At 46.4% G+C, this 233,606-nt stretch overlaps 6 protein-coding genes across 14 annotated transcripts; 3 read left to right on the top strand and 3 right to left on the bottom strand.

The window, feature by feature from the left end:
- The first annotated feature begins 1,657 nt into the window (after positions 1–1,657).
- Positions 1,658–28,273, top strand: DNAI7 (dynein axonemal intermediate chain 7). 5 transcript variants are annotated; one of them, XM_028746693.2, is made up of 16 exons: positions 1,658–1,729; positions 2,218–2,319; positions 4,969–5,053; positions 5,295–5,386; positions 7,334–7,435; positions 8,021–8,158; positions 8,577–8,723; positions 10,051–10,154; positions 10,996–11,269; positions 12,998–13,109; positions 16,617–16,780; positions 18,533–18,683; positions 21,004–21,218; positions 23,145–23,315; positions 25,395–25,508; positions 27,504–28,272. In XM_028746693.2, the coding sequence occupies exons 3-16, from the start codon at positions 5,008–5,010 to the stop codon at positions 27,777–27,779; spliced, it is 2,106 nt and encodes a 701-aa protein (XP_028602526.2). In that variant the 5' UTR covers positions 1,658–1,729; positions 2,218–2,319; positions 4,969–5,007; the 3' UTR covers positions 27,780–28,272. The 5 variants fall into 5 exon arrangements, with proteins under 5 accessions (XP_028602526.2, XP_028602525.2, XP_077791443.1 ...); XM_077935317.1 differs by lacking the exon at positions 2,218–2,319 and adding an exon at positions 2,413–2,430 and having other exon boundaries at positions 1,674–1,729; positions 8,021–8,149; positions 27,504–28,273; XM_028746694.2 differs by lacking the exon at positions 2,218–2,319 and adding an exon at positions 2,413–2,430 and having other exon boundaries at positions 1,674–1,729; positions 10,996–11,185.
- IRAG2 (inositol 1,4,5-triphosphate receptor associated 2) lies at positions 27,789–88,363 on the bottom strand. Its single transcript, XM_077935608.1, has 36 exons — positions 87,805–88,363; positions 86,073–86,183; positions 84,701–84,881; positions 81,481–81,582; positions 80,025–80,183; positions 78,837–78,954; positions 77,873–77,923; positions 77,688–77,765; positions 72,655–72,711; positions 68,215–68,274; positions 68,038–68,102; positions 67,833–67,935; positions 66,033–66,146; positions 65,095–65,187; positions 61,870–62,033; positions 59,819–59,933; positions 57,387–57,549; positions 55,844–55,905; positions 54,903–54,974; positions 53,064–53,169; positions 51,294–51,435; positions 50,031–50,109; positions 48,131–48,168; positions 47,983–48,047; positions 45,655–45,838; positions 45,108–45,233; positions 43,801–43,828; positions 42,699–42,839; positions 42,168–42,299; positions 39,758–39,905; positions 38,890–38,927; positions 35,366–35,434; positions 35,213–35,274; positions 32,424–32,525; positions 30,208–30,309; positions 27,789–28,534 (listed from the first exon to the last, which is right to left on the bottom strand). Exons 1-36 carry the CDS (start codon positions 88,361–88,363, stop codon positions 28,291–28,293), a joined length of 4,233 nt encoding a protein of 1,410 aa, XP_077791734.1. The 3' UTR covers positions 27,789–28,290.
- A 7,341-nt stretch (positions 88,364–95,704) lies between these two features.
- Positions 95,705–107,263, top strand: SPX (spexin hormone). 2 transcript variants are annotated; one of them, XM_028746674.2, is made up of 6 exons: positions 95,705–96,177; positions 99,968–100,048; positions 101,314–101,371; positions 104,379–104,441; positions 104,568–104,654; positions 105,740–107,263. In XM_028746674.2, the coding sequence occupies exons 1-6, from the start codon at positions 96,172–96,174 to the stop codon at positions 105,796–105,798; spliced, it is 354 nt and encodes a 117-aa protein (XP_028602507.1). In that variant the 5' UTR covers positions 95,705–96,171; the 3' UTR covers positions 105,799–107,263. The 2 variants fall into 2 exon arrangements, with proteins under 2 accessions (XP_028602507.1, XP_028602506.1); XM_028746673.2 differs by having other exon boundaries at positions 95,706–96,177; positions 105,737–107,263.
- Positions 107,264–109,076: 1,813 nt separating this feature from the next.
- GYS2 (glycogen synthase 2) lies at positions 109,077–174,024 on the bottom strand. Of its 2 annotated transcripts, XM_077935315.1 has the most exons (16): positions 173,463–174,022; positions 150,517–150,698; positions 148,118–148,309; positions 147,022–147,207; positions 133,296–133,440; positions 130,625–130,742; positions 125,994–126,114; positions 125,093–125,199; positions 120,750–120,809; positions 120,387–120,465; positions 119,534–119,647; positions 117,790–117,916; positions 116,875–116,970; positions 115,525–115,688; positions 113,954–114,034; positions 109,077–112,148 (listed from the first exon to the last, which is right to left on the bottom strand). In XM_077935315.1, exons 1-16 carry the CDS (start codon positions 173,581–173,583, stop codon positions 111,927–111,929), a joined length of 2,115 nt encoding a protein of 704 aa, XP_077791441.1. In that variant the 5' UTR covers positions 173,584–174,022; the 3' UTR covers positions 109,077–111,926. The 2 variants fall into 2 exon arrangements, with proteins under 2 accessions (XP_077791441.1, XP_077791442.1); XM_077935316.1 differs by lacking the exon at positions 113,954–114,034 and having other exon boundaries at positions 173,463–174,024.
- Positions 174,025–181,899: 7,875 nt separating this feature from the next.
- Positions 181,900–186,007, top strand: LOC144329014 (uncharacterized). Its single transcript, XM_077935314.1, has 3 exons — positions 181,900–182,054; positions 183,409–183,529; positions 185,556–186,007. The coding sequence occupies exons 2-3, from the start codon at positions 183,418–183,420 to the stop codon at positions 185,897–185,899; spliced, it is 456 nt and encodes a 151-aa protein (XP_077791440.1). The 5' UTR covers positions 181,900–182,054; positions 183,409–183,417; the 3' UTR covers positions 185,900–186,007.
- Positions 186,008–189,241: 3,234 nt separating this feature from the next.
- LDHB (lactate dehydrogenase B) lies at positions 189,242–208,877 on the bottom strand. Of its 3 annotated transcripts, none has more exons than XM_028746249.2 (9): positions 208,736–208,873; positions 202,548–202,628; positions 198,398–198,529; positions 197,490–197,607; positions 195,443–195,616; positions 194,329–194,502; positions 191,935–192,052; positions 190,812–190,935; positions 189,242–189,638 (listed from the first exon to the last, which is right to left on the bottom strand). In XM_028746249.2, exons 3-9 carry the CDS (start codon positions 198,521–198,523, stop codon positions 189,471–189,473), a joined length of 1,002 nt encoding a protein of 333 aa, XP_028602082.1. In that variant the 5' UTR covers positions 198,524–198,529; positions 202,548–202,628; positions 208,736–208,873; the 3' UTR covers positions 189,242–189,470. The 3 variants fall into 3 exon arrangements, with proteins under 3 accessions (XP_028602082.1, XP_077791439.1, XP_028602081.1); XM_077935313.1 differs by having other exon boundaries at positions 202,548–202,625; XM_028746248.2 differs by lacking the exon at positions 202,548–202,628 and having other exon boundaries at positions 208,736–208,877.
- Positions 208,878–233,606: the final 24,729 nt, after the last annotated feature.

The following is a 233,606-nucleotide window of genomic DNA, read 5'->3' as shown; positions in this document are numbered from 1 at the left end:
CAACCATTCGCCTCATATGTAGGGGGGAAAAGTCCTACCAATTTACAAAGATTTTAAAAATATAAAATAGAATAATAGAATTATTGGGAGGGACCTCCAGGGGCCATCTAGTCCAACCCTCGCCAACATGGGAACCCAGTCAGATAAGTGGAGTACAAATAATAATAATAATGGCTGTTCTTGGTGGCACCAGCCGGACCCCACTGGGAACAGCTTGCCATATTCACCTTACTCTTAGCCTAACCTATTTTACATGCAGTAGCACCTTAAAGACCAACTAAGTTAGTTCTTGGTATGAGCTTTCGTGTGCATGCACACTTCTTCAGATATCTGAAGGTATCTGAAGAAGTGTGCATGCACACGAAAGCTCATACCAAGAACTAACTTAGTTGGTCTTTAAGGTGCTACTGGGAGGAATTTCTTTTGTTTTGACTATGGCAGACCAACACGGCTACCTATCTGTAACTGGAACTATTTTACATGGTTGTTATGAGAATAAAAGGGCCTTGGTCCAGTATACCTGAAGGAGCATCTCCACCCCCATCGTTCTGTCCGGACACTGAGATCCAGCGCCGAGGGTCTTCTGGCGGTTCCCTCCCTGAGAGAAGTGAGGTTACAAGGAACCAGGCAGAGGGCCTTCTTGGTAGTGGCACCCTCCCAGTGGAACGCCCTCCCACCAGATGTCAAAGGGAACAACAACTACCAGACGTTTAGAAGACATCTGAAGGCAGCCCTGTTTAGGGAAGCTTTTAATGTTCAATAGATTATTGTATTTTAATATTCTGTTGGAAGCCGCCCAGAGTGGCTGGGGAAACCCAGCCAGATGGGCGGAGTATAAATAATAAATTATTATTACTATATTATACTAAAATGGGTTGGAGAAGTATGCTCACCTCCTTGAGCTCCTTGGAGGAAAGCTGGGCTAAAACTGCAATAATTAAATATATCTATGGGGTTTTCTTTTTTTTAAAAAAAGCCTTGCAGACAGCATCTACTCAGCCTTCTGGACGGTTTGTGGCAGAGTGGCTCCACACAGTGCAGAAGTAAGCCCCGCTCCCTTCAGTGGGACTTACTTCCCAATATGCACGCTTTGGGTGCTGCTGAACTATTGCAACGGTGCTGAGTTCTGATCTTCTGCATTGTGTCTTTATTGACAGGAAAGAGTTAGTAAAGGCTTCAAAAATAACCCTGAAATCTGAACTGTAGACAAAAGGGCTTTTGCTGCTTAGACTCAGAGCAAGCGACTTAAATAATAGTGATTAGGGAGAAAAGTTAAAAAGGTAGAGTGAGAGTCACACTTCCGGATTCCATTTGGAGCCCCCCTTGCGGGGCAAGCAGAAAACCATGGCACTTGGAGGAATCCCAGATCTTTTTAGACCAGTGGTTCTCAACCTGTGGGTCTCCAGATGTTGTTGGACTACAACTCCCATCATCCCTGAGCTCTGGCCTTGCTAGCTGTGGGTGATGGGAGTTGTAGTCCAACCATTCTATGGTATTTATGAGGGTTTCTTTATGCATGTACCTCACTTTCGAACCGGAGGTATGTAACAGTTTTGCGCCTTAGCCCCTTGGGAGAATTTCCTCCCTGGAGAGATTCCAATAGGCTGCAAGCGGAGGGCGGAGCCAAGGGCTCGTGGGCGGGGGCTCGTTGCCTTGGAAACAGAGGGGCGGGGCTGTAAACAACTTTCCAGCCGCCCGGTCTGGGCGAGCAGAAGGAGGAGGCGAGATGGTGAGAGGGGGAAGGGGGGCAGAGGCAGCCCCGTTGGTTTGCAAGGACCCATTTCCACCCCGCTTGCACCCACATCAAAATGGGGGGGGAGGAGTGGGTTGTGTCATTAGCATAAATCTGCATACCCAAATTAGGTGCGAGTCAAATAAATATGTGGAAACCTTAGTGCAATTTCCATCTCCTCCTCATCTGCCCTTTGCAAAATGCTTTAAAGAATCCTTTGACAATTGGCTTCATTATGTTTTATTTTATGAAAATTAAAAATGCATGAAAATTAAAAATCAAAATTTATTTTACGCATGCTTTAAATTCTTCAGAAACATCAAAAATATAATTCGTTTAAACCTGGGGCGTGCTGCCCCCCACCCCTACTCCTGCTGCTACCGCCAGGATTGTGAAAATCTGGACACAAAAGTTGTTGAGCTTTTTGAGCCATTTTTAAGGAAATTCGCCTTCCGACTTGGGTTGGCAAATGTCCATTTCCCCAGACGTTTCAGCGGTTTCCAACCAGACGCTGTTTCCAGCAGCCAAATCCCAGCTACGTCCAGGATATTCCAGACGTAGGGCAACCCTAGCTGCTGCCCCCCGTGGTATATACGTATATATATTTCCAGTTTTGACTGTTTGTTTATGATACCTGCTTTCTTCTGACTTTCTCTCTTCTTTTGCCTTGCAACATTTAGGGTCCAAAAAAGAAAAAGGTAGGTAGGTTGCTAGTTAGGTAGGTAGTCCAGTAGATCAGCTGCGTATTGTTGCCACAACTGCATATAGTTACAACAGCCCAAATGCCAAGTATTGATATTGCATGCTTAATATTATTTCAAGTTTGTATCCTGCTTTTCTGCGAGAAATTATATTAAACACTGCTTGTATGGTCACTTGGCAGAATCAATAATATATATATTGTTAGTGAATAATATATTTCAGTTCAAGAACTGTTTGGTTAAAGGTTGTGGTTATTATTTATAAGGTGGCAATTATTTATATCAGCTTTTCCCAAGCTGGTGCCCTCCAAATGTTGTTGAACTACAATTCCCATCATGCCTGAAGATTGGCCGCTCTGGCTGGGGCTGATGGGAATTAGAGTCCAAAACATCTGGAAGGCATCAGGTTGAGGGAGGCTGGCTTTACATGATAGTTGGCCATGCTGGCTGGGACTTATGGGATGTTCTCCCTCCCTTGGTTACAATTAGCATTTTTTTTAAAAAAGGTTCATTGCCAACTACCTTACCTGGTCACCCTGTCCCTAAATACTTGGCCTAGAATCACAGAAGCACAGACTTGTACAGTTGGATGGGACCACAAGGGTCATCTTGTCCAAACCCCTGCACTCTTTTGCCCAATGTGGGGCTCAGACCCATAACCCTGAGATTAAGAGTCTCATGCTCTACTGACTGAGCTATAGCTCCCAGTGCAATGTTAGGTTTCTGTTATGCCATTGTGCAGTTCTTGGAGTCGCAAGACTCTGTTGACATTCCAGACTGTTGGAAGTCTCACGGGAGACGGATGTTGATGTTACTGGTTTCCTGTTTCTTTGTTCCTTTCGTTTTCTGTCTCTCACAGAGAGCAGGCGCATATTCTTTCTGTCAGCATATTTAGAAATAAATGTAGCAATGTAGCACATATTTCTGTCTCTTCTGCTGCTGTCTGGGTACTCTGCGGAATGGGGAGCATGCCTGAAGCCTCATGCAAAGGCTTAGGTCATTAATCACCATCGGAGGAGATTCCGAAGATATGGCCGTAGGAATAGCCATTTCAGCTCGGTCGTACGGAGGCTCCGACATGCAATATAGTCTTTGCTTTTCATCCAAACTGCTAATGTTAGGTCCTTCATCCAAGCCACCTGCTGCTCCTAGCTAGGAGAGATATGCAGAAGCTCTGGGTCTTAGACAATCCACATTGTTTCACTGGAATTCATCCTGTCATTCTATATCTATATCTATATCTATATCTATATCTATATCTATATCTATATCTATATCTATATCTATATCTATATCTATATCTATATCTGTCTATATGTGTCAACTGGTATGCTCATAATGGAGATTGTTCTGCTTCCAGTCTTCCTCCTCCTGCACTGCTGTGAGCTAAGCCCTGGTTTGGCTTCACTCCTCCAGACAAACCTGTAAACCATGGGTAGCCAAACCTGTAAACCATGGGTAGGCAAACCTGTAAACCATGGGTAGGTAAACTAAGGACCGGGGGCCGGATCCGGCCCAATTGCCTTCTAAATCCGGCCTGTGGACAGTCCAGGAATCAGCGTGTTTTTACATGAGTAGAATGTGTCCTTTCATTTAAAATGCATCTCTGGGTTATTTATGGGGCCTGCCTGGTGTTTTTACATGAGTAGAATGTGTGCTTTTATTTAAAATGCATCTCTGGGTTATTTGTGGGGCATAGGAATTCATTCATTTCCTCCCCAAAAATATAGTCCGACCCCCCACAAGGTCTGAGGGACAGTGGACTGGCCCCCTGCTGAAAAATTTTGCTGACCCCTGCTGTAAACCAAAGAACAAACCTTGGTTAAAGCTCATGGCTTGTCTGGAATGCGACAAACCACAAGCCTTGGTTTGGATGGTATACAAAGGCAAACCGTAGCTTCCTAAACAGCAGAACAGCAGCACTAGGAACTAGAGCAGCAGCAAAGCAGCAGTTTTCTCCCTTTCTCCGCAGCCTTGTTTGTCCGCACTAAAGCCTTATTTTGGCTCTGTGCCACATACAAACCAACTCTGTATCTAGAGATGTGTGTTTCAGTAATGGACAGGGAAAACCACTGCCTCCTTTTCCTTCTAAATTCCTCCTGTTTTGTTCAGTGAAGCTTGCTAAATGGATGGTTTTCAAACAGTGCTCCTGGTAACCGTAGAAGTACCTTTCAAGTTAAATTGTTAGGCAAAACTGTTTGCAATATTGCAATATAGATAAACTGTGTTCCACAAATAAATATCCTTACCCCACATTGGGACTAAAGTAGTTGAGCCCCAATTGTGCTACTGACACACTCTCTCTGTCTGTCTCTCTCTCTGTCCTTTCCCCCCCTAAAAATGTTTAGGGGTGCTCTCCTTTTGACTCAAGAAAATCACCATTTTATAGTTCAAATCGGGGAAAATAAATACAGTAAATGGACAAAAGTACAAAGATTCACAAAATGTTTAGGGTTTGCGTCTCCCTGCATTCCCCTCAGAAAAAAAGCACTGAGAAATAGTAATATATGGTTCCTCCCCTTTTTTAAAATTCAGTCTGCTGGTGGTAAAAAGAAGCTTAGCAAAGCTGAGAAGATGAGACTGCTGAGAGAAGAGGAGGAAAGAAGACTTCTGGAGGAAGGTAGGTAGGGCGTATTTCGCACCATGTTCCCTTGTAAAATTGGTGGAGTAAGAAGGCAGGAAGCTCCATTATCCTTCTGTTTCTGGATATTTGGCTTCCATGACTTTCTCATCCTATAGCCGGTGCCTCATCCTAAGTGTTCATGTTCTGACACAGTCGGTGTGTGCAACAGTTTGCTCCCATTATTAAACTCCTTTCCGTCTCACTGTTGACAATCTCTGTTTCCCCCCCTTTTTTCCAGAGCAGGCCCGAGTACGTGCCGAGCTAGAGGAAGCTGCGCGACTCGAAAAGGAAAGGATTGAACGAGAGAAGACGGAACGACTGGAGGCCAAGGTTAGTGCACACGCAGAGGAAGTTAGACATCGCCTTCGGTTGAGTCTGACCATTCGTCCATCTGTTGTCTACACTGTCTGGTGGTGACAACGGAGGGACATTCCTAGCTCTGCCTGAGATATTGAACCTTGGATATTGTTCGTGAGAGACTGGTGAGCTGCAGCTTTCCCCAGGCTTTGCTTCCGAGTGGCTGTGGTCGGTACCAGGATAACAGGATGATGGTTTTCATGGGATGCGAATAAGGCTGCACAAGTATCAGGCTCGCAGACTCCCCCTCTCCTGTTGTGTGGCTCTAAGGAGTAGGTACATGTCATGGTGCTGTCAGGCAAAGAATGTCCAGAGGAAGGAATTAACTCTTCATTGTCCTGAACACCCTTCAGAAACTGGGTTTTGCCCCTCAAGCCCTTCTAAGTCTGGGGTTGGGCCAGGCAAAATCTACGGTCAGGCAAAGGATCACAGACACCGAGAGACAACAGGGCTGCTCAAGGTGCCCCGACTATAAAATTGGAGAAATCAAGAGATATATAGCCGCACTGGCAGCATATCTCTTCTTTCTCGTCTCCAAAAATGCAAGAAGGGCTTTTATACTCGTCAGAAGCTCGGCTCTGCCCTCGCCAGTCCTGGAACGAGCCTTTTAAAAAGTCCCATATGCTCAGAGACTTTGCGCCTGTTCATTGGGGGATATAGGAAGCCCAGAGCACTTATTCTTTAGATATGCCTTTTATGAAGAGGTGCGTAGTGAGACCATTGATCCCCTGCTGGTGAGGTTTGCTGACCTCCCGGAAAAGCAAAAATTCGACCTTTTCTTGTTAGCAAAGATCATAAGACGACACGGATGGTCGCCAGATTCTGTGTACAGATCTGTAGGCACAGACCATCCCCCGACTCAATCTAGTTTGTCAAGAAAATCCCCAAACGCGGTTCCATGGGTGACTCTGGGTCATCTTTCTGCGGTAGCTTATCTTAAAGTTTTAAGTGTCTATACACTTATCGCATTTATAAATTTTAAATGGTTGTACATTGCTTTAAATGTTTGTTTTCCTTCTGGATTGTACCCCCAAGTGTGTTTTATAAGCTGGTCTCCAACCGTAATAAATTATCTATCATCTATCTATCTATCTATCTATCTAACTAACTAACTCTTCATTGCCAGAAGTACAAGTTAGGAACAGTCATGTCCATCCGTCCTATGTCTCTCAGCTACTCCTACACTGCCCCCAATGAGGCAGGTGTGGCAATAGAGGGACCCCACCCCAGACCTTGGCTTATGTATCTTCGCCACCAGAGCTGCGCACAAGCAGGTGAAGACTATGCCTGCGTGTAACCTCCCTCTGCTCCTCCCTCTTCAGCCCTCTCCTGGTCCTGGGAGACAGCGGAGCATCAGCAGGAAATGTGGAAGCGCTTGACTCCACACCAGCCTGACTTCTCTCTCCCTCCTCCTGCACCTGTTCCTCATTCTCCAATCCTGAAGTTTCTCCTGCCTCTGGCTCTCATCTCCCGGCTGTTGCAGGCTCTCCCAGTTTACGGATCCTTCCTTCCAAGTCCGTCTCCAACCTCCCTTTCTCTTGGTGATCAGTACCTCACCTCCAACCAGTCCCTGGCAATACATTTCCAATGACAGCTTTAGAACAGCTCTGCATCAAACCAGGGATTGCCAACCTTTCCGGACCTGGGACCACATTTGCAAACTGGAGAAGCTGTCATGGGCAACCAAGCACATAAAGCAGCCGAGCACTTGTTTCAGGCCTAATGTAATGGGTTGAGGGAGCACTGCAGGCACCGCCAAGGCCAAGAGCCAGGAGTGATGGGAGTTGTAGTCCAGCAACAGTCACAGGACCATCCGTTCCCCATCATTGAGGCTATGGATTGCTGAATAAATAGCTCTTCAGACAGGTGCTCCTTATCATGCAGGTCAAAATAAGACCAACCTGGTTATGTTCCATGCAGGATCAAGAACGCAGAGGGATTGAACTTTCCGAAATTCATGTTCTGGAGGAAAACTTTCTGACCGCGGCCCAGTGGAAGTCGAAATACAGAGCTCTCGCTCAGGTAGACGTGGGTCTCTCATCACACAGTGTTAATAGCCATAGAATACTTCAGCTCTGGTTTCCTTAAGGGAAAAAAATGGAATCAAAAGCGAAATTTTAAATGCTGGAGATGTCATGCAGCCTCCTGTTAAAAATATAAGTTTATAACAGCAGTGGAAATGGGCAGTCACCTCAAATCTGGGACACCATAAAGCATAAAACACGTTTATCCAGTTGCCTTGATAACTCCCTGTTATGTACTGAGACTAGGATCCAGAATGCAGCAGTCTGATTGGTCCTAGAACAATAGGATCCAGAATGCAGCAGTCTGATTGGTCCCCAGCAGCCACCCAATCCAAGTCCAGGTGGAAGTGAATCCACAACCTGATTGGCCTAGGAGAATCCTGGAATTAGCCAATCACGTGGGGCCCATTGTGTAAATAATGTATATAAAACAGACATTCTGGGGGAGCTTCCATTTCTCCTCACCACTATGAGCTGATTAAAGAGCATGAAATCCACCCTTGACTCCGAGTATATTTCACTCCCTATTAATTGATTTCTTCTTTACGCCACAGTGAGTATTTTGTGTCTTATTTCCTCCTAGTGGAACCACTACACAGGCTGCGATGGGAGCCCAGACCCAACCATCCCCCAGGATATCAATACTTTCATGAGCTTGTGGAAAGAAGACCCAAATAATGACATCCAGCTTGTTATTGCAAAGGGAAACCAGGTGCTGGAAGTAAGTCTCTGTCATTTGGGAGAAAAGGCTTCTGAATAACACCTTAAGAAGTTCCTCCTGGATCAGGCCCACAGCCCATCTAGTCCAGCACCCTGTTCTCACAGTGGCTGAACAGTTGCCTGTGGGAAACCAGCAAGCAGGATTCGAACACAAGAGTGTCCTCCTATCCCCTGTGCTTTCTAGCAGCTGGCATTCAGAAGAATTGCTGCAATAAATGAATGTGTAAGACGCTCACAACACTGTGTTTTTATTGCTCCTTGCCAAATCTACAGGAGAGCAAAACCACCCCCTCTCCTTCTCCCTTGATCTCTAGCATGCAGATTATTATTATTATTATTATTATTATTATTATTATTATTATTATTATTATTATTAATATTTATTATCAACTAACGGAGAAAGTTTAAATGTCTCCTAGCTAATCGAGAAATTAGAATTTTTCATCATGGACACTCCTTTCCACGAGCTCTCTGCGAAGCATATCGCGCAGTACACGGAAACCATCCAGCAACTGCAGTCTCTCCTTCACGACAAATACAACGCAGCCACAGAACAAATGCTGAGGGTAAACAGATGCTGGCATTATTTCAGATCCTTGAGGTTGCCTGTTGCTTCTTACCACCGGTGGGAGAGCCGGGGGGTTGTGAATGCAGCGGCGCTGTGGTCTAAGCCTCTAAGCCTCTTGGGCTTGCCGATCGGAAGGATGGCGGTCCAAATCCCTGCGACGGGGTAAGCTCCCGTTGCTCTGCCCCAGCTCCTGCCAACCTAGCAGTTCGAAAGCACGCCAGTGCAAGTAGATAAATAGGTACCATTGCGGTGGGAAGGTAAATGCGTTTCCGTGTGCTCTGGCTTCTGTCACGGTGTTCTGTTGCGCCAGAAGCGGTTTAGTCCTGCCGGCCACATGACCCAGAAAGCTGTCTGTGGGCAAACACCGACTCCCTCGGCCTGAAAGTGATATGAGCGCCGCAACCCCATAGTCGCCTTTGACTGGACTTAACCGTCCAGGGGTCCTTTACCTTTTACCTTTTAGGAGGCCAGATTGCCTCCACCGGTGCATTTGCACTGTGTAGACCTCCCTGCCACCTCCCTGCTCCTAGGAAGCTGCAAGTTTTCACTTCCTGGGAGGTCAGGTAAGCTGCCTCCAGCCCACCTTCCGCTAGAGCAGCCTTTCTCAACTTGTGGGTCCCCAGATGTTGTTGAACTACAACTCCCATCACCCTAGCTAGCAAGGCCAGAGCTCAGGGATGATGGGAGTTGTAGTCCAATAACATTTGGGGACCCACAGGTTGAGAACTGAAGTGCTAGAGTCTTGAGGGCTGATGCACACATTATGGTTTGTTTGGTTTGAATCGGACCTAAAATGTAATGTGTGTATGGGCACAAGGGTTTAGAAACCTGTATTATCATATGGGCAATACACATCGTAGACCGGATTAGCTGCAGCTACTTGCCAGTTATACCTTGGTTTGCAAACTTGGTTTTGCTCCACCTAATGTGTTGAAAGTACCCCAAAGTAATTGGTGTTAGCACATAGAATCATAGAACTGTAGAGTTTCTGCAATGCAGGAATTGTGCGCCTACAGCCGTTCCTGGGAGGGCTCGAACCACGGACTTTCTGGCTAACAGCCTGACGCACTGACTCATTGCACCACAATGATAGGAAGAAAAATGGGTGGCATCATTTGCAAGGGTCCTGAGAATATGTCAGTTAGAATTCTGGGAGAGTTTATGGCTTTTCTTCCTGTAAGATTGCACTGAGGTATTTTCACTCCTGATTCTCTTTCCGTGAAGGCAACTCCCATTGGTCATTCCAATGCTCTCAAGAAGGGTCTGTGTGCATCACTGATTTGTACGGCAAGCCTCAATTCTCTCCGTTTCAATGTTCCGTGCAGGAAGCCAGCAGCTATGCAGAATCCGAAAGCGGGAACATGGAGGTTGTCATTAAGGAGCAGAATGTTACACTGTGCATTTGGGCAAATCTCAAGAAAGTTCCAAAGTAAGCGTTTGAAGAGGAGAGGGGGCTTGTTGAAGAGCTTTTCTTTTCTCCTGGGAGCCATGATAACACAGTCTGGTCCCATGTCCTGGTCAGGTAACATTTGACATATTGATCAAGTGGAGTCGCTAGATGATGGTTACCTAGGAATTAGCACCAACCTCTTTCGTTAAGGCCAGATGCTCTCTGTTTCAAGCATCTTGAAATCCTGACAAAACAGAAGTACTGTTTTTAGGAGACAGGGGGAAGGCGGGTGTGGGGGATTCCCTGGTCCTGAATGGGGTAACTGTGCCCCTGAAGGACCAGGTGCACAGCCTGGGAATCATTTTGGACTCACAGCTGTCCATGGAGGCGCAGGTTAACTCTGTGTCCAGGGCAGCTGTCTACCAGCTCCACCTGGTACGCAGGCTGAGACCCTACCTGCCCGCGGACTCTCTCGCCAGAGTGGTGCATTCTTTAGTTATCTCCTGCTTGGACTACTGCAACGCGCTCTACGTGGGGCTACCTTTGAAGGTGACTCGGAAACTGCAATTAATTCAGAATGTGGCAGCTAGACTGGTGACTGAGAGTGGCCACTGAGACCACATGACACCATTTTGAAAGACCTACATTAGCTCCCAGTACGTTTCCGAGCAGAATTCAGAGTGTTGGTGCTGACAGTTAAAGCCCTTAATGGCCTTGGCCCAGTATCCTTGAAGGAGCGTCTCCACCCCCATTGTTCAGCCCGGACACTGAGGTCCAGCGCAAGATTTACAAAATAGATGGGGGAAAGATATTGAGATGGGTCAGAGTTTGTAAGAGCGTTCTTGTGGTGCATAATTGTGTCTGCATTCTTTGCAACCAGGTTCCGCAGCCAGATCTTTTACGACGACCAGAGGGAGCCATGGAACGGGTTTGAGCTCCCGAAGGCGCTGGCCATTTGCGATGTGGCGGTGCGCATCTTGCACACCCATTACGACCATTTGTCCCCTTTCCGGACTTTCCCTAGCGAGCCCCCAAAGCTGGAGATGCCACCGATCAAAACGGTGAAATCCGTGAGTAGCGTGGTCAAGAAAGGGAAAAAGGGCCGTAAGCTTGTAGGAGAAGTTAGTCAGGACAGCAAGACAGAACACCTAAAGGTAAGGGTTGGCTGAGGGGGAAGAGGGCATCATAGTGTAGTAGACTGATAAGGGGTAGATTGATAAGAGACAAGAGTTACAAAGCAAATTGCCTCTGTAGTAGGAATGTACGGTTGTTTCCATCGTGGCATTTCACTCACACAGCAGGGACTTCCCCTTATTCTCCGCTTCTGTGGACCCCAAAAATCTATCCCTGAAGTTTCCCCAAGCCTCTGTGGCAGATTTTACCTCAAGGTTCGCCTCTCTCCATATGAACCTACCCGAACTCCGAGATCATCTTCTGAGGCCCTCGTTTGTGTGCCTCCTCCATGAGGGTGGCAACATGAGAACAGGGCCTTTTCTGCAGTGGCTCCCCATTTGTGGGAAGCTCTCCCCAGGAAGGTTGACCTGGTGCCTTCATTATATATTTTTAGGCACCAGGTGAAAACATTCCTCTTCAACCAGGCTTTGGGCTGATTGACCTCCAATGCCCAATTAAATGTGTTGTAGAAGGGGGGATTATTGGTTTGTTTCTGTTCCTATTTTTGTTATGTTCTTTGCAATTTAATACTGTAGTTTTATGTTGTGAACCTCCTAGAGCTCCTGCAGGCCAATCAGGTTGCTGATTCACTTCCACCTGGAGCTGGATTGGGTGGCTCCTGCGGACCAATCAAACTGCTGCATTCTGGATCCTATTGTTCTAGGATTCAGCTCAGTACATAACAATTTTGCTATGGCTAATAGCCATGGATAGACCTGTCCTATGTGAATTAGCCTTGCCCCCCACTTTTAAAGCCATTTAAGCTAACAGTTATCATCACGTCTTCGCCGCATCATGTCTTCGGTTTTGCATTGCGTAAAGAAATCCTTTATTTTGTATGCCCTGAACTTCCTGCCATTAAATTTCATTGGATAACCCTGCATGGTAATATTACGCAGTGGAGTAGGTACTGGCACTGTGAGATTCTGGCCCCCTCCCCCCCCCACTTTTGGGGATGTGTAATAAAGGGGGAACATTTTGCCAACTGGTTTCCACAGTTCTCCAAGAGATATTCTGTACCCTTAGATCTTCTGTTGTGTTTACTAAACTATGTAAAAGAGCACGCAAGACTAAACCAACGAGATCAGGCTCTATATTTCATGAGTCTAGATGGAATACCTGGCTTATGCCAAGGTGTGTGTGTGAAAGAGAGAAATCGGATGAATAAATTTGATATAATGAGGAAGTTAAATATTGCTAAACTAGAGGCTCTCCTTGAGAGAGGTTTAGCAGATGTATTTGTGAGTGGAACCTGGTATCTTGCATCAACGGAGAGTTGGGAATTTCAGGGCAGGGAACTGATCATGTGCATCTACGTGGACATGAAATTAAGGTATTCAAGGAAAATTCAAAAGCTTTAAACAAAATAAGAAAACGTCAGATACCAGTTGAAGTACCTGCAGCCTTTTAGTTTCATTGACATCTATCTACAATATTTATTTATTTTTGCTCTGTAATGGTAAAATGGTTTATTTTTTATATAAAAGATTAAAAAAATAGTTCTTTAAATATGGACGTTCTTAATATTTTGGACATGTAAATTGTGTACTGATAATCTGCACTAGTAAAGTTTACTTGAAAACGACTGCAGAGATGAAGTCAAGACCCTAGCCCTCATTGTGCCCTGAGAAGTTTCCCATCCACAATTTCCCTAACAAAGGATATAGCAGGCCAGCATCTGCAGCAAGGTGTTTGTTTATTGTTTTCAGAGTGCCTTGCATAATTCCTCCATCTCGGAAACGAAAAGCACCAGCGAAGAGGAGGGGAGTGCGAACAAAGTTTTTGACAAGAGCTCCAGCATCTTGAAATCTGTTTCCAGAGGTACTCAGTCAAGCTTTCTGTGTGCTGACTGTTGACTAATGGTGTCGGTTTAAAGCAGAGATGAGGATGTAGTCAAGGAATCATAAAACTATAGAATTGGAGGGTCATCTAGTCCAACCCCCTGCGATGCACGAATCTTTTGCCCCATCCATGTTGGGCTCAAACCCATGACCCTGAGATTAAAAGTCTCATGCTCTACCAGCTGAGCTGTCCCAGGACTGGCCCATGTGTTGCTGGACTCCAGTTCCCCATCGTCCCTGGCATCAATTATACTTTGACCCCAGGAGATGGTGTCCCTGTGGAACACCCCCCCCTTCACACGTCAAGGGGATAAAGAACTACACAACTTTTAGAAGTCATCTAAAGGCAACCGTGTATCAGGAAGTTTTTAATGCTTGATGTTTTACTATGTTTGTATACAGTGGTGCCTCGCAAGACGAACGCCTCGCAAAACGAAAAACTCGCAAGACGAAAGAGTTTTCCGTTTTTGAGTCGTTCCGCAAGACGAATTTCCCTATGGGCTTGCTTCGCAAGAAGCAAGCCCATAGGGAAATCTCCAGGGACCTCTTTTAAATGCTGGTGGTGGGGAGCAAAGCCTTTCGCCCCCCTCTGGCCTTCAGAAGAGGTCCAGGAAGGCCGGCGGGGGCCGAAAGGCTTTGCTCCCCACCGCCAGCATTTTAAAAGCGGTCCAGGATAGCAGGGAATTGCGCTGCGCTTTCCCGCTATCCCGGACCGCTTTTAAAATGCTGGCCGTCGGGAGCAAAGACTTTCGCCCACCGCCGGCCTTCAGAAGAGGTCCTGGACCTCTTCTGAAGGCCGGCGGGGGGCAAAAGTCTTTGCTCCCCCCCGCCTGCCTTCCCAGGACAGCGGAGACTTCTCCGCTGTCCCGGGGCGATCTTAAAATGCTGGCGGTCGGCAGCAAAGCCCTCCTGTCCCCGGAGCTTGCGGGGCGGGAGGTGGGGAGAAGGGCTTTTCTTCCCACTGCCAGCCTTCAGAACAGCCTTCTGAAGGCTGGCGGTGGGAAGAAAAGCCCTTGTCCCCCCCCCCCCCCAGCCTTCAGAAGAGGTCGGGGGACAGACTGTCCCCGGACCTGGTCTGAAGGCGGTTTCCATAGGAACGCATTGATTGATTTTCAATGCATTCCTATGGGAAACCGTGCTTCGCAAGACGAAAAACTCGCAAGAAGAAAAAACTTGCGGAACGAATTAATTTCGTCTTGCAAGGCACCACTGTATATGCTGCAAGCTGCCCAAAGTGGCTGGGGAAACCCTACCAGATGGATGGGGCATAAATAATAATACAGTGGTACCTCGGGTTACAGACACTTCAGGTTACAGATGCTTCAGGTTACAGGCTCCGCTAACCCAGAAATAGTACCTCGGGTTAAGAACTTTGCTTCAGGATGAGAACAGAAATCGCGAGGTGGTGGGGCTTCAGGTAAGAATGGACCTCCAGAACGAATTAAGTTCTTAACCTGAGGTACCACTGTAATTAATAACAATGTTTGCCTTTTTAACTCAGTCATTGCAGCTGATAATTTCTGATACAATCGTACCTCGGTTCTCAAACGATCGAAAACTGGAGGTGAGTGTTCCGGTTTTCAAACGTCCTTTTGGAAGCCGAACGTCCGAAGGAGCTTCCATAGCTTCTGATTGGCTGCTGGAGCTTCCAGCAGCCAATCAGAAGCCACGCTTTGGAAGTCGAACGGACTTCCATTCGACTTCCGAGTTATGACTGTATCTGGAATATATTTACTGATACTTTGCAGTCAATGTTTTTGTCAATGTATCGTGCCAAACATGGCCAGTGTTTGTTCTCCGCTCTGTGATTTCTGCATTGCAGGGGGTTTGACTCAATGACCCTTCTGATTCTACACTTCTAGGATTCTATTTGTATATAAAGCCCGAATCAACTTGGGAGCCAAACAGAGCAGCTTTTCCAGGGCTGCCCTCCCCAACAATAACCTCAAAATAGTGCACAGTTGGAGGTTGGCTGTTTTGAAGTGGGAACAATGAACAATAGCTGGCCAATTTCAATTAGAACCACAGCATAGGTGGATGTGTGGGTTGGGGGCATATGCAGAGTGCCCATTCAACACACCAAACCAGGGGTCAGCAAACTTTTCCAGCAGGGGGCCGGTCCCCTGTCCCTCAGACCTTGTGGGGGGCCAGACTATATTTTGCTCCACAAATAATAATAATAATAATAATAATAATAATAATAATAATAATAATTTATTATTTATACCCCGCCCATCTGGCTGAGTTTCCCCAGCCACTCTGGGCGGCTCTCAATCAAGTGTTAAAAACAGTACAGCGTTACATATTAAAAACTTCCATGAACAGGGCTGCCTTAAGATGTCTTCTGAATGTCAGGTAATTATTTATCTCTTTGACATCTGATGGGAGGGCATTCCACAGGGCGGGCGCCACTACCGAGAAGGCCCTCTGTCTGGTTCCCCGTAGCCTCACTTCTGGCAATGAGGGAACCGCCAGAAGGCCCTCGGCGCTGGATCTCAGTGTCCGGGCTGAATGATGGGGGTGGAGACGCTCCTTCAGGTATACAGGACCGAGGCCATTTAGGGCTTTAAAGGTCAGCACCAACACTTTGAATCGTGCTCGGAAACGTACTGGGAGCCAATGCAGATCTCTCAGAACCGGTGTTATGTGGTCCTGGCGGCCACTCCCAGTCACCAGTCTAGCTGCCTCATTCTGGATTAATTGCAGTTTCCGGGTCACCTTCAAAGGAGCCCCATGTTGAGCGCATTGCAGTAGTCCAAGCGTGAGATAACTAGAGCATGCACCACTCTGGCGAGACAGTTCGCGGGCAGGTAGGGTCTTAGCCTGCGTACCAGGTGGAGCTGGTAGACAGCTGCCCTGGACATAGAGTTAACCTGCGCCTCCATGGACAGCTGTGAGTCCAAAATGACTCCCAGGCTGCGCACCTGGTCCTTCAGGGGCACAGTTACCCCATTCAAGACCAGGGAATCCCCCACACCAACCCGCTCCCTGTCCCCCAAAAACAGTACAAATAACCCAGAGATGCATTTTAAATAAAAGCACACATTCTATTCATGTAAAAACATCAGGCAGGCCCCATAAATAACTCAGAGATGCATTTTAAATAAACGGACACATTCTACTCATGTAAAAGCACGCTGATTCCCAGACCAGATTTAGAAGGCGATTGGGCCAGATGCGGCCCCTGGGCCTTAGTTTGCCTACCTATGCCCCAGACAGTTTGAGTAAGGTCAATAATAAAAGGTCTTTCCATTAACACATCCTCCCTGTAGCTATCCAACACAGATTATAGCCAAAGGCTAACTTGCCACAAATAGAAGGGTATTTACAGTGTACTTTATTTTGTGCTGTCTCACTCCCACAAGTTTGCTGACTCACGCTTGACCAGCTGCAGGGGCAAACACACCCAAATCAACCCTTTCGTGCCCTTTTTCTCTGCATGCATAAACTTGCGTACACTAACAGTGGGTGGGGTTTTCCTCCCCAGTTCACATCTCATCCCTGCGGATCATCGGCATCAGCGAATCCGAACCTTTGGAAGAGCACGTCGTGGATTTGAACCAGTTCATGCCGGTGGGCGGCGTTTACCATTTCGATGCTCTGAAGCTCCCGCCTCAAGCCAAGCTCGTCAAAGGCTGGACCATGGTGGAAGTGAGTTTCATCTTAAGAGGAAATGAGTAGAATTGTGCTTTGCTTGCAAAAAGAGCCCTTCTTAGTTGGATACTGGGTTGTTGGGGGTGGAAGGCAAGGGAGAAGATCCATGAAGACTTGGTAAAGGTAAGGTCCATTAGGTCCAGTTGTGGCCTACTCTGGGGTTGCGGTGCTCATCTCGTTTTACTGGCCAAGGGAGCCGGCGTTCAGCTTCCGGGTCATGTGGCCAGCATGACTAAGCCGCTTCTGGCGAATCAGAGCAGCACACGGAAACACCGTTCACCTTCCCACCAGAGTGGTACCTATTTATCTACTTGCACTTTGACGTGCTTTCGAACTGCTAGGTTGGCAGGAGCAGGGACCGAGCAACGGGAGCTCACCCCGTCGCGGGGATTCAAACCGCTGACCCTCTGATTGGCAAGTCCTAGACTCTGTGGTTTAACCCATAGCGCCACCCGCATCCCTTCATGAGGGCTAGTAACTTCCAATGTTGCAAATGGATCAAACATTGCTCCGCAGGTCTCTAGACATCCTTTCCATGTTTTATTGGCACACTTGGATTCTGGAAAAAGGCATTTCCCCTTAATATTTCTCCTCAATCCTCTTCTCTGGCATCTGCCACGCTCCTGTTGCTGTTAGCCAGTACACTGTTCTCTGAGCAGCTAGCCAGGTGGGCTGGTAGAGGAATGAGTTCAAGGTACTGGTGTTCAAATTCCTAGACAGCTTGGGACCAGGATACCGAAAAGATGGTCTCCTGTGCTCTGCAGGAGAGGGAATCTTCCAGATGCTGCCTTATCAGAAGGTCTGTTGTGCCCAACGTAGGAACTTGGCCTTTAACTAGGTGGCCCCTTACCCTTTGAAACTCCCTCCTACTATGTACCAGACAGGCGCCATCTTTGCTGTTGTCATTTCAAGGCCTGTTGGGAAACCTTCCTTTTTGTTATGTACTGAGTTGAATAGGATCCAAAATGCAGCAGTCTGATTGGTCCTAGAACAATAGGATCCAGAATACTGCAGTCTGATTCGTCCACAGGAGCCACCCAATCCAGCTCCAGGTGGAAGTGAATCCACAACCTGATTGGCCTACAGGAGAATCCCGGAATTAGCCAATCACGTGGGGCCCATTGTGTAAATAATGTATATAAAGGAGACATTCTGGGGGAACTTCCATTCCTCCTCACCACTATGAGCTGAATAAAGAGCATGAAATCTACTCTCGACTCAGAGTTTATTTCACTTTTTAAGCAGCCTTTTAAGTGGAGATTTTAAAAATCTCATTTGGTATCTGTATTGGATTTGAAATTCATTGTTTTTAATGAGATTTTTCTTTTTAAAAACGTGTTTATATATGAAGGATTTGTTTATATATATTCCTTTTATTGTGGATTTCACAGTTCTGTTATCGTGAAGCGGCATCACGGGAAGCGATTCATAAATGAAATTTGGCAGAGGAGGGAGATTTGGGTTCTTCTCCAGCTTAAGTTTTGATCTGGAGGGGGAAAAATGTTTTGAGCTTTAGCCCCTCACATCTGAAATGAGCGGCTCAGGCTACTGAAATTTGTACTTCCAAGCCAAGAAATATATTTGGTTGCTTGGGAATGCGAATCAGAAGTGAGCCCGACTCGCTGGGTGAAATAGGTCCATTTTTCAGACCGCAGTGACATTTCACGCTGCAAAATCAAAGACAACTGTAGACAACTGAGTAATTCTTAACAAACATGACTGTTGCGTCTTTTCTGCTTTTTGCCAAAGGTGCTGGACACAGGCTTGGAGATCTATCCCTACGAGGCAACATGTGACGAAAACGAGGATCCTTCTTCCGTGACTGTTGGGCTCACAGTCCGACTGCTTGACAGCGTGATCTATTTCGAAGAACCTCTGATTGCAAGATGGGATGCCAAAGGTCTGATACGTCCATAAACGGCTGATGCAACCAGTTGCTCAATTCCAGCCTTTATCTACCTGGTGACGCCAATGGAGGGGTAGAGCGTTTGCAGGGGGAGAACTGGCGGATCGGGATTGCTTAACCCTTTCTCACCCCGTCAGTTCTCCTCTGCCACTCTTTCTCCATACAATTATTTTTCACCTCCAGCTGCCTTGCAGGTTACAAATAGGCCTCTGTGTGTGTGTGTGTAGAAATCAGTATGAGTTGCACACCTCCTCCAAGAAAAGGGTTAAGCACCTCCTGCCCACCTCCCCTCCAGACCTCCAAATGATGTCCAGAGGCATTTCCGGTAAAGTGAAGATGATAGACAGCTAAAACCTCTGTCTACACTTTGCAGTGCGTTTGAATGCTTTATTAAAAGGATAGAAACAATACAGTGGTACCTTGGGTTACAGACCCTTCAGGTTACAGATGCCACTAACCCAGAAATAGTACCTTGGGTTAAGAACTTTGCTTCAGGATGAGAACAGAAATCGTGCTGCGGCGGCAGCGGGAGGCCCCATTAGCTAAAGTACTGTCTCAGGTAAGAACAGTTTCAGGTTAAGAATGGACCTCCGGAACGAATCTAGTTCTTAACCCGAGGTACCACTGTATACTGTTTCAGAATGAGCAAACAACGGAGGGGGAAACAGCTTTGCATGTGCCACAGGCAGGCGTCAGACGTGCAACATCGGGGAACATTTGTTCTGAACATCTTGAGGGAAGGGAAGGATGGCAGAGAATGTGCTTTGCTAGTTTCTGTCCCGGGGGATCGCCAAGTAAAATGGGGGTGAGGAACAAATTCTGGCCAGTGAGCTGGATAGTGACCATACCACCCCCTGCAGGTCATTTTAAAGGTTGCCCACCCATCAGTTGCTGAGATTAGAACGATGTCAGATGACCCAGAGTAATGTTTTGCCTTCTGAATAATATCCTCTGCATCACCAGTTTGAATTCAGACCAGCAGTGCAAAGCTGTTATTGTAGCTTCCGGCCTTCCCGTAAGCGTTGATCCAAGCAGGGCTTGCTAATCAGCATTGACAGCAAGCCCCACTTGCAAAAGGAGCAATTGAGAATGCACAGTTCTTGGTCGATCCTTTGCAGCCATAACTCTATCTGCCCCACTCCTGCTGTCACATGTGGGGCAGATGGGCTGGGGAGTGGGGGATTGGCCTCGTGAGTCAAGCTGGGACCTGTGCCCGGTCCAGTTTTGTCTCCAGGTTGGCATTTGCCCACTGCTAAGCTGAAAGGACCTGGTTAATAATAATAATAATAATAATTTATTATTTATACCCTGCCCATCTGGCTGGGTTTCCCCAGCCACTCTGGGTGGCTTCCAACAGAGCACTCAAATACAGGTTTCAGGTGAGACCTCTCTGAGACCCCCGGAGAGCTGCTGCCGGTCTGAGCCGACATTACTGGGCTATATGAGTGAGACACCTGATGTGGTATCAGGCAGCTTTCTACATGCTCTCCGTGACTCCATGCCTTTTGGGGTATCATAATAATAATAATTTATTATTTGTACCCCACCCATCTGGCTGGGTTTCCCCAGCCACTCTGGGCGGCTTCCACAGAGACCAAAAATACACTAAAATGTCACACATTAAAAACTTCCCTGAACAGGGCTGCCTTAAGATGTCTTCTGAATGTCAGGTAGTTGTTTATCACTTTGACATCTGATGGGAGGGCGTTCCACAGGGCGGGGGCCACCACCGAGAAGGCCCTCTGCCTGGTTCCCTGTAGCTTTGCTTCTCGCAATGAGGGAACCGCCAGAAGGCCCTCGGTGCTGGACCTCAGCGTTCGGGCAGAATGATGGGGGTGGAGATGCTCCTTCAGATATACTGGACCGAGGCCGTTTAGGGCTTTAAAGGTCAGCACCAACACTTTGAATTGTGCTCAGAAATGTTGTTGTTGTTGTTTAGTCGTTTAGTCGTGTCCGACTCTTCGTGACCCCATGGACCAGAGCACGCCAGGCACTTCTGTCTTCCACTGCCTCCCGCAGTTTGGTCAAACTCATGCTGGTAGCTTCGAGAACACTGTCCAACCATCTTGTCCTCTGTCGTCCCCTCGGAAATGTACTGGGAGCCAATGTAGGTCTTTCAAGACCGGTGTTATGTGGTCTCGGCGGCCGCCCCCAGTCACCAGTCTAGCTGCCGCATTCTGGATTAGTTGTAGTTTCCGGGTCACCTTCAAAGGTAGCCCCACGTAGAGCGCATTGCAGTAGTCCAAGCGGGAGATAACTAGAGCATGCACCACGCTTCCTCAAACAAAACCCTCTTCCTTTGTTCCTTTGAAAGCGAAATATTGGAGAACGGATGACATAGGGGATGTGGTGTACAACATGCAAGAGAAAGAGATCGCTTTCAAAATGAACGGCTTCTTCACCGTAACACTGATGCAGGATGCTCACCTCAACATGCCCTACCAGTCGTGGGAACTGCGGCCCAATGGGACCGACGAAGCCTTCCTCACCATCCTCACCACCTTCGCTGAGGTTCAGATTCAAATCAAGGTACGCAGCTACATCCTGTAGCCCAATTCCGTCGGTATGTTAACTGGGAAGGAAGTCCTGCACAATGCAATGGGACTTAGGGCCGTAGAGGTTGCAGGATATTTCAGGGGTCTTTTTAAAAATAAAAACTTTACTTCTTTCTTCTTCTTTTTTAAGAAAAAGTATTCCTCTAGCCCTTTTACTTGTGGCCATACAAGGAAAAATAGGTGTAGGGACAATTCTACCCAACTTCTTACCCAGTACATTGAGTGGTTAATGTGCATAACAGCCGGCCATTGTGCACATTCACCAGGCCTCATGTAGAACGTGCCCATAATCTGTCCATTAGGTTGTGAACCGCCCTGAGATCTATGGATGAAGGGTGTCAAACAAATTTAATAAATGAATAAAATAAAATAAAGGGGGAATTGTGCACATTTCCCAGCCAATATGCACAATCTCCAATAGGTGTGTGATCAGGGGAGGGATTGCAAGAGTTTAGCTTCCCAGTGGCCTGTGCTTCCCTGGCAGATAGATGCCAACATGTATATCCTATCTGCCCTGCATACTGATTGGTAAAAGGTAAAGGGACCCCAACCATTAGGTCCAGTCGCAGACAAATCTGGGGCACGGAAATGCCATTTACCTTCCTGCCAGAGTGGTACCTATTTATCTACTTGCACTTTGACGTGCTTTCGAACTGCTAGGTTGGCAGGAGCAGGGACTGAGCAACGGGAGCTCACCCCGTCGTGGGGATTCAAACCGCCGACCTTCTGATCAGCAAGTCCTAGGCTCTGTGGTTTAACCCACAGTGCCACCTGCGTAGTGGTTCTTAAATTTATTATTTACATCTGCAATGTAAAGTTAGGTACAGGGTGGCCACCTGTATCTTTTTACGGTCAGGGGTCCTGAATTGGCTGGCAGTACATTTTTCAGCTGCTTTTGCCGCTGTGCCACAACAGAACTATTTTCTCCATTCGACTTTCTGTCGTGGGCTTGTTTGCATCCTTGCCCACATCAGAGACTCTGGGAGAGAAGGATGTGGCACACCGGCTCCTCTCTGAAAATAGCCAGGAATGTGGAATCTGTGGCTTTCAAGGTGTTGCCTGTCTGCAACTACCATCATCTGTGACCTGTGGCCTTGCTACGCTGGGGCTGATGGGAGTTGGAGTCTTAACAGCACTGGGCATGCTGCAGATTCGCCAGCTGGCAATGCGATATTCCCCTATACTCCAGAAGTAACCCTTCTCTGCGGTAAGGTGGAAAGTGCCCTTCCATCTTCTATTTGGGAGGGTAGAGGAAGAAGTATAGCATCTAGATCAAGGGAAGTAATAGTGCCACTGTATTCTGCTCTGGTCAGACCTCACCTGGAGCACTTGTGTCCAGTTCTGGGCACCACAGTTCAAGAAGGACACTGACAAACTGGAACGTGTCCAGAGGAGGGCAACCAAAATGGTCAAAGGCCTGGAAACGATGCCTTATGAGGAACGGCTAAGGGAGCTGGGCATGTTTAGCCTGGAGAAGAGGAGGTTAAGGGGTGATATGATAGCCATGTTCAAATATATAAAAGGATGTCATATAGAGGAGGGAGAAAGGTTGTTTTCTGCTGCTCCAGAGAAGCGGACACAGAGCAATGGATCCAAACTACAAGAAAGAAGATTCCACCTAAACATTAGGAAGAACTTCCTGACAGTAAGAGCTGTTCGACAGTGGAATTTGCTGCCAAGGAGTGTGGTGGAGTCTCCTTCTTTGGAGGTCTTTAAGCAGAGGCTTGACAACCATATGTCAGGAGTGCTCTGATGGTGTTTCCTGCTTGGCAGGGGGCTGGACTCGATGGCCCTTGTGGTCTCTTCCAACTCTATGATTCTAAGTGTGCATTGGCTGCCAGATGTTTACGGCATGATGGCAGCAAACTGATGATAACCCTTGCTTTGCTCCCGGAGGCAGCTCAATCAGTGTATGTTAGCTGGAATCACCACCATGGAAGACACCACTCTTCTTTCTGACCTGAGAGGGGTGTGGATGAGCCCCCTGGCTCTCACCATTGCTCTGAAGAGGGCTGGAATGAACATCTTCCCGGAGGAATACTCTCCTAAGTACGTCTCCATCAACAAAAAGGTAAGAGACCAGGGCTAAATGTCCATTCATATTTTACTTTGGGTTGCAATGCCTCATTTTTCAGAAGAGTCCAGGGCAGCATACAAAAAAAGCGTGAATGGAAACGAAAAGCTGAGCTGCCAAATAGATGATGAGGAAGGTCAAAACGAACCTTGAGTGGAGAAGGCACTTTAGCCTAAAGTATCGCTGTGGGTTAAACCACAGAGCCTAGGGCTTGCCGGTCAGAAGGTCGGCGGTTCAAATCCCCATGACGGGGTGAGCTCCCGTTGCTTGGTCCCTGCTCCTGCCAACCTAGCAGTTTGAAAGCACGTCAAGGTGCAAGTAGATAAATAGGTACCACTCTGGCGGGAAGGTAAACGGCATTTCCGTGCGCTGCTCCGGTTCACCAAAAGCGGCTTAGTCATGCTGGCCACATGACCCGGAAGCTGTACGCCGGCTCCCTTGGCTAATAAAGCAAGATGAGCATTGCAATCCCAGAGTCGGTCACGACTAGATCTAATGGTCAGGGGTCCCTTTACCTTTACCTTTTATCATTGGAAATTATGCAAACTCTCAACTACAGATGGAGAATTGCACCCATTCAGCATTCTTAAGCAATCTGAGCTGATTCGTGTTTAGAATGGATTTTGCAATGGATTTTATAAAGAATGAACCAAATGCATTTTGAAGGGTGTATTTTAGGATAAAATACATTGAGAAATGCGTGCATTGAAACCCCCCCCCCCCAATATTTAAATATATTCTGTGCTAGAATACAGAACTTGCCGTATTTTTCACTCTATAAGATGCACCAGACCATAAGACGTACCTAGTTTTTGGAGGAGGAAAACAAGAAAAAAAATATTCTGAATCCCAGAAGCCAGAACAGCAAGAGGGATCTCTGCGCATGAAAAGCAGCGATCCCTCTTGCTGTTCTGGCTTCTGGGATAGCTGCGCAGCCTGCATTCGCTCCATAAGACGCACACACATTTTCCCTTTTTAGGAGGGAAAAAGTGAGTTTTATAGAGCAAAAAATACGGTAGATATGAATTTCTGTAGCCCCACCAGCCTGAGCCAGCATGGCTCCATTATCCAAGGGTGGTGAGAATTGTTGCCCAGCCAAACCTGGAAGGCCAGAGCTTCCTGCAGCTCTGCCCCATCCTCCTTGCCTTTATATGTTTTTGGCATCTGTCTGTCTCGAGAGACAATGGAGCGTACCTCCATGGGAGAAGTCAAACTGAAGTGACCTCCCGGGGGTGCAAGGCTAGGCAGTGTATACGGAGGTCTTTGGGTGCCCAGATGAGAAGACCCCCATCTCAGCCTCACTGATGTGAAAAGCAGAGCAAGACATTTAGTAGCAGCCTGGCTGCAGGAATTGTTGGAAGCTGGTGTACAAGGTGCCCTCCAACTGTCTTAGGGACTCCACTCAGGATTTGTATAGGGTTTTCTCCCGAGCCTTTTCTTCTCCCAAAGATACCCCAAAAGGCAGTGGAGGTTTAGGGTCAGAGTTTTCCTTCTCCTAGATGGGCTCCATTCCCAGGTTGATGAGCCCCATCTGCCCTTGACTTCCTTCTACAGCGTGTACAGAAACCACCTTCTTGACCACTGGACCCACTATTGGTCCTGTCTGCTCAATCCGCCGGAGCCTGTCTTTGCATGTTATAATAATAATTTATTATTTATACCCCGCCCATCTGGCTGGGCTTCCCCAGCCGCTCTGGGGGGCTTCCAACAAAATATTAAAATACAGTAATGCATCAAACGTTAAAAGCTTCCCTAAACAGGGCTGCCTTCAGATGTCTTCTAAAAGTCTGGTAGTTGTTGCTCTCTTTGACATCTGATGGGAGGGCGTTCCACAGGGCGGGTGCCACCACCGAGAAGGCCCTCTGCCTGGTTCCCTGTTATAACAAGTAAACATAGAGTGGTGGTTTGTGTTTTCATGCCTCATGTTGAGAGCGATGGCCAACATTGATTTTATTGATCTCGGGGCATCGAGTTTAACAGAGCACAAGATCCCACCTTTCATTAAAGAGAGACAATGTCGAACGCTTTCAGGTGGAGAGGTGTTTCAGTCTTCTGTTTCTATCTTCTTGTTTTTAGACACTTTTAGCAGAAATCACCAGTTACCAGCAAATGGCACTCATCGCATCTTCCTTTGCCTTCAGCTGGAGCAAGTGGAACTTGCTGAGCGGAGAGGAAAATGTGGTCTTCAAGGTACGTATGGGCTGTGCTACTTTTGGTTTCGTTTTCAAGCTCCCTCCTTGCATTCTACAAACAGGAGCAGGTAGCTTTCATGTGCCTTGCCCTCATCTCCTGTGCAGGTAGGTAGCCATTGGTGGTCAGGGGCAAGGCAGGCAGGGAAGACCACCTGGTAGAGGCATTTTGCCCTCTCAGAATTTGGACATAGACACCCAGTGCTGATGCCAGTGTGCTATCATCGCTAACCCTGCATCAGGGATCAGAATGGTGCCTGGCTTCCCCTTTGCACTCTGGGAAACACAGGGTTAAGCAAACCAAACTTGGGTCTCCAGCTGCTTTTGGACTACAATTTCCATCATCCCTGACCACTGGTCTTGCTTGATAGGGATGATGGGAGTCCAAGAACAGCTGGAAACCCAAGTTTGGGAAACACTGGTTTAAACCATGGTTATATAGCATTACGTGAGGGATGTGGGTGGCGCTATGGTCTAAACCACAGAGCCTAGGGCTTGCCGATCAGAAGGTTGGCGGTTCGAATCCCCACGACAGGGTGAGCTCCCGTTGCTCGGTCCCTGCTCTTGCCCACCTAGCAGTTCGAAAGCACGTCAAAGTGCAAGTAGATAAATAGGTACCACTCTGGTGGGAAGGTAAACGGCGTTTCTGTAAGCTGCTCTGGTTCGCCAGAAGCGGCTTAGTCATGCTGGCCACTTGACTCGGAAGCTGTCTGCGGGCAAACGCCGGCTCCCTCGGCCTATAGAGCGAGATGAGCACGCAATCTCAGAGTCATCCGCGACTGGACCTAACGGTCAGGGGTACCTTTACTTTTATATAGCATTACATATCTGCATCAGTGCTGTAATTCACATTAATCAGGCGCTTTCGGGTTGGTTACAAGAGCAAACCTGGTTAGCACTAACGATGAAGATGCCAGGCTGTATACAATGCTTTGGGGGGAAATGATGGTTAAGGGGGTACATACAAGGAGGAAGCTTATCAGTCCATAGAAAGTGTTCGAAAGAGACATTTCAGGAAGCGGGGGGGGGGGGGGAGCAATTTGTACCAGTCCAGGTTCTGGACTGCAGCAATAGGGCAGGTGGGGGGTGGCGGTTTCTTAGCATAGCTTTCTGACAAGGAAGCCTACAGGAATGCCTAGAACAGGCATAGGCAAACTCGGCCCTCTAGATGTTTTGGGACTACAGTTCCCATCATCCCTGACCACTGGTCCTGTGAGCTAGGGATCATGGGAGTTGTAGTCCCAAAACATCCGGAGGGCTGAGTTTGCCTATGCCTGGCCTAGAATGTAGGGATTAGGGGATGGCAGTGCTGACACCTAGCAGAGAGTGTGAGTGTGCAAAGCTTGTTTCAGCCTTCAGCAACTGAAACCTGACTGCTACACACCACCAGCTCAAGGGCTATCCCCTCCAGATGACTGCAGTCCCCATCATCCCCAACCCTTGGCCATGCTGCTGGGGCCAATGGGAGCTGGAGTCCCACAGGTTAAAGATAAAGGGACCCCTGACCATTAGGTCCAGTCGTGACTGACTCTGGGGTTGCGGCGCTGATCTCGCTTTATTGGCCGAGGGAGCCGGCGTACAGCTTCCGGGTCATGTGGCCAGCATGACTAAGCTGCTTCTGGCGAAGCAGAGCAGCGCACGGAAACGCCGTTTATCTTCCCGCCGGAGTGGTACCTATTTATCTACTTGCACTTCATGCTTTCGAACTGCTAGGTTGGCAGGAGCAGGGACCGAGCAACGGGATCTCACCCTGTTGCTGGGATTCGAACCGCTGACCTTCTGATCGGCAAGTTCTAGGCTCTGTGGTTTAACCCACAGTGCCACCCGCGTCCTGTCCCACAGGTTAGCCCCTCTGAAAAAGGAAGATTTGGTGCCACCCTCCAGCCCCTCATTTTTCCAAACAAACAAACAAACAAACAAACAAACAAACAAACAGTACTACTTCCAAGCCCATCAGGTTATTGGCTGTAACAACTCCTGCCTGTCCTGTCGGTAGATCTGCGAACACCTTACAAAAGAGCCAGTATGGGATAAGGAATGGGCCCTCCTGATGTTCAACGGGCAGAGAGCTCAGAGGCTCCAGCTCACCGAGGAAAGTGACAACTTCTCAAAGAATATAGCAGAGGACACGGAATTCCACTCCACCCTTTACCACCTGATCAAGGACTTTGGCAGCGAAGAAGCAATGGAGAGAATTAGGCAGGCCCACCACCTATTCATTGACGTCGTGTACCAGCTGCTGCTTTCTACCAAGCTACTAACGTACTCTTGAGAAGCCACGCACCGCTTAAGAACTTTATTGAGTCGAAGACACTCCCGTCAATAAAATAAGAGCTTGACGTTTGCGATAGGTTCAACATTTCAGATGCATTTTTTCCTCCAGAAAAATAAATAAATACCTTACTTTGTAAGCTGTTTGTGGACAAACTATATTCACTCCCAAGTGTTTCCTAAAACATGTTTCCTAAGAGCTTGCAGCTTCGGTACAATTTGGGGGAGGGAGGGAAGAGGGACTTTTAAAAATTCAGAAGGTGCCAGAAAGCATCAAACTGTGTTTCGTTTTGAACTGAATTACCAGGAAATAACTTGCAAGGGCAGGGCCTCCAGAAACGTCGAAATGCTGTATCTGTAAGCTGCATGGGGACCTTGGATGATGTTGAAAGTTCAGAGAGCTTGAAGTATTATCTACCCCTTTGCACCTGCCCATTGAAAACCACATGGCAGGACGGCTCCCCATCTTTTGATGTCCAAAAGGTATCTCATCTTGCACTCCCACCAGTGAATTATACGGGAGGTGGAGCTTGGTGCTGGAGGCGAGTATATGGCCACAGCAGCTGCTGCACGGATGTCCAAGCATCTCCTGTCCCAACAGGGGCTCCTTCTGCTGGCTTCTGGAAGGAGAAGCCCAGGAGGAAGGTGGAAAGAACAGCAAGCAGCACCACTGCAAAGATGGAGACGAAGAGAGTCTTGCTGGTCCTGCAGATGGCAGTCTGGAGAGAGGAGGCCCAAGAGAACAACCTGCTATACCTGTAGGGAAGAAAAAGATGGTGGCTATTTGCAGACTAGTTGCACTGCAGAAGGCGTGCTGGGGAGACCACACATTACAAGGAACACAAAAGAACTGTAAGGTAAAAGGTGACCCCTGACCATTAGGTCCAGTCATGACCGACTCTGGGGTTGCGGCGCTTTATTGGCCAAGGGAGCTGGCATACAGCTTCCGGGTCATGTGGGCAGCATGACTAAGCCGCTTCTGGCGAACCAGAGCTGCGCACGGAAACACCGTTTACCTTCCCGCCGGAGTGGTACCTATTTATCTACTTGCACTTTGACGTGCTTTCGAACTACTAGGTGGGCAGGAGCAGGGACCGAGCAACGGGAGCTCACCCCGTCGCAGGGATTCGAACCACCGACCTTCTGATCGGCAAGTCCTAGGCTCTGTGGTTTAACCCACAGCGCCACCCGCATCCCTAAAATAACTGTAGCTAGGTTTTTATAAGGGACGCGGGTGGCGCTGTGGGTAAAACCTCAGCGCCTAGGACTTGCCGATCGCATGGTCGGCAGTTCGAATCCCCACGGCAGGGTGCGCTCCCGTCGTTCGTCCCAGCGCCTGCCAACCTAGCAGTTCGAAAGCACCCCCGGGTGCAAGTAGATAAATAGGGACCGCTTACCAGCGGGAAGGTAAACGGCGTTCCGTGTGCTGCGCTGGCTCGCCAGATGCAGCTTGTCACGCTGGCCACGTGACCCGGAAGTGTCTGCGGACAGCGCTGGCTCCCGGCCTCTAGAGTGAGATGAGCGCACAACCCTAGAGTCTGGCAAGACTGGCCCGTACGGGCAGGGGTACCTTTACCTTTACCTTTTTAGGTTTTTATAACAAAAACTCCTTTTACATTAGTTATAATATATCAATAAGCATGACCCACCCACCAACCCAACCACCAGGGAACAGAGAGAGCTAGGTGCTGCTCTTTATATACTATACCCAACAGCTTAATTAACACAACTTAACAGCGCCTGCTATACTGCTTCACAGCTGTAAAACTAGGTCACGTTATTTGCTCTGGCCCTTAAATACACATCTTATGGAACAATAATGAACCTTCAGATTTAAAGAGACCATTCAACAAAAGCATGTGGGGAGGAGACTTTTGGTGCTTTATGCTAGGACTCAATTGGCAACAGCATAGGCAATCGAGACTTGCAGCAACTTGTTGTGTCCCAGCACGTGCTAAAGTAAATCTGAAGATCTTCATTCGGTTCATGGAGAACCATGCGGCGAGGACCTGCTGAAACGTGCTCCAATTTCCCTTTTTGGAATTTTGGTTTTAGGATGGATCAGAAATGGGTTGGGCCACAAGGAGAACCAAAATGGGTAGGTAGGCAAGGAACAGGAGACAAAAGAAGAGGGGTGTGTGTGTGTGTGTGTGTGTCAGGATCTGTGTCTTAAAATTACAGCCCCACAATTTAACAACATAACGTTGTTAACCTCTCCAAGGATCTGTGTGGGCGATGGGATATCTCTTCCGTGTTGATGGACATCAGAAACAAACACTGGCCACACCATGTATATGTTCACCTTTAAATGTGAACTGAATTCCTCCCCCTCCCTGCTCACGAGCCGCCTTTATTTGCTGCCACCGACTCCGACTCAGTCGCTTGAAACCCCCCAAATGCCAAGCATGCCCTTTCCCTCTGCCACTTACAGTGAGTGCAGCCCCCATTTCGATGAGCTGCTTTCCTTTTCGCTCAGCTTCCAAGCTTTGCTTCCTCGCGTCTCTGGAGCCGGCGGTTCCAAGGGAGTGTTTCTGTAAGGGAGAATTTCATGTAAGGGTGCCGTCGGCTGGCGAGCTTATGCATTGCTTTGACAAAAGAATTAGGCCCTCAAATGCTCCTCCCCTTTTCATTGCAACTGTATGAGGGGGAACTATACGGCCCAGGACCCTCGTATCTACGGGACCGGCTCTCCTGGTATGTCCCACGGAGGACCTTACGGTCTTCAAACAAAAACACCTTGGAGGTCCCGGGCCACAGGGAGCTTAGGCTGGCCTCAACGAGAGCCAGGGCTTTTTCGGCTGTGGCTCCGATCTGGTGGAATGCTCTGTCACAAGAGACTAGGGCCCTGAGGGATTTGACATCTTTCCGCAGGGCCTGCAAGACAGAGCTGTTCCACCAGGCCTTTGGTCAGGGCGCAGCCTGACCCCTGTCTTTGGTCATTCTTCACAGAACTCTAGCCCAATGGTTGCCAGCAATTTGATTTGAACTGATTTTATAATGAATTGATTTTAGAATGCTGTATTATTTTACTGTAGTTAGCCGCTCTGAGCCCGGCTTCAGCTGGGGAGGGCGGTATATAAATATTATTATTATTATTATTATTATTATTATTATTATTATTATTATTATTATTTAACTTATGTGCTTCAGGTTGCTACACAAGACTCCCAGAGGGCATAAGAGGGATTTGCCAAATGCAAAGTTTCTAGACCTCTGCAACATTTCCTTCCCAATGCTTTTCCTCCAGAATATTATCATCCTTACAGCTTTAATCCATCTCCCCAGCCAAACTGGCCCCCAAGGCAGCTCACGATATTAAACACAACCCAGTTCAACATTCAGTTAAGCTTTAATTGAAATTGTACAGCCAACTACAAATACCAACAAGAGAAAACCTACAGCTTTGATATCATGGTCCGGATCAGGGGTCGCCACCTTGGTGACCACCAAATACTGTTGGACTAGAGTTCCCACTGTTTGTGACCATTGACTTAAGAGTTAAGAACCACTCCACTCAATAGGGTCAATTGCCGCATCCTGTTCTCACAGAGGCCTCTGGGAAGCCTGTAAGCAAGACTCAAGCCCAAGAGCATTTTCCAACTTCGGAATTGGAGCCCAAAGAGTACTATGTTGGCTACCCCTGGTCTAGACAGTATCCTAGACCACAAAAGCTTTGAATAATAATAAAAACAATAACTTTCATTATTTATACCCCGCCCATCTGGCTGGGTTTCCCCAGCCACTCTGGGCGGCTCCCAACAAAGGACTAAAAACAGAATAAAACTTCAAACATTAAAAACTTCAAACATTAAAAACTTGTTTTTTGTTTTAAAGTGAATATAAAGCAATGGACTAAAATATGCTGGCTTGGAAGGGAGCAAGATAAAAAAGGGGCCACTATAGAGAGGGACCTGGATCTCAGGTACTTGCAATCACCTTCTCTGGACATGTGTAACTTTTGGAAAGAGGTTTATGGGGAGATATTTCCATTGGATGTTCTCTTGATATAAGGAACTCGCAGAAACTTTAATCTCTCTCACACAAATGTGCTGTATAACTATAGCTTAAACCAAGGTTATCCAACTCTGAATGGACCAATCTGTCCATTTTCGTTTCTCTTTTTTAAGTTTCAGAACTCCACATCAGTTTGCAACAATTTTTTTCCAAAGTCCTCACGAAAACCCATCAGTGAATTTCTTCTAATAGACACAACTTTGCATTTAATTTCGCTTATTAGACGCTGCAAACCAATTCCCCCCCCTAACGCAGTGCGTTTTGTATGTTATCTTCACTAACATAGGCATTTCTACGCACGCTTTTCCCATATAGATTTTCGTGCCCGTTACACGGCCGGGAAACTGCACTGCACAATTTGGAGAAGTGCAAATTTCGAATTAGGCAGGTTTGCCTTTAAATGTGAACTGAATCAAATTTCTCCTCCCCTGGACCTAACAGTGACTTCCAGATGTTCTGGACTACAACTCCCAGATTCACAGGTGCTTTCCAGGTAGGGAGTTAGGAGGAAAACAATTTACCACCATTCATCAGAAAGCAATACCCTGGCAGGGGGGAGGGGGGCATATAAGGTGCAACTTTGACATTGTCTTCTGGGGCCAGACAATGTGCAAGAAGCATAGAGACTTACTTGGGCTCACTGTGCTCTTCCTGCGACTCAGCCCAGGAAGGTGAACTTACGTATCTCTGCAACAAAGGACGCTTCTCGCTTTGCTTTGTTCCCATTAAGCCCCTGTTGGAAGAAGAGATTGGACCTGCTTGCTTTGCTCTTGTAAAGCAGACACTGCCAGATTTACGCATAAGCTAAACAAGCTATAGGTTAGGGCCCCACTCTCTTGGGCCCCCCCAAAAAATTTAAAGGAAAAACAAACCTGGTTGTACATTTCAAAAATAGAAGATAAAACCCACATACAGCAACAGTGTTTTGTTTTGTGCTGGGTAGGCTCCTATGATGTAAGTCATGGGCCCCGCCTGCTAGCCTGCTCCCTAAAATATCACTGGTTTGCTCATTTCTATATACAGTGGTACCTTGGTTCTCAAACTTAATCCGTTCCAAAACCAAAGTGTTCCAAAACCAAGGCAGGCTTTCCCATAGAAAGCAATGCAAAATGGATTAATCCCGTTCCAGACTTTTAAAAACAACCCCGAAAACAGCAACTTAACATGAATTTTACTATCTAACAAGAACATTGATCCATAAAATGAAAGCAATAATCATATAAAAAAATCATTTTAAGTTAGAGCTTAATAATGATTTCACTATTACTATACCTCTTCTTTATTGTATTTCACTATTAATATACTTCTTAACTGTATTTCAAACAATTACTTTGATAAAATACATATTTTGTTATGTGCAAATAGATACCTACTAGGTCCATAAATGACCATATAGGATATATTCAACACAAAAAACGGGGGCAATTTGTTGTTGACAAAGGACAGCTGGACATAGAAAGGGCCCCATTGCCTTAAGTAGCTTAGGGCCTCATCAAACCTAAATCCGGCCCTGGGAGCAGATCATTGCCATATATGCAGAATACCTTCGGCAGCGGCAAAAGGAAGGTCCAGACACCTCCCCAATGCAGAACATTATGGATTTATCACACAAAAGCTAAACTATGTGTTGTGGGGCAGTTAGTCACAGGTAAGGTTGGGTAAAAGCCTCAGCGCCTAGGGCTTGCCGATCGAAAGGTCAGCAGTTCGAATCCCCGCGGCGGGGTGCGCTCCCGTTGCTCGGTCCCAGCGCCTGCCAACCTAGCAGTTCGAAAGCACCCCCAGGTGCAAGTAGATAAATAGGGACTGCTTACTGGCGGGAAGGTAAACGGCGTTTCCGTGTGCTGCGCTGGCTCGCCAGATGCAGCTTTGTCATGCTGGCCACGTGACCCGGAAGTGTCTCCGGACAGCGCTGGCCCCCGGCCTCTTAAGTGAGATGGGCGCATAACCCCAGAGTCTGTCAAGACTGGCCTGTACGGGCAGGGGTACCTTTACCTTTAAGGTTGGACAAATCAATCAAGCTTCTCTCTCTCTTCTCTCATCTTTCTGCAACAATTTGTGTGTTTTTTTATTTTAAAAAAAATCGACAAAAATTCACAGGCATTTTAGCATTATTTTCTCCTACAACATACAATTTTGTATCTGGCTTTGACTAATATGCACCAGCCATTCCCCCCCAACACAATGCATTTCGGTATGTTATTATTTTACAAATGTATAGGTTTGTACGCACATTTCCCTCAAACTGTTCTTCCAAAGAAGTTTGCCTGGCACCGTTATTATATATCTTTAGATGCCAGGCAAAAACATGCCCCTTTTTACCCAGGCCTATGACTATTAAATAATCTATGGCCTGCAAGAATGTAGCTATTATGATTATTTTATGATTAGGCTGTCTGTCAGTATACTTTTTACTATGCTTTTATCACTGGTGTTCCGTAATGTGCTTTTAATGCCGCACACTGCCCTGGGATCTTTTGATAAAGGGCGGTATGTAAATTGAACAAATAATGCTAAATAATAATAGTCGTTTTCTTAGCACAGAAGAGAGAGGAGCAAATTGTGCTTCTTCCTGACGTTCCAAATCATTGTATTCGAACCTGCTCAAAAAGTCAGTAAGAAGAAATCTTAATAGGTGGTATCCACGTTCAGATACATTTCACTAGGCTAGTGTCCCAGAAGCATGTTTCACAATATAGCTCCTGCCTGTACTGGGAACTGAAGTACTTTATTTTCTGGCGTATAAGACTACTTTTTAACCCAGGAAAATCTTCTCAGAAGTCGGGGGTCGTCTTATACGCCGGCTACAGCAGCAGCTCCTGCAGCAACTCCCCACCAAAGGACAAAATGACAGCAAATTAAATCAGAGGACACCAAGCTCTCTAAATGAAGCAGAAATATGCTTGAAAATTGGCCCCAGAAGGCCCCCCCCAGTCACCAGCAACAGAACGACCCTAACCGTTCCCGGTAAATTCCACGAGAGCGGCTCAACAAAAGCAGTAAAAAATCCCCCCAAAATGCTTCAGCAGGTCCGACAAAAGCAATAACCGAGCAAAGTTCAGCGACGTCCTAGCGATTGAGGAAGCGAGCCAAAGAGGAAGCCCTCTGGCTCGCTCCTCCATTTAAACGGACCCGGCCAGCCCCCCCCCCCCCCGGGGCCACTGGGAAGTGGAGCAGATTTCCGAGCCGGACTGGAGACTGGTTTTTAAATTTTTTATTTGGTGTGCATTGGAAGAGGGGTCGTCTTATACGACGTGTATATCCCAAATTCTGTATTTTAACTGGAAAAGTTGGGGGTCGTCATACACCCAGTCGTCTTATACGCCGGAAAATACGGTACTTGAATTCCGAACATTTTAAAGGTATTAGTGAACACACACAGTGCATATCCATCTCTTTCAACCTCACAAACTCCTTTCTTACCAACTAGGGCGCCTGTTGAATTTGTCACCTTTGTCATTTCCATCTGCTTCATTTAACTGGGCCTTTGGAGAAAAAAGGAGAGGAGAGTTCAGCATGTATTTATGCGATACATCAATGGCAATAAACTATCGGTACTGGAAAATGCCTACATACCAGCGGCAAAACAGCATTTCCAGTATTCCTAGGCAAGGTTGCAATGCTAACTCGGCGTAGGGATGAAGGCTACATAAAATAAGAGACACTGCTTGTTGGGTTATGCCTTCGAGAGCTTATAAGCCCTGTGGTTTTCTATGCAAAAGTAACTCTCACATGAACCAAGTACAACTTAGCAACATATAAGAATAGATGTCATTGTTATTATTCTTATTTCAAGATGTCCTTCTGCAACTCTTCAGCGGTGTAAGAGTGCCTGGTCTCACAAATCTGTACAAGTTAGTACAGACTGGTCCAATGCACGGACCTCCGAGTCCTTTTTGTGCAGCCCTTGGCAACATTTGACAGCCCCCCCCCCTCGCCACAGCCCTCCCACTGGCTTCCCAAAGCTGGTTAAGCAAGGTGCTGGGCTTTGGAAAGGAGGTAATTGACAGGGTCCTAGAGCAGGCATAGGCAAACTCAGCCATCCAAATGTTTTGGGACTACAACTCCCATGATCCCTAGCTAACAGGACCAGTGGTCAGGGATGGTGGGAATTGTAGTCCCAAAACATCCAGAGGGCTGAGTTTGCCTATGCTTGTCCTAGAGTAATCCCGCCTCCTTCCCCAAACCTAGGTTAATGCTTTCCAAGCTTCTTTCTCAAAGCCAAGCACCTCACTTAGATGGCTTTGGGAAGGTAGTGCAAGAGTTGCAGGGTGTGTGTGTGTGTGTCAAATTTTGGCCCTGCTCCCCCTTCTCCTTCCCTGCGCAATATGGCAGTGCGCGGCCCACAGCTTCCATGCCGAAGCATTATTGCAGCCCACTTGCTATGAAAAATTGGGGTGCCCTAAGTTAGTAGATGCTTTTAATCTTTTGTTGGAAGCTGCCCAGAGTGACTAGGGAGGCCAGATGGGCGGGGTATAAATAATAAATCGTTGTTGTTGTTGTTGTTATTATTATTACTAATACTATTACTTTTCATTGAGCAAATATCTCTCCGTGGAAGTCCGCTTGGGCCCCAAGCCGATATGGTGCTACAAGGAATGGATGATTCCACTGATGTTAGTTCTCATTTATTTATTTTTTCAAATCTTCAGTTCTCTTCACATTTTCCATGTCAGCTTGCAATTTTGTTTTGCAGCCTTTGCAAAAACCCACCAACCTTTTAGTGCACAATCCGCCCTCCTCATAGATTTTTCTCCGAAACATACACATTTTTGAGAGCAAGCGCTCCTAACAAAACACATTTTTTGTACGCGTGTGATTGGAGAACGGCATTGCGAAATTTGGAGGCGAGAGCGTGTCAAAGCACTGCTGCGTTTCAGTTCTCATATTTTTTCAGAAAAATGCAAATCGGGCATTTTCATGCAAACCAAACCGAGCGCCAGCCGCATCTGTAGATGCAAACCAAACCAAATTTCTTCCCTGTCCCTAGATGCTAATCGCATGTCAGCTCCCTTTTCTGAAATGAGTAGCGCTTGACCACAGACACATAATTTCACGTTCCCTAACTCTCCCCGACAGAAGCCATTGATGTGGGTTGGAGATAGGGACATTCAGAGTGCCATGGTGTTATGACACAGATAAAATATTACCAGGTTGCCTGTTGCAGCAGCACCAGATGCGCGGCTAATTGGGGCTTACCTTTGAGAGTGCAAGAAGAATAAAAACCAAGTGGCAAGGAGAAACAGGTCATGTGAACAAAACTTCAAAAGGAAGAGCATGGCTGTGCAAACTATTGCCAGTTGAAGAAGTGTCTCCTCCATCCAATTCCATTAAAAGGCTACTCAGCAAGGGCACCAAAATGTTGCCCGATTGTAAATTCCACTGCAATTGTCTTTTGGAATGCAGGGACTTCTTTGCTGTATTACATTTCAGGTCATTTAGAGGCATAAGCATACCATGAGAAAAGCCAAGTCTGAAATTCTGCAGTTCAGGCAGCCAACTGTTTTTTGAGATTTGTAATCGCAGGGATTTTCCAAGTTCCCAAAATTTCATTCAGAGTTTTTTTTTAAGGGCATCTTCCTCCTTGTGAGTTGCTTCAACTAGGGGATTGGATGGCAGAATATGGAGAAGCAGAACAGAGGGAAAGGCAAAGAACGAGCAAAGCGCAGCAGCAGGTCATGTTCAGAATCAGCTCCAATTTGAGCATTTATGTCTAATGTCCCTGCTAGGTTAACTTGAAAGTGTTAATATTAGTTTCTCATTTTCCCAGGCTAAGTTCAGTTCACACTGTTTTTGCAGACATTTGTGGAGTAAATAAATTTAAAAAATCATGTGAATATCCATGTGCATTTTCATGCCTGTCTCTAACACACCTCTTTTTATATCCAACTTTGTTTAACACATGCATTTTTGCAAGCAGTTTTCCCTTAACAGAAGGCTTTCTTTGTGCAATTCTCACTAATGTTACACATTCTGCTATCTGCACTCTTTGGTTGGAGAACGACACAAAATTTTGAAGGAGGAAGTGACTTTCGAAGGAGGAAGTGCAAATTTGGTGAGTCCGCATCAAAATGTGAGCCAGACAAATTTCTCCCTCACTCCCCCCCCCTTGAAAGTACTTAAAGGTACTCATTAAACTTTCAACACAGGATGCACCGCCAATAAACTTGAAAAACTGTATTTTCAGGGTTGCAGCCACTGTTTGCACAACTCTTGACTTCCACTTGAACCATCAGCACTAGAAAAACAAACTCCTATCAGTAACTTGCATTTAACTCCAGACCAGCATGTTGTATTCTTCTACAGAAGCTAATCTCATCAGAACCTATAGTCTACAGTTTGTTTCTGCAATGACTGATGCTGAACACATTCTACTCTGTATATATCACCTGGATCAGCTTCACATACAAACCAACTCCAATTATTTTGCTTCGGCCAGTGGTGGTAATGGAGCAAAGTTACCATGCAGAGTATTGATTCTCCCTCCCGCTTGAGGCGTAACCAGACATTGCCCACACTTTCAAAATATCACAGCCCTATGAGCTAGAACGTAACGTTTTCTTTATAAAAAGCAAAAACATACACAGATTGTCAAAATGCCAAATTCTGCAAAGGATGACAATTTGGTTGTTTGCGTCGAATAATTAAAAAAAGAAAGGAACCTAGTTCAAGAGACGTCACACACCCAAATTTGACTTCAGAGCCTTCTTTAAGGAAAACGTGTCAGGGTTTGTTTTTTTTAAAATCACATCATTGGAGATTATTGATTATTGAGTCCAAGATTACAGCAGGGCACAGCATAGGAAAGAGCAGGTTACAGTGGTACCTCGGGTTAAGTACTTAATTTGTTCCAGAAGTCTGTTCTTAACCTGAAACTGTTCTTAACTTGAAGCACCACTTTAGCTAATGGGGCCTCCCGCTGCCGCTGCGCCGCCAGAGCCCGATTTCTGTTCTTATCCTGAAGCAAAGTTCTTAACCTGAAGCACTATTTCTGGGTTAGCGGAGTGTGTAACCTGAAGGGTATGTAACCCGAGGTACCACTGTATCAGGGGCAAAGGGTGCAGAGAACTAGAAGCTTAGAACCGCAGCAACATTTGTACCTTTAAGGAACCAGAGAGCTTTTTAATCGAAGATTCATCTGCAACAGCAATAAGAGTAGGGGGAGAAAATAAATCTATAGCACAGCTAAAGGTCTGCAGGGCTATCAAGGGCTGCTAGCCATACTAACTATGCTCTGCATTCACATTTTGTTGGCCACTGTGAGAACAGGATGCTGGACTAGATGGGCCATTGACCTGACCTGGCAAGCTCTTATGGTCTTCTTAAGCCCACACACAGCAGAGAAGGAGAAGAAGAGTTTGGATTTGATATCCCGCTTTATCACTACCTGAAGGAGTCTCAAAGTGGCTCACAATCTCCTTTCCCTTCCTCCCCCACAACAAACACTCCATGAGGTGAGTGAGGTTGAGAGACTTCAGAGAAGTGTGACTAGCCCAAGATCACCCAGCAGCTGCATGTGGAGGAGCGGGGAAGCGAACCCGGTTCACCAGATTACGAGTCTACCGCTCTTAACCACTACACCACAAAGGCCAGGGGTGGTTGGTGCCCACTGCATCCAGTAGGCCAGAAGGCTGGCAGACTAACAGCAGGTGGTGCCAGAGCAAATGCCAGGCATGGCAATTGTGTCTCCGTCTTCCTCCCTGCTGAGTCCTACAAGGGACAACACTGAGATAGATGAGGAGGAAGCTGAAAGGCAGTGGACTGCTTGTCAGCAAGGAGACAGGCAGGCAGATTGAAGGTCCATTCATCCCAATGGGCCAGCTGCCACTAGCTCAGGCATGCATCCATGCCGCCCTCCCCAGTAAGAGGGTCCAAGACACTCAGCGTGCATAAGATGCAGTCTGGGAAGCAAGGGAGCAAATGGTGGCAGCTAATGCAAGGCCAAGTCAGGACCTCGCCCGCTGTTACCTCGGTCCCCGAGAGAGCCGAAGGACTTTTCGTTCTGGAGCAGCACCTGCTTCAGCTCCTCCAGCTCCACGTGCTCCCTGGCGTACGTACGCTTCAAGTTCTCCACGTGATGAATCATCACTTCTACAGCTTTACTGGCCCGGCTCTCCTGAGAAACAGAAAGTTAGGGGGGCACGCGGAGACCAGCCGGAGAATTTCCAGAGCAGTCCTTGCGTGCAAACGCAGAACGAGCCACTGAGGCCGATGGGAAGTAAACGCTGGACTATACAATCTGATCTGCACACAGTGGAAGGCAGTGATATGCTTCTATTAACTAAGAGAGTTGATTCTGCAGCCTAAGATACCATGGGGGGAGTCAAAACTAGTATCCTCCGTCTGTAGCGAAGATTTCTTAAAAAGAATATACTTGCAGATTAGAGCTTCTAGTTCAGCCTGCTTTCTGCTGTGCTAGCTTTCTACTTGAGCGGGGGGAGAGCAGGTGGGTGTGCTTTACATAGGCAAAGGTAAAGGGACCCCTGACCATTAGGTCCAGTCATGACCAACTCTGGGGTTGCGGCGCTCATCTCGCTTTATTGGCCAAGGGAGCCGGCGTACAGCTTCCGGGTAATGTGGCCAGCATGACTAAGCTGCTTCTGGCAAACCAGAGCAGTGCTCGGAAACACCATTTACCTTCCCGCCAGAGTGGTACCTATTTATCTACTTGCACTTTGACTGGCTTTCGAACTGCTAGGTTGGCAGGAGCAGGGACCGAGCAACAGGAGCTCACCCCATGGCGGGGATTCGAACCACCAACCTTCCGATCGACAAGTCCTAGGCTCTGTGGTTTAACCCACAGCGCCACCTGCGTCCCCGTGCTTTACATAGGAGAGTATTAAAAATGCAGGGAGATGTCGCCTATCAAGACTTCTCTGGACTGCTGTGATGCCAGCCAGGGTAGGTCACCGGAGACAAGCCCCGGGAGCCTGGAGAGCAGGCAGCCTCTCCCGAGGGGGCATGTTTTCCAACAATTCCCCCCTCCAACTGCAGTCTAGAGAGAGGTTCAGTCCATTCTCTTGCTTGATCCTGCTGCAACTGTAGACTAGGTTCAAACAGCTCTGTTCCAAGCTGCATTTGCACGGTGTTTTTCACATCAGAGGAGGTCTACACCCGAACGAAGCACACAATCTTTTTTACTTTCCCCTCCCCACACCAAGCACTCCTCTTCGTGAAGTTGTCATCTGCACAGGTGTGACACCTGTCTCTAAAGCAGACTCTCTTCTGAAGTGCAAAGCGAATGCAGCTTAACTTTCCTCGTCAGATTGAAGCTGGTTTGAGAAAAAATAAATGCATCCTAGCAGCAGTAGCATTTGTCAAGAAACCACAGGGTTGATATGGCTTGTGGCTAATATGTGAATGCTGCTTCAAAAATTAGCAGTGGGAGCTCGCTGGGTGCGGAGCATGCAGTAATGTAAACATAACCATATAGTAAACATGATCAGACGGACAATTCCTGAGCAATATTGGTTTTGCCTACGGGATGGGACTGAAGCCTCACTGGGCCAGAGTGGATGGGTGGGTGAGTGAGTGAGGGGTTAAGGGGAACCCCATGCACAAGCAGGAGTCCTTATGCTAGCTTCAGGTTAGTTTAATTTGGCCCTTAGTGACCCTGCAAGTGTCCCTATTTTTCAGGGACAGCCCTGGATTTACTGAAGCCGTCCCAGCTTCTGATTTGATTCCGGAATGTCCCGCTTTTCCAGAACCTATTTTTCTTGGGGTGGGGGGGAAGCACTGGCGACAGCAAATGAGTAAACCAAAAGAGGATGGGACCTTTGCTCTCTGCTCAAGTCCACACAAGTTGTATGAAGTAGCACAATGCAAAATAAATCTCCCAAGTCGAGGTTCTACTCCAAATCTGTTTGTGGATTTTACTTAGAAATCAGGCATTCAACAAAGCTGTTCAGGATCAATGCATAGCTTTTCCTTCCCATGAGAACCACAGCAGTCTTCCTGGCATGAGACCCTCTGCTGCGGTGCCCCTCAAGTTCCTCTCCTGCTTCCTTGCTCAAATGCCGCAACTCCAAAACTGATCTCCCAAATGGACCTTCCACTTCTTCTGTAACAACTGCCCTGCCCTGTCTAACCGTTCCTCCTCAGGTCTTCAAACGTCTGCAGATATAGCAAGATCACACCATCCACCCAATAAAGGAATGGCCCAATTTTAAGCTTGCACCTTCTAACAACAGGGTTTAGGGACCTGTGCCCCTCCCCAGACATTGCTGGACTCCAGGTCCCATCAGCCCCAGCTAGCTTGGCCAATGGGGAGGGATGACAGGAGTTGGGAGTCCAGCAATCTCCGGAGGGACCTAAGTTCCCCAACCCAGCTTTTAAAAGAAAGAGGCAACTTTTACATTTTCTGGAATGGACCACTTACTTGATGAATGGCCCCCAGCATTTCTGCCTTGCTGGCAAGCCTGGTGGCGTACTGGTTCAGCAGCTCCAAGCTCTTCTGAAGCTTTTTGACGATCTCCTGTGCCTGGTTATCTTCACTTAGAGAGGACAGAGACTGAACAGGAACCGTGTTCAAATGGAAAAAGAGGGCATGTAAACATTGCAGCCATTGTATAAATGAAGATTAAGCAGCAAGGTAGAATGGTCATAGCTCAGGGCATGCAGAAGGTCCCCGATTCAGGCAGGCTACTCACACACTTTTGCAAATGGCCTTGGAGCAGAGAAACAATGGAGGGAAGTGTGTTGGTGACCTCATAGGTACTAGCCAATCAGTACCTGTCACTGGTTTTTAAAGCTTGCTCTGGGAGGTGACAAAGCTGCATTATTGCACAAGGAGCAATGTGGACACTCTGAATTTACCCACCCCACTCTAAAAATGCTATGTCCATCCTCACCCTTTTAAAGCAAAGCCAAGGGAAACAATGAGCAACAGATGCACATAGCCCATCCTTACATCAAGTAGTTTCAAGGCGCTGGCAATCTCCTTCCTCAGGTTTCCCTCTGCTAAATCCCGGGACCTTTCTTCCAGCCTGACTCTCTTCTCCAAAGTGAAGAGGTCACATTTGAATCCCAGAGACAGCCGAAGAAATTCTCCCTGGCGAAGGGAAAAAAGGATACACACAACCCCATGCAGGCAATGACATAAATCAAGTTTCCTGGTCAAAAGGGATTGCCCATTAATAGCTACCAGCAAGGGGAAATGGAAAGCGTAATGCTGGTGGTCAACAAGAGAGATTCAAAGACTCTCTCAAGGCAAATCTAAAAAAATGTAGTATAAACACTGACAACTGGGAAATACTGCCCTGCGAGCGCTCCAGTTGGAGAACAGCCATTACCAAAGGTGACATGGCTTTTGAAGATGCTCCAACACAGGGCAAAATGGAGAAACATGCTAAGAGGAAGAAGGCATGCTTGGCAAACCCTCACCATGATCAACTCCTGCCCGGAAACCACTGTCCCCACTGTGAAAGGATGTGTGGATCCAGAATTGGCCTCCACAGTCACTTGTGGACTCATAGTTAAAACCGTGTTTATGGAAGACAATCTTAGTTGGCTACTAAGAAGAAAAAGAAGAAGAAGAAGAGGATCAGTCCTTGCAGATGGAAAGCAAGCAGATAACAGCTTCTCTTTAAAAAGAGGTGAAACTGACCAGTAATGAAGGATAAACCTAAAAGTAGAGGCGTGCTATTCACAAGATCTGTGTGGAATTGGAAGAGCCTATGCTGTGGACACACATTTTATGCCGACATTGAGATAATATAATAAACCAGCAACAAGAAGATCCAATGAACACAACATAGCAGGATGACAAAAACAATTCACTTGCAATTCTCAACAAATGCCAGATATCCAAACAGCTTTAAACCAGGGATGGAGAGGACTGGTGGCCCTCCTGATGTTGGATTGCAATTCCCAGCAGGACCAACCAGCAAGCGCAATGATTAAGGATGATGGGAACTGTAGTCCAAAATATATAGATTGCACCAGGTTAGGGGAGGCTGATTCTGGGCATGGGAGAGAAGGCAGAAGAACAGCAAACATTTTGAAAGGCTTACCTCCACTTCCTTCTCACTGGGAGACACACTGAAACCAGAAGAGACAAATGATTACACCACCAGACTATGTGGTTATAGGCAGTGCTATTTTTCTAGAATAAAAGGTGCAGGAACTCACCACAAATACCTCCCTCGTTCTCTTAAGAATGACAATGGCACCCAGCTGATAGGTGCCAGAGCTGAGTTCTGGCAAGTTCCCTGGTTATAGGAGAGGTGATAGGGTCTGAAGGAGTGCACTTTGAATATTTTTTCTCAGATCTGTTCAGGGAGGTGGGGAATCCTCCTCCAGTCCAGTGCTGCCCTCCCTGAACTCCTCAGAGATGGTGAAATCAGCTCTGAATAAGGTGCCCTTGGCACCAGAAACAAGAAGTGCTTCAATGAAACAGAGGAGTCTCCCCAAAAGCGCCAGTTTTGATGCCACTGATTTTGCCACCACTGGTAAATGGGGTTAGGACAGACAATCAGAACATTAAAATGAAATATAGTAGTAGTGGGATGCGGGTGGCGCTGTGGGTTAAACCACAGAGCCTAGGGCTTGCCGATCAGAAGGTCGGTGGTTCGAATCACCGCGATGGGGTGAGCTCCCATTGCTCGGTCCCTGCTCCTGCCAACGTAGCAGTTCGAAAGCACGTGCAAGTAGATAAATAGGTACCACTCTGGCGGGAAGGTAAACGATATTTTCGTGCACTGCTCTGGTTCACCAGAAGCGGCTTGGTCATGCTGGCCACGTGACCCGGAAGCTGTACGCTGGCTCCCTCAGCAAATAAAGCGAGATGAGCGCCACAACCCCAGAGTCAGCCACGACTGGACCTAATGGTCAGGGGTCCCTTTACCTTTACTATACTACTACTACTACTATTATTATTATTATTATTACTACTACTACTACTACTACTAATAATAATAATAATAATCTGCCCACCTGACTGCGTTGCCCCAGCCACTCTGGGTAACTCCCAACAAAATGTTAAAAACAATAAAACATCAAACATCACAAAACTTCCCTATACAGGGTTGCCTTCAGAGATCTTCTGAAAGTCAAATAGTTGCTTTTTCCCTTGACATCTGATGGGAGCCAGCTGGATCAGGCCCATGGCCCATTCAGTCCAGCATCCTGTTCTCACAGTGGCCAACCAGATGCCTTTGGGAAAACTGCACATGCTTGTTGACTGGAACTGCAAAGGCCTCCTGTGCTCCTTTACTACCCTTCACTAGCTAAGATTCTTGACAAAATAGAAGCTTGAGAAAGAAGATGACCATGTAGGGACCAAGGGGGTGGGATGATGTCCATAGGACCTGAAACTCACTTGTCATTCTGCCTGGTTTTACACACAGCAACACTAGCCAGGTCCTCAGATGAAGAAGGATGTCCTGCTGAATTGTGTGGATAGAAGAAATAATAATTAAAAACAAAAACGAAACATGCAATCAGAGCAAATCATCTCATTCAACAGGAAGCTCAAAGCAGGAGTGGGCGTTTATTGGTCAACTGGTATATTTTTCGTGTGGGACAACAGTGCTGCATAGATACCACCTTTGCACTGGCATGGGTCAAGATGAGTTCATCAAAATTTTACCTGAAGTGTAAAATGTAGCAAATCCTTTGTCTATGCACAAAGGGAAGCTTTGAGGGAAAGGTGGGCATGTACAGGTGTGAATGGGTGCATTTAAAGGCTCTTTAAGATGCTGAGTTTACTCTGCAAATTTGACTAGCGTCACAAAAACACAAATCATTTTAGGCTTAGGACAGCCTTGTATCCAAGTGTTGGCCTGGTAGCCACAGGAAAAGTGGAATGTCGTGCAGGCAAGTGAGCAGGCTGGTGGAGAAGGGCCCTGTCAATCTTCTATGCCTACCACAGAAACCAAGGGACTTGCTGGAGCAGAAGGGATGGAGTCCAATAATCCAAAGGTACCATACCAGTGCTCTTGGTGAAAGTCTCCCCGTTAGCTCCTTCCTTTGCAGCAGTTTCTTCACCTGGCAGCAAAGTAACTTCACAGACTGTCTCCTCTACGGCGTGCAGTAGTGTAGAGTCCAAGTCTACAATGGGTAGGGAGAATTGCAACGAAAAATAATGTCCAATATCTCACATCTCTCGGAATTCTAATGGTTTGCATCGGTTTCATAGCAGAGGAAAACACAAGTGGGATCATCATTAGAATGGTCCTGGTTGAGGGCAGGCCCCCAGCCCGGTTCCTCCTCCCACCCTGGCATGGGCGGAGTAACACTTTCATGCCAGGGTGGCATCACAATCACCCCAGACCTATTGGCCAATCATTTTTGAGCGGGGGGATTGTGAGGAGTTTAAAAGCAGCAGCGTGGCGTGGCTATGCACCCGCTTCACGCTGCCGAACACCTGCCCACCTGCTCTGTAATTTATGTGTTCTCTGGCCTTGCTTTGGACGTTGGTTGGTTGCCTGTCTTGGGAAAGGGACCAGGTAGGAATTTTCCCATTTGGCAAATTGGCATGGGCCACTTGGTTTTTGCCTACCTCTTAGCAATTGTCACAACTTTGTAAGGTTTGGCGGATGGGCATTGGCTCATTGGATTGTGGGGGAGGGGAGGTCAGCCATCGTCTGCCCCTCCATTGACCAAGCGTATTCCGTTAAAGGAAGCCAGGGCCTGGTTCCTGTCCGAAGTCCGCTTGAGGGGCTAGGGCCATGCTAGGACTCTGGGAACACCGAGGAAAGCTACAGGTGGGTTCCCCCAATTTGGCTGCCTCTTGGGGTGGTTTACCCTTATTGACTTCCTGCAAACCAGGCAGGAGTCCGGTATAGTCTATGCCAATGCCTAAGCCAATACCACTCATATTTCTGTAATTCAATAAAGTTGTGGCCTAAAATTTTGCCAATAACCTTAAACTAAATATTCTGTGTCCGTGTGAATTTATTTTAACAAGGAGCTGGTCTGGAGGCCTTCCTACGCAACCTGCTGTTAAAGTAAAGGTAAAGGGACCCCTGACCATTAGGTCCAGTCGTGACTGACTCTAAGGTTGCGGCGCTCATCTCGCTTTACTGGCCGAGGGAGCCGGTGTACAGCTTCCGGGTCATGTGGCCAGCATGACTAAGCCGCTTCTGGAGAACCAGAGCAGCGCACGGAAAACCATTTACCTTCCCGCCGGAGCGGTACCTATTTATCTACTTGCACTTTGACGTGCTTTTGAACTGCTAGGTTGGCAGGAGCAGGGACCGAGCAACGGGAGCTCACCCCGTCGTGGGGATTCGAACCGCCGACCTTCTGATCGGCAAGTCCTAGGCTCTGTGGTTTAACCCACAGCGCCACCTGGTTAAGGGGATGCAATTCTGGAGAATCATTTCCTTCTAGTTACGGTGTCCAGTCTGCATCTGGATGTGGTTCTCCAAGATGTCAGGCAAAGGTCATTTCCAGCCCTGCTACTCAGGACCTTACAAAAACTCCACACACCCAGGAATTTGTGCATGCAAGGCATGTGCCCTTGCCTCCAAGCTGTGGCGCAGCAGACCTCCTAACAGTGGTGCCGTTGGGCACAAGATTTCCAACTAAGACAGGCTGTCTGGATTTGCCCACAAATTAGAAAGCTTGAGAGGCTGCCAACTGAGCTCTCCAGGCTATAGATAAAGGACCCCCTGGATGGTTAAGTCCAGTCAAAGGCAACTTTGGGGTTGTGGCACTCATTTTGCTTTCAGGCCAAGGGAGCCGGCGTTTGTCCACAGGCAGCTTTCCAGGTCATGTGGCCAGCATGACTAAACTGCTACTGGTGCAATAGAACACCATGACGGAAGCCAGATCGCATGGAAATGCCGTTTACCTTCCCGCCACAGTGGTACCTATTTATCTACTCGCACTGGTGTGCTTTCGAACTGCTAGGTTGGCAGGAGCTAGGACAGAGCAACGGGAGCTCACTCCTTTGCAGGGATTCGAACCGCAGACCTTCCAATCGGCAAGCCCATGAGGCTCAGTGGTTTAGACCACAGCTGTAGGGACAGGGAGCCTGTGGTCTTTCAGAGGTTGTTGGACTTTTGACTCCCACCAGCTCCAGTCAACATAGCCAGGGATGTTGGGCACTGGAGCCCGGCAATGTTTGGGTGGGCCACAGGTTCCTCATCTCCTCCATAGTATTTCCTTCCTGGAAGATGTGAAAATCTCAACCACCCACAAAAGTAATTCATACATTTGGCAATAGCAAGATCCAGGTTGTTGCTTACCATGTGTTCCATTAGTGCATTCTGAAGTGGAGGAAGAAATCGCCTGGGGTGGACTTTGTTCGCTGCTAAAAGAACAAGGGCCCAATCTGAGTGCATGGTTCAACATCAGAATGGAAGTGGACTATGAAATGCATGCACACATTCTCACCTAGATGGGGCATCTGTCAATGGTCCAGCATCGCTCTCCTGGGATGGGTGGGGAGAGATAAAGAGATGAAAACTGTTAGGAGCTCATCCTACACTCAAGTAGGACTCTGGCAGAGACATATGCCTGACTGGCATGTTCTCTCCCTCCTGGTCTTTCGTTCAGGAGCTTCAAAAGCTTTCTTCTGCCCAAACATGACAGCGACTGATGCCAACAGACACTGGCACACTTAGGGATCCGCAGAGTTTGCGCAGCTTTTCGTGACAGACCTCAGCAACTCAGCATTTTGGCTAATCTACTTTATTTACATATAAACACACACGGAGCACTGCAACATGGCTCCCTCTCTCTCTAGCATTAGACAGCAAAGAGAAAAAACAAAGGACAATAGTTCCACTTCACGGAACGCAGTAACACAAATATCCTGTCTCCGTCAGTTCCCACTCTGTGGAGTCAAAACATACACCATCATGTGAAAGACAACAATCCCATGACTGCAATCATGGAGCAGGAATTCTAACAATATATTATATGTTTAGCATATATACTCAAAGCAGGAAGAGGACACTCCCCAGCCATTAACACCACGCTGCCTGGATCAAATCCCAGAAGCATTTCAAACAAGAAGTAAGGCTGGTTGAGTATTAGAGAGAGATGTCTAGCTGGATAAGCGTATGGACATGCAAATCTTTAACGATCTGGATTTGCATTCTCTTTGCTTTGGCGGAAAGCATGCTAGTTTGTTCCCAGCCACTGCAGCAGCAGCTGTTTCCTACAGCTGCAAGAAAAGGCTACAAAAATAAACCACAGACCTCTTCAGCTCACCATCCAGTTACCTCAAGTAACCATGAGAGTCCCAGGAAAGCCATTAAAGGCAACCAAACATGAAGACACTCAGCGTTTCCCTTCTAAACTTGACGGGTTGTGTTTGGCATTTAAAAAATCCAATCCCAGACCTTCACTATTTATTTGGGATGTGCTTATGGGCTCCTCCCCTTCGATATAGGGGGCAGTTCCCCCACTGGCCCCAGCTAGACTGAGTCGTAAATTCATACAAGGTTCAGGACCAAGAAAAATCAAGAGGCCACTTATTATTTCGTTTGATAGCATTTGTATAACTTTGGGCTCATCCAGACTCCCACTTGTTCCACTGTTTCCCTCAGGAAAACCCACTCTTTCTTCCCATTTATGTTTTAAGTTTCAACATTTTTAACACATGCAATCAAAAACCAATTTCGCCTTTTCTCTCATTTTTATCGTTTCCTATGCAGTTGTTTCTCCTCTCCTGCCGCACCTTACCTTCTATCTATTACTTCATAACCACAACATTATAATCTAATTACTTCTGCTGCTCATAGCTCAGATGTTGCTCATAGCCCTTCATCGGAGGATCACAGGTCCGGTTTGCAAGTTTAACCCCTGTGGAGCTACGATTCCTAGCACCCTGACCAAACTACCGATCCCAGGACTCTTTGGAGGGTGGATGCGCTTTAAATGCATTGTGCATACACAACCTTAAAGGGGTTAGGATTTTTAATCCTCACTCCTTTGAAAAAAGTACATTGCATTACGCTTAATGTGGATCTGGTATTTCCTTAGCTCATGCCCTGAATGAAAGTTAAGCACATCTTTCAACAGTGCATTGTCTTGCAGAACTGTTCCCAGAAGAACCAGGATACAGGTATTTCAGAGAGTTTAATACGAACCCACAAAGCTTCTCCACCATGGGGGGTGGGGTGGGGAGTAAACCTGGTGTGGAGCCATTCTGCCACAGCAGCACCCCAAGCTCTCTCCCCACATGACAAACTGTAGCCCCCACCCGCTGGGTTTAAACTATCCGGTTTTCTCCCAGATAAACTGTGCTGTCACTCAAAACTGATGGAAAACTTGATGGAAGACTAACCTTGGTAGAGTCTGCATCCATCCTTCTGGCTAAGGCAAGCTCTGCATCGGTCTGGTTACCAACAGACTGGGCATCGCACCTGACGGCAGAAAACTTCATTTGCATGAGGCAGCCAAAGCATTGCGCTTCACCGTCGTTAGCCCTCAAGCAAGCTGCACAGGGGATATTTTTATCTACAGCATTTACATAGGTGAACAGGCCCACTGGCTGTGGCGCAGAAAGAGTGTTGAGGAAGTGGCTGTAGGCCAGAGCGGAAAACAAGCCAGACTTAGGCAGACATCTACTTGTTCCGGGTGTCATAGCCAGTGGTATAGTTCAGGTAGAATCACAGAATTGTAGAGTTGGAAGGGACCACAAGGGTGATCTAGTCCAACCCCTGCAATGCAGGAATCTTTTGCCCAACGCTGGGCTCGAACCCACAACCCTGAGATTAAGAGTCAAATGCTCTACCAACTGAGCTCTCTCTGCAATTTAAGACTCTGGATTTAATGGCCTTAAGGGTCCCCCACCCCCACATGTTTATATGGCAATGTGAATAATTATTTCACTAGCTTACAAATGTGGTATGCCAACTCTCAGGGGTGGCTGGTGCCCATTGGGATTGGGGGGGAGGCAGGGATAATAACAACCGGATGGATCCAGAGCAAATGAGAGGTAGGTAAAGGTAAAGGGACCCCTGACCATTAGGTCCACTCGTGGCCGACTCTGGGGTTGCGGCGCTCATCTCGCTTTATTGGCTGAGGGAGCCGGCGTACAGCTTCCGGGTCATGTGGCCAGCATGACTAAGCCGCTTCTGGCAAACCAGAGCAGCGCATGGAAACGCCGTTTACCTTCCCCACTGGAGTGGTACCTATTTATCTACTTGCACTTTGAGGTGCTTTCGAACTGCTAGGTTGGCAGGACCAGTGAGAGGTAGGGTCAACTAAATCTAGGTTTGTCTCCATCCTTCTCCTCTTGCTGAGTTCTGCAACTGCAACACTGAGACGTAGGGAGGAGGAAGACGAGAGGCCATGCCAGTCCCTGGACTGGTCCCCCAAAAAGCGGGCAGGTTGGGACAGGCTGATGGCAGACTGAAGTTTTTGGACACCCCCCCCTCCAATGCCATCTCTGCTCATACTTGGTGAACCTTTGGGCTTCTCAAGCCTTGCCCTGGCCAATGGCAAGAGTGAGACATTGGAGGCACTTCCGTCCAAGATGGCAGCTTCATTCAGAGAAGAAGTGCCCATGGAGCCTATATTTTTAAAACTTGGCCACTGGTCTTACTTGTGCCCCTCCAGATTCACATCGAAGATGGAGCCATTTCTCAGATGTTTCTGTCCAGAAGTAGACAAGGTTCTCGTATTTTCAAAGGCCCTGGTCACAGAGCTCCTCTGGATCAGCTGGAGAGGGTCAAGGGCCAACGCATCTGTTAAAAGCATACATAGAACCATAAAAGGGCTTCGAGGTTGTATAATCCAATTTGTTGCTTCGTGCAGGAGACTTGCAGCAGCTTCTCTAACAAGATGACCATCCCAGCCTCTGATTGACAACCTCCACCAACGAAGAGCTCACCACCTCCTGAGTAGATTTAAAGGACATGGCTTTCCGCAAAGGAATCCTGGGAACTGTAGTGTATCCCTCCCCCCCACAGAGCTACGAATCATAGCACCCTTAACAACCTACAGTTTCTAAGGTTCCATGGGTGAGGCCATATGCGTCAACATGGGTGTCAATTGTGCCTGAAATGTATGGGGTGAGCCACAAGTCGTAACCTTGCTTTCCCAGAATCCCACAGAACAAGGCTAACTAACTGGCAATTTTCAGAGGCCTCTCAAAACATGTGGGGCTGAACTAGCTAGCTGGCCATGAGAATTTCACTGAAGGCTAGACTACATATTGGGGTGTGGGGATTTTCAGCCAGAAAACTGTGTGGGCCCCCAATCTGGACTGGATACACATTCCAAAACAGGGTCCTAAATGTACCCTATTTTCATCAATATAGGTCTGGGTGGTGCATGCTTTTGTTTCATTTTGTTTTGAAGGGGGAGTGGGACATGTTTATCCTAAAGCCACATCCGAGCTAAGGAGGAGGTGGGGTTGCGGGCTCACGCCCCTCCCCACGCTTGCGGGGGCTGGCTGCAGCCCCTGCGATACCAGGGAATCCTTGGACGCGTCATTCTTGGGCCAGCCAATCGGCTGGGCCAGGGGCATGGCCTCGCTGCATTTAGGTCTGGCACAGCTGAGGGTCTCCCTCTTTCCCATGCCGCAGCCAGCCAGGTTTTTTCCCTTTCCTCCCACCCATTAGGTTAGGCTTTCTGATGTTGCTATGGACTTCGGTTGGTCGCCGTCAAGGGGCCTGGTAGGAATTTTTCCATTTGGCAGATTGGCTCCAGCCACTTGGTTTTCGCCTACCTCGTAGCAAATCGTCACAACTCCTTGGTACTGGCGGTTAGGCATTGGTAGGGGTATTGTTCTATTGTTATACAGATGGGGGGGAAGGAAGCGCCATCACCTTCGCCCAATCATAAGGGTAGTCCGGTAAACGATTCCGGGCGGCGTGGCCTTGTTCTAAGCCTATGGAGGTGTGGGCCCACGGCACGCCCCCAAGCGGTAACTTCAGGGGGAGCTCCTAGTTGACGTGCCTCAGCAGGACTCCCCCTACTGGTGGTTAACCCTTACCGGTCTTCAAGCAAGCGGGCTGAAGCCGGTTAGTTGTTAGGGCCAATGCCTAAGTCAATACCGCTCAATTCCTGTAATCAATAAAGTTGTGGCCTAATTTGACCCATCAACTCGAATTCTTGTGTCTTGTGTCTTTATTTCTGAGGGAGGAGGTGGGAACTCGCCATGCAAAAAGTAGTTCAGTCCTCACTGCTGAGCGCAGTGCAACCAGTTTCCAGTCTTCCTTGTCACCTGAAAGGATGCTCTCAAAAGAAAGGACTTTAGGTGCTCATGGCTAAGAAAGGGCTTTAGGTTGTGTTTGGTATGAAAAGCCTGCACTATCCCCTCCTGAACTGCATCATTCAAAGAATAAAGGGGAGATATTTTCAATCTTACCTAGTAGTGAAGAATATTGCAAGCACCGGCGCCTTGAAGCGTGTGACCAGGACAAGTCAAACAGTAGATTCTCTTGGTACCCGAATCCTTTGTAGCAGCAGTTTTTCTAAGTGAAGAAGAAAAAGTTAAGGCATAAGCCTTCTTTCTCCCACTGCCCCGCCCCAAAACCCGGAACTTGCCACGCGATTAGCTGATGGAGCTTTTGTCAATAGAGAGCATTCTAGCACTTGGCACATGGGTTAGAAGGACAATTTTGTAGTCATCTCCACCCACCTTTTAAAAAACGGAGCATTAGCTCAAAGACATCCCCATTGTTATAGGAGGATAAGATAACTTTGCAGTTTCCTTCACGGGAACGGGGACGGTTTTGTTAAGGAAGCCCTAGAAATCTTGAAGCATTGAGTTCTAAGATTTTTGGCTCACCCACATTCATTATCCTCCATTCTTTCTAGGCTCAGGTTCACGTTTTTCCGATCTGTAGCCGAGCAGGTTTATTTATTTATTATTATTATTATTATTTGCTTTTTTGCCCTGCTGCTTCCCCCATGAAAGCCCACTCTCTAATGCAAGAAAACCCAAATTTCCATTTGTTCTGATTAGCATAAAAGAGCTGGTTTTCCTGGTGAAAGTGATAAGGCAAAAGGGGAAGAAGAAAAAAACACCACTCAGACACAGACCAGGAAAGTGTGGACCCAGAAAGAAGTGTGTGGGGAAAGGTATGTGTAAATGAGCCTTCAGTTTAGGTTGAGTTGTTGTTGTTAATTTATATACCACCCCTTCAGCTGTTGATCTTAGGACAGTTCATAACATAAATATACAACATAAAAAACCCACAAAATACATGATATGGATTAGAACAAACACAAACCAATACACCCCACAACACATTTCAAAAGGCACCAGATGTTAATTAGCCAAAGGCCTGGTTGAAGAGGAATGTTTTCGCCTGGCACCAAAAGGCGTATAAAGAAAGTGCCAGACCTCTCTGTTTTAAGAGCTCAGTTTAAAACTAGGGCACCAGTTTGGATCTTCTCAATGGGGAAAGGCATTTTGCAGAGTATATCACTACATTAAGTGCTGTATAGAACTTTATTCTAAATTCCTTTCCAGTTAATTGTGGGAAAAATAACTCACTAAAAGGCACCAGTGTGGAACTAGCCCTGGATTCACCAGGGCCACATTGTGCTGTTTAGATGGTGGTAACATTGCAATGTTTAGCAGGTGATATTGTGAGGTTTAGCAGCTGATAAGATTGCAGTGTTTAGCTGGTGAGTTATTGCGATGCTTATCTGGTGAGTTATCATGATGTTTAGCTGGTGTGTTATTGCGAAAACCAGGTATCGCTTTGATTCACGATACATTGCCAGCTCAACTATTATGAAACAATTATCACAATGCGAAACCGGTTTTGAACGATATACAGTGGTACCTCGGTTATCAAACATAATCTGTTCCGGAAGACCGTTCGACATCCGAAACATTCAACAACTGAGGCGCAAAGGGCAGTCGGGAAAGCCAATGGAAAAGAAAGAAAAACAGGCAACGGAAGCCGTTTGACTTCCGAGGCGCGTTCAAAAATGGAGGCAATTACTTTTGAGTTTTTGCCGTTCAGGTTCCAAAACGTTCGGCTTCTGAGATGCTCGAAAACTGAGGTACCACTGTATTGATATATCGCCCAGCTCATGTACCTAAACGTTCATGAATTGCATCATCTCTGCTGTGGGGTTTTCTAAGGGTGAAAAGTTGCACTTCAAATAAGAGGAAGCTACTTTTTCCTGTTCCACTTCTCGTACACCATGCACGCTCTCCGTTAAAGAGCCAGGAGCTGCCAGATCTTACCTTCTGCCCTGTTCTTATCTCTTCGTTTACATTTGGGCTGGACGAAGGACTCTCATCATCACAGGCACAGCTCTGTTTTCATTCAAAGAATTTTCAGCAGGGTGTTAGTATCCTGGGTCAAGTGATCCTGACATCACACGCGAGATCATTTTGGAGGTGTGGCTTATGTTCTATCCGACAATACACTACTAGAGGTGACATGTCAATGCTTGGAGCAAGAGAGGAAGGGGGAATACCAAATCCCACTGGGGAGCTGCACTAGCTCAATGGCAGAGAATCTGTTTTGTATGCAGAAGGTCCCAGGTTCAAATCCTGGCATCTCCAGGTAAGGCTGGAGGAGACTTCTGGGAAAGACTAGAGGGATAAACCATCCGATTAAGTGCAGGGCAACTTCCTACACTACAGCAAGCAAACAGAACGTCTTGGAAGGCAGCTTGCAGTGCAGAACACTGTAAAACTGGGATGGGTAAGTTAGCCAGCGAGGGATGCGGGTGGCGCTGTGGGTTAAACCACAGAGCCTAGGACTTGCTGATCAGAAGGTCAGTGGTTCGAATCCCCGCGACGGGGTGAGCTCCCGTTGCTCGGTCCCTGCTCCTGCCAACCTAGCAGTTCGAAAGCACGTCAAAGTGCAAGTAGATAAATAGGTACCACCCTGGCGGGAAGGTAAATGGCATTTCTGTGCGCTGCTCTGTTTTGCCAGAAGCGGCTTAGTCATGCTGGCCACATGACCCGGAAGCTGTATGCCAGCTCCCTCAGCCAATAAAGCGAGATGAGCGGTGCAACCCCAGAGTTGGCCATGACTGGACCTAATGGTCAAGGGTCCCTTTATCTTTACCTTTAAGGTAGCCAACAAACCCCAGATGTTGTCACAATTCTGCTTGGGTTCACTAATTTTGCAGTAATAATAATAATAATAATAATAATAATAATAATAATAATACCTGACAAAGAACTCCACACAACAGTCCTTCAAAATGCTTCTGCCTGAGCAAGTCAAGGGCAGCTAAGAAGCAAGACATTGTAAGGATTGATCAGAAGCTATCCAAATTGTACAAGAGTTTGTCTTCTTTAGCCAAAATAAAAGTAGTCCACCAATATGCGTACAAAAATGGTGGGATAACCAGCCACTTATAACCAACATTCTTAAGTCTAATTAATGCATGAAGGGGTTAATACCATAGAGTAAGCTGTGCTGTCAGGCTTAGTCATGTCACTTCCCTTACCTTGGGAGGAAATAGGTCAGGCATCCCCAACCTGCGGCCCTCCAGATATTTTGGCCTACAACTCCCATGATCCCTAGCAAACATGACCAGTGGTCAGGGATGATGGGAATTGTAGTCCAAAATATCTGGAGGGCTGAAGGTTGGGGATGCCTGAAATAGGTAATCAAGCCTATTGTTCCCTGTGCAGACTACCTTAGAAGCTCAGCATGTGAAGAGGTCTGAGCTGGTTGCTCCAGGCTTAGCTCTCACCAGTCAGTCTTGACTTCCTATACCAATAAACTAGGAACTTTGTAAGTAAGTTATGTTTTACTGCCTGTGCAACTTATCTGACTGATGTATGCAAAAGCATATGAATCTGACCTTTGAAGAGTTTGCAAGTAAACCAATTTTTAACTTACCAAACATGTAGTCTTTTCTTATGTTGTGGGGAGAGGGAAATTTTGGAATTCACTTGGAGAAACATATTTTAAAGGTCTAACAGTCTATATTTCCACACTTTACTTTGCTACATATTTTGTGACTTTAAATCTCTGCTGGGATTCTCTCATCAAAGAGTACTTGCCCCAAAGTTGGACCTTGGTATTCAGAAATTCATATACATATATAGCACCAACAATAACTGCAAGTCCTAAAGAAACTGTGGCAAAGCCACAACAGAACTGGGGACCACTTTCACGTAAAAACATAAGGACAGGCAAATGTTGATTTCTGAGCGAGATTCAGAATAGACACCAATGATATGCCTCTATTAACATTATTAATAGAGGAACTCTGCACCAAGTTCTCCTAGGAGGCAGGAGGAAAAGTTGTTTGAAGTACAAAAATACACTTGGACAGTATCTAAAGCGATAGATCAAAAAAACATTGCATCCTCCAAGCAGCAGCATTTGAGGCACAAATTCTCAGATGTGTTCCAGGTCACAGCTGGGTAAGGAGTGTCAGGTTGTTCGGCCTTGTTACTACATTGGGCTCCAATTGGATCCTTCAAATCGCTCCCAATGCATGGACACTGGATAATTTTTACCCATTAATAAGCACATCTCTTTGCACAAGTAGATGCTCTGAAATTTTGTACTGCTCCGAATTTTGCAATATGGTTCTCAGCTCAAAATGAAAAACAAAACACGAAAATTTGATGGTAAGATTGGGTATTTTAGGACGAAACCCAGAGTGAAGCAAACACTCCCATTTTCATTCAGGCCAAAGAACACATGCCAGCTGCCCTTAAGTCACGAAAAGAGTAACTTCAAGCGATACTTACTGCTCTGCTCTTTAGCTTTCAGTTCCAGCACCTGGCAAGTGCGTGTTAAGTTTATATTTACACTCCGGAGGTTTGTTTGCTCAGCGATGCTCTCTTCCAGCTCCCTTTGCAAAGACCTTGCTTCCAGCCTGGCAGCGTGAAGGTCATTCTCCTGATCCTTAGCCTGCGGGAGCAACAGCAAGTCAGCAAAGTTTCAAGATCCCTTCTAGACCGCTCAGCAGACCTCACACAAACAAAAGCCGAAATGCATCTGCTAACTCTCTCCGGAAGCAATGAACTCCTGATCTGCCTCTTCATATATATATAGTTTTAACACTCGCAGGTTCTGTTGGTTTTCTCTGAGCAGACGTATGTGTCAAGTCGCTTCTTTCCTGCGTAAGGCGCTTAAAAGCCACCAACCCTTCCTCTCAGCTTAGACTTCCTCTGCATTCAGAATTTTGCAAGTTCCAGCGAACGCACAGGTTCTGCTTTTGCCCAAACACACAGGATGCACTCTACAAGGGCTACCTTGCCAGCAACCGCAAAGGTCAGGCCCTCTAGCACTTCATAGATGAAGATAAAACCCTTGTTCTTATTCCGTCACCAAGAGACCTCTTCCCCAAAACTGCATGTTGAAGCGTTACCGTTATCGACAGATCAAAACAATCTCAGCAGCTGCATTCTGTGTGAAGCAGGGAAAAGAACACCAGGTTGTGTCCTACCCATGCTCTCCAAGTTCACATGTATGTGCACTGAAGTTGTGATGTGCGATGCATGGTGCTGACCTTTAAAACCCTAAACGGTCTCGGTCCTGTATACCTGAAGGAGCGTCTCTACCCCCATCGTTCAGCCCGGACGCTGAGATCCAGTGCCAAGGGCCTTTTGGTGGTTCCCTCATTGCGAGAAGTTACTGGGAAACAGATAGAGGGCCTTCTTGGTAGTGGCGCCCGCCCTGTGGAATGCCCTCCCATCAGATGTCAAGGAAATAAGCAGCTATCCTATTTTTAAAAGACATCTGAAGGCTGTTTGGGGAAGATTTTAATATTTAATGCTGTATTGTTTTTAAAGCTTGATTGGGAGCCGCCCAGAGTGGCTGGGGAAACTCAGCCAGATGGGCGGGGTATAAATAAATAAATAAATAATAAATAAATAAATAAATAAATATATTATTATTATTATTATTATTATTATTATTATTATTATTAACTCCCCCGCCTCACCCCGGGCCCAAACTTGGCAAGACGGTGGCGATCTTCAGTGGGATTCAGATTCATTGGAAAGACTGTAGTTCAGTGATAGGAAAACACCACCTTGCCTGTTCATACGTTCCTGTGATAGGAAGGTCAGGGAAGGTGCTCCCGACACCCAGCCCATGCAGGCGCTGAAGACGTGGGCTGTACATGGGTGTACGGAAATCCTTTACCTTCACCTTTTTAAACTCAGCACAAGGAGCAGAACTCTGGCTTCTGCTGCCTTTAAGAATAGGGCCATAGCTCAATTGTAGACCACCTGCTTTGCATGCGGAAGGTCCCAGGTCTATTCCTGGTAGGGATGGGGAATAAGACTCCTACCTGGAACCTCGCATAAGACCATGCCAGACAGTGGAGACAATAGTGAGCTAGATAGACCATTGGCCATTCCTATGCTCCCAGAGGCACTCAGGGGGCACTAGAGTCAGCTGCCTTTAAAGAAAAAGGAGAAGGAGGAAGTAGCTCTAGTCCCACCAACACCACAATAAGTACCTCAAAACAGGGGATGCTGAATCATTGCACACACATGCAAAGTAGGATATGGAAATCCAATTGCCACTCTGTAATAGTATTTGTCCGTATAGTAAAAGCTATGGTTTTCCCAGTAGTGATGTGTGGAAGTGAGAGCTGGATGATCAAGAAGGCTGATTGCCGAAGAATGGATGCTTTTGAATTATGGTGCTGGAGGAGACTCTTGAGAGTCCCATAGACTGCAAGAAGATCAAACCTCTCCATTCTGAAGGAAACCAGCCCTGAGTGCTCACTGGAAGGACAGATCCTGAAGCTGAGGCTCCAAGACTTTGGTCACATCATGAGAAGAGAAGACTCCCTGGAAAAGACCCTGATGTTGGGAAAGATGGAGGGCACAAGGAGAAGGGGACGACAGAGGAGGAGATGGTTGGACAGTGTTCTTGAAGCTACCAGCATGAATTTGACCAAACTGTGGGAGGCAGTGGAAGACAGGAGTGCCTGGTATGCTCTGGTCCATGGGGTCATGAAGAGTTGGACACGACTAAACGACTAAACAACAAACAATAGGATTTGTCTCTTTCGTCTCTGCCTTAGTTTTAGGCCTTCCTTCTCTGAGGCACCAAACAAGACAATGTCTTCCACATCCTGCTCTTGTCCTCCAAAGTTGTCCTTCCTCCATCTTCCTGTATGCAAAGTCTTAAAAGCAAGAGCAGCACAACATGCTGCACTTACCCGCTTGCTGGCATCCTCAAGTTGTTGGGTTAGATCTTGCAGTGCTGATCTCAAGATGCATTCTTCTGACACAGTGTCCTCTTTCAGCCGTCTGGCCAACTCCAGTTCATGCTGCCTAAGGGATATAAGGCAAGAGGAGCTTGAGGGCACGCAGAGCATTTTAGAGCAGCACTGCTCAGAAATGTAATTCAAATTCTGCTTGATGGTATATGGCCAGTCCAAACCTAGAAGCATTGTTGGGTACACCTGCCCATCTCCTACACCTGTGCAGGTCCACGTTCTTCTAGCTCCCTTTCTCCTACCAGGCATCTCTTCTCTGTCACCACTTAGAAGTAACTGGGCCCATGGCACACAGGGACTCATTTGTCCCATTCAACAGAGTCGAATCCCTTAGGCACAAACGCCAGATTAGCAAAGAGTTTCAGAATTCAAGGAATTTCCAAATGGGGGGGGGGGGCGGAAATCAAGCATTAACGTCCCAACAGATCTTGCTTCTCCATTAGGTTTCCGGGGAGCCCTAAATCTAGCACAACGCAAGACATGTCTCTGTTCCTCCAGCTTCAGCTGAAATTCTCTCTCACACAACTCTCACATACCCAGCCCTGCTTGGCCTATTGTTCTCCATTCTAGGATAATAGGATCATAGTGTAGGAAGGGGCCTTGAGGGTCATCTATTCCAACCCCCAGCAATGCAGGAATCCTGCCCACAGCCATTCTTGGGTGGGCTCCAACCACCAACCTTCTGGTTAACAGCCAGACATGCTGACCCATTTCTCCATGATGTGGCATCCAGCCAGGTGAAGTGAGAAAAAATTGTCTCTGTGGCAACCAGATGCACCAAGCTAGGGGGCTGAGATGTCTTTGGCTCCCTCCATGTTGAGGGGGCCCAGCGCATCACAGCTTTAGCTCCCGGCTCTGCCAGAGCACTCATCCTCCTCCAGAGGATGTGATGGCACACACATGTGATGCATGATGTCACACATGAGCAACGTGCACTGGGCCACTTCAATCATGGAGGCAACCTGGTGCCTTGAAGGTGCAGGTGTTGGATACTTAACTGAGCTGCCATGGTCATTAGGTAAAGGTAAAGATACCCCTGACTCTTAGGTCCAGTCGCGGACGACTCTGGGGTTGCGCGCTCATCTCGCTTTATAGGCCGAGGGAGCCAGCATTTGTCTGCAGACAGCTTCCTGGTCATGTGGCCAGCATGACCAAGCCACTTCTGGTGAACCAGAGCAGCACACAGAAACGCCGTTTACCTTCCCGCCAGAGTGGTACCTATTTATCTACTTGCACTTGACGTGCTTTTGAACTGCTAGGTGGGCAGGAGCTAGGACAGAACAACGGGAGCTCACCCCGTCACGGGGATTCAAACTGCTGACCTTCCAATCAGCAAATTCTAGGCTCTGTGGTTTAGACCACAGCGCCACCTGCGTCTCTGCCATGGTCCTTACCTTGACCTATTTAGCAGATCCTAACCTGACAAACCTCCTACAGATCCTAACCTGACAAATACAGGATCACTGCTTGGGTAGGGACCCAGGGGTATCATTCAGACTGAACCCCACCCCCCCGGGACTCACAGCAACACACACACACACACACACACACACACACACACACACACTACTGTGAACAAATCTGTTTTCTCTCAATTTCTCATTTTTCCAGTAGTAAGTTTAGTTTGCCACATTTTTGCAGGCTTGCAATTAAAAACCAGAAACACTCATGTGCAAGTTTCTCAGCATTCTGTTTCTTCTAACGCACACACTTTCCTATGCAATTTTCCCTTATATACACCTCTTCTTGCAAACCATTTCCCCCAGTATAATGCACTTTTCTCTGTTCTTTTTGCCAGTACACACGACTTTCCCCTCATGTACATATATTTTGGTTTAAGAACTGCATTGCAAATCTCAAAGGACGTCTGAGTGTTTCGGTTTGCCTGTTGCTTCAGGAAGTGAAAGTTGCAATCTGAATCAAATTTCTGCCCCATCCCCAACACGCACGTACTAAAAACTAAAAGAAGGAGAAGGGAGGGGGGAAATAACCTGGATGAAAGTGCTTTCTTCAAGTGCAGCTGTTCAGTTCTCATCCTCCTGAGGTTTCCTGCCATCTTTATAAGCTCCTTGTCCAATGAGTCCTTCTGAGCTTCCAAGAGATCAAGTCTCTGAAGCCAAAGAGTTATTTTCTTCGCCAGATCTTGCTTGAGCTCCTGTATTGACATTTTAACAAGAATCCAATATGGAGTGTTCAGAAGAAATCCTTAGCAAGCTATTTGCTATGAATGTGTGCTGGTTTAACCTGAAAAAGCCCCATTCCCATTTAAATTTGGATCAAATAAATACAAAGGAAAATTAACCTGAATGTAGTAATAACTGGGAGAAAGGCAATGGCAAACCTAGACAGCATCTTAAAAAGCAGAGACATCACCTTGCCAACAAAAGTCCATATAGTTAAAGCTATGGTTTTCCCAGTAGTGATGTATGGAAGTGAGAGCTGGACCATAAAGAAGGCTGATCGCCAAAGAATTGATGCTTTTGAGTTATGGTGCTGGAGGAGACTCTTGAGAGTCCCATGGACTGCAAGAAGATCAAACGTATCCATTCTGAAGGAAATCAGCCCTGAGTGCTCACTGGAAGGACAGATCCTGAAGCTGAGGCTCCAATACTTTGGCCACCTCATGAGAAGAGAAGACTCCCTGGAAAGGACCCTGATGTTGGGGAAGATAGAGGGCACAAGGAGAAGGGGACGACAGAGGGCGAGATGGTTGGACAGTGTTCTCGAAACTACGAACATGAATCTGACCAAACTGTGGGAGGCAGTGGAAGACAGGAGTGCCTGGCGTGCTCTGGTCCATGGGGTCACGAAGAGTCGGACACGACTAAACGACTAAACAACAACAAGTACTAACTGCAAAGTAATGCCTTGTTCTGCTTTCTCTTTTGTACTTGCTCACTGGGAATTATTTTGCTGGAATGGTGGGTGGGGAGAGACAGACAGACTGCGGTCCCTATGTTGGGGGATGGGGAAATGAAGTCACCTCACACACACACCCCTCAAAAAAGCACAGCATTGCTGCAAAGGTCCTTAAGAAGAGGCTGGCTTGCCTCCTGTTAGCGAAGCCACTTAAATAATTGTTATGTACTGAGTTGAATAGGATCCAAAATGCAACAGTCTGATTGGTCCTAGAACAATAGGATTCAGAATACAGCAGTCTGATTGGTCCTAGAACAATAGGATCCAGAATGCAGCAGTCTGATTGGTCCACAGGAGCCACCCAATCCAGCTCCAGGTGGAAGTGAAACCGCAACCTGATTGGCTAATTCCGGGATTCTCCTGTAGGCCAATCACTTGGGGCCCATTGTGTAAATGAGGTACAGTCATACCTCGGGTTGAATGTGCTTCGGGTTGAGCATGTTCAAGTTGCGCTCCGCGGCAAACCAGAAGTAACAGAATGCGTTACTTCCAGGTTTCGCTGCTCGCGCAGATGCTCAAAATGACGTCATGCGCATGCACGGAAGCGGCAAAACGTGACCCGCGCATGCGCAGACGTGCCGTTGCAGCTTATGTTGTGTTCAGGATGTAAACAGGGCTCTGGAACGGATCCTGTTCGCATCCCGAGGTACCACTGTATATAAAGCAGACATTCTGGGGAAAATTCCATCCCTCCTCACCACTATGAGCTGAATAAAGAGCATGAAATCCACTCTCGACTCTGAGTATATTTCAATAATGCAGAGTCCAGAGATAGGACAAAATCTTGTCAAGACTTTTCAGTGCTCAAGCGGATGAAAAACGGCACATAATTTGAGGAGAAAGGAATGGAGGTCTCATCTTTCTTAATTGAGGCCTCATACGTAGCAGGGAAGCATTCAACCAAATGTACAGATGAAAAACTCTCTCAGAACTACACAGCCAATCAGGGCACATCCTGCTTCAGCTCTGGCAGGGTCCTAGAGTCCTCCCTCCTCCTTCCCAAAGCCTTCTTAGAGCTTTCCCTGCTTTGGGGTGAAGGTGGGAGGGCTCTAGCACCCTGTCAGAGACTCATGCCTCCTTCCCAAAACCCAGCACAGCTTTGGGAAAGCAGCAGAAGGGGGGGGAGGAGGTAATTTTTGGCCTTGCACAAGTGCCACAGTACAGTGGTACCTCTGGTTGCAAATGGGATCCATTCCGGAGGCCCGTTTGCAACCTGAAAAGAACGCAACCCACGTCTGCGCGTGCGCGGGTTGCGATTCGTTGCTTCTGCACATGTGCCTGACATCATTCTGCGCATGCACAAGCAGTGAAACCCGGCAGTAACCCTTTCCGGTACTTCTGGGTCGCCACGGGACACAACCTGAAAATGCGCAACTTGAAGCAAACATAACATGAGGTATGACTGTACCCAAGTCTGCCACTGTCGGAAGTGCCAAGACTCTTCATTCACTTAAATGAAGGGGTAACCCCCTTGTGGCGTTTGCCTCCTAGGTGGGTCATAAGGAAAGGGTTAAATGAGTGTGATGTGATTGGCCAGAGAGAAACTGATAGGAGGAGTTAGAGTTAGAGTCGGAGTTGTGTGGAAGTTAGTTGAGAGTTGGGAGTTGGAGAAGGAAGAGGGAGGATAAGTCTGTGGGTTGGTCGAGTTATGTGGTGAGGGAGTGAGAGGAACTGTTAGGCGGAGTCAGATAGATAGTTGGGATAATCCGTTTGAAGTTGTTAGGAATGAATAAGACAGTAAAGAAACTAAGTTTAAGAAACTGACAAGAAAAATTAACGGAAACCATAAACTTGTTCATGCTTCTAAAAATAAACTTGATTATTTGTTAATGTTAACAACTGTCTGGACTCCGTGTGTACTTGAGGGAAACGGGTTGGTGGCAGCGAAGAAAGCAATCACAGTGGTGGCACAGGGTCAATAGACCGTCAAACGTCCGGGGACCCTGTGTGATCGCCACACCCCTCCAAAAACCCCCAGCCATAACCTGAAATGTTCAGGTGGGGGAGAGAAATTCACACCTTCTGCCAAGCACCCTGGGGGGGGGGGGGACAGGGTCCCAGTTGAATTCGGAACAGTAGGCCCCTTTCTGAAAACACAAATCAAGATCAAGAATACAAACGAACTAAGTGTGAATGTTAAAAATGTGAAGGACTGCTTTGTGAAAGAATTTACAAAACCCCAAAGAGGGATATTTTTGTGCCAGTACACATCCCTTCAAGCTCCGCCCAAGGTCTTGTAATTCAGACGGTAGGGAGGTGTCCTAAAGCACCCTTTCTAGCCATTCAGTAACATTTACCATGAGCTTATTCTTATGGGCTTCTTGCATATTGGCCTCAAAGCCCTCTGCCTGCAGGATGGCTATTTCCTCCACTTGAGAAAGTTCTTGCTTCTGTAAAGAAAAAGGTCACGTCCCATGAACTTTCACATCTAAACAGTAACACGCTGTTATGTACTGAGTTGAGTAGGATTCAGAATGCAGCAGTCTGATTGGTCCACAGGAGCCACCCAATCCAGCTCCAGGTGGAAGTGACTCCGCAACCTGATTGGCCTACAGGTGAACCCCAGAATTAGCCAATCACATGGGGCCCATTGTGTAATAATGTATATAAAGCAGACATTCTGGGGGAACTTCCATTCCTCCTCACCACTATGGGCTGAATAAAGAGCATGAAATCCACTCTTGACTCCGAGTATATTTCACCTGTGCAGCTCTTTTGGTGTGGAACCTTAGCAACGAGAGGCTATTTGCTTCTCTAAAATATGCAGTGCCTGTGAAGGAATAGGACTGTTTCAAAAGGACTAAGCCACTAAACCAGTGTTTCTCAACCTGTGGGTCCCCAGATGTTGTTGGACTACAACTCCCATCTTCCCTGACCACTGGTCATGCTGGCTAGGAATGATGGGAGTTGTAGTCCAACAACACCTGGGGACCCACAGGTTGAGAAACACTGTGCTAAACAGATAAGCATACATATCGGCAGCTATTATTTGCCTACCTATTCAAAAGCCTATAAGCAAACATATGTGGTGAAGTATCTAGATTTCTTGCACCACTCTAAATGCTTCTTTCAGCACTAACATACTGGGGATAGCTATGAATCGGCATAAGAAAAAAAGGATTTGCAGGAGGGAGGATGCGAAGAAGCATCTTGCTCAGGTTCTGAGATGAGCAAAAGCTTTGGAATGGTTTTGCAGTCTTCCACTTGCTATTCCACCCACAGTCTTTTTCCATACCAGTTTCTGAACGGTGGCCTTGAATTTTTCTCCCACTCTCTCCGGCCCTTGCAGGAGCAGCAAAACCTCCGCGTCCAGCGATTCATCCAGTGCAGTCCATTCGATTCCAGAGACCTGCATAGCAAAGCAATCAGAAAGGGGCCATTGTTAGGATAGAGTTCCGTTCCACCTTAAAAGGATACAGGCATGACTGTTGTGTGTCACATGCCTGTTTACTTCCAGCACAGATCTGCTGGGAGCTTCCGTTTGTACATAGCTTTTGCATTTCTGCTGTTTTGCTGGAGACGAAGGGAAGCAGACATGTTCCTTCCTTTGTTCCTGCTGCTGAATAAAATGCTGTAATATACTGCTTACGCATGGCTCTGTCTGCCTCTTCTGCTGTGGGAAGATTTATTCACTCTGCTGATAGAGCGTGCACGGGTCTCTAAATGTATCTGAGGCCCATGTCGCTGATTGATGCTGTTCCAAGGGAGACCGGTGATTGTTCGGCTGCCAGCCGGTGGCTGCAGCCAGCTGGGGGCTTGCCTGATGCCCCCGTCTCCCTGGCACTATCCCAACAGCCATATGATACAAGCTCAACCATCTGCCAAGTCTCAACACTGGCCAGAGGCTACCCTGGGCATAAACCTTTGCTTCCAAGTTGCGCTGGGAAAGTGCATCCATTTGGCTGGATGTCATTTATTTATACCGCACCACCAGTGTCCCTGGCACTTTGCAGAGTATGTGAAGGCAGGTCCCTGCCCCGAAAAGCTTCCAATCTAAAACCCAGCACCGGGGGGGGGGGGCAGTGAAGGGAGAGGGAGCAGGTGAGCTAGATGCAGTTGTATTAGCTGCATGTGCAACTAAATGCTTCTTTAGAAAGGTGCACTCGTTATCCAAAGGCACAGAAATGTGCCAGAGATCTGTGCAAAAGTGTGACAGTCTGGAACACAGCAAGGTAGTGGTCTCTGTCTCACTTCCCAGTCACATCAGGGATGTCCAACTCCCAAGTGACTGCGATCTACTCCTGGATTAAAAAACTAGCAACAATCTACCCATTTTGGGGGGAGGGGGGAACCTAAATTGTTGAGCTTTTGTGGGGGGCAAGCCAAAGTTGTTAATCTTTTTTCCAGGGGACAAGCCACAGTTGTTTACCTTTTTGGGGGGCAGACTGAAAATTCTTCTCCCATTTTTTTGGGGGGGGTGCATTGATTGAAAAAGAAATAACCCCACCAGCGGAAACTCCGTCTTCTGTTCTTGAAATACAGGATACAGTGGTGCCTCGCAAGACGAAAAGAATCCGTTCCGCAATTCTCTTCGTCTAGCGGTTTTTTCGTCTTGCGAAGCAACCCTATTAGCGGCTAAGCGGATTAGCGCTATTAGCGGTTTAGCGGCTTAGCGGCTATTAAAGGCTTAGCGGCTTAGCTGCTAAAAGGCTATTACCGGCTTAGCGGCTTAGAAAAAAAGGGGGGGAGCGGAAAAAAAATCACAAGACTAGCAAGACCATAGGGTCTTGCGAAGCAAGCCCATAGGGAAATTCGTCTTGCGAAGCAACTCAAAAACGGAAATCCCTTTCGTCTAGCAGGTTTTCCGTCTTGCGAGGCATTCGTCTTGCGGGGCACCACTGTACAGGAAGGAGCGAGGGGGCAGGGCCAGGTGCCCCTTTTCCCCAGCGGAGGAAAATGAGCCTGCGATTGACTTATATCAGCTGGGGGTCGACCTGTCGATCGCGGTCGACCAGTTGGACACCCCTGCATTAGAGGAACTGGCTCTGGGGAACCAAGGGGGAGAAGCAAATAAAATAAAATTAAAAACTCCCACCTCCGATTGCTCTTGGGCAAGCTCCAGTTCGCAGTGCAAAGAATTGGTCCCTTCAAGGATGCTGCTGTTGAATTTGTATATCAAGGGGAAGTTGAAGCCATTCCTAGCAGAAGGAGAGTCAAAGAATTAAATCTGCGAAGCTCCAAGGGCGTCTCTCATTATAAGGGCGCTGAATCTCGTCCCCTTGGAGTGCAAAAATACTCACGAGATCAACTCCTGTTGCATTTGCTGGATGTTGTTCACCAGTTTGTTCTTCTCCACCCGCAGGGTCTACAGAAAAACACAAAGCTCTCTCAAGACACAACCTTCAAGCAACACCCCCCCCCCCAATAAAGGACTCCTCTTCTGTCTCCAGCTCCCAGACAAATTATGGCAACTGTACCTCTATTACGGAGGTGTATTCCTTGAGGGTAGACTTCAGCTCCTGAATATCCAGGTCCTTCTGCACAGGTGGAAGTGTTTGAATTAGAAGTATAGGACCAGAGAGAGAGAAAGAAAAAGAGAGAACGAGAGAACGAGAGAGAGAGAGGCTAAAGGCATTGAGACAATTTCTGAAGCTGACTCCATACAAAAAAAAGCATTCCAAACAGATTGACCTAGTTCAGGGGTCTGCAACCTTTAAGACAAAAAGAGCCACTTGGACCCGTTTCCGAAGGAAAAAAAACTGGGAGCCGCAAAACTCGTCATTATAAAAATAACTTTTTTGTCACTTTTTTATTATTTCTTTGTTTGACCCCTCAGAATTACTCCTCCTCATAGAAATAAATGTTAAATTAACAAGTTATCTTTGTGTGTGTGTGTGTGTGTTCTTCACTCCCCTTCAAAACAGTGACCAGCGTACATGCCCCTTACAATGTAGCGGGCGGGAAGGTGATGTCGGGACGGTGCGTGACTAACGCATGCACCGCCCCCATGCGACGTCACAGCCAGTACAGAGCCCGCCACAGTGGGGAGTGTCGGGGCGCACAATACGCCTCCTCCCCTCGCTAGTATCCGCCCCAGAGCCGCGGCAAAGGTGTAAAAGAGCCACATGCGGCTCCGGAGCCGCGGGTTGCAGACCCCTGACCTAGTTAAAAGAAAATCGTCATGGCCATGAAAAATGAGGGACTGATCTTTTTAATAAGGCAGTGATAGCCGGAAAATGCTTGCTTAAAGGAGCATCAACAGCTTTTGATGGCTGATGGGTACTAGCTTTTGCACACACATTGTCTCTGTAAGGATATTTAGCCATTTGGATGCATCTGGGACCTGGATTAGAAGTCTGGCTTTTCCATCTGGCTAGGAAAGAAGCGCTTTGGAAAACTGCTGCTTTACAAGCCAGCAATGCATCCAACGATCTCCCATGGTCAGTTTGTACATTGGAAACAAATACGGGATTGCAGGAGGAAAGAAATTTGGCTCACATTTTAATGCAAGCCAGCCTAATCTGCACTTCCTCAAACAATACGTGGACCAAAAAATCTACCTGCCAACAAATTCACACGTCTTCAATTTTTGCGATCCAGTTTTGCAACCAAAAAATGTGCAGTGAATTCTACATGTTAGGTGAAGGGATGCCGGTGTTAGTGAAAGTAACATAAAAATGCATTGAACTGAGGGAAATGGCTTGCAAAAATGTGCACCTTGGGCAAAATGGTGTAGAAAAATGTGTATATTAAGAAAAATGTGTATGAAAAAGTTGAAGTTGCAGATTAATTTCCATGAAGGCTTAAAAATTAAAAAAAACCCAGAAACTAATGCAGAAATTGTCAATTCGAATTCAAGACTGGAAAAATGAGAAACTAAAATTGGGAGATCTTACTATCCCCAACAAAGACTCTAGGTCTTTTTTTGCTCAAACCTTCTGCTGCTCAGAGAAGTCCAGAAAACAGCTATTCAGTCCTCTACATTGAAGATGAGCTTCCACATAAAGTACTTCCAGGAGATTAGTCCAAATGACCCAGCATCGCCCATTCTGGTTGGCCAAGGACATGGGGCAAAGATGTGCCTTTGCCTTGAATGCACTCATTTGGGATCGTGCTTGTTCTATGACATTGCCAATGAACATAGAAAGAGATCCAAAGGAAGCGTACAAGGACAAGTGCTGCATTCTGTCCAGGCAGCAATTGGATGCTTGCACCCAGTTTAAAGTTTTAGGTGGTGCAGGAAGGAAGAGAAAAATGCAGAATATGTTGACAGGAGACGGGAGATTTCTATCTGAAGGTTTGTGAGCACGCTCTGCACTTGCTTCTACATTTGGAGTTCAATCCCTAGTTTGAACTACACGCCTATTTTTCAAAGGGCCAGGTAAAGAGGCTGTACCTCAATACATCCAATGTGCTTGCAGAATGAGACTTTGCAGGCAAGTTTAGGGCTTAATTTGCGGAATACCAACCTGACCCTCAAATATCTGAAACAAAGCCTCTTGCACTTTACTAATATTTAGGTTAAAAATGACACTTTGAGCTCTGTACTAAGCTTGGATCCTAGAACAATAGGTAAGTAGGATCCTAGAATACAACAACTGATTGGCTTGCAGGAGAAGACCAATCAGGCTCCAGGAGGAAGTTAATCGGCCTGTTAGGCTGGTAGGATCGTAGAATGAAACAATTGATAGGCCTGCAGGAGAAGACCAATCAGGCTCCAGGAGGGAAGCAGAATCAGCCAATCAGACGGGACTCATTGTGTAAATAATGTATATAAAAGCCTAAGGTTTGGGGGGCAATTCAATCACTGTTTTACAAGCTGCAAGAAAGAGCATGAAATCACTACAGAACTCTGAGTATATTTCACTTTGCTTGATGGACATGTGGCCCACCTGTGGTGGCTCCTTAATGTAAGGTTAGGGGAGGGTGGCATTTTCAGAGAGGGATGAGCTTAACCCTTTCCTTACCCTTGTCACCCACAATCCCTCCATCCCTGCTCTCCATCTCAAGGAAGCCAAGCTCAGACGTAGGAAACAAGTTGTTTCCACCTGCAGAAAGGCTTGCTAACGCCCTCCCTGCGCTTCCACAATCCTGGAAGATGCTCCATGTGGGCCAATTCATGCCCAGCATTATTTAAAACACCCCTGGCATACAGGAACATGTGCCCAAATGGTGTGTTTTTACATAATTCAAATCAGCTACAGGTGCTTGGAGAAGGAACAAGTCAAAGCTATGCAAAACAAGCGTTCTGGAGGGAAAGGGAAGAAGATGTTTGCATGGTACACTCCTGGCATTTTCAGGCTCATCGCTTTCTGCGGAAGATTATACACAGACCTTGCAATCTCCTGCAGCAACCAGATCCCTTCCGCCACTCTGAAAGCTCAGTGCTGGGCACAGTCAGTCTAATTCGCAGCTTGCCCAAGTAAAGATGCCAACTGGGTCTTAGGGAAAAAGGACAAGGGAGACCTGCAACAAGAATGCTGCAGCGTGCTCCAACCAGTCACACCCACTTTCAGGATACGCCATTCCACCTCCACCACACCCTGTTTTCCTCCCCCAGCTCCCACTATCAGCGTTCTGTACCCACTAAGCATACTCTGACCGCATTGTGTGATTTGGGTTTTTTTGTACTACTGTAGCTTGCAAAGCCAAAGGATACACCTTCCTTGCACATGGATGATAATGTTTTGGCCAAATAGAAAAAGGTGGCATTCAAAAAATGAGTTTGCTATAATAATAATAATAATAATAATAATAATAATAATAATAATAATAATATTTTATTTATAACCCCACCCTCCCCAGCCAGAGCCGGGCTCAGGGCAGCTAACACCAGTAAAATTACAATAAAAACATAATAGGGGAAAAGAAAAACCAATTTAAAATACAGGTTAAAATGCAATTTAAAATGCAGCCTCATTTTAAAAGTAGCCCTTGGATCAAAACCGTAAAGGGAGGGAAAACATAAGGGTCAGACTGAGTCCAAACCAAAGGCCAGGTGGAACAGCTGTCTTGCAGGCCCTGCAGAAAAATGTCAAGTCCCGCAGGGCCCTGGTCTCTTGTGACAGAGCGTTCCATCAAGTCGGGGCCAGTACTGAAAAGGCCCTGGCCCTAGTTGAGACCAATCTACTCACCTTGCGACTTGGGACCTCCAAAGTGTTGTCATTTGTGGACCTTAAGGTCCTCCGCGGGGCATACCAGGAGAGGCAGTCCCATATGTACGTGGGTCTGAGGCCGTATAGGGCTTTAAAGGTCAAAACCAGCACCTTAAACCTGACCCTGTACTCCACCGGGAGCCAGTGCAGTTGGTAAAGCACTGGATGAATGTGATCCCGTGGCAAGGACCCTGTAAGGAGCCTTGCCATGGCATTCTGCACCCGCTGGAGTTTCTGGGTCAGCTTCCAGGGCAGCCCCGCGTAGAGCGAGTTACAATAATCAAGCCTGGAGGTAACCGTCGCATGGATCACTGTGGCCAGATCAGGGCGAGAAAGGTAAGGAACCAACTGATTAATATGCACGTATGTGTACATAGGAGCCAGCTCTCCAGGCCCCCAATATAATATTTGAAGTACCCGCCCCCCCCAAGTTAATGGCCATTGCCACTCAAATGGTGTGTGTTCAATCACATCATGTGATCGATTAGGCAGGGCGGGGCTTACCTGCCCCCCCATCTTTTATTCAAGTTGGTATTGGTTGGCATCTGTCTGTCTCATGAGACCATGGAGGAGTGTGCCTTTGGGGGTAAAGTCAAACCGTTGGATAAATGGCTGTCAGTGTTACAGTGCGATGTGCAAATTCAGTCCTACAATCCTACTTAAACCTTCATTGCCAAAGCAATCTTCCCATGGCTTTTGCATCTGGCCCAGCAAAACACTGCCTAGCAAGTCTGTCTCTGCAGCACCACAAGAGCTACTCACCTTGAGGATGGAGGCCTCTTTATTCTCCACCGTCTTTTCATACAGGTGTACTTGTATCTGGAGGAGAGGAATTGAAATTACTGTTTTGCCTTATGCCTTAAAAAAATAATAATAGTATTCCCGAAGTTGCTTCAGAGTGCAGAAGATCCTTTAAATCCACTCTGCAGGTTGTGGGCTGCAAAGGGTCTTGGGTGCTCATAAACTCCTGGTCTTCCCAGAGATGTCTTTCTTGGCCAGTTTGGAGCTTCCGAACCCTGCTCTGGGCCCTTGCTTCAGATTCAGATGCTGCGATTCCTGCACTGCAGTGGGGATCCCTATGACCTATGGGATCCCTTCCAACATTACAGTTCTAGGATTCCATTATTTCCTTCCTCGACCAGGTACCAGCCACTCTGAAGGAGAGCCACCAACAAGTGGCTGAAAATGGCGGAGCCAGGTTGTGTGGCGAGTTCCCAACCCCTCCCCCAGCAGAAATAATGACACATGACACAATTATTTACAGTGGTGCCCCGCAAGACGAATGCCTCGCAAGACGAAAAACTCGCTAGATGAAAGGGTTTTCCGTTTTTTGAGTCGTTCCGCAAGACGAATTTCCCTATGGGCTTGCTTCGCAAGACAAAACGTCTTGCGAGTTCTTGCAAGTTTGTTTCCTTTTTCTTAAAGCTGCTAAGCCGCTAAGCTGTTAATAGCCGCTAAGCCGCTAAGCCGTTAATAGCCGCTAAGCCGCTAATAGCCGCTAAGCTGCTAAGCCGCTAATAGCCGTGCTTCGCAAGACGAAAAAACCACAAGGCGAAGAGACTCGCGGAACGGATTAATTTCGTCTTGCGAGGCACCACTATAATCATCATCATCATCATCATCATTTACTATTTATACCCCACCCATCTGGCTAAGTTTCCCCAGCCTCTCTGGGCGGCTCCCAATCAAGTGTTAAAAACAATACAGCATTAAATATTAAAAACTTCCCTAAACAGGGCTGCCTTCAGATGTCTTTTAAAGATAGGATAGCTGCTTATTTCCTTCACATCTGAAGGGAGGGTGTTCCACAGGGTGGGCGCCACTACCAAGAAGGCCCTCTGCCCGATTCCCTGTAACCTCACTTCTTGCAGTGAGGGAACCGCCAGAAGGCCCTTGGCGCTGGACCTCAGTGTCCGGGCTGAACGATGGGGGTGGAGATGCTCCTTCAGGTATACAGGACCAAGGCCGTTTAGGGCTTTAAAGGTCAGCACCAACACTTTGAATTGTGCTCGGAAATGTACTGGGAGCCAATGCAGATCTCTCAGGACCGGAGTTATGCGGTCCCGGTAGCCACTCCCAGTCACCAATTATTAAGGTTAATGGGCTAAAAGGCCACAACTTTATTGGTTACAGGTGATGAGTGGTATTGGCTTAGGCATTGGACCTAACTGACTATATCTGACTCCAGCCCATCTGCTTGAAGTCCAGGAAGGGTTAACACCAGTAGGGGGAGTCCTGCTGATGCACATCAACGAGGAGATCCCCTGGGGTCACTGCTGGGGGCGTGCCTTGGGCCCTAACCTCCCTAGGCTTCTGACAGGGCCACGCCCCCTGGAATCCTTTAACGGACTACACTTCCATACACAGGGCAGGTGATGGCGCTACCTCCCCTTTTTCCATCTACAGAACTTTCCAATGCCTAACTGCCAATACCCAGAAAGTCGTGACGATTTGCTACGAGGTAGGCGAAAACCAAGTGGCTGGTGCCAATTTGCCAAGTGGAAAAATTCCTACCAGGCCCCTTAATGGCGACCAACCAAGGTCCATAGCAAGGTCAAAGGAAGCAAACCTTAAAGGGCGGAAGGGTGGGAAAACCGGAGCAGCTGGCAAGCAGACAAAGAGGGAGATCCCCGGCCACGTCCTGCCTTTAAGGGGCAGGCCACACCCCCGGAGCAACCGGCCGGAGGGTGATGCAACTGGCCGGCCGGAGGGTGATGCAGCCGGGAATCCCCCAATCATGCAGGGGCTGGCCGGCCTCCCCCCCCCCTTGGGCACGTGGAGGAGCTGTGAAGCCCGCAGCCCCACCTCTTCCCTAAGGGGGATTTAGCATCAACAAGGTATGAACTGCCATTGATACTGATGAAGAACTGGGCTGTCTTCCTGCCCTGGATTTTGTCACTAGCTCTGCTGCTCCTCCTGATCTCAGGGCTGGGGAAGGCCTTCAGGGGATGAATTATCTCTTCATCAAGGGCAAGAGAGAGAGAAAGCCACTTCCGACCTCGGGAGGAGGTGGTGTTGCGGGCTCACGCCCCCAACACATGCACGGTAGCTGGTTTGCAGCCCCGCACGATCTGGAGGAATCCTCGGGCCGCATCATCCACTGGCTCAGGGTGTGTGGCTTGCCCCATTTAAGGCAAGCGTGGCCCAGGATCGCCCTCTTTTGGACACTCAGCTGACTGGTTTTCCTACCCACCCGCCCTTCAAGGTTTCCTTCTGACCTTGCTATGGACCTCGGTTGGTCGCTGTTAAGGGGCCTGGTGGGAATTTTTTCCACTTGGCAAATTGGCACCGGCCATTTGGTTTTTCACCTACCTCGTAACAAATCGTTACAACTTTCCTGGTTTTGGCGGTTAGGCATTGGTAGGGGTATTTTTATGTAGATGAGTTGGGGGGGAGGAGCGCCATCACCTCCCCCAAATATTGAAGGGTAGTCCGGTAAAGGATTCCGGGGAGCGTTGCCTTGTCCGAAGCCTATGGAGGTCAGGGCCTAAAGCACGCCCCCGAGCGGTGAACCTGGGGGAGTTACCTAGTTGATGTGCATCAGCAGGGCTCCCCCTACTGGTGGTTAACCCTTGCCGGTCTTCATGCCATCAGGCTGAAGCCGGATAGTCGGATAGGACCAGTGCCTAAGCCAATACCGCTCTTACCTGTAACCAATAAAGTTGTGGCCAATTTTAGCCCATTAACCTTATTTATGGTGTCCTGTGCCGTTATTTTTATGGGACGCGGGTGGCGCTGTGGGTAAAACCTCAGTGCCTAGGACTTGCTGATTGTAAGGTCGGCGGTTCGAATCCCCGCGGCGGGGTGAGCTCCCGCCGTTCGGTCCCAGCTCCTGCCCACCTAGCAGTTCGAAAGCACCCCTAAGTGCAAGTAGATAAATAGGTACCGCTTTATAGCAGGAAGGTAAACGGCATTTCCATGTGCTGCGCTGGTGCTGGCTCGCCAGCTGCAGCTTCGTCACGCTGGCCACATGACCCGGAAGTGTCTTCAGACGGCGCCGGCTCACGGCCTCTTGAGCAAGATGAGCACGCAACCCTAGAGTCGGACACGACTGGCCCGTACGGGCAGGGGTACCTTTACCTGTGTCGTTATTTACAACTGGGGGGAGGCGGGAACTCACCACGCAACCGCCACTGACGTCAACAAGAGGTTGTGGCTCTTCCAAACAGTGGAGGGAGACACCCAACTACAGTGGTACCTTGGTTCTCAAATGCCTTGGTTCCCAAACGCCACAAACCCAGAAGTAAGTGTTCCGGTTTTCGAATGTTTTTCGGAAGCCGAATGTCCGATGCGGCTGTTGGCTATTGTTTCTGGGGCGCCTGCCCCAATCAGAAGCCGAGCCTTGGTTTTCGAACATTTCAGAAGTCAAACAGGTACCACTGTAACTTGTTCCATCAGCACTTGAGCACTGGATCTGTCCCTGCTCTTGTTTCCCCTGTGCACCACCTAAATCTGTTCTAGGCGCTATCCCAATGCTCCAGAGCAGATTTGGGGGTTGGACATGCAGAGGGAGAGAAGAGGGGGAGAAAATTCAACTACGAACATTGTAGTCCTTGCACTGACAGAAGGAGTTAGCTGCATACTGCACAGAATCTGCACAGAAGAGAACTATACAGCACTCTTATAAGAACTGTTAACTTTAAGAACTGGAGCTTGATCTTGCTTTCTCCTCCTCCCTCCTCCTGTTTCTTTTTCCTTGCGTGTGATGTCCCATCTTCCATGTCATTTTAAATTGGGAGCCTGAGGGGACTTAAGTACTGATTTTTGTAGGCTGCTTTGAAAGCCTTTTTGGGTGGGCCATAAACGCCACAAATAAAAGCCTTTATGAAAGCCTCTGAAAGCCTTTATGGGTGGGCCATAAATGCCACAAATAAAATATAACCCCCAGGTCAAAAGGAGGAGCTTTTAGAAGGAGGTAGAAGGCTCCATCCAGTCCTTTAGACTCTACATAGAACGTCCGGATAAAAATCTAAAAATAAAATCAAAAATCTAATGTTCATATACTCAAAATATCTGACATCAGGAGAGTTTTAAAGGGCAAGTTGATTTCAGCTCTAGTTGTGAGAGAAGCCAATGAAGTTATTATGGTTTTTAAATTACATTCTACCTTGGAATTTGAGTGCAAAATTGCAAAAACTTAAGGTTTACATTGAGGAATCTGACCTATTTCAGTTTGGCAACTCAGATTTAAGAAGAGTGCTCATTTGCTTACAGGTAAGTTGAGTGACGCGGGTAGCGCTGTGGGTTAAACCACAGAGCCTAGGACTTGCCGATCAGAAGGTTGGCGGTTCAAATCCCCACGACGGGGTGAGCTCCCGTTGCTCGGTCCCTGCTCCTGCCAACCTAGCAGTTCGAAAGCACATCAAAGTGCAAGTAGATAAATAGGTACTGCTCCGGTGGGAAGGTAAACGGCGTTTCCGTGCGCTCCTCTGGTTCGCCAGAAGCAGCTTAGTCATGCTGGCCACAGGACCCAGAAGCTCCCTCGGCCAATAAAGCGAGATGAGCGCTGCAACCCCAGAGTCGGTCACGACTGGACCTAATGGTCAGCGGTCCCTTTACCTTTAAGTTGAGTGACGATTTAAGCTGAAGCATCTCTTAAAAAACAAATCTTAAAATAAAAACTGTACAGTACCCTATAACACACATGCACACACATGCTTAATCCTTGAGGGAAAAAGAGTCCCTAGCCCTCCTGCCATCTTGCTTATAGATGGCACAGTGAAATATTTGGCATTTGAAGCCCTCCATCGAACCCTTGCTTCCCCACACTGAAAATAAGTGTTGCAAGCACCTACTTGGAGTTCAGCCATATTTCTTGACAGCTCTGAGATCTTCTTCCGGAGACCATCCGAATCCAGAGCATGCCTAATATTCTGGGTTAAAGCAGATACTATTTATTATGCACAGCAAGACTAGCCAACGAGACATTTCACAGCGTATGAAACTGTCTGCAGACAATTTGAATGCAATTCACACTTGCCTCTTCTTGTAGAGATGAGATCTTGAGAATGAGGGACTGATTCTCCTTTTCCTGGTGTAAAAAGGAAAGGGGGAGGGTGGTTTGAGATACTGCCAACACACATACACCCACCCACCCAGTTACTGAGGGCCACTATACATGACTACCATGCAAATATTGAATGTTTTCCCCATCCCACCTGTGGAAAACTCAATTTATGGAAAATTGGGGATGTCTTGGGTTATAATCAACATACATCACCACAAAGCTTTAAGTCACACAGTGACCTATATATAGGGTTGACTGACAACTGTCAATTTCAGTTTCCACATTTGCGTATCAGTTTGCTCCCTTTTTTATAAAGTCCTTATGAAAGCTCATCAGCATTTTAGTGCAATTTGTAATACTGCATACGCATTTTGTCAGACACACACATTTCCCTTAACATAATGCATTTTTGTATGTCGTTTACATTACTATATAGCGATTATATTTTAGTATGCATTACTTGATTGGGGAACCGCACAGCGAAATTTGGAGAAGTGCAAATTTCAAAGGACTTAATGCACTGTTAGGGACGCGGGTGGCGCTGTGGGTTAAACCACAGAGCCTAGGACTTGCCGATCAGAAGGTCAGCGGTTCGAATCCCCGCGATGGGGTGAGCTCCCGTTGTTCAGTCCCAGCTCCTGCCAACCTAGCAGTTCGAAAGCACATCAAAGTGCAAGTAGATAAATAGGTACTGCTCCAGCGGGAAGGTAAACGTTTCTGTGCGCTGCTCTGGTTCGCCAGAAGCGGCTTAGTCTTGCTGGCCACATGACCCAGAAGCTGTACACCGGCTCCCTTGGCCAATAAAGCGAGATGAGCGCCACAACCCCAGAGTCGGTCATGACTGGACCTAATGGTCAGGGGTCCCTTTACCTTTACCTTAATGCACTGTTAAGCCTCAGTCAATAAACACTGTCTGAAACAGTTCAAGTCCACCTACTAGCTGCTTATTCTGGGCTGCTGTTCTCAGCCTTTTTTCCTCTGCAGTATTAAGGTTATTCTTTGCTTCCTCCAGCTCCTCTTTTAAGGTTTTCACTCGAGCCACAGACTGCTGGAAACTGAAAGAACCAAAATCACCAACCCTGTTATAAGCAACATGCGGTTGTTATAGGGCATTTTAGAAATAATAATAATAATAATAATAATAATAATAATAATAATAATAATAATAAAAGACTGGCAGGATTTTCCTACTCTGAGTGACCGTCTCCAATCTGGCAAGAGGAAATGAAGACATTTGGATTTCTCTGTCTCTGTTGCTTCAGCAGCATGGCATCAAAATAAAAATATGTACAGCAGCCATTAGCAGAAAGGGTTACAGCTCAGTGCATGAGCACCCATTTTCCATGCAGAAGGTCCCTGGTTCAGTCCCTGGCATCTCCGGGTACAACTGGGAGAGACTCCTGCCCTAAACCCTGGAGAACTTCTCCCAATCAGCACAGCCCATATGGAACTAGGTGGACCAATGGTCTGACGCTGTATAACACAGCTTCCCATGTTTCTAAATCAGTGCTGGCTCCAGGGTTTGGAATAAGGTTACCAGACTTTTTTCAATGAATCCAGGGACACAATCAATCAATCAATTAATTATTTTTTTTAAAAAGAGGGGGAAAGTTATTAAAAAAAATAAAGAATATCTTCTCTTATGTGGTCTCCTCTGTTGTGCGGCCTTCCTCTGTGTCCCAGCCTTTCTTGGAGTGCTAGCCGTGCTTCCTTCCTCCCTCCCTCTCCCTCCTTGCACTGTGATCCCCTACAGGCTTACTCAGGAGTAAGCATTAGCAGAAACTCCCTCCTCCTGCTGCTGCCCTGCCTGCCTGTCTGCCCATTTCCTGTGCAGGCATCGTCCGGCAGCTGCCCATCCACGCCATGGCGTGCCCAGTCAGTGGGTCCGGGGCAGAGCCGGTGGCAAGCGAGCAGGAGGAGATGCGCTTGGGCCGGGCCGGATCAGCTCATCTCCTGCTCGCTTCTCATCTACGATGGCCAACGAGATGGCCATTGGGGAAGGTGACCAGTACCACTCCTCTCCACCCAACTGCTCCAAGTTTTCCCAACCATTGGAGAAGATTTAGGGGTGGTGGAAGTTCCGCTCATGCATTGGTTTAGTTGGACTCAACCCAAAGTGTCCCACCTTTTTATCTGATTATTCAGCTCCACATTGTCCTCCACTAATCTGTTGTTGGTCTCCTCCATGGCGTCCAGCGCTGCCTTCAACTGGTTGTTCTCCTCTTGAAGTTTCTGATTGCTGAACTGAAGATCTGCTACGCAAGTGATCAAGTCAGAGGTTTCCCTGGATGCACAAGGAACAAAAGGCTCTGATCAGCTGCCATGTCTGCATTCTCCACGTTTTGACGGGAGGGTTCCAGCTTCAAAGATCAAAACCCAACGTCTCCCATTTCTTTTGCATCTTTCCAGCTGAACTGCCATCCCCAGCACCAGCTGTGGGTAGCCAGCTGCCCTCTGGGCCTGAGCACCCAATCAGAAGTGGCTTTGCACCATGCTGAAGTCCCCATTTCCTCATCCTTCCCAGTCAGTAGCAGGGACAGCGCTATTAGGAGGCTGCTTTCCACTCTGTTAACTTATGTTCCTCCAAAATCCTTTGATATCTTCGAAATCCCCCATCATTAAAGCTTCCCTTTCCACCAACCCATGCTTGTCCCTCAGCTGCAAATGCCAGCGACTGCAGATTAGGTACCTGCCTTACTAATGCAAATAACGTTTTAAAAAGGGGGAGGCAATGCAGTGGTAGCCATGAGTAGTTCATCACCAATGCCCTATCATGGCATCACTTCCTAGCCCAGAAGACAACTAAATTATTTGCGTGGTTTATGACAAAGGTCTCATGGGCTACACCAGAGATTGCTCCAAAAGGCTGATAAAACTTAGAGGATTTTGTCTGATAGTCGTATTTGAAAAGAGAGGGGAACTCTGTGACCACAAAGGGATTTAGCATCGCATTCTCAGATTAGAAAGTGGCCTAGCATAGAACTCTTTTGGGAAATGTGTTTTTAAGTGACAATTAACAAGTATAATGGTTTAATCTCTGTATGCATATTGCTGAATGGTTTAACATTGGAAAATTTCATTGCAGCATACTGAAACTCTCTGATTAACTTGATTTTCTCTGCTCTGTTTAACCTTAGATCACATAATCAAGGTATTCAATTGCAAATCTCCATCTTGAAGGGAGTTGTCTGTTTAGTCTTCTCTCTGGGAGCCACAGAGAACAAGAGAATGTGATTATGATGCCTCTTGAGGAGCGCATAAGCTTAGCCTGGATGCAGGCTAATATAGGCTATGGGAGAGACATAGCTTTGATTTTTGCTCTGATGGTAAGTATGTTGTGTATTTAAGAAGAACCACCTATGCTTGAATATGCATGTGCTTTATACAACTTTCTGGATGTATCACTGTCTGTTTTGTACCTGTTCTGAAGAAGTTCTGGTTAGCAAAGCTTTGATTCATATTTATGGGTCTGGACTTTTCTTTATTCCAAAAGGATTCAGTTTTTTATGCATCCAATTCCTTCAAATAGCGCAATATTGATATCTGAAATAGCTTGTAAAAATATTTTTAAAGCGACTCACAAGTCTCCTCTGGACACATCGCCACCAAGTGCCTCTAGGCTTCCGGAAGTTACATTCAGCCTCACAAGAGGACTTTTGGCTGAAAAAAGAGGTTTCCTGTTACTGCTCAAGAGACAGACATTGGTAGAGAGCATTTTGGGTTTTTCTCACTTTCTGTTGACATCTCCACATGACACATCACCCTCCCCCTACCCTTTCTGACCTTCCCCACATCTCTTGCAGTTCCTCCAATAATATCCCAGGCTATACTTTCCAAGCACTTTAAACCCACAGTGAGCATTTTCTTCCCCTCACTTCCCCTCCCATGGTTGGAGAAGATTCCTTCATCTATCCCCCTCAAGCACATTTGTCTTTGCATCCCCTTCACTAATCCTCTGCATGCACTGGCTATTACACTTGCCAGAAGTTCGGCTCTGCCCTCACTGGTCTTGGAAGGATCCTTTAAAAAAGTCCCATATGACCAGAGAATTTGCGCCTGTCCATTGGGGGATATAGGAAGCCCTGAACACATATTTTTTAGATGTCCCTTTTATGATGAGGCATGTAGAGAAACCATTGACCCTCTGCTGGTGAGGCTTACTGACGTCCCAGTAAAGCAAAAATTCGATCTTCTCCTGTTAGGCAAAGACCACAAGACGACCTGGAATGTCGCCAGATTCTGTGCACAGATCTGTAGGTGCAGACCACCCCCCGATTCAATCTAGTTTGTTAAGAAAATTTCCAAACCCGGATCCACGGGCGACTTTGGGTCATTTCTCTAAGGTAGTCTATTTTAAAGTTTTTATGTGTTTATATGCCTATCACATTTTCAAACTTTAAAATCTATTGTTGTATATTGTTTTAAATGTTCATTTTGCTATTGGAATTGTAGTTCCATTTGTGTTTCTTAAGCTGGACTCTGACCGTAATAAATTTCATGTTCATATTCACTGGCTATTTACAAACCCCTTTCGGCTGCAGGACAGCACTCACGAGTCTTAAACTGTATGCCGCATCTAGTACACTTTACAGTAAATTAAGTCTTCCATAATACAGAGAGAGTCTGATACCTGCTAGCATGCTTTCTCTGGTTGTCTCTCTAGCAGATGGTTCTTTCCTGGAATGAAACCCCCCCCCCCCCAAATATTTATTTCCTGTTTTGACATGAGTTCAGAGTTTTAACAAAAATCAGTTTTCATCAGGAGCAAGAGAAAACTATGCACTTTTTTTTTGCAGTTTTATTTCAGTGTCGTAAAACATTTCCCCTTCTGCCCCCACCCCAACTGCTTGCAAAAAACAGTCTTAGCTATGCAGCATCATATGTGATAATACATGAGCCCTGATTGGGTGGGAACATTAATGACAAACAGGTTACAAAAAAGGAACAAAATAATCACAAAGTGGTTCTTTTTTGGGGGGCTGGGAGGCGTCATTCCTCCTCAAACCATTAGTTTAATTATAAAAGCTGGAAGCAGAGGATACTTGGAGCAGCTCTGCATTTTACTACACAGAAGAGGTCTCTAGCTTACGGCGACAGCAGCTCTGGATAAATTCTCGCATAAGCACATGCCGGGAATAAATCCCCACTCAGTGTTACATTTTGCCTAATTGTAATGATGTAGCAGCTTCCCACTCCAGTAATCCAAAATTGGGGCCCAAATCACAAGATTGCGGACAGCAACTTAGTACTGAACACTTCAACTAGCAAACAGCTTCCTTCCCCTACTCGTAAGTTTTCTGTTCTTTGTGCTCTTTTCCCTGGAAAAGACCCTGATGTTGGGAAAGATTGAGGGCACAAGGAGAAGGGGATGACAGAGGACATGATGGTTGGACAGGGTTCTCGAAGCTACCAGCATGAGTTTGACCAAACTGCAGGAGGCAGTGGAAGACAGGAGTGCCTGGCGTGCTCTGGTCCATGGGGTCACCAAGAGTCGGACACGACTAAACGACTAAACAACAACAACAATTTGTCCTCTCTCTCACACACATCACATTAAAGGGGAGAATCTTTGGGGTACAGAACATGAAGGAAACCTTGCAAAATTTACCACAGTGGTTCTCAAGCTTCTCCCTCTGAGCCACACTTTCAGAGTGAAAATTTGTTCGTGCCCCACCAATTTTGTTTATTGATAAGAAATACATGGGGGGCAAGAACGACACCAACTTCTAGCAGTGCTTCATTTATAACACAGAACAAAACTACTTTATAATATGATCACGGGACATCCAGAAAGTATAAAAAGATAAAGGTAAAGGACCCCTGGGCGGTTAAGTCCAGTCAAAGGCGACTATGGGGTTGCGGCGCTCATCTCGCTTTCAGGCTGAGGGAGCTGGCGTTTGCCCACAGACAGCTTTCCGGGTCATGTGGCCAGAATGACTAAACTGCTACTGGTGCATGGAGGACCGTGACGCGTGTCAGAGCACATGGAAACACCGTTTACCTTCCCACCGCAGCAGTACCTATTTATCTACTTGCACTGGCGTGCTTTCGAACTGCTAGGTTGGCAGGAGCTGGGACAGAACAACAGGAACTCACCCCATTGTGGGGATTTGAACCGCCAACCTTCCAATCAGCAAGCTCAAGAGGCTCAGTGGTTTAGACCACAGTGCCACCCACATCTGTGCCAGAAAGTATAATGCTATGCAGCCACATAATAACAGGAATCATTCCCCAAATATATCTACAGTGGTACCTCGCAAGACGAATGCCTCGCAAGACGAAAAACTCGCAAGACAAAAGGGTTTTTGGTTTTTTGAGTTGCTTCGCAAGACAAATTTCCCTATGGGCTTGCTTCGCAAGACAAAAACGTCTTGCAAGTTTGTTTCCTTTTTCTTAAAACCGTTAATACAGTTGCGACTTGACTTCGAGGAGCAACTCATAGCACGCGGTGTGGTAGCCTTTTTTGAGGTTTTTGAAGACTTTGGTGATTTTTGAAGCTTTTCCAAAACTTTTCCGAAACTATGCTTCGCAAGACGAAAAATTCGCAAGACGAAAAAACTCGCAGAACGAATTAATTTCGTCTTGCGAGGCACCACTGTATGAAAAATGAGAGCATACCCATACCGAACCATATATTGAACCAAATATTGAAAAAGTGCATTTACTTCCCCCAAAGAGTGCTGCATGTTATTAATGGTTCTGGGAATTGTAGCTCTGAGTCATAGACCATGGGTACTTTGGGCAAAGTCACGTGCATTAAATGCATGCAACCCAAGAAGCCTTGCAAGACCCGTCAGTTACCAGCTTCTCCTGCAGTCGTCAATCCATTCCTTCATGATGGCATGATATGTTTCCAAGTCCATGGAGATGTCCCTTTGATCAGGATCAAGCATGTTGCACAGCTCCTCAAGACTGCTGTCCTCAGAACTCCGGCTAGTTGTGTATCTCACAAAGTCAACTAATTTGGAAACAGCCACTTTGCCTAAAGACAACAGCAACAATGAACACTAAGAGCTTGCCCACACCTCCCTTTTCTCAGCTGCTCCCCCCTGGAAAAACTCGCTCTTTACCGCTGACTCAGAACAAATGGCAACCGGGTTTCCCACGGATTGCTGTTCGTTCCGATTAGGGGTAAAGAGCAAGTGGGAATGTTCTGAGACTCATGCTTTCTAGGTACGGGACAAGCAGAAGTGTGGGCTGTTAAGTATAATTGATTTAATTCACAAAGAAATGAACAAAGTATGTGCATTAATGAAGATTTAAAATAGAAAATGGCTAAATGCATATTGCTAACATTGGAGTTTTTCCACGGGACTCTAAGCTCCTAAATGGGTTAATGATTACCTTTCTGTTCCTCTAAACTGTTGTAACCTTAGATCATGTGATGAAGGCACTGAGCTGCAAATCTCCATTTTGAAGGGAGTTGCCTTTGTGTCTTTTGTCTCAAGGCACTGTGAAGTAAGGACATGTAAGAGACTCCCTGATAGAGAGAGAAAACAGTTCCAAGCTAAAATGGATGCTGTGGGAAGAGACAGACCTCTGGTTCTAGATCTGTTAGAATTATTTCCTATTTTACCGAGCTGGTGCCAGACAGCACAAGACATTATATGGATGTTTGGGATGTATATTTGATGTTTTAATTTTGTTTCGAAAGTTCTGCCAGCAAATGTTCAAATAATGTTTTTAAGAGCCTAGACAATGCTTCGTTTCCAAAAGGAGTCAGTTCTTATACTTCCAGTCACTTCAAACTGTGCAATATTAATACCTGCAACAAGGATGACCCCACAGTCAAAGCACCAGGGGTTTGCAGGTCTTGTTTCATAAGCAGAAATTTTTCCAAGTCAACATACCTTGATCTAGGTCCACATCTACCAGGGGAGAAGTGGGCCTCCCCAGGAGACATGGTCAGTTACCAGTGGGGGCTGAAATTCCTGGCTGGCCCCATGAAAAAAATGGCACTGCCCTAATATGGATTTGTATATAACAGCATTATCCCAAAAAATGCCACACAGGTCCCCAGTGACCACATTCCAAGCACACTGAACCCCTGGAGCACTTAAGGCTCAGAGAATTTGTGCATGTTCAACACTATTTTATGGAGCAAATAAACAAATACACCTGTAAGCTTCCAACAGTTGCAAGAGAAGGTTTTCGGTGCTGGTGTTTTTTTTACCTCTCCTTTCTATGTCGCAAGCAGAGAACATAGTAGTCAAAAGGTCTTCCTCACAGATCAGGCTTACTTCAGGGCTTTCGTCATCTTTGTTCCCTGCTGACAGTCTCCACCCTACAAAGGGAAAGGGCGCTGACAGGAGATTTGTTTTCCATGCAGAATTAGGAGTCTCAATTACCAGGGAGCCTGCAGCAGGGCTACAAGTTCTGTACACAGTTTGTTCTAGACCCGAAGTAAAAGCTGCGTCAAAAATCCAACAAGAGTTTTAGATTCGTTGAATTGCATTTGAAGGCAATGTTGCTTTTTTTTAAAGTTCAGCTCTTAGGGATACTTTAAAAAAGCACTAGATGTTTAAATACTAGCTACTCTCTTACATAAGACCATAAGATGAACTCTGCTGGATCAATAAACAATAATTTTATTATTTATATGTCACCCATCTGACTAACTGCGCCAAGCCACCTGGGGTGGCTCCCAACAGAATATTAAAAACACAATAAAACACCAAACATTACAAAACTTCCCTATATAGGGCTGCCTTCAGATGTCTTCTAAAATTCAGATAGTTGTTTATTTCCTTGACATCTGATGGGAGGGCGTTCCACAGGGCAGGCGCCACTACCGAGAAGGCCCTCTGCCTGGTTCCCTGTAAGCTCACTTCTCTCAATGAGGGAACTGCCAGAAGGCCCTTGGAGCTGAACGTTTCCGGGCTGAACGTTGGGGATGGAGACACTCAGTGCTATTTTTCTAGAAAAGGAGGTGCCAGAACTCACCATAAACACCTCCCTTGTTCTCTTATAATGGCAATGGCACACACCTGAGAGGTGCCAGAACTGATTATACAGGGCTGAGGCCTTTTAGGGCTTTAAAGGCTAGCACCAACACTTTGAATTATGCCTGGAAACGTACTGGAACCAATGTTTAGGACCAGTGTTCTATGGTCCCAGTGGCCACTCTCAGTCATTAGTTTAGCTGCCACATTCTGGATTAGTTGTAGTTTCTGAGTCACCTTCTAAGGTAGCCTCATGTAGAGCACACTGCAGTAACCAGAACACGTACCACTCTGGCGAAACAGCTAAGGACCCCTGGGCAGTTAAGCCCAGTGAAAGGCAACTATGAGATGTGGTGCTCATCTCACTTTCAGGTTGAGGGAGCCAGCATTTGTCCACAGACAGTTTTCTGGGTCATGTGGCCAGCCTGACTAAACCGCTTCTGGCGCAACGGAACACCATGACGGAAACCAGAGCGCATGGAAACACCGTTTACCTTCCTGCTGCAGTGGTACCTATTTATCTACTTGCACTGGCATGTTTTCAAACTGCTAGGTTGGCAGGAGCTGGGACAGAGCAATGGTAGCTCACCCCATCGTGGGGATTTGAACCGCCAATCTTCTGATCAGCAAGTCCAAGAGGCTCAGTGGTTTAGACCACAGTGCCACCCGCATCCCTTCTTGCGAGACAACGCACAGGCAGATAGGGACTCAGCCGGCTTACCAGTTGGAGCTGGTAAACAGCTGCCCTGGACACAGAATTAACCTGAGCCTCCATGGACAGCTGCGAGTCCATATGGCTCCCAGGCTGCGCACCTAACTCACGACCCCTAGCAACTAAGATTCAGAAGCATTTACATTTTTGCCATTCTTTCTGCAAGTTTGCATTTTATGCCAAAGTCTTTGACAGTAGCAAGCATCCCTCAACTTATTTAGAAAGAACCAGGCCTTTTGCCCTTTCCTTACCCAAAGAGAGTCTCTTACTGACAGGAGAGTTAAATTCCCGGTTAGACAAATTCGGGCTTGAGGTGATGTAGCCACATTCCTGAGAAGGTGCAGCCTTCTGCTCTGCACTGGGGGAACTAGGCATCTGACTGGCGGAAGATTCCCTGTGTTTGGAAAAGCATGGAGAACCTCCTCCTTGGCTTAGATAGAGCCATGACTTGTTGGCTCTCTCTCTGTTTCTACTACCTGAAACAGACTCTGAGCGGATGTCCGAGAGGCGCCGGTGACTCGGTGACGCCGCTTGCCGACTCGGGGAGAAGACATTATCGCTGAAGGGGCTCAGCAGGTTGTCGTAGCCCTGTGCATTGCTGTCACTCGCTTTCAGGGTCCTTTTCTTCAAGATCTCCTCCAAGTTTTTTTTCACGTTGCCCTGTGGGCTGTCAAAGTTCTTGGACTGGAATTTTGGGATCTGCAGGGCAGGATTGGAAGCCTGGTCCTTCATGTTGATATTCTGGAGCTTCCGGCAAAGGCTGTCTACCGGGTGATGGTGGCGTTTGTCGCGACTGCTTCCGGAGGACATTTCTCCCCTTCTTTTCAGCTGTTTCTTTAACAAAAGGGAACTGCAAAACAATGGATTTCATCTTCCAATGCAAATTATTGCTCTGATATTAGAGTCAAGAACAGTGGTACCTCGGATTACAGACACTTCAGGTTACAGATGCTTCAGGTTACAGACTCCGCTAACCCAGAAATAGTACCTCAGGTTAACAACTTTGCTTCAGGATGAGAACAGAAATTGTGCTCCGGCAGTGCGGTGGCAGCTGGAGGCCCCATTAGCTAAAGTGGTATCTCAGGTTAAGAACAGTTTCAGGTTAAGAACAGAGCTCCGGAACGAATTAAGTTCTTAACCCGAGCTACCACTGCAGACCCACATAAATTCTTTCAAAAAAAAGAGGGCCCCTTCAAACATTTTTTTTTTGGGGGGGTATACATTCTGCAACATGTCATTCACACAATATGAGTTCATTTGCTGTGGGTTTATAACGAGTTGTACACACGCCATTTTGTTCTGTGATTCTTCTCCAATGTTACCACATTATTGCTGCCTGGAGCAGCACTCTCGCACTACAGTGGTACCTCTGGATGCAAACAGGAATCCGTTCCAGAGCCCCGTTCGTATCCTGAAGCGAACGCAACCCGCGTGTGTGGGTCGCAATTCGCCACTTCCACGCATGCGCGTGACGCCATTTTGAGCATCTGCGCATGCACGAGCGGCGAAACCCAAAAGTAACGCGCTCCGTTACTTCTGGGTCATCGCGGAGCGCAACCCGAAAAGGCTTAACCTGAAGCGACTTCAACCTGAGGTACAACTGTATAGCACAACCAAAAACAGGACAATTCCCTCCCACCCCAGAACGTTTGTGGTATAAAAAGTTACAGGATTTCCGCAGGAAGCTACAGGACATACAGCTGGAAGCTTTTTCTAGGTACAAACAGAATCGAAAGAGGAATCACTGTCATTGATTGAACACTGGTTTAATTTATTATTATTTATTTCATCCATTAATTGCTTCCTACCTTGGAGAGCCACTGCCAATCAGAGTTGCCAGTATGGGGGCAAATGGACAAGGAGTCTGTTCTGACCAAAGCCAGTGTTCCTCTCAGTCTCCTTACATTTACATTTCCTACATACATCAGAAAGAAGCAGTCTTCATCCTACTAGACCAGGGTTTCCCAAACTTGGGTCTCTAGCTGTTTTTTGGACTACGACTCCCATCGACCCTAGCTAGCAGTGGTTAGGGATGATGGGAATTGTAGTCCAAAACAACAACAACAGGTGAAGACCCAAGTTTGGGAGACCCTGCACTAGACAGCGATTTTACTGCCAGAGATGGAATATACGTTTCAATAATATATTATTAATTTGTTTTTAAACATATCATTTTTATATAAAGAAAATCGTTTTAGAAAGGCCTTTCATTTACACTGGAAACCAATAGTAAAAAATAACCATTTACTTAAAAATCAAGGCATCCAAAGTAGCAAAGTAGCAAAACCTACTCTGCCTCTTTCTCCTTTAAGAAATTATTTACACCCTGCTTTCCCTGCAAAGAACTCAACATAGTGCAAGAAGCTTCACCCCCTCCTTTAATTCTCACAACAACCCTGTGAGGTAAGTCAGGTCCCCAAGATCATCAACAAGCTTCGTGGCTGAACCTAAAATCTCTCCCATCCTAGTCTTACATTTATTCTCAAAAAGTAACTACAAGAGATAAGAACAGCTTTCTCAACTAACACACAGCAATAAATATTTTAACAAGGAATCTCCCAAAGACAAAGCAAACTAGAGAGGGTGATTTATCAGACCCAAAAAAATCACAGTCTCTCCTGGCTAAATTAGGGCAGTCAGAATATATATATTTAAAAAAAAAGAGGGGGGGGGTTAATTCAGAGAACATGCTTGCAACAATGTTAAGATGCTTTAAGAGCAATAAAACTAAATCTCAAATAAGTTTGGTGGCCCAACCAATGTAACTTCCTTATACCATAATCCAGACCAGAAAAAGAAATAACACAAACCTTTCGGTTCACAACAGGAAAGATTACGTATGGGAGAGAGCTTTGGTTCTCTTTAACTTCATACCTAAAACAGCACAGGAGGGAGACTTCCTCACCCCTTGTCAAACTTTCTCCTTTAAATTAAGTAAAACAAATAAAACAAAGTTCAGGAGAGAAAGAAAACACTTTTAAGTTTCTCTCAGCCGAAAGGTGGCAGGACCTATTCTCTTTTGCGTTTTTTCTGGCAGTGAACTCCGGGAGAGGGGCCTCAACTAAAGTCACGGCAGCCCCAGCTGTGAAAAATCACCTGACCAGAAACACCTGCAATGTATTGGGTGTTTTAATAAGCAACCGTTGCCAGCTATTATTATCCTCTGCCCATAAATCTTTTCCCTTCCTCCTCTCTGCATTGGTTTGTTATCCTCCGAGTGCCTTCTGTGGCATTACTAACGAGAGAGATTATCATTTAATGCGAGATCCGGGCAGTTCCCAGAGCCTGCAAATTTGTCTTAGATCACCCTGGAGAACCAAGTTGTGCCAAGTTGTCTGCAAACCCAGAATCATCAGAGCATTGTTTTAGTCTTACTCAAACAGCAGCGAGCCACGCTTCAAGTGCATAAGCCAGCAATCCCCTTCTTAGTGCTATGCTGTGAATATCTGCAGGCCGGAATTCAACAGGTAAGTTGAAAAGCTATATCTGTTGCCTTTCTGCCTGTCAGCTCAAATAACCGTTGAAGACATTGGGGCAGGGGGAAAGGAGATGCAGTATATCTATTCCCTGCTATTGTCCTCTGATAGGATCGATGCCCTTATCACAAAGGGAGAACGTGTACTTGCAGGGGCTCCTTAACGAAAATATGTGTATATTTAATACTGAAACTAGCTTTTGGAAGGGACCCTGCTGTTTCAGTTATCTGCCACCTAGCCAACTGGGGTGGATTATGCTGACAGATTTCTTCCTGTACTTTGAATGGCTGTGTGGCAGGTTGAAATTCAGCAGGAGAAGCTTTTGTCTTTGCTGCAGGGGGGCAGGCTTCACCTGTTGAATTTTATGCCTGTAGAGAGGTTTGCCAAAAGCACAGGGGCTGTTATGTACTGAAGTTCTCGCCCTGGGCCAGCAGGGGGATACTGTAGATAGTTTTCACTCAGGTCCACATATGCAAATAAGGAATTGAAAGTGACGTTCAGTGATTGGATAGTTACAGAAAGTTGTTACTGTTATTTTGTAGTTGAGCTCTATATAAGCAGATTGGCTGAAGCCTTCAGCCCAGTTCTGTTCTGGGCATGTGAATAAACAAGAGCTGTTTGAAGAATCGCTGTGTCGTCTGATATGTTCACCCACAACTTAATGGGGGCCTTGCCAGATGGATGGAGGCAACTTTATTCATTTTTAAGGGGCAGCAGTGCGCCTGATTACATTTTCCTTGCAACGCTTTGAGAACCGGGTTCCATCCATCAAGGTCTGTCTGATTGCCATAAATGTGATCGGAAAGGATTGAGAGGGGTCTGGGGAGAAACGACTCTGCTGTACAAAGGTAAAATTTACATTCATTGCCCCTCCCACTTTTGCTTCTGGCCCTGCTCATCCCTCGCATGCGGCCCCCAGAAGATTGTGCTGAAGGCAATGAAGCACTGGATTAAAATACAGTGGTACCTTGGTTCTCAAATGCCTTGGTACTCAAACAACTTGGAACGCAAACACTGCAAACCTGGAAGTAAGTGTTCCGGTTTGCGAACTTTCTTCAGAAGCCGAACATGCTCCATTTTGAGTGTTACGCTTCCAGTTTGAGTGTTATGCTAAGGTCTGTCTGTTTTTGCTATTTATTTTGTGTTTTTGTTTTTGCAGCTCTTTTTGTTTTGTTTTTGTGACTGTGTGGAACCCAGTTCAGCTGCTGATTGATTGATTGATTGTGTGGCTGCAGTACATTGTTCATTGCTTTCCTTTTATGGATCAATGGTCTCGTTAGATAGTAAAATTCATGTTCAATTGCTGTTTTAGGGGTTGTTTTTAAAAGTCTGGAACAGATTAATCCATTTTGCATGGCTTTCTATGGGAAAGCGCACCTTGGTTTTGGAACGCTTTGGTTTTGGAACGGACTGCCGGAACGGATTAAGTTTGAGAACCAAGGTACCACTGTAGAAGACGGATGAGGAAGCTGTGGCTCTCTAGACAGACTCCCCTTCACTGTAATGCAGCACTGCCTGTGAAAGCGCCTGGCGCAAAAAATATTGCGGTCTTTTGGATGCCATGGGCTCTTTCTGTAATGTTGAAGTTGTGTGGTGCTTTCTGAAAACAAAGGTCTGCCTATCGATGGAATGGAAGGGTCTGCAGAACTCACCTTAGCTTGGGTTCACCATTTTGTTTCCAAGCACCTGTGACAGCTCGCTCTGTCGCATGGCTCATTTCTTGACTGGCTCGTAAGATGAGGCCACATGATGCCAGTGCCATTTAACGGAGCGGTTCAGCGCTGAGGCCTCATCCATGTCCCCTTGAGGCTGCTGTGCCCTCGATGGTGGGGACAACTCTTTGCTCTGCCAGGTTCACTGAGGCAGGAGAGAAGGTCAGATAACGCTCTCGCCTCAAGGGAATCTGCCATTGGAGGAATGAAGTCAAAGGTGGGGGGGAGGAGAGGGAAACATGCCTCTGTTTGTGTGTTCCAGGGGACACATGAAACTCCTTCATCTAGGGCAAATGTGGGGAACTTTTGGTCTGCCCGACGTTGCTGGACTACAAGCCCCATCTGCCCCAGCCAGCATGCCCAATGGTCAGGGATGATGGGAGTTGTAGTTCAGTAACTCCTGGAGGGTCAAAGGTTCCCCACACCTGATTTGGGGTCTCCTCACCCACTGCAATGCCCAGCCAGCATTTGGGCCAATACTTGCCCCAAAGCTTAGCTGGTGATGAAGAAATTGCCCCCAAAGTTCAGCTACAGCAGTTGGGACTCTGCGATGGGCCATGTCAAGTCAGACTGAGCGCTGCCCTTTCAAAGGTCTTTCAGTCTGAGCAAATCACCCTTGGAGTTCCCTCTAACAAGAGGTCCTGCTGATCTGGTGATCTTCTCTTCTCAATGCTGACTCTACAATATTGATTATGTGGCAAAACTGATGTCTCGTCTATGTCCAGTCGAACAGGAAATGGCAGCTTTTAGGTCATGCCTTCCCTTGGACCAGAACTCGTCAACGGGAGCTGTCGGAAGGGAAGGGAACATGTTAATTTCCTTTCGAAACGTTGGAAGGTCGTTCTGAACAAAGATCAGTTCCCACCCACACTCAAGACATGTGCCCATATACAGTGGTACCTCGGGTTAAGTACTTAATTCGTTCCGGAGGTCCGTTCTGAACCTGAAACTATTCTTAACCTGAAGCACCACTTTAGCTAATGGGGCCTCCTGCTGCCGCCGCGCTGCCGGAGCACGATTTCTGTTCTCATCCTGAAGCAAAGTTCTTAACCTGAGGTAATATTTCTGGGTTAGTGGAGTCTGTAACCTGAAGCGTATGTAACCTGAGGTACCACTGTACGCCCAAATAATAGCTTGATCTGGTCTTTTCAAGATCTTGATGGGAAACAAGGCATTGGTAAGAGGCAATAGGATGTATGCAACTAAGTTGTCCCATTGGCATAAGAACTTGTGCATGGCACTTCCTTTCTTCTCCCTGCGCACCCCTGTTCCCCCACATCTGGAGGGCTGAGCGAAAACCAAGAATGGATTCGGGAGCACAGTGTGTGTGAGGGGGATAGAAGGAAAGGAAGTTCTGTCACGCAAGGAGAAGTCCTTAAAAACGCTAAGAGCCTGCTGGATCAGGTCAACGACCCATCTAGGTCCAGCGCTAAGGGCCTTCTGGCGGTTCCCTCACTGCGAGAAGCAAAGCTACAGGGAACCAGGCAGAGGGCCTTCTCGGTGGTGGCACCCGCCCTGTGGAACGCCCTCCCATCAGATGTCAAAGAGATAAACAACTACCTGACATTTAGAAGACATCTGAAGGCAGCCCTGTTCAGGGAAGTTTTTAATGTGTGACATTTTAATGTATTTTTAATCTTTGTTGGAAGCCACCCAGAGTGGCTGGGGAAACCCAGCCAGATGGGCGGGCTACAAATAATAAATTATTATTATTATTATATATCTAGTCCAGCATCGTGTTCTCACAGTGGCCGACCTGTGCCTGTGGAAAACCCATAAACAGAATTCGGACTCAAGACTGCTCTCCGATCCTGTGGTTTCCAGAAATTGGTATTACAGTGGTACCTCGGGTTAAGTACTTAATTTGTTCCGGAGGTTCATTCTTAACCTGAAACTGTTCTTAACCCGAAGCACCACTTTAGCTAATGGGGCCTGCTGCTGCCGCCGTGCCACCGGAGCACGATTTCTGTTCTCATCCTGAAGCACTATTTCTGGGTTAGCGGAGTCTGTAGCCTGAAGCGTATGTAACCTGAAGCATATGTAACCCGAGGTACCACTGTATTTATAAGCCCTGGTACCTCTTGGTACCGCCAAGACCATATAACACCAGTCCTGAAGGACCTACATTGACTCCCCGTACGTTTCCAAGCACAATGCAAAGTGTTGGTGCTGACCTTTAAAGCCCTAAACGGCCTCGGCCCAGTATACCTGAAGGAGCGTCTCCACCCCCATCGTTCTGCCCAGACACTGACGTCCAGCTCTGAGGGCCTTTTGGCAGTTCCCTCACTGCAAGAAGTGAGGTTACAAGGAACCAGGTAGAGGGCCTTCTCGGTAGTGGCGCCCGTCCTGTGGAACGCCTTCCCTTCAGATGTCAAGGAAATGAACAACTATCTTACGTTTATAAGACATCTGAAGGCAGCCCTGTTTAGGGAAGTTTTTAATGTTTGAAGTTTTATTCTGTTTTTAATGTTCTGTTGAAAGCCACCCAGGGTGGCTGGGGAAACCCAGCCAGATGGGCAGCATAGAAATAATAAATTATTAATACTATTATGATTATGATTATTATTAATTAATTAATTAATTTCAGCCGTTAATCACTACAGGTGAACGACCAAACTTTGGGAGAGCATCATTAGCAGGGATGGGCTCTGAGCGTCGTTCAGCAGTAGCGAATGTGATACCTTCCAGATAGCTCAGGGATAGGGGACCTGTGGCCATCAGGATATTTTGGGACTCCAACTCCCATCATCCTCGGCCATCAAGGCCAATGTTCAGGGATGATGGGATCTGTAGTCCAGCGAAATCTGGAGGATGCCACATTGGCGGCCCACAGTATAGTTAGAAGGAGATGTTTCAGTGATTATTGATTGTTGGAAGAGAGGATTGCAGTGTTCCTTGCAAAACAACAACTGCCCTGCTTAAAACCAGGCACTCGTCTTCTGTTGCTGCTACACTAAGGTCACGACGGGGATAAATTGCCACCTTGTCACAGGGTCACTTCCTTTTATCACAGGAGGAAAATTCCCATGTTAAGGCCAATCATTTATACCTGCCTTGCCTGAGAGGGTCTTGATCCTTCGGCCAGAAGGGTGATGTCTTTGTTGCTGGGTATCGATGCTGATATATTCATGTAGCGTGACAAGTGTATATATGTCAGATTTGTCCATCAGATTCGTTCATTTTGGGGTGACTTCCCCTCAAGCTTTGTAAACATCCTCCCCCCATCTCCAGAAGACGTCAGTCGTTTCCACATCTTCCTGTCTGGGCTTGACAAGTGGTCCTTTTTGAATGCTGCTCCCTGCCTCCGAAAGGGGAGGGCATCTCTGTACAGAAGACTTAAATAGGGATTCCTACATGACGAGCACATTGTACGTTGCATGGAAGGCATTCCACAGCTACCAAAGGCTTTGGCGCATCAGGAGAGCTGAGCATGAAGGTATGTGGGAACGGCAGTCATTTCTTCTTAGTTTTGAGTTGGTCTCCTTATAGCTGCTAAGAATGGCAAGGGGTCCCATGCCCTATTCTTGCAGTTCAAAATGTCAGAGTAATTGATCACGTATAGAAAACTCATAAATCTTCCATAGCAGCACAAGGTGATCTTGGGGCTGTGTTTAGAAACCCCAATGAAATGTGGAGATTCTCACCCCACCCCCCTTATGATTGATTTTAGTGTCTGTGTGCCAATAGGATGGCTCCAATAATTCTTTCAATTGAATGTTGTCTGATTTGATTATAAATATAAACTTCAGAAGACTTTGGGAGGAGGGGGGAAATGTAACAGGAGGCTGGATTCTTTCAGATCGCTAGGAAGTCTATTAATGTGTCTCTCAGATTAAAGCTCAGCCTCTGAAATAATGTCGACGAAGTGAAGATGATTATGATTGCAAAGTCCTGGTTCTTAAGGCTGCAGTCCTTTACCTGGAAGTAAGCACCACTGAACTTAATGGGGTTGACTTCTGATTAGGCAGGTATAAGAAGCATGTCTCTCCCACTAAAATTAGTTAGATGTAAAATGAGGCTTTATTGTGTCCAGGAAGGATATACTGTATAATGTACATGCACATGTAGATTTGGATATAGATGCGTGTGTAGAATTATAGCTATATATTAGGTTGGTAATCCATTTACTGAAGTCTTGGTTGATTAATCCCATGATTTTCACTCAGTTAAATATGCACGTTTTCAAATAACTAAAAGCCAGAGTTTGTTTTGGGGGTGATGCGAACATCCATACCTCATGGTAGTTATTCCCTGCTGTGGAAGAATTTTGAGATAGCCTCTGCCATCCATGATTTTTGTAGAACACTCTACTCAATGTGATTTTTAAAATCTACTGTCCTATGAATGAGGGGCACCTTTGAAAGTGGTCAAAGTTTCTTTGGCTGAGATTCTGTATAGTGAGTCTTTGCTGTCAAATCTATTATTATTATTATTATTATTATTATTATTATTAAAGCTGTGGCTGTGAAGGAAGAATTTCCCCCTAAAGTTTAAAACCACTTGACACCACCTGAAAATCTGCATTAATAACTGCATAATGAATTGGTCATGTGATACCAGGTGAATGACAGGTAGGCACCTTCAATGACTGGTCAAACTAGCCTGTGCAAGGTTGGCCAAACCCAGTTTGAAATATACATTTACAAACATGAGTTTGACCAAGCTATGGGAGGCAGTGGAAGACAGGAGTGCCTGGTGTCCTCTGGTCCATGGGTCACGAAGAGTCGGACACGACTAAACAACAACAAGCCTCCTTGAACATGGTGGTACTTATTTCCAAGTAAACATCGATGGGATTGCATTGCTAATAAACTAATGTTAACACTGTTATTAACTTAAACCTATTGAAAACCCTTTTATCTAGACAAGCCTTCCCAAAGGAGTGATCTCAGCCATGCAATTTGGATCGGGGCAACTTGCTTGACCTATGTTTACAGATGTTATTAGAGCTGTCACAGAGGGAGGGAGACAAGAGTCGCACAACGATACTCACTCCGAGATACTCTAGGGAAGAACAAGCTGCCATTTCTCCAGCCCTGCAACCTCTGATATACCTTATGCTTGCAATTAGATTTCATTTCAATACTGGCTCATTTTACAAGTGCTATGTAACATTCATTCCTCACTTGCAAGGAATTGATCTTTTAGTGTGGTGGCGCCCAATCTGCGGAACTCCATGCCTCTTGATAATAGGCAGGAACCTTCATTGTACTGTTTCTGGTGCCTGCAAAAAGCCTTTTTGTTTAGAAACATGGGAACCAACTCCTAGGGGCTGAGGTCACCTCCCCCGGTAGATGATTTGAGGGGGCTGGGCTCTCCCCAAAGTTGATGTGCAAAGCTATTCAAATGGTGTTTGCACTCCGTGTCTTGTCGATTATGTGGGGTAGAGTTTATCTGCCCCCCCCCAATATTTTAATCCTTTTGACGCACATCCCAATTTTTTTAATCTGAAAAAGTTGGATGGTATGCTACACCAATCTTGGCTTGACTGTCCTGGCTGCTAGTTGATTTCTAGGCTCAATTCCAAGTGCTGTTTTAGACCTAAGGTAAAGGTAAAGGGACCCCTGACCATTAGGTCCAGTTGCAGACAACTCTGGGGTTGTGTTGCTCATCTCGCTTTATTGGCCGAGGGAGCCGGCGTACAGCTTCCGGGTCATGTGGCCAGCATGACTAAGCCACTTCTGGCAAACCAGAGCAGTGCACGGAAACGCCGTTTACCTTCCCGCCAGAGCGGTACCTATTTATCTACTTGCACTTTGATGTGCTTTCGAACTGCTAGGTTGGCAGGAGCAGGGACCGAGCAATGGGAGCTCACCCAGTGGCGGGGATTCAAATCGCCAACCTTCTGATTGGCAAGTCCTAGGCTCTGTGGTTTAACCCACAGCGCCACCCACATCCCTATAAAGCCTTAAATGGCCCAGGGCCACAATAACTTAAGGACAACCTGTCCCCAAATGAACTGACTCAGACCCTGACTCTGAAGCCCTTCTTTGTATGTCTCCTCCACGTGAGGTCTGGAGGGAGAAAGGGCCTTTTCTGTGGTGGCTCCTTGTTTGCAAGACGCTCTCCCCAGGGAGGCTCACCTGGCGCCATCATTACATCTGTTTAGGGCAGTGTTTCCCAACCTTTTTTGGGCAAAGGCACACTTGTTTCATGAAAAAAATCTCGAGGCACACCACCATGCCAGATGGGGAAAGGTCACTTTTTACTTATGTAAAAATAAAATAAAAAAATAGTAACAGCATAGAAGGTAATGGTTAGGCTAGCACCCCTCTTCCAAATATGCTAGGTTTTTATTTGCAGGGACTGTTCTACATGGGAAAGCATTCAGCACTGTCATTCTCCCATCTGCCATCTGAATTGGTACTATTCTGGGTCAACTTACTCTGCTGCATGTGTAGATGAAAATGGCACCAAGTGTGGGGGAGGGGGCAGAACAGGTTTCAGATACAGGATATTAAGCATACACGTACTTCAGATTGAACTGGTTGCTTGCTTTGCAAGTTTCCCAAATGACTGCCTTGGCAAGCGCAATACCTACCAGGTTCAACGCCGGTCTCGCGCTGACGCTTCCCGCGCTCTCAAGGACCCGGGAGGAGGAAGGCGTGAAGGGAATCCCGAAGGCACGAAAACCTCGCGCATGCGCAGGCCTTCCGCCTGCGACAGCCCAGTAGGCCGGCCGAAGCGAGCGGCGATGGGATGTGGGAGGGAGATCGCTCGCCGCCCCGCGTGTGCCTATGTGGGGCACGTTACAGCCCCGTGACGTCAGCGCCACGCAGGCAGCCAGGCAGGCAGACGGCGAGAGCCCCGCGCTGGGCGGCCTCTCCTCGCCACCGCCGCCCCGCCTCTCGCCGCCCGACTCGCCCGCCTCCCTCCAGGCAACATCTCGCGGCACACCAGGCAACGTCTCGCGGCACACTAGTGTGCCGCAGAACACCGGTTGGGAAACACGGCTTTAGGGTGAAGACATTTCTCTTCAACCAGGCTGACTAAGATTCCATGGCCTTTTAAATGTGTCTCGGCTGAGGGGGCATCTTCGATTTGTTTTGCTTTCGCTTTATTATGTATTTTGTGTTTTCCTTTTGTATCTTTCTGTTGCGAGCCGCCCTGCGGTCTTTGAATAGCGGGCGGTATGCAAGTTTAATAAATAAAAAATAAAACAAATGCAATAAAATAAACAAATAACAACGCCACCATGTCCTCTTGGCTTCTTTTCCCCGCTCCAGGGACTCCACCGGGGGACGGCCACTGCCCTGGCCTTGCTGCTCTCTGCCTGCTTCATCACTTTTTCCAGGACTGCTCCTCAGGTAAAGGCAGCTCTGGGTTTGTATTGGCTCAGTCGTACAGAGTGAAAGTGTGCTGGTCCCGGGGGGGGGGGTTACCGTGCAGCGTGGTCTAAGTCCGGTCCTAGGTCGAGGGTAAGGAGGCTGTCCGTCAGGGGCGAAGCAAGGCCCAAAGCGAGGAGTCGGGCATGGTCAGGAACTCAGGAGAGCAGGTCTGGGTGCCGGCAGGAACAGGATACAAACGATGTTGTTCCCTCAACCTGGGACTGGGCTGACTGGCCTTTATCTCCTCTGAGGCCAGGGGCTGTCCCGGTCCACAGGTGACTCGTCTCTCCTCGCCTGGAGGCGAGCACTCCTCATGAGAGAACTTAGTTCCGTCCGCCTCTCTGCCCTGAGCCTCTGCAGCTCAGGAGAGGCCGGAGGGTTACTGGACCCAGGGGGAGCTTCACCTTCCCCTGACAGGTCTGGGAGAGGCGCACCTGCAGGCAATGGGTCCTCGATCACCTCCGGAGCCAGAGCGGATTCATCTGGTATCTGCTCCTGAGGATCCGGCACAGGTGAGGGCCCTTCAGATTCAAGCCCCTGTCCCAGCTCAGCCGGCCCTGGAGGTGGGGACTCCTCTGCAGGCTGGGATTCCTCAGGTTCAGCCTCCGAATCAGATTCCCAGGCCATCACGGAAACTTAGGCAGCAGTCCACAGTTCACTGCGCATGATCTAAGGGGAAGAACCCTTTTCAGTCTGAGGCCCACATTCTCTTCTGGGCAACACTCTGGGTGCTGTACACTGTTGGGATACTGCCAGGGAGATGGGGGCATCAGGCAAGCCCCCACCTGGCTCCAGCCACCGGCCGGCAGCCGGACGATCACTGCTCTCCCTTGGAACAGCATCAATCAGCGACATGGGCCTCAGATACGTTTAGAGTCCCATGCACGGTCTATCAGCAGAGTGAATAAATCTTCTCACAGCAGAAGAGACAGACAGAGCCATGTGTAAGCAGTATATTACAGCATTTTATTCAGCATAGTTCAGGAACAAAGGAAAACATGTCTGCTTCCCTTCATCTCCAGAAAAACAGCCATAATGCAAAAGCTATATACAAATGGAAGCTCCCAGCAAGCGCTGGAAGTAAACAGGCATGTGACACACAACAGTCATGCCTGTACCCTTTTAAGGTGGAACAGAACTATATCATAACATATGTGTAATAATAATAATAATAATAATAATAATAATAATAATAATAATAATAATCCCGCCCCTTACCACCCCTTTCTTGTTTTGTTCCAAAGGATCACTTCCAAAGAAGAAACTGGACTCCACAAGCAATGCTCTATTTAAAGGGTGCACGTAAGTCTTGATTCCAATTTCTCCTGGGAAGCAGCTTGTTTGGCGTGAATCCTTTCTCCCTGGGAATCCTGTGTGTGTGTGTGTGTGTATGGAGGAAGGGAGTGTTTCTATTTCTCTATAATAATAGCGTTTGTGGAAGGGGAGTTATTAGTTTGTTTTCCTTGTATGTATTTTGTGTTCTCATTCTGCCTTCTTACATTGTGAACTGGGATCTTCGGATGAAGAGCAGTGTACAGCTTTAATAATAATTATTTTTGTGGGTCCAGCACACTGGACCAACTTCAGTGGGATGGATCAGGCAATTGGGAACAACAGATAGGCTTGGCTCTCTAGAGGGTAGTCGGGTGGGGTGCTGGCTAAGGGCTGAGGTGCTCTCAGGGGTCCACTGACCCACTGGCCATCTTGACCCTCCATGACTCAAACTGGATGCACTGGGCAGACACTGCTGCCCTGAGATCTGTCTAATTAGTAAAACCCTGGGGTATTGCAGCCGAAGGAATCCTGTTTGTTGCTTCTGTCACGAGGGCCTCTCCTCTGCCTTTCTCTTGGACCTTAGTAGTTCCTAATAATAATAATAATAATAATAATTTTATTATTTATACCCTGCCCATGTGGCTGAGTTTCCCCAGCCACTCTGCTGGGAAACAACTATTCAGATAGTTGTTTATTTCCTTGACATCTGAAGGGAAGGCGTTCCACAGGGCGGGCGCCACTACCGAGAAGGCCCTCTGCCTGGTTCCCTGTAACCTTACTTCTTGCAATGAGGGAACCACCAGAAGGCCCTCGGCACTGGACCTCAGTGTCCTGGCTGAACGATGGGGGTGGAGACGCTCCTTCAGGTATACTGGGCCGAGGCCATTTAGGGCTTTAAAGGTCAGCACCAGCAGTTTGAATTGTGCCCGGAAACGTACTGGAAGCCAATGAAGATCTTTCAGGACCGGTGTTATATGGTCTTGGCAGTCACTCCCAGTCTCCAGTCTAGCTGCCTCATTCTGGATTAATTGCAGTTTCCAAGTCACCTTCAAAGGTAGCGCCACGTAGAGCGCATTGTAGTAGTCCAAGCGGGAGATAAATAGAGCATGCACCAATCAGGCAAGACAGTCTGTGGGCAACTGCTCCACCTCATCTGGAGTTACTTCACACCATTAAATTCCACCACGTCAAACACATCTTTTCTAAAATGTGCAAAGATTCCTGCACACAGTTGTGTTTTCATGCACTCCACTGCTACATCCTTGCTAGGGTCTTTGGAGTATTGTCAGGGAATGTCCTGAGGAGGGCTGCACTGAGGAGGAATGGTGGGATCCTGATCAGGATCCTGAATCTTCCCAGGAACAGGGAAGTAGTATAGATTTGGAATAGTGGTTTGCAGAGGGACATAGCTCAGAAGGCAGAAGCTGGGAAGTACTGGGTGGGGAACTGCTAGGAGGAGGAGAACTGGGAGAGAGAGAGAGAGAGTTAACAGACTCACTGTCGCTGGAAAGTATCCACCTGCTCAGCCCAAAGTCAAGGAGAGCAGATAAGGTGGCAGCACAGAAAGTACAGTGGTTGTGAGATCAGGTTACAAGACATGGTAGTGACATGGATGACTAGGGAGGGAGGGCGTGGAGCCCTTAATTGGGAGCACCGCCATTCCTAGGAATGGATTCTTTGTTCTCTCACTGAGATCTTTTAAATTTCTAACTGGTAAGAGACTTCTTTCGCTTTGTTCTGCCTATCTATGGCCGGGGGGGGGGGGGGAGCCGGACAAGCTAGTATCCCACACTGGCATTGGAAGTCTAGCAGTCCAGGAAGCAAATTGTATTGAATTCAATGAGGTTTACTCCCAGATAACAGAAGTTAGCAGGATGTCACAGCCTTCCAAAATCTTTTGAATACTTTGCTTTATAAATTTATACTTTTTTTTTAGCTCCTTTGCTTAGTGCCAGTCACCTCTCCTAAAACAGGCAAAGGATCTCTTCACGCTGTGATTTTCTCCCAAACCTTCCCAAAGATTATCACTTAACCCCCCCCCCCTTTCCCCTTCCTCTTACTCCCCAAACTCTTTGACATTGCAGGAGACTGTTGCGGGATTTCAGTTCTGGTGCATTTATTTGCCGGTATCTTCTGTGAGATGCAATTGATGCAACAATAGGGCATTTGTGATGGATTTGGACACAACTGTTCTGTTTATTGTCCTGAGATGGTTCCCTAACAGTGACCACATTATGACACTCTGGAGGGGTTCTCTTGCAACGTAGTGGAACAAAACAGCAACAGCCTTAGAACATTTGTGGTATTAAAAATGACAGGATTCCATCGGGAGGTAATGGAGCATGCGCTGATTGGAAAGAAAGCAGTATGTCTGCCCCAAAACATTTGTAGGCACCAACAGAATTCCCGCTCATGTATAACCAGGGCTTCTTTTCAGCCGGAATTCAGGTGGGCGTTATTGCCATTATAAGAGAACCAGGGAGGCGTTTATGGTGAGTTCTGGTACCTTTTTTTTGCTAGAAAATTAGCCCTGTGTATAAAGGTAAAGGGACCCCTGACCGTTAAGTCCAGTCGCGGACGACTCTGGGGTTGTGCGCTCGTCTCGCTCTAAAGGCCGAGGGAGCCGGCGCTTGTCTGCAGATAGCTTCTGGGTCATGTGGCCAGCATGACTAAGCCGCTTCTGGCGAACCAGAGCAGTGCATGGAAACGCTGTTTACCTTCCCGCCGGAGTGGTACCTATTTATCTACTTGCACTGGCGTGCTTTTGAACTGCTAGGTTGGCAGGAGCTGGGACCGAACAATGGGAGCTCACCCCGTCTCAGGGATTCGAACTGCCAACCTTCTGATCGGCAAACCCTAGACTCTGTGGTTTAGACCACAGTGCCACCCGCGTCCCTGTTAGCCCTGTGTATAGCCAGCCCAGTACCATCCTGGATGCACAATAAAGAGGATGCCTTTGGAAGACGCCCTAGGACTGCAAATATTGCCCAAGAATTACCACCTGCTATTTCAGCTTATTGTCATTGCATTTCAGAAGGCCGTCGGTTCATCTCAGAGGAGAGCCAGAGGAAGGATCTGTATGACAGGCTGCAGCTAGGTAAGCATGGCTGTGTGTGAAGCACATTGAAATTGGACACCACCACCACTTTTAGAAAACATGTAAGTGCCTTCGCCTAGTAAAAATGGATCCTAATGTGTATTGAAAATACGTTTGTCTTTGCAGAAACACGGAGCCAAAACACAAACCCTCTGACCCTTCCTGAAGCTGTGGCCTTGTTTCTGTCCTCCTTGCAAAAAGCGCATGAGGAAGGTAACATCTCATTTCGCTCCAGGAGTTCCTTTTGCAGCTTTTTGCTAATTGAAAGCAACTTGCTGCTCCTTTGTCATTTGCAAGGCCCATTTCTTGTGCAATTCCTTCACTGCGATCCGTTGGGTTTTATTACTGCTGTAGCCATAAAATGCACGTGTGCCCATTGTCATGAGATTAAAAACCACCCAGTGATATGTGTGAGTTGGAAAATGTAAACAGCCATTTGTCTCTCGGATAATGTCCCAAGACAGCTTTTAAAAACATATATGCTAAGGACGCAACTCAGTACTCCATTAAAGGTAAAGGTAAAGGGACCCCTGACCATTAGGTCCAGTCGTGACTGACTTTGGGGTTATGGCGCTCATCTCGCTTTATTGGCTGAGGGAGCCGGCATGCAGCTTCCGGGTCATGTGGCTAGCATGACTAAGCCGTTTCTGGCGAACCAGAGCAGCACACGGAAATGCCGTTTACCTTCCTGCTGGAGCGATACCTATTTATCTACTTGCACTTTGATGTGCTTTCGAACTGCTAGGTTGGCAGGAGCAGGGACCGAGCAATGGGAGCTCACCCCGTTGTAGGGATTCGAACCACCAACCTTCTGATCAGCAAGTCCTAGGCTCTGTGGTTTAACCCACAGTGCCACCCGTGTCCCTAAGTACTCCATTATTTTCTGGTAAATGCCGATGAAATCAATGTAGAATGGCTGCCAGTCAGTGTTGACATTGCTGACTCCATCTAAGGAGTCTCATGTTTCTATTTGGGAAAGACCAAAATTCAGTAGAAGAGTGTCTGATTGATTTCATGTAATACATAATTTATTTATTTTGATCCCATTATGGCTTTAGATACCTATTAGGTCCATAAATTGCCATATAGCATATATTCAACACAAAAAACCAGCGGCAATTTGTTGTTGACAAAGGACAGCTGGACATATAAAGGACCCCATTACCTTCCGTAGCTTAGGGCCTCATCAAACCTAAATCCGGCCCTGCACAGAGGCATGCGTTTTTAAAAATGCTAAAAGACAGTATTAGGCCATCCTGCAGAGCTCTCCTGAACGCTCCCACTCTTTGTTCTAGCAGGTGAAGAGGATGCTGAAGAGAAGCCTGGCTACGTTGCTGATGGGCTGCTGAACTGGTGAAAGGTGTTTGAGCTTAGATGAAAACGTCCTATTGCATGTACTTAAAGAAAAAAAGAAAATATCTTCAATAGAAGAAGAAGAAAACTCAACTTTTCCCATTCATCTCATCTGCCTGCCTGGCCTCAGCTGCCCTCTGAATCTCCCTGTGGCAGAAATGCTAAACAATTAAAGGGCAGTTTCCAGCTTACAAACCTATTTTTACATGCATTTGTTATTATAATGTTCAGCTCATACTATATGTATCATGGGCCTTCTGTATGCATCGTGTATTTCCTCCCCTATCTCCACCCTTTGGTTTGCAAATATCTGAAGGATAAAAGCTGAAAATGACTTGGTCCCGCGTGTCTAGTTAAGTAAGACACGGAAACGGAAGTGATGAAAGCTGGATATTTGTAAAAAAAATAGTATTTCATCCTTAGGGGTCAGTTGCCCAGTTAGCTCTTTATTTCCTCTCCAGTAGTTGCCAATTTTGGATGGTGCAGGCTTGTGTCTACATGGCATGTGTAGGCTTGGTTTATACAAATTCAATTGCCATGGCATCTCCCAAAGTGGGAAATGTGGTTTGGTGCGTGTGCTGAGTGTTCTCTGTTAGAGATCCCTTGCCCGTCTTACAAAACTACAGTTCCCAAGGTTCTCTGGGCTGAGAGAATGACTGTTAAACCAAATAAAGCCCTCAAGTGTAGGAATATGTGTGTTTGTGTCTCTGTGTGTAGACACACACACACACACACACACACACACACACACATCACCACAGCATTGACCTTACAGGGTGTATATCTGTGCTGTGGATTCTGGAGTAGGTAAGCAAAAACAAGTCCTTTTTCACACCAATGCATAATCAGCTTGTGGAACTCATGGCCACAAGAGCCGCCTCCAGACGCTCCCCCATGAATTCAATGAAGTTATCAAGATCTTACCTGCTAAACATGTTGCCCCCCCCCCCGCCCCAGTAGCTGCACATCGAGTGGTAATGTGAAGGGATCTTATGCACGTACAGATCTATGTGAGCAGAACGTGGGAAGCACTGAGTGGATTCAGATAACTCTGATGCATGAGGAAGCGGTCAAGCGGTTTCCCTTCTTGTCCATCCTTGCAGGTTATGGGTTTGGCAAAGAGTTCAGAGACTCTTAAAATATTTTGGATGCATCAGTGCACACTCCCTCCCTTCCTTGCTGATTTTAAGTCTCATCCACTTGCTGTGGATACGATGCATTGAAACTTGTGTTTAGCCTGTAGTTGTTCCGCATGATTGATGCTTCCTCCATATTTCTGGGTTTGTTTTGCATTTTGTTACTCCTCAGTTCAGTAAGCTTTTCAGTGCTATTATGGAATACATCCATTCCAGCTAAACTGTAACCTACTCCTTCAGACCGGGGCGGGGGGAGAATCAATATTGCACCTAATTATTATTATTATTATTGCATCTGTACTGAAGAATCATTTAATAAAAATTTGGAAACAACTTCACCTGTTCCTTTGGCCTCAAACTTCGCCCTAACCGGAAGCCTAAGGCAAAGCAATTAGAAAGCTAAAAGCATAAGCTCAGATTAAGCATCATTTAATAATACTTCTAATGGCGAAACCAGATGAATGCATGTTTAATACACAGAGGGTGGATCTACACACAGGGGGGGGCGCACTATAAATAAGTCAGAAATTAAATTGTTATAACAAAAAAAATTGCTATGGAAAATCGCTTAGAATTTTTCTTTGCTCTCTGGTGCCATCTGGAGTCGCAGGTTTGTAACGCATTCAAAACGCTCCTTCTTGACTAATGTAGCTGGGTCCACAATCTCACTAGTTCAGCTATAAAATGGAGGTGGGGTAACTTTCTAGAGGTAAAGGAGAATGCAGGGAGAGGAGTGAAAATTGCCCACCCCCAATTCCACCATCTTAAGAACCTATGACGAGCGTGCTGGATCAGGCCAATGTTCAGCATCCTGTTCTCACAGTGGCCAATCAGATCCAAGCACAAGAGTCCTCTCCCTTCCAGCAACTGTGATTCAGAAGCCTTTGGATTACTGCAGGCTTCCTCAACTTCGGCCCTCCAGATGTTTTGAGACTACAGTTCCCATCATCCCTGACCACTGGTCCTGCTAGCTAGGGATCATGGGAGTTGTAGGCCAAAAACATCTGGAGGGCTGAGGTTGAGGAAGCCTGAATTACTGCCTCCAACCACGACTAGTAGCCATTGAAAGGGATGGAGGAAAATTCATTTGGTTCACATTTTATTGCGAAGCTAACACACTTCATGCTTCCCGAACCAAACAGAAAGCTGAAATGCAACAATCCATTGAGATTCACCCGTATTTGAATTTTGCAATGCAGTTCTTCAACCCAAAAATAACCACACGAAATAATAATAATAAAAAACCTCGGCACAGAAAGAATTATACTCATCAAGATAATGTACAAAAATGCATTCTGGTAGGGAAAAAATGCTTGCAGAAATATGTGTTATGGTGGGGGGAGGAAATGTATGAATTTTCACGTGGACTGAATAATTAAAAAAAGAACTTAATGAGAAACGGAAATCAAAATTGACAGATTTTTCCACCCCTTCCTTCAATGCTTCAAAATGTTTTCCCATTTCTGATACAGTGGTATCTCAGGTTACATACGTTTCAGGTTACACACTCCGCTAACCCAGAAATAGTGCTTCAGGTTAAGAACTTTGCTTCAGGATAAGAACAGAAATCGGGCTCCGGCGGCGTGGCGGCAGCAGGAGGCCCCATTAGCTAAAGTGGTGCTTCAGGTTAAGAACAGTTTCAGGTTAAGAACGGACCTCCAGAACGAATTAAGTATTTAACCTGAGGTACCACTGTACTGTGGTCAGGCAAGTATCCTAAAACAGCAAATCGCAGGGAGATAAGGTAGAAGGGGATTCCCCCCCCTTCTCCCATCTCCTGCATGTTCCCTTTGAGTTAACCATTCTTTTCTCACCCATTATACCCAAATAGACAAATTCGTGTTTAATAAGCCCTGTGCCCCTTCAAATGTTGCATGACTACAACTCCCATCGTGCCTTTCTGTCTGATGAGGCTGATGAGATCTACAACATCTGCATTTGTTTTCTTCCCACCGTCTTCCCAATCCCTTCCCCCCTCCCTGCTCTGAATCTTCCCAGTGAATTGTAAACATAAATAGTTGAGTTTGGGGGATAAAACTGGCATCTACTGCCCTTTCCATAGACAGACCCCATAAATAAATCTACAACAGCATCAACTACGCCACTGACCCTTTCAGTTCATTCAATTCTCACAGAAATCAGAAAGTAGTAATAGTTTGTGGTTTATTGTGGATGTGGACAAGTTCAGACGGGCGACATATTATGGCCAGGAACTGTATGCAAGCACTGAATAATAAGATGTTTTGAGGTCTGCTGGTTGACCGCAAATTATTCAAAGTAATTCTAGACTGGTTGTTTTAAAGGTGGAGGGAAATGACCGTTCTTTGGAATACAGCAGTGTTCCCCAACCTTGGGCCTCCAGCTGTTTTTGGACTACAACTCCCATCATCCCTCGCTAGCAAGACCAGTGGTCAAGGATGATGGGAATTGTAGCCCAAAAACAGCTGGAGGCCCAAGGTTGGGGAACACTGGAATACAGGATAAGCAGCACGATTATAAGCAGGGACTCCCTCCCCCCCCCCAAAAAAAAATTAGCTTAAATAAATTTCCGTTTACAGATCTCTAGCTGTGGAAGAGATTCTTCAAATATTTCTAGATCGTGGTTCTAAGATGGAGAAGCTGTGGGAAAAGGACGTATAGGGAATGCAGAAGAAAGGAAGTTTCTGCTTAAACATCTCTTGGGATCGGGTGCTTCAGTTCTGAGCCGTAGAATTGTAGAGGGGTACCCAATGGCCATCTAGTCCAACCCCCTGGAATGCAGAAATCAGAGCTCAAAAATCCCTGACAGATGGCAATCCAACCTCTGCTTAAAGGTCTGTCCAATGAAGGAGAGTCTACCACTTTCCAAGACGGTCCATTCCACTGTCGAACAGCTCTTACCGCCATAAAGTTCTCCCTAGCGTTTACTCAGAATCTCCTTTCCTGTAATCTGAACCCACTGGTTTGGGTCCTGCCCTCTGGAGCAGCAGTCATTCACAAAAGTAAGCAATCAATTCTGAATTATTATAAGCACTAAGCCCCCCCCCCCGCACTGTTGGGAAGAAAATATCTCTCATCCTATAACCCATTACATCAAAAGCAAGTGCCGTATTTTTCGCTCTATAAGATGCACCAGACCACAAGACGCACCTAGTTTTTGGAGGAGGAAAACAAGAAAACAAATATTCTGAATCTCAGAAGCCAGAACAGCAAGAGGGATCGCTGCGCAGTGAAAGCAGCAATCCCTCTTGCTGTTCTGGCTTCTGGGATAGCTGCGCAGCCTGCATTCGCTCCATAAGACGCACACACATTTCCCCTTACTTTTTAGGAGGGAAAAAGTAAGTCTTATAGAGCAAAAAATATGGTAAATAAGACAAAGACATGGGGCTGTATCCAACTACGCCATACTCAGAGTAAACCCATTGAAATCAATGAAATTAGCAAAGTGCGTTTATTCCGGTGGTTCTACTCTGAGTATGACTTAGCTGGATACAACCTGGTGTTGGGGAGCCGGGAAACAGCTAGTAAGTCATAATCTTTATGTTTAAGAATTCTGCATGCTGGTATTTGCTTTTGATATTTTCAAGTTTTGCTTTATATTAATAGTCCCTCTCTCTCTCTCTCTGAGGGTATTGATTGTGCCTGTTAGACAAAACTTTTGGAGAGAAAGGCAAAAAGACTCACTTTTAGAAGCAGGTCTAAGCCAGCTACCAATTGTGAAAAGAATGTATTAGACAGACATAATGATGCTTGGATCTCTCTGACTTACAGATGAGAGTCTCAAAGTTCTTAAGGTAGATCCACAACAGACAGAACGCTGAAAATGTCTTCACTGCAAGAAGTCTGAAAACTGACCTTCAAGGGTGCTTGAAGTCTTCTCTGATAACAGGGACTAGCGCTCAAAAAGATATCTGAACCAGCTTTGGACTAAGGGGGAGGGTTGGGGTTTTTAATCTGTGAATAGCCCTTCCAAGGCATTTGGCTGACGGAGGCGAAGAACAAGATGTTTTCCGCTGCCCCAAATTCCATTTACAGGACCTGGCCAGACTCACAGTCAAATCTTACTTCAACCCCATCAATGAGACAGAAAGATAAATTTTGAAGGAGAAGACCAGGCCGTGTGGGACACACAGCTCTAGCCAAAGCTTTGCCCCTAATCCCTTTCTCTCTAGCAACTGCTGCTTCACTTTGCCCAAGGACAGGGCCGGCCCTGTATCCACAGCTGAAGGAGACAAACCAGATTTAATTGCAATGCACCAAATTGAAAAATAGCAGCAGGCTGAGTATCAGCTCTAAGAACAGTAGCTATTCTTTCCCTGCCAAATTTTCAGGCAATAGGTGGCACTTTGATCCCCCTTCTTAGTGCCAAGATATTAGGGTTAGAGGTAAAGGGTAAATTAGGTAAATTAGGTCCAGTCATGGCCAACTCTGGGGTTGCGGCGCTCATCTCGTTTTATTGGCCAAGGGAGCCAGCGTACAACTTCCGGGTCATGTGGCCAGCATGACTAAGCCGCTTCTGGCGAACCAGAGCAGCGCACGGAAATGCCGGTTACCTTCCCGCCAGAGCAGTACCTATTTATCTACTTGCACTTTGACGTGCTTTCGAACTGCTAGGTTGGCAGGAGCAGGGACCGAGCAACGGGAGCTCACCCCGTCACGGGGATTCGAACTGCCGACCTTCTGATCGGCAAGTCCTAGGCTCTGTGGTTTAACCCACAGCACCACCCGCCTCCATATTAGGGTTAGGGATTATAAAAAAAGCCACATACAGTCCTGGTTTTTGATACACACTTCTAAATTATTTCTTCTACTGCCAAAGGGGGGAAAAGAACGAGGGAAGGGGGAGATGCACCATCAGAACTATTTATAATGGAGGAAAGAGGGCAGGGGATTCGAGGTATTTCAGACATCTAGCTCCCACCGGAATCATCCACACTTCCGTTACATCAGGTCGTACCCAACTTTAAGGTAACATGTACAAGCAGGATTGGCAGTAACCATTTGCCACCAAGCTGCATCAGTTCCTATATTCTCCATGCTGCTTCTTTTTCCCATCCGGCACAGGGCTGAGGGAGAAAGGGGCCTTTATGTTCTGCCTGTCCCTCTCAGCCTCTTCGTCCTCGTCGTATCTTTCGTCCTCCTCGTCCAGCTCTTCGTCGCTTTGGTGGGGGCTGTTGTGCTGAGAGACGGAGGGCGAGGGGGGCACCGATGGCGGGCGCGGGTACCGAAATCCTTCAGTCTGCAGGAGAAATGGAAGCGAGGGATAAATACGATGCAAGAAGGGCCCTTAATGTAAAAACATGCCCTTCCTCCCCCTGCCACCCAAAATATTTTCCATTAATTTAAAAATGTACACTGAGGTCCAGCTCCGAGGGCCTTCTGGCGGTTCCCTCACTGTGAGAAGTGAGGTTACAGGGAACCAGGCAGAGGGCCTTCTCGGTGGTGGTGCCCACCCTGTGGAATGCCCTCCACTCAGATGTCAAGGAAATAAACAACTACTGTACCTGACTTTTAGAAGACGTCTGAAGGTAGCCCTGTTTAGGGAAGTTTTTAATGTATGATGTTGTGCTTTTAATTATGTTTGGAACTGCTCAGAGTGGCTGGGGAAACCCAGCCAGATGGGCGGGACATAAATAATATATTATTATTATTATTATTATTATTATTATTATTATTATTATTGAAACACCTGTTTCTCAGACAGATGGTGACATGTTCAGTGGTCATATCTGACTTATGTCCCTTGAAGCATAACATGTAGGAGGAGTTTCTTTCCCCAGGGCTACAACAGTTTAACAAGAACTTACAGCAACTCGGGCTGTCAGTGGAACTTTTGTGATTGATGTCCCTACCATCTTCCAAGGCTATAATAAAAACTAGGTTGTGGGATATTGAACACCAAGAACTAACAGTAGCAGCAGAGAAAACATGTTCCCCTCTCTTTATTTTCAACTTTATTGGGCACATGAAACTACCGTATTTTTCACTGCATAAGACGCACCTGACCATAAGACACACCTAGTTTTTAGAGGGGAATGCAAGGAAAAAAATATTCTTTAAAGGGAGCGCTGAGCAGAGCCTCCCGCCTGCATTCGCTCTATAAGACGCACACACATTTCCCCTTACTTTTTAGGAGGGAAAAGTGCGTCTTATGGAGCGAAAAATACGGTAACCATAATTACCTTGAATTTCTGCTTAACCCTCAAGAAAGAAGGGCATTCTCGCTGGCCAGGTTTAATTCAAATCCATCAAACCTCCTTTGGGGAAGGTTCTCAGTCAGGGTGGAAGGAGAAAGAACTTGCCCATGTGAAGACCACCTGGTGGAAACCCTTTACACATAGGGTTTTCAATTGTAAACTATATGCTGATCTCCGCCAGCAATTTCTAGATCAACTCTGTATCCCCAAATGGAAACCAGAGTCAGAGGTCATACATTTTCTATTACTGGGGAATAAACAGGAGCTCACCAAGTTAGTGGCTAAATATCTCTATTTGGTTTTTTGTCGTCGAAATACACTGCAGATGTCTGATCTCCCTGGAGACCAACAGACTGCTCTGCCTCCTTTCTTTTAGCAAATGTTTTGTGCCAATGGGGAAGTGGTAATACTGTATTGATTTGTTTTGGATGTTGTATGTGAATTATGGTGCTGGAGGAGACTCTTGAGAGTCCCATGGACTGCAAGAAGATCAAACCTATCCATTCTTAAGGAAATCAGCCCTGAGTGCTCGCTGGAAGGACAGATCCTGCAGCTGAGACTCCAATACTTTGGCCACCTCATGAGAAGAGAAGACTCCCTGGAAAAGACCCTGGTGTTGGGAAAGATGGAGGGCACAAGGAGAAGGGGACGACAGAGGGCGAGATGGTTGGACAGTGTTCTCGAAGCTACCAGCATGAGTTTGACCAAACTGCGGGAGGCAGTGGAAGACAGGAGTGCCTGGCGTGCTCTGGTCCATGGGGTCACGAAAAGTCGGACACGACTAAACGACTAAACAACAACATGTGAAGCCAATAAAGGTTTTACGGTACGATGTAGGAGGAGTTACCTTTGGTGGAGCATTTGGTTCCAGCACGAATTTTTCAGGAAATGTCCGACTAAGGGCCAGGTGCCTAGCGTGCATATAAAACTGTAAGGAAAGAGAAATAGAGAGAGATGTAACTTAGCGGCCCAGGCCTTCATCCTCTCATGATCACAACTGCGCGAGAAGGTCCATGCCTTACCATGGTGTCCTTGTCACAACTCTATGACTTCTATGACTATGACTTCACGCAATCATTCACAGAATGGTAGAATTGTTGGAAGGGACCCCAAGGGTCATCAAGTCCAACCCCCTGCAATGCAGGAATCTCAACTCAAGCATCCGTGACAGATGGCTATCCACCCTCTGCTTAGAAACCTCCAAGGAAGGAGAGTCCACCACCTTCTGGGGGTGTCCGTTCCACTGTCAAACAGCTCGTGTCATGAGAAAGTTCTTCCTAATGTTTAGTTGGAATCTCCTTTCTTGTAACTTGAAGCCAGTGGTTCAAGTCCTACCCTCCAGAGCAGGAACAAATGGGCTTGCTCTGTCTTTCATGTGATGGGCCTTTAGATATTTGAAGGTGCCTATCACATCTCCTATCAGTCTCCTCTTTTCCAGGCTAAACTCCCAACTCCCTCAACCGTTGCTCATAAGGCTTGGTTTCCAGACCCTTGTATCATCACATACTGATGTATCCAAAAGCTACTTAGCAAATAATCCAAAGTGAGAGTTGGGAATCTTTTTCAGCCTGAGGATTGTGTTCCCTTATAAGCAATCTTCTGAGGGCCAGTGTGCATACGCACTAGTGAAGGGCAGGACCAGATGCAAAATAACACCAGTCTTGAAAGACCTACACTGGCTCCCAGTACGTTTCCGAGCACAATTCAAAGTGCTGGTGCTGACCTTTAAAGCCCTAAACGGCCTCGGCCCAGTATACCTGAAGGAGCGTCTCCACCCCCACCGTTCTGCCCAGACACTGAGGTCCAGCGCCGAGGGCCTTCTGGTGGTTCCCTCGCTGCAAGAAGCCAAGTTACAGGGAACCAGGCAGAGGGCCTTCTTGGTAGTGGTGCCCGCCCTGAGGAACGCCCTCCCACCAGATGTCAAAGAGAAAAATAACTACCAAAATTTTAGAAGACATCTAAAGGCAGCCCTGTTTAGGGAAGCTTGTAATGTTTAATAGGTTATTGTATTGTATTTTAGTGTTTTGTTAGAAGCCACCCAGAGTGGCTGGGGAAACCCAGCCAGATGGGTGGGGTATAAATAATAAATTATTATTATTATTATTAAAAGCGGGCATAGCAATGGATGTTGCTCTTGCCTTGCACATTAGGTTACATCTCAGCCAAGCAGAAGTCAGAGATTAATACACAGAAACATGCCTCCATCTCCCAGTCAGGCATTGCAGTTCAAGGATACATTTCAGCAAGGCAAAAACCACCTGAGGAGAGGTAGAGCTGATGAAAGGTGTGGCCAGGGTTGGCGGTGTGGCCTGTGGAGAATCCTAAGGGCCAGATAAGAGAGGCCTGGAAGGCTGCATTCAGCCAACCCCTGATCTCAAGCAACAGGGAGCGTGATACACATGCAATCGTTCAGTGTACCCTGCCTAGATATCGCCAGTCCAGCAAGTCCGAGAGCCTCTCCGTTCGGTTTCTCTGAACGATCCTCTGCCGACGTGACTGCTGGCAGAATCCATACAGGAACTGCGTCAGCTGGTTACAGGACTCATCTGGGGAGCGGAATCTCCTGTCCACAATGTAAATACCTGCAGGAGACAAACCCAGGTTGGAAAGAAAAGAGTTTGCAGTTGCTCTTTGGCCTTTGAAGGCTTCTGTTGCATCTGTCACTATGCATGATAATGACCTTTGCAAAATCCCGTCCCTCATCAAGTGGAGACACTTGTGCTTTGTATAGCCAATCTGAACTCTCCTCTTCTCCCACTCTCTTTTTAAACTGAACTTTGGAAGGTCCAAAATGTGGGATATATCCAGCCTCATTTAACCAATCTCTAATTAATGCATGGAGGGGTTAAGACCATAGAGTAAGTCGTTCTGCCAGGTGTAGCTAAGTCACATCCCCTCACCCTGGGAGGAAGGACTACCAAACTCTTTGTTCTCCAACTTTCCTCCATCTTGCATCATGTGAACCCTTCCAGTAAGGATGTCTGAGCTGGAGGCTCCAAGCTTAGACCGTGTGGCTTCAGCAAGCCATCTTTGTGTTTCTATGCAAATAATTTAGAAAATTACCATTTTTGAAACTAAGTCAACTTGTCTATTGTTTCTTGCTGCTATATGGAAAAGCACATAAATCTGGCCTTTGAAGAGTTTGTAAGTAAACCATTTTTAACTCACCAAATGTATGGTCTTTTTCAATGCTAAGGGAAGTGGGAAACTTAGGAAATAGAGTGGTACCTCCGGTGTTGAACTTAATTCGTTCTGGAGGTCCGTTCTTAACCGAAACTGTTCTTAACATGAGGCGCACTTTTGCTAATGGGGCTTCCTGCTGCTGCCGCGCCACCGGCGCACGACTTCCGCTCACATCCTGGGGCAAAGTTCACTACCGGGAGCATGTACTTTTGGGTTAGTGGAGCTTGTTACCCAAAGCATTCGTAAGGAGGAAGGTACATAACCCGAGGTTCCATTGTGACTTAGAAGGGGATATTTGAAAGGCCTAATTGTCTATATTTCCGTGATTTACTTTGCTACATGTTTTGTGATTTTAGATCTCTGCTGGGGCTCTCTCACCAAAGAGCGATTGCCCCCTGGATCTAGGCACCCAGAGAATTCTCCTTTTAGTCTGTAACCAAAATATTAACCAAAAATGCAGCGCAAAAGCCTGCATCCAAATCAGCCCAATCTCTCAAAGTTGGGAAAAAGCATGTGGAAAATGCACTGTGCTGGCTAACCCCCCTAGCACATTAATAATCTCTTCCATGGCTGCAATGTCCTCACCATAGGCAGCTGGGTCAGCCACATGCTCCTGCATGAAACAGCCAAATCCGGAGAGATTTGTGGTCACGCTGGGAATCCCCATAACGGTGCACTCAGCTGCCAAAAGACAAAGAAGGTTTAACTCTCACAGTGATGTGCAACTTTGCAGGGTCACACCAGAAGCAGGCTGCATTGAAACTGTGCGCCCCCTGTCCATAATAATAATAATAATAATAATAATAATAATAATAATAATAATTTATACCCCGCCCTCCCTGGCCAGGGAGGCTAACACCAATAAAAGCACAGTAAAAACATAATAGGGGAAAAAGAGAGGAGGAAAAAAACACAATTTAAAATACAGGTTAAAATGCAATTTAAAATGCAGCCTCATTTTAAAATAGCCGATAAATCAAGACCATAAGGGGAGGGAAACATAAGGGTCAGACTGAGTCCAAACCAAAGGCCACGTGGAACAACTCTGTCCTGCAGGCCCTGCGGAAAGATGTCAAGTCCCGCAGGGCCCTAGTCTCTTGTGACAGAGCGTTCCACGACGTCGGGGCCAGTGCTGAAAAGGCCCTGGCCCTAGTTGAGACCAATCTAACCTCCTTGAGGCTCGGGACCTCCAAAGTGTTGTTATTTGTAAACCTTAAGGTCCTCCACGGGGCATACCAGGAGAGGTGGTCCCGCAGGTATGTGGGTCCTAGGCTGTGTAGGGCTTTAAAGGTCAAAACCAGCACCTTAAACCTGACCCTGTACTCCACCGGGAGTCAGTGCAGTTGGTAAAGCACTGGATGAATGTGATCCCGTGGCAAGGACCCTGTAAGGAGCCTCGCCGCTGCATTCTGCACCTGCTGGAGTTTCTGGGTCAGCTTCCAGGGCAGCCCCGCATAGAGCAACTTACAATAAAAGCCCGTGAGTCTGTCATTTGCTTACCGGGAGTGTAACCCCAGGGTTCATAGTATGATGGGAATACCCCAAGATGGCAGCCTCTGACAAATTCTTCGTAGTCCATCGGCAATAAGGGACTTGTTGAAGAAAGGAATTCAGGGTGCAGGATCACCTGGAGAGTTGCATGAGAAGAAGAAAGCCCACATAAACATTGCCTTTAGAGGTGTAATTAAAAAAGGGGAAGTTTTCAAATCTAGCAGTCCCTTGCTATGTCCAGCAGAGAAACAACCCATATGAGCAGTCCAGATTTACTTATGAGCTAAACAAGCTATAGCTTAGGGCCTCACTCTCTTGGGGGGTCCCCCCAAAAATTAAAGGGGAAAAAACCTGGATGTACATTGCCAAAATATAAGATAAAAAACAAATAAAATAAAACCTACATACAACAACAGTGTTTTGTGTTGTGTAGGCTCCTATGATATAAGTAATGGGCCCCGCCTGCTAGCCTGCTCCCTAAAATATCACTGGTTTGCTCATTTCTATATATAGGGTGCCTACATTCTGCATGTAATATACTACTTCTTAATTGTATTTCACTATTAATATACTTCTTCTTAACTGTATTTCAGTTCAACAATTACTTTGTATTTTGTTATGTGCAAATGGCTTTAGATACCTATTTGGTCCATAAATTACCATATAGCATATATTCAACACAAAGAACAGGGACAATTTGTTGTTGACAAAGGACAGCTGGACATATAAAGGGCCCCATTGCCTTCAGTAGCTGAGGCCTCACCAAACCTAAATCCGGCTCTGCGACATGAGTGACAGCTAATCTTCACACACAGGAACCAGGAGGACAGCATAATAGATCTATGTGGGACGGTTGAACTTCCAGATTGGATTACTGCAATGTGCTCTGCATGGGGCTTTCCCATTGAAGATGACTTGGAAATTTCAATTGGTGCAAAATGCAGCACTCAGATTACTGGCTAGCATTTAATTTAGAACTCATATAACCCATTTGTTCCTAGACTCAATTCAAAGTGCTCACACTAAATAAATAAGCCTGTTGCAGCAAAAACTGAAGATTCTTCTGGCATCTTAAGGATTCCTGGCTGGGGTTCAGTTTAGACCTCATATAGCCCCTGTTTTAAAACTGGCTGCCTTGGTTGGCGTCTGGGGGTTCAAGGGTGGGAATGGCTGGTCTAGTTAAAAGGAACTCGTGTAGCAGCAATAGTACTGGGAGAGAAAGACCAATGACCTGGCTTGGATTAGAACAGTGTCATGTATTCCTTCCTGCCTTCTGAAAATAATGCATCTTTGTACTCTGGTGCTGGAGGAGACTCTTGAGAGTCCCATGGACTGCAAGAAGATCAAACCTCTCCATTCTGAAGGAAACCAGCCCTGAGTGCTCACTGGAAGGACAGATCCTGAAGCTGAGGCTCCAATACTTTGGCCACCTCATGAGAAGAGAAGACTCCCTGGAAAAGACCCTGATGTTGGGAAAGATGGAGGGCACAAGGAGAAGGGGACAACAGAGGACGAGATGGTTGGACAGTGTTCTCAAAGCTACCAGCATGAGTTTGACCAAACTGCGGGAGGCAGTGGAAGACAGGAGTGCCTGGCGTGCTCTGGTCCATGGGGTCACGAAGAGTCGGACACGACTAAATGACTAAACAACAACAACAACAAAACTCTTTGTACCAGCTGTTTTTTTGTACCAGGTTTTTTAAGGCAGAGGAGACAGGGAAATATATATTTTTTAAAGCCCTGAGAGTTGCACCTTCACTCGATCTGTTCTGTTGTTGAAAAGGCCAATGCGTCTAATGGTGCTGAGGATTGGGTCAGTGGAATCATCAATCATGTTGTGGGTTGTCACTGGTGGAAGTCCCTGCCGCTGCAACAGAACAAGATGTGCATTTGGGAACGTGTTTCAAATAAACACACAAAAAAGGCAAGTTTGTAGTCAATGGGGTCTAAACACCAGCACAGCCTTTTTTGAAGTGGCCCCAGTGGCGTAGCATGGGTTGTCAGCACCCGGGGCAAGGCAAGTAATTTGCGCCCCCTAACCTGTGGATTTGCGCCCCCTAACCCTAACCCCCCTGCACCCCCACGCTACACCACTGAGTGGCCCCAATTTATTTGGAACCTTCTGAATTCAGAAGGAAGTTGACCATCTCTGTGGTTACTTTTAGGAAACTCGCTTCATGCTCTTTCAAGGTTTCAAGGGTGGGTTGTTTTGTAGCCGGCCAAGTTCTCCTCAGAGTAGTAGAAATTAATACTTCGCTTGTATAAAGAGTAGAAATCAATAGTTGTGCTCATTAACATCAATGGGTCTACTCTGAGTAGGCCTAGAACAGGATACAACCCATAGCATCTGAAGAAAATAAATAACTTTTAAAAAAGAATGGTTTAGCAAGGCTTGGCCTCTGGCTAAAACGACCAAACTTACTGAATTGGTGCAGCTGAGCATCAGGAACTAATGCCCCCCATCCATTTATCTTCTATGCCAAATAGCTCAAGGGCAAAATAATGAAATGATGTTGATGGTATGTAGATTTACTTCTCTAGTGAGAGCTAGACTATAAGACAAATTTTATGCTTTCCATTAAATAATCAGAAAAAAAGCCTCTAACCTGGGTTGAATAGATGGCCCGTTTTATGATGGTGAGGTCATCACGATCTATGATCTTGCTCATATCAGGGATTTCTCCTCTGTGGGTGCAATAGGGAAGATCCTTTTTTGTGAAAAGAAGGGAAGCATTTTCCAAAACAATCATTTAGAATTTCTGAAGCAGGAGCTCTCTCTGGCCCACAACACTGGGATTGTTTAACTAACCCAGAGCTTCATACGCAAATACGTAACTCTGCAGTGAAATATGAGACACCTGAATCCATCTATCATGGATGCTTTCACTGAGATTCCTGCATTGCAGGGGGTTGGACTAGATGACCCCTGGGCCCCTTCCACCTCTATGGTTCTGTGAATGAGAGCTCACCTTAATAGTGCATCATAGAGCTTTTTGCCAAATTTTTCCTTGAGCAAATGCGCAGTGTCCCTAAGAGAGAGAGAAAGAAACAGATCATCATTAAAGACTTCCGATCCACTTTCCGCTGTGTGAATGTTTCCCGTGTGAATCATGTTGATCTCTGCTTCTTCTTTTTCCTGCCAGCCTCCCCCAATTTGGTGTCTCTCAGACGCTGGACTACAAACCACTTCCAAGCTCAAGAGGAGGTGGGGGTTGCGGGCTTCACGCCCTCCCCACGTGCGCGGGGGCTGGCTCCCAGCCTCTGCGCCCTTGAGGGAATCCTTGGCCACGTCATCTCCCTAGCCAGCCAATCGGCTGGCCTGGGAGGGAGGCGTGGTTTGCGCTATTTAACATCGGCACGGCCAAGGATCTCCCTCTTTTGCTGCCACAGCTCCTCCGGTTTCCCACCCTCCCGCCCTTTAGGTTTTCCTTCTGACCTTGCTATGGACTTCGGTTGGTCACCGTTAAGGGGCCTGGTAGGAATTTTTCCACTTTTCAAATTGGCACCAGCCACTTGGTTTTTTCACCTACCTCGTAGCTAATCGTCACAACTTCCTGGGATTGGCGGTTAGGCATTGGTAGGGGTATTGTTATGTAGATGAAGGGGGGAGGAAGCGCCTTCACCTCCCCCGGATTGCGAAGGGTAGTCCAGTAAAGGATTCCGGGGGGTTTGGCCCTGTCCAAAGCCTATGGAGGTGAGGGCCTAAGGCACGCCCCCAAGCGGTGACCTTGGGGGAGTTCCTAGTTGATGTGCATCAGCAGGACTCCCCCTACTGGTGGTTAACCCTTCCCAGTCTTCAAGCAAACAGGCTGAAGCCGGATAGTCAGTAGGACCAATGCCTAAGCCAATACCGCTCATCACCTGTGACCAATAAAGTTGTGGCCATTTTTTAGCCCATTAACCTAAATACTTGTGTCATGTGTCGTTATTTCCACTGGGGGGAGGTGGGAACTCGTCACGCAACTCCCATCACCCCTGACCATTGGCCATACTGGCTGGGAGGAGGAATCTAACAACATTTGGAGGGCATTTGGGTGAGCAAAGTTGTGTTCCTCTGAGCGCAGAAATGTTCCAAGGGCAGCTGTGCCTGGGTTTGGCTTCCTCTGCAAGGAAGAGAACACTAGAGATCTATGACATTTTTTTGTTGTTGCAATTTTTGGGGAACCCATGGCCCTCCAGATGTTGTTGGGCTCAACTCCCATCAACCCAAGACAACATGGCCAATGGTCAAGGATGAGAGGAACTGTAGTCCAGCAAGGGACACAGGCTCCACATCCCTATTGTAATATTTGCTTTATTTACAAATATGCCAATAGATGGAGGTAAGCAAACATGAGCACTCCTAGCAGGTCACAAATCCACTGTCCCCAAATCACCTACTGCAAGGTATCTCAAGATCCTGCCAGCCTTCAGCTCACTCCCTGGACCTCTCAAAGGAGGCCATGTCATGCTTTAAAGAGGACAGTTCTCTACTCGAGGTCTAGTTTAAAGATAACAGACCAGAAGAAGGAAAAACAGGAGAGGCTCTGAAGTTCCCTATCGACAGTGAGACCAGGGCAGCAGACTAAGAAGGAACACTGGTCCACCTGGCTGCAGCTTTGCCTGCTGTGTTGACAGGTAAAGGTAAAAGTAAAGGGACCCCTGACCATTAGGTCCAGTCATGGCCGACTCTGGGGTTGTGGTGCTCATCTCCGAGGGAGCCGGCATACAGCTTCCGGGTCATGTGGCCAGCATGACTAAGCTGCTTCTGGCGAACCAGAGGAGCGCACGGAAACGCCATTTACCTTCCCGCTGGAGTGGCACCTATTTATCTACTTGCACTTTGACGTGCTCTCGAACTGCTAGGTTGGCAGGAGCAGGGACCGAGCAACGGGAGTTCACCCCGTCGCAGGGATTCAGACCACCGACCTTCTGATCGGCAAGTCCTAGGCTCTGTGGTTTAACCCACAGTGCCACCCGTGTCCCTCTGTGTTGACAGGTATTGCTTTTCTATTTAATTTGAATAACTATTTCAAAGCTTGTATCTGTGCATATAAAACTCGCATGTGCATATGTGGCCCTGACCCCGCCATTCCAGAACTGCAGTTTCACCCCGCTCACAGGCATTAGCTGTGGGGCAGGGGAAGAAAATGTTTTTCCTATTGCGGAGAGATCTCTGTATCTCTCCCGCTGAGGAAACACCGTACAACTGCAGCTCCCCAAGGAGATATTGGGCATCGGACGCACGGTTTTGTTTGGAACACCTTTAAAAGAGAAGGGTGTGGTTACTTTATCAGACCACAAGGCGGCAGTCTCAAACACACCTAGTGCAAGTTGGATACACGGTCCAGAAATGGCAAGAGTTACTGTGATGCAGAAGCAAAACGGCCTCTTGCCAAATTCCTTCCTGTTTCATTCTTTCTCTTAACTTTTTTATTCCCTTTCAATTCTTCTCCTGCCAAAATTCTCCTTCCTACCTAATGATTGCAGGCAGTGGGGTTCACCCTAGTTTTGCAAGGTAAAGGGATCCCTGACCATTAGGTCCAGTCGTGGCCGACTCTGGGGTTGCGGTGCTCATCTAGCTTTATTGGCCAAGGAAGCCAGTGTACAGCTTCCAGGTCATGTGGCTGGTATGACTAAGCTGCTTCTGGTGAACCAGAGCAGCACACGGAAACGCCATTTACCTTCCCACCAGAGCGGTACCTATTTATCTACTCACACTGGCATGCTTTCGAACTGCTAGGTTGGCAGAAGCTGGGACCAAACAACCTGCACATCAAATCCGGGTCTTGAACCAGGTATGTAGGCATTGACACAATTCGATAAGCGTAAGCTGGGAACCACAGCCTGAGCAAGTCCCGGGTCAGCTTCCAGATATTTCATAGAATGAATTGGGTGGCGTGCAACTATATTTTACTTAGAGCGGACCTCCTGAATTTAATGGACCTAACTTGGTCAGGTTCACCCTTTGGGCAAACATGAAACCCACCAGCCGTTTCACACACCAGAATCAGTCAATCAGTCATGGACTGTCATTAATCAACCAGTCAGTCACGGACTGGTTGGACACAGAGGAATGGTGGGAGGAACCAGCAGGGAACCCCCAAAGGAAGAAGACTCAGAGCCAGGGGATTGGTGGTGGGACAATGCGGAGCGGTCAGAGGGAGAAGAAGAAGAAGAAGAAGAAGAAGAAGAAGAAGAAGAAGAAGAGGAGGAGGAGGAGGAGGAGGGGTTTGGATTTGATATCCCGCTTTATGACTACCCGAAGGAGTCTCAAAGCAGCTAACATTCTCCTTTCCCTTCCTCCCCCACAACAAACACTCTGTGGGCTGAGTGGGGCTGAGAGACTTCAGAGAAGTGTGGCTGGCCCAAGGTCACCCAGCAGCTGCATGTGGAGGAACGGGGACGCGAACCCGGTTCCCCAGATTATGAGACTACTGCTCTTAACCACTACACCACACTGGCTCTCAGAAGACTGGAAGGAGGAGGTCTCGGAAGCTGGAGAGGCAACAGGGCTTAGTGAGCTGGGGGAGTCAGTGACAGAGGGAAGCCCAGACTCAGAAGCAGGAGAGGAGGGAGGCAAAGACGCAGAGATGAGTGCGGCTGGTGAAGATTCATGGGTGCCTCCTCCCCCTCCTGCTGCAACAAGCTCCACTCCCCCTTGGTCTCACAGAACCAGGAGAGGCATGAAGAGGGAGGAGCAGAGACAGCAGACTCTCCAAGTGTCCCTATTTTCTAGGGATGTCCCTGATTTAGAGAAGCCATCTTGGTTTCCGATTTGATCCCGGAATGTCCCACTTTTCCTTAGGACGCCCCCATTTTCATAGGAGAAATGTTGGGGGTATGGAGTTATTCGACTCCTGAGCCATCTGAAGGCAATCCTGTATAGGGAAGTGTTTTTTTAAAAAAGTTTAATGTTTTATTATGTCTTTATATATGTTGGAAGCTGCCCAGAGTGGCTGGGGCAACCCAGTAAGATGTGTGGGGTATAAATAATAGATTTATCATTATGGAATGGGACGTCCCTATTTTCATTGGAGAAATGTTGGAGAGTATGAAACAGGTGCGTTGGCAGAGTCTCAGATTGCTTGGAGGGGACCTGGGAGAGGAGGGGGTTTAGGCGACTGTGGGGAGACGGGGACCTTCAGTCTTGGCTCCTGCCTCATGGGGGCAGGACCTGCCAGAGACGAGTTGCTCTACTCATTAGGCCTGACACTCCTGTTTTTGCTAATAAAGAGTTAACTTCAACTTGCTCTGTGTGATTTACTGCTGGCTCGCTCCTGCCATTAACTCTTTTGCATTGCCACGCCAAAAGAGAAAGAAAGAGCTTTACCATAGCTGCTTCCGGACTGCCTGGCCTTTCAGGGTTTCCACATTGAAATTGTTGGTATTTGCTGGCATTATGAAGAACACCACAATGGTGACATCGCTCCTGTGCACCTGAATGAAGAAAAGATACCTGTCTCAACAGGGAGAGATTTTTTGCAATGCCCTCCCCTTATTGTTCATCTTGCTTGACCTTTAAAGACCTAAATGGTTTGGAACCACGTTATCCGAAAGACCACTGGCACCAGGGTTGGGAAACCTTTTTTCAGACCAAGGGCCTCATTCTGTTCTGGTCAACTTCCTAGCGGCCACATGACACTGTTTCCTGTTGCAAGGGGCCAAAGTGGGCGGAGCAAAGAATATTCATCCATGCAAGCAAGAAGCATTATCAGAATTCAAAGACACATTCCAGCCCGGCAAAAACACTCATGGAGGATGTATAGCAGAGCTGGTGAGGGGTGTGGCCTAGGAATAGGAGGTGTGGCCTAAGGATAGTCCCAATGCAAAAATCAGATGCCCTTCCATTGCACTATGAGTCTTCCCCTAGCCCATCCATATCCGATTTGACTATGTGTGTGCTGCATCTGAGACAGCCAAGTGGCAAAGACTGTGGAAATCCATTGCACTATACATATGGGAGTCCGTATTATACCCTTGTTGAGCTTTGGAAAGAGGCGGCGCCCATAAAGTACATGCATAAAATCTCAGTGGCAGTCCCCAGCATCTCTAACAGTATTTGGTCCTTCTCACATGCAATGTATTTGCACTCTTCCATTGCCTCTCGACACAGACAGATGCCAACTCGATCCATCGTACTCTGTCTATAGGACCCGGAGGACAGCTGCCAGTCAGAGCAGGCAAGGGAAACAGACTAAGGCGGCCTCATATGAATTTGCATTCTTTCTTACCCTCAAGAGGAAGTTCAATCTTGATAAGGCCTCTAAAAACATGTCGGCTCCTTTGTTTGAAAACTCGTATCTCCCAGCAATGAAGAAAAACAAAGTCCTTTCAAGGTTGAAATCAAGGTGTCTGAAAGCAAGGGCAAACAAACGTAAATTGGGTCAAGTGGTCGATCAAAGAGGGCTCCTGGTAAACTTTGTTGCTGACTGAAGGTCATTGACACAGCAACAACGCTGCAAGTTTCCTGTTCTACCTCTCATCTGCGTGAATCTTGACTAGTCAACATACACAGCGATGGCACCAGTGTTGTGGAATGCCCTCCTGGCTGAAATATGAGCGCCACCATCTGCATTGGCATTCTGCCGGCTCTTGAAGACACACCTGTTTGGGCAAACAGTCCCCTGAACTTGATTAGTTTTTTTAATTGTTTGTTTACTTATTAATTGTAATGCTTTTAAATGCCCTTACTTTATTGTGTATTATAAATATGGGTGCCTTTAGCATTTGGATGGAACTGTTTCATTGTTTATTTAAAACTGTGCACTGCTTAGAAGCTATTAAAGCATGAAACTAGTCTGTTAATCAGATAATAATAGCCATTGTTAACAATAAGAACATAAAGCCCAGATGAGTAAACTGTGGTCCTCCAGAGTTGTTAGATTACAGCTGCTGTCTTTCCTGAAAGATTATCTCACGCCATATATACCCAATCCGTCACAGCAATCTGTTGCTGTTATTTATTGTTCTATATTCTGTAGCGCTTAATGTAGCAAAATCTAAGCCTGATGAAACAGTAAGTTTTCTGTATCTGTTTATAAATCTGGCTGTCTGGGAACTGCCATCAGTGCCGGAGGGAGAGAGCAAAATCCAGAGAGATTCCAGAGAGCATCCCGGGAGTGGGAGAGGCAGCCCATCTTCTGGGGAAGAGAATCAGCGTAGCACCAGTGGAGAAGGGGGGCAGATGGGGGAAGCGGCGAGGCGGTCCCATGACTCCTTGCCGCGGACCAGCGGGGAGAGTAGAGGTCCTCCACTGCCTATGCCCTCCTTGCGCAGAAGGCTGTCGCGCAGAGAGAGTAGGAGGAGACTAGGCGTCAAAGAGCTTCTTTGCTGGAAGAAGTTTAAGAAACGCCCACTGACGGATTCTGCCAGCGATTGAGGCAGCCACGGGAGAGTGGCTGTCCGGACAGAAAAGGTTCACTCAGGCAACCCAGCCAGGTGTTTGCACCGGCTTATGCACGAGCAACCCCTAGAACCATTACAAAGAGCACAAAATGATTCGGTCTATTGTGGTCCTTTCAGTTTCTCATTTTTTTCCATCTTAAATTCTGTTTTCTACATTTCCACAGCACTTTACAATTTTTTTAAAAAAATTCTTAGCATTTTAGTGAAAATTTCTCTTAAGAAACTCATTGGCAAAACTTTCCACAGCAATTTTCCCTAGTATGCTATTTTCACTAATCTGTGCGTTTTAAGGCACACTTTGCCCTCATGAATCCTTTTTGTACACTTGGCTGGACAACTGCACTGTAAAATTTGGAGAAGTGTGAACTTTGGATGATGGCTGTGTTTCAGTTCCTATAGAGGAAAACGATAGAATGGGAAAAACCAGAGATCTCTTCAAGAAAATTGGAGATATGAAAGGAACATTTCATACAAAGATTACCATAATTAAGGACAAAAGTGGTAAGGACCTAACAGAAGCAGAAGACATCAAGAAGAGGTGGCAAGAATACACAGAGGAATTATACCAGAAAGATATGGATGTCTCGTACACCCCAGGTGGTGTGGTTGCTGACCTTGAGCCAGACATCCTGGAGAGTGAAGTCAAATGGGCCTTAGAAAGCACTGCTAATAACAAGGCCAGTGGAATTGATAATATTCCAGCTGAACTATTTACAATTTTAAAAGATGATGCTGTTAAGGTGCTACACTCAATATGCCAGCAAGTTTGGAAAACTCAGCAGTGGCCAGAGGATTGGAGAAGATCAGTCTACATCCTAATCCCAAAGAAGAGCAATGCCAAAGAATGCTCCAACTACCGCACAATTTTGCTCATTTCACACGCTAGCAAAGTTATGCTTAAAATTCTACAAGGGAGGCTTAAGCAGTATGTGGACCAAGAACTCCCAGAAGTGCAAGCTGGATTTCGAAGGGGCAGAGGAACCAGAGACCAAATTGCAAACATGTGCTGGATTATGGAGAAAGCTAGAGAGTTCCAGAAAGACATCTACTTCTGCTTCATTGACGACGCAAAAGCCTTTGACTGTGTCGACCACAGCAAACTATGGCAAGTTCTTAAAGAAATGGGAGTGCCTGATCACCTCATCTGTCTCCTGAGAAATCTCTATGTGGGACAAGAAGCTACAGTTAGAACTGGATATGGAACAACTGATTGGTTCAAAATTGGTAAAGGAGTACAACAAGGCTGTATATTGTCTCCCTGCTTATTTAACTTATATGAAGAATTCATCATGCAAAAGGCTGGATTGGATGAATCCCAAGCCAGAATTAAGATTGCCGGAAGAAATATCAACAACCTCAGATATGCAGATGACACAACCTTGATGGCAGAAAGTGAGGAGGAATTAAAGAACCTTTTAATGAGGGTGAAAGAGGAGAGCGCAAAATATGGTCTGAAACTCAACATCAAAAAACTGAAGATCATGGCCACTAGTCCCATCACCTCCTGGCAAATAGAAGGGGAAGAAATGGAGGCAGTGAGAGATTTTACTTTCTTGGGCTCCATAATCATCACAGATGGTGACAGCAGTCACGAAATTAAAAGACACCTGCTTCTTGGGAGAAGAGCAATGATGAACCTAGACAGCATCTTAAAAAGCAGAGACATCACCTTGCCGACAAAGGTTCATATAGTTAAAGCTATGGTTTTCTCAGTAGTGATGTATGGAAGTGAGAGCTGGACCATAAAGAAGGCTGATGGCCGAAGAATTGATGCTTTTGAATTATGGTTCTGGAGGAGACTCTTGAGAGTCCCATGGACTGCAAGAAGATCAAACCTCTCCATTCTTAAGGAAATCAGTCCTGAGTGCTCACTGGAAGGACAGATCCTGAAGCTGAGGCTCCAATACTTTGGCTACCTCATGAGAAGAGAAGACTCCCTGGAAAAGACCCTCATGTTGGGAAAGATGGAGGGCACAAGGAGAAGGGGATGACAGAGGATGAGATGGTTGGACAGTGTTCTCAAAGCTACCAACATGAATTTGACCAAGCTGTGGGAGGCAGTGGAAGACAGGAGTGCCTGGCGTGCTCTGGTCCATGGGGTCACGAAGAGTCGGACATGACTAAACAACAGTTGTGTTGGAAAGTGTGAATTAGGTGCATTTGACTTTAAATGTTAACTGAATTGAATCCCTTCACTCCAATCATTAGGCCTAATGAAGTCCACCCCTTGGCCCACCTCACATTCCACCCTCACCCTTCCTTAGATCCCAGGATCTTTGAAGCCAAACATTGGCAATCCTGCCAGCAGGGGTGCCAGTACCTAGGGGCCAAACGCTTTTGGCCTCCTCCCTATATTTTTGGGTTAGGGGCTGGGACCCCCGATGACCCAAATGTACAGAGCCAAGTGAAACATGCCTCCAGCGGCCAGCTCCTTCTCCTCCCTGCCATGGAGGGGAAGGAAGGTTGAAGCAGCCTCCAGCCAGTGGCAACACCAAGAGGAAGTGAAGGAGGAGCCACTGCCATTGAGCCGTTTGGCTCCGTCCCCAGCTCCCCCCAACGTCCTGATGTCACACGCATTTTGTCAGCTCCCCCAAACACTCCTGAAAGTTGGCGCCTCTGAAGGTACATTCTTTCACCTTTGGTGGACGTGCCCAAGGATTAAGGCTTTCTGGGAGATGATATATAATGAAATGAAAAAGGTATTTAAATATACCTTCCTGAAGAAACCAGAGGCCTTCTCCTGGGCATGGTTGGCCAATTGGTGCCAAAGAAGGATAGAACTTTCTTTATGTATGCCACAACAGCAGCAAGAATACTTATCACAAAGTATTGGAAGACACAAGATCTACCCACCCTGGAAGATTGGCAGATGAAGGTGATGGACTATATGGAACTGACAGAAATGACCGGCAGAATCCGAGACCAGGGAGAAGAGTCGGTGGAAGAAGATTGGAAGAAATTTAAAGACTATTTACAGAAATATTGCAAAATTAATGAATGTTAGAATGATGTTGGATTGAAGTTAAGTGGTTTTCTGCAATAATGTTATAAAGATGTGTAAAAATGGATTGTTAACAGGGGATAATTTAAAGTTATAATATATTAAGATTAAAGATTAGGATAAAAACAAAGAGGGAAAGGATTTGCTGAACCAACTAATTGAATTGGATACAAAAAAGGGAGGTGTGAGGAGGTCTGGGGAACAAGCGAATGAAAGATAAGACACAGAAAGATTGAATTGTTTTTAACTGTTTTTATTTTGTATTTTGTATTTTTATTTTTTATTTTTGTAATATTTTGAAAAATTTAATAAAAATCTTTAAAAAAGAACGAAAGAAAGTTGGCGCCTCTGTCTGCCAGCAAGGCTATTTCCCAGTCCCACTGGGGTTTTGGGTGTCTGGGGCAAGGTCTACCCTAACATTTTGGAATAACCCAATTGTCCCTTTTTTGAACATACCCGTAGAAATGGCCTCGAACAAACTCTTGGATCCTAGCTTTGCAGGTGGCGTGCAGATTCTGGAACTCGTGCATAGCGGAGAATTTCTTAATGTTCAGCCCGTTCGGAGTGACGACATCTGGCAAAAGAAAAGGGGAAGCAGCAGCAGCTGAGTAGATCTGAAAGACGTGGAAGGAACAGGGTCTCCCTCTTTTCTCGACAGGTGTCAGGGATTGGACTCAAGGGGGAGAGATGGAGGAGGAATGATGGAGATCACCCCCTTCTCCTGACGCTGCAGGAGACAACAAAACAACAACAACAAACCTATGGTTATGTGAAACATACTCAATAAACACACAAGACGTAACTGGCTGTACTTTTGAATAAATAAGGTATAATATTCATTGTATCAAGTTACAGATTTCAACGGAAGTCTCATAAAGTTCAACGAAAAAAGCAGAAGACCCAGTGGATCAGTTCATTCTCTAGTCAGTTCATGTATGAGGTCCATACATGTATCGATTCCACCTGTCTGTCCAAAGAGTCCAATAATCCACCTGAAGGGTTATTACAGTTCCACAGGATCCTTTCACAAGGATTTCCAGAATATTAGCCTTGTTTCACCACTACTGTGCTATGAGATCCACTATCCTGTAATATTACATATGAGCCTGTTCTACTGATGAAGCCTAGGATCCACTGGGTCTTCTGCTTTTTTCGTTGAACTTTATGAAACTTCTGTTGAAATCTATAATTTGATACAATGAATATTATACCTTATTTATTCAAAAGTACAGCTGGTTACGTCTTGTGTGTTTATGGAGAAGAGGAAGGCAGCATTGCTTTATGTTGCTTTTATAATTAAGTGTTTTAAAGTGTTTTAAATTTGTTGTTAGCCACCTTGAGCCCAGTTTTTGAACCGGGAAGGGCGGGGTATAAATAAATTATTATTATTATTATTATTATTATTATTATTATTATTATTATTATTATTATTAAGAATGGACCTCCAGAATGAATTAAGTTAGTAACCGGACATACCCCTGTATCTCTAGGTATGGTTCTCCCAACTCTGCAAATCACAAGCTGTTTTGCTTGTAATGCCCTTGTGTAGACTTCAGGCTTAATGATCTACTACAGCAGGGATCATCAACCCCTTCTTTGACTAACAGCCAAATTTCGCAACTTTGCAGAATGACATGCCAAGTCCGGCATCTCTGACACAGGGGTCCTCTGTAGGTCTGCAATCTTGAGTCAGCCTCACCTGTAGTTAGCTTAATCTAGGAGTGCAGTAGCACTTGGGGCGAGAAAGCACAAGCTCTCACTTGACTTCCTACAGCCCTTACTGATGCTGCTTACCAGTAGGTAGAGGGAGACAGATGGGGAGGTTGGCGTGGTGTTAACTTGTGCTACACCTGCAGTGTTTGCACTGCGGTGGTCTTGCGGCTCCCCCTCCTGCTAAGCAGTGGATGCGGATGATGGAGGTCAGGTGATCAGCCCTCTCCCACCAACCACTGCTGCAGAGGTGGGCAACGTCAGGCAAAAACCATCCCAGTTTACAGAATAACCTCATCTTGTTTAAGGCTAGAGGTGGCGCTATGGTCTTGGCACAGCGTCTTGGGCTTGCTAGTTGTAAGGTCGGTGGTTCAAATCCCCACAATGGGGTGAGCTCCCGTCGCTCTGTCCCAGCTCCTGCCAACCTGCCAATTCAAAGTGTTGGTGCTGACCATTAAAGTCCTAAACGGCCTCGGTCCAGTATACCTGAAGGAGCGTCTCCACCCCCATCGTTCTGCCCAGATGCTGAGGTCCAGCGCTGAGGGCCTTCTGGCGGTTCCCTCACTGTGAGAAGCCAAGTTACAGGAAACCAGGCAGAGGGTCTTCTCGGTAGTGGCACCTCCCACCAGATGTCAAAGAGAAAAACAACTACCAGACTTTTAGAAGACACCTGAAGGCAGCCCTGTTTAGGGAAGCTTTTAATGTTTACTAGGTTATTGTATTTTAATATTCGGTTGGAAGCCGCCCAGAGTGGCTGGGGAAACCCTGCCAGATGGGCGGGATATAAATAATAAAATTATTATTATTATTATTATTATTATTATTATTATTATTATTATTATTATTACCTAGCAGTTCGAAAGCATGCCAGGGCAAGTAGATAAATAAGTACCGCTGCAACAGGGAGGTAAATGGCATTTCCGTGTGCTCTGGTTTCTGTGCGCCCCATTACACCAGAAGCGGTTTAGTCATGCTGGCCACATGACCTGGAAAGCTGTCTGTGGACAAACACCAGCTCCCTCGGCCTGAAAAGTGAGATGAGAGCCATACCCTATAGTCAATTTTGACTGGACTTAACCATCCAGGGTCCTTTACCTTTTACCTTTTTACCTCTCCGTCTTCACGAAATACCACCATATACCTGGGCTTAACCATATGCAAAGACTTCATTCAACCAGTGCTTTAAACAGAGAACATTGTCAGTTTCCCACTCAGTGAGAAGGTGGTCCATCAAGGCAAACAGGGCATTGCCCCCCCCACCTCAGTTGGCCACTCCGGAAGTTGTTACTGCCTGCCAACTTCCCTGCCCTTCTAAGACTCAGCAGGGAAGAGGGTGTGGCAAAACTAGAGCCTTTCTCAATTTGCCGACGCTTGGCAAGCTTTCGGCACCAGTTCCCCTCCGACATCTTGATCTTACCAGCTGTTCTCTTGAGCATGTGCTCTGCTTCTATGGCCGTTATCTGAGAGACTGTGGTGAAGACATGGGCACAATGCACAGAGGCCCGTTCCATACAGTACCGGTGATATATCTGCCTCTCGCCTGCTTCTTTATCTATGTCAAACTGTTGGACAGCAAAAAGGAGACCAAGAATTACTTGCGTGCCGAGGTCCCCAAGCCACCCCCCAATAATTCACACATCACACATCAATTTTGGTTTGGGTTTTTGACATGATTTTGGCCACAACTTAATTTAAATACACACAAGTGAGTGGTTGCTTAGGCATTGGTTCCGACTATCTGTCCTTGCCCAGGGACAGAACTGACAGAACAATTTTGGGGAGAAAATGAAGCTGGGCCTCAGTCCCTCACTTCTCACCCTCATGCTCCTGGGGGCTTGCACGGCCCAAGTCCGATGCCAGGGACAAGGACGAAAAGAATGGCAAGCCCCTGGATTCCTTTAACGGAATTCCCTTTCCGCACCACCGTTGGAGGGGTAGGCACTTACCCCTCCACCAACCAATTTGAACCAATGCCTAACCGCCAACCTTACAAGTTGTGATGATTTGCTAAGCAGTAGGCAAAAACCAAATGGCACCAGCCAATCATCCAAATGGACAAAATTCCTACCAGGCCCCTGCCTCAAAAGCAGGCGACCCCATGACAGGCATAGCAAGGTCAAGCGAACAACCTCCCCAATGCAGGGAGGGTGGGCGGGTGATCCAGTTCAAGCAGCCAAGAGGACGCCCAAAGTTGGGCGTCCAATATTTAAAACCTCTGACCCCTCCTTCAAAATTGGCAACAAGCAATTCTCCCCAGCGACCCAATTAACCAATTCACTGCCTGGGTCACTCCGCAAATCTGCCCAGCAACACTGGGGTGGCTTGTATCCCCCACCACAACACGTGCTCTCTGCTAGGGAGAACACGTTTTGTCAGATGGTGGGCGTACCTCCACAAACGGCCTAAGTGTCCATGCAAGTTATTCAGCCAGAGTGGTGGGGTGTTGTTGTTGGTTTTTTTTTGGGGGGGGGGTCACATTTAAAGGAAAATCTCTGAACCAGAAGCGGTGCCTCTAGCTGAGATGGTATGCCTGACCTCCAATATGTGAGCTTTCTGGACAAATTCTAATTCACCAAGTCACCCAACATCTAAAGGGTATCTTAGAAATGAGGTCAACAAGTGCCTGGGCAAGTCTATCGCATTGACACAGAAAGTTCAAAGGGGAAAGGAAGGCGACAGGGCATGGAGATTAGACGTGGTGGAACCCCAACAGAGATGTCGGAGCACTCGATTAAGAGTTCAAATGGTCATCACCCGTTTTCCACCCGCAAAAGCCAAATCTCCACAATGTTAACCAATTCTTAACTCTAATAAGGTGTCAATGATTACAGTCGAATTGCAATCCTCTTAGTCTTAAGTGATCCTTTATGGCTGGGAGACCATGGGTGGTTCCCTCAAAGTCAAGGTCAGGGAGACGTTCCAGACCACAACTCTCCTATCCAGGACATTAATAGCCAGCTTGAAGATTGAGACTGGAGAGGATCTTCAATGTCTCCAGTGCCATATGACATCTGATGCAAAATCTATGTAAGCTCCCCCCCCCCCCTCCGGGAAGCAATTTTAAAATTACAGACAGTTGATTAAATCAGGGGTGGTGGGGTAAAAAGGATAATGCTTTTTTGAAACTCCTGTTTTTATAACGTGCTTGCTTCACTTGCTACATTTTGGGCGAAAGTATCGGTTTGTATAGGGACGCGGGTGGTGCTGTGGGTAAAAGCCTCAGCGCCTAGGGCTTGCCAATCGAAAGGTCGGCGGTTCGAATCCCCGCGGCGGGGTGCGCTCCCGCTGCTCGGTCCCAGCGCCTGCCAACCTAGCAGTTCGAAAGCACCCCCGGGTGCAAGTAGATAAATAGGGACCGCTTACCAGCGTGAAGGTAAACGGCGTTTCCGTGTGCGGCTCTGGCTCGCCAGAGCAGCGATGCCACGCTGGCCACGTGACCCGAAAGTGTCTCCGGACAGCGCTGGCCCCGGGCCTATAGAGTGAGATGGGCGCACAACCCCAGAGTCTGGCAAGACTGGCCCGTACGGGCAGGGGTACCTTTACCTTTCCCTTTACTATCGGTTTGTATAAACATGACTGTGTGGAAATAGTTGACATTTTCAAAATATTCTTTTGAATTACGTACCTACTGTATGGAATCTGACAACTGGACAACGTAAATGGGATTCTTTTGTGCCCCTGCTATGGCCAAAAAACGTATATTGATGCACTGGAAAGATAAACCTATGGCTCTCTTTAGTCAATGGATTGCAGATATGGCAACACTCGCAACTTATGAATGGATTGCTTGCAGACATAGACGCTGTATGGACAAGTATAGTGATATTTGGAATGCATTTAATAACATTTATATACCTATATACTAGACAAGCATATGTGGAATTGTAGTTTTTGGCATATACAGTGATATAATATACCTTATAGGGATGCGGGTGGCGCTGTGGGTTAAACCACAGAGCCTAGGACTTGCCGATCAGAAGGTCGGCGGTTCAAATCCCCGCGATAGGGTGAGCTCCTGTTGCTCGGTCCCTGCTCCTGCCAACCTAACAGTTCGAAAGCACGTCAAAGTGCAAGTAGATAAATAGGTACCACTCCGGCGGGAAGGTAAATGGCATTTCCGTGCGCTGCTCTGGTTCGCCAGAAGCAGCTTAGTCATGCTGGCTACATGACCTGGAAGCTGTATGCTGGCTCCCCCGGCCAATAAAGTGAGATGAGCGCCGCAACCCCAGAGTCAGCCACGACTGGACCTAATGGTCAGGGGTCCCTTTACCTTTAATATACCTTTCCCTCTTTCTCCCCCCCCCCTTTCTGTTTCTATTTTATTTTGTTCAGTTGAAATATTCTCATTTTTAAAAATCATAATAATAATAAAAAATCAGGGTGGGGGACCTTTTTCAGACTCCCGCATTGCAACATGGGCAACCATCTAGAGGCAACATGGGGGGGGGGGGGAGAGAAAGAGCAATGGACAGGAGTCTTACCATTGTGGTGTTAAATCTCTCTCTCTCTCTCTCTCTCTCTCTCTCTCTCTCTCTCTCTCTCCACCAAGCAAGCAAAGACCATTAACACAATTCCAGGACACATTCCAGCTTGGGAAAATTACTCAAGGCGGGGAGGGGGGAGGTCGGGGAGGGGGCATGGCTTGCAGAGAGGCTATGTGGCTTGGGGAGCGTCCCAAGGCCACACAAAAAGGCTCATGTTTTGTTAGGGATGGATCAGTATTTTATCAGAAAATGCACATTTCATCTTCTCTGTATACAGTGGTGCCTTGGGTTAAGAACTTAATTCATTCTGGAGGTCCGTTCTTAACCTGAAACTGTTCTTAACCTGAAGCACCACTTTAGCTAGCGGGGCATCCTGCTGCTGCTGCGCCGCCGGAGCACGATTTATGTTCTCATCCTGAAGCAAAGTTCTTAATCCAAGGTACTATTTCTTAATTAGCTGAGTGTGTAATCTGAAGCATATGTAACCTGAAGTGTATGTAATCCGAGGTACCACTGTACACAGTTCTAAACACGTTCCATCCTAAAATATGTGTCCCAATGCAATTTGCTTTGCCTTTTGAGCCCACAATGGCACCACAAAATCCATAGTAGTGTGAAGGCGGCAGGTTCCGATCTGACCGTTAGCGCAGGAGGTGCAGACCAGGTCAGTTCACGCTGGAATTAACAGAAATCGAATTTATCAATCACCCCTAATCCTAGTGGCCAGTTGCTTCTTCTGAGCAGACTTAGGCATCAAGGCGCACCATTATAATCCTATTTATCCGTAGAAGACAGGTCTCCATTTATAGACCAGACAATTCCTTCTCCTCCCATTATTTGCCTCCCCTATGAATTCCAGCCATGACCCTTTGCCAAGGCCATACATGATGTCTAGCCTTTGACCTCGCTCTGCAAGGTTGTGAGAGAAATCTCATTGTCTCCCTCTTGGCAGCCTAGTCCAAGAGCCTCGGGTTCTAATAGCCTTATGGTGAGTTGAAGGGCAGGTTGATTGGAATTTATCTGATGAGACAGTACAACAGGGTAGACCAGGGGTCACCAACCTAAGGCCCATGGGCCGGAAACAGCCCACAGAGGTCATTTGACTGGCCCACGAGCTGCCCCCAAACTGAGTTGCCCACTCACACGCTGCGCTAAACCAGCGCAGTGCAGCATGGGGACTTGCTTCCGTGGTGCTGGAAATCGCGGTGGCGCGTGCTCATGCGCTCGTGTGTGTTGGAAAAACACCCCCGGGAAGGGTGCCGCCTTCCCCAGACACCGGGGCCTCTCTCCGGTGGTCACTCTCTGGCTGGAATCCTCCCTCAGTCCAGAGAGACCGGTAATAAGCGACCCCTCCATCCTGAGAGGAGCACACTTAGCTTCTGGCATTCCATGACAGAAGAAAAAGACAGTCCGTAGTCTAACACACTACTTTATTAAGACTGTACACGGAGCTATTGCAAGCGTGTCTGCTCTCCTGAGCAGCTACGGCTCAACTCCCAACTTCTACCTCAGAAGTGAAAGTACTTCTCCAGTTACACTGGGAACTGGCTGAGACTTCCTGTCTCATGCTCAGAGACATCACATGATGTTAACAATGTGCTGCTTCCTCGCAGCTGGCGGGAACACAAATCCCAACATCCTCCCCCATTTGAGGTAACACTAGCTGCGTAAACAAGTGCAGCATCAAGAGAGGAAAAACAAACAGTTGTTATACACATAACAAACCCCTGTTGTCCCAGCTCCATCTTTGGAACTACCTGCAACTGGATCCACCAGTTCAAACCTCTGGTTACCTGTCTTCCAAGGAACTAGAGCTTCTGGTCTACCTTGGTTAGGGAGAATTGTGTTGCGCCCTGCAACCTCCAGGAGTGGCTTTGTCTCTGTCGTGGACAAACCTTGAACCTGGTTTGAGTTGTTAACTACAGCTTTACATGCAACAGCTGAATTAGCAAACTCCTCTTGGGTGGTATTCCCTTTGTGACTCTCTTAGATCTGCGAATGAGGTGCAGATCCTCTTTGCTGGCTAGTTCTTCCTTGGGACTTTTAGGAGAACCACACCCAACAGTAAATAGTGGCTCCGTAGGACCAATCCGGCCCAGGCAAGATAAACCTGGCCGACCCCTGGGTTAGACTTTTCTGATGACTCACTCCATCGCTTGATTCCAGCCTGTGACTATACTGAGTGCTCCTGTCCTTCATGCTCTTGGGAGCTGTTGTTATATCTGATGATCAGAGTTCGGATTCCAGTTCAGTGGGCGGCGCTGCTGCTGGTGTCAGTGACAGTGATGACACAGCAGACTACAAGAGCGCAAAGGCCTCACTCAGTTCTTCGTGCTTGAACGCTGAAGCAGGCGGTCATGTATTTTCTTTGTTCTGACCAACGTTGAATAAACTGTAAATATGCTCTCCTGCTGTGCATCTCTCGCTGTGTGAATTCTGCTGAAAGAGTGTGCACCAGCCTAAGAATGTGGCAATCTATTTCTAAGGCTTTGTGTCGCTAATTACTGATACTGCGTGTCTACGGGAGATCGATGGATCGTCCGGCAGCCGGCTTGGGGGCTAAGATGGACGTTATCTCCCTGGCAGTATCCCAACAACATCACCTAACACCAGGCAGTGTCTAGGCAACTTACAATGAATGTAAACATCATTGTATTACTACTGCAGGTGCTACATAATACAGTGGTACCTTGGGTTACAAACGCTTCAGGTTACATACGCTTCAGGTTACAGACTCCGCTAACCCAGAAATAGTACCTCGGGTTAACAACTTTGCTTTAGGAGAACAGAAATCGCGCAGCGGCAGTGGGAGGCCCCATTAGCTAAAGTGGTACCTCAGGTTAAGAACGGTTTCAGGTTAAGAACGGACCTCCAGAACGAATTAAGTTCTTAACCTGAGGTACCACTGTACCCTGCCCTTTGGAACTCCCTGCCTATTGAAATCAAACAGGCGTCTTCCCTTCGGCGCCTGCTAAAAACATTTGTGTTTAGACAGGCCTAACCAGATGCTTAGAAAGTTAAGGCGATTTTAATCTGTTCTAGTATTTTTTGTATGTTTTAAAATATGGTTGTGATTTCTCTCTCTCCATTTTATTGTTTTATCTTTCTGTAAACCTCTTTGAGGTTTTGTTGTTTTACAATCAAGGGGTGCATAAATTTTATGAAATCAAGCAATTCCCTGTCACAAAATGAGCCTACAATAATGGGAGTTTCGAACACTGCCTGCAGCAATGTCCTGCCATATTGTGACAATTCTGTCACTCATTTTTATCTCTTGGTTGGCTGTGTGCTTTCCCTCTCTGGCTACTAACTATTAACACAGACTGCTTGAGACGGCGCTGAAGGGCCAGTTGATCAGCTTTGACATGATCACGTCCCCCCCCTAAAGTGAAGAACAGGCAAAGGAGCCATCAGTCGATCTAGATGACTGGAGGCAAATTCTGCTGTGCCTAAACGACAGCTACCCTACATGTAAAAAATATGTCAGAGACCAACTCTTTTGCAGTGAAGGCAAAGTGGTTCATTGGCTTATCAGCCACCATTCTCCTGGTTTCTCAAACCAAGTGAGGAACATTTATATGAGGGAGGAAGGAGGATCTGACTCGACCTAGACTATTGGTGAAAGAGGGTTTACAGAGTGGTTAAGTCTCCTTGCAGCGCTATCTTTTGGCCAGAGATGGTTGGAAGCACACAGCCTTAAACTCCCAGCTCAGATTGCTGGTTCAAGACCTGCCACAGGCTTGAGTCCGCCTGTCATAGGATTGCCATATGTCTGAAATTTCCTGGACATAGCCGGTATTCTGGTATTTTTTTTTGGGGGGGGGTGAATTTAATTAAAAACAGCTGAAAACCTCTTCCTTTTTAAAAGAGACTTTTTGGGGGGGGAAGTAACCTCAACAATTTTAGGGAAAACTATATAAAGCTCAACAACTTTGTGTTTTGTGTCTGGATTTTCACTTTTTGAAATATGGCAACCCTATCCTGTCAATAATATGAAAGGTCCATCTATTTCAGGGGTTAGCAAACTACAGCCTGCGGGCCGGATATGGACTGAGGGTGTCATGAAACTGGCCCCCGACCCTTGCTGCCTGCTCAGTCAGTCCCCACGCAGAGCTAAACTGGCGTGCTACGCCAGTTGCTCTGTGTGGGGACTGACTTCCGGGACGCAGCCACAGCTTCCTATTGGCTGCAGGAAGCTCCTATAGGAAGCCGCAGGTGCCTCCTCCTCCCCTGCCATTGCTCCGAAAGCCAGCAGGGAAAGAGCGTGCGTGTGATCCGGCCCACAAGCGGAAATGTTTGTCGACCCCAAGGGCCTTCTGGTGGTTCCCTCACTGCGAGAAGCCAAGTTACAGGGAACCAGGCAGAGGGCCTTCTCGGTAGTGGCACCCGCCCTGTGGAACACCCTCCCACCTCGGGTTAAGAACTTTGCTTCAGGATGAGAACAGAAATCGTGCTCCGGCGGCACAGCGGCAGCGGAAGGCCCCATTAGCTAAAGTGGTGCTTCAGGTTAAGAACAGTTTCAGGTTAAGAACGGACCTCCAGAACGAATTAAGTACTTAACCCGAGGTACCACTGTACCAGACTTTTAGAAGACATCTGAAGGCAGCCCTGTTTAGGGAAGCTTTTAATGTTTAATAGACTATTGTATTTTAATATTTTGTTGGAAGCCGCCCAGAGTGGCTGGGGAAACCCAGCCAGATGGGTGGGGTATAAATAATAATAAATAATAAATTATTATTATTATTATTATTATTATTATTATTATTATTATTATTATTATCATCATCATCATCATCATTATTATTATCATTATTATTATCATTATTATTTCATTCTCTGAGCAATAGCAGCCAGCAAAATGCTCTGGGAAGCAGATAAGCAGGACATTTCCCCCCTCATTGTTTATTCCAGGCCTCTGTTACGCAGTACAGTGGTACCTCTGGTTACGAATGCTTCTGGTTACGAACGCTTCAGGTTAGGAGCTCTGCCAACCCTGAAGCAGCTGCTCCTGGTTGTGAACTTTGCCCTAGGATGAGAACGAAAATTGCGCACTGGAAGTGTGCACACATCGGGAGGTCCCATTAGCGAAAGCGCACCTCAGGATAAGAACGGTTTCAGCTTAAGAACGGACCTCCCGAACGAATTAAGTTCATAACCAGAGGTACCACTGTACTGGCTAACAGCAACGCAGGTGGGCAGACCCTGTCTAATCATTCACTGCTCGCTTTCCACATTCCTCCTACAAGCTCCTCCTTAGCCAGTTGTCTTTTGGAAGTGCCACAGATCTTCACTCTTGGTTGCAGGGGGCAGGGCAGTGAAAAAGAAGTGGAGCAATCCAACATATGCCACTAAATAGCTCTCTCAACCTCTAATGGGCTTTAGGTCTTTAACAGCTCTGAACTGCTGACCTAGAAGTGAAAGGCTTATGATCCAATTACTAGACCCCCTGAGCTGTGCTACGGAACAATTCTAAGGAGGCTTTTAAAAGCCCTCACTTTAGAAAAATAAAAATTGAATGCAGCACCCTCAGCCTGCCTAGAGAGTTGCTCCCAACACTGATATATATATTTATATGCTGCTTAATTGACTAACTTGCAAAAAATGCCACACATGAACTCTTTAAAAAGAATGCATTTACAGTGGTACCTCGGGTTACATACGCTTCAGGTTACATACGCCTCAGGTTACAGACTCTGCTAACCCAGAAATAGTGCTTCAGGTTAAGAACTTTGCTTCAGGATGAGAACAGAAACTGTGCTCCGGCAGCGTGGCAGCTAAAGTGGTGCTTCAGGTTAAGAACAGTTTCAGGTTAAGTACGGACCTCCGGAACAAATTAAGTACTTAACCCGAGGTACCACTGTATCATAAAAACAGAAAGACTCCTCACAATGCTTGTTGGAAGAGAAAGGTCTTTGTCAAGTTCAACCAGAGGGGCTGTCTGAATTCAGCCACATTGTCACCCCCGAAACGAGAAGTAATCGACTAGAAATATTATCTTGTGGAAATAAACTAAATAATAAAAATCAAAAAGCTTAAGGAAAAAAATTAGGAAAACCTAAAATTGAACAAAGCCTTAACGGGATGCCGGCTACAAACCTTGTTTCACTGAACTATTCAGTTTCCTCAGAAGGAAATAGAAAAATCATAAATTTTAAATGACCAAAATTCAAAAATGGGGGTAGAACCCCCCCCCCCAAAAAATTTCTGAAGTATTATAATCCTAGCTCGACCTAGTTAAAGCAAAGCGCAGTAATAAAGGATTGAGGACTGAAAAGTACAGTTTCTAATACTGAATTTACAAAAAAGGTTTGAAAACCTAAATGGCAAGTTTTAAACAAAGCCCAACTTGAAGAAAGCAAAGCACAGTAATAAAGGGTTGAGGACTCAACTGTGAATATTGCGGTATTTCATTTGTTTTGTGCAATTTCTCAGTTCCGTGAATGTCTCTTTTCTATTGACATTGTCACCCCCAGCTGCAACCTGAAGTGGGGAAGTCCAGAAGAAGCTCCTGTACATGAGTCTATCTAGCCCCTTCTAGACCTTTCCCACCAGGTACTTTGAATGTGTGCAGAAGAGGGAATTACCGCTTTGTGTGTTGACTCCTTTCCCTTGATGCTGAGTGCCACACTGGCCCTGCCTGCCTGTCACCTGCGTATGTCAAGTCCAAATGTCTGAAAAGGGATGTTTGCCACAGGTCTAGGAGTGTGCCTGCTCCATATGGTCACAGGATCCTCAACCGTACAGAAGGCTCCAATTGCTTAGACAGTGTCCTTCAACCTTGGGCTCCCAGATATTGCTGGGCTACAAATCCCATCATCCTCTGCCATCTTAGCCAAGAGTCATGGGTGATGGGAGTTGTAGTCCTGCAACGTCTGGGGAATCAAGGTGGAAGAACGCTGGCTTTAGGACACCTGTGCACAAGCAGCTATGTGTGGGTAGGTGCCCCTTGTTCAGACCTTATACGATACAATACAATACGATAATCATTATTGTCATTGTCCCATACAGAACAATGAAATTGAAAAAATCTGCATCAGACGTTCAGAAAACCAACAAGCCTGCTATCCCAACTATCCCAGCCTGGTTAGCCCCTAAAAACTCTGATACCCCATAATTGAATACAATATACTCACATAGAGACTACCTTGCACTGCGTTTAAAAAGAAGCTCAATAACTCTCAGGGTGTCCTGGTTTTTACTTTTTGGAATATGGCAACCCTACTGGTGCTCGAATCCAGCATCCCTTTGCGACATCTGGTTGATCAGTGTGCGAACAGGATGCTGGACTAGATGGGAAATTGAGGCTTTCAGTGTGTTTGGCCTGTGACCCTCCTCCCTCCCCACCGCCAAAATACTCTGGTGATGTGATGGCCTGGGAACCTGATTCAGAGGCTGAACCTGAGGAATCCCAGCCTGCACAGGAGTCCCCGCCTCCAGGGCCGGCTGAGCTGGGGCAGGGGCTTGAACCTGAAGGGCCCTCACCTGTGCCGGATCCTCAGGAGCAGATACCAGCTGAATCCGCTCTGGCTCCGGAGGTGATCGAGGACCCATTGCCTGCAGGTGCTCCTCTCCCAGCCCTGTCAGGGGAAGGTGAGGTTGCCTCTGGGTCCGGTAACCCTCCAGCCTCTCCTGAGCTGCAGAGGCTCAAGGCAGAGAGGCGGAGGGAACTAAGTTCTCACAGGAGGAGTGCTCGCCTCCAGGCCAGGAGAGGCGAGTCACCTGTGGACTGGGGCCACCCTATGCCTCAGAGGAGATAAAGGCCAGCCTGCCCAGTCCCAGGTTGTGGGAGCAACATTGTTGGTAACCTGTTCCTGCTAGCACCCTGTCCTGCTCTTCCAGAGTTCCTGACCACACCCAGCTCCTTGCCTTGGACCCCGCTTTGCCCTTGACAGACATCCTCCATACCCCCAACCTAGAACTGGACTCAGACCACGCTGCACGGTAACCCCCCCGGGACCAGCACAGGTGATTGCTACCACCACCTTCTTAGCTTGCCTCCGTTGACCCCTTCTGAGAGCAGATGGAGAACGCATGCATTTGTTTAAGCAAATCAAACACCCTGCTTCCTAGTCCGTCTTTAAAAAGACAAGCGGCGAGGCCCATAGCGACGCGTCTGGAGTTCAGAAGCGGGAAATCGAGAAGAAGCCTTTCGAGAAATGTCTGTCCCCCCCCCCTAAAAAAAAAGGTCAGAGCAAACTAGCATGCCCTGGGGACCAGGAGTCTTTTAGTAATGGACAAATCACTCACTTGACCTTAATGGTCTTTTACCAAGAGGCAGCAGTAAGGAAATCTCCTACGAACCTGCCCATCTGCATTGTCTTTTTTCACAAGTGTTTTGGAGATCAAACCTTCTGCTTCCACCCTCCCACCCCCACCCTCTCCTTGAGCTTTTGGGCCTCGGTGACCTTTTCACAGCCAAAGACGCCCTCATTAAGACAGCTGATCTCTTACGAAATGTTAGCATTTGTCGGAAAGAGCTTTAGTGCGCTGTAAGTATCTGTGGAAGAGCTATGAGGAGGGGGGTGGGAATCCAACTGGCAACATTTCCTGTATTAATACCCTTTAAATGTCAGCCGTTCATGTAGATGCCATCCACGATCTGTAGAATCCCATTAGCCCCCCGCAGTTAAAGGACTTTCGACTTGATCACTAAGAAGCCATTTAATATTTGGAATATTTGGCCACCTTTGGAATTCTTGGAGGCTTTGCAGTTCTCCAGACTGAATATTCCAAAGCTGTGTGGCATCAGATCACAGTCAGTGCAGGCTTCTCCAATCTGATTCTTTCCAGATGTTTGGGACTACAATTCCCATCAGCGCTGTGTTGGCTAGGGCTGATGGGAACTATAGTCCAAGACAGGAGTGCCGGCATGGCCCTGTGACTGTGGGTGCCCAGGCCTGTGGGTGCCATGCAGCGTGCATGGCCCCGGTACTGAAATTTGTGGGTGCCCAGCCTCTTCATGGGGAATTTTGTGAGCACTTGGCACCCAGGGAGTTGGCACCTATGGCCCAAGACATCTGGAGGGCACAATGTTGGTGAAGGACGAGTTAGAGGGAAATGACCTGCATAAATAATTATAGCTTCCTGTGAATCAAAAATGCCTGTTCCTCTAAGATGTAACACTCCTCTGACATCTTTCAAATCAGCGAATCCTGGGTACGCAAAATTCTGGCATGTTTCTGCATTGCATGTCGTTGGACCATTACTTATTCCCAATCAGTGGGGTGGCAGAGATTTTTCTGAAGTGCAGTAACTCATTGTGATCTACCCTGTAACCCTCACACCAAAGAGCAGCAGTATATACACGCAATGTATAAGGACAAGCAATGCTGCAATCCTACGTATAGTTTCCTGGAAGTAACTGAATTTAGTGGTGCTTTCTTCCGACTGCATGGATGCAACTGGTAAAACTTCAACAGAAGATTTTCAGCCAGCTGAAATGCAACCTTTGGCTTTTAATTATAAATGCAAACAATCTTGCAACGAAATGTTACCATTAAATTGCTAGTCTGAAGCAGGAACCCTGTCAAAGAAAAGGAAAGAAGGACCCAGACTCTCCTTGCTAATTTCCCTCATTCCCTCACTTCCTCTGAACTAATCTGTTGCAAGAAAACCTGAATGACACCTCATTTTCACTACCAGAGCAGGGGAGATCTGACAACCCCTCTGGCACCCCATAATCTCTCCTGCTTTGAAATAAGCCCTGGAATTGTCTTCCCCAGAGCTGTGCTACTGCCACTACAGCTCCTGATGCAGAGATGCAACTGATTTTTCTATCCTAACAGAGTTTTCTATCCAAGATAGGCAAAGCACAAAATGACATCCTCTGCAATTTCATGTGCCGAAGGAAAAATGAATCTTATTGCAATACTTGTGACAGAGTAGCAGACTCCACCATCCAGGATGGGAGAAAGCAAATTTAGGGGGTGCAAGGCAGGCAGTTTGGCACACTGTCCTCCAAAACCTTTATGCTACTCCTAAAAAACACACCCTTCTACTGGATGGGCAACAGCTTCGCTTTGCATAATGGTAAAACTGTCCCTCTTTAAAGTAGAAAGGAGACTTCCTGTTTGGTCTTCACAGAGAAAGTCAACCAGTGTTGGAGATATAAAAGAGTTTGTGGAACTATAAAAATATTTACTGATGCAGTACAGAAATAACAGAAATGTGCTTTTTATTTTGCCTACCAAATAAATTGTGGCATATGGGACAGTTACCTATCGTTGTTTTGCTATAATATATACAATTCTATGTTCAATATTGATAGGCAGTCAGCAGAAAAACTATCCAGCAACATGAGAGGAATGGAAATGCAAAATTTGGAACTTTAACATACAAGTTGACAATCTAAAGAGTTTGGGGAAGGAAATTACAGAGACAGTAGATTCCATAGAGTGGTTCCTGGAACTGAGTCATAGCTTTGGAAAATAATCAATGTGAAGTGCTAATGCTAATTTGGTACAGGGACAGAAGATTTTATAATACGATTAATTAAGGTTTTGGATGTTGCTTTGCCATAGTAATAATATAATGTAACTTTGGCTTATGAGGGTGTTGTTCTAGCCCCCATGATCAGGTAACTTCCGCCCTAAGATAGCTGGCGGAACCAACAGTGACTTGTGGTCAGAAGGGAATGCAAGACAATGTTATCTTCCTTACCTGGTCCAGGTGGTTGTAGAAATCTATACTCGCCGCACACAGGTACCTTCCCAGCAAGGTTGCATGAGTTGTGAAAATGGTTGCGACTGGGATCTTCCTGGATCTACAGAGGATCAGCCCAGGCCCTGCTTGCCATTCATGGAAGTGGGCAATGATGTTGGGCTTGTCTTCAAATTGATCGGAGAGCTGGAAAGAGATAGAAAGTAAAGTGGTATTTGAACCATATTTAAAGAGTGAAGGACATTCAAAAGCACACCTGTTTTATTAAAGTCACGAAGGAGAGCTATGTGATTACAGTCGTACCTCGGAAGTCGAACGGAATCCGTTCCGGAAGTCCGTTCAACTTCCAAAATGATCAGGAAATAGCTCTAAAACCTCAAGATTATTATTTTTTAATAAAACACTTCAAGAATTTTGCCCCCTCCTCCACTTAAAAAAAGTTCAGCAACTTTGGGCAAAAAAAGCTCAACAGGTTTTGTGTCCAGATTTTCCACTCTTTGAAATATGGCAACCCTAAATAAGTTTCAAATGTTAAAATCGTCACAGCGACAGAGCTTCAGGTTTGAAAGGTATGGTTTCCTCTGTTAACCTCTTTGATAATGTTGAAATATTGGCGCCAAAAACCTGATATATATTTGCATGACCACCAGATATGTCTGAAGCCTGACATTTTGTTAGAGACCTATGTCTCCAACAGCTACAAATCTGAATGAAGGAGCGTCTCCACCCCCATCGTTCTGCCCGGACACTGAGGTCCAGCTCCAAGAGCCTTCAGGCGGTTCCCTCACTGCGAGAAACCAAGTTACAGGAAACCAGGCAGAGGGCCTTCTCGGTAGTGGCACCCACCCTGTGGAACGCCCTCCCACCAGATGTCAAAGAGAAGAACTACCAGACTTTTAGAAGACATCTGAAGGCAGCCCTGTTTAGGGAAGCTTTTAATGTTTAACAGACCACTGTATTTTAATATTTTGTTGGAAGCCGCCCAGAGTGGCTGGGGAAACCCAGCCAGATGGACGGGGTATAAATAAAAAATATTATTATTATTATTATTAGCATATGATGTACATGGTGCAATGTGCAAACCTTAGCACAGTACCTCTTTGAAGAACCAGGCAGTTAGCGACCCAAAGATAAGCACATCATTCGCTTCTCGGTCGTGGTAAGGAATTCCAATCTGGCTGGCGTCCCAGAACTCCCCTTTCCACCTGTCCAAATTCCAAGCCGCTGATCCTATATCGAACAGCACCACATACGGACTCCCTTCTATCAGCCACCTGCCAAAATACACCTGATAAAAGGGAGAAATAAATGTTAGGGTTAATCCACCATGTTGGCACATAAATATAAAATAAAAAGGAAGTGTGCAGTGCCAGATTACCATTAAATAGGCAGAACAGGCACAAGTCTATGGGCCCCATGTCTTTTAGGGGCTTCGCAAACGCAGATCAAAATAATATTGTTTTGATCTTGTGCAATAAAATTGGTGGATTTAAATTATTGGTTGGTAAAATCCAAAATAGGGACACGGGTGGAGCTGTGGTCTAAACCACTGAGCCTAGGACTTGCCAATCGGAAGGTCAGCGGTTTGAATCCTCGCGATGGGCTGAGCTCCCATTGTTCGGTTTCTGCTCCTGCCCACCTAGCAGTTCGAAAGCACGTCAAGTGCAAGTAGATAAATAGGTACCGCTCTGGCGGGAAGGTAAACAGCGTTTCCGTGCGCCGCTCTGGTTCGCCAGAAGCGGCTTAGCCATGCTGGCCACATGACCTGGAAGCTGTACGCCGGCTCCCTCGGCCAGAAAAGCGAGATGAGCGTGCAACCCCAGAGTCGGCCACGACTGGACCTGACGGTCAGGGGTACCTTTACCTTTACCTAAAATCCAAAATGTATTAGGAGATCATTTGCAAGCCACCCCCCCCCCCCAAAGATTTCAACTGCCTAGGCGCCTCTGCAGGGTTTAACTTGGCACTGAAAGTGTGCAGTTGTCAGGGGGATAGTGTAGATAACAGAGAAAAGCTCAAGTTAGTGAACATGGTGGTAGCTCAGTGAGCTTCGTGGCTGATTTGGGAATTCGAACCCTGGTCTCCCATGCCCCAGTCTAGCACACTAACCACTAAGCCACACTGGCTCTCCTTTGTATTAGGCTTGTTTCCTTGATGCCTTTTTCCTGGAGAAAAGGGGGGTTGAATTGGGGTTTTTTTAATGCATCCCAAAGTATGAACTCTCTACCGCTGAGCTATATGCTGTCCTGTTAGAATTAGCCCCTGGTTTGCAATATGTCATTACTGATCAGTGGAACGCTGCCCACAAATATACTAAGAACAGCATGGATGCAGCAACTGCAATGCGAATGCTCAGCTCTGCCCTCAACGGATTGCAAAACACCATTGGCGCAGCCATAAAAACATGCCTTTGGGAACTGTGTTTCTTAGAAATTTGGCTCATAGGAGCAAAACAGCACCACACTGGAACAAATTTCAGGTCTACACTTCGATCCCTTTGCCATGATTACACAATCACAAAAGGCAGCCGTACAATGCCTGGCAACTCCCCTGGGTTAACACACTGCTTTTGCAACTCTCCTGCAGTGTGAGAGGCCCTCGCGTATATTTATGTGGATTGAATAAACTTGCTTTGTCTTTAGTGCCTTACTGTTCACACCAAGGCTGAGCCACAAAGTTTACTGAGTGGTGAACAATGGCAAGTAATCCCAGCTCAACCTTCCCTGCTCAGTTTAACAATTTATTTGTCCATTACATTTGCATACCACCTTCTGCCTCAAGACTTCCAATGATATCTTTCTTAGATTACATAGTTAAAAACGTACCTTTTAAAAAAATTATTGAAAAAATTGCACACACGGACATAAATATACATTATGCTTCATATAATATGCTAAGCTCTTAAACATATTATTAGAAGGCAAGGCGTTAACACTTCAGCAATAATTGCAATCAAGCACATTTTATAATTTCATTGAAACAGATAATTAAAATGAAATTGGATATACATTCTTGACTTTTCTAATTTCTTTTGCACTGTAAAGTATTTTTTTTAATTAAAAAAAGCTATTGATGATTGATAGATAGATGACAGATAGATAGATAGATGATAGATAGATAGATGATAGATAGATAGATAGATGATAGATAGATAGATAGATAGATAGATAGATAGATAGATAGATAGATAGAATTACATGCTTATCCAGCCAGGCATAGATAAGGTCATATTGTGTCTACAGAAATCTGACTGCATTATTTGGGGACTGGAAAGCCAAAGGCCGAAATCCCATTAAGCAGACTTCCAGATAAATGCACTCTTAAAACGTATAATTGGATAAACGGGTCCCTTTCTCAAAAATAACCTGGAATGAATCGACTTTGACCGAGACCAGTATGTCAGGCAGAAAGACAAGAGCATTAGTGGAACCAGCTAATCTCCGAGTGAGTCAGCTTAGTTGCCTCAGGAAACAAAAGGAGAGAAATCCTGTTTACCTGGCACCCGCTGGTTCTCATGGATTCCATTGCCTTTTTCACAGCTCCGTTGGGAGGTTCGCAGACTTCCACCTGGGTCTTCACGTTGTGCTCAAAATAAGGGCCGATGAGGAAGTAGTTTTCCCCCCATTCGTCCAGTGTGATTTTGGCTTTCGTTTGGATCACGGTGTAGATGCCACCAACTGTGAGAGGAGAAGCAAAGCTTATATTGGTTGGATGGCCATCTGTCACGGCTGCTTTAGCTGAGATTCCTGCATTTCAGTGGGTTGGGCTAGATGACCCTCAAGGTCCCTTCCAATTCTACAATTCTATAGTTTTATGTTCTGAAAGGAGTAGCCCTCACCTTCACCTCCCGCAGGTCTAAGCGGCCTGTTATGGGTGAGACTATACTTACATCGTCCTAATTATGTCTGGCCAGATTTCCTTTGTTAACACTATTGCTTTCACATCCTATTTGCACTGACTTATGGTGCTGGAGGAGACTCTTGAGAGTCCCATGGACTGCAAGAAGATCAAACCTATCCATTCTTAAGGAAATCAGCCCTGAGTGCTCACTGGAAGGACAGATCCTGAAGCTGAGACTCCAATACTTTGGCCACATCATGAGAAGCGAAGACTCCCTGGAAAAGACCCTGATGTTGGGGAAGATGGAGGGCACAGGGAGAAGGGGACGACAGAGGACGAGATGGTTGGATAGTGTTTTCGAGGTTACCAGCATGAGCTTGACCAAACTGCGGGAGGCAGTGGAAGACAGGAGTGCCTGGCGTGCTCTGCTCCATGGGGTCACGAAGAATCGGGCATGACTAAATGACTAAACAACAGCAATCCCTTCCTCCAGAGTTGGAATGATGATTCCATTTGCCAATGTTGGGAGAACCAGTCCAGAAAACCATGTATTATGTGCCCAGGTCTGCCTGGGGGGTGACTTACCAGGTTAAACTTGGGCACAGCATGTAGGGACAGGGGAGAAATTCAATTCAATTTGCATTTAAAAGTCAAAGCTACCAAATTTGCACATTCTGAAACTATATGTGAGCTAAAACACGGATATCTTTTAAATTCACGCTACTCGTGAGTTTGGCAATGCAGTTCTTCAGGAAAGCAATTGTCATAGGAACACACCGGCCAGTAATCACACAGTTCAAAGATGAAGTTAGCAAAACATAACCTCCACAGACTTGGCTGAGTGTCAGGCCTAATGAGCAGGGCAGCTCATTTCCAGTGGTCTACCTCCATGAAGCAATGACAAACCTAGATAGCATCTTAAAAAGCAGAGACATCACCTTGCCAACAAAGGTCCATATAGTTAAAGCTATGGTTTTCCCAGTAGTGATGTATGGAAGTGAGAGCTGGACCATAAAGAAGGCTGATCGCAAAAGAATTGATGCTTTTGAATTACGGTGCTGGAAGAGACTCTTGAGAGTCCCATGGACTGCAAGAAGATCAAACCTCTCCATTCTGAAGGAAATCAGCCCTGAGTGCTCACTGGAAGGACAGATCCTGAAGCTGAGGCTCCAATACTTTGGCCCCCTCATGAGAAGAGAAGACTCCCTGGAAAAGACCCTGATGTTGGGAAAGATGGAGGGCACAAGGAGAAGGGGACGGCAGAGGACGAGGTGGTTGGACAGTGTTCTCGAAGCTACCAGCATGAGCTTGGCCAAACTGCGGGAGGCAGTGGAAGACAGGAGTGCCTGGCATGCTCTGGTCCATGGGGTCATGAAGAGTCGGTCACGACTAAACGACTAAACAACAACAACAACAACAACCTCCATGAAAATCTGTTGCTGAAAGCCACTGCCTCCCCACTAGGTTTTCCCAAGCAATCAGAGACTGCGCCCGTGTGCAGCCAACCTCTCCTCTGCCCTCTTCATGCCTCTTCTGGGGAGGAAAGCTTGCAGCAGGAGACACCTGTGACTTTTCACCAGACCTGTCCATGTCATAACCGGAGAGATAAGATGGCGTCGTCGGTGGAAGCACTGATTTGAGCTCCGCAGCAGTTGTGCGGTTTTTATTAGTTTTATTAGTTTTATCAGTTTTTTATTCAGCTCTTATCAGCCTCAGTATTTCATCTACAACATTTGGCAGCTGCTTTTTAACTAATATACTCACAAGGCTTGAGTTAAAAGCTCAAGTTAAAAGTCCCAGAAAAAGGAAGAGGGGGAGGAAAAACGCCGAGAAACAACATCCTACGGAGTTAATGAACCAAGACGAGATTTACTGTGGACAGCTTTATGACCTGCTAAATGGTAGGAAGAGGTGCTTAAAACCCAAGCTTCTTCTGTCAGGGTGAAGATTAAAGTAAAGATCTGACTCTTGCTAAGTCTGACTTTTAAGACATTGAACCGAAATGACTGAGAATTGTAAGTAAGCAACGAACTTTACTTTTCTTTCTTCTTCGCTCTCCACTCCCCTGCTTCCTACAATACTCTCTAAGGTGTATTAGGATACTTCCAATTATTGTGGATATTGCTTCTAATCTCCACTATGGGCCATGGCAAGCGGCCAAGGGACCTGGATGAGGCAATGCCTCCCCCGAGGCCCAAACAGTCCAAGATTGATACTTTTTTTCTTAACTGTAACAGAAATAACGAGGAAGTTAGCTACATGGTTGAAACTCACAATCGTTTTAATCCTTTAATTGACCTCGCAGCCGATATAGAAGTGGAGGGGGTGAACTCGAAGACAACGAATAATGCTAACGATAATGACAAAGAGGTGAGAGTCACCTCGAAGGGGGAGCCCGAGTTGGCCCTCGGCGATGGCATGGGACTCGATCATTTCCAATTAATAACCAGGACCCTGCGCTGCATCTTTAAGAGCATAAATGGGATCTCCATGCAGGTGGATAATCTCCACCAAAAGCTTGAGGCCCATTTGCTAGAGCTCCAGCACAACCACACTCTGCCTCCGAGGGATTTAAAGGGACAGAGGTATACCTCCCTTATTAGACATGAAAGTGGTACTGGTGGTCACCTCCTAAAAACTCAATTGGACTCTCAATCTCTGATTTTACAACCAAACAAAATATGTCTAACTATACACAGTAGGGACCCCAGGTCCCCAAGGTGGAATAATTCGAGAGATGTCAAAGATCATCTGAGGCAACTCCTTCAGATTTGGCCTCCGCTAATAGACCTCAGTACAGTGAAACTTTTAAACTACCACCATCGGCTCCAAAAAGTATTGCTCTCCTTCCAGTCTCCAAAAATTCCCTCCATACTGGTTAGGCGTAAAGCGTTTCTGGCCACCTGGGGCATCTTCCCAACAAGAGTCTTTAATGACACCAGGATTAAACCTCTCTTCCGCAGCACCGTACAAAAAGGTAGCTGCCCGCCAGACAGGCGCGACTCAGTCTTGAAACTCAAGTTGTCCACCCGGGAACCTCACCCTCCCTCTCAGCCCAAGCTTCCTGGTTTATCTACTCCAGCAACAAAGAAGCATGACCAAAGCGGGCCCAGCCATCTGGATGCCTCAGAGGAGAGGGACCTCATTTCATCCTATGGTGAGTTGCCATTAGTAGAACAGCAGGAAGTTATAAACAGGCTTGATACACTCAAGCAGCAACTTACACATGTACTTCAAGAGAAAATCTCCTCAAATCCTGGACATAGCAACCTATTAAATCAAAGGAACGCAGTTATGAAGGGGCTAACACCCCAGAAACCCCTGCCAAATACTGGGACTCCAATAACGGATGATTTGGCAGTCTGCCTGGCGGAAGCTCCTCATACACCGCCGCAACGCAGACCCCCTTCACCTCTACTAATAGATCTGCAATCAACTACCTCGTCCTCCGCCTTAAAGAGTAACGCGCCAAACACACCTCATCCTGGTAATCTGTCAATGTCCTATTCTTCTATGCCTGACCTGGAGTCTTCAATCAGTGCGGTCCAGTCAAATGACTCTATATTCTCGTCCTTTGCCAGTCAACCTCTTTTGGTAGAACCTCATTTATCCGCAACCTCTTCAAGCCAATATATAAACGTTAAGGAAGCCACTGTGCAAAGAGACAACTCAGGTTTTACTGAAGACCCTGCTGGTCACATCAATCAACTCACCACCCCTTCGATACCTTCGGTAGTACCTCGCCTGGCGCTGTCTCAGACCCCTGGCAATGTCCTTCCCACCAGCAACCAGAGCAATTGACTAGCACATAGTCCCTCCTCAAATTGCTTTAATGTGCTATCCTGGAATGTGGCAGGATGGACGTCCAAACAGGATGACGGGGATATGAAAGAGTTTTTAGCGAAATTCCAGATTATGGGTATACAAGAGACCTGGTGCTTAGAATCTTCACCCCCCCCCCATCCCTACCGGGCTATGACGCCTTTGTGATTCCTGCGACCAAAACACATTTGTATGGGCGCCCTAGTGGAGGCCTGGTAACATTTGTTTCGCAGGAGCTTCAGCTTAATATCTCTCCTATCTTTTGGTTAGAGAGTAATTACATTCAAACTTTGCACATCACTAACAGCTCGCTTGGGGAATTCATATGTGTAAACTTGTACAATCCATCTACCTACTCCTCTTCTCATTCAAATCAGCTTTGGGAGGATTTAAGATTTATTCTAGATAAATCTGGGGCTGAATTTCCAAAGTCAGAGATCCTTATAATGGGGGACTTCAATGCCAGAATCGGAGCAGATATAAGCTTATTCACCGATAAGTCGCAATTATTCATAGAAGAGGAGTGGTTTCCTACGTGGAATTCACATGACAAGACCATTAATAGGGCTGGCATCATACTGCTGGAGTTCACTATAAACTGCGGGCTGCACAGCTTGCACGGCACACCCAAAGACTGGTCCGGGGGATACTATACTTTTCTAGGATCTAGAGGGGCAAGTGTTATAGATTACATCTGGTCCTCCTCAGCATTTAATGATGAGGCATATTGTTTCAATGTGTTCAACAGAACCGAAAGTGACCACCTTCCAATTGCCATCTCCTTTCACCACACACAGCTGGGGCCTCCCAGCTCACCACACCCCCAGGATTCACTGACCTTGGCCCCCGGACGCAAGAAGTGGGACATCTACCTGGAGCAAGACATAAAAGTCCTCCTAAATTCCCCTGAGATCCTAGCCCTGAAAGCTCAGCTGTTAACAATGAATGTGAATCATTTCTCAATTTTCCAGCAAATTCTAGCCTACTTGCTCCCTTCGCTTACGAAACCTTCCCGTGCGATTCTAACCTGGAAGAATCAAACCTGGTTCGACCAAGAATGCAAACAGTGCAGAAGTAGGCTTAGATTTCTTCAGTCTGACATGAAATCAGACAGCACTCAGAGCAAAATCAGGGAGTTAGCCCAATTTCGTTCATACTATAAGAAGCTGCTCCAACATAAGAAATTGCTCTTTGCGAAAGAACGCTGGACGGCTCTGTCAGTGGCCATTAAAACCCGTGACGACAAGAAATTTTGGAATTTAATTAATGCAGGTTTAAGACCCCCCTCATTCATTGTTAATAACATCACAGCAGCCAGCTGGCACTCTCACTTTGCTCAGCTGTATTCCACCTCAGATTCTGACGTAAATGTAGTCACCACCCTTCCAGCATCTGCCTTGCCCACCTGGGAGCCAGTCTCCCCAGAGAGATGTACTCAACTAATTAGCATGCTATCAGGGGATAAATCCCCGGGGGAGGATATGATACCACCTGAGGTATTCTTATCGAACCAGTCGTGGTGGGCCCCTATCTTAGCATCTCTCTTTACCACCATCAATGCTACTCTTAAGATTCCACCTAACTGGAAACAGAGCATAGTTATCCCAATACATAAAAAGGGGGACCCACAAGATCCGCGTAACTACCGACCTATCAGCCTGTTGGACATATCATACAAGGTTTACTCTAGATTCTTGCTAGAGAAATTAATTGAGTGGGCAGAAGAAACAAAGCTATTCCATCCGGAACAGGCTGGCTTCCGCAAAGGTCACAGCACATCTGGCCAATGTCTTGTTCTACTTACCCTGATTGATAAATACCTAAACAGGTTCAACTGCAAACTACACGCGGCTTTTGTGGACCTGACCTCCGCCTTTGACTCCATTCCCAGAGATAGGCTATGGCAGAAGCTTAGTTACACCAGCATAGATAAGAGACTCCTCCTCCTTCTTATGGAAATTCATAATGACATATCGGCCAGAGTAAAATTCGGCCCTCTGGGAGCTCTTTCTGATTCTTTCCCTCTGAATAAAGGGGTCAAACAGGGTTGCCTCTTGGCCCCTTTTCTATTCAATTTCTATATCAATGACATCGTCACAACTATGAAGGCCCTAAATCAATCTGCCCCCTCCTTACAACAGCTCAAGATCCCCATATTACTCTATGCGGACGACATGGTGATACTGTCATTAACCAAGCTGGGCCTAAACAACACGCTCAGAGGGCTCATGACATATTGTGATACCAACTCCCTTAAAATTAATTTCGCCAAAACCAAAATTCTTACTTTTGGCACGAAAACTCGGAAGTCACTCTGGAATTTTGAGGGCCATTCTATTGAATATTGTTCAGCATTCAAGTACTTGGGTATCATTTTTCAGCATGGGCTTAGCTGGTCAGCTCACCTAAATACAACCATCCTGGCTGCCCGCAGAACCATCAAAGCCTTGGAGAAATTCTACTATGCAAAAGGCGGCCAGCTGGTTCCACCAATCAGAAAAGCATTTATCAGCAAAGTCCTCCCGATGTTACTGTATGGGGTTGAAATCTGGGGGTGGAATTTAAAAACACTACAACGGCTGGAGATTCTACAAAACTCTTTTGCACGGAAGATACTGGGTCTCCCCAAGGGCTCGGTTGCAGCCCAGTTAAGAACAGAACTGGGCCTCCCCTCCATTGTTGCGAGAGCCCACATTAGAATTATTAGCTTTTATTGTAAATTAATCAATGCCCCAGGTTCCCTACTAGCCAGGCAAGCCTTTTTAACGTGTTCTCAAAGCAATAAATGGTCCAAGGCCATGGTGACTATTACTGCACGCTACTCTCTCCCAAATCTTGACTCGCTGTCCTCTTGGGACAAACATAAAATCCGGGCCTGGATTCTTACAAGAGACGAGGCCATGGACCGGGCACAGTCCACCTCAGCTCGCCTTTCCATGTGGCTCCCTAAAGTGAAAGTGGTAAGATCACTTGCCAACTACTTGATAGACCTGACGGAGCCCAATTTGAGAAGAGCGTTTACAATGGCCCGCTTCCATTCTATACCCACGGCCTTCCTGCAGGGGATTTACTCTAAGACCCCTATTACCCAGCGTCTATGTCCATGCACAATGAATGAAGTAGAGGACTTCATACATTTCTTTTTCTACTGCCCTATTTATGAGCCAATAAGATCTAAGCTCCTCCTTTTGATCCCGTCCACCATTACATCTAAGGAAGACTGTTTGAAATCGCTTCTTGTGGACGCAAATCCCCAAATCTCACGTGGGGTGGCAATCTTCATAGTGCAGGCTCTGAAACTCAGGGCTACTCTGACAGGGTAGCGTGCCCTAGACCTGGACCTGTTTTAATTCTTTTATTACTTTTAACTCAATATGCTGAGTCTGTTCTGGGGCCATTCTGTGCTTTATATATACCCGCATATTAGTTTTTGGGTGCTGGCTACTATATCTTTGCATTATTGTCTTCGGGTAACTTAAATGTCACTACGCCAGCCAAAACACCTGAATTTTGCTTGGTTGCTTGTCTCTAGTTTGTCTTTTTTCTTTTTTTGTATTGTCTTATTTTGCTATGGCAGTTTGCTAATGCAATAAAGGTTTGAGCCTCCCCACTAGGTTTTCCCAAGCAATCAGAGACTGCGCCCGTGTGCAGCCAACCTCTCCTCTGCCCTCTTCATGCCTCTTCTGGGGAGGAAAGCTTGCAGCAGGAGACACCTGTGACTTTTCACCAAGCCTATGCCTCTTGACTTCTCACCCTCCTACTTCAGCTTCTGCCTCTGATTCTGAACTTGTCTCTCCCACAGACTCTCCCGGTTCACTAAGCCCTGTTACCTCTTCAGCTTCTGGCACCTCCTCGTCCCAGTCTTCACCCTTTTCTCCCTCTGACCCTTCACCATTGACCCATCACCAAGGCAAGAAGGCTCAGAGCCAGGGGAAAGTGTGGGGCAGCAATTGCTTGATGTAACATTATATAACTTTCCCACAAAACAGATCAGAATGAATGCTCAGTGAACAGCTGGCACCGTCTAACCTTCCCACTAGCGTCGTGCAAACAAATCAAGATGAGAGTCAGTAAACAGGTAACCTGGAAGCAGCCCCAGGCTCTCCTCTCGCCTTCCCTCCACACATAAACAGAGGCATATTTCCCCTTAATATTCCCGTCTCTGTCTGCACCCCTTCACAACACTTTGACCCCTGTTGGCCCTGTTCTGTTGGGGTCCATACCTTACAAGGAAGCTTGTTCACACATTACACTGAAGAAATGTGAAAGTGTTTGCGTGAAAGTATTGTATACATATTTATCTGCATGGGTCAGCTGTTGTGCACACAGGTACACAGCCTGCACACCCTCTGGACATTGAGTGTGAATAACAGTATGCATGTACAGCTCAATTATGTGGATTCTATACAGTCTTACCTTGGTTCTGGAACACCTTGTGGCTTGAACATTTTGTCTCCCAAACGCAGCAAACCCAGAAGTGAGCGTTCCGGTTTGTGAACGTTTTTTGGAAGTCGAACGGACTTCTGGAATGGATTCTGTTCGAGAACCAAGGTACACTGTACTTGTTCAGTGTTACCATACAGTCCAATGTTCCTCAGATGAAATTATGGATATTCCATTCTACACCAGTGCCCCCCTCACACTGCCAATGAACTATGGGGAAAGGGCAGGGCTGGCTGAGCTGCCCCAGTGGCTGTTACCAAGAGGCGTATTTAACAATACTGTACTGGCAAATCATAGAATTATAGAATTGGTAGGGATCCCAAGGGTCATCTGGTCCAACCCCCTGCATTGCAGGAATTTCAGCTAAAGCATCCATGACAAGTGGCCACCCAACCTCTGCTTGAAGACCTCCAAGGAAGGAGAGCCCAACACCTCCCGAGGGAGACCGTTCCACTGTCAAACAACTCTTACTGTCAGAAAGTTCTTCCTGATATTTAGTAGGAAACTCCTTGTCACTTGAAGCCATTGGTTTGAGTCCTGCCCTCTGGAGCAGGATAAAACAACAACAACAACAACAACAACAACAACAACAACAACAACAACAACAATTTATTATTTATACCCTGCCCATCTGGCTGAGTTTCCCCAGCCACTCTGGGCGGCTCCCAATCAAGTGTTAAAAACAATACAGCATTAAATATTAAAAACTTCCCTAAACAGGGCTGCCTTCAGATGTCTTTTAAAAATAAGATAGCTGCTTATTTCCTTGACATCTGATGGGAGGGCGTTCCACAGGGTGGGCACCACTACTGAGAAGGCCCTCTGTCTGGTTCCCTGTAACCTCACTTCTCGCAATGAGGGAACCGCCAGAAGGCCCTCGGCGCTGGACCTCAGTGTTTGGGAAGAACGATGGGGGTGGAGACGCTCCTTCAGGTATACTTTCAAGACCAGTGTTATAAGGTCTCGGCGGCCGCTCCCAGTCACCAGTCTAGCTGCCGCATTCTGGATTAGTTGTAGTTTCTGGGTCACCAGTTTCCTGGTTTCCTGATGGTCCTGGCATTTTCAGGGCAGTTGGGGGCTGTGTGTTACATGTGAGCAGTCCTACTATCAGTGCACTTACTTCCTGTTTGGAGGTCTGTCTCCCCATTGCAGTCACTCCAGGAAACATGTGTCTAAATCTCCATGCGCAACATGCATCCTTCCTCAGACTGAGACACTGGGGTGAAATGGCCTTGGAGACCCCCAAAGCACTTTGCTATGGCCATCTAAACAATATTTGCAGACATGGCAACCTCACAGTAGCTCAGGCACCCTCTGCTACCAACTTAGACTGTGGCATTGTGGTGGCAGGGAAGGTGTGAGCGGGCCCTGGGTGGCCTTGGGAAGGTTGGGAGGCACCGATCCGGCTCTCCTCCCGGTTCTGCAATTTGAGAGAAGTGTGTCAAGTTGTTTAAGGGGAGTGTCGTCCCTGAAGCCAGCATCCTGTTCCCTACAATGACCAGCCAGATGCCTTTGGGAAGCTTACAAGCAGAGCACAACAGCCAGCAGCCCACCTCTGCTGCTTTCCTTCCAGTATAGTGACAAACCTAGACAGCATCCTAAAAAGCAGAGACATCACCTTGCCAAAAAATTCCCATATATTTAAAGCTATGGTTTTCCCAGTAGTGATGTATGGAAGTGAGAGCTGGACCATAAAGAAGGCTGATCGCCAAAGAATGGGTGCTTTTGAATTATGGTGCTGGAGGAGACTCTTGAGAGTCCCATGGACTGCAAGAAGATCAAACCTCTCCATTCTGAAGGAAATCAGCCCTGAGTGCTCACTGGAAGGACAGATCCTGAAGCTGAGGCTCCAATACTTTGGCCACCTCATGAGAAGAGAAGACTCCCTGGAAAAGACCCTGATGTTGGGGAAGATGGAGGGCACTAGGAGAAAGGGAAGACAGAGGACAAGATGGTTGGATAGTGTTCTTGAAGCATGAGTTTGACCAAACTGCGGGAGGCAGTGGAAGACAGAAGTCCCTGGTGTGCTCTGGTCCATGGGGTCACGAAAAGTCGGACACGACTAAATGACTAAACAACACAAGTGCCCCTTAACCTCGATGTTCCATTTAGGTACCACAGCTAACATTCACGGATATCGTGAAGCGAGATGATTTAAACCACCGCCCTCCCAGAGCCTGGCGCGCGGCAATGCAGAGCAGGTCAGGCAAACAGTTACGTCTCCTTGCTCCTCTCACCATGATTTTTCTGCTGACGCATTCCACACCCGCTGTGCCTGGTGGATCAGCTTCTGTCGTCTTATATAGCCCATGTGCCCAGCCAGAGATAGTAATCCAAATGCAGCCCCAGAGCTCAGCATCCCTAAGATGATAAAACCGGCCTTGGTCATCCTAGCACGTGGAATGCCCAGAAATGAGACTGGGGAGGAATCTCATGAGCTTCAGCTGCCCTTATTCTTTCCAAAGCAATAGTTCCTGTTTCTTGAAACTTATCCCTGCAAAGTCACTTCTGCCCCTCTATTTGTGGTTCACGGCATTTGGAAATCAGTGGGTAGGCCCCTTTTAAAGTACAGTGGTACCTCGCAAGACGAATGCCTCGCAAGACGGAAAACTCGCAAGACGAAAGGGTTTTTGGTTTTTTGAGTTGCTTTGCAAGACGATTTTTCCTATGGGCTTGCTTCGCAAGACGGAAACGTCTTGCAAGTTTGTTTCCTTTTTCTTAAAACCGTTAATACAGTTGCGACTTGACTTCGAGGAGCAACTCATAGCACGCGGTGAGGTAGCCTTTTTTGAGGTTTTTGAAGACTTTGCTGATTTTTGAAGCTTTTCCAAAACTTTTTCGACACCGTGCTTCGCAAGACGAAAAAAACCGCAAGACGACAAAACTCGCGGAACGAATTAATTTCGTCTTGCGAGGCACCACTGTAAATATTATTGTATTGTCCTTGGGGCAGGGGGAATTAGGGCAGCCAGAACCACCAATGACATCAGCGTAGCATTAAGCAAGTGTAACTTTATGAATTTGAGCTTGCTTTGTCCTCCTCCCTCCTGTTGCTTTTTTCCTCATGTGCTGTGTCTGCAGGTGAGCCTGCAGAAGTGATTTTTGCAAGCCACTCTGAAAGCCTTCTTGGCTAAAAGGCCATGATAAAAATACAAAGCAGAATTTCCCCAACACAACACATTTTTGGATGTCATATTCATTAGTTATATACATTTTAATGCACACTTTACCACAATCTATCTATTTTTTTGGTGCACATTACTTGGCTGAGGAACCGCACAACAAAATTCAGAAAACTGAATTTCCAAGGACGTGTTTCGGTTGTTAATTGTTCTGGAAAGAGTGGATTGGGTACGTTCTCCTTTAAATGTGAGACAATGGAGTATGCCTCCAGGGTGAAGTCAAATTGCTGAGGAAGTAACATGCACAAAAATGGATATACTAGGGTAAAGTGTGCAGAAATAAATGCACAGATTGGTGAAAACAGCGTACGATGAAATTTCACGATGAATTTCACGATGAAATTCATCGTGTAAGAAAAAATTGCTTCAGAAAGATGTGCATCTAGGGTAAAAGTTGAATACAAAGATGTGTGATTTAGGAGAACTCCACACTATAAAATGCTGATGGATTTTCATGAGGACTTGCTTGGGGGAAAAAAGTGATGCAGAAATTAGGAGAGCTGACCCGCCCCCTTTTCAGTTCTCCTAAATTATGCATCACCTAAAAAAAGCAAGTCCTCATGAAAATTCACCAGCATTTTACAGTGCCCCACTGCAGCCTCTATAACATACCCACAAGCCCCATCCAGCTGTGATTTAATGGGGGACACCAATGCTGCTAAAGGCCTCTCATTTATGGCAAGTTTAAAAGGAAAACCCCAAATTCCACCATCAAGGAAGCTCGATCCCAAGCAATCGTGGCAAACATGTCTATGCCAATGGCGCAGTTCATAGCGATGGCAGACCCACTGATTCCTGATCACCTTTGGCAGGCCCCAAGTGAACAAATTCTGTTCCTCTTCTCGTGCGTATAACATGGGTAAGTCAAACCTCTCGTTTTTTCCTTATATACACGGCTAATTCTTGTTGCTTTTGCTCAACATACAGTATGTACAGTCCCACTAAGATGGCGCCGAGGTAAGACGCTCTTATCGGAGCTCAAAGAAATCTTTTAACTAAATGCCTTTGTTGCTGGCTCTCCTCCTTCCTTTGGATTTTATTTCCTTTCACTACTTCGCTGTGCTTTTGAACATCTTATCTTATCCTCCTCGGTGCCGGGACTTAATGAAGTTAATGAAGTTTTAACGAAGGCTCTCAGACATTCCCTCCCGGGCATTAAGGCACTCCCTCCCAGTTTCTCGTTGACTCCTCGTGACAAACTTATTCCGAGGATCTTTAAGGACTTCTAATGGGCTTTTAACCTTAAAAACTACAAATTCATAAAACCACAAATTTCTCCCACCACCTCTAACTTCGTGGACCCCCAAACATCTCAGTTGTTTTAACAAACTGAGAAGAAGGGGGGGGGATACTTCAAAGGAGTGCTCTAATTGGACCCAGTTTTTAAACTCCTCGCAGCAGCCCAGCCAGGACTGAATGAGAAGTGAATGAGATTGCGCCCTGAGAACTTTAGCACTCTATCACTCTATTTAGAAGTCTGATCTCATTGACTTAAGAAGAATCTAGCAATGAGAAGAGCCAAAAGACTCAGGTGTCCTGATACAGAAACTGACGCAGAGCCCTCTGGTTTCAAACAGAGTAATCTAGATAATTACCTGCTACCTCAAAAACAGCACATATCTCCTCCCAAAACCTTCCTCAACTCTTTACATGGAAAGACAGTTGAAGAGATATCCCTAGGAATAAATGAGGACAAGACTACTACTCCCATAATCGAGGCACAAGCACTAATTGATAGAAAGGTGGAGCTGCTGGAGGAATGCTGCCTATTGACTGCTCAAACAGTTCAAAAAATCTTTGAACAATTACAAAACATCTCCAAGAAGCTGGATAACCCAGATGAAAGGAGGCAACTTACTCCCTTTTTGCCATCCTTAACAAGCCCTGGAGATAAACAGACCAAATACAAATTTATACCTCTAAACCAGCCAAAAACCAGAGGAAGCCCCCCTCACTCAGTCAACCTGATACTGAGGCCATGTGAGATTGTTCTCCACATTTTTCCATATAGAGGGCCCCTACCTTACTGGGAGTCATCCTTCTGGGCCAGACATCATCTAAATCTGCTCCTAGGCCTTGAGGGTGGAAGCATCGACTTAAAAGCAGTCAAGAGGCTCACTAACGATGGATACTCCAAAAAAGTACTACTAAGATTTGGTAGTCATAGAATTCCAACCAAAATCTTAAGGGAAAAGGCTCATTTAGCCCAGAAAGGAATTATTCCGCGTCGACACTTTGAAGATATATCACTCAGACCATTGATTGCATCTAAAAGACAGAACAAGATGAACAAGGCCATCCCACCAGACGCCGACATCTGCCCTACTCCCGTGGAAGAACCCAGTAGATGGGAGAAACCGCAGCCAGCTACCCGGGAAATCATGCAAGAAAAATCCAAGCTCCCAAACCATGCGACTGTAGCATCAAATAACAGCCTTGCCCCTGACACAATAGACTGGACAGTCCCAGAAGAAGAAGATCTGCTGAGTAACTTTACCAAGCTACCAGATAAAGAACAAATAAACATACTCAGTAAATTGACGAAACTACAGGCCAGATTGACCGAAATTCACCAACAAGGTCAACAAAATGCAGTAGAAACAATACACAATCAAACTTTACACTTACCAGCCTTCTCCCCAAAATGCATAGTCAAAAAGAGAGCTACTAATGGAACTTTCAAATGTATAGATGCAGAGCTTCAAATCCAGCCTCCTTTAGAATATGAAAGGGCAAGGAAAAACTCCAGCAATGAGACCACAAATTCCTGGCTGAGATATCAAATACTAGCTCCAAACGAAATAGGTACCCCTTATTTAAGTACTACAAAGGACTCTAACATTGCCGAACAAAAGATGACCTCCAACAGACCTGACACACTGAGCCCAACACCAAATGAGGCCAAAGAAATGGAAGTAGAGACTGAAAACAGTCCTACTGTCCATAACAGACCACCAACCACAGAAATTTCTCAGGAACAAGGAACAGTTAAGGAAGAAAATCAAGAAAGGGAGGAAATTTTAATTTCCCGCACTTCAAAAAAGAGTCTAAAAGATCCACCATTATGTTCCCCACCGAAAGCAGCAACAAATGGCTGTATCTGCACAAGACAAAATCCCTCGCTGGACTCAATAACAGAACTAGAATGACTAAATGCTGTCAACCAGCCACCAACTCAAAAACGGATTCTACGCTTGCTGTCCTGGAATATTGCAGGGTGGGGAAACAAAGACGGAGACCCAGACCTAATGAACTTCTTTAAAGATTTTGAATTAATACTTCTACAAGAAACATGGTCAACTAGAGATATTAAAATCAATGGATTCACCTCCTATACGAAACCCGCACTGAAAACAAACACGAAGGGCCGGCCGAAAGCAGGGTTCTGTTGTATGATCAAAGACAACTTAGGGTTTGAAATCAAGCAGCTAGAAAAATGCTTACCACTTGCACAAGCTCTACTTTTAACCCAAAAAGACAATACTTTGCTACTTGTAAATGTCTATATCCCCCCAACTAAAAACAACAGCAGCAGTGAAAATTGGTCACAACTAACCTTTTATATAGAAAATTTGACCGATAAATACCCAAATGCCTCACTGATAATAGCAGGTGATTTTAATGCCAGAGTGGGAACCAACAATGAACAACTATGTAGCAAACTAAATTGGAATACTGATAATGATATCGCACATGCCCTGAAAATAGGACGATTCTCCAGAGATAGGGTTGTAAACAACGAAGGTCTACGCCTACTTGAATTATGTAACAACTTTAATTTGCAGATTGTGAACGGTTCAACAAAAGGCGATAGAAGCGGGGAGTTTACATACTTCTCCCCCCGAGGATGCAGTGTCATCGACTATATTCTTGTCCCTTATAATATTATAAATTCGATCATGGACCTCAAAATTGGAACGCGTACTGAAAGCGACCATCAGCCATTATCGTTGTCTATTAACTTAAAGGTCGAAACCAAAATAACCAAGTACAATATCACAGAACCTTCTCAATACAAACAAATGACCCAATTAAAATGGTCCCAGGAAATGAGTGCAGCAGTGGGGCAAAAACTTACAGCCAACCTGAGAAAACAAATATTATCCAACTTAAAGACCACTAATTCCCACAGTGATATTCCGAAAATTTATAATGAAATCTTCCAAATGTTCGTAGAGCTTAGTACTCCACCTAAAGTTTGGGTACTTAAACATAGCACTAGCCCTTGGTTTGATGATGAATGTTTCCAGCTAAAAAGAAAACTGCGCCAAATATTTAAAAATAATCGCACTAAACTAGAGCCCTCTTATCTTGATGAAAAAAGAAAATATCATTACATTCTGGCCGAAAAGAAACAGAAATATGCAACCCAAAAATGGCTACAATTACTCGACTCAATTCAGAGTAAAAACAACAAAGCGTTCTGGAACCTAGTGTACGGAGGATTGAAAGCCGAAAATCAACTAACTCTACCACCAATTGCAGGATCCAAATGGTCCCAATACTTTACATCTGTATTTAACAATCTACACAGTGAACCTAAAGGAAATGAGACCACTAAAAATAAAATCAATAAACTCCAGGAGTGGCCAAGGGTAGAAGAAGAGGAAATTAGAGAGATAGTTAAAAACTTCAAATCGGGGAAATCTCCTGGGCCAGACGGTCTACCAATAGAATTATTCAAGACCTATATAGATTGGTGGGCAGAACCCTTAGCTCAATTGTTTACTCTCATAGATAAATATGGGATCATACCTGAGATATGGCTAAGATCAATAATTATCCCAATCTTTAAAAATGGCGACCCAAAAGAACCAAGGAATTATAGACCGATAAGCCTACTATCAGTGATAGGGAAAATCTACGCTAAGCACCTCTTATCTAAACTCCTTACCTGGATGAAAAACCTAAATTTACCAGGGAAAGAACAAATAGGTTTCTCCAAAGGTTGCTCTACATTAGACCACTGCCTTATACTTATGCATTTGGTTGAAAAATACAGATCCCAAAGGCAATCTAAGATATATGCTGCTTTTGTGGATTTTCGTGGTGCATTCGACTCAATTGACCGCCCAAAGCTGTGGAGGAAACTCGCAGAATTAAAAATTGATCAGCGCTTATTGATTCTAATACAAAATCTATACTCTTCCAATACCTGTCAAGTCAAACTTAACACCAAAGGTCACCTTTCATCAGACATCCCAAACTCGAAAGGGGTAAAACAAGGGTGTATTCTTGCCCCCTTTCTATTTAATTTATTTTTATCAGACTTGCCAGATCACCTTCAAAAAATAGAATCACATGCCCCTAAACTTAATCAGAAACCAGTCCCTCTCTTATTATACGCAGACGATGCTGTCCTACTATCATTAACAAGCTTGGGTCTGAAACGTCTTATATCTTCTCTGATCCTTTACTGTGAATGTAACAAACTCTCTATAAATTATGAGAAGACAAAAATTTTGGTCTTCTCGAATGGTTGGAAATTAGAGAAATGGAAAATAAGAGGGCAAGAAATCCAACAAGTGAAAATCTATAGGTATCTGGGAATCTTATTCCAGAGCAATTTAGGGTGGGCAAGTCATCGCACAAATGCCATAAAACAGGCAAAGTGCACCTCATCAGCAGTTGCCCGTTTTTATTATCAGAAAGGCAATCAATTTATTCCTGCGGCCAATCAGATATTTCAAACAAAAGTGCAATCCCAGATATTCTATGGAATCCCGCTATGGGTCCAAGCATATAACAGTGATTTAAAAAAGATTCACTCCAGCTTTCTGAGGCGTATTCTTGGACTCCCAGCTGTGATCAAATATGAAACAATGTGTGCAGAAATAGGCATACACACAATGGAATATTGGGCCTGGTCCACCTCAATAAAGTACTGGTTACGCTGCCATTTTCGCTGCCCTCCATCAAGTCTGCTCGCTGATTTGCTCAAAGACTCCTATAAATCAAGATGGTATCAGTACCTCGAAAAAAAGATTGAATCTTTAGGCATCGAGCTGGAGCCCCTGTACAATTCTAATGAGCAATACATTTTCCATAATATCCTAATTAGACTAAAGGATGTCGAGAGACAAAATATTATGGCAGCTGTAAACAAAATTTGCTCCCCCATATTCTATGATTTAAATATCTTAGACAGCAGAGCCAATTATGTCACTAAATTAATAATCCCAGCCCAACGTAGGGCTTTTATGCTGGCCCGTTTGAATGTTTTTCCCTCAGCATTTGTCAGGGGAAGATATCAAAACATTCCCAGAAACAAGAGATTCTGCAGATGTTCTATGAATGTCCCGGACACTGTAGAGCATATTCTCTTTCATTGCCCATTGTACAGTACGCTCCGTCAACGCGTGCTGTCCCCTCTTTTGGGTGGTCTGGAACCCCAGCAAGGTGAATGTGTGGGATTCTGCCTATCCGACGTTGACCAAAGGGTAACGGCGGGGGTAGCCGAGTTTTTGGTAGCAGTCCTCCAAGGAGCAGGTTAACAAGGAAAACCACTGATTTTATATGTATATATATAAATATGTATGTAGCCAACTGCTGCCTTTCTATATATATTTCAAGGCTTTTATATGCTATTTTCTCTTTTATGGTTTTATTTGCATAATGCCTAATAAAGGTTTGATAAGTAGTATGTACAGTAAGCCCGCAACTTGCTCAGCGGTCACGTTGCGGGGATCACGCCTGAAGCGAAAATTGCCTATACTCAAAACACATTGGGTGCAATGGCAGGTGAGATTGCTAATGTCTTCCCCCCCACAGATGCCTGCCCCTTTCCACCCCCTTTGACTTTTTTAAACTTATGTTTCACCAAGTACAGTGGTACCTCGGGTTACATACGCTTCAGGTTACATACGCTTCAGGTTACAGACTCCACTAACCCAGAAATATTACCTCAGGTTAAGAACTTTGCTTCAGGATGAGAACAGAAATCATGCTGTGGCGGCGCGGCGGCAGCAGGAGGCCCCATTAGCTAAAGTGGTGCTTCAGGTTAAGAACCGTTTCAGGTTAAGAACACACCTCCAGAACGAATTAAGTACTTAACCCGAGGTACCTCTGTACGTGGGACACTCAGAGTGGGTGTCCCCCACTCTGTAGGGGGGACACGGGTGGCGCTGTGGGTAAAAGCCTCAGCGCCTAGGGCTTGCCGATCGAAAGGTCGGCGGTTCGAATCCCCGCGGCGGGGTGCGCTCCCGCTGCTCGGTCCCAGCGCCTGCCAACCTAGCAGTTCGAAAGCATCCCCGGGTGCAAGTAGATAAATAGGGACCGCTTACTAGCGGGAAGGTAAACGGCGTTTCCGTGTGCGGCTCTGGCTCGCCAGAGCAGCGATGTCACGCTGGCCACGTGACCCGGAAGTGTCTCCGGACAGCGCTGGCCCCCGGCCTCTTGAGTGAGATGGGCGCACAACCCTAGAGTCTGTCAAGACTGGCCCGTACGGGCAGGGGTACCTTTACCTTTACCTTTTTTACCTCTGTACGTAAAGCTGAATGAGCACAATTTAAATGAGTGTAAATTTCAGCCTTACTGCACTACTATCAAGTTGCCTGTGTGCTTGATCATTTCCTGCTCAACCTATATATATTCCCACTTATTATCTATATATTAACACTTATATTCCTGCATTGCAGGGGGTTGGACGAGATGAATTCTACAGTTCAATGATTCTATGATCACAAAGAGCATCGGAAGTCCCCGATATGTTTCCATGTTGTTTTTCGGTCTCCAGCACTACTGAGAAGAATTTCAGCCCTCGACAATGTGTTTTCAGAGACCAGCCTAATATTTGTCCTCCTGCGGGTTAAGATTTCAGTTTTTACAAACGACTCTCTCAGCTGAAATCTTTACCTTTAGCCACACACAGAGAACGAGAGGGGAGGTCAATCATTTACTCATTGTAACTCATTTACACTATGGCATGGGGGGGGTGTCGTTCCCCAGCTGGGCTCTGCATGTTTTGTGGAATACAAACAATGCCCTGGCCTTTGAAACATGCAGCTACATCATAAAGAGAAATCTCTTTATAACTTTTCTAAGGAGCTGGAGGAAATGCCCATGGAGCCCATCATTTATTCTCACAGCCCAGGGTTTACCTATTACGCTTTTGTGTCGCAGCACGGATTTGAACTCGGGTCTCTGCCCAGAACGCTGCACCAGAATGGCTCCTAGTAGCATCCGTTACGTTTTTAAAAAGAACACAGGTCTCCACCAGGAAAAAAGACAGAGGCAACATAATTGTACTGAGACGACGCAAAATTCAGCTTGCGTGTCTCGAGTGTGATATAATTTGGGTGCCTCTCTAGGATGCAAAACCAGGTTTGATTCACTCAAAGGTTGAAGTAAAAACAAGCCCTTCAAACTTACCCTTCATCACCCATTAGCAACCCGGAGGCCAAACCCATTCAAGCTGAAACTATCATTTGCGAATATTCTAAGCTCGCCAACACTTGCAATTTTTGCCATTCTGAGTTTGGAATTTATAAATTCAAATCTTTGTGGTTGCACTGCATGCAGCACACTTGCCATCTGTGGTGAAATATTAAATACAGTTGCATGTCATCTGTCAGATGCTATATGACTGTTTTCCAATGTTCTCAATTTTTGAGGTAAAATACAATGCCAAATGCTATACAGTCGTACCTCGGGTTACATACGCTTCAGGTTACATACGCTTCAGGTTACACACTCCGCTAACCCAGAAATAGTGCTTCAGGTTAATAACTTTGCTTCAAGGTAAGAACAGAAATCGTGCTCCAGCAGCGTGGCAGCAGCAGGAGGCCCCATTAGCTAAAGTGGTGCTTCAGGTTAAGAACAGTTTCAGGTTAAGAACGGACCTCCAGAATGAATTAAGTACTTAACCTGAGGTACCACTGTAGATATCAAATATTCACGGATATGCCCCAAAATGTGAAATATTCAGGGAAAATATGGAGGTTTAGCAGCACAAAACATTTTGGGAAACAGGAGAAATCGGGGAAACAAATTTGGGAAAATTGGGGGAATAAATTTGTTTCACTTCTAATTCTAAGCATCCAAGAAAAATGATAATAAGTGGCAAAGCAGAATTGTAGATGATGGCAAGATTGGGAGCAGCTACTTTTATCCTTCAGAAAGAAGGGAAATGCTTCAAGAGAACATAGTTTTTAAGCCTAGCATCCACCATGCAACTATTCGAGGGACACAAATTGCACATCTTTTTCTTATCATAGTAAAGGCTTAAGCTGAGTTTTCGGTTAGGTTGATATGCAGATTCTCTAACACATGTCAGAATTGTGGTTCATTGCTTCTCCGAAAACCTTTGAAACATGGTGAGTCACAGAGAGTTCCTATATATGGCAATTCCAAAGACCCGCTTGCCATGAGGGATGGGCATATCTTTCAATTTTGGTTCCTCTCAGTTCTCATTTCCCCTCTCTTCTGTTCTCCACATTCCCACATCCCATTTCACCCCCCAAAAAATCCTCACGAAAATTCATTGTCGTTTTAGTGTGATTTCGCTCCTAAGAGACACATTTTTGTATGCAATTTACACATTTCTGCAAAGCAATTTCCCCTAATATCATGCATTTTTATATACTGTATTCACGAATATATACATTATTAATTTTTTGCACAAGCTCCTTTTGTTCACATTACATTTTACAAATAAGGAGAAGTGCAAAAGTCCAAGGATCATCATGCGTCAGTTTTTTGTAGTGTTTCGGAACGTGCAAATCGGGGAGGTTCACCTTTAAGTGCAACCCAAATTGGATTTCTTCCCCCATCCCTACTTGCCGTGCCAAAGTTAAAACTGAAAAGTCACCCTGAAGTGGACCTTGCTGCATAACAAAGGCTGTCTGAACTGGTTCTGAACTGGCAAATTCAACAATCACTCCAACTCTGAAATGCAGAGATGGATTAATGGATGCAAATAGGAAAGCGTCTTAATGTGGCGACACAGTGAAAGCAATCGTGTTAAGAGTGGAAATCTCGCCAAATAAATTTAGAAGGACAAAATAAGTGCAGTCAGACTCCTAACAGACAGATACTTCTATGTTAATAGCAGATCTTAACAGAATGAAAAGCCACCAGCATCTGAACCTGTTTCCAAATTCTAGCATCCCACACAAGCAGAGCAGAAAGTTACCTTTGTGCTAGAATTGAAACAAAATTGAGGAATGTAGGAAGGCAGGAGCCTCAGTAAAATATTCCCCAGATTATTCACCTGTCTTCCCAATCATGGGCAATGTGGTTCCTTTTCATATAAGTGAAGGAAGGGAATAAACACTAAAGTAATGCATTCAATACTTATTACTTGAAAACGGATCACCAAGATGGGAAATTGTTTCAAGGTATATCCCCCAAACATCTAGAAGGTAAAATTTCAGGGAAGGGGCTTGCAATGTTCTCTGTTTCTTTCTTTTCTTTTTTAAAATGGTGGTGATTTCCAATTTGTACTCCAATTTGTTCACAATTCACCAGCTCGGCTACACTCTGGGAATGAACGAAATATATTTCTGCTGAGAATCCCATGGACTGAGCGAGAATGTTCAAGCTCTAACCTGTTTGCAAAAACTGCGACACATAGCGAATCACAGTGGGCACCACGTACAGTGAGTTACATGTGCCCATCTCATGCCACGCTCCCTGCAAATAAATGCACACCTGTTCCTTGTCTCCTTATCTTTACGAAAGGATGGACTACTCTTAAAATAACCTTTGGCTTCTCCAGTTCTTAATGAACAAAAACGTTAATTAATATTTTAACTGTGTTTCTCCAGCCCTTAATTTATAACATGTAGAGTTGCAGTTTCAGCCTGGAATATATAAACTCCAATACCTTAATTAAAAGCATATGAGGATCAGGCTTCAAGCTGGAATCTGAAAGGTTCTGCTCTGCTGTCCTGTGTTTTTAACCCCGGTGTTTGAAACGCTCTTGTTGATTTCTGCTTTATATTCGGAAGTTTGGGTTTAATTTTCATGGTTTCGTGATACTATATAGCCCATCATTGGATAGGTAACAATGAGGTCTGGAACACTTTTTAAAGACAAGCAAATAAAGATTGGAACCCCAATTCTAACTCCCCGGATTCCAGTGCTAAGGCAACCAGAAGTAAAATACTACCCGTAGCTCACAGGCAGATGAAGAAGAAGAGGAGGAGTACAAACCTTTATTAGTCACTTCCCAAGCCACTTCGAAGAGTAATAAATCCTCCACTGGGAGATCTTCGTCTTCCCACTGCGGAAGCCCATTGAGAGAGGTGACGGAGAGCGATCGTACCAGAGGCATTGGTGATGCTGGGGCTATTGCTTGGGTTACACGGCACAACTCAGTCCTTACAGCCTTTATGCCTTTAAAAAAAGAAGAAGAAGATATTTTCCTCCTGCTGCTGGGAGTATCTCCTTGTTTAGCACCGCCTGGAAACAAAGCCCAAAGAGGTTTCAAGAAGAAGCGAAACTTGCCCAGAGAGCTTGACAGCTAATGAGTTTTAGAAAACGGCCTGACCCACCAGCCTTTAAATTGGCTCAGCAAAATCCCCCCGGCTTGTCCGAAGAGGCTTCTGCTGCTGCTGTTATTGCTGGCTGGAAGGGGGAGGGGGTGAAATCCAAGCTGTCCGGCGAGGGCAAGAACGGGCCCCAGATCAGTAGTAAAGAATTGCCACCGGACTCATCGCTCAGCATTCCTGAAAGCCCCCAGACTCAGGAATAAGCCAAAGGGCTGTGAATTGCCTTAAGCCAATCCTGCAGGAGGGAGGTGTCTGCCTTAATGCCACCCAGTTGGAGCCCTGCCCAAATTTCCAGAGAGGCACGTGGAGAAATCCCAGATCAAAACTCTTCCCAGAGGTGTGGATGTTCTGCACTTCAGCGATCATTTATTTTATTTTATTTTTTTATTTCCCCCCTTTTATTTTTTAAAGAGAAGAATAATACATTATTTCGAATTCAACAGTAGCAAAGGAAAAAAACCACAGCAATTGTCACATCAATTCATTACAATTCACCGATTTTAACAATATATAAATAGTAATAGAAAAATTACACAACATCACTTTTGACTTACTGAAGTTTTCGTATTACACTTTTATCTCTTTATCTCCTTCTTAACAAATCAAAAAGAGGAAGACCAAGACACAAAAAAAGAGAGAAGGAAGAAGAAAAAGGGGAGGGGAAGGGGGAGGTAAGGAAAAAAGAAAGAAAGGGGGAGGAAACAAAACAAAATAAACACATTTGACTTTCGATTAGACTCACTGTATTTCTAACATTTCTACTATTTTTTCACCCACAGTTCCAAATTATTGTATTACTTTCTTTGTTTTCGTCTGCACTTCAGTGATCAAAGATAAACCTACATCCCAGGCCGAGGCAAGCGGGATTTGAATGCATTCTTGCAAATCAAGCTGATACAAATATATTTGCCATCTTGGCATGATTTATCCTCCTTATTGTAGACATAAAAGGTAAAGGTAAAGGGACCCCTGACCCTTAGGTCCAGTCGTGGCCGATTCTGGGGTTGTGGTGCTCATCTCGCTTTATTGGCCGAGGGAGCCGGCGTACAGCTTCCGGGTCATGTGGCCAGCATGACTAAGCTGCTTCTGGCAAACCAGAGCAGCGCACAGAAATGTCGTTTACCTTCCTGCCGGAGCGGTACCTATTTATCTACTTGCACTTTGACGTGCTTTTGAACTGCTAAGTTGGCAGGATCAGGGACCGAGCAACGGGAGCTCACCCCGTCGCGGGGATTTGAACCGCCAACCTTCTGATTGGCAAGCCCTAGGCTCTGTGGTTTAACCCACAGCGCCACCCGCATGGAAGAGTACCATCTCTGAAATCAAGTCTTCACCAGCCTGGTTCCCTCCAGATGTTTTGAATGACAACTCGGACTGATAGGAGTTGTCGTCTACAACATCTGAAGGAAACCAGGTTGGCAAAAGCCATCTTAGATACATTGCCATACATTGCCAAGATCCGGCCGTCGGAAGCAGTGTCTGGGTGGGAATCACTAGAATGTCCAGGAAAATCCAGATGTAGATTTTGGTGAATTTCCTTTAAAATAGTTCAAAAACGTCTCTCTTTTTTGAGATTATTCACGAAAAGCTCAAAAACCTTTGTGTCCAGATTTTCACTTATTGAAATTTGGCAACCCTATCTTAGATCATCCACAACTAGCAAGCTAAATGAAGAGGGGTCCCTCTAGCGGACTATGGATGTAAAATAATATTTTCTTTGACTCTCAACATAGTATAGTTTTTTGTTTTGTTTTTAAGTGTGCATATATTTAGGACTGAAACTGGAAATCAATGACTGTATCTCCTGATCCTAAGTAATAAATAAATAAAAACATATGAAGAGGTGAGAAGGAGAGGATTGGATTTGGTAAATCACGTTGGGTCTGTAGGGCTAAACCTTTATTTCTATTTTCTTTTATGCATTTATTACCCAAGATGCTCACGGTAGCAAGTTTGGATCTCCTCCTCCTCATTTCCTCTGAAGACAGTTCGGAAACTTCAGGCTAGTGGAGAATTTAGCAGTTGGGTTGCTCACCGGAGCAAGATGGTTTGAGCATATTACACCGATCCTGGTCTGGCTGCAGTGGCTACCAGTTACGTAGTTTCCGGGCCCAATTCAAAGTCTTGGTTTTGATCTATAAAGCCTTAAATGACTCAGGACCGCAATACTGCAAGGACCACCTCTTCCCATATGAACCTACCCGGACCCTGAGATAATCTTCTGAGGCCCTTCTTCGAGTGCCTCTTCCTCAAGAGGTGTGGAGGGTGGCAACACGAGAACAGGGCCTTCTCTGCAGTGGCTCCCTGTCTGTGGAATGCTCTCCCCAGAGAAGTTCACCTGGCGCCTTCATGATACACCTTTAGGCACCAGGCAAAATCGTTCCTTTTTAACCAGGCGTTTGGTTGACCTGATTGACATCCTATACCCTTTTAAAATGTGGCTCTGGTGTGTGTGTGTTACTGGGTTGTTGTTTTTATTTTGAGTATATATATTGTGGTTTTTATGTTGATCTTTTCTGTGAACCACCCTGAGACCTCCGGGTATAGGGCGGTATATTAATAATAATAATAATAATAATAATAATAATAATAATAATTTCCCCTCAAAACAACCCTGATCTAAGGCCACCCCATGAGCTTTATGGCTGAGTGGGGATTCAAACCCTGGTCTCCCAGCTCCGAGCCCAACACTCTAACCACTAGGCTACACAGCATTTCCATCAAGAAAATTCCCTACATGAAGATGCTATCATCCATGTTAGTTGGGGCGGGGGGAAGACGTATAGTATAGCTCCCCTTCACTCCCAAGGATGGTTATACTGGTGGGAAAAGCCCAAGCAGACATCAATCATCATCATCATCATCTTATTTATTATTTATGCCCGCAGCCTCCCTTTTTGGGGTTATTCTTCCTCTTAGACCAGACAGCCCACTCCAGATTTTGGGTGGTGCAAGCGGCTGCCCCGCACAGGGCTGAGGGGGCACATAATAATAATAATAATAATAATAATAATAATAATAATGCAACCTACCATATTTTTCGCTCCATAAGGCGCACCACTCTCTCTAGCTCTTCTGGCTTCTGGGGTAGTGGCGCAAAGCCTCCGCAGGGCAGCGGGCTTCCCCCGCCAGGCCCGACAAGCTCTGGGAGTATTCCCCACCTCCCGCAAAAGCCCACAGGAGCCGCACACCCTTTAAGGAGCACACGGCTCCTGCGGGCTTTTCTACGAGGAGGGAGAAGGGACTGACTTCCCCCACCTCCTGCAAAAGCCCACAGGAGCTGCACACCCTTTAAGGTGTCAGTCCCTTCTCCCTCCTCGGGGAAAAGCCCGCAAGAGCCGCGCGGAGCTTGTGTGTGGCTCTTGGGGGCTTTCCCCGCCTGCCTCCCCCCTGCATTCGCTCCATAAGACGCACACACATTTCCCCTCACTTTTTAGGAGGGGAAAAGTGTGTCTTAAGGAGCGAAAATATGGTATATTTATTTATGTAGGTACCTATTCCAAGTGGGGGGTGTGTGCCAATTTTGTCCTTGCTCAGTGCGCCATATTACCATCCTCGCTATAAAGGAGGTCACACAAGTACCCTTGATGCAAAATGCTTAAGAAAACACATCAGCTCAACTCAAGAAACAAGATTAAGGGTACATATTGAGTCAGGAATGTATTAGATAAAATGCAAAGAAATATACAATAATAAGAGTACATTCATTTGTAAAAAAAGTATATACAACGAGATTGATAGGAAGTCTGTAGTGTTGGTACAAATATTATTTTGAAATGGCTTTATGTCTTTGTTCTTTCTTTGTTCTTTCTTTAGGTACATACATTTGGTATATAAACTTCGTATAAATGCTGGAAATTGTATTATAATATGCCCTGTAATGTAATATGATAATGTATACATATGTGACATAAGAATGTTAATAAATTTTAAAAAGGGGTGGAAAAAAGAAAAACAACAACAAGAAAACACATCAAGGGTTTTCATTGCTTTGGCATACCAGCAGAGGTCACTACACACCCATTTAAACCTATTGCCTTACCACTGGAGTCTTGCCACCTTTCTAGTCCTGAATTATAGGGGAAAGATCAGATATAGCTGAGTGATAGGGCAGCGACTTTGCATCCAGAGTCAATCCCTGACCTCTCCAGGTAAGGCCAAAATCATGGAGAATTTCTTCTGCCAGTCAGTGTAGATGGACCAAGCATCTTATTCCGATGTTCCTATGAGCCTTGAGATATGTGCTTCAGGAGGATGGCTGGCGGAAAAAACGACTTCTACAGATTTACGCCAAGCCGCTTTCGATGTCAGCCTAATTCTCTCCCTTCCGCCACTCCCAAGTTGCATTCCTTTTATGTCATCCACGTGCATCTAGCGCCATTGGTGATGACTTTCCTATGGAATTCTCTGATAGGAACAGGACTTTTAGAAGATCTGTGGCAGCAATTTCATCATGAAGCACAAAAAAAAATAAGTAGCCATCCATGTTGATTCATGAGAGAGAGAGAGAGAACGTTCAAAAGCCACAATAGGGCAAAATGTTGGCACCAATGAATACATCACAAAAAGGGGAGCAAGTTTGTAAGATATCTGGGGCAATTCTTCTGGCAGGACATCAAACAAAGAAACCAGGGAAGGGAGGCGGAGGGGGGAAAGCTAGAGATGGATACAAAGGATTTTTTAAAATTAAATGCTAATGGTGCATTCTGGACCAAAACTTCCTCAACAGTGTCCTGGAGGATGACGTCTGCAAGAAGATGAACTGAGAAACAGGCAAGAAGGGCTCTTTCGCAGAAACACTCTGAATTGTGATTGAACCTTAGGAACAAAGGATGCTGCCTTGGACCAAACCAGACCATTAGCCCATTCAGTTCAGCACCATCTGTCTGCATGCAGAGGGTCGCAAGGCCAGCTGGCTAGCCCCAGCTGGGTCATCGCCTTCCAGCCGTTCTGCTGCAAAGACCCATCGACCTCTGCTCCGACGTAAATCAGTGACCCGGGCTTCAAAGCCAGGGCACACTATCAGCAGATCAAACTGCACACATAGAATAGGCGTGAGGCTTGTGAAAGCATACTACAGCTACAGATTTATTAATCATAAAACAGGACAAAGAAACGTGTCGTCTCTCTCGACGTCTTGAGAGACAGGAAAAACAAAAGCTATACACACAATGTTAAAGATATGGTTTTCCCAGTAGTGATGTATGGAAGTGAGAGCTGGACCATAAAGAAGGCTGATCGCCGAAGAATTGATGCTTTTGAATTATGGTGCTGGAGGAGACTCTTGAGAGTCCCATGGATTGCAAGAAGATCAAACCGATCCATTCTTAAGGAAATCAGCCCTGAGTGCTCACTGGAAGGACAGATCCTGAAGCTGAGGCTCCAATACTTTGGCCACCTCATGAGTAGCGAAGACTTCCTGGAAAAGACCTTGATGTTGGGAAAGATTGAGGGCACAAGAAGAGGGGGATGACAGAGGGCGAGATGGTTGGACAGTGTTCTCGAAGCTACCAGCATGAGTTTGACCAAACTGCAGGAGGCAGTGGAAGACAGGAGTGCCTGGCGTGCTCTGGTCCATGGGGTCACGAAGAGTCGGATACGACTAAACGACTAAACAACATATACACAATGGAAGTTCCCAGCATACTATGCTGGAATGTAAACAGACATGTGACACACAACAGTTCCACACGTCTGCTCCTTAAGGTGGAATGGAAATCTCAACACCACCTACACTGACTGGCAGTGGCTCTCGGGATTCCAGGCTGGGTCCATTCCAAGCCCCACCTGGAGACACTGGGAAATGATCCTGGGACCTTCTGCCTGCAGGTGCATTCAGGTCCTATTTAATGATGCTGAAGGGTGAGACTATATGTGTCCATGTGGGCAAGGGATATTGGATATAATAATAATTGGCATCATGGGAAAAGTTATGGAGGGAAGATTTAAAATTCACAGCATGTTGTACGCTGAAAGAGAAGTACCGTATTTTTCGCTCTATAACACGCACCTGACCATAACACGCACATTGTTTTTAGAGGAGGAAAACAAGGGAAAAAACATTCTGAATGAAACAGTGGATGTATCATTTTTGTGCTTCATGCTGTGGCCACAGACATGTGATCTGATGGTGAATTTGGGGTGACCCAATGCAAAGATCCTGAGGATCCCTGTGGATCCATGCTTTTTAACCACGTTTTTGCACCATTGCAGCCCCAGGCAACAGTGGGTGCGTGATTTTTTTGGTGCAGGCTGTAGCCATGGACATGCTATGTGATCTGATGGTGAATTTGGGGTGACCCAATGCAAAGATCCTGAGGATCCATGTTGATCTATGCTTTGTAACCACATTTTAAGTGGGGAGCGAAGGAAAAACAAAGAAGGGACATGAGAGGGGTGTGCAGAGAAGCAGCTGGCTAAGAATGCTGGAGAGGGATAACGGGTGGGAGGAAAGATAGGCAAAAGTCCCCCCCCCCAAGCCAGCCATCTCTCTCTCTCTCTCTCTCTCTCTCTCTCTCTCTCTCTCTCTCTCCCCCTCCCTCCCTCCCCCCTCTCTCTCCCTCCCCCCCTCTCTCTCCCTCCCCCTCCCCCACTCTCTCTCCCTCTCCCCCAGCAGCACCGGAGCACAGAGAGGAATTAGAAAGAACGACACTCTGCTTGCCTGGAGGGGCGGGGCTTTCCCTGCTCTTTGTTCCGTTTCAGCAAACACAGCAACGAAGCAGAGGAGGGTGGGCAGTAAGACCCTGAGGCAGAATGCAGGAAAGCTGCCACTTCCTCTTTTCAGGTTTCCCTTCTCCGTGAAGCGCGATTTGACTTTTGCTTGATTTTTTGGCTCCAGGGACCACACATTCGCTCTATAACACGCACAGACATTTCCCCTTCCTTTTTAGGAGAAAAAATCTGCGTGTTATAGAGGGAAAAATACGGTATATGAAGACGATGTATTGCTGGTACCCAACTCCTACTAAACTAGCTAAAATGCATAGAACTGCTACAGATACATGTTGGAACTGAAAAGAGAAAGAAGGCACATTTTGCCACACGTAAAAAAGCAAAGGTATATTGGGAAATGATTTATAATGAATTGGAAAAAATGTTTTAAATTACTTTTGTAAAAAAAAACCTGAAGCTTTCTCACTAGGAATTTTAGGTCCAGAAATACCAAAGGATCAGAAGAGACTATTTATGTATGCTACAACATCTGCGTGGATGCTACTTGCCCAAAGATGGAATGAGGACAATCTACCTACAAAAGAAGGATGGCAGGTAAAGATGATGGACTACGCCAAATTGGCGAAAATGACTGGGAAAATCAGAGATTAAGAGGTCAATAAATTTAACAAAGAATGGGGAATTTTAAAAAGTTACTTAAAAAGAACACTGTAAACAATTGAAAACATTAGCAGGATTTTGAAAACACTTGCAGTGAAGAGAGAACGATGATAAAAATTGAGTTTTAAGAAAATATGGAGAATAGGATATGATGCAGTTTGAAAAGAATATCTGGGGAAACCATGGAAGGAAGTCTGGGGATTCTGAGAATCCTATTTGTAAAATGATTATGATTTATGTATGATGATAAATGCTAAAAGTGAAAATGAATTTTAAAAAAGAAAAGAATATATGTGTCCATGAGCCCTTTGACAGCTTGTGCAGGAGGAACAAGTCAGCGGGCAGAACAGGGCCCTTCAGTCCCTGCTAGCTTCAAAATATGCCCCTTATCCAATGTGTGCTGGTGCGTCACAAGGTCGTTTTTGATAGGGGAACCAATGTCCCCACTGTGGAAGGACGTGTGGATCCAGAATTGGCCTCCACAGTCACTTACAGACTCATTGTTAAAACCGTGTTTATGGAAGTCAATCTTACTCAGCTGTAAGTGATCGCTGAAGAAGAAAAAGAAGAAGAAGAAGAGTTAAGCATGGACAATAAGTTTGCATAGGATGAGAGTCCTGGTCCTGTTCTGTTCAAACTTATAGCTGAATTCTCAGCTGAGCCCGAGAACACGGCAAGTGTTTGACTGCACTGCAAACACTGTTCAGCAGGCGGCGCTGTTGTTATGATGATGATCGGTGCTGGATTGTTTTGTGGGAGCAAAAGAGGGTTCCACTTTATTCTTGCTATTAAATCATGGTTGGTGTGAACCTCACAGCTTCATGAAGCCTACAAAAAGAGGATCGGCAAAACAGTCTTCTTCACAGAGGGCTGCTGCTTCGAGAGAGAGAAGCGGAGAGAGGCAGATAACTCCTTGACTAAGGTGAGTTCTTTGTACTCTGAAGTGCTAAGAGTCTGGCATCCATAAGGACCAGCTGCAAAAATTCTCAAGGCAGAATTAGTTCCTCAATGTTATTTCATGCATTCGTTGAGATCGCCAGAGGCATTTCTCTCATTCTTTATTGCCTTTTCCCCTAGCTTTATTTATTTGTTTTCATTCATTGATTCATTCATTCAAATTCACACCCGAGTTAGTTAGAAAGAGCTTTAGGAAAAGTTCTGTTAGAGAAATACAGTAATGCATCACTTTACTTGTGTGTACTTTGTCTAGCATTTCACGATCTGTTTGCCGCTTGTAAAATGCAAAAACTAAAGACATAATGAAAATGAATGACTGCAGATATGAATGAGATAGATGCGGTGGGGAAAGCATTTTTCATTATAAAAGTCTGTAAGCATTGCCAGTGCTTTCTCTGGGGGGTACGCATACAGCTAAACATTTTATGAATCTAAGTTTGGCCTCATTGAGGGGCAGTATTTCAATATGAGTAGGAAAATGGAGAGTACCCCTAAACATTTTTTTTAGAGGAGAAAAAGCACTGAGCATTGCTATTTATTTGTTACGGTCTATAACCTGCCTTTCCAAAACTACACAGACACACACACACACACACCAGAGAGAGAATTCAAGGTGGCTTAATGGCTAGTTGGAATTAGCTACTTTCCAGATGACAATTAAGTAAGATTGGGAAAGTTTTGAAAACTTATGAGCACCAGACCAGTATAGTGAAAAGAGTATAATATATAACAGAATCTCTGGTTCAAATCTTTTCTTAGCTGTGAACTCATAGAATGTCTGCCAGTTTTTTTAAAAACACACACCGTTTTGTTTTTTCCAATGTTAACAAACAAAGGGAAGTGAGGGGAAGGGAGGAAAAAGAATAGAATGCAATAAATTAAAAACAAAGACATCATGTATAATACTAACAGTAACAAAAACAAAACAAAAACAAGCTTTTGCCAGATTGACCTATAGCACAGAATCATTGTGAGGATACCGTGGTGTATACGCAGATTCTCCGTGTACATGGCTCTGAGTTCCTTGGTTAAAGATCAGAACTCAGAGGAACCCAGGAAGCTGCCTTCTACCAAGTCAGACCATTGGTCCATCTGGCTCAGTAGTGCTTGCACTGGCTGGCAGCAGCTCTGCAGAGTTTCACGGAGGTAGTCTTTCCCAGCCTTAATTGGAGATGCCAGGGATTGACTGACAGAGCAGATGACCCACCACTGAGCTGTGACTCTTCTCCTTTGCAAAATGCAGTAAGATGAAGAGGCTTGTCACTAACTTGCCTTCTGTCTTCTCGCCTTTCCTCACTCCGCCGACCCTTACGAATCAGGACTGTGACATGATCAGGCTTTTGCTTTTGTCCTTCCTGCTGGCAGTCATCGGTCAGAATGGGACTTGGGGGAAACCTGTTCACGGGGACATCAGATCCATCCTACAGGTTGATTTTTCAGGTATGGCTTTCATCTTATTGATCCATCTGTCTGTCCTGCCTACCTTGTCTCTCCCCTGGTTCTCTTATTCCCGGGTTGTGGGTGTTCTATTCTCTCCACCATCTAACCCAGGCACCCCCAACCTGTAGCCCTCCAGATGTTTTGGCCTACAACTCCCATTATCCCTAGCTAACAGGACCAGTGGTCAGGGATGAAGGGAATTGTAGTTCAAAACATCTGGAGGGCTGAACCCTAAGGGCATAGCAGCTTCTGGACAAAAGTCAGCTCATTCTGATCTCTTGCCACTTCAGGTCACGGCAAGCTGGTCACACGCTGGGCAGCCACCTTGAATGTGGGACTAGGACGTGGGTGGCGCTGTGGGTTAAACCACAGAGCCTAGGACTTGCCGATCAGAAGGTCGGTGGTTCGAATCCCCACGACGGGGCGAGCTCCTGTTGCTCAGTCCCTGCTCCTGCCAATCTAGCAGTTCGAAAGCACATCAAAGTTCAAGTAGATAAATAGGTACCGCTCCGGAGGGAAGGTAAACGGCATTTCCATGCGCTGCTCTGGTTTGCCAGAAGTGGCTTAGTCATGCTGGCCACATGACCCAGAAGCTGTACGCCGGCTCCCTCGGCCAATAAAGTGAGATGAGCACTGCAACCCCAGAGTCGGTCACAACTGGACCTAATGGTCAGGGGTCCCCTTTACCTTTAGAGATGAGTGGGTTTGCCCAAATTGGAATCCATTCTCTCCTTCAGGAACATTCCCCAGCTGTTAGCTCCTATGATCAGTGGTGTAGCATGTAGCGTGCCCCCGATAGGCTTCCTCATCAAGGCCAGAGCTGTGGGGAGGCAAGTAGCTCCCGGACCGGGCCTTTGGGGCTGGGGCAGTAGCAGTGCCTCCTTCTCATGGCTGGCAAAGGGACGACCATGTCCACCCCACCCCTGGTCTGTCCAAGAGGGGGCAGAGGGAGGGCACCAGCGCTGCCCACCGAGGAGGGAGGAAGAGGAAGGCAGGAAAGCACTGCCAGAGCCACATGAGTTGCCCAGGGTGCTGCACTGCAGAGACAGGAGGGTGAACCAACACTCCTGGCTTCATGTTTCTGTGCTCCCAGGTTGGAACTAGTTTGCAAGGAGAGACTCCTTGCAAACAGTGTGACGTGGCAGCTAAAAAAGCCAATGCAATTCTGGGCTGCATCAATAGGAGTATAGCATCTAGATCAAGGGAAGTAATAGTGCCACTGTATTCTGCTCTGGTCAGACCTCACCTGGAGTACTGTGTCCAGTTCTGGGCACCACAGTTCAAGAAGGACACTGACAAACTGGAACGTGTCCAGAGGAGGGCAACCAAAATGGTCAAAGGCCTGGAAACGATGCCTTATGAGGAACGGCTAAGGGAGCTGGGCATATTTAGCCTGGAGAAGAGGAGGTTAAGGGGTGATATGATAGCCATGTTCAAATATATAAAAGGATGTCACATAGAGGAGGGAGAAAGGTTGTTTTCTGCTGCTCCAGAGAAGCGGACACGGAGCAATGGATCCAAACTACAAGAAAGAAGATTCCACCTAAACATTAGGAAGAACTTCCTGACAGTAAGAGCTGTTCGACAGTGGAATTTGCTGCCAAGGAGTGTGGTGGAGTCTCCGTCTTTGGAGGTCTTTAAGCAGAGGCTTGACAACCATATGTCAGGAGTGCTCTGATGGTGTTTCCTGCTTGGCAGGGGGTTGGACTCGATGGCCCTTGTGGTCTATTCCAACTCTATGATTCTATGATTAGATGCTGGCTGCTGAAGGGACTGACTGCTGCCCAGTCCACCAGGGAGCACAACACTTGCCCCAGCCCGGGTGCCAGCAACACATGCTATGCCAAAGTCACCTGTGCTTGGCCAGCTGTTTTGCCTAACAAGGCCGGACCTTTTTGGCAGGATAGACTACATAAGTGGCTCCTCTGTTTGTCCAGATCTTACAACCATGGAATTACTAAACTTGGGTCATTCCACTCAACCACAAATACCACTACAGGCTTATTGTTCCCGAGTTTCCTCCTAGATGCAGCAGATCCAGCCTACGATTTCCAAGCCAAGAGGAATTCTTATCACTCTGCCCGAGGCCCTGAGGTTCTCAACCCGTCCGACCCGTCCAGCCTTTGCTACCTCATCCAAGAGAGCGATACCGAGAGCCAGATCTCTTGCAGGCTCCGCTTCACCAGGAGCAAATTCAATTTCAACCCTTTCGGACTGCGATTCGGGAAACGGCAGGGGGGCGTCTTGGATGCCGATACCGGGAAACTGGGTCCCCAGAGCAGCAGCAGCAAAATGCTGCAGTCCCTGCTGAAACCCAAACTGGACAGGATGATAGAGCTGTGTGGGGAGATGTGGGGAGAAGACTGTTAAGCTTTGCAAAGCAAATCCATCCCAGGGGCCAGGCATTTGTAGCACAGATATCAATAACTGGGTTAGGGAAACGATTTCAGGCACCCACAAAGAACCCTAAAAAAACCACAAAAACACTGTTGAAACCAACAAATCAGGTAAACTACAAATTCTGGCCCTAAGAATAATCCATAATATATTCAGCCCTGGCTGTGGTTATTAAACATCCCCCGCTTTCAAAAATGTATATGCTTCTGCTTGGGTGCCTCTTCTCATAAAAGGAATTATTATTATTATTATTTTCAGTTAAAAAGGACTTAAAAGTCCTTCCAATTACATGCCATGTGTCTTTTCTTTACGAAGGAGGCTATTGTCCTGCTTTTAAAATAGACCGAAACCTTCCAGAGTACGTGTTATTTTTCCTGCAGGAGATACTCTGCTTGGCTGGCTATTTATACATCACCAAAAAAGGAGAGAGAAAATGCATCACCACAGCTATGCACAAAATTTGAATGAGTTAATGTATAGGTAGATGTGCAAAATTAGAAGGGGGGGGAATTAATGTGATTTAAATAGAAATAAAATTATTCTCCCTTAAGTGAAGCAACACACAGGTAACCTGGCTGCAGACCTTCCTAGTATAGTAAGAAGTTCTGAATTTCTATTCAAAGAAATCGTTGATGGACAACTCTCTTCTGTAAAGCAGGACAAATGGCGACCCTTCATTCTATACCTTTATGCCTCCTTTTTGATTAAAAAAATGAGGTGCCAGTCCCCATGCCTTGATAAAAGTGCCAGTTGCAGAAAGAGCTGCCATTACACCGTACCAGCGAGTACCATCACAAAAAAGGACGGCAGAGAAAAATGGCATTTGTTAAGCATTGGTGAATTATTTATTTCATAAAATTTATGCACCGCTCGATTGCAGAACCTTAGGCCTTGCCTCAGGCCTGGTAGTAAAACTCAACAAGTTTGGAGAGCAGAGTCCAGCCTCCACCATTTACCATGTAAACCCAAGAACTCATTTGAATTTACTTGTATTCACTGTATTTTTTGTAACTTAGGCTTTGTTCTCACTGAGGTGAAAAACCTTTGTCCGGGCTGCACAATGGCAGACCACATGTGGAAGCTTATGTGGCAAAACTCCCTCATAACAAAAACAGTTCCTCCTGTAAGAAAATGAGAACATCGGGGGGGGGGGGAGTTAAGCTGGACCCCCTTCGTGATAAGAAATATTCAGTGTGGAGGCCATTATTTCGGGAGGAGAAAGATTCAAACTGTATTGCCATTGTTGTTGTTGAGTCATTTAGTCATGTCCCACTCTTTGTGACCCCATGGACCAGTAGTGAAGACTTAAATTTACCCTCAGTGGGAACTAGGCCTCAGCACAACCAATATTCAAGTTTGCCGTCTCATCAACAATGCTTTTTCGTGTGCTATAATATGGCACAAAAGCTGCACGTTTGTTTTCTGACAATAAAATGTGTATCTGTGTCAAAATATGGGTGTGAAAATGGCCAGTGTTGTGACTTAATTTTCATCTACAATGAAGCAAGTGGGAATACTGGTTTCACTGTGATGTACACTTGCTTCCCTCCAACTTTTGCCCTCCTTCCAGGAGCATAAAAGGATGCTTTACCAAATCAGATCATGGCCCCATATGGTTCAGTCATGTCCACATTGCATACAGCATCAGGTCCAACTCACTGCAATGCAGGAATCAAAACTCTGGCTGTCCCAAGGTTTCGGGCATCTCCCTATCTGGAGATGCGCTGAACCTGGGCACTTTTGCATGCAAAACATGCTCTACTATTGAGCCACAGCCTCTTCCTCAGTTTATAAATATAACTGTATCCCACCCCACCTGCCAATTCTGTTTTATCTATCCAGGAGTTTTGTCACTGACTAATAAAGTATTTGTGAATCCCTTTTATCTGCAGTGAACAAGGCAGAAATTCACCATTGTTGAGGTTCGGACAGGCCTTTTCAAAACAGGGTCAGAGAGAGGATTTATAGATCCTGGAGGAAATGACTCAGATTGCACTTCTTACATGCATTGGCTGTCAAGTTTTCCTCTCTGCTTCATAAGCTACAGGATCTTGGTGAAATAAGATTCATCTGTGAGACAATTTACAAAGAATCCACTCATAAAAATATGTCACTGCATAGCAGAACCATCAGATTAGCACAGGATTATAAAATACAGAGCAAATGACCATCACTGAATCAAATTAGTTCTCTAAAAACTCATGAGAAACACATGTTTTCAGCAGGAAGTGAAACAGCAAAATCGTAGATGCTGGTTTGCTATCAATGGGGGAAATACTGAAATACTGGTGCCGAGAGTTCACACGGAAACTAAACAAGTATGAGTGGGGCTTCTCCAGATCACAGTGATCTGGCCAGTGCCTTAAGAGATAATATGGTCCTTCACTTTTTAAACTTACTCCTCCTCCTGACTTAAGCTAGTCCTAGGCCAGGCATCCCCAAACTTGGCCCTCCAGCGGTTTTGGGACTATAACTCCCATCATCTCTAGCTAACAGGATCAGTGGTCAGGGACGATGGGAATTGTAGTTCCAATACAGCTGGAGGACTGAGTTTGGGGGTGCCTGGCCTAGGGTGCTTAGGGCTTTGTACGGTGTGGGTTTTATGGAGTGTTAGAGGGGAGGGCTAGTGCCTCTGATGGGGGACACACTGTGTTCCTTCAGGGTCAATTTGTCCACCTTTGGTCCCCACCCTGAACTCAGCTCTCACCTGTGGATCCTAGAAACTGACCGGCTAAATCAAGTGAGAGTAGCTAAGGGGTCTCAAACCCTTGGTGAATTAGGGACATTCCCTGCATGCAAAGTAATCTTTTTCAGACATTTCAATTAACTTAACCAAAGTCTGTTGATTTCGTCTGTTGATTTCAACGGGTCTGCAGTGGTACCTCAGGTTACAGACGCTTCAGGTTACAGACTCTGCTAACCCAGAAATAGTACCTCGGGTTAAGAACTTTGCTTCAGGATGAGAACAGAAATTGCACGGTGGCGGCACAGCGGCAGCCCCCATTAGCTAAAGTGGTACCTCAGGTTAAGAACAGTTTCAGGTTAAGAACGGACTTCCGGAACAAATTAAGTACGTAACCAGAGGTACCACTGTACTCGTGTATGAGTTAGTCACATACAACCCTATAGAAAAGCAGAAAATCAGCATCTTCTTGTAATATTAATCATCCGAATAATAATAATAATAAATGCAAAGCTGCCAGATTGTAGATGTTTGGAGAATTCTATCCCCCAACTTCGTCATCACATACATAGAATCTGAACGCTGAGGTTTTGTATTATTATTATTTTTAAAATGAGCACCCACTGCAGGAATAGAGCACACACAAAAGAGCTGGTTTTATTTAGTTTGAAAAGGTCTGCGTTACACCAAGCACACATCTTAACCGTGGTGGGTGGAAACTTGTACGGTTTTGGGGTTGATTACTGGAAGCTCAGCTACGGAGATGCGCTAGAGAGGCTCGCGCAAAACTGCGGGGTCCAACTTTGAACGTTGGTTATCATTCTTGCTGCTGCTACTGGTGGGAAGGTGGCCCTCCTAAGCCTACAGGTCCTTGATGTCCTTCTGGACGTTCCACAACGTGGTGGCACTCTTCTGGAGCTGGGCCACCTCGTCGTCCTTCAGCTTCTGGTTGATCACGCTGGTCAAGCCGACAGACCCCAGCACGCAAGGCAGGCTCAGGAACACTTCGTTTTCAATGCCATACATGCCCTGCAAGTAAGATTTAAGAGAGAAGTTGGAAACTAGGAGATCCCTCTTAACACGTACTCTTGGCCCTGAGTGGGAAGGCTCAGGTGGCTTCCATGGCTGGAAGCAGCTTTCATCAGCTTGGGCTGATATGGCAATTGTGACCCTAAGCTAAGAGACCTTTCTTCCATTTGTTTGTTTCACATTTATATACCGGTTGATTGTCGCAAACCCTTTCCGATATCCATGCACTAGCGACATCCTGTCAAAGAGCGAGCCAGCAGTAAATCGCGCCATTCAAAGTTGGAGTTAACTCTATTAGCAAAAACACGATTGCCATGGACTTGGAGTGTCAGCCCTAATGAGCACAACAGCTCATCCCTGGTAGGTCTGGTCCCATGAATCGGTTGATGAGACTGAAAGTCCCCGCCTCCCCATAGCCGTCTAAGTCCTCTCCTCTCTAGGGCTTTCTCCAAGCAATCAGAGACTGAGCCTGTGTACAGCCTGCTACAGTTCCACTCATTTCAGCCCTCTTCTGGTTCTGGGAGAACAGGGGTGAGGGCAGCTTGTCGCAGCAGGAGGGAATATACCCATGACTCTTCACCAACCTGACTCATCTCTGTCTCCTGGCCATCCTACTGCTTCAGCTTCTGCCTCTGATTCTGGATCTCTCTCTGCCACAGACTCTCCCACCTCACTAAGCCCTGTTACCTCTTCAGCTTCCGGCACCACCTTTTCCCAGCCTTCTCCCTTTTCTCCCTCTGACCACTCATTGTGGTCCCACCATCACTCCCTGTGCTCAGAGCCGTCTTCCTTCGGGGTTTCCCCAGCTGGTTGTCCCCACCGTTCCTCTGCCTCTAACCAGTCCACGGCACTTCCCTCCAACAAACTGATACAGAAGTAATATGGAAGAGGGCAAAGGAGTGCAATCAGGACCACAACTCCCATCTACAGAGTAAACCCAATCCTTGCCCCTGGTGAACCTAACCCTGCTCACCCTGCAAGTGACGCAGCTGTTACGACCTACACTGTTCTGCAAACACAGTCTTGCGTTCCCCAAATCTACTGCAGTGAGCACCCAGGAAATGAAAAGGTGGAAGGGGAACTGTTCTTCCCCATTTCTCTATTTCCCATCTGGAAGCAGGGATGAAATATAACAAAGGGCAGAAACACAAGCAAGCTATTAACGCTCCTTACCTTTACCATGGTGGACACTGGGTGAACTCGGCAAAGGTTCCCGAAGATGGTCTCCAGTAGGTCAGCAACACTCAAGCCAATGGCCCAGTTGGTGTAGCCTTTCAGCTTGATCACTTCATAGGCACTACAGAAAACACATTGCAGAAAGCCCAGTTAGACCACACAAAGTGGTTGTGAAAGATAGCAAGGAAACAGCGAAACATGGAAGTCCCGCTAAAGGAGGAGACACTCTAGTACAGAGGTGGGAACTTCTGTCCTATGAAACAAATTAGGCTTGTCAGTTCTCCCCGTCTGGCTTGCAAGGCTGTTTTGGCCAAGCCATAGCCACCTGCCCCTCGCCTGTGAAGGGCAGGTAAAGAGGAGGTAGGGCTGTAAGGGGGGCTTCCACCTGAAAAGTGCTTTGCAAGCCCCAACCATCAGCTGGTTGGCAGGGCTTGCAAAGCACAGCGTCTCTGCCTGAACATTTTGAGGACGTCGTTATGACGTCAGGTGACTGGCAGCTGGGCCACTCCTCTCTCTAGCGGGAGGAGGGTGGGGGAGATAAAAGATTCAGCCCACTGCCCAGATCCAGATCCACCTCTGCTCTAATTGAAGGTGGGGGGTATGTATGTGCATGAAACTTCAGGTTTAAATCCGTTAGTAGGCATGAAATTTTGAATGGCGCATGTCTGAAATATGAACAATCAAATCACCACTAAAAATGTGTGGCCCCATTCCAACCAGGCTCAGAACCTACTTTGTATCAGGCCTGGAGCTGGCAGGTGACAGTCTTGGGTACCACCAACATCTACAGAGTCTCTATCCTGACCACCCCCCTTTTAAAAACTCATTGCAAAGCAACAACTAAGCAGTCGTTCCCAGACAGCCCGTACTGCTTCTCTCCATGCCAGGGGGAACCAGGAGGTATCACTTTGAATTAACAATTTTGCCTGATTATGTACTCCAGAGAACTCAACAACCGCTCACAGTTTTGGTGATAAATGTACTGACCATGGATTTTGGAGGTTTCAAGTTTGCTGAGACTGTCTTTTACCCAGATCCCTCATACACACATTCAAGAAAGCAACCCTCGTAAAGACTGATGTTGTGTCTGCCAACCTCGGTCATCCCCAACAAACCATACCTGTCAACCACCTCCTTATGGACTTGCTTCCAGCCCTCTGGATCTTGGTCAGTCCCCATGTCAGGGTTTAGCTGCTGGAGAGAAACACCTGCGACGTTAACCCCACTCCAGACAGCCACTGCAACGACAAGAAGAAAAGAGCCCAGGTTATGATAGGTGGTAGGTTCCCTGTTTAAAGGTAAAGGTAAAGGGACCCCTGACCGTCAGGTCCAGCCGTGGCCGACTCTGGGGTTGCGGTGCTCATCTCGCTTTATTGGCCGAGGGAGCCGATGTACAGCTTCCGGGTCATGTAGCCAGCATGACTAAGCCGCTTCTGGTGAACCAGAGCAGCGCACGGAAACACCGTTTACCTTTGTGCCGGATCAGTACCTATTTATCTACTTGCACTTTGACGTGCTTTCGAACTGCTAGGTTGGCAGGAGCAAGGACCGAGCAACAGGAGCCTACCCCGTCGCGAGGATTCAAACCGCCGACCTTCTGATCGGCAAGTCCTAGGCTCTGTGGTTTAACCCACAGAGCCACGTTTAACAGACTATTGTATTTGAATATTTTGTTGGAAGCCGCCCAGAATGGCTGGGGAAACCCAGCCAGATGGGTGGGGTATGAATAATGAATTATTATTATTATTATTATTATTGGTTCTGGAGGTTCCAGGATAAATCCCTGGCTGCTGGGTTATGTTTAGCCTGGAAAGGAAGACACTGAGAGATATGATAGCCATCTTCAAATATCTCAAGGTCTGTCACATGGAAGAGGGAGCAAGCTAGTTTTCTTCTGCTCCAGAGGATCCATGTTACAAGAAAGGAGATCCTGGCTAAACGTCAGGAAGAACTTTTTGACAGCAAGACCTGTTTTGACAGTGGAACAGTCTCCCTCGACATGTGGTGGACTCTCCTTCCTTGGAGGTTTTCAAGCAGAGATTGGGTGGCCATCTGCCATGGATGAGATTCCTGCATTTCAGGGGGTTGGACTAGATGACCCTCAGGGTCCCTTCCAACTCCAGTTCTACGGTTCTATATCCTATTGGGCTGGAAATGTCCCGTCTGAAGCCCCTGGGGAGCTGGGCTAACAGACCAATGGTCTGACTCACTATAAGGCAGCTCCCTTCCTATGTTCACATATACTGGGGCTTATAGCTCAGAGGCAGAGCCATTGCTTTGCATTCAGAAGATCCCAGGTATAACTGGGAATGCCCTGTTTGTAATCCTGGAGAGCCACACAGCCACGCAATGCTGAGCTAAGCTCAACGCTCTGACTTCAACGCCATCTTCCGATGTTCTGTACCATTCAAATAAATAATACTTTATTTGCCCTGGCTACTGTCCAAAGGCACGCACATGTGTCTGTACAACACAGAAGGGACTGGGAACTCAAGAAGTCCAACTAGAAAAACAAACTTTCTTGGAAAGGGATCTCCGCTCCTGAGTAGAAAGCTCCCCCCGCTATAGTTGATTTCATCTGTCACGGCCGTGTTTGAACTATTTTCAACAATGGGGATGTTTGCTTTCCTTGCTTAATGTTAACTGCTTTGGGCAGGAAAGGAGAGATGTGCAGATCTGCTCCATAAATAAGCACAGGAAAAAATGATTTATAAGCTCAGCTATTGTCTCCAGTGATTCGCAACAGCTCTCCGGGGATTCAGGCAGGAGTCCTTCGCACCCCCTGGCAACGTTTTAACAGGAGATGCTGAGCAATAAAACCGGGACCTCCTCAAACACTGAGCTATGGCCTTTCCCCATGAAATAAAAAATTAAGAGGGGGGACATCCTTTGCTTCAATCTCTGGCACTTCTTGTTATAGTGGGGCCCAGCAGGATTTCAGCCCTGCCTGGACCTCTGAGTTCTCCTTGCGGCAGGGGAAGCAGGACCCTCCTCTGGAAGACCCTCACACGACCAGTGACCACGAGGTCTCAAGATATGGTAGCCACAAGGCTGGAGGACTCCACACGTGTTTACTGATTTCCTGTCTGGATCTCACCCCTTGCCCCCATCTCCTCCAGGAGCAGTTAGGAGAAAGCTTTCAGGATTGCCAATTAGCCACACATGACTCTACCTCGGAGGAGGGGGCGAGCTTGTGAAATCGCCTGCTTGGATCAGGGCTTGGCTCAGAACCAGGAAGGGCTGGAGCCTCGACTTCAATATAGCCTGTCAGTCATTGTTGAAGATCTAGTTCCCAACCCTCTGTGAACAGTGTAACAAGTCACAAAGATAAACCACCTCTCTTCTGTTCTTCTTTTCTTGAGTTGCTGTTGGACTACAACTCCCATTATCCCTGATCATTGGGCCAAACAGGTGATTGTGGGTGATGGGAGTTGCAGTCCCCCACACTTGGGGACCCAAGGTTGCAGAACGCTGCCCTACGGGATCGCCGCAGGTTTCGGACAACGCCGCTCACCGCTGGAATCGCCGTGTTCTCCCAGGATCCAACCGTGACAGCTGGTGGGATGGACGCCCAGCTTTTCGGCCATCAGGAAACGGAAGCGAGCCGAATCGAGGTTGCAACCGCTGCCGATGACGCGGTGCTTAGGCAGGCCGCTCAGTTTCCACGTCACGTAGGTGAGGATATCCACTGGGGAAAGGAGGAGAAAGAGGCTGAGGGACTGGTGCACTAAAGAGTCAACTCTCTGGCCCCAGCTGCACTGCACGTTTAAAGCACTATGATACCACTTTAAACAGATACGGCTTCCCACAAAGAATCCTGGGAGCTGTAGTTTGCTAAGGGTGCCAAGAGTGGTTAGGTGACTCCCCTTGCCTTCACTGATGCTCAAGATACGGAATGTCCCAGGAACGAGCCAGTGCCACACTCTCACAAAAAGGTAAAAGGTAAAGCACCCCTGGGTGGTTAAGTCCAGTCAAAGGCAACTATGGGGTGCAGTACTCATCTCGCTTTCAGGCCGAGGGAGCCGGCGTTTGTCCACAGACAGCTTTCCAGGTCATGTGGCCAGCATGACTAAATCGCTTCTGGCACAACGGAACACCGTGACGGAAACCAGAGTGCACGGAAATGCCATTCACCTTCCTGCCACAGCAATACCTATTTATCTACTTGCACTGGTGTGCTTTCGAACTGCTAGGTTGGCAGGAGCTGGAACAGAGCAAAGGGAGCTCACCCCGTCACGGGGATTCAAACCACCAACCTTCTGATTGGCTAGCCCAAGAGGCTCAGTGGTTTAGACCACAGCGCCACTCCTGTCGATAATCAACGCAAAGAATCTTAAGCAAGCCTTCCACCACAACCTTGCCCCTTCCACGTTTGCCGCAAATTGATGGGGAGTTGTCACACAAAAAACCAGCAGAGCACGAGGTGAGGGAAGGCTGGCTTAAGCGACGATGCCAGGATCCACATTTATTTTTTGTTTACTGAAGGGGCTGCCTTGTGCATCTGGATTTGTCTGAATTGCAACCAGGCTCTGGAACTCAACTGGCAGTGAGTTTCAGACATAGAAAAGGCTACAGGGAGCTACAGGGGCTAGCTACAGGGGTCTGCTCTAATTGCAAGCCCAATTTACCTGGGTTCGAAACCACCAGGATGATGCAGTCTGGACTATGTTTCACAACCTGTGGGATGATGAACTTGAAGACATTCACGTTCCTCTGGACCAAGTCGAGGCGGGACTCCCCTTCCTGCTGGCGGACTCCGGCGGTCACCACGACAACCTTGGAATTAGCGGTGACCGCGTAATCTGCAGGCAAAAATGTAACCGAGAAGTTATCAGGAGCCAGGGCAAAGTTCTGCGGTCTTCCAGAAGTTGTCAGACGACAGCTCCCACCATCCCCAGCTGATGAACTGATGGGAGATGGAGTTCAACAACATCTGGAGGCCCAACATCTGGGTGTCAAATGGGAACTAGGGGGAAGGCAGGTTCAAATTCCCATTCAGCCCTGAAGTTCATTAGGACACTTTGGGACAAGCCACTATTTATTTAAAGGTAAAGGTAAAGGGACCCCTGATCATTAGGTCCAGTCGTGGCCGAATCTGGGGTTGCGGCGCTCATCTCGCTTTATTGGCGGCGTGAGCTGGCGTACAGCTTCCAGCTCATGCTGGTGAACCACAGCAGCACATGGAAACGCCATGTACCTTCCCGCTGGAGCGGTACCCATTTATCTACTTGCACTTCGTGCTTTCAAACTGCTAGGTTGGCAGGAGCAGGGACCGAGCAATGGGAGCTCACCCCATCGCAGGGATTCAAACCGCTGACCTTCTGATCAGCAAGTCCTAGGCTCTGTGGTTTAACCCACAGCGCCACCCGCGTCCCTTAAGAGTTTGGATTTGATATCCCACTTTATCGCTACCCGAAGGAGTCTTAAAGCGGCTAACGTTCTCCTTTCCCTTCCTCCCCCACAACAAACACTATTTATTTACAAGCATTTATAAACCACTTTACACATAAATGCTAAAAAAAGAAATTGAAGTGGTGTACAAAATAAAAATAATAAGCAAGCGTTATCCTTACATTTATTATTGGCCCTTTACCAGTAGGTCCCAGGGTGGGTTATCATTAAATTTAAAAAGTTAGAATATGTTGCAGTTACAGGAACAGGTGGAGCCCTGGAAACACACATCTTGAGTGTCAAAGGGCAGAGTAAACAGGTGTGTCTTCTGCATAGGCCAGAAGTTACGTAATGAACATACCAGGCGCACCTCTATGGGGGTGGGAATTCCACATCCCAGCAGATGCCACAAAGAAAGCCCTTTCACAATCTATCACCCCCCACAAACTTCTGAAGGAGTTGGAACTACAAAGGCGGCTCCATCTCCTGATCTTGACACCCAGGAGCGTCCATAAGGAAAGAAGCTGTCTTCAAGATCTTTGTGGCCTCGGTCATTTATATTGAAAACCAGGCAAGCAGTGGTATAAAAGCATATAAAAGCAAGGTTTTCGAACAAATGAAAACTAAAAACAGTCCGGTCTTGTGCGCCGGGGAAAGCCTATGCAAAAAAAGACACCTTTGCTATCTCTCAAGCTACTTCACCAGGTTGTTGAGAGGATACAGAAGACAGCAGGGAGACCCACGTACATCAGCCTGGACTCTGTGCAGGAGCTTGCCCAGGATATAAATGAAGCAGGCAAACAGGTGTTGCAAGGTCTGAGGCCCTCCTTTCCACCCGCAAGAATAATGAACTGCATAACTGCATGTCCTGGCTATACACAAATGCCACCCTGTATGTTGGGATTCATAGTCCCTGTATAGCTTGCAAAGAAGTTCACAGAAGTTCTGCATTGCTGCTCTCGAGGGATGGGGAGCCAGGCCCCTCCTCTGAAACCAGCACAGAAAGACAAGTTGCTAGCCTCTTAGAAAACTAGTTTAAAACCACAACCCTGTCTTCCATGAAGGAGACTGTTGGAGGACAGTGGTTTGTTCCTCCTCGCTCGCCTGCGTGGAATTTCTGATCACTTATGGCTACCAGGCAAGTTGTGGCCTTCCACTCTTCAGTAGCTCAGGGAAAGCGGATTTCAAACATCCGCTTCCCAATGTGACTTGTTGAGTAAGGACATTAAGTGTGGCTCTCCCCCACTGGACTCACATGGCAGTAAGATATAATATAAAACCTACCCTTGCCCGCTATGATCTTATGTGTCTTAAGAAATAAGCTTCCATGCTGGAGGTCCATCATCTCTCCCTTCAGTTTGTCTTCCAGGACATCAACCAATGCAAGCTCATCGCAGAGACCCTGGCAGGGAAGGTGGGGGAAAACCACAGGTGTTAAGTATCTGAATGATGATGATGATGATGTACCCCACCCATTTGACTGGGTTGCCCCAGCTGCTCTGGGAGGCTCCCAACGTAATATACAGAAACACAACATCACAGCGGAACATCACACATTAAAAGTGTCCCGATACTTCCCTTGGGCTGCCTTCAGATATCTACGCAAGGTCGTATAACTATTTATCTCATGCAAGGGACAGTGTTTGTGCGCTTCCAATATTTCTAATCACAGGTCTAGAGGAAGTCCTTCCTGCATCCAAACAGCACGCAAGCCTTCTTGCGTTATAGCAGAGAGGAGAAATATTTATACAGTGGATGCTCAGGTTGCGAACGTGATCCATACGGGATGTGCGTGGGTTGCAATTTGGCACTTCTGCGCATGCACAAAGTGTGATTTAGTGTTTCTGCGCATGCGCCGAAACCCAGACGTAACCCATTCTAGTACTTCGGGGTTTCGGTGGTCCGTAACCTGAAAAAATGCAACCTGAAGCGTCTGTAACCTGAGGTATGAATGTAATGTAATGTAATGTTGTACCAGCAAAAAAGTGGTACCAGTCCTGACTTGATTCGCTTTAGGCTAAGTTAAATCCAGGGTTTGCTCTCCTACCACAGATGCCCATGACTGCTGCCCATGACACCTTGGTCACGCATTCAGCTAAAGTGAAAAGGGACTCCGTGCACATACTGATCATCAGGGGAGGAGCCGTACAGCGCGCGCACACACACACACACACACACACACACACACTGACCTTTTCCAGGACGCTGATGGCACAAGCCATCCCAACTTGACCGACTCCTACCACGGTGACTTTGTTGTTTGGCTTGGTGGCCGGCTGCGTCACGGGTGTGATCAGTTTGTCCTTGAGCGAAGCCATTTTTTGCTGCAAAAAAAGGAGAAACCAGATACAACAAAGATCAATTTCCAGCTTCTTCAAAACAACCAAAGCAAGGTCCTCAAGTGCTTTCAAAAGAAGACTCCAGCTCCTACCAACATGCAGTTGAGAAATAAACAGGATGAGCTTGAGACTGACAAAACACAGCAGACTAATTCATTTCTACCCATTTACGTTTGCCCTACAAATCTGCAACACCTGCCAGCAGTTTCTCAACGCGCGGTTGCATAACGCCACAAATGGTGGAGTCTCAGCTGTTCCTTTTCATTTAAGTACCTCCCCATTTCATTTCAGTTCTGTCTTCCCTTCAAGGTCAGAGTTATGCACAGGTCTTCTTCCCTTGTTCCATTTTATTCTCACGATGACCCTGTGAGGTTAAGTCAGGCTGAGAGATGATGGCTGGCCCATGGCTAAGCAGGGATTTAGAGCAGCGCCTCCCTAGTCCCAACCCAGCCAAACTGGATTATATTTTATTTTTTGGTCCAGCAAATACTTCTTCGAGGCATTGCCATTAATGTGCACCAGTACAGAGGTGCTTAAAAGGCGTTAGAAGATGCAAAGCCTTAATTATATAACTATTAGTTTGATTTAAAACTCACACCTTCCTTGAAAGGAGCCCAGGGTGGTAAACGTATCAGCAATAAAAACACACACACACGTGTGTGCGTGTGTGTGTGTATATATATAGAGAGAGAGAGAGAGAGAGAGTTTACAACTCCTGAAAGCAACCACCTGCTCTCAAACTAATAATTTCAGGGTTGCCATGGACAGAAACCCTCACCCATCGAATGCCTGCATAAACAGGAATGTTTTAAAACTTCCCCGGGAAGTTAATAATGAGGGAGGCTAGCACACCACACAATCCAATTTATACCCTTTCCTTAGCAATTCAGCTTCCCACACTTAGTCATGATGTTTCTCCACCGACAATTTCCTGCTGCCGTATGCACGGTACTTATTGATTTATTTCATCCTGACTATCCTTCCTTTGCTTATACAGTCGTACCTTGGTTTCCAAACGCCTTGGGAGTTGAACGTTTTGGCGCCCAAACGATCAAAAACCAGAAGCGATTGTTCTGGTTTCTAAACGTTCTTTGGAACCTGAACGTCCGATGCAACTTCCATGGCTTCCAACTGGCTGCAGGAACGTCCTGCAGCCAATCGGAAGCCGTGCTTTGGTTCCCGGACATTTTGGAAGTCAAACGGACTTCCAGAACAGATTCCGTCCGGCTTCCAAGGCACCACTGTACTTCAAGACCTGCTCACGATTTCATTTGGCTAGAATACTGTTTTGAATAGTCCGAAAGGAAATTTCTATTCTTCCATACACCTTTCTTCGTTTTGGTCTCCTATTTTCACCGTCAATCTCTCCACCTCCACATAGTTCTTCAAAATCCGATCGTCTTTTCTTTGAACCTCGCTTTCTTCCCATTTCTGCACGTACAGAACTCTGGCTGCTGTGGTCACACACATAAACAATTTGACCATCTTTTGGGGGGACTTTTCATCCTATTTTTCCTATTAAGAATGCTTCAGGCTTTCTTGGGGAATAACGATTTTAAACATCTTTTAAAATTCATTATGTATCATTTCCCAAAAGCCAGTTGCTTTTTTACAAGTCCACTGCACATTTTTTAAAAAAGGTCCTTTCTGCCTGCTGCCACTTCCAGAATTTATTTGACACAGTCTTATACAGGCTTCCTCAACCTCGTCGCTCCAGATGCTTTGAGACTACAATTCCCATCATCCCTGACCACTAGTCCTGCTAGCCAGGGATCATGGGAGTTGTAGGCCAAAAAGATCTGGAGGGCCAAGGTTGAGGAAGCCTGGTCTTATACCTCTTGGCTAATTTACTCGGAGTTAGGTATCACCCATATATCATTTTCATGTACCGTATTTTTTGCTCTATAAGACTCACTTTTTCCCTCCTAAAAAGGGGAAATGTGTGTGTGTCTTATGGAGTGAATGCAGGCTGCGCAGCCATCCCAGAAGCCAGAACAGCAAGAGGGGTTGCTGCTTTCACTGTGTAGCGATCCCTCTTGCTGTTCTGGCTTCTGAGATTCAGAATATTTTTTTTCTTGTTTTCCTCCTCCAAAAACTAGGTGCGTCTTGTGGTCTGGTGCATCTTATAGAGCGAAGAATACGGTAGTTTTCCTTTAATGTATAACACGCCATAAATTTCAAATCTACTTTCCATAGCTTTTCCCACGCTGCCGTATCGATAAAATGGCCCAAGTCCTTAGCCCATTGTATCCAGACTTAACCAGCTCATTTTTTTTGTTTTCCATTCTCTTCCACCACTTTTATTGGTTTTCAGAGGTTTGGTTGCATAAATTCTGTCATAAGGTAGAAACTGTCTCTCATGCCTTGTTACGCTGTCGTTTCTATGGGGATATACGCTCGGTATTTATTACCCCTGCTATGCAAAAATCCCCAAATGAATCCGAATTTCAGCGTCTGAAATCCCTGGTAGAGTACAAGGATCCTGAGATCACGTTAAGGGTAGCTAAATTCTGTGCAATTGCCATAAAACATAGGGAACAAGATGTGCTATCATAATGATTAAGGTTTGAAATGATAATTTTAGGTTATATGTTAGTGACTAGGTTTTAATTTATATATATTTTTAACTGTTGCCATACCTGTACTGTCCCTGTTATAAAGGTAAAAGGTAAAGGTACCCCTGCCCATACGGGCCAGTCTTGCCAGACTCTAGGGTTGTACGACCATCTCACTTAAGAGGCCGGGGGGCAGCGCTGTCCAGAGACACTTCCGGGTCACGTGGCCAGCGTGACGAAGCTGCATCTGGCGAGCCAGAGCCGCACACGGAAATGCTGTTTGCCTTCCCGCTAGTAAGCGGTCCCTATTTATCTACTTGCACCCGGGGGTGCTTTCGAACTGCTAGGTTGGCAGACACTGGGACCGAACGACGGGAGCGCACCCCGCCGCGGGGATTCGAACCGCCGACCTTTTGATCGGCAAGTCCTAGGCGCTGAGGCTTTAACCCACAGCGCCACCCGCGTCCCTTGTCCCTGTTATACCTAATTGCAAATTCAAATGTATCCCTATCGTGTTTTATGACTTCCTTGATATTGTACGTGGGCTGGAACTGGTCTGTGACCGAAATAATAAAATTCATTCATTCAAATTCTGTCATATTTAATTGCTAGTCGCTTTATCTTGCCCAAGGCAACCCAAATTGACTTACAACCAACAAAGCGAAAGCAAACACACAAAGCCCAAATAAATACATTCAGGGGGGTGGGATACATTAAAACCTTCCCACCCACTTCTAAAAGGCCACTGATAGAATTGTAGAGTTGGGACCCCAAGAGCCCTCTAGTCCAACCCCCTGCAATACAGGAATAAATACCATATTTTTCGCTCTATAAGACTCACTTTTTCCCTCCTAAAAAGGAAGGGGAAATGTGTGTGCGTCTTATGGAGCGAATGCAGGCTGCGCAGCTATTGCTGAAGCCAGAACAGCAAGAGGGATCGTTGCGCAGCTATCCCTCTTGCTGTTCTGGCTTCTGGGATTCAGAATATTTTTTTCCTAGTTTTCCTCCTCCAAAAACTAGGTACATCTTATGGTCGGGTGCATCTTACAGAGCAAAAATACAGTAGTTAAAGGCCAATGGCCTGGTTGAAGAGGAACGTTTTCGCCTGGCGCCTATAAATATGTAAGGAAGGTACCAGGCGAACCTCCCTGGGGAGAGCATTCCACAAGCAGGGAGCCACCACAGAAAAGGCCCGTTCTCATGTTGCCATCCGGAGGCGTGAAGGCGGCACAAAAGAAAGGGCCTCAGAGGATGAACGCAGAATCTGGGTTAGTTCATATGGAGAGAGGCGGTCCTTGGGGTATATATTTGTTGAAGTATGAAGCAGCATATAAATTAATTAAACTAACTAAATAGACATATGCTCTTCAGTAAAGATTGCTTTTTAAAAAGTTGCATCAGCATTACAAATCAGCCCCTGAAATGTACTAGTCTGCAAACAAACTTACTATTCCGCGGGGATCTGGCCGAGGGCGGGCAGACTGCTGAGTAGGAGGAGCTTCCTCTCCTGTGGCCCTGATTTTTTCCTCCTAAAAAGTAAGGGGAAATGTCTGTGTGTCTTCTGGAGTGAATGCGTGGTCCCTGGAGCTGAACTGCCCAGGGGCAAAAAGCAGAAGGGGGTGTTGAAACAAAGCCGCTGAGCAGCTGATTGGCAAGCGATCAGGGAAGGAGATAAGGGACTCTAGAGATAAAGGAGGCTGCCTGGGAGGGGGGAGGTAAAACCCCATGGATCCTCAGGATTTTTGCATTGGGTCACCCCAAATTCACCATCAGATCACATAGCATGTCCATGGCTACAGCCTGCACCCAAAAAATCACGCATCCACTGTTCCGTGGGGCCGCAATGGTGCAAAAACATGGTTACAAAGCACGAATCCACATGGATCCTCAGGATTTTTGCACTGGGTCACCCCAAATTCACCATCAGATCACATAGCATGTCCATGGCTACAGCCTGCACCCAAAAAATCACGCATCCACTGTTTCGTGGGGCAAAAATGTGGTTACAAAGCACGGATCCACATGGATCCTCAGGATTTTTGCACTGGGCTACCCCAAACTCACCGTCAAATCACCTATCATGTCTGTGGCCACAGCATGAACCACAAAAATCATACATCCACTGTTTCGTTCAGAATATTTTTTTCCCCTTGTTTCCCTCCTCTAAAAACTAGGTGCGTCTTATGGCTCGAAAAATACGGCAACTACAAAGCTACTCTGCCCTCCTGCTTACCTTCTCTTGAGGGCTCCGATACGGAGGCCAACTGTTGCCGTCGCTGTCGCTATCACTGCCGCTGCCGTTGCTATACGTGCTGAACACGTAAAGAAAGCAAGTGAAGTCACTCATACTGAACTGCCACTGGCTCTAACGCACCAAAGACATGCTGGCAACATAAGGAGCTGACAAGGTCCCTGCCCAGAAAGGCTTACAGTCTACAATAACAGACAAAACAGGAACGGGGGGAGAAGTCAAAGGCTGCGTATATCTCCTGCACGCTTACACCACAGGCAGCAGGAAGGGGGAGCCCCCCGTGAACCCAAGCAATAGTTGGAAGAGACCCCGAGGGTCATCTAGTCCAACCCGCTCCCCTGGAATATTCCGTTCATTTTTAAAAAAAATAATTTTATAAGTTGTGTGTCCTTGTTGCTCAACTTGATTCTGTATGTTTTGCGGCATTTGCGCATTGTGATCTGCTGTTATTTTATTGATTATAGATTAGTAATTCTTTATTGTACAGTATTTTTCGCTCCATAACACACACTTTTTTCCTCCTAGAAAGTAAGGGGTCGTGAACAGAGGATCCATGGTTCCCCTTCCTTCCCTCCTCCGTGGCTCGCTTTGAAACAGCAAAGCGGGAGAGGAGCCGCTTACACAGGTGTAAGCGGCACCTGTCCGGTTGGCTTCTTTAAAGCAAGCAGGCTCTCTGTCCCTCTCTCCTCCCCACTCAGCTCGCTAAATAGCAGCGAAGTTTTTCTAAGCCGGGGAGGAGGGAGAGAAGCAGAGCTTGCTTGCTTTAAAGGAGCAAAGCAGGAGAGGAGAGGAGCCTTCTCCCCTTATACCCCTCTTCTGCATTATTAGCAGCATCCTTCTCCACCCACCCCACGCGTGTTCCTTCTCCCCTTGTACCCCTCTTCTGCATTATTAGCAGCATCCTTCTTCACATACCCCACGCGTGCTCCTTGTCCCTTGAGTGCTTTTCCTTCCCTCCCCACTTAAAACGTGGTTACAAAGCACGTATCCACATGGATCCTCAGGATTTTTGCACTGGGTCACCACAAATTCACCATCAGATCACATAGCATGTCCATGGCTACAGCCTGCACCAAAAAACACACGCACCCACTGTTTCATGGGGCCGCAATGGCGCAAAAATGTGGTTACAAAGCATGGATCCACATGGATCCTCAGAATTTTTGCATTGGGCTACTCCAAACTCACCGTCAGATCACATGTCTGTGGCCACAGCATGAACCACAAAAATGATACATCCACTGTTTCGTTTAGAATATTTTTTTTCTTGTTTTCCTCCTCTAAAAACTACGTGCGTGTTATGGTCAGGTGCGTGTTATAGAGCGAAAAATACGGTAATTGATAAGTGTGAACGGCTAGATTATTATTTGATGATGTTTAATTTTACTGTTTAGTATTGGATCCTAATGGATTGTTGAGTATTGCTTTATTTGATATAAGTTGTTTATTTTAAAGCTAGTGTGGCTTTTTATATAGGATCTGATGGCTACTATTAATTTTTTGCTGTTTTATTATTATTTTTATGTGTGTTGGAAGCCGCCCAGAGTGGCTGTGGCAACCCAGCCAGATGGGTGGGGTAATAAATAATAAATTTATTATTATTATTATTATTATTATTATTATTATTGCTGTCTCAAACGGGGATCGAACCTGCAACCTTGGCATTTATCAACACCATGCTCTGACCAGCTGAACTAGCCAGGCTGATTTCTGATCTCCATGTTGCATTGGATGCAGTTTTCAGTGGCTGTCAGGGGGGTGGGAAACTATGGCCAGGGGGTGGAACTCAATGGTAGAGCACATATTTTGCATTCCAAGTCATAGGTTTGATCCCCAGCATCTCCAGGATAAGACCCTTGTCCCAAACCCTGGAGAACCACTGCCAGCCACTGGAGAGCAATGGTGGGGGAACCTCAGCCTAGGGGCCAAATTATTCTTAAATGTGGCCCTCCAAGCATCTCTGCCTAGCCCTCAGGACCCCCCCCCTCCTCCCACAGGCCACCCCTCTCAGCAGCCTGTCTATGCACCCTCCTCGAATGCTTCTGCCTGACTGGGATGTGTCCCTGAACTGTAACAGAATCGTAGGGTTGGAAGGGGTCCCGAGGGTCATCTAGTCCAACCCCCTGCAATGCAGGAATCTCAACTATAGCATCCATGGCAGAGAGCCATCTGGCTTGGTGGAGATCTGCGCTTGTGTAGAACCGTCGAATTCAGGCTGCCTCAACCTTGGCCCTCCAGATGTTTCTGGCCTACAACTCCCATGACCCCTAGCTAGCAGGACCAGTGGTCAGGGATGATGGGAATTGTAGTTCCAAAACATCTGGAGGGCTGAGGTTGAGGAAGCCTGGTCTAATTTTTGCATGGATGAGATGTGGCCTGCTGTACAAACGGTGGCCTTTGTTGATCCACCCAATTCCCCCCCCCCTGGCTCCCTCCACCACTGGCAAGCAGCCCTATGAAGATTGCCTAGGAGGGAATGTACCCCATAGGCTGTAAGTAATAATAATTTATTATTTATACTCCGCCCATCTGGCTGGGTTTCCCCAGCCACTCTGGGCGGCTTCCAACAGAATATTAAAATAAAATAACCTATTAAACATTAAAAGCTTCCCTAAACAGGGCTGCCTTCAGTGTCTTCTAAAAGTCTGGTAGTTGTTGTTCTCTTTGACATCTGGTGGGAGGGTGTTCCACAGAGCGGGCGCCACTACCGAGAAGGCCCTCTGCCTGGTCCCCTGTAACTTGGCTTCTCACAGTGAGGGAACCGCCAGAAGGCCCTCGGCGCTGGACCTCAGTGTCTGGGCTGAACAATGGGGGTGGAGACGCTCCTTCAGGTATACTGGACCGAGGCCGTTTAGTGCTTTAAAGGTCAGCACCAACACTTTGAATTGTGCTCGGAAACCGAATTGTGCCCCCCCGTCTGCCCTTGGCATAGGCTAGTAGTCTTCAGCCTTTGCAGAGACAGTATTCCCCTTAACCCAGAGATGGGAGGTCCCATCTGTTGGTCCAAGGCCAACCAGTTGAAGTCCAACGGCGCACACCAGAGTTTCTCAGCCTTGGGTCACAAGACGTCATAGAATTGTAGGGACCCTGAGGGTCATCTAGTTCAACCCCCGGCCGTGCAGGAATTGGATTACAACTCCCATCATCCCTGACCACTGGGGTCCTACTAGCTAGGGATGATGGGATTTGTAGTCCAAGAACATCCAAGGGCTCAAGGCTGAGACGGGCTGGTACAGGCAGCTCTGAACAAGACGAGCCAATGGCAGGACTCAAGGTAAGGCGGCCAGCGGCCGACACAGGAGGAATGAGGAGTACAGGATGATGCACACATGTGTCTCTAAGGTATTCAAAAGCAGTACTGCCACCAACTGGGACAGGAGAGAGCAGCCATTGTTGCTAGTAGCCACTGCCTAGGTTATCTCTCAGCCAGGTGAAAATAACTAGGCCTCAAAGGGATGCCTTATTCATTATCTTCCTCTGGTCTGGCGGCTTTTGGAAGATCTCGTTCCTTCCTCATTCCTAAGTTTTATGCTCGATAGCAGTAAGTATTATTCCTGCACCATTTCCCACCTCTCTTATGCCCTCCCCTGTTTTTGTGCATTTCTACTCCATCTCCCAACAGCCCCAGCCAGCAGAGTAAAAATCTTGCGGGCTCCCTCCTTGCCGTTCTTCAGGGAGTTGAAAAGCTTTTTCTTCCAACCAGTTTGGGGGAACAGACTGATCTTAACAAACGGAATTGCGCCATGCTGTTTTTCTGAAATTATCTGTATGTTTTTAATAGATTACATATAGTTTTAATTCTAGCCACATATGACTGTGTTTTTAGCTGCTCTTATTTTTATCTGTAAGCTGCCTGGAGTCCCTATGGAGGGGGGAGAGGCAGGGTATAAACAAATATATAATAATAATAATAATAATAATAATAATAATAATAATAATAATAATCTGGAGGGCACCACATTGACGTCCCTTGCTCTGAGTTATAGAACTGTAGACCATACCGCAAATGTGCAGGGGTCATATATACCCCACCCAAATCCTCCACCCCCCACTATAAGATAAACCTCCATTCGGGCTGCAAAACTAGCAGCATCATGGACAGAAGGACAGCGCTGTTGGGCTCTACCCCAGCTACTTGTTACAGGACCTATGGCAGCCACAACACGCCGCTTCGTTCCAGATCCACGTGGCCACCCGTTATAACAGCAGGCGCGCGCCTTGCAGCCTGTATCGCGCGATGCTCTTGCGCTCCAGCGCGCGCAGGATCCCGATCCTGGCCTGGGCAAGTCGGGCAGGATGCGGCCCGGCCTGGGCTCTCAGCGGAAAGCGTTTTCCACGCCTGCCTCACCCGATTCTGCTAAGAAAAGGCAGGGGGTGTGCGCATTTCGCTGCCCCCCCGCCTAGGCACGTGATGCCTTTGCGCTCCTTCATTTTTTGGGGGGGCTCTTCCCTCTTGCAAAAAGGGATGAGCAGCCTCCCACAGCGGATGCTCCCCGTTTTGAACGCGCGCATCCCACCCCAAGTTGGCAGGGCCATTTCAAGCACCCAGGGAGGTTCTGCTGTTGCAAAAAATAAAAATTTAACTGCTTCCTTCACCCTCCCGCTCTTTGGCAGAGCACATGCGAAGGCACGAGGAAAGGGGGATGGGGAGGCGCCGCGATGCGCAACAAGTTTTCTTTTCCTCCCCCGCGTCTTCCGCGATGGTTGCCTCTGTGGCCCGGCCTCCCTTCCTCCTCCTCCGCTGAGCCAAGGCCGGCCCGAAATCCTCTACCAGGAAGAATTAGAAATGCAATTCGCAAACCTTTAAAATGCAACAAGCCTGTCCCGGGGAATCAAAAGGAAAAGGCGGAGCGGGAGGTGGGTAGATTGCGCCTCTAACCACTAGGCCACCGCTCCTCTGGGCGGAAAGAAAAGGCAGGGCAGGATCGTCCACCCGGAGCCTCTTTCCAACGCAAAGGAAAAAAACTACTCGCTTTTTACTTTGCATCAATCATTTTTGCTTTTTGTAAGTCCTTGATGCGTTTTGGGGAGAAAGGGCTATATATATATTTGCAACCGCATTGACCTTTAGAAATAAGGGAGGGGGACACACGATGCAAAGGGGAGGAAAAGATGGGGAGGGGGAGATGCCTCAAGACCCCGGAGGGCAAGAGATCGACCTCCAACCCCCCTCTTTCTCACATGCATACACGGACACGCGAGCGCCAGGCCACGATGCGCAGGAGACATCTCCCCTAACCGATCCCTCCCCACCCATTTGAAGCGCGTGAGTCCATCTTCCATTGCCAAAGGCTTTTTGGGGGTGGGGGATGGGGAGATGGAGGGCCACCCCTCCCCCCCCCAAAAAAAAACAGAGGATCGGTGCGTTTGCTATGTGATACCCACCTCCGGGGTTTGTTTGTGCGCCTAGGACCGGCTTAGCAGCAGCAAGAAGACGAGGAGCGCAGCTGAGGCACAGCCTGGATGGAGGAGGGGAAAGAAGACAATGTCAGCCGGGCAAGGGGAAGGAGGCGGATCCGGAGCCGCTCCGCGTCGCTTTCCTCGGGTTACGCTTTTGTGATTGGAAACCAGAGCCCCGCCCGCCCCCTCGGCTCGCGCAATCCTCTTCAAGGACGGCGCGCCAAGGGTGAAGCTGGTGCGCGCAGCCTCGGTCCTTCTCCTCCTTCCTCCAAATTCCTTCCTTTCTTCCACCTGCCTCCCCAAAAAAGAGAGAAGCGACCACGTGGGTGCTTGCACCCAGGAGGACGGGGCGGTCATCGGGCCTCTGCTCACGCCATCAGCACTAACCCCCCCCCCACCAGATCATACAATGCAGCTTTGTTGTTCTGGCTCATTTTTATTTATTTATTCCGGCCTTTTCTCACCGGCAAAGCCAGAAGCGGGCTGCAAGATCTCCGCCTGCGGCTGTTGCAGACAAACATTTTGTGTGTGCCTTAAGACGCCTTAATTTATGGCGTCGGTTTTTCGCAGGCTGCGTCTCATGAACTCGCCTGCGCCATATAGCTGCAGCAATATTGTACATGTACAGTACTGCTTTAGCAGTGGGGAATCATGGGAAATGTAGTTTCCTAAGGGCGCAGACATCCCAGATCTACAGTTCCCACATGGAGCGCCATAATAAGGCTGCGGGCTTTAGAGATGCTACAGGACTCCCACTTCACGTCGCTTTTGCAGAAACAGACTAAAAATACAGCTAGCCCCTCTGGAGGTAGGAACTAGGAAGAGTCTTGTGGCAGTTTAAAATACTATTTAGCAGCTTTTTGCTATAGCTTGAGTTTTGAAGGATACAGGAACTTTCGTGGCAATAAATCTTTAAGATGCCACAAGAGTCTTCCATTTGTGCTACAACGGGCTTATTTATTCAGTGTGAGCACCTTGAATTGAGTCCAGGAACAAACGGGTTATACGAGTTCTAAATTAAATGCTAGCCGCTAATCTGGCTGCAGCATTTTGCACCAGTTGAAGTTTTCAAGTTGTTTACAAGGGGAGCACCACACAGAGTGTAGTGCGGTAATCCAAACTAAAAGTCCACGCTGATCAGCTGATTGGCGGTAACTATTAACCACCGCTTGGATCAGCTTGGGCCTTCCCTTTGCAGCTTGGCTGGAACGCAAGGCGTGCTGTAAAGGAAAACGGGCTACCTGAAGCCAAGGTGATGCCAGGTGACTGACAGGTGGGCATGGGGTGGGGCAGAGGAACCCAGGATCCAACCAACTGGCTGGAAAAAGTTACCAGTCCCTGCTGTACATGCCTGTTTCCACATGCCCCTCTGCAACCTTCCAGATCTAGGGCCTTTTTTGGGAAAGTTGGCCTTTTTAACATCTGTGCAACAGACCGAAATCAACAGGTGTCTTGACATCAAAGCAAGTCAGAGAAAAAGGTTGCACCTATGAAAGTTAGTTGTTTGAGACTGAAGTTGGGACTTTTAATATGCGTGGGAGCTCTTCCACTGAATCATGTGCCACCAAACTGGTACTCTGCACATCTTCTGTTGCAGTCCCCATCCCCCACTTCTTATATGCCAATATTTCATGCAGTAAGAAAACCGAGACGATATGCAGAGGGACAACTTGTGCAAGTTTCTCCCCCAAGCTTGGCTGATCCCACCCAGCTGCCCAGCTCCTTGGCAGCTACAGTACAGGGAATAAATATCCTGTTACCCAGAGGAGCCGCATTGCTAATTATCCCAAATGTCCTTCAAATTAGAATCCTGGCACCAGCCATCAGGATGCAGGGAATTCTTCGAGAGAATAAACACCACTGCAGGAACCCCAGCGGGCACAAATTTCGCACTGCAAAAGTAGTTCATGTTCCAGTTTGGCTGGAGTCTGTGCTCACAGCAGCAAAACTCGGAGCAGGTATGGCACATCTACGTAGGCAATCGATTTGGGAGTAGCTCCAAAGGCTTTCAACCATTTTGGGTGGGTTTTCCTTTGTTTTTAATCCTTTTTTATACTGTTCTTAAGAATGCTGTCATGAGAGGTTGAGTAGGCAGAGCTTGATTCTGAAAAAGTTAAGATTCCCGAATTTGGGAGACCCCTATCATTTTCTCTGTGCCTCGCTTCCAGGTGTGTGGGTGACATCTGGCAGATGTTCAGTGCTGCGGCAGGAGCACTCTGCACACGCCCAGATGTCCTCTCATTTATTGCACTTCCTTGTGTATTTTTAAATTTTTATTAATATGAACACACAGAAAAGATAGCAAAAGTGATGTGTAACAGATTAAAAATGCTTATAGAACTAGAAAAAAACAAAACACAGGTTCAGTGGGAAGGAAAACCCAGAAAACAACTGAGAATACAATACCGCATTCAACTGGAAATATATATTCCGCATGCTTAAGACAGCTGGTTAGGTGGAGATAACTTCAAGGCCAACAGGACCTGCAAGAGCTTTTGACCTTTTGTTTTACTTACACCACTTATGTGCTCTGCAGAGTCCTTAGCATGGTGGTCAGTCCAGCCCTGGTGTGTGCTGCAAGCAGAGAGCAAGAATCAGTACGGTGCCTTGAAGCAAGATGCATGCAGATGACTCAAGCAAGAATTACCGGGGAAGGCAGTGCCGAGTCATTCAGCAGTCTGACTGTAAGGGGGGAAATTCCTTCCTGGTGACAAACAAGGTGATGAACCAGATTCTGAGCAAAATCCAAACCCATGCTCTGCATCACCCATGGGAAATCTGGGGGTGTGCAAAGCTTGGTGACCCCACTTATGGTGGGATTCCTAGCAGTGCTACACTGCTATCAACCAATTCTGCTAGCCAGGTTTCACTTGGATATTGGTCCAAATTAGGAGAAAACAAGCCAAGCTGAATGCTTTTTATGAATAATCCTAGAAGTGGCCTTAGCAATATAGTCTGTCTAGTTCAGTATCTTGTTTTAGACTACTACTGCTGCTACTACTACTAATAATATTTTTAGTATATAATAATAATAATTTTTATTTATACCCTGCCCTCCCCAGCCAAGACCGGGCTCAGGGCGGCTAACAACCAATAATAAAAACAAGTTGATTATAGTCAAAACAAAAAAAAAAATTTCTTTCCAGTAGCACCTTAAAGACCAACTAAGTTAGTTCTTGGTATGAGCTTTCGTGTGCATGCACACTTCTTCAGATACACTGAAACAGAAGTTGCCAGATCCTTCTATATATTTCTATATTTTTCCTGTAAGACCTACTGCAGTCGTTAAGAGTCGTCAACAGGCTCATCACAGCTATCTGCCAATCACCCATTCCCACCACCCTTCTGAGTAATACCCCTCCCCACCTTCTCACTATATAGAAGGATCTGGCAACTTCTGTTTCAGTGTATCTGAAGAAGTGTGCATGCACACGAAAGCTCATACCAAGAACTAACTTAGTTGGTCTTTAAGGTGCTACTGGAAAGAAAAAAATTTTTTTGTTTTGACTATGGCAGACCAACACGGCTACCTATCTGTAAGTTGATTATAATACAACTTAAAAAACAAGATTAAAATACAACATTAAAACATTAAAATGCAGCCTCTTCACAGGAGGAGAAAGGAAAAAAGAAAGAGGGGGAGGGAATCAAATTGATTCTAAGCCAAAGGTCAGGCGGAACAGCTCTGTCTTACAGGACCTGCGGAAAGAAATCAGATCCCACAGGGCCCTGGTCTCATTAGACAGAGCGTTCCACCAGGCCGGAGCCAGTGTTAAAAAGGCCCTGGCTCTGGTTGAGGCTAATCTAACTTCCTTAGGGCCCGGGACCTCTAGGGTGTTGCTATTTATGGACCTTAAGGTCCTTCGTGGGGCATAGCAGGACGATGCCACCCATCTGATGGGGTTGGGGTTGCCCCAGCCACACAACTAATTATTAACAACACAATAAAACATCAAACATTAACAACTTCCCTATACAGGGCTGCCTTCAAATGTCTTATAAAAGTCAAATAGTTGTTTATCTCCTTGACATCTAATAGGAGGGCATTCCACAGGGCGGGCAACACTGCCGAGAAGGCCCTCTGCCTTGTTCCCTGTAACCTCACTTCTCACTGTGAGGGAACTGGCAGAAGACCCTCGGAGCTGGACCTCAGTGTCTGGGCGGAACAATAGGGGTGGTAATGCTCTTTCAGGTATACTGGACCGTTTAGAACTTTAAAGGTCAGCACCAACACTTTGAATTGTGCTCGGAAACTTGTCGTTGTTTAGTGTTTAGTCGTGTCCGACTCTTTGTGACGCCATGGACCAGAGCACGCCAGGCACTCCTGTCTTCCACTGCCTCCTGCAGTTTGGTCAAACTCATGCTGGTAGCTTCGCGAACACTATCCAATCATCTGTCACCCCCTTCTCCTTGTGCCCTCAATCTTTCCCAACATCAGGGTCTTTTCCAGGGAGTCTTCTCTTCTCATGAGGTGGCCAAAGTATTGGAGCCTCAGCTTCATGATCTGTCCATCCAGTGAGCACTCAGGGCTGATTTCCTTCAGAATGGATCGGTTTGATCTTCTTGCAGTCCATGGGACTCTCAAGAGTCTCCTCCAGCACCATAATTCAAAAGCATCAATTCTTCGGCGATCAGCCATCTTTATGGTCCAACTCTCACTTCCATACATCACTACTGGGAAAACCATAGCTTTAACTAAACTGTTCTACCCCTTCATGGATCACTGCCTTGCCGTGGCAAAGGGGCTTATATAACTGAGAGAAGCTATGAGCTATGCCGTGCAGGGCCACCCAAGATGGACAGGTCATAGTGGAGAGTTTTGACCAAACGTGATCCACCTGGAGCAGGAACCGGCAAGCCACTCCAGTATCCCTGCCAAGAAAACTCCGTGGACAAAGACAACCGGCTCGGAAACGTACTGGGAGCTAATGTAGCTCCTTTGGGACCAGTGTTATATGTTCCTGGCAGCCATTCCCAGTCTAGCTGCCACATTCTGAATTAAAGTCCAGGCTCTCGTCCATCATTCTGTTCTCTCAGTGGCCAATCAGATGCCTTTGGGAAGCCCACCAGCAGAAAAAAGGAACACAAAGGCCACTAGCAGAAGCCCATCAACCCACGCTAACATGGTCCATTTATCCCATACAGACAACCTTCCAAATGTTGTTGAACAGTAACTTCTATCAGCCCCAGCCAGCAACATCTGAGGGTCTCCTAACTCCAGTTCAGTTGTTTGGGCTAGTTTATGGAGTACAACAAACCTACCTCTTTTTTCTTTTCTTCCTCTCTCTCTCTGTCCCTCCCCCCCTGCTCCCCTTTCTCCTGTGTCCTGAACTGGACTTTTCATTATTTATGTGCCAGATGCTTTGTGATGCATGTGAGGCAAGGACAGCCATCACAATAGCATCACAATAGCAGCTTCCCAGGGTAACTGTGGTTAGGGCTGGGCACCTATGGGAAATTGTAAACCAAAGTGCAGGGGAGCCTAGAGTGAACAGGAATGGACGGTAAAGAACATTAAAGGTGCAGAGGTTCTCTCTGGGTGGAAAGTGACACACTCTCACGAGAAATAGGGCATGACAAGACAACAAATAGGCATTGAACTCCAACTCCAGCCACCTGATAGCCAGTTCTGACCTCGAGATTAGACCATCTTTTTAGCCCACCTGGTCTTGCCTGTAGTCCATGCTCTTGACACAAAGTCCTTGATAAGCTCTATCAGAAGGAGAAGAGAAGAAGCAAAAAACCAACACATATTATAAAAAGAAAGGAAGTAGCCACAATTAGTATTACATCCAATCTTTAATGACTCCAAGGAACATACAGTGGTACCTCGGGTTAAGGAATTAATTCGTTCCGGAGGTCCGTTCTTAACCTGAAACTGTTCTTAACCTGAAGCACCACTTTAGCTAATGGTGCCTCCCGCTGCTGCTGCGCCGCCGCCGCACGATTTCTGTTCTCAACCTGAAGCAAAGATCTTAACCCGAGGTACTATTTCTGGGTTAGTGGAGTCTGTAACCTGAAATGTATGTAACCTGAAGCGTATGTAACCTGAGGTACCACTGTATCTTCAAATTTCTCCTACCAAAATGAAGTAAAATATAGCCCACTTTTCACAAATTTGTTCTCTTGCATCGTCGTTTATCACAAGCACAGCGTGTTAACGTATCATCACCTTGTCATCTCATATTGTGACAGAAGATGGGGACTCCCCCCCCCCCTCAATATTTTGAGGTCAATGTTTGAGATGCTATTAGGAGATTGGGGACGATTTCCACATGCTTCCAAATAATTCAAAGTGTGTTGGTTGGGTTTCTCAGAATCTCATTCCCAGTAATTTGCTTGACTTCTTGTTCCAAGACTTGTTGCTAAAAACGCTGGTGCTTTCTACATCCCAAAAAGAAGTAGCTGTTTCAGTCTCCCATTTTGCCCCAGCCTCCGCCTGCGATGCTGTGTATTTACTCTTTGTTCAGTGTGTATAAAGGTCGCGCGGTGCCCCAGATAACCGTCACCAGATGATGTTGTACGACGTCAATTAAGCAAACATTGCAAATGTGAAAAAGAACAGGTTGATCGCTGAAATTTGGAACAGCAGGTTCAACAGGGGAGACTAAATGGAGGGATGCCTTTAATTGCAAAATAACTTGTCAGGCAGTGGATATTGAGGACCAGAGGTTTCCTGCTTTTAGATGGGCTACCTTCCCAGGTTGATGAGCCCCAAATACCCCTCATTTCCCTCTACAGCACGTTCAGAAACTGCCTTCTTGATTGTTGGACAGATGAGAGCTGAGTGCAGGGTTGGGAACATCTTCCTGAGACAGAAGGATGCCAAAACTGCCTCTGACAGTGGGAGCAGAACATAGATCTTGTGACTGATAGTCTCATCCTCTGTGAATTTGTCTGGTCCTCTTTTAAAGCAATCGAAGTTGGTGGCCATCCCTGTTTAAATATGTGCGGCACATTCCAACACTCCATGATGTTTGGGGGGGGGGGAAGGCATCTGCTAAGGGAAAGTGTGCATAAAAATGAATACATTAGTGAAAACAACACACAAAATGCAATATATTAGGGGAAATCGGTTTGCAAAAAAATGTGTACAGCCATCAAACTCCATACCAAAAAAAATGTGTTTACAAGAGAAATTCACTCTAAAATGCTGGTGAAATCTGCAGAGGATTTTTTTTTTTTTAATGACAAATACTAGCAGAAATGTGGAGAACTGGATTTAAGACTGGGAAAGTGATAACTGCAGCAGACAGATCTGTCCATCCCTAGAAAGGGACAGAAAGCAAATCTAGGTTAAAAGTCATGTAGGTTATTCTCCGCAAACTGTTTCCCCAATAGCAGCGAATGAGTGGCAGAGGGCAATATGCTTTCTGCAGCTACTGACCTGGCCCAGTTTCGAAACGCTCACCTTGACATCACATCAGCACCACCAGAACCTTTCACCTCCCTGCCTCCACCATGTCCTTTGTTGTTGTTGTTCAAATAATATGGAAAAACAGAAATCGGTCCGGCAGATCATTTACAAAAGGAACGAGACATTTCCAAAACAAGCTGATGGGCAAACATGAAGCCCCACTGAGTGCAATGAGGCTTGGTCCCAAGAAAACAAAAACTTAAAGGGAGATAAACCAGGGTAGTCAAGAAGTAAAGGTAAAGGGACCCCTGACCATTAGGTCCAGTCGTGACCGACTCTGGGGTTGCGGCGCTCATCTCGCTTTACTGGCTGAGGGAGCCGGCATACAGCTTCTGGGTCATGTGGCCAGCATGACTAAGCCGCTTCTGGCGAACCAGGGCAGCGCACGGAAATGCTGTTTACCTTCCTGCTGGAGTGGTACCTATTTATCTACTTGCACATTGACGTGCTTTCGAACTGCTAGGTTGGCAGGAGCTGGGACTGAGCAACAGGAGCTCACCCCGTCGCGGGGATTCGAACCGCCAACCTTCTGATTGGCAAGTCCTAGGCTCTGTGGTTTAACCCAAAGCGGCACCCGCGTCCCTAGTCAAGAAGTAAACCCTACACAGATCCAGAGTGGAGTCCTAAGATGGTTGAATGGCTCCTTGTACGCCTCCTACCGGCAACTTCTGCAGCCAAGCTGGTGCCAAACGTCTTGCTCTGCTTTCCTTTGGACCACATGAGTAAGTCCAAGAAGGGGGTCTTGTCGGCTGGGCAGTCCAGGACCTCCGCACACAGATTGCAGAGCCAGTTGTTGCGGGAGTGCTGCTGCATTGAGGTCCTGCTTGCAGGCTTTCCACAAACATCTTGAGAACCAGAGGTTGGATGAGATTGGCTGTGGCCCCGATCCAGCAGGTCCTTCTTACGTTCTTAAGCTCTTCCAGCTTCTGAACTGCATAAGGTGCCCTAAGTGAATTCACCTTTTTTGTTGCTCCAGCTCAACTACCTAGAAAGCTATGAGTTTGGGCTATAATCTGGGGGGAGTCTATGGGTGAGGCTTGAGGGTATAATAATAATAATAATAATAATAATAATAATAATAATAATAATAATAATAATAATTTATTTATACCCCGCCCATCTGGCTGTGTTTCCCCAGCCACTCTGGGCGGCTTCCAACAGAACACTAAAATACAATAACCTATTAAGCATTAAAAGCTTCCCTAAACAGGGCTGCCTTCAGATGTCTTCTAAAAATCTGGTAGTTGTTTTTCTCTTTGACATCTGGTGGGAGGGCGTTCCACAGGGCAGGTGCCACTACCGAGAAGGCCCTCTGCCTGGTTCCCTGTAACCTCACTTCTCGCAGTGAGGGAACTGGCAGAAGGCCCTCGGATCTGGACCTCACTGTCTGGGCTGAACGATGGGGGTGGAGATGCTCCTTCAGGTATTCTGGGCCGAGGCCGTTTAGGGCTTTAAAGGTCAGCACCAACACTTTGAATTGTGCTCAGAAACGTACTGGGAGCCAGTGTAGGTCTTTCTACAATCTCCTATTGTCTCCTCCATAAATTTTTAGAACCTGGCCTGGTTTCTCTCTGACCTTGCCTCCTTTCCACATCTCGACCTCCACACTGCCATCATGCGCAGCTTCAAGCAACCGGCACAAGCCACCTCCTGCCTCATGACAGCATCTGCCCTTGTTTTCCTGTACGCACATTTTAGGTACTTAACATTCCTGTGACCAGCGATACAGAAATGCTGCTATAAATATTGCCGGAGGAATGCGACCTTGGCCGTTGAGGCTTTGGCTCACACAATACCCTTCAGAAACCGTTGTAGGGCATCCCATAACCGTGCTCTTCCATGCCGGCCGTCAACCAGGGTGGAGACATCCTGCTTTGCTCTATAACTCACAAATTCAATAAAATATATTTTATGGGCACCAAAGGAAATATTAAAATGCATGTATGTAGTCTTAGCCTACGGATGTAGTCTTAGCCTGATGAATTTTGGGAGGGTCTTTTTTTTAAGAGAAGGGAATGGGGAGGGTGCTTAACCCTTTCCCTGCTAGCCTGTTTACTCCTGAAACTTTCCACACTCCCCCTGAATATCTACCAATAATAATAATAGTAGTAGTAGTAATAGTAATAAAAAATTATTACAGCGGTACCTCGGGTTACAAACGCTTCAGGTTCCAGACGCTTCAGGTTTCAGACTCCACTAACCCAGAAATAGTACCTCTGGTTAAGAACTTTGCTTCAGGATGAGAACAGAAATCGTGCGGCGGCAGTAGGAGGCCCCATTAGCTAAAGTGATGCCTCAGGTTAAGAACAGTTTCAGGTTAAGAACAGACCTCTGGAACGAATTAAGGTCTTAACCAGAGGTACCACTGTATTTATACCCCGCCCATCTGGCCAGCCACTCTGGGCAGCTCCCAACAGAATATTAAAAACACGATAAAAGATCAAACATTAAAAACTTCCCTAAACAGGGCTGCCTTCAGATGTCTTCTAAAAGTCAGATAGTTGTTCATTTCCTTGACAGCTGATGGGAGGGCATTCGACAGGGCGGGTGCCACCACCGAGAAGGCCCTCTGCCTAGTTCCCTGTAATCTCACTTCTCACAGGGAGGGAACCGCCAGAAGGCGCTCAGAGTTTGACCTCACGATCTACTTTTGTGTCATTTCTTCCCCCCTCCACTTTACCATGCAGATTAATGCTTCTCACACCTGTTGTTAAATGCATAAGAACTCTGATCAGGAAATCTAGCAACCATTCAAAACTCAGCCTGAACATTAGTAAGTGCTCTAAGGTCACCAGGGAAAATTCACATCCCAGTCATTAGGCAACTTAAGCTTCATTTACAAAAGTAGCAGAAGTCATGCGGAAAAATGCTTTCGGTGTACCAAAGCTGGAAAATTTTAAGGTTTGACTTTTAATAAGTGTTGCGAAAACCCCTCATTTTCCAGACGAGTTTCATATGGACCATGTGTTTGTTCTTTCCTTTTTTTTCTGGTTTCAGAGCAATCTGAATTTTGCCTTTTAACCACAAAAAACAGAGACAGAGTGTGTGTGATGTAAGAAAACTTGCATATCATGCAGTCACAGCCCTGTTTATGCAGAACTAAGTCCCTGTGCTTGGTGGACAGAAAGCATGAAGAAGCTGTTCACCCAGGGTACATCAGAATCCATGTTCGGGATCCGTAGGAGAGGGATTGAAAATAAAACTGCCAATATCACAATGCTGTTATATAAATCTGTGGCGCAGCTGTGTACAGTTCTGGCTGCCTCACTTGGAAAAGCGTCTTGCAGAGCTAAAAACCGTTCAGAAAAGGGCAAGCAAAATGATCAAGGGGTTGAGCAACTCCCTTGTGAAGAAACTGAAATATACTCAGAGTCGAGAGTGGATTTCATGCTCTTTATTCAGCTCATAGTGGTGAGGAGGAATGGAAGTTCCCCCAGAATGTCTGCTTTATATACATTATTTACACAATGGACCGCACGTGATTGGCTAATTCCGGGATTCTCCTGTAGGCCAATCAGGTTGCAGATTCCCTTCCACCTGGAGCTGGATTGGGTGGCTTCTGTGGACCAATCAGGCTGCTGCATTCTGAATCCTATTGTTCAGCTCAGTACATAACAGAAACCTTACATCATTTGGGGATTTTTAGTCTGGAGAAAAGGTAAGTAAGAGGAGACATATTAGAGGTATATAAAATTGTGTATGGAGAAAGTGAAAGCACACCCCCCCTTTAATAACAGAATCTGGGAGCTACACAGCTGCAAATAAAATGTTTCAAGTGACACAGATGTGACACTAGATGGCGATGGTGAGCTATGGCAAATTCGATATATTTTCCAAAACTTTTTCCAAAAAAGCGTTTTCACATTGTGTGTGTGTGTGTGTTCTAGATTTCACCTAGGTCTTCCAAGGTAGCTGGTTGTTGGAAAAATCAGGACAGGACTTCCGCCCGTTTCACACTTCCATGTCATCATCATCTCTTCTTATTTTTTTGGGGGGGGGGCAGCATTGGATGGGGAGAACAGATTGCTGATTGTGCTATTTATTAAATTTACTCCCACAAGGTGTAGTAACGGCCACCAACTTTCATTGATTTTGAAAGAGGTTTAGACAAATTTATGGGAAATGTAAATCCACTAATTTATGCGTGAGCCATGTGATGGTTGTGGAACAATATATAATCCCCCACCAAAAATTAAGGACTTTTAAGGTCCACTGATTTCCATTGGCTAATTGAGCAGATGCTTAAGGCTAAATCATAATGCCACTTTCTAGGGAGTACAGTGGTACCTTGGGTTAAGTACTTAATTCGTTCCGGAGGTGCGTTCTTAACCTGAAACTGTTCTTAACCTGAAGCACCACTTTAGCTAACGGGGCCTCCTGCTGCCGCCGCGCCGCTGGAGCACGATTTCTGTTCTCATCTCTCATCTTTCTGTTCTGACTCTCCCAGCTTCAGCAAAAGGAACCCAAAGCCTGCAGAGTGCAGCTGGAACTCGCGCTGCGCTCCGAAGGCTTCAGGGATCTTTGAGGCTGGCGGTGGGGGAAAGCAGTGCTTCCCCCCACCGCCAGCCCCACAAGCTTGGGGGCAGCGGGAAGGCTGCACGCAGCCTTTGCACAGCTCCCCGACCTGCTCTTTGGGGCTGGCAGTGGGGGAAAGCAGCGCTTCCTCCCGCCAGCCCCAAAGAGCAGGTCAAAAGGAACCTGCAGCCTCCGGAGCACAGCGGGAACTCCCGCCGTGCTCCGGAGGCTTCAGGTTGCCTTCACTGAAGGCGACTGAACGCACCTTGTTTTAGAGGGGGAGAACAAGAAGAAGAAAAATCTCCCCCTCTCTGCACAGCGCCCCTTCAGCGAAGCGGCAGGAGAAATGGAAGGGGCTCTGTTTCTCCCCCTGCTTCGCTGACGGGATGCTGCGCAGAGAGGGAGAGTTTTCCCCTTGTTCTCCCCCTCTAAAACTAGGTGCGTCATATGGTCGGGTACGTCCTATAGGGCGAAAAATACAGCACCTGGGATTAGGGATGGGCAAATCTGTCATTTTCTCTTTCAATATTTGATTTTTTCCATTCTTGGGTATAGTTCTCCACATTTCCGCATGAAAACACACCAGTATTTATAGTGCAAAATCATCACAATGTACCCATGTTTGTATGCAGTTTTGCCTCACTTGAATATTTTTGTGCAGCAGTTTTCCTTAATATGATCATTTTTGTATGTTGCTTCCACAAATATATGCATTTTAATGCACACTATATGCATTTCTTGCACACTTGCCTGGAGAACTGCAGAATGTCTAGGAGACCCCAGTTAAAGAAAAATCCTCATTCGTGATTTCTGGGTTAACACGGTGGATAATTTGCCTGCGTTCTGCTCTGCTGTTTCGTACATGTCATGAACAGCAAACATGAGTACCGGAATTATGTGACGTCAGGCTGCAGGATTCTGGTTCCTTGCCAACCAGGTTATCTTTAAGTGTGCATGCTGAAGTCACGTGACTAAGTGCTCCCAAGATAACCAGATTTTCCAGCTCTCATTCAGCTCTGAGCTGACTGGACTCCCGCAGGTTTTTTAAAAAAGAAAAAAGTAGAGTCAAGTGTGTAATGGAGCTTGCTTTGGTTGGCATCCGTCTGTCTCAGGAGTCGAGGAAGGAGTGTGGGAAAAGTCAAATTGATGGAAGGTTGCAGTGCCAGCTGTCACTGTAGAGATTGATCCCTGAATCCTGTGTTCCTCGGATGAAGGGTGGTATAGAAATTTGATAAATAGTAGTAGTAGTAATGGGGTTTTCTTGTCAGGGATACTGGAGTGGCTTGCCAGTTCCGGCTCCAGGTGGATCATGTTTGGTCAAAACTCTCCACTATGACCTTGGGTGGCCCTGCACTGCATAGCTCATAGCTTCTCTGAGTTATTCAAGCCCCTTCGCCATGGCAAGGCAGTGATCCATGAAGGGATCACAAATGCAATGACAAACCTAGACAGCATCTTAAAAAGCAGAGACATCACCTTGCCAACAAAGGCCCATATAGTTAAACCTATGGTTTTCCCAGTAGTGATGTATGGAAGTGAGAGCTGGACCATAAAGAAGGCTGATCGCCAAAGAATGGTTGCTTTTGAATTATGGTGCTGGAGGAGACTCTTGAGAGTCCCATGGACCGCAAGAAGATCAAACCGATCCATTCTGAAGGAAATCAGCCCTGAGTTCTCACTGGAAGGATAGATTGTGAAGCTGAGGCTCCAATACTTTGGCCACCTCATGAGAAGAGAAGACTCCCTGGGAAAGACCCTGATGTTGGGAAAGATGGAGGGCACAAGGAGAAGGAGACGACAGAGGACAAGATGGTTGGACAATGTTCTTGAAGCTACCAGCATGAGTTTGACCAAACTGCGGGAGGCAGTGGAAGACAGGAGTGCCTGGCATGCAATGGTCATGGGGTCACGAAGAGTCAGACACGACTAAATGACTAAACAACAACAGTGATGATAATAATAGTAATAAATAACTTCAAGGCTCTCGCTGCTCTCATTTCTGAAGGTTCATCATATTTAAACTGAGCTAGGACCAGACAGATGCTTAACCTGAGGACCATAATCTGTCAAACCGAACACAGGGACACCACGATTTAGAAATTCCTCAGCTTTCAGATACAACTAAGTCCAGTACCATCTTGTGGCTTAACTGTATAATGGCACTATCAACACATGTCCCTAAATCTGGCTTGGGCTGTACCGTTTCATCCCGCAAGTGGTTCTCCCAAGACAGAACGAACCTGCATCCAAAGAGATTTCTCTACGCATTGAAAACCTGCAAGTCAAGCCTTTGGTTAGCGATATAACATTTTTGGAAATTTTTAATCCATGATAAAAACAAAACAAACAGAAAACCTGTTGCATTTTCAGGGCTTGGGGTTGAGACAATAACAAAAAATGGGGTGTGTGAGAGAAAATATGCAATAATTATTATTTTCAGCGCCTTTTAAGGTTTGGAGGTCACTACATTACGTCGAGAGCATAGAACGATTCATGTATACCTCGGTTCAACATTAGGTTGTCATGCTGGGTATATTATAAGTACAACTTACTCAAGTCAATAATTGCAAATTGGATTTTTATTTTTACGAAGTGTCAAGCAGACATAAAGTACTCATTTTTGTGAAGAGAGAGGGAAAAGCAAGACTCAATGAATACTATATGAAATTTAATCAGTCTCATTTCCTGAGCTACCATTTTCTGCTTCTTCATATTTTTCATCATATTTATCACAGACTTCTAAAAACCGGAGGTCTGCCTGGATGCAAACTTCTGTATGTCATAATCCAACATTTTTTCATTTTCCCCCTGATTTTTTGAGGGGGCAAAGGGCTTTGGGAGAAAAAAAGGGGGGGCTTTATTCTCTCAAGCCTTCATGTCTCTAACTTGAGTAGAAGAAGTCTTCACCATGACACCTTGTTTTCAACACAGGCATTTTTAAATTTTACTGTAGCATTAAACATGTGAATCTGCTCCCCCGGCTGAAAGAATGCAAGGCAGGCATGGGATTTAATCTCAGTGAGAACTGGGCCTGAATTCTGAAGCTCTGTGCCATTTCTCTCCTTGATAAATTCTGGGAAATGAAAAATGGTGAATTATTTTCTCCCGCAATAGAGAATTTGGAATCCTTACGTGTACCCATTATGCACAAGCATATGTCAGCTACCCTTGCGTAACAGAAATCAAGTCTGTTATCCTTAAGCTGGCTGCTAAGAAGGTATTATCTGACACTGCCCTGATGGAAAACAAGGGTTGTCATGGCGCTGATCCTTTCAATATTTTGCAAAGCCCTTTTGCCTAATTATATGGGTGCATTTCAGGGCCACGGGAACAAATCCATTAGGCAGCCACTTAAATTCCATGTGAAATTTGCTTCGTTAACATGGCAAGGCAATCAACCCAGCGCATGTGTCTTCTGTTTGGGGTTGTTCCCCCCCCCAAATAAAATTCAGAAACGAGCTAATGGCAACCACCCTTGCCATTTCGACAGGTTCTGAAACAGCCAATTTGTACCTCAGCTGCTATTTTGCCGCCCGGCTTTGCTGATTGCGGCAACTCTGGGAGACTCCAAAAACGAGGCTTTCAGTAAATTAATGGCTAAGTGTATCATTATCTGCAGGCTCAAAAATGGCAGTTTCTTTCAGTTCACATATTGCGTCCTTCCCAACTCTTCCCTGAGCGTCGGCGCAGTTACAAAGACCCTGAGATATTTGATATGAATAAGGAGGGCCCATAACTCATCGTTTGAGCATGTGCAAGAGGTCTGAGGTTCTGGCATCCTCACATCTGAAGATCTCAGGAGATAGGGAAAGCTGTGGATTGGATTCAGATGTTCAGTGCAACCCTGAACATGTCTACTCAGTCTTCTGTTGGATACAGGGAAGCTCACTCCCAGGTAAGTGGGGTCAGGATTGCACCCTAAGGCTAGATCTGGTGAGATGAGCAAGATTAAGATCTAGTGCAGGGGTTGGCAAAGGTTTTGTGGATTGGGCCGGTTCACAGTCCCGCAGACGCCGCGATGGGCTGGAGTGTGTGTGTGCGTGCGCACGCATGCGCAAAGTGTGTTCTCCTTCATGGAGAGCACGGGTTGCAGTGGGGTTAACAAGACACCTCGCTGTTTCCCGGGTGGGTTAGTTTGGATGTCCACTGTTGTGACTGGGCTCCTCTTGTGGTTGGGGAGAATTTGATGTTGCCAATTATTGACAGCATCTTAAAAAGCAGAGACATCACCTTGCCAACAAAGGTCTGTATAGTTAAAGCTATGGTTTTCCCAGTAGTGATGTATGGAAGTGAGAGCTGGACCATAAAGAAGGCTGATCGCCGAAGAATGGATGCTGTTGAATTCTGGTGCTGGAGGAGACTCTTGAGAGTCCCATGGACTGCAAGAAGATCAAACCTCTCCATTCTGAAGGAAATCACCCCTGAGTGCTCCTTGGAAGGACAGATCCTGAAGCTGAGGCTCCAATACTTTGGCCACCTCATGAGAAGAGAAGACTCCCTGGAAAAGACCCTGATGTTGGGGAAGATGGAGGGCACAAGGAGAAGGGGACAACAGAGGACAAGATGGTTGGACAGTGTTCTCGAAGCTACCAGCATGAGTTTGACCAAACTGCGGGAGGCAGTGGAAGACAGGAGTGCCTGGCGTGCAATGGTCCATGGGGTCACGAAGAGTCGGACACGACTAAACGACTGAACAACAACAACAATTATTGATTGACAGCCTTAGGTTATATCTTCTTTGCGTACAGTGTTGAGCTTCCTCTTTTCGCTGCGCGCATTGGATTACCCATTCACCCTTCCTAATTTTAGGGCTTTTGCATTTGACCTTGCTATGCCTGTCATGGGGTTGTCTGCTTTTGGGGCAGGGGCCTGGTAGGAATTTTGTCCATTTGGCTGATTGGCTGGTGCCATTTAGTTTTTTGCCTACTGCGTAGCAAATCGTCACAACTCGTAAGGTTGCAGTTAGGCATTGGTTTTAGAAAACTGGTTGGTGGAGGGGTATGGATTGGCTGTGCCTGCCCTTCCAATGCTGCTGCTGCAAGGGTATTTCGTTAAAGGAATCTAGGGGCTCGCCATGCTTTTGTCCGAACCCCTGTCAAGGGGCTAGGGCCACGCATGAGCCCCTGGGAGCATTTGGGGAGAAGTGAGGGTCTGGCACCCAGCTCCATTTTCTCCCCAAAAATGTTTTCCCTTACTGACTTCGCAGGTTTGCAGATGTCAGTTCTGTCCCTGGGCGGGGCTAGATAGTCACAACCAATGCCTAAGCAACCACTCACATTTTGTATTTTAATAAAGTTGTGGCCAAAATTATGCCAAAAACCTTAAATTCCTGTGTGAAGTGTGAATTGATTTGGGGGTGGCTTGGGGACCTTGACACGCGAACACTATTTCCAGCACTCCTTCCGGCGCGGAGGAGGTGTGTGCAGCTTCCCATCGGCTGCAGGAGCTGCCAATTTCCTAACAAGTGTGATCCATGCCGATAGGTCTACTCTAAGTATGATTAGGGTGCAAGTAGATAAATAGGGACCGCTTACTGGCGGGAAGGTAAACGGCGTTCCGTGTGCTGCGCTGGCTCGCCAGATGCAGCTTTGTCACGCTGGCCACGTGACCTGGAAGTGTCTCCGGACAGCGCTGGCCCCCGGCCTATAGAGTGAGATGGGCGCACAACCCTAGAGTCTGTCAAGACTGGCCCGTACGGGCAGGGGTACCTTTACCTTTACCTAAGTATGATTAAGGCTGCATCCAACACGTTATTTTTTAAAAATACCGTATTTTTTGCTCTATAAGACTCACTTTTTCCCTCCTAAAAGGTAAGGGGAAATGTGTGTGCATCTTATGGAGTGAATGCAGGCTGCGCAGCTATCCCAGAAGCCAGAACAGCAAGAGGGATTGCTGTTTTCACTGCACAGCGATCCCTCTTGCTGTTCTGGCTTCTGAGATTCATAATATTTTTTTTCTTGTTTTCCTCCTCCAAAAACTAGGTGCGTCTTGTGGTCTGGTACATCTTATAGAGTGAAAAATACATATATTTTTAAAAAGTGATGTGAGATCATCCAGGAGCACCTTCTAAAACAACCAGGAGGTTTTTAAAACCAATCTGACACATTGGCTAAACACCATATTTTATTTTATTCAAAAATTATCATCTCAATAATCAGAGTCTTTATTTCTGCTATGTAATTGAACTTTCCTAGTAGGTCAATCGTTTTCAAAATGGTTTCAACAAAGATCAGATAAGCAGGAAGCATGGACCACAATGCATTTAAATGCTCGCTTCTGTTTGAGAAAGCCAATTATTGTCACGTATTTAAAGCCTAAATACTGTAAATAAAAAAATTAAAAAATTGTCCAGTAGCACCTTAGAGACCAACTAAGTTTTTTCTGGGTATAAGCTTTCGTGTGCTTGCACACTTTGGTATCTGAAGAAGTGTGCATGCACACAAAAGCTTATACCAAGAATCAATTTAGTTGGTCTCTAAGGAGCTACTGGACAATTTTTTATTTTACTTATTTATTTCGACTGCGTCAGACCAACACGGCTACCTACCTGAATCTCTAAAGCCTGTTGCTTCCCTGTCCCTAGTCACCATTTTTTTAAAAAAATTAAAAGATGCTCCAATTCATCATTCTAAATAAAGCATGCTCAGGATTTTGCTGCTGTTAATTGGGTCCCTCGCAATGGAAAATTAGGTTGCCATTGTTACATTTACTGTGTGCTGTTAACTCAATAAAAGCTGGCTGCTAATCATAGTTTTTACTATACGTATAGTAAAAGCTATGGTTTTCCCAGTAGTGATGTATGGAAGTGAGAGCTGGACCATAAAGAAGGCTGATCGCCGAAGAATGGATGCCTTTGAAATATGGTGCTGGAGGAGACTCTTGAGAGTCCCATGGACTGCAAGAAGATCAAACCTATCCATTCTGAAGGAAATCAGCCCTGAGTGCTCACTGGAAGGACAGATCCTGAAGCTGAGGCTCCAGTACTTTGGCCACCTCATGAGAAGAGAAGACTCCCTGGAAAAGACCCTGATGTTGGGAAAGATGGAGGGCACAAGGAGAAGGGGACGACAGAGGACAAGATGGTTGGACAGTGTTCTCGAAGCTACCAGCATGAGTTTGACCAAACTGCTGGAGGCAGTGGAAGACAGGAGTGCCTGGCGTGCTCTGGTCCATGGGATCACAAAGAGTCGGACACGACTAAACGACTAAACAACAACAATCATGGTTTATACTCCTTTTACCCTCAACTCTTCTTCACAAGTCTGCCAAATTCTTTCCCTTCTTCCGGCCTGTTGATCCATTTAAAACCATACACACACTTAAGGGGAGAGATAGTGATATGTTCATTTATCTATTTATTTCATTAAATTTATACACCACTTGATTGGTTGGGGAGGGGATCATCAACCTTTACAAAACTTTATGGCTGCCATCAATCTTGATTTTAATTAATTTTTATAATGTTTTTAATGTCGCACTATTTTGGTGTTGTTAGCCGCCCTGAGCCTGGCTTCGGCTGGGGAGGGCGGGATATAAATAAAATTTATTATTAATTTATTATTATCAAAGCGATTTACAAAAGATGGAACAGCAAAATGAAGGAAAATTTACAACCCTACTTTAAGGCATACAAAGGTTAAAATACTGAAGCAGATTAAAATTACAGTAACTTTCTAAGCATCACTTATATGGTTCTGTGCAGGGGGGAAACAGGGTTATTTTGTGTGTTATCGGGGTGATTTAGAGTGGACCAGGGAAAGGCTTAAGCAGTCCCTTGATTCTACTCAAAAGTTGCTTTTAAAAAAGGATAAAGGGGACATTAACACACAACTGAGCATTGTGTTAATCACAAAATTCTGCCTCCCTGTTTTGTTGATCCAACAAAATAGCGCCTGCCTTTCAAAATACCCCATGCGCTGCCTGTGACTCTTGTTCAGGTAAAATGTCATTGTGAAACACATACCAAGCCTCCCTGATGCCCATTCTAATATCGCAGCGACCTGCCGCCATTACAAAGGCACTGTCCATTAGCCTCTTGCATTCGAACTGAAATTTGCGGCTGCATGGACTTTGATGAACTGAATTAGGTGGAACTGTGAAGTGTTGTCTAGATGTTGCTCAAAAGCTAAACGACAGAAAAACAGAGCTGGGGAAGCGCCCTTGCAAAACTCTCTTACGATGAGTTGGCAAAGTTGTTGAAATACAGGCTTCAGCGAAAGCAACGTGAAGCCTCCAGAGAGCGGCGGGAGCGCTCCCACTGCACTTCAGAGGCTTCGTGTTGCGTTCGCTCAAGCCATGGAACCTGCATTCGCTCCATAAGACGCACACACATTTCCCCTTAATTTTTGGAGGGGAAAAAGTGCATCTTACTGACCAAAAAATACAGTATTTTGTTTGCTCTCTCGGGCATTACAGTGGTGCCCCGCAAGACGAATGCCTCGCAAGACGAAAAACTCGCTAGACGAAAGGGTTTTCGGTTTTTTTAGTCATTCCGCAAGATGAATTTCCCTATGGGCTTGCTTCGCAAGATGAAACATCTTGCGAGTTTGTTTCCTTTTTCTTAAAGCTGCTAAGCCATTAATAGCCGCTAAGCCGCTAAGCCGTTAATAGCCGCTAAGCCGCTAATAGCCGTGCTTCGCAAGATGAAAAAACCGCAAGACAAAGAGACTCGCGGAACGGATTAATTTCGTCTTGCGAGGCACCACTGTACAGTTCTCTAGATGGGGGGGTGCATTCGCTGACCTGCTACTTGGAGATACTGTGTGCACGTGGAACAGATTCTGTGTCTCTGTCCCCTTCCCCACTGGCACAACTGGAATGTGTTTTTTAAAACAACAACAACAGCAACATTGCAGCTGCTCATCATTATGCCTGCAGAACATCAGCTTCCATGCTTTACAATGTAGCTTGAGCTTAGTAGCCTTTCCCACCCACCAAGGGGAACCAGCTGGGAGCAGCAGCTGTTGCTAGTATGCATCATTGCGCCAGCCTGTTGCTCAGCCCTGTTCCCCATTGCCACTTCTAGCCTGTGTTTGTTTGCAGAGCTTAGATGTTGAAGAGACGATGGATGAGTTTTCCTACTTCATTATTGTGCAATTACGGCTTCCACCAGAAAGTCATTCATCTCACGTTAACCTTCTGTTTTAGGGCCTGCAAGTGCTCTGCAAACATTTGCTTTTGACGGTCTGCAGTAACTCCTGAGCCGTAGCATTGCTGCCCTAACCCAAAGCGAATGGTGTGCAGAAGTAACGGAAACTAGAATAATTTGCAGGGCAAGGGAGTTAACGGTCATTCAGCCAAGTTATGATGCCAGTTTTCTTGAATGTAGGAAGCTATTGCTATGTACACAGCCAAACCTGTTTGTAGCACAAAAATGTAGTCCCCCCCCCCCCAATCTGCAAAAGTCCCTGCTCATCTTCAACATGCTGCTTTCAAACTAGATTGATTCTAGATCCTGGTGTCTACAAGGCTGGGTGTCGTTACTTGAAAATCTTCCCCTTCATTTGGTAACCTATGCCTTTTCCATTCCTGCAGAGGTCAATGAAGAAGTGCAAGGATCCTCCATTGTTCTTGCACCGCTGTGGTTGACAGACAACAACGTGAGTTGGGACAATGCATGCTGCTGTGATGTCACAGAATGTTTGCCCACAATGATTCTCTGTGGAAGTGAGGGCAGAGAGAGGGAGAGGGAGAAGTGGTTAAGGTTGCCATATTTCAGAAAGTAAAATTCCTGACACACGCAACATTGTTGAGCTTTTGGGGGGGGGGGGGGAAACACTGTTAGAATTCCTGCTCCATGATTGCAGTCATGGGATTGTTGTCTATCGCATGACGGTGCATGTTTTGACTCCACACAGTGGAAAGCGACCCTCCAAATAGTGATTTTTAGCTTTTGGAGCTATTTCTACTGATTTTTCCATTGCATTGCCATACACCTGGGTTTTCCCTGACATTTTGGCAAAATTCCCCCCCCCCCGACGCCATTTTTACACCCAGGACATGTCAGGATTTTTAAAAAAACCAGGACATGTCAGGAATTTTCCTGTTGTTTGGCAAGCCTAACAGTGGCAACTCTTGTCGCATCTACTGAAGCGCTCAGATAAACAACTGGTCTTCCAATTCATCATCAGTTAGAGAAGAAATTGGTTGTTGTTGGGTTTGCTATCATTATTATTATTACTTCCATTGTTTCGCAGCGCACTGAATTTTCCGTGCAATCCATTTACTCCTTATGCAAGCCTAATCAAGCGGCCGCAGGGAAGGAAGTTCAAAAGAACAGCAAAAGGCTCCAAACACATCCCATGTGAATCATCTCAAGCCGTCTTTTGTGTGGAAGAAAACCTGGCAGAACAATGAGTGTGTTCGAGGTTTATAAAGGGCAAAAAAAAAAAAAACATTGACGCATTATTAGGCTTATTATCTCTCACCTATCCTGGCTCTGAGATCTTTCCGGACCTCACACAAACCTTATGCCACCCTGCACATAACTCTTACAATCTGTCCATGCATTTTTAAGTTCAATGGCAGCGAAATGGAGCATCGTCTGCCACCGGCGTCATTCCGAAGACCACGTCAAATGTCACACAACAGGCGCGACTGGCAATTGCGTGCTGCACGTCCGTCAATGAAAATCATGCAAGTGCGAAGTCGAGACACGTATTGCTAAACTAGAGCTGCGCCTGGATATAATTTGTGACAATTTCAATTGTGTGTTTGGCATTTCAGGAGATGCTCCCCTTTAGAATGAGAAATTTCAAGTTTATTTTCCAATATGTTGAATGACACCAACCCCACTTTTAAGAATTACCGTATTTTTTGCTCTATAATACTCACTTTTTCCCTCCTAAAAAGTAAGAGGAAATGTGTGTGCGTCTTATGGAGCGAATGCAGGCTGCGCAGCTATCTCAGAAGCCAGAACAGCAAGAGGGATCGCTGCTTTCACTGCACAGCGATTCCTCCTGCTGTTCTGGCTTCTGAGATTCAGAATATTTCCCCCCCTTGTTTTCCTACTCCAAAAACTAGGTGTGTCTTATGGTCTGGTGCGTCTTATAGAGCGAAAAATACGGTATATCTGAACTAGAGTCCTACATGACTCCAAAACTTAACTTTTGGCATTCCTTCATATTGTTGCCATTTTCAGCTGGGATTTGATCCCAAAGCAGCAAATTCAGGTTGCAGCGTTGTAGCTATATACTCATTGTTGCTCCAAAGTTCAAAGAAACAAAACAAAACAAATCGGTGCAGATTGGTTCAATTCTCCGTCTCAATTCAAAGTGGCACCCAGCTGTAGCTGAACATAGACAAAAAACTGCTTCTTGATCTGCAGAGCCACCATGCAAAATTTGGTTGCAGTAGCTTAAGAGATGCCCCAACGTTTAGCGAACACACACACAACTTTCCAAATTATATAGTGGAACAGGAAGTCTTGTGCAAGAAACCTGCTTCCCGTTTGTGTGTTAAGGAAACTGATGGGGTGCACTGGGAAGTGTGGGATAACACATGACACAACTTCATCTACCCTCCCTGCAAACAAAATCAGAACAAGTATTCATTCAATAGCCAACATCGTCTAATCTCCTTGCAAACAAATTAGGACGGAAACTCAATGAGCAGGCTGTCTAGAAGCATCGTAAAATGATCAGAGGAAGGGATTGCTATGTAATGTCTTAGTAGCACGAATATCAATAAAGAAAAAACAAAAAAAATTCCTTCCAGTAGCACCTTAAAGACCAACTAAGTTAGTTCTTGGTATGAGCTTTCATGTGCATGCACACTTCTTCAGATACACACTTCAGATGTGTGTATCTGAAGAAGTGTGCATGCACACGAAAGCTCATACCAAGAACTAACTTAGTTGGTCTTTAAGGTGCTACTGGAAGGATTTTTTTTTTTGTTTTGACTATGGCAGACCAACACGGCTACCCATCTGTATCAATAAAGAGACTTTGTTTGGTAGGGATATCATGACCTCTGGTGGTGATCATGAGTACTGGCGTTATAAAGTTAGCATGCTTCATTCGGCAAAAGAAATGCCTTCTTGCATACACACACACACACACACACACACACACACACACACACTGTGTGTGTGTGTGTGTATGTGTATGATAAGCCATTTCATAATGTCATGTGGTTCTGATATCTTAGCAGTGTCTCATCATTGCTTCTGCGGCTGCCTATACAGTGGTGCCCCGCAAGACGAATGCCTCGCAAGATGGAAAACCTGCTAGACGAAAGGGTTTTCCATTTGTGATGCGCTTCGCAAGACGAATTTCCCTATGGGCTTGCTTCGCAAGACGAAAACGTCTTGCGAGTCTCGCCATTTCCCCCCCACTTCCCCCCCTTTTTCTAAGCTGCTAAGCCGCTAATAGCCTTTTAGCAGCTAAGCCGCTAAGTCTTTAATAGCCGCTAAACCGCTAATAGCGCTAATCCACTTAGGCGCTAATGGGGTTGCTTCGCAAGACGAAAAAACCACTAGATGAAGAGAATCGCGGAACGGATTCTTTTCGTCTTGCGAGGCACCACTGTATAGTGGAAGGTCAAAAATAAACAGAGAGAAGAATGGTAGAGTTCTCATTAGACACCATTCCATAAATGATTATATGAGAAAATCTGTTTTATTGTAATAGTATGAACAAGTACAAAAACAAAAAGTGAGAGGTGTATAGAAGAGGGGGCATAATAAGAAGAAAAAAGAGAAAAGGTGTCCGGGAGTATGGTCACTAAGTTTATGGCAGACACTCTCCTGAACTCTCCTGAACTCTTTCATTCCATAAACTTATGAAAAGAACCCAGTGTTCTAAGAACTGGTTTTTTTGTTGGTTTCTCTCCTTGACTATGTCAATGTGATACACATTAACACTTGCTATGCCTGTGTTGTTGATATTGTTATTGTTATCTACTATATATTTTGGAAAGTGGTTT

The sequence above is a fragment of the Podarcis muralis genome, chromosome 10, assembly GCF_964188315.1.
Source record: "Podarcis muralis chromosome 10, rPodMur119.hap1.1, whole genome shotgun sequence".
NCBI classification, from domain to species: domain Eukaryota; kingdom Metazoa; phylum Chordata; class Lepidosauria; order Squamata; family Lacertidae; genus Podarcis; species Podarcis muralis.
The sequence above is the reverse complement of the archived record's forward strand: the minus strand, read 5'-3'. Positions and strand labels throughout refer to the sequence as shown.

Coding starts and splice junctions, on each gene's coding strand:
- DNAI7 (XM_028746691.2), top strand. Junction 5,387..7,333: donor CGGAACGACTGGAGGCCAAG/GTTAGTGCACAC, acceptor TGTTCCATGCAG/GATCAAGAACGCAGAGGGAT. Junction 11,270..12,997: donor GCAAGACAGAACACCTAAAG/GTAAGGGTTGGC, acceptor TATTGTTTTCAG/AGTGCCTTGCATAATTCCTC.
- IRAG2 (XM_077935608.1), bottom strand. CDS start 88,363: ATGTCCTCCGGAAGCAGTCGCGACAAACGCCACCATCACCCGGTAGAC. Junction 72,712..77,687: donor GAAATATGGCTGAACTCCAA/GTAGGTGCTTGC, acceptor CCTCTCCTCCAG/ATACAAGTACACCTGTATGA. Junction 55,906..57,386: donor GAAAGCTAAAGAGCAGAGCA/GTAAGTATCGCT, acceptor CTTGCTTCTTAG/CTGCCCTTGACTTGCTCAGG.
- SPX (XM_028746673.2), top strand. Junction 100,049..101,313: donor TTTCCAGGACTGCTCCTCAG/GTAAAGGCAGCT, acceptor TTTGTTCCAAAG/GATCACTTCCAAAGAAGAAA. Junction 104,442..104,567: donor GTATGACAGGCTGCAGCTAG/GTAAGCATGGCT, acceptor TTGTCTTTGCAG/AAACACGGAGCCAAAACACA.
- GYS2 (XM_077935315.1), bottom strand. CDS start 173,583: ATGCCTCTGGTACGATCGCTCTCCGTCACCTCTCTCAATGGGCTTCCG. Junction 150,699..173,462: donor TTGGGAAGTGACTAATAAAG/GTTTGTACTCCT, acceptor CTCCTCTCACAG/TTGGTGGCATCTACACCGTG. Junction 148,310..150,516: donor TGAGAACCAGCGGGTGCCAG/GTAAACAGGATT, acceptor CCCTTTTATCAG/GTGTATTTTGGCAGGTGGCT.
- LOC144329014 (XM_077935314.1), top strand. CDS start 183,418: ATGATCAGGCTTTTGCTTTTGTCCTTCCTGCTGGCAGTCATCGGTCAG. Junction 183,530..185,555: donor CCTACAGGTTGATTTTTCAG/GTATGGCTTTCA, acceptor GTTTCCTCCTAG/ATGCAGCAGATCCAGCCTAC.
- LDHB (XM_028746248.2), bottom strand. CDS start 198,523: ATGGCTTCGCTCAAGGACAAACTGATCACACCCGTGACGCAGCCGGCC. Junction 192,053..194,328: donor AGAACACGGCGATTCCAGCG/GTGAGCGGCGTT, acceptor TTGTCGTTGCAG/TGGCTGTCTGGAGTGGGGTT. Junction 189,639..190,811: donor CAGTGTCCACCATGGTAAAG/GTAAGGAGCGTT, acceptor TCTTACTTGCAG/GGCATGTATGGCATTGAAAA.